Raw genomic sequence first — 253,513 nt, forward strand, 5'->3', positions numbered from 1 at the left:
GACTGTGTTCCTGGGGCAGACTGCGGCCCCACCCTCTTTGCATTATTAAGCTGCGCCTTGCCAGAGGTGCGAGCCGAAGGGCAAGAGCTAAAGGGCTCTTGGCCTGGGGGCTGTCGAAGGACCAGGAACCCAGATCCCTATTTTCCTTGTGTTCCCAATAAGGTAAGTAGACCCTCCAGAAGGAGAGCCACATAAACAAAGAGGATTTAAAAAGGGACTGTATATTTTAAAAAAGCTATCATGAAGGTAGAATGCCAGCAGGGGGGTGGGGGCTTTCCAGGCTTTCCAGTGTTTTGCACTGAGTGTCACATGTATGACTATCTGCCCAAAGGACAGAAGTCTTGGGTGTGTGCTCGATGCAAGCTCCTGGTACTCAGGGAACGAGTTCGTACCCTTGAGGCTGAGGTGACTGACCTCAAGAAGCAGAGACAGTCAGTTAGGCACTCGGAGAAGACTCTTGGGGACGTATTAGATGAGCCCCATTCTGAACGTGGCAGCCTCGTTGCTGCCAGGGAGCATGAGCGTCGAGAGGGAACAGGGCACCGTGCTGAGGATAAGGGGAATGCACCCTCAGAAGGGACCTCTTCTACAGTTGATGAGTGGGTATCCTTTCGCACCAAGGAACCATCCCTGGGCAGGGAGAGAGGGGGGGTCTTGGTAGTTGGTGATTCGATCCTTAGGCAAGTAGACAGCTGGGTGGCAAAACCATGTACTGATCGTATGGTGACTTACCTGCCTGGTGCAAAGGAAGCAGACATTACGCATGTTGTAGATAGGCTGATAAACAGTGCTGGGGAGGAGCCAGTGGTCATGGTGCATGTTGGCACCAACGATGTGGGGAAATGCAGTCGTGAGGTCCTGGAGGAAAAATTTAGGCTGCTAGGCAGGAGACTTAAGGCCAGGACCTCCAAGATAGCCTTCTCAGAAGTGGTACCTGTTCCACGTGCAGGGCAGGAGAGACAGACACAAATTAGAAGTCTCAATGTGTGGATGAGACGATGGTGTAGGGAGGAAGGGTTTAAGTTTGTTAGGCACTGGGATGCTTTCTGGAACAAGCAGGAGCTGTACAAAAGAGAGGGTCTCCACTTGTCCCCAGATGGAACCAAGATGCTAGTGCTTAAAATCAAAAAGGTGGCAGAGCAGTTTTTAAACTAAATCTTGGGGGAAAGCTGACAGAACATGAAATGTGTCTGGTTCGGGAGGACTCATCTCAAGGAGATGAAGGTTAACTATTACTTTTCTACTGGGTAATGGATCAGAGTTGTCCACTGAGATGGTGACAAACAGTATGGAGTGTCTGCCAAAGTCTCGAGGCAGCAGGAGGAAGGTGGAGGGCCTAACTTGCCTGGGAAATTATAGATATTTGTATACAAAGGCTAGAACTGTTCAAAGTAAAATTGGTGAGTTGGAATGTTTAGTGTTGGGGGAAAACATAGACATTGTGGGAATATCAGAAACTTGGTGGAATGAGGAGAATCAGTGGGACACGGTGATTCCTGGATATAAGTTATATCGGAAGGATAGGGAGGGAAGGGTTGGAGGTGGGGTGGCTCTGTATGTCAGACAGGGTATACAGTCCAGTAAGACTGAGGTCAAAGAATTAGATTCCTTTCTAGAAATGCTTTGGGTCGAAATAGAGGGCCCAAAAGGAAATTTAACTATGGGAGTTTGTTATTGCCCACCAAATCAAAAGATAGAGGACATTTATAATATTATGGAAGGATTAAAGATAGTGGCTAAACGTAAAAACTGTGTTGTAATAGGTGATTTTAACTACCCGCAGATTGATTGGGTCAATATTTGATCAGGTTGAGAGAAAGAGATTGAGTTTCTAGATGCTCTCAATGACTGTGCTATGGAGCAGATGGTCACAGAACCTACCAGGTGTGGGGCGATCCTGGATTTGGTCCTAAGTAATGCCCAAGACTTGGTGAGAGATATAAAAGTGATCGCGCCGCTTGGGAGCAGTGACCATAACATTACTGATTTCACCATTTGTATAAATAGGGAGTTGCCCCAAAAGACCAACACAATCACGTTTAACGTTAAAAGGGGTAAATTCTCTGAGATGAGGAGGCATGTGAAGAAGAAACTGAAAGGAAAGGTAAATACAGTCAAAACCCTTGGGGAAGCTTGGAGGCTATTTAAAACTACAATCCTAGAAGCTCAGATAAAATATATACCATAAATTAGGAAAGGCACAAACAGGTATAAGAAAAGGGCTGTATGGTTAACAAAGTAATGGAAGTAGTAAAAGGTAAGAAGGACTCCTTTAAACGGTGGAAAGCTAGTCCAAGTGAGATTAATAAAAGGGAACACAGGCCGTGGCAAATCAAATGCAAGACTGTGATCAGGCAGGCAAAAAGGGACTATGAGGAGCATATTGCAAAAAACATAAAGACCAACAATAAAAATTTCTTCAAATATATTAGAAGCGGGAAACCAGCCAGGGAGGCAGTGGGGCCCTTGGATGACCAAGGGGTCAAAGGATTACTGAAGGAGGATAGGGAAATGGCTGAGAAGGTGAATGCGTTTTTTGCCTCAGTCTTCACTATGGAAGATGAGAAGTGTTTGCCTGCTCCAGAACCACTTATATTGAAAGGGGTGTTGAAAGACCTGAGTCAAATTGAGGTGACAAGAGAGGAGGTCCTACAACTGATTGACGAATTAAAAACTAAGTCACCAGGTCCGGAAGGCATACATCCAAGAGTTCTGAAAGAACTCAAAGGTGAACTTGTGGATCTGCTGACAAAAAATGTAATCTTTCATTGAAATCTGCCTCTGTTCTTGAGGACTGGAAGGTAGCAAATGTCACCCCCATCTTTAAAAAGGGTTCCAGAGGAGATCCGGGAAATTACAGGCCAGTCAGTCTGACTTCAATACCAGGAAAGTAGGTAAAAACCATTATCAAGGACAGAATGAACAGGCACATTGATGAACACAAGTTATTGAGGAAGACTCAGCATGGGTTCTGTAAGGGAAGATCTCACCTCACTAACCTGTTACAGTTCTTTGAGGGGGTGAACAAACATGTGGACAAAGGGGACCCAATAGATGTTTTTTACCTTGAATTCCAGAAAGCTTTTGATAAGTTCCTCATCAAAGGCTCCTTAGTAAGCTCGAGAGTCATGGAGTAAAAGGACAGTACTCTTGTGGATCAAAAACTGGCTAATTAATAGGAAGCAGAGAGAGAGTATAAATGAGCAGTCTTCACAATGGAGGACGGTAAGCAGTGGGGTGTCGCAGGGCTCAATAGTGGGTCCCATGCTCTTTAACTTATTCGTTAATGATCTGGAGTTGGGAGTAAGCAGTGAAGTGGCCAAGTTTGCAGATGACACTAAATTGTTCAGGGTGGTGAGAACCAAGGAAGATTGTGAGGCACTCCAAAGGGATCTGTTGAGGCTGGGTGAGAGGGCGTCAACGTGGCAGATGAGGTTCAGTGTGGCCATGTACAATACAAAAGAAAACTATACATAAACTATACATAAACATAAACAAACCACCTCCCATCCCTCCAAACCAAGGAGCTTAAGGGGCTTCACCATAACACAGTTCTGACTTTCTCATAGTAATTCCCATGCTTTTTATCCATACATATAAATAGTCCCATGTCTTCCTACAATCTTGTAGATTTCCTCCTCTTAATCTTACAGTCAATGTGTCCATCTCAGCTGCTTCAAATAGTTTTTGTAAAAACTCATCCCTGTCTGGTAATTTAGAGACTTTCCAGTATTTCGTGTACAGAATTCTCGCAACAGTTATTATATACAACAACATTTTTTTTTCTTGTCTGGATAAACTCCCTTTGCACACATTCAACAAGTATAGTTCCGGAGTATGTTGAAGCCTTATTCTTAATATTTTTTGTGCCCAGAAATTAATCTGGGCGCAATATTTTTTTTGCATATTCACACTGCCACCAAATATGGTAGAGGGACCCATTTACTTTCCTGCATTTCCAACATTTGTTTGAGTACTTAGGGTATATTTTACTCAATCTTTCAGGTGTTAAGTACCATCGATACATCATCTTATATATATACTTTTTTTGTTATTACTACAGTCTAATTTCTGAGATTCTCTATCTCTTTTTTAATTCTTTTTTTTGAGTCCTTAATATCTTTTCTTATTTCTTTTGTAGAGGCAGTTATAATTTCTTTCACCCCCTTCATTATCCTGGCTTTCATTGCATCTAATTGGGCTTGCATTTTCTCCATCGAACCAGTCCTAGTATGAATTTGCTTTGGATCTGACATATAAAAAATATCAAGAATTTTTATCTCACAAAATTAAATTTGGACCATCAGGTTTAATAGAGTGAAGCTTGCCCTTTCCAATGAACCCAATTTCGCCATCCTCTGAGCCTCCCAGGCTCAGATATTAATGTTTAAAGTTTTTCTTTCCCCCAAAATGGTGGACGCAACTTTTGCTTCACTTTAAAAATTTTCCTTCTTTTCCCTTAATCCAATTCAAATTTTCTTCACCACTGTCCAATAGTCCTTATTTTAAAATTACCAACTCAATTAACTCCACCAATTTTTAATGTCCCAGTCACTTTAAAAACGTTGTTAAAACTTTGTCCTCCCAACAATGGCCACCGAAGTTTCTCTCTGATATTATAATCCTAGTGTAGGCTGTTTGCTTCTCTTGCTTCCTTCTTCTTCCTCTGGTACTTTCTGCTTTTCCTGCCACCAAGTCTCATTTTGCTGGTAGAGAAATCTCGCGATGTCTGACGTGCTGCAGATCTATGACAATGGGGCTACTTCCTCAACCGCAGATAAACAAAACAATAAATTCCTTTCTCCTTTTAGCACTGTCTTTTAAATTTACAAAGTTCAAATTTAGCCCCTTTTCTTCTCCTTTCAGGCTTCCATTATATCCAACTCCCACCTTTTAATTTTGTTTTGTTTAGCTTTAATTAGTCCCGGAGTAAAAAGATAGCAATCGATACTTTTTTTTGTAGTTTATCCAAATCAACACCAGTTTTTTTGTAGATTAGATGTTTAAAGTTGTAAAAGACTCAGATCCTGTTGAGCTTAAGTCAAATATATGACTCTGGAAACTTCTGTAGATGATGAATATGCAACTTCTCTCCAGAGATCTCTCAAAGCCTCAAAGGAGCCCCCTCCGGGACACCCTTTCAGCCAAGGTAAGTCTCCTCAAAGTATCTGTGCATATCTTGGACAATTCTCTAGCTGCGAAAAGTAGGCAGAAGGCATTAGTTTGCCTTTTACTACCCCGAACAGAAGTGCCAGCCTGCCCCTGTTAAAGGAAAGCAGCTCAGCTCTCCATTTTCCGATCCCGGAAGTCCCCGGAAATTTCTCCATTTGTAATCCCAATAGGAAAATCTCTGGAGTTCTCTTAAATTCATACCCCAAGTTTCTTGAGCAGGAACGCACAGTTCCGGCTGGCTTGGTGTCAGGGGTGTGGCTTAATATGCTAATGAATTCTTGCTTGGCTTTTTCTATGAAAGGCCCTATGTGAATCAATGGTGACATCGGGGTGTGGCCTAATATGCAAATGAGTTCCTACTGGGCTTTTTCTACCAAAAAAGCCCTGCATATCACTAAGATTAAAACAAAACTGTGCCAATCCAGGACTGATGGGGATGCAAGTTACAATAGCTTCATAATGCTGGAGTGATCAGACAAGGAAAATCTATTTGTGGCCCATCATCAAGCATTTAGAACTTTATTCGCTGCCAAATAAGTTCAGAACTGAGCTGGGGCAGGACGGGTTGCCTGCAACTCACAAACCATTTCCAACTGTTGCTGTCTGGATGTGCATTTTAAAACTGACGGACATTCATGGCTATGTCAGATATAAATGAACATCTGACTGTGTCCAAGGTGTAATAACAAGCAGGCTATCCACTGCCTCATCTTGGCAAACAACCATGCTCATGGATTTTGAAACTGTTGAGAAATTCTTCCCATGGCTCAATGGAAAGTGTGGTGGAACAGGCCTGGTACCACTTACAGGTCCTATTCTACATCAGAAGTTATAAAGTATTTATTAAAAAGCAAATGTTCACAGGCATACTTCTAGCACAGCAAGGGTTTCAAAAGAAATGGGTAAAATGTAAATCCTCTGTCCCTCTCTCTATAAATGAGCTGTCAGATGTTAAAATTGGACAGGCTCCCTAGTGCAGGAAGTTATAGTACTCTACATTACCTTGAAGCATCCTTCCTTGACCAGGCCACCACAAGGCAAATGCTATGTGCTTTAGGCCTCAGTTAAGAGTTCTGTCCCCTCTGATGGACTCAGCATGAAAAGAGACCTTCCTCCTTACTGCAAGGAGTTTTTATTATCTCCCTTTCCCCTCCCACTGACCCAGAAAGGCCAGGTCAAGGAGGCTTCCCCTGACATCTCCAGAAATTTCCTTCCTGGAAATTATTCCTAGAGACTTTCTAGTCTAAAGTCCTCCAAACCTCTGTCCCTGCTTGGAGAAGAACAGAGAGCGTGACCCACTCATTATCTCTCCTGCTTGATCTTTTTTTAAAAAAAACCTCTCCTGCATGATCTATTAGTATTTGTGTGAAGGTGAGCTGAGGTATGCCTGGAAAATAATGGAATGGACTTTCCCACTTCCAGCCTGCTCTCTGCCCAGAGAGGGAGAAAAAAAGACTTTTAAAACTTAGTGAAGATTTTACTCATTTCAGACCTCTAGAAAAGACATATTTCTTCACAGAAACCATCAAAACAAGAGAGTGCACTCCGTTGCAGCAGATGAATCTTTGAGTTTGCATGCACGTCTTGACCTCATGAACTTCCCTACAACTTCTGACATAGGAAGTCAGTGTGGATCTGTAAAATGACAAAAAAGTTTTGCTGCTGTGCCTGCCACAGAACATTCATAAGTGGATTCTATAGCCTGAAGTGCAAGACAACCTATTCATCACTTTCTTTATTAACTACACAAGCAACCATAGGATTCATTGCCCTCTAGTTTTTATATCAGGGGCTGTTCTTTCTGCAGTTAATCTCCCACACCAAAATTGTCATATATTGCCCATATAGTGGTTTAGAAAGCATAAGCAACAGCTTTGAAAAAGCAGATGATCTCTTTATCTCTGTTCTCATAATGGATGGCTGCTCAGAGGACACTATTTAGGACATCTGAAGAAGGAAGATCTTAAGCTTCAACAGTATGCTTAATCTTGAGAACACTAAGGACAGGGCAGGCAATGATGTGGAACAATCAATTGGTGACAGTTGAGCAAACAGTATAGTAGAGTGAGCTAAAGTGTGTACATTGGCAGTGTGAGCTTCACATTTTAGGGGAAACTATTTCCCATCTGTTAAAATTGGTACTGTTTTGCCATCACCATATTACTCCTCCCCAATTGCTCAAGTGAGTGCAAGGGATCTTTCATAAACAAGATTTTAACAACCCCCAATCCTATTGTTCCCCAGCTCTGCAGAATTGTTTCAACCCCCCCTACTACCACTACCACCACCACCCTTTCTAAAAGGCTCAGGGGTGACAAAGAGAGGAGTTCAATGAGAGATAAAGCTTGCAGACCTGAGTTCAGTTGTTTAATGAAAAAAAAGCAAATGGCACTAATCTTTGAAATCTGGTTGGCTAGAGATTTACCAAAGCAGATGAAAGCCCAGCTTCATAATCTCTTGATACACTGAAAAATAAAATAAGCTGTGTAAGCTGAGTGGTACCAAAGAGAGAAATGCAGCAGGCTGGCACATAGGACCATGCCCCAGTGAAGGAGCTAGGCAGTGGCTCAGGATCTGAACTCTCTCTGTGTGGTAGTCCATAGAATATAGACTGCAAATGGTTTGGGGGATCCTAGAACAGGGAAATCAAGGATGGCAGAGACAATAGATTCATTAATTTATCAAGAAGAAAGGGATGGGGTATTTGTAAACTAGACCAACTTCTGAAACAAGTAGCAGATGATCATTGTCATTCTTTTTTGACTCCACAATATTACATTTTTACATGCCCCATTCCCCAGCAGGCACTATTTATGTGTCCCAAATAAAGCCACTTGGATATTAGTGGAAGATTCTACAAGTATGAAGATAAGGCGAAATAAAGGGGAAATGGGTTGCAGCAAAGATTTTCAGTATGAGGCTGGCAGCCAGCAGGAGACTCACTGCTGGGGACAGGGCTCACTGGTGACATAATGATATCATCATTGTGACATGCTGGTATTTACTTCTGGTGTAACTGGAAGTGATGTTGATGCATCACCAAGAACACTCTAGCATTTGCCCCAAACACTATGGTTTAACTACAGAATTTGGGGCTGAGTGCTAGTGTTGTTGGGAATGCACTGACATCACTTCTGGCCATGCCTTGCCAGAAGTCACATCATCACAGTGGGATGCTGCCCCATCTCATTTTTCTCTCAGCACCCAGCTGAGTGGGGGTAGGAAAGACCTACTCTGACCTCCAGCATGAACTTGGCAATGGATCCAGCTGGATCCAAACAAAATTAAAACAACAACAACAAAGATTTTATGGAGTGACAAAGTGCTTACAAAATAAATCAAATCAAGCAAATAGCATAAAGGGCATGTGAACCTCAAGTAGAATAATACCGTGTATGATAGAAAGTTAACAGTCTAAATCAGGGGTCCCCAACTCCTGGGCCATGGACCGGTACTGGTCCATGGCCTGTTAGCAACTGGGCTATGGAGTGAGGCAGAGGCTCTGCACCACCCCTTTTACCCACCCGGGATGAAAGAGGCAGAGCGGCCTCACTCGGAGGTAAAGCAGCTCTGCCACCTCTTCCACCTGCCCAGGATCCAGGCAGACAAAAGAGGCAGTGCAGCCTCGCTCCAAAACACCACCTCTTTCATCCACCCAGGTCCTGGGCAGGCAGAAGGGGCAGTGCGACAGTGACCTTCACCTACCCCTCATTTAAAGATCCCATGGGGGGGCAGGGATGGGGCGTGAAGGGGGTCAGCAGGGGGGGGCAAAAACCCCAGCACCATCCCCCCCATACACCAGTTCAAGGAAAAATTGTCTTCCACAACACTGGTCCTGGTGCCAAAAAGGTTGGGAACCACAGGTCTAAATGAGCAAAAGTGCCATATTGATATTTTCATAAAGTGTTAAATGAGTAAACAACAGTGAGGAGGAATTACAAAAGCTTACTTATAAAGCAATGGTGTACAAAGTAGCTAAGAACATTATCTTGCTCCATCCCAAGGCCAGAAAAGAGAAGAAAAGACAGACGGATGGATGGATGGATGATATAAGGGAAGAAACTGGTGATATGCAGGCCCGTAGCTACAGGGGGGGGGGGGGGAAGGCCCATCCTTTCAAACCCCCATGTCAACTGTATAGCCCCTCCATTGGAGGCCCCCAATTTGTCCCCTTTGCTCACTGCCACTCTGAACAAGTAGTAGCATTTCTGCTGGTCTTTTTGCTTTTTTCTCTTCCTTTCTCTAACACAGTGTGCAGGGCAAAGAGGAGGGGGAGAGTTAAGAGGTCTCTGTCTCTCTGGGAGAGGGGCACTTGAGAAAGGGGTGGGGAGAGAGGAGTTGCTGTGAATGCCCAGATGAAGGGGGGTTAACTTGTGAAACTCAAGGCAGCTTACAGTGCTGAGAGACCAGGGCCACCAACTGGGTGGACCCCTGGCTCCCCCCCAACAAATCCTGCTGTGAGCCCCACCAAACATGAAATCCAGCCCTGGTGATATGTTATGTTGATTGGCAATATATTGTGGGATACCAAACTAAATTTTTCAGTGACAAAATGGAATTTCCCTGCATCCATACCCCTCCTACTGCAGCTCACTAATCTCTGCAAAATGCCCTTCCTGGGGAATAATAGACCCGAGGAATGACTTGAGGGGTGTCTGCAGTGTCAAGGAGAAATAGGGGAAATTGCCAATTTAGTCAGGGTTAAAACCAGTAGATACATGTAATTTTTACTGACATCTCAGAAATGTTAGCATACTTACATATCTGCATAAATGATAATGTATGACACCTGGTGTAAAATGTTTTCAATTTAGATGGAGTTTAGACTTATCAATCATGCTCATATGTACAAAAAAGAAAGCATCAAATAGTTGAGGATAATATAGCTTAAGCATTCCTGTTTTTAATATAAGCAGAAGTCGGCTACAGTCCTGGACTGCTTCCACAACAAGGATTTCCTACATTTCAGCCACCCATCGTGCATTTTTTTCATGTTTCCCTAATGCATCATCCTATATTTGCACACAGCTTAACACCCCATTCTTTCCATACAAAAGTTTGCTTTACTTTAAACCTGTAAAAATTGGTATTCTTTGAGCAGCATACTATGAGAAGAAGCAGTTTCTTTTGTTTGAAGAGGAAACAATGCAATTGCAGGTCTAAAGTCAATTACTGTTTTAGTTTGTTGGAGACTGCAAGGCATCAGACCCTGGCAAAAATTAGAACAGAGTATCTCCCGTTTTTTAGATGAATTCATGGTTCGTCTTTATAAGCTACCACAAGACTTTTATCTATTTTTGCTGCAGCAAATGAATATTATCCTTGGGAGATGTTGAGTTTCAATGGAAGTTAGTCACAATTAGCTGCTGTACTTCTGACTGATATCTTGTATATGTTTTTCAGGTTTGGAGAGCAGAGAAATGCATATTGCTAGAATTACTAATGCCAGCAGAGCTACTTTTTAGCATGAGGTCTGAGTTACATGGTAAGTTTATCAAAGATATAAACATGTAAGAAACCTTGTGACTACAAAGTTCACTCATCTGATTTTGGCAGCTGTTATAATTCAGAACTCATACAGGCTATGTGCATTCATCACATGCGGAGAAAAGCCCCTTTAAAATGAATGCAGGTATATAACACGGCAGCTATGTTAGAATAAATACAAGGGAAAGCTGTGGGCTGCATCCAGTACAGTGCTTTGGAGTGGAACTTCCTTGGAAGAGGATGGGGGTCATTTCAGATTGCCATGGGAAGCGGGAACTAAGAAAGTTTATTTCTGTAGGCAGAAGTCATCCAACCTAGTATTGGGGGCAAGAGAAAGGCACTAAATGATAACTCGTGAAGGTATGTGCCATGCCTAGTGACCTAAAGTTGCTGTACCAAAAATTATTAAAATTATATTTTAATAATTCATTTATTTGGTAATGTTTGCAGTTCTTTAGGAGCAGGGCCAGAGCTAGGGTTTTTTGTGCCCTAGGCAAGCTGCCCAATAGTGCCCCCCCAAAAAAACAATTTAAAAAACAGAGAATTGTAGGAGAAATGAAGAAACTTGAAACTATTTACATTTTAATTTACAGTTTTTTCATTTTTATTTTTAATTTTTAAAATTTTTAATTTTAAATTTGAAGTTTTTTTAAAAATTAAAAATTGAGATTAAGCAATAAAAATTTTGAGAATACTACTTGATCCTTTTAGCTGGAGATGCCAGGGACAAGACCTTGTGCATGTGAGAAAGATGCTCTACTACTGAGCTATGGCTTCCACACTATGCTTCTGTTAAAGTAGAGTAGGAAAGATGAGTGGCAGCATACAACTTCAACAGGAGCCAATTTTTAGAAACTGTAATTGGCTCTTCTTTTACAATTGGTTAATTTATCCCTGCCAGATTCCGAGGAGCGCACTGCACAGGCGCTGTCCCGGGGAACATCAAAACAGCTGGACAGCATTTTTGCTCCATGGAGCCTGCTTTCCATTGGGGAAGGCAGGCTCCAAGGAGCACACATGCTGTGCGTGGGGGAGGGGTGCCTGGTGGCGTACCCTAGGCCAGGTGATGCCCTAGGCAGCTGCCTATTTGGCCTACTCTCACACACCAGCCTTGTGTAGGAGGCAGAAAACAATTTATGAGAACACACTTGACATCCAATCTTAAGCCAAACTGAAAGGTGGCGTTTGTTTGTTTGTTTGTTTAATATCCCACCCTCCCCGCCAAAGGCTTAGGGTGGCTCACAGGTTAGGGTCACACAATCACATTAGTGTGTCCAAATAAAATAAGACAACAATTAAAACATAAAAACAATTCCTAAAACATTTACATGTGCTAATATCATGGTTTCAGACAGTGATAAAATTCTAATGGTGGTTAGTTGTTCTAAGAGGTCCCAGGATCACCACAGCGTGATGAGGTGAATCGTTGGTAGTATTTTTATGGGCCAGTTCTGTTGCTGCAGGTGTTCCATCATGAAAATGCATGGCAGAAGAGTGCCGTTTTGCAAGCCCTGCGGAACAGTGAAAGCTCTTGCAGGGCCCTGACCTCCTCCAGCAACTCATTCCACCAGCTAAGGGCAGCAACAGAAAAGGCCCCAGCTCTTGTTGATTTGAGCCTCACTTCTCTGATGCTGGGAACTGCCAGCAGGTTTTGAGACCCGGACCGAAGTGCTCGCTGGGGCATGTGCAGGGAAAGGCGGTCCCTAAGATATGCAGGACCTTGGCCATATAGGGCTTTAAAGGTAATGACCAGCACCTTGAAGGGAATCCAGTACACTATCAGTAGCCAGTGCAAGAGGACAATCCCTGGTTTAACCAAGGGAGTATATTGATAATGAATTTCATTAATGTTTTGAAACATGCTTTCACATATGACTTCTTTAGGTTAATGGCTTCAAATGTTGAATAATGTCTGAATATCTAATAATAATTATCTTGTGTCAGGTGTTCATCCTGGAAAGTACAGCACAGCACACCTGTGGGCGGTGCCTGGAAGGGACGAACGCAGCCTGCCTATGACGATCAGTGATGGGAAGTTTAACTGGCCAGGATTGGACCTGACCAGGAAGAAGGTTGTTCCGGGAAATGTATATAACAGGGGACCCAGCCCCGCCATGTTGTCTTTGTGATGTACGCACTGAAGTCTCCGACTTCAGTACATTACACTGGCAATGAAGGTGGGATACCAGTGAGCAGAGAGCAGCCTCCAGCCGCCCACAAGCCCTGCGATCCGAGCTCTAGTGCTTCCACGGCCAAGGTCATGGTTACTGCTCCCAGATAAACCCTATTGGCATTCGACGTCACCCGGCCCGACTTATGGGAATCATGGGTGGACCAGATCAGCTACTACATAGAGCTGCACAAAATGGAGGCAGCAGCAAGAAGAAGGCGCTTCTTCTGAGTTTGTGCGGGGTGGAGACCATCCAGCTGATGAAGCGACTCATCATGCCGACCACCCTCACAAGGGCAACCTACGACCAGCTGGTCAGGGCAATGATGACCCACATGGCGCCACAGCCATCCCATCTCACACACAGGCAAGCGTTCTACACGAGACAGCAGAGACAAGCTGAGTCTGCCGCCGAGTATCTTGCAGAGCTCCGTGGAGTAGCCCTGAGATGTTATTTCACGGGGGACCTGGAAGGGATCCTGCTGGACCATTTCGCGGTTGGTGTCCGGGAGGAGAAAATGCGCCGTAGGTTACTAGCATACGAGGACAAAGACATCGACCTCACGAAAGCACTCCAACAGGCAACTGCCTTCGAACAGACGCGCACCACCCCTTCCGCAAACCAGGCCGCCGCTGCCTCAATCTCGGATGGCTCCGATGAGGAAAAGACACATCACCTTCACCGCAAGCCACGCAGTGGGCTGAAAACACCAAACCGATCACGGGCAGCAGAGAAGCTGAGCACCAAGTGCGCCAGCTGTGGGGACTCACACGAGTGCCAAGACTGCCCCTACCCTAACACGAACTGCAGAAGCTGCGGAAAAGTGGGCCACATTGCCCGAGCTTGCAGGTCTAGACCCAACTGGAGGCCCCAGTCCGCACACCATAACTCAACAGACGCACACACGACGGCCACAAACAGCATCCAGGTAATGAACTTGCCCCAGGACACCCCCGACAAGGCTAAAGTGCAGGTCTTGAACAAGGGGGGTCCCTGCCTGATGGAATTGGATATGGGATCCTCCATCTCCATTATTTTGGAGGAGACCCTCAGTAAACTGCCCCCACAATCGATCGGCCCTGCGGCTCGCAGAGTTCATATTGCGGGACTTTCAAAAGAATCCAGAGCAGATCATGGGGTGGGCCAGAGTTTGGGTGGAGTTCAAAAATTTTAAAGGGGCCCTGGACATTCTTGTGGTGAAGCACCGGCTCACCACCCTATTGGGATTGGCTTGGTTTAAGCCCCTGGGCATCAAAATTCTAGGGGCGAACCACATACAGGGCCACAATTTCGACCAAGTGTGCCGGGAGTTCCTGGAAGTATTGGATGGGGCTCTGGGAACGTACAAGGGGCTACCTATCGCATTGCAGCTGGACCCCACGGGTAGGCCCTTAAGGCTGAAGACTCAGCAGGTTCCGTTTGCACTTAATCCAAAAATCGAAGCCAAACTGGACCGCCTCATGGCCCAGGGACTGCTAGAGCCCATCTCCCACCCCACTTGGGAAACCCCAGTCAAGCCGAACAGGGACATGCGCATCTGTGCAGACTACAAATGCACAATTAATAAAGCACTACAGGACCACCCATACCCCGTCCTGGTGGTCAGCCATGTCCTCACTCCCTGGCTGGTTCCAAGATCTTCGGGAAGTTGGATCTGGCCCAAGCATACCAACAACTTCTGGTGGATGAGCAAACGGCTGAGGCTCAGACCATTGTTACGCACCAGGGGGCTTTCAAGGTGCAGAGGCTATAATTTGGGGTCAGCATGGCTCTGGGAATTTTCCAAAGCTTAATGGTCTCTTTCCTTAAAGGGATTCCCAGAGTACAACTCTTTTTTTGATGACGTTTAGATAGCTGCACCAGACACCGATGAGTTCTGCTGCTGCCTTCGAGAGGTACTCCACCACTTCCAGAATGCGGGTCTCAAGGTGAAGCGGGAGAAGGGCTTGCTTGGGGTGCCAAGGGTGGAGTTCCTGGGGTTTGCAATGGACGCTGCGGGAATTCACCCAACGGCCGACAAGACCAGGGCAATAGTACAGGCCCCGGCCCCCACTTGCAGGGCGGACTACAAAGTTTTTTGGGGCTCCTGAACTTTTACCACTCATTTTTGCCCCACAAAGCAGCCCTGGTCGAACCTCTACACAGACTCCTAGATAAGGGCACCCCATGGGTCTGGGGGAAAAAGCAGGCCGCAGCCTTCTAGGCAGTCAAGGACATCTTGGTTTCAAATGAGGTACTCCACCATTTTGACAAGTCCCTCCCTGTGATTTTAGCATGCAATGCTTCCCCTTATGGAGTGGTCACCGTCCTGGGCCACCAACTCCTGGATGGGAGAGAGGTCCCCATGGCCTATTACTCTCGCATTTTGACCCAGGCTGAGTGCAACTACGCCCAAATAGATAAGGCGGCATTGGCAATCATGGCGGGCGTATACAAATTCAATGACTACCTGTATGGTAGGCGCTTCAAGATTGCAACAGATCACAAGCCATTGCTCGGCCTACTCGCCCCAGACCACCAGACACCACAGATCCTGTCACAGTGGGTCCTGCGGTGGAACGAGTTCCTCAACTCATATACCTACAAGCTCGTCTACTGCCCTGGCAAGGCAACGAGCCACGCAGACAACCTCAACCGTCTTCTGCTGCCACAAATGGACCCAGATTTGACCCCAGTCCACCACGTGATGCTCCTGGAGTCTCTGCCAGAGTGGCCCCTCCACGCAGCGGAGGTAGCAAGGTCCACGGGCAGAGACCACATCCTTGCACACATTTCGGACTGGGTGGGGAGGGGTTGACTCACGGGCAAATTGGATGCTGCATTCAGACCATTTGTTTTCTGCCGGGAAGAACTCTTCTTAAAAATGTGTATTCTTTGGGGTAGCAGAGTGGTGGTCCCTCCCCCACTCCAGAAGCAAGTGCTGGAAGCCTTGCAAGAGACGCACCTGGGGATAGTGCGTAAGAAAGCTCTGGCGCAGAGCTATGTATGGTGGCCGGGAATGGATGAATAGATGGAGGGGTGGGTTAGGAGATGCCCGCCTTGCCAAGAGTCCCGGCCTAATCCACCCGGCGCCCCCATTCACCACTGGGAATCCAATTGGGTGCCATGGTCCCGGCTACACTTAGACTTTGCGGGACCATACCAGGGGCAAATATTCTTTATCTTAGTGGATGCTTACACAAAGTGGCTGGAGGTAATCCCAGTTGCTTCCGTCTCCTCCACAGTCAGAGCCTTCTGGAGGTTTTTTTGCACCCACAGAATCCCTGACACCGTAGTGATGGACAACAGCACCGCATTTATCTCCCAGGAGTTCCAGGAATTCCTGAATAGGTACCTCATCTGCCACATACGGTCCGCTCCCTTTCACCCGGCCAATAACGGCCAAGCAGAGCGCATGGTTCACACAACCAAGGAGGCCCTGGGTCGCATAGTCCAAGGAGATTGGGACCACCGACTGTCTGCCTTCCTGTTTGGGAACAGGATCAATCCCAACCCAGCTACAGGCCGAAGCCCTGCCGAGTTACTCATGGGCAGGCAGTTAACCACCCAGCTAGACAGGTTACACCCCAACCAGGCCCCGGACCTCCGCAGCTCTCCCGAGACCAGGGAGACCATGTGGGGGTTCTTTCCGGGGGATCTGGTCTATGGCAAGAACTTTGTGAGTGGGCCGGAGTGGATACCAGCTCGGGTGCTGTGGCTCACCAGGTCCTGCTCTTACGAGGTATCGTCAGAAGGGGGGCAGCTCCTCCGTAGACACATAGACCAACTCCGCCACCACACCCTGCCAGAAGAACCGGCAGGGCCAGGAGGAGTAGGGAGAGCATGGGACGGCTGCAAAAAACAACCCTGCCGAGCTCGCTGGGGTCGCTGGCAGAGGAGCCTTACAGGGCAGGGGAAATACCTCTGCAGGATCGAGACAACGCTCTGCCAATCGCGGCCCAAAGCAAGGAACCAGTGGTTACAGAACCTCAGGCAGCAGCCCCAGCTCCCCAGATTGAACCTCAGCGGTCGTTCAGAGAGCAACGGCCGCCCGCTCATTTGAAAGACTATGTATCTTGAACGGGGGGGGGGGGGAAGAGTGTTGTGTCAGGCATTCGTCCTGGAAAGTACAGCACAGTGCACCTGTGGGCGGTGCCTGGAAGGGACGAATGCTGCCCGCCTTTGACGATCAGTGGCGGGAAGTTTAACTGGCAAGGATTGGACCTGACCAGGAAGGTTGTTCCGGGAAATGTGTATAACAGGGGACCCGGACCCGCCATGTTGTCTTTGTGATGTACTTTCTAATAAAGCATGTTGCCATCTGAACGTCTCCGACTTCAGTACATTACAAATTACAAACCCAGAACCTATATACCAAAAGCCTAGCAGTTTAGTTTAAATTCCTCATATTAGTACTATGAGACTGGAGTTCTTTTATTCAGCAATTTAGCTAAATAATGCTTAGCCAGTGAAACTGATGCCTCATACATTAGTTAAGCAATACAAAATCAGATCAGGCAAGATAAAGTTAGAGATGCATCCCCTTGGAACTTGTTTTATATACTCAAGCCTCACAGTAGGCGTTCATCTAAGTGCCGCTCCTGAACCTTTCTGGAGCATTCCCCCTTCCCCCCCCCCTTTCTCACCACCTAACTTTCCTTTGTGTGATGGATGATGGTGCAGCTGCATAATCCCCAGTTTTTGAGAGCTGGACGCTAGATAATCAGCCAGGCACCAGGAGCTTTGCCATGCCCCCAGGAGCCTTTCTTGAGACGCAGAGAAGTCCACACTTTTTTCCTCTTGTGCAATCCATTAATGTCATAGGTAAGTTCAGTTCTTTATCTCTCACTGTTGGGGGGGGCAGCCTAGGAGAGGCTGGGGCAAAGAGAGACCTGCCTGGGCCGGGTGGCTCTGCAGCTGGCCCATGGAAGCTCTTGTCAGGAGAAGGCGGCGTGCCTGGGCGCTCTTTGCTCTTGTTGGGGGTGGGGAGGCTAGCAGAGGCTGGGGCAGAGAGAGCCGGCTGGTTCTGCAGTCAGCCCAGGGAGGCTTCTCTTTCCCAGGGCTTGTGGTGAGAATCTGGAGGGCCACAGATTCTTTTTACCCTCAGAAGTATCAGTTTTCCTGAGGAATTGATCCTTGTAGTTTAGAGATGAGATGTAATTCTCTCAGGTAAGCTTGCCAATCCCCAGGTCCCAGCAGGGGTTCACCCGCTTTCCCAGGCTTCTTCCCACCCCCAGTCAGCTGGCCGGTGGGGGGGAAGCCCCGTCCCCACAGCCACCATGTGACTTTCCACCTCTGGAGGATTCAGTTGCCGATTGGAAAGGCTTCCTCTTGGGATGGTGTGTCTGTGTTACTTTGAAAAAGTTGGCAGCAACTCGTGAGTAGATATGCCAATCCCTTGCTTCAGAGTCGCGAGAAACGGGGTGGGGGTGAGGGAAGAAAATGTCTGCTGGGCACTTCATTATTACCTATGTGGAGATCGATTCTCATAGGGTATAATGCGGAATTGATCTGGAGGTATCAGGGGCTCTGGGGGAGCTGTTCTTTGAGGTAGAGGCACCAAATTTTCAGTATTGCATCTAGTGCCTCTCCCCAAAATACCCCCCCCCCCAAGTTTCAAAACAATTGGATCAGGGGTCCAATTCTATGAGCCCCAAAAGAAGGTGCCCCTATCCTTCATTATTTCCTATGGAAGGAAGGCATTTAAAAAGGTGTGCTGTCCCTTTAAATGTGATGGCCAGAACTCCCTTGGAGTTCAATTATGCTTGTCACACCCTTGCTCCTTGCTCCGCCCCCAATAGCTCCTGGCTCCACCCCCAAAGTCTCCTGGCTCCACCCCAAAGTCCCCAGATATTTCTTGAATTGGACTTGGCAACCCTACTCTCAGGGATCCCCTGGTCACACCTGGATGCTGACATGCCTATCAGAATGTTGGACAGAATTTGGAGGCAAAAGTAACCCAAACCATTTCTTGGATTTGTTTTTAGCTTGTGGACAGTTTGCTGGGGATGCTGCTACTTTCTCTGCTACTGCCAGGAGTCACAAGTTTTATCATTAATTTTAGAGTTGTTGATTTTATAATAAATGTTATAATGAAATCATTTAACATCTTGACTTTCTTTGTGCTTTTAAAACAATTTTTCCCCAGATAGGCTTGCCAGTTCTGGATTGGAGATTTTTTTTTTTTTGCAGTAAAGCCTGCATGGTGGGCAGTGCCTTATGACATACTTCCGGTGATGTCAGAGGTGTGTGTGTGGCATATGCTAATGAGTTATGCTAATGAGCTCCACTACCTATTTTTCTAGAAAAAGACCCCTGTACATACTATCCAATTATTAGCATTTCAAAGCTCCCAATTCGCCATTTTTACCGCCGTTGGAGAAGTTCTATGCATATTAATTTCTGTCTGTAGCTGTGGGACCTGCTTTTCTGTTTGCCAGCATCAGCAATGATGCTCCTTCTTCTGGGGCTGGAAAACATTATTGCTATTTTGAAATGGCTTTAAGTCCTCACTAATGCTATAAAGTCTATATTATGTTAAAAAAAAGAAAAAAAATCACAGAATGAGTAAGGCAGAGAAGGCTTGAAAGATCCATATTCATATCCATATTCATATCTTTCCCTTTTTCATATTATGTAATTCTGAAATGTAGGTAATTGTATTCATCTGCAGCTTTAGATTAAAAGGCTTCCTAAAAATAGAAACAAAGAAAGACATCCCTGGCTAAATGCTATTGATGTGATCAGTGCTATTATGCACACAAATAACTGATGATCAAAAGAATGTATCTTTGTGAAATTCTGTCATATTGTCAGTTTTCTATCTTCATGTGCTGACACAGTACACATTAAACAAAAGAACATGCTATACATGTACACAATGATGGCTGCTTCCCCAATCTAGGCTAAATAATGTCCCTAATGAAAGATGTGGTTAGCTCTGCCACATGGTAATCTAGTTGTTCATGTGATAATCACCACCAGGAGGATCACAGCAAGAAATTGGAAGCTGTTTTCTAGACTGAATATTGACTCATTGAAATCTGTAAATGTTATCTTTGCATTTTTAAGAAAACATGAATTTATAAAGTAAGTTTGAAAAAGACACTGGACCATTTTGATTAATGTGGAACCACAACTTTTAGGATCTCACAGTTCAGAGAAACCTGTATGGGTCAACTGCAGAATGGTATAAAAACAGAACTTTCTAGTAAATGTTGACAATTATAGCTAGAAAACTCATTCTATGTTAAACCATGATATTGCTAACAATAATCTGGAACAGGTAGAACATGGATGTATGTTGTTGAAGAGAGATCAAGAGGAGGAGTTTGTGATTATTACCAAAGGGCACCGCTTTCTCATTGCTCAGAATTCTTTTAGAGAAATCCTTCACAGCAACAGTAAATATCACATCATTAACCTGGAGAGGAAATTCAAAAACACTATCGTTACCAGATTACAAGGTGAAGTGCTACTGTGGGAGAAAGAGTAGCCCAGCACTGTTCCTCCTCTTTAATGAGCCACATGTGCTTATGTCTGCAGTGGTCCCCTTTTATCTTGAATGAAGGCCACTCTCCTTTTGACTTCTATTTGCAAGAAACAAATCCTGTTCTATTAGCCAGGCAGGTAAAGAGAGAACTTTACTTAAGTAACAATGGCATTCCTAAGAAGCTGCCACAGAGAGTTGCAGTACTGACAGGCCTCATGCTTTGCTTCTGCTGATCTCCACTTGCCATAGGCTCCCCCCCCCCCTAGTATTATTTATGAATAAAGCTGTACAACACACTCATGGGGCTTGGTATAAAGGTTCTTGGTGTTTTAGGCACATGAGTCGGATTTTTTAAAAATGATTGTCATCTATCTTTTTGAGTACTTCAGGGTTTCTGGTGGGTGTGCAAACTTTTCCCACTGAGGACTGGCTCTAGAAATTTTGAGGGAGAATATTTTTTAAAAAAACATCTAAGAGAGCAATGGCAGAAACCTCGGGATGAATGGTTATATCCTGGCCTCATTTCCAGGTTATCATGCCACTTGCACTAAGTTCATAGAATTTGATTACTCACATAGAGGGATTTAGGTTTCATGCACAAGGAAACTGAGTACCTGATTATTTGCTCTCTGAAGAACTATGGGGGATTTTGCTGCAATTGTTTCAATTTCAAAATAATTGTGCATGCAGGCTGTAACAGATGGGAACATTTCTCCTGGATGTACCTTTATTCCAGATGTTCTGGTTGCAGCTTCTTCTGTTTTGCTTAGATATCAAGATATGGCTAATTGTTCTAGTGAAGGTGAAGAAAGAAGTTAAAATGCTGTATGAAAAGGGGAGCTGGGCATGCTATTAAATTGGCTGTGCTTATGTGGGAATAGCAAGAGCCCCATGGCGCAGAGTGTTAAAGCGGCAATACTGCAGTCCTAAGCTCTGCTCATGACCTGAGTTTGATCCCCGGCGGAAGCTGGGTTTTCAGGTAGCCAGCTCGAAGTTGAGTCAGCCTTCCATCCTTCCAAGGACTGTAAAATGAGTACCCAGCTTGCTGGGGGGAGGGGGAGTGTAGATGACTGGGGAAGGCAATGGCAAACCACCCCATAAAAAGTCTGCCGTGAAAACGTTGTGAACGTCACCCCAGAGTCAGAAACAACTGGTGCCTGCACAGGGGATGTGGGAATAGGGGGTAATTATAAATGATGATGGAGACAGAGAAGAGCAGAATGACATTTTGCTAAAGTGTTCTGTTAACAAATAATTCCTCCCTTTCTGTATCTTCATTAAACTCTGAATATTTAGATTTGTGAGGGCCTGAACACCTTCCACATAAATGCTGAGAGCAGGAATTGTCCAAGTATATATTAAATATATTTCCAAGGTGTATTTCAGATACGCTAATTTAATGTCTTAACAAGCAGGGGACCATTTCCCCCTCCCCGCTGTTTCCTCTTTCCCTTCCTGAAAGCCCCCATAACATCTGCCCTTTTCCTGCTTCCTTCTCTCCTTTCCACCCACCAGCTAGCTTTATCTGGCCCTTGCCTTCAGCTTTCCTCCTTCCCTCCCCCTGGCAGCCCTTCCTGAGAAAACTATGGCCCAATTGTGAGGTGACAGCCACTGGGCTGCTTTGTTTTATCTTTCCCATCCACTGATCAACTTATCTTTTATCTGCCCATATTCTGCATATTTATTATTTACTTCATTTAAACCCCCCTTTTTCACAATGAAGCCCAAAACAGTTTACATAGTTCTTCTTCTCCATTTTATCCTCATAACAACCAAATGAGATGAGTATATAACTGGCCCAGGTCACATAATGGGCGTTTTCCCACAGAGCTTACAGCAGAGCAACGTCCCTCTTCACCGCGCAGCGTCTGCGCGGATTTCCCACCAACTGCTCCGCAGAACCAGGAAGTGCCGGGCCTTTTGCATCGCAAATGTAAACTGCTAAAAACCAGTTTACATTAGCGACGCAAAAGCCACGGCTCTTCCTGGTTCTGTGGAGCAGTTGGTGGGAAATCCGCGCAGACGCTGCGCGGTGAAGAGGGACGTCACTGCGCGGTAAGCTCTGTGGGAAAACGCCCAGAGAGTTTCCATGGAAGAGTGGGGATTCAAACCTGGGTCTCTCCCAGATCATAGTCTGAAACTCTAACCACTACACACATTGGCTTTTGTGGGAGGGCTGCTGTTGGATAGTAGCAAGCAGCCAGTCCTTGGTTAGTCATGCCAGTTGTATAGTAGCTAGTTGCTTGGTGGTTGCTGCCAGGCTTACTTTTTCCTGTTTCTTTGTGCTCTCAACCTTACTTGGTTTACCCTATCTTCTTTTTTTGGTCAGGTATTTTTCCTTTTTATGTGGTGTCTTCCTTCAAAGGCCTGCTCCTCCCCCTGCCTTTTAGTGACAGAAACCAAGGCTCAAAGTCTGTCAATACTGTATTGTTGCTTAGCTTAGCAATGGTCACGGAAGTGTTTGGGTAAGCACTTTTGGTCAGTCTGAGATCTTTAGAAGGGGGGAAAAAAGATATTTACTACCATATGAGCCCAGGAAACTAGTATCACAATGTTATCAAGAAGTCCATATAAAAGAAACAAAACCAAGGGCTAACTTAAGTCAACTTGTACAAGTCAACTTGTACAAGTCAACTTGTACAAGACATTCTTTTCCAGGATACATGGATACATGAATGGATATATGCCAAGCTGGAACAGAAGAAGAGGAAGAAGAAGAGCAGGAGAAGGAGAAGATTGGATTTATGCCCCACCCTTCACTACCTGATGGAGTCTCAGAGCAGCTTACAATCTTTCTCTTCCCCTCCTCAAAACAGACACCCTATGAGGTAGGTGGGGCTGAGAGAGTGCTCTCAGAACTGCTCTTGAGCAGAACAGCTTTGAGAGAACTTGTGGCTGACCCAAGGTCACATCAGCAAGGGTAGAATTCTAGCAGGAGCTCCTTTGCATATTAGGCAACACATCCCTGATGTAGCCAATCCTCCAAGAGCTTACAAGGCTCTTTTTTGTAAGCTCTTGGAGGACTGGCTACATCAGGGAGGTGTGGCCTAATGTGCAAAGGAGCTCCTGCTAGAATTCCACCCCTGTAAGTCAGCAGGTGCTTGTGGAGGAATGGGAAATAAAAACCAGTTCTCTCAGATAAGAGTCCGTGCACTTAACCACTACACCAAACTGGCTCAGAGACTGATAGATGCAACTCTGTTTCTACCAGTTATCCAGTCCTTGGCTTGTGTGCCTATTACAGCATATTATATTGTGTGTTAAACCATTTAACTATTTCTCTCCCAATTAAGAGAGTTTCTCTTTGATCTAGGCTAAAATTGTATTTGAGTTCTCACACGTGCTGTTCTGTACCTTTACTCAATTAAAATAAGACTCATGTCACCAACTTTTATAACTTCTTGATGATCAATATTTCCACTTTCTCCAGGGCAGATGGAGCAAGAAGGGAGAGCAAGAGGTAGCCACAGTGGGTCTTCGTGCTCTCACAGCTGGCTTTGAAGCTGACTGTAAATGCAGGAAGACCCAGCCCACAAAGGCCACCTCTTGCCCTCTCCTCCTGCTCAGCTGAGCAGGACAGCTGGGTGAGAGGTGGCAGGTCTTTATGCTCTCAGAGCTGGCTTTGAAGCCAGCAGCAAAACCAGGAAAACCCAGCCTGCCGGCCCCGCCTCCCCTCCTGCTCAGCCGAGCAGAATGGGTGGGTGGGTGAGAGGCAGTGGGTCTTTGTACTTCTTGCAGCCAGCTTTGAAGCTTGCAGATTGATAAAGAGTCTTCTGAACTATGGTTCTTCTCTATAAAATGAGAAACAAGCAGTGTGTCCACAATTCTAGTGCAAATCCAAGATCTATGTTCTAGGATTCACAGTTTCACCACTTTGAAGCTGGCTGCAAAAGCAGAAAGATCTGGCCCAGGGAGGGTGCCTCTTGTCTGCTCCTCCTGCTTCGCTGAGCAGGATGGGTGGACAAGAGGTGGCAGTTGCAGTGGGTCTTTCAGCTCTTGCAGCTGGCTTTAAAGCTGGCTGTGGAAGCATGAAGATCCAGCTTGGGGAGGCCCTGCTTCTCTCTCCCCTCCTGCTCAGCTGAGAGGAAGGGAATGTGAGAGGCAGCCACAGTAGAAGTGCCCCCCGACTTTTTAAAATGCCCCCCCCGAGTTCAAAAATCTACCAGCTACACCCGAGTAGTAGAGCAAACATCAAATTCCCAGTTCTGTTTGGATAAAGGCCTCTTTATTAACAGTAACTGAAGGGCTATTGAAATAAAAAATAACTAGCTGATTCTGGGTTGTCAGGTATCTGCAGAGATAGACGGCTTAAGGCATCCACATTTGCATTCCCTGGCCTATAAATTAGATAATAATCCTAAACATTCAGCATAGTATTCCAACACTGCATACAGGAAATAAATTTGGGAGGTGCTGGTTTGTCTTTGGTGAAAAGTCCAAGAAGCAGCTTGTAGTCTGCTTGGATTTCAAAAGGACAGTCGTATACAAAATTATGACATTTTTAACTCCTGCCACAACACCCAATGTCTCTTTGTCAGTCTGCAAAGATAAAAAGAAGGGATCACAGAGTGAAGAATAACAAAACACAAGTGAAGAAGACTTCAGATAGAAATTACCAAGAGAGAATATATAAAATGTATCTTGTTTTGATATGTTATGATTATTCACACCATTATTACAAAAACTTCTCAAAACATTTACTTGTTGTTAAATTTCAATCTGGAAGTATTACAAAACAAACAATTACACATAGTTCCACTACATGCAGCTGCAAATATGTCAATTTAATTTTCATACAAAATAAATATGAAAAAAGTATGTACCCTATATTACAAATTGAATCTTTGCTATATAATCACCAATCACCTATTAATCTTCAAAACATGCAAAAGTCTTCACGTTTACACTGTTGGCACAGGTTGTCTGTTAGGAACTGTACCATCTACCTCTTATTGGAGAACTCATTGGGATGTTTTTACAGTTGCATGTAATTGCAAATTCCTTAAACACTATCTGATGTGTTCATAGACTACTGACATTGCACTCTGCTAAATCATTTAAATTACAATTACTTATTTGAAGCTTACATAAAATCATTCAAACGAAACAAAATAAATCCAGGTTTTGATTAAGACCAAATGGAACCATGTACACAATTTGTATACCCCAAAAGCTTATTTTTGTAGTAACCATTTATGTGCATCTTCCTTTTAAGGATGAGAAGTATATTTACATATTACAAGAAATCTCAATTCCTCAGGACTATGGTTCCTTTCTATAAAATGAGAAGCAAGCAATGCCTCCACGATTCTATTGTGAATCTGAGATCTATGTTCTAGGATTCACAGTTTCACCACTCTAATACTATATTAGTAGTAGTATTACTACAGGGACATACTATAGCATACACAACTTTTGTTTTGTTTTGTAAACAAAACTTTCCACTGAGCACCTTTATCTAACAGGTGATCAAGGGGTTCTGCTATACTGACTTATTTTTTTAAGATGTGAAGAAAAGTTATGAATCCCAGAAATACCTGCAGATCTTCCTTGCATTTTTGTTTGATGCATCATGTATTGCCTTCACCTTATCCTATGCAGGGTGGGTACCGGCTGCATCAATCTGGTATCCCCAGGAATGTGATATTGGGAACTTCCAGATGGCATTTCTCTTTCTTAACTGTGATGCCTGAAAGAGCAAACTTCTGCAGAACCTTTTCGGAGTTGATTCATGACTTGCTCCTTAGAGGAGGCCATAATTAACACATCACTTAAGTAAGGCACACCTGCAAGAATACCAGCTAATAAAGTTTCCATGAAGTGCTGAAAGATTGCCACAGAGATTCCACACTGAAGGTATTTCACATGTAAAGCAAAAATCTTTCCTTCTGATACTACAGACAACTGGTTTATGGCAGGTACTGGATATGGGTCTTGCTTCAATGCCTTATTTATAGTACATTTGTAATCCCCACAAATATGTATGTTGCCATTTGAAATCAATACAGGAACAACAGTGGAGGGTGGTAAGCAGTGGGGTACCACAGGGCTCAGTACTGGATCCGATGCTTTTTAACTTGTTCATTAATGATTTAGAGTCGGGAGTAAGCAGTGAAGTGGCTAAGTTTGCAGATGACAGTTTTAATAGTGCTTAGATGTTTCTTGGGGGGAGGGGTTAATACTTCATTTATATAACTTTTTATTAAAATAACCACAAGAAGAATATCCAATCATAAGTCATTATATCAAACAAAGAATGCTATTAAACAGTAACAGGCAACAGTTTGCACATTAAGTAACATACAGCATCAATGATAACTGGATAAATATAATTTCATTTGGTAACTGATTATTCCAGAGCAATGCAAGTTAATTTTGGTCTGATGATAACATGCCATGTTGACTCCTTCTTCATAAAGCAGCAAGGCATCTTCAGGTTGACTTGACTGTTGGTGTTTAATGGTTACCAGAAAGAGATAAGAAGATGCCTTGGAAGCTGGAGTCCATAGACAGAGATGCATGCCAGTCAACTGGGATGCTTGGAACTTGATCAAACAAAAATGACAGAACCTAGGCCATAGTATTGAAATGATTTTTCCCCAATAAAAAAAGAGAAGAGTCTTGTGGCACCTTAACGACTGATGGTTTTATGGAGTACATTTTTGTGCACCTTTTTGATCAGATAATTCAGGTTTGCTGTCAGTTTTGCATACACACACACATGAATTGTAAAATGTGCAGTCTGTGACATTTCTATCCAAGATTCAGCTGTGTTCAAGATAAGCACAGGAAACTTTCACAGCAGCAGTAACGGAATAAAATACTCAAAAAGCCACACATTGTCAATGGTAACTATTCTTATTGTGTACATATTTGATCTTTGTAATGATGTATTATTTAAGACTGTACCACCTGCATTTCATGGCCTTTTAGGCTTCACTCTTCACATTTTTAGCTACTGGTGTGTATTAGGATTGCTTCCTTCACAACACCAGGGGGATTGGGGAGGGGGTGTTTCTAGAGGGAGTGGGGATGTTGTGTGCTGATGCTGTTTTCAGCAAAACTATGGTAAAATTACTACCAAACCAAAGAGTTTTGCCTAAAAAGCAGAGCATCACTGCCCAACATCCCCTTGTGATGATGTCACTTCCACATGACATCATCATGTGGGGGACATCACCATGCAATGTCACTGTTGGGGGCAGGGTTCCCCTCACTGGCCACCTGGCTGGCAGCAGGCAGAAGCCCCCAAAAGCAGGGGATCCCCTGCCCCAGCCTGGGGAATGGGAACCTATGTGTGTAGTAGAACTTTCTCCGTGTGTAGTGCTGTAGGAACAGTCCGTTTTTGAAGTGATGAGTGGGGAATGCCTCTTTGAGGAAGGGTGAACCAGAAACAGTAACAAGTGCTGGCATTACTTCCTTTGTACCCACTTTCATGAATTCCAACTTGTTGATGTTTTGAAGCTGTTATAATTGTTGCTTGGAAATAGGAAAGAACTGATAAGAACAGAAGGCATTTTTCTTCGCCAGGGAAAATGGCTGCTTTGGACAGGGGATGCTATGGAATTATACCCTTCTGAGATCCCTCCCCTACCCAAATCCCACCCTCCCCAGGCTCAACTCCAAAAATCTCCAGGTATTTCCCAACACAGAGATGGCAACCTTACATTTAATGCATTTGATGAAAGGAGATCTAGACAACAAAAAATTAAACTGAGTAATTTTGAAAAGCCATAAGTCTCTTTGTCATTTTTCCAGTGTATCTCTGTGCTTTTATTATTGTTGCTATAGGAGAAAAATCATATTTGCTGTAATTTTTCTTAGATCCAGCACTTTTTTGTTAATATTGGGTGTGGATTTAAATAAACCCAAGAAATTGAAGGAAATTGATCTTTGTACAGGGTTTCTATCTTAAAATGCTGTTAAACAATGAACAATAGCTTATGTATATTTATACTCAAGCCTGAATCATTTGTAGTGCTGAGGTTTCAGTATGTGTGAGAACTGAATACACTGATTGGCTTTTTGACAAGTTGCAGTGTTTGCTGAGCTGCATAATTCAACCTTAAACTTTAGATCAATTCACCTTAATGTTCACCTTTTTGCCAGAAAAAAAGTTTCAGCTTTCTCTGTAACACAGAACTAAAACTACTACTGCAGCCTATTGATGACTGACAGCTTGAAGGTAAGGCTTGCATTGACTCAAGACTGCATTTGAGGCTGGCTTCTCTTCTCTTCGTGGTAGTCATTGTAGGCACCAAAAAGCAGGGCAGTTACCATGGAGGAAGGTGGAAGGCAAGACAAAGCAAAACTTAATGTTATCCCTGTTTTAATAAGGATATGAAGAATATTTTGTTTAACACACAAGGGACATTGCACCCCAGATAGGCCACCCTCTTTCCTGGAAATGAAACAATACACATCTCAGATCTCAGGCTGACAGGAAATGGTTTCCAGAGCTCTTTTTGTAGCAGGAACTCATTTGCATATTAGGCCACACCCCTCTGATGTAGCCAATCCTCCTGGAGCTTACAGTGGGCCCTGTAAGAACAGCCCCGTAAGCTGCAACAAAAAAAGTCCTGGTTTCCATTATGGAGACAACTATGAAGGATAGAGATTACCGGCACTTGCCTACTTGCCATGAAGGGACAAGACAGATTATTGTGTTGTGTACTACCGCTACTGCTGCTTTAAGAGGCTATCCCAGTAGGCATCAGAACAAGCAGGAGAGGGGGAGAGACTCAGTGCTTCTCTTTTCAGTCTTCCTGCTAGCAGTCTGAAGGAGCACAGGGTCTATTAAGAATCTGCAGAACCAGGCATGGACAACCCTGGCCTAGAGCTCTAGAAATAGCTTAGTTAAGTATTGTGATTCCTTAGACCAATAGCCAAGTTACCCGCTCTACAATTACTGTTAATAAGCAGAACTGGGTGTTTGTTGTTTGCTCCACTACACAAAATGTGGTGGTAAAGGTGGCATCCCCCTGCTCTTTAAACATCCAGGAAGCTGAGGATATAGGTTGACATCAAACTAGCTTGTTCCTTGCATTCCAGATTAATGCTGACTTACTACAGAAATGACTGCACTGTGCCATATAGAAGAATTCAATGTAAGAACATAAGAGAAGCCATGTTGGATCAGGCCAATGGCCCATCCAGTCCAACACTCTGTGTTACACAGTGGCCAAAAAAACCAGGTGCCATCAGGAGGTCCATCAGTGGGGCCAGGACACCAGAAGCCCTCCCACTGTGCCCCCCCTCCAAGTACCAAAAATACAGAGCATCATTGCCCCAGACAGAGTTCCAACAATACGCTGTGGCTAATAGCCACTGATGGACCTCTGCTCCATGTTTATCCAATCCCCTTTTGAAGCTGCCTATGCTTGCAGATGCCGTTACCCCCTATGGCAATGACTTCCATGTGTTAATCACCCTTTGGGTGAAGAAGTACTTCCTTTTATCTGTTCTAACCGGACTGTTCAGCAATTTCATTGAATGTCCACGAGTCCTCTTTTGTGAGAAAGGGAGAAAAGTACTTCTTTCTCTACCTCTATCCCATGCATAATCTTGTAAACCTCTATCATGTCACCCCTCGGTTGATGTTTCTCCAAGCTAAAGAACCCCAAGCATTTTAACCTTTCTTCACAACCTTTAATCATTCTAGTTGCCCTTTTCTAATATATATTTTGAGGTGTGGTTCGCATCGGCCCGTGGGTGCATGGTGCCCTAGGCAAGCACCCCCTGTGGCACTGCAATGCAGCGCCATGCTCCATCCCACCCTTCCTGTGCCACTCCGAAGCACCCACCCGCCCATCCACCCCCCTTCCTCCCTTCCCTTCCCGTTGCTGCCCGTGCAATCGCTGCGCCAGGGCCCTGCCAGCCCTGATGCAGCGTGCATCTTATCTTTAGAAGCCCATTCTTCTAAAGATAAGATGCACGCTGCATTGGGGCTGGTAGGGCCCCGGCACAGCGCTGCGATTGCGCGGGTGGCAATGGGAGGGGAAGGGAAGGGGGGAGGAGGAGGGGGCGCTTTGGCTCAGTGCAACATGGGAGGTGGGATGAAGTGCTGCGGGGCCCCGACGCAGTGCGCTGTGATTGTGCAGGTGGCAATGGGAAGAGAGGAGGGGGTGGGTGGGGACTGCACCTCGGTGCGGCATAGAGGGGGATGAGAAGGAATGCGGCAGGAGAAAGGAGGGGCAGCAAGTGCATGTGGGCTCTTTATCTATTTGCGCGTAGTTGCGCTCTGGTTTCTGCAATGTTCCGCAGTAATAGGCCACCGGGACCTCCCTGCTGTCTGGCAACACATGGGCCAGGACGGTGCCCACCTCGTAAGGAGAGGTGTTGCAGGCCAACATGATGGGCATCCTCTCGTTGAAGTGCGCCAGCAAGTTGTTGGATGTCAGGTCTTTAACGGCCTGGAAGGTGGCGGTTTGCCGGCAACCCCAAACCCACGGAGCCCTTTTATTTAAGAGCCTATGCAAGAGTTCTGCTATCGCCGCCTTGTGGGAGAGGAAGGCGTGGTGAAAGTTGAGGACACCAAGGAATTATTACAATTTGGATTTGTTAGTGGGGTCTGGCGTGTCGCAAATTGCTGTGATTTTGTCCTTGGATGGGTGGATCCCGTTCGCATCCACCGTGTACCCCAAAAAGTCTGTTGTAGGGACCCCCAATAGACATTTTTTCCCTTTTTCCCTTGAGCCCTGCCTCGTTGAAACGCTGTAGTATGGTGCGGAGGCGGCTGGCAAATTCCTCTTCTGTTGCTGCGGCGATCAGCACATCGTCAAAGAATGGCTGGACCCTAGGAATCCCTTTTAAGAGAGAATCCATTAAGCTCTGAAAAATCCCCAGGGCCACACTGACCCCGAACTGGAGGCGCTTTACTCGGAAAGTGTCCCAATGTGTGACTGTGGTTTGGGCCTCGGACGTGGCGCGTCCACAGGCAATTGCTGGTACGCTTGGGCCAGATCCAGCTTCCCCAAAATTTTGGCACCTGCTAGGGGTGCTAACACATGGCTGACCACTGGGACCGGGTAGGCGTGATCTTGCAGCACTTCATTGATCATGCATTTGTAGTCTGCACAGATGTGGCCGCTCCCATTTGGCTTGACTGGGGTGAAGATTGGGGTTTCCCATCGTGCGTTGGCGACCGGCTCCAGGTCCCCTTGTGCCACTAGGCGGTCTAGCTTCTCCCTTATCTTTGGTTTCAAGGCAAAGGGTACCCGCCGAGCCTTTAGCCATACGGGCGGCACGTTGGGGTTTATTTGTAACGACACGGGGGAACCCATGTATGTTCCTGGTGTCCTACGAGGAAGGCAGTTGCTAAGTCCTGAGTTTTAGCAGGAGCTTCCCCACCTGCTAATTGGAGCATCACCAGAGGCCCATTTAGTCCCTTGCTTGGCGCGCAGGTGAGGCAGGATTTCCATTTGAAGAAGTCATACTGATTTTCCCTTTGCGAATGCTATCCTTCTATGAGCGTAACAATTCTATCTTTGATTACAGTTTCTACTAATTTGCTTGGGATAGATGTTAGACTGACAGGCCTGTAATTTTTGAAGCTTTTTGAAGCCTCTATTTAAAGAAATATGCCTGTTGACAGATAATATCAGAGTATTTGTTCAGTGTGAATTGCAGAACAAAACAGAATTCTACAAGTCCTGGTCAAGCCAATATTTATGTTAACAGCAGGCAGGAAAGACTGACAATGTGTTCCTGTGACAGTTCTTAGATTTTCATTGTAAATATATATTATTGTTTCAAGAAGGCCTAAACAGTGAAATTGCTTTTGCACTTCACAGGTTTCCTCTGATGACACTCTGCAATAAACATGATACTATCTTTTGCACACTTAATTTTTTGTTGATTAACACTTGTAACACCTTCATGTGGTTGGCCTAAATGGCTATTCTTTTTGCAATTCAAGGCTGCTCCATACAGCAACTATTCACAGTTCTAGACTCTGCATTTGTAAAGACATTTGCAGTAGCAATGGAATATTCACACTGGATGATTCTTTGGTTTTCCCTCCCCATTACTCTGGGCCCACCATTCTCCACTCCCCCATGCCACCAGATGGGAATTTTACAAAGAGAGGGCAGTTAGTGGGAATGAAATGGAGAAGGGAAAGGGTGTTAATGTGATCAGGAAGTGTAGAAATCCACACCAACCCATCCATGCTTTAGAAAGCCTCAATTTGACTCCAGTGTTCCCCAAAACATTGGATAAATGCAGGTTCAGGAAACACTGGAGCATAAGAAGAGAAATCATGTTAGGAGAACATTAGGAAGAGGATGACATTGTCCGGATTCTCTGAAAAAACCCTGTGGCAGTATGATAGCTGGGGTGAAGCAAATAGGGTTGCCAAGTCCAATTAAAGAAAAATCTGGGGACTTTGGGGGCGGAGCCAGGAGACTTTGGGGGTGGAGCCAGGAGACACTGGGGGTGGAGCCAGGAACAAGGGTGTGACAAGCATAATTGAACTCCAAGGGAGTTCTGGCTATCACATTTAAAGGGGCAGCACACCTTTTCAAATGCCTTTCTTCCATAGGAAATAATTAAGGATAGGGGCACCATCTTTTGGGGCTCATAGAATTGGACCCTCTGGTCCAATCGTTTTGAAACTTGGGGGGTATTTTGGGGAGAGGCACTAGATGCTATACTAAAAATCTGGTGCCTCTAACTCAAAAAATAGCCCCCCCAGGGCCCCCAATACCCACGGATCAATTCCCTATTATTCCCTATGGGAATCATTCTCCATAGGGAATAATAGAGTGCCCAGTAGACATTTCCCTCCCCCCCACACACTTTCTAAAGGGAGGGAGGGCCTCCATACCAGGGAATCCCCCTCCCTCTCACACACACACACACAAATACTTACTTGGTCTTCTTCCGGAGAACTGTGCCTGCTGAGAAAACGAAAGCAAAGAAGGGAGGGGCCGTTCTCCGAAGCCCTTCCTGTTTCCTCCTTCCTGCCCAGCCTTAAAGGGACAGGGATTTTACAAACTGCTCAGGAGCTCTACAACAGGAGCTCTATAGGTATGTTCTCCCCCCCTCCACCCCCCCCCCGCTTCTCAATTTTTGAAGACCGGGAGATTAAGCTGGGAACCCAGAAGTCTCCCCCTAAAGCGGGGGGATTGGGAACCCTAGAAGCAAATCATCTCTGTGGAACTAGCTCAAACTTCTGAAGCCTGATGACTTCTAGCACTTTTGACAAATTCTGTATCTACATCAGAAAGAAGACAGTGGCTAAATCTTGTTCCAGTTAGCTGTGGAAGATAATACATGCAATGGTCTCTCTGTAAAAAACACCACCTCTAGAGCTTGAAACAATAAGACCCATCACATAACATGTAGTAGATATGGCAGCCTCATTAGGTGAGAAACATTATATTTTCTATTTTCTGACACCCTCCGCAAAAAAAAAAGTTACTAGCATCACAGTTGCTACACAGCAACTGCAAAATGCTAGAAGTGGGGAACATACTTTGTAGAAGAGAAGTGGTAGGGAGTGCTTTCCGTGCTCCCTTTTCACTTGCACCCCTTCCCTCCAGCAGTCCCCCCCCCTTAGCAGCTGGTTTCCAGAAGAGTCTGCCATGTCATGGGGAAAAACAGGAGGAGGGAACTGCTGGGTAGTGGCAGAAAGAAGTCATAGAACTGCAAGTCTAAACCTTTGGCTCCCTGCAGGAAATTCAAAGCGACAGCATTCACATCAGATTTTCTCTCCTCAAAAACCTCCAATAAGGGAATTTACCAATCCTCCTAGGTAATTTGTTCCTTTGTTAGACTGTTTTTACTGCTAATTAATGTTCAGCTAAAACCTACCTTCCTATAACTTGTTGGTTCATTTTTTTTATACCCTTCTATTTTCTTCAGTGGACAGCCAGCTGAGTGGACTGATGGCTCTTTTGATTGGATGTTGTTCTAAGCTGTCCTCTCTTTGCACCTCCCCTCTTTTTGTTGTTTTCGTTTTAGTATACAAGTACCTGCCTAATGATATACACTTCATACATCTGATGAAGTGAAAAGCTTACTCATGCTGGAATAAACTTTTTTTTTTTTAGTTTTTAAGACACCATTGTTCAGCTACCCATCAGGAGTAGGAAATCAAGTCTTTTCTCCTACTAGATGTCAGCACTGTGATGCTAGTAATTCTTACTGTTCGGCTAATTGCACAGTCACTAAGAAATAACCATGGAGAACAAGAGCAGCGCTTTGGCTCTGAAAGGGTTATGATCTACAAAATGTTCTAATACTATTTCTGGTTTCTTATTGCAGGGTGTAGAATCCTCCAAGTTTGGGACAAGAATGGCTGCAGTAAATAGAAACAGATATAACAACTCAAAATAGGTAGCTCCCTTTAGTTACAGCGCCTTGATTAAATAATCTCGCTTTTCATTGCACCCTGAAAATCAGGTTAACAGAGGGGTTTATAAAAATATTACTGTTTCCAAGTAGGCCTTTGTGTCTACCAAAGTCAGTTGACAGGCAGAAATTGAACACATGGGAAATACTTCGATTCTTGTATTTCTGAAGATTCCAGATGCATAGCTATTTTATTCTGTAGCAGCAAAATGAAACAGAAGCCCACTGGCATTTTAAAGATTAATTTATTTTGAAGTGAGCTGCGATTCAGGAAACCTTATTCTGTAATAAATTACGTTAGATTTTAAAGGTGCCACTGGACTCCTGTTTTAAACTTTCGTTCATTTATGCATAATAAAAGCAGAAGCTCGAGAAGCCCTTTTGTTGCAATGTTCTGAGATCATGTGTGCAAAACAGTAAAATAAGATGCAAAGTGTTGGGGGGGGGGGGGGACAGAATGCAGGCAAAAATTTCAGCAGATGCAACCTTATCTCACAGCTACACAAATGAGAAAGGCCTCGCCCTGTCGAATTTCTGCCTGGAGCACACTTAAAGGGCATAGCCCAGCGCTGTAACTAGAACGCAAGGGCTATAACCAGTCTTCCTCGTTGCGAACGGGCAGCCCATACTCATTAGCGCTGTTTCAAAGAAATCACTGCTTTCCTTTTAAAAAGCAGGAACTCTCATCACAAACCAAATGTCCGTGTCCTTTACCAGTTTTAGTGGTTAGTACCACAATCTTGTAACATATATCAAGATATTTTCAGCACACGCACAGATGAGCGCTTATTTCTAATTTCTCTGCATTGTTGAATCCAGGCGGAAGTTTTAGTGCTTCCCCGGAAGCGTGCTTTGCTGCCATAGCAACCATGGAGCGTCTAAGACTAGAGAGGCACTTGAGCCTGGCAGGAAGGCTTGGCGGGGGCGTGGAACGTAGCAGTCGTGTGACGTTAGGTGCTTTCCTCCGTACACCATAGTAAAAGTGGGCAGGCAGATGTAATTCTACCACAGCGACATCAGACAATTCTGTTGCTAGGACCAAAGCAGTGGACAAGTTAGAATGTTCTTGTGTGGTAGTTATGGGTTGTTTTCCCAGTTTATTGTTTTATAAACCATGCAGTGCTATCCTACGCAATGAGCCTGCCTTGCTGCATCCGTGTAGGGAAATATGAAAGGAAGAGAGATCACCTCTATACACGTGAATACTATTTGTTTTATGTGTTGGGTATCAGCTTCATGTAGCAAAATGTAAGGTTCATACTTTAACCAGAGAAAGTGGGAGGTTTCTCCCACCTGCACAGCTAGACCTTCGAAACACAGTCAAAATTGGCAAAACTCTTTGAGATGCGGTAGGACAGCAATGAAACGCCTCCCCCCTCCACTACCTCCCTTGGAAGCAGAGGAAGTACAAATACATCCAACGTAAGAGGTTGTGTGTACAATTTGGGAAAAGGTGCAGAGAAAGTTGCACCCTAGCTGCCCCTGAGTTTTTCAGTGAATGTCCCAGATTAAGTGCCAGCTCTCATTTTTGTTCAGAACTGTTGTATCAAATTGAATGTGACTTCTAAAATACAAAATGGAGAAATGGACTGACACAAGGTCAATTAAAAAGCAGTCTTGTGGTGTTTTAAAGAGTAGCAAGGTTTCTCTCCCAGCAGAAAAATTAGACTTTGCATAAAGCAGCAAAGCGGGGGGAGGGGGGGAGAAGCTGCAACAGAGAACTGTTGTAAACTTAATTGAAAAACTGTCATCCTTGACCAGAAGCAAAATTAACTACTAAGTGCACTGATGGGCTATTGTGTTAAACCTTGGCAAGAATAAGCAGGAAGGTTTGAACATTTTTTTAAAACCTCATTTTAAATTTAAATTCAATTAGAAGGAATCAAAGGCAATAAAGTTTAGACCAGAGAGGAAAAGGCAAGATAGAATACTGGGATCACTGTGGGGGAAAAGTAGCACAATATATTACATTTACCAGTTTCTGATACACAACTCAGCATAGTGTTTTTAATCACAGCTCTTTTATTCTATTTTTTAAATTGTACAAAACTATAACCAGTGGTACTACTTTAATTTACAAATGGCCTTTTCAATTAGTTGTTGACTCAACTGTACAATTATGCATGCAACACACAATTTCCAGTTCTTTCAAATAAATTATTGGTTTTTCTTATCATACTGCAGGCAGCATGATTTAAACAAACAAAAACACACCACAGTGCAATAATGTGACAGTGAATTCTATTTTACATGATATGCAGACATAAAACTTACAGGAATCAGTTTTTCTACATATATTTAATAAGTGCATTCACATTCATATTTTGTCTTAACTTCTGACTTTTACATATATTGTATGCATTGAACACTGGTCCTGTACAGTTTTAGTACTACAGCCCATTTTCAGTTAAAAAATATGTAACAGTACAAAACTCAAAGCAAAAGTTTAAAAAAAAGGAAGGGGGAAGGATAAAAATATGTTTGAGGGAACTGTGTGGAATTCAGTAATGTGAAGTTCAAGAATAATGGAAGGCTATACATTTTAAAAAGTGGTTTCCAAGTTTTAGCCAAAGCATAGATATTTTAAATTAACTAAATGTGCTTCAAGGAAGCCATTTGATTAGGGTAGAGATACTCCCCCCCCCAATGTTTCAGCCCTAGTTGAATGACCTTACATTCTTCTTCCCTCATCCCATCCCCCACACTTTTGTTTACAATCAATTTTCTTACAGTAAACAAAGTGAAGCCAAAATAATCTGTCTGTGATGTTATAGTTTTATTATGGCTATATTTCTGTAGTATCACAAACAAAGCATTGCAGCTTCATTATACAAGAATACACACTCCAAAATTTGTAGAATTTGTTGGATTAGGCATTACTAATTATTGGGGGTGAGGGGGTGGAACCTTACCACTTTTTTTTCCTGGAAAAGCTTAACTGATCATATTGGAAATAACAGTTTGTACAGAGGTTCATGAACAGATATGGCACAAGCTTGACAGCATCTTTATATATACACACCTCCTGCATGAGCTCCATCAAGGCACTGTTACAATACTCAAGTATCTGATGGCCTACTCTCCAAAGACGCCCCAGAACTGAGAGTACAAGTTGAAACACAGTAGTCACTCTTATAAGAGTACAGCAGTTAGGTATTTTATTTACAAAAGAATAAAAACCATGAAGGAGCAAGAGCCTTGAAAAACAAAAGGCTATTATCAAGGCAGTTGAGACAAATCTTTTTAATTCTCATTTTATTTCGTTAACTTTGAATTGGCAAGAAGATTTTTCCAAAGGCACAGGAGGGTAGTGAACTGTAAAAGTATAGACAGGTACACTGTCAGAATGAACCTTTTACAAAAAAGCAAGCATGCTGTACCCTTATAAGGGATTACTAACAGTTAAACTAAACTGACATACAGAATAACAGAAACATTATGTATTGCCAGAAGTTGTTTCTACTTCACACACAACATACTTAAATTTCCTTTAAATATGTTAATGTTTACATGGCAGATTAAAGGCTTATAGTGCATTTCTTTTAAATATATAGCCATAAACATGGCAACAACAAGCAGTTATGAGTATTTTCTATTTATGTACAAAGAACAAAAAATAACAGTGAGAAAGCAAGTGCTTAATTTTAAATACTGAGTCAGCAGAGAAGCTACTGCCCTTAAAATTTTATGAACTGTACAGTCACAGGTTTTTTTAGACAACTATATGTAGAAAACAGTCTACTTGAAAGAATTTAAGATCATATACACATGGCTAAATATCATACATGAAGAAACATTTCATAAACTAGACCCACAATCAACCATATAAAAGTACTCAGGCAATAAATTCCTTTTTCCTGCTCACATGAGGAATCAATATAAAGGAGCAAAGTAGGAATTCAGGCTTTTAAGAGCTGTGCTTTTCTGTATTTTAGACAGGACTAGATTAGACCTCTGTGATTTAACTGTGACTAAAAAGCTTCCTAAAATAGAAACACCTAAAAGAAGAAAGAAACTGAATACATTTTGTAGTTCCATCTCATACAACAATTAAGCAAGCAGGCAGAAAGAGAATACAGTGTGCCTACACATTTGCAAATGGGGTCACAGTCCATTGCAGGAAAATACAATGTAACATTTTTGACCAATTGTTTTTTCCGTATGTACCGCCAATTTTGCAAGCCTTTACAAATCAGTATGAAATTGAAAGACAAATCTGTTCACTCTTTAGCTATCTATTTGTTAGTACTGTTACCCAAGATTGTTTGCTAACTCAATATGCTATCCCCCTTTCTCCCTTCAATATACCAAGCACAGACAGCATCTCAGTCCCTCTGCAAAGCACCTAGATTATGGCTGCATTGATTAAAACATACAACCATGTTAAATCTCTAATTGAGTGGCACCTTGGAAACCCCATCATAGCCTGGCATGTTGAAAATCAGTTGCTATGTGTATTTTTGAATAATCCTTAAAGAGTAAGATTTGGCAAGACGTCTACAAGGCAGTATAAACAGGTAAGATTGATAGCCATAAACAGGTAAGATTGATAGGCTTGAGATAGGCAAATATGAATCAGAAAGACACATCTAACTACATTATTATTTCTCTTGCTATATACTCCACTTAGGCTGTATGTGTGTTTTTAAAAAGCTTGTTAAAATGATTTGATTTTAAACTGACCAACTGTACAACATACAACATACACATGTTTTAGTGAGGATTATGTACACTATGCAACTACATCAATAACAGGAAATTCAGATTTGTTATTCACCATGTGAATAATTCAGATTCAAATAACAAATTCAGATTTGTTATTCACCATTCACCATATATATCTCCCATGTGGTAGTAGGAATAGCACTTGGGTTTACACTGATTTTGTTTTTTAGAATTTAATTTTTAAACAATCCATTTGGATTTCCTAAAATGTGTTTTCACTTACAGAAACGTCTATAATAGCAAATCTGTATTTCAGCCTCTTAAGAACAGGCTGGTTTGTTATGACCTTGGGCAAGTCAAAGCAGTTGTTAGTAAATGGGCATCCAGTGGCAAATTAACTGCCACTGGAAGCCATCCCTGAAGTTAAGACATGTAGTAACAGCACAGCAGTATAGAAATAATTATCTTCATATGGCTGACACTGGCCTGGTAGGCCCCTGATTCATAATGAACATATAAAGTTGCCTAATGTTAGCAAGTTTAATATACAGCTCAGAAACTGACACCTTGTCCTTTCTCCACCCAAACTGGAGCCACTATATTATGTCTCTGCATTTAGTTGTAAACTCTCTTTGAAGAGTCTGAATTTTCTTTTCTTCACGTTTTTAATTTGTCAAGAGGGACTGATGTTTAGAAACAGTTGGATAAAAGTGCCACTGGGCTCACAAACCTATTGGCAAGCTTTTCCAAACGGTTACTTTGTTGTCCTTTCCAAACCAGCTAGTGTTACTAACAGAAGTTAATTTTCATAATCAAAAGGATAATCACAGCTAAGTATTGAAATGTCACAGGATTAATGAAATGCCGATAAGACTAGTAATCTACTGCCCATTAGTGGCAATGAACAGCTGAAGAAATTTTTTCTTTATAAGACTGAATACCTCAAGTTGACATCACTGTACATTTCCTAATGAACTGGGATCACAGTTTTTATTAAACTTAGTGTTGTCAACATCACTAGTGGGGATTTTTTGGTTATAACAAAAAAAGGTGCCTTTGAATTACCAGTCAGACAGTTTCTGCACTGGTTTATAACATTATAGCATATGACATACTGGAATATGCAAGGCAGGTATCCGGCATTCGACAGTCACAAAAAAATAAGGTACTGACACATATGTATTGTTCATATCATCTGGCTAGGATGGAATATTACAGATGTTGCTCCACGTAAGTACAAATGTTTGAAACAAAGGCCTAAATCTTACCCTACGGTCTCTATATTTTCAATAATATTGCATCATTTGAAGTCAACCCAAGCTTAAAATATGGTCCCAGAAAAGTATAATTATTCCCATTACATGTATTCTTCTACCCAGGCACTCTATTTAAACCAGTAATTAATGATAAGCTGCAGGAGAATCAAGAGCAAAATGAAGACATAATGCTTGAACTGAAAAAAAGTATCTTGAGTTGGTGAGTTTGAGGTCATTCGGGTTCGCAGAGCTGTGATGTCCCTAAAAACATTAAGAAAAAAGAGTAAGGTAAGTTCACAATGTGTCAATTCTGAGGTCAGCATAGAAATGCAAAAATCTAGATACCAAATTAGTCAGCTCTCAGGCCTCAAAAGCCCAGCCTCAGAGACTAGGCATGGCTTCAGGACTTGGCCAGGTAGCTTCAGTGTGCCTCTTAAGGCTGTTTCAAGAGCCTGATGATCCATCAGCTACAGCTCAGCCAGTAGGCTGCTGGTGCTTGGAAGGCACCAGAAGTTTTAGAGGTACCACTGCCAGTGCCCCTGGATTTGTTGAGCCCTGTATAAAAGTAACTGTAAGGAAGCTATTTTTTCAATCCAGCTTTAGTAATTAAGAAAGTTACATCATTGTGACACAGCTCCAGCTTCCAAGTGACACTCTTGAGGTGGTTAATGTTACCACTGCCTGCATTTTGTCCCCCTTCATGTTGGTGCTTGAGACCTTTCATATTGCACTTCAAAGCAAATAAAAGACATCCAACCACCACAGAACAAAAGTTACAGAATGAATGGAAGAAGCAGAACTAGACTGGACACAATCACATTGTCTGGATGTAATAAGGCTACCTTTAAGCAATCCTGAAAAGAAAAGGACTAACCAGAAATGGGATTAATTAATCAAGGACCCCAAAACTCACTTTTTGCCACAAGTGCTATTACAGTGTGTTATCAGAAGATCTATACCGGGGTGGCCAAACTGTGGCTCGGAAACTACATATGGCTCTTTCATACATGTTGTGTGACTCTCAAAGCCCCCGCCACTCCACTGGCCAGCTTGGAGAAGGCATTTGGTTCCTTAAATCACTTCGCCAACCCAGTGGCTTGGCGAATGCATTTGAAGTTGCTTTCTTTCCATCTCTCCTTCCCTCCTCCTATCTTCCTTCCTTGTGACTTCCAAAATCTCATGTTTATTCTATGTGGTGCTTACGTTAAGCAAGTTTGGCCTCCCTTGAGCTATATCTATATTTTGTGTCAGCTATTTTTGTTTCATTTTCTACCTTTACAGTCAGGGTTGTATCTGCTCCCCAAGCTGTACAAGCCTCACCTTCCTTTTCTGAGCCTCCTCCCCCAATTCTCCTTTTTGGGCTCATAAACTGTCCCTCCCTGAACACCCAACTCAGTTGGCCCTCTCTGTTTCCCAGCTACCACTCTTTTTGCTCTTTAACTCGGGATGGAATCTGTCCCCCAAATGAACTTTTCCCTGCCCAAAGAGTACTTTGTTTTGTTTGTTGTTGGGCATCTGAGTCATATAATATGGTCATGCTTTTTCCCTTCTGGATTTATCTGCTTCCCAGCCATCCTTGCACTCGTATTAGACACTATTAAGGATTGGTGGGAGGGGGACACATATTTTTATTGGTAGCTAACACACTTGGATGGAAAAGCAGCCACCTAAATAGCAATGGCTGGAAGACGGTGAGAACTGGGAAGAGGACGCTAAAATTTTGTACTCCAATGAAGTAACAGCATGCATGCATGCACAAATGCTCACTTTAGTTCTGATGGTGTCAAGCCCTGGGGCCTCTGGATTCAAACTCTTCCAGAGCGTAACTTTCAGCTAGCTGGCTCAGCTACAACCTCAGACAATACAGGATGAGGGGAGTTGACAGGCACCTGAATCCCTCTCTAGTACACGCTTTCCTTGATGCTCTCCCACCTGGGCTTTTCTCACGGCTCTTCCTCCTTGGTTGGCCTTGTGCCGGCTGCTAAAGTCTTCCCTCTTGGGGCAGAGACCCACCAAGCTGTCAAATTCCCCTCCTCCCCAGGTAGGGGTCACCTGATGGACAACCCCTGGGCCCAGTGAGGCACTTTCCCTCTGGCTTCACCCCCGGCCTTACCCTTGGTGTGGGGTGGCAATGCATTCCATATCCTTTGACCACCCATTTGACCACAACTCCCATCTCTCCCTTACTCCTGTCGCCTGTCTCCATACTTGGCCCCTGCCCGAGAGAGGAGAGTCGTTCCAATTCTTTTCCTGCCCCCAGCCCTTCCCTGCTTCCCAAAGTTGCACCACCCATTTCTTCCTTTGGCAGCAGCTCAGACTTTTCCAGGTTTGGTAGATATGGGGGTGGGGGTGCCACCCCGGACAGATGGATTTTGTAAACTGCCTTGATGGCATATATAGTGAAAAGGTAGGAGACAAAAATCTCTTAGGAAATAAATTTCTCTTCAGAAAATACATAATCTCTTTTTCAAAATGCTAGAAACTCCACTACAGTGGAAATAAAAAATGCCAGTTATCCAAAGATTATACAATGTGGGACATGTATGTCTGTCATACTACTCACTGACTATAGATTAAGAACCTGGAGTGCTTACCAGACAAGACTCATCTATATATAGTCTTAAAGGAAATTACTCTATCTCTCAATTATGACACAAGCTATTCTGCTAGTAGAATGTTTTTTTTTGTTTTAAACAAGCACAGAAAAAGATAAAGAGAATAATTGTGCCAGTAAAACCTCTGAAACAGGAACCCCAAGAAATCAACAGTTTATTCTTCTCATTGGGCTGCAGTACTATGGTTAAAAAGAAGCATAAAGAGAGAATGCAGCCCATGCAGCCCTGGCTCAATCTCCAAATGCAACATGAAAGAACAGGTGATTCTGTCTGCTTCTTAGCAAGTGCTCATGTCTCATTGAGAAGGCATTCATACTTTGATGACTTCAGGGAACAATTTGGTATAAAATATTTAGTTGGTCCCCAACTCAACTAAGTAGAACGTTGGTTTAAATTCAAAAGGGCACCTCTTTTTTAAAAAGTCAGATATGAGAATCCTACTACCTTCTAATTTCTTCCTGAGTCTCCCGTATAGATTCAATGGCACTTTGCAGTTCTCCAAGGTCTACCATTTTCTTCCGGATTCTTGAACTGTGTTTCAGTTGTGCTTTGAAAGTAATTCACAATATGCAAAGTGAGTTTTAAAAAGCATATTAATTAATTATAAAAAATCACAGTAATGTCTGTATTTTCTGATATAGGGCAGGATGGTGTAAAATAAATTTGTTATATTACAGTATCCTGAGTCTAAATTAGAAGAAAATAAAGACATCAGTGTTAAGTATTAGGATTACTATTAAATACCCAAGAAAGCAGATATAGCACTACTTACCTTCACTTCCAGAGGAGTCTTGATTATCAGGTTCTGGTGAAGAGAAGCCACACTCTCCCTTCTTTGATGTAGCAGACCTCTTAATTTTTGCAACAGTAACCTGAAATTCATAACATTCATCTCACTTCTGAGCTCCGAAGATTTATTTACTTTCCTCACTTATATCCCACCATTTCCCCCAATGGGGCCCAAAGTGGATTCCATTGTTGTCACCTCCCATGTTTTATACTCAGAAACTAGAATTTACTTTGAGGGTTTAAGAACAAAACTGAGACACACAGAGTTATTTTTAAAGAGGAATTGAAATGATTCTGTTTCATGATATGCCTTCTCTGTTTATCACCTAAGGAAAAGCTGCAATTAAGAATGTGCTATTTCCAAGATAACAGACTGAAAGCTTTTTTCTTTTTTTTAATCAAAATTGTGAAGGAAATTTGCCTTCTTCCAGCTTCATATTGTACTGTATTTAATAAAAACTTCACCAGAACATACCATCGGTGTCCGATGTCTGACTTTTGTCTGGATGGCACCGTCTTTTTCGAATTGTATCATATCGTTTAGTGGATCCCATGGTCTTGTACTGTGGGTACAGGATGGATACAGTAAAAAAACCAAACTATTCCAAGTTAAAAGGGGAGATTTCAACTCGTTTTCCATTTCAAAGTGAAGGACATGGGCATCTCATATGAAAGGCATTCATGCTGATCAAGTGTTCCCATGTGTGTCAACTTGATTTGGATGAAAATAGCCTCAATTATGAAGTGTTTTTCAAGAAGTATCAAATGTATCTTGAGAATGTAAGAGAATATGTAAATATATGTTCTTCAGTAACTGAGAAGCCAATCATAAAGAAATTTACAAAAAACCTCAGTCAGTTATATCAAATTTCTTTACTAAACTGAGATTAAGAGAGGCAAGACTGAAATTAAAATCACATTCCAGCTCATGCTTCTTTATGTGTAAGTGTGCACTGTGCACCCATGAATGAATGTGTAAATAAATACATCACTTATAATCTCTAGTCATTGGACATAATCTCCAGGAAGTTTAACACACTTCAGTGAGCACAGCTTGGGTCTAGCTGTTATCAGATTGAACCCATGGCATGCTGGGAGCAACAACTATAAAAGCATTCAATTGAAAAGTCCCCCCTCCCAAAAAACAAACAAACAAACAAACCCCAACAACCAGCAGCTGGTCAAATGTTTCACATTTTCATTTTTGTTGGTCTTAATTAAAAAAAAAGGTATTGCATGGCTTTTGTTTGTATTCTGGATCAACATTAGTATTTGCAACTTATTTCCACTTGGAGAATACCTAATGGAGGAATTAATAATAGGAGTTTAACAGCCAGAGGAAAATCAACCTGGAAAAACAACTTTGCTTATAGATTTTCCTCACAACACAAGGTAATATATTCCCACATTTGGCTTCTATAGATTTTCTACCTTGTGTACCAAGTAAAATCAGTTCCCAACACTGTTAATACAAGAATTACTATGATCTTCCACTGCTTGCAGCTTTCTAAAGGGATCTGAGTGTCCTGAATGGAGAGAGACACATTTGACAAGCTGCTCATTTTTGTATTTTGAATGGGCTACTTTCATTTTTTTGTTCCCCCCCCACCCCAGAAGGCGCCAGGTGTACAATCTAATACCAACTTGCCACATGTACTGCCCATTTTACTTATTATTACTTTATTTACAAATGCATACCTAGTCTTTCTGCCCTCATCAGGGCTACCAAGGCTGCTAACAGATTAAAAGCATACATAACAGATAAACATCTTAAAAATCAATAAAATAAAATAAAAACGTATTCAAACAAAACCAAATGAAAAGACACACTCAAGATAATAAAATACATACGCTGGTTCTAAGTCAACATCAGCTCCTTAAATTATGCCCAGTAACAGATTGGGAGTTCAAGGTACGTGGCTCAAGGCTAGTGATATGATACCCATGATCCACTGCACTCAAGATCCTGGCTGCAGCATTCTGTACCAAATGAAGGTTCTGAATATTGTTCAAGGGCAGCACAACATAGAGTGAATTGCAATAATTTAATCTGGATGTAACCAGGTCATGTACCACAGTGACAAGATCTTTTCTGTCCAGGAAAGGCTGTAGGTGGCCAAGCAGTCGAAGATGGTAAAAGGCACTCCTGACCACAGCTGCCACCTGCTTATTTAGCAGTAGGCCTGAGTTCCAGAGCACTGTCAAACTATGGTTCTTGTGCCTTCAAGGAGAGTGCAACCCCGTCCAGAATGGGTGAAATGTTAAATTTTGAGTCTACATGGCTTGAGACCAGCATACCTGAACGACCACCTACTCTCCTATGAACTATCTGACCACTACAGTTCTCTTCCAAGGCCCTTTGGGTGCCCTAAGATCAGGCAGGTTGAAACCCAGGAGAGGGCCTTCTTGGTCATGGCACCTAAACTCTGGAATGTTCTGCTTAAAAGCAACAGCCATATAAACAGTACTAGACAGAACTTTGGAATGCTCTTATCAGAGTTATTCACCTGTTTCTTTCTGCTGCTATCAGCTCACCAGCAGCACTTCCATCCTGTCAGGATTCGGCATTTAAACCAGCTAAGCATCTTACAGACACACTACAGAATGCATAGAGAAACACCATGGCCTGGAAGCTATAGTCCCCACAACCTTTCATCCAGCCTGATGAAGTATTCTGGAAAACTTGAAAGTTTGTATACTGTTTTGTGTTATTTGGCTTTTGTTGTTGTATTTGCTTTGGATTAATGCTGTTATTTGCAACTGTTTTCTACTTTCTCAAAATTAGTAGTGTGGGAAAATCTCAATCCCTCACTATTTTCTGGGATATGCAGTTTGTGTCTGTCCCACTGACACTTGCAATCACTGGTATTTACAATGCAGTTAAAGAGAGTATCAGTGCAGGCTGAACAAAGGAATATTACAGAACACACAAGCTGCATTTTACTGCATCAGGAGAAAAAAAAATAAGGCCAAGGCCAATGGTGCAAAACAAGGAATAAATGTATTGTACTACTCAGTTAAAATTCCCTATGTGTTTTGCCAACAGGCTTCATCTGGGGAATCTGTAAATATGCAATTACATTACTGAGTTTATATAAATACTGGTTATTGCTTTCATATTACATATTACAGATTCCCCTGACGAAACCTGTAGGCTCAATTTTTATCTAGAGACTAGAACAGCCTTTTTATTTTCTCTTATACTGAATCAGACCATCAGTCCATCAAAGTCAGTTTTGTCTACTCAGATGAGCAGCATCTTTCACATCACCTACTACCTGGTTCTTTTAACCTGGGACTTTCTGTATGCAAAGCAGAGAGTTTTTCACTAAGCCACAGCCCCTCCACAAAGGAAGTTTGAGATGTGACTGCGTGTACACAAGTTTGCACTGAATGCACATCTTAACCATAATACGTTGTATATGGAAAAACTAAACACATTAGTAGAAGCTTGGGGACTGAAGCATTTAGGACAAGTCATAGTGTACAAAGTGACAACAACATAGATTAACAAATCTGACTATTTGGAACATCTCACTCCTTACACAAAGCCAAGCTGAACTATTTACAAGCAGAAAACTAACCAAGTCCTCTAGAAATTGGTCAGAACTGCGAACAGTTGGAAGATTCACAGGGTGAAATTTAATACTACACAAAAATCTTATGCACATTATGGCATTAGCGCAATCCAACATTAACTTTTCCCAAGTCTTTGCCAGATTGCAGCCTCAGGAGAATGCAACAAGTTCTTTCAAACTGGCTTGTTATTATCCCAAGAAGCAAAAACAAAATGTCAGTTCCCCAACTCACTCTGCATATTTGTAATTCCATTCTCCTGTGAGTGGATCTTGCTCAAACAGTCTGCATATCCACTCTTCATCACGGGCTTTCCTTTCTTTGGCAGCTTTTCTTTGAGCTTCCTCCAAAACACATTTTTCCTGTGTTGCTTCTGCTTGGTCTTTATTATTTATAGCACGGGTCACATGTTGCCAAAGTCTAATGAACAGACATAATGGAAAAAAATTAGAATTTGATCAAAAGATTGCAAACTGACTTCTGTTGTATTAACACCAAAAAATTATGCTAACTTTAAATTCTTTCCCATTTTCTGTACTATTATTTCCTTATATTCAGAACCCCCCCCCCCCCCCGAATGTACAGGAAGGAGTTGTTCAAATTCCTGCATTCTGTCCCAGGCTAAATGAAAGTATGCTTCCCACTCTCCACCCTTTCCGTTTCAACCATTTGCTTATAAGATTCCTGCATTTGTCCACCTTTGCTGTGTATTAAACTAGAAGAACACAGGCTCAGAGTGAACTTACTTCTCTGATTCAAAGTCACTTTGCTCCTCAAACTTCACTGTGTATCTTCTTAATCTGTGCTGTCTGATTTCAGGTGTTGGATTCCAGAATGTCTCTGAAACAGCTGTCTTTTTATCCCTAATAATAACTTCACTGTCCTGTAAAGTTTAATGTATTAGATTACTTTAGTAGCCAGAGAGTAAACAACTTAAAGTCAATATGAACAAAGAGTCCTTTGGAAAGTCACTTTTTGAAACCAAGGTGTTTGTTGTACCAGTTTGGCACACATGGCTGAGGACAGCTGAAAGTCACAGCTGAAAATAGATCTCCTAATTTCAGCATCAACAATTTGATTTAAGGATATGAAACTATTCACTGTCAGTCAGATTGTGACCTATTGTGTAGTATAGTAGTTTCTGTAACTTACTGCTAGGTGATCCACCAATGGAATGTGATAATCCTCACTGATTCCTGATCAGTTCTGACATCTAGAAATGACACCTGTTCCCCTACTAATGATGACCTGGTGACCCAACAACATGATCACAGACACCAACTTGTTGGTTGATATACTACTAAAATTACTACAATACATTCTACTGAAGTTAGATTTAAAATAAATAGTTTCAGTTGGAACATTAAATCTTTTTAAAACTGTGGTCAATTTAGTCCAGCATCCTGTCTCACACAGTGGCTAACCAGTTTGGAGGACCAGAAACAAGGCACAGAGGTTGAGGCCTTCATCTGATGCTGCCTTGGTACTAGTATTCAGAGGTTTCCTGCTTCTCATTCTGGAGGTCCCCTTTAGATGGCTAGTAACTGCTGGGAAACCTATCCTCCATAAATCTGTCTAATCCTTTTTTAAAAGCAATCTATGCCAGTGACCATCATGACATTCTCTGGCAGAGAACTCCACATTTTAATCACTCTCTGTGTAAAGAAGTATTTCCTTTTCTCCATCCTGAATCTACTATCCATAAGCTTCACCGCATGCCTTCAAGTTCTAGTATTTTGGAGAGGGAGAAAAATTTTGCTTTGTCAACTTTCTCCATACTATGCATAATTTAAAAAACTTCTATCATGCCCCTCCTTGGTTGTCTCTTTTTGAAACGGAGAAGTCCCAAAGTCTTCAACCTTTCCTTGACTCCTGATATTCCAAGGACATCTCCCATCCAAATACTTGCCAGAGTCAACCCTGCTTAGCTTCCAAGATATGATGAGATCGGGCTTGCCTGGGCTATCCAGGTCAGGGCAATACAAATTTTTAGTCCTTGTTCTCCCTATTTCCATGTTTTCCTGACCAACTTTTGCAAACAGAATCCTACTGAATCAACTTTCAGATTTTGTCTATCCTCTTAACCCAAGCACCAGTTTGTTTTCCCTTCTAACAAAAGTTCTGTTATGTTAACAAAATGTTAAAAACAAACAAAAAAGCCCAGGATTTTGGTTAAAATTTGTTTTGTCTCACAACAATGACCCATGTTTGTATAGGACTGGGGTCCCCAATCCTTTTGTGCCTCTGAGTACCTTTGGAATCCTGACATAGCATGGTGAGTGCAGCTACAAAATACTGCCGGACATACAGCCAGACACAAAACAGCTGCCACAGTTACCTTCAGTCACACAGTGAAGAGCCTTGTGCTGTGGTGGCAGCTGCTGCCAAAGCAATATTTTAAAAATCTGTGTAGCCAATCAGATCTCCAATGGTCAATCAGAAGCCTTGCTGGCAGAAGCTCTATACACTTTCTAAAAACACCTGGCAGGCACCGGTAAAGGTGTTAATGGAAACCACTGGTGTTGAAGAACAGGACAATACATTACAAGAAAGCAGGACTAGCACAGAAGCAGCACCTCTAAGGAATGCCAATATCCTCCGTTGTGCCATGATTAAATCTTTGCTCCTACGGCCTTGGAACTATGAGTTCCAGTCTAATCAGTTTTGATTATTCAGTAGGGATTATTTTCTGTCACAAACTTGATTTGCCAAAAATCAATGCCAAAATTTGTGGAGGCTACTCAGGGTATGCAAGTAGATTGTAACATACATACATCTGAACAATGTCTTCCGTAATTAGTTTGGTATTTTTATGTCATTATGATTTTTGGGTTGAACAAACTGACTCAACTCTACAGTTCCACTTTATGCAGAACAACATATGAATGCAACAGGATAAGGAAGCCAGCAAAGTTGAATGTTCTGCATATCCTATGAGCCTGGAAAGATTCTGTCATCTCTGCTAATTTGTATTTTGTCAATGTCCCTGGAAATGTATATTAAAATATCTAATTAGACCAGGAAATTGAAGTCCTGAGAGTGAGAAAAGTAGACACTGAGGGACTGTGCAATGGTTACTGATGTTAGTAACCTTCCCTGCAGATGGGTAGTTGGCAACCAGACTTCATATAAAAAATCACTCCAACGATTGTATCATATAAGACACTGATTGGCCTAAAGGCCATTTTAAATGCCTGTAAGGAAAGCAGCCAAGGAAAGTATTTGGAAGTGGTTTAAAAAGACTGATTCGCAAAGCATTTCCTTTACCATCCCAAAGGTAATGCATATCTTATAACAATGCATTTTTTGGGGAAAACAGCACCTTACATTACATTAACCTCTTTCATCCCCAACCCTGCTTCGCCATCAACACATTTACCCTATTAGCATATCCATAACACCTAGAATTATCTCCCCATCCTGTACTTCTGAGGGTCATCAACCAATATCAGTTCTGGGAAAGCCATCAAGCTCTGCATGATTCCTTGATTTTCCTCTTGGAGAACCATTTGGTGTTATCCAGAATTCTGGTAAACTCATCAAAGCTACTGTTTTTGGCAGAACCTGTCATAGTTCTTCAGGCAACATTTTCTCTATAAATACAAGCATTCATGGCCATTGTGTGTGTGTGTATGTGTGTTCTCAACATCAACCACACACCAAGCACTAGACACTTTTCTCTTCCCCAGACCTGAATCTTCAACACAGGTAAATACAGCCTATCCTAAGCACTATTCCCTGCCACTTCCTTTTATTTCTTGGTTAACTCTTGTTTGTGTGTTTATAGTGTGCTTTGTGTATGTATTCTTTTTTATATTTCAATAAAAAACACTATCAGTGAACATCAGCCTGGTTTATTTGAGAGTGCTCTGGAAAGGATTCTGGTATACAAAGGTGATGATCCTGAGTTACCTGCCTCTTGCTAAGCTGATTTTCACAATCAATTAATTATTAGACCATTATGGGTAACACTGATATTTTTCTAAATAACAATACATATCAACCTCAAGGACATATCTAACCTTTGACATAGTTCGAATATAAATACAGTACTCACCCAATGACCCTCTAGAGTAGCCAAAACTTCTTTGCCTAGTTTAATTTTCCCCAGTATTTGATTAACACTGTCATTATTGCCTAAAAATGGCTATTAAAGAGGAGAAATTAAAAAGTTTGAGAAAGATGCACAGCATTCAGATATTTATTATAAAACACTTAGCTGTGGTATGAGTACTGCCAGCATACCTTTTTTGATTCACATCAAGTTTTTCCCAGATACTTCCCATGGAAGGGGTCATTGTACATATGTGTCATGTTATTCTAAATTCTTTCAAATACAGTGCCTGTCATATATAGTCATGGCCCTTCCAAAAGAAGTACCTGAAAAGAAACAATGTGCAGCAACAAAGTTATGTTGGAGGAACACATTTCTAAGAAACACAAAGCACAGTAAGGCATCATGACCATTAATGTATAACTTCATGCAACAGCTTTTATAAATTACTACAGTATTAAATGTAGTAATATGGAATTTTCCCCATGGAAGTATAACAACATGTCCTTGTTAGGGTTTGTAGAATCTTTCGGGATCAAGTGCCGTGTTCTACTGGAGAAAGTTTTCCTTCCAGACGTTTCGTTCTCAGCTGCGGAGAACATCCTCAGTGGCGTTGCAGCCGGAGCAGGCGCTCAGACCTTCTTGGCTGCTGTGCATTGAGTGGGGCCAGGGCTGCTGGAGAGCTGCTATTTGTAGGCTGGAGGGGGTGTGATGAAAGGGCAATTGGTTTGTGGATGTGCCCATTGTTTGGTGGGGCTTCCTGGAAGGGTAGTGATAAGGAAACTGGCTGTTGAATGTGACCATTGTTCTGTGTTAATTGCTGGGAAGGTTGGAAGGGGTTTCAAGATAAGGAAGATGGTTGTTGACTGTGCTGATTGTTCTGTGGAATTTGCTGGTTGTTCTGAGACTTTCTGCAATTTATAGTCTGTAGGATGTTTTGCAGAGCTGGGTACCAAGATTGGTGGATGAAAATGCCTTCTTCCTTTCTGTTAAAATTGTGCTGGTGTTTGTAAATCTCAATAGCTTCTCTGTTCAGGCGGGTATGATAATGTGAGACCGTAGAAAGGACTTCAGTTCTTTCAAAGTGGGCAGAGCTGGGTTCCAAGATTGGTGGATGAAAATGCCTTCTTCCTTTCTGTTAAAATTGTGCTGGTGTTTGTAAATCTCAATAGCTTCTCTGTTCAGGCGGGTATGATAATGTGAGACCGTAGAAAGGACTTCAGTTCTTTCAAAGTGGAGGCGGGTATGATAATGTGAGACCGTAGAAAGGACTTCAGTTCTTTCAAAGCTCTGCAAAACACCCTACAGACTATAAATTGCAGAAAGTCTCAGAACAACCAGCAAATTCCACAGAACAATCAGCACAGTCAACAACCATCTTCCTTATCTTGAAACCCCTTCCAACCTTCTCAGCAATTAACACAGAACAATGGTCACATTCAACAGCCAGTTTCCTTATCACTACCCTTCCAGGAAGCCCCACCAAACAATGGGCACATCCACAAACCTTTCATCACACCCCCTCCAGCCTACAAATAGCAGCTCTCCAGCAGCCCTGGCCCCACTCAATGCACAGCAGCCAAGAAGGTCTGAGCGCCTGCTCCGGCTGCAACGCCACTGAGGATGTTCTCCGCAGCTGAGAACGAAACGTCTGGAAGGAAAACTTTCTCCAGTAGAACACGGCACTTGATCCCGAAAGATTCTACAAACCCTAATGATGTTACCAGCTGTGAAAACCTGAAATCTTTGATAACATGTCCTTGGTTTAAATAAACTGGTTTTATTTCCTGTAGCATTTACATGAGGACATGGTTCCTTCCCACCCTTCCCTTCCATCAGATGTCCCCTGAGACCTCCCAAACGCAGATGCTGGATTTTACATGGGGTTTATGGGGGGCTGCAATGAGGAAGGAGAAGTAGATGAAATCAACTTCCTTTCCCTCTTCTGTCAATGAAAACTGCACTAGCCGAGGAACAGTGCCACCATGGTTCTGGCTGCTCAGTACAGCACCAAGATCACATGGCTTTGTTGTCCACATAAGTCCCGCAACCCCCATTATCAGTATTTTGGAAGAATTGATGCTACTAAGAAAGGATAAGCAGGGAATAGAACTTGTTTTCCTCAGAGCTTATTCTAGTCAGAAGCCACTTGGGCTAAGTCCGTCAGGTGGAGGGCTGGGGAACAGACAACACTGGTTGCGCATCACACTATCCCTGTTTAAACATCATTTTAAGAACCTGACCTTCCCAGCTACTAACAGAAATGCTGCGTTACAACATACAGATTTCAGCTCAGATCTTAGTGAGCCTAGTTATGTATGCAAGAGAGTATATTGTCTATGGGAATTATTATTCATCATTGGCTTACATTTAGCAATGTAAATGCAAAATGTAATATTTATAAGGACTGCCACAAACATTAATTAGCTCATTCCCCATGCCCTTAACAAAATGGTTAAGAAACTCAAGCTTACCCACCTTTAGTTTGAATTCAAGGGCAGCACTGTACCCAGTTTTTTCACATGCAATGCTGACTGTTCCCCCAAGCTCTAAAGTCATTGTTCCATACAGAATTCCTGTAAGAAACAGAACTAGTTTATTTTTATTTTTGGAATATGCATTTCTGCCCACTGGATTTCCACGCATAACTGAATATCACATTCCAAAGTTGAAGCCTGTTGTTAAAAGATTTAAATGGTTGTAAGCCTAATAAAATAGGGGGAGGGGTTGTTTCTGATTTATTTTTTTCTAATCCTCTCTCTAAGTAGAATATGACATCTTACAAAAAGGAAAGCAAGCAAGCAAGACTTAAAAGGTTGGATTGTTTATGCTGATCAGGAAGCAAGAAACTTGCTTACAATGTCAATAAGAAAATAAATATTTAAGTTGATTAAATTAAAAAGTCCTGCCAATAGAAGGAGGGGGCATTTTCATTGAGCACTCTTTCTTGCTGCAGGCCTATTACCTCCCTCTCACACTGTTCCTGAGGTTCCCCTAGAGAAGCATTAAATAATGCATTTGGGGCTGCAGTAAGTGGAGGAAGGGAAAGAAGAGTTGAAGTTCTGCCTTGCTGATAGAATGGATTTCTGCTAGCGGAAATTTTCCATGGGATCTCCAAACCATATGGTTGAGTACGGTGTAGAACATATTACTCAAGAAGAAGCTATGTTTTGATCTGATTTATTCTACCACTATTTTCTCCTTGTAGTTATTAAAAAATTATATTTTCAGATAAACCTAAGTATTGGGTTGGATACAGACTCAATCTGCAGTTTCTACAGATTCTTCCTTCCTGCTATGGGCCCCCTCATGTTAATCCTCAGGGTCTCTTATCCTTCAGGAGCAGCCTTTCATGCAGATCTGGGGAAAGGCAGGAAAGTTCTACTATCTGAAAATTTAGCCTGGATCCAACATAATATATAATGGCCCTTCTCCCATACTTCCAACTTCAGAGGCAGTAAAAACCTGAATACCAGCATCAGAAGAAGGCCTATGCCTCTACTTGGATGACCACTGTGTAAGACAGGATGCTGGACTAGATGGTCTAGACTAGATGGATCTCATCCAACAGAGTTTTTCTTATGTTCTTAGATCCAAGTGGGCAGCCATGTTGGTCTGAAGCAGTAGAACAAAGCAGGGATCAAGTTTCACCTTTAAGACCAACCAATTTTTATTCAGAACGTAAGCTTTCATGCGCTCTGTTAAGCACACTTCATCGTCTGATGAAGTGTGCCTAACAGAGCGCACGAAAGCTTATGTTCTGAATAAAAATTGGTTGGTCTTAAAGGTGAAACTTGATCCCTGCTTTGTTCATATGTTCTTAATTCTTAGATACATTGTGAATGCTCTCAAGTGTATCTACTCTGTGTTGAATAATCCAGATATCTGCAATCATTTTCTGCTGGAGACTCAAAACCTGACTCTCTTTTAGAAATGGTACAAAGCAACTGGGCTGGATTTTGTTATACATTTACATTAATAGAATCATAGAGTTGGAAGGGACCTCCAGAGTCATCCAGTCCAATCCCCTGCACAATGCAGGAAACCGACAAATACCTCCCCCCCAAATTCCCAGGATCCCCATTGCTGTCAGGTATATTGGGTATAAACGTTTTTTTAGTGTATTTAGTTTAAATAATCATACACATCCCATTAATCAAAGTTTGAATCCAGTGGCACCTTTAAGACCAATGTTTTATTCAAGGTTATGAACTTTTGTGTGCTTGCACCCATCAGGTACATGGGCATGTATGAGTGTGAACATGAACGCTCATAACTTGAATAAAACTTTGTTGGTCCTAAAGATGCCACTGGACACAAACTTTGTTCTACTGCTTCAGAGCAATACAACTGCCACCTAGATCCTATTAATCGGTATTAGAAGACACACAGGGCACAGAGTAAGGGAAAATGGCCTTTGTGTAATAAAAACATTTTTATCAATGGATTTTTGAGAATTTGATTAGATGAGATACACCAACCAAACCTTAATTCAATGTGAAGGGCAAGGGCTCCATATTTATCTAGAGGGCTAGAAAAAATGCTCAAATGAAATGTGGTTTAGTTGCTCTTACAAAATGGCTTGAGTCATTCTAAAATCTGAAGTCAGCTTTGTATGATATTTGTAACTTCTAAATGAAAAAACAATAACAGCTATACCTTTACAGTGCGCATATGGCATTGTCATTACATATTCCTCCCCTCTATTTAGGAACATCAGTCGACCTTCACCATCCAGAATGGCAGATAAAGAATTTCCTGGTAACAGATAACAAAACTGATTGACTGAATGGAGCATATCCTCAAAATGATATATATCTATTACATTAAATTGTAGTACATTCTGGTATTATATTTCCAAGAATAAAACACTGCTACCATTTGAAGTGGGAAAGCTTTTTCAATTAAGTTTCATGTAGATATTAAACTTCTTTTCCTATGCACATTTACTCTACAAAAATAAAAGTGTGAACATTTTTGCAGACTTACTGAAAAATAAATAAAAAGGAAGCTAGCAGGAGCTTACCATAAAATTTGGATTTGGCCAAAATATTACCACAAAGGCAAAATCCATCCTTTCGGTTGCTTACATAGAAGGCAGAAATTGGAGGATGATGAGACACCTGTTGAACACAACAAAATTCAATGTAGGTGATGTGTTGTGAAAATATAAAGAAAGGCTGAAGAAAAATTATAAATTGAAATCTTATTGCTATATAAGCTGTAGATTTCCAAATTCCAAACATATTAGAACACAAAGTTATACCTGCAGGTACTTGAATTCACACAATGGCAACATCAGCAACATTACAAAAAACAGGCTTAAATGCTGATTTAAATTCAATGAGATCAGGCTTAAACATTGAATTAATGCTTCCGCGTAAACACTTTCAATCACAGTTTGGACTTATAGAGGATACATAGATCAGAGTGATCTTTTTGAGAAACACAATGGAAGATGAAGTGTGGCATTTCAGTTTCTATATTGTTCATAATAGTGCAATCACAGGAGATTTTGAAGATTGCCATCTTCACCCCCCCCCCCCCCCCAATAGTGATTACTAAAATCTTACCTGAAACCCCTAGCACTGGATAAGAAAAAAAGATGAAATAAAGCACTCTGCTAAACTGGAAATATTAGGATGTTATGCATTTTTCTTTGAGTATCTTATCCATTTGGTGACCAAAACTGAACAGCAGCACTTCTTTAAAGAAAATATTTAGCCACCTCTTTAGTACCTGTTCAGCGATATAAAAAGTCTTGCTATTAGTCCTTGGATGAATCCACAAACAACGGAAGGTCTCACCAAGTATAGGATTATAGGGTTTTTTTAGTCCCTTTTGAAAAAAGAAACATTTTAATCAGTAAATATATATATTCCAGTTTGTTAAAGCAAGTGCAAAAACATTTCCAAGAATCTACAGAGAAGGGCCTACCATGACATTATCTCTTAGGATGAAGTAGGATGCTTCAGTTTTTGTTTTAACAATAAACCAAAATTGTCTTTAGTTAAGCAAAAGGCTACCACAAATAAGTGCACTAAGCATTACCTTTGGCTTTTTGTAGAATCCTGACAAATACCATTTCACAACTTGCTTCATACGTTTGTAAGCATTCTCTTCAAGGGCAGCCCTAGAAAAAAAGATCTATCAGATCTGTTACACAAATTTGAGAAAATGGCTGCTGTCAGTCTTTTAACCTATGCAGGATACCATATGCCTTGATCTTCCAAGCCAGTTCTTAAACAACATTGTTGGAAATGTCCAAGAAACTAAACTCAAGCTTAGGTTTAAAAATACTGACATTTGTGCCAGACTAAACTATGCTGTGGGAGATTTGGAATAAGATCTCTCATTTTTAATCATGTTGAGGAAATGGCATGGAGAAGGTACTGTTTATACCTTCTTCCTCATGCTAATTTTGAGATTTAAAACCAGACACACAGTTATAAAGCCATTACTGATCTTGCAGAAGGAAAACACATCATACTGGGGGATAGGAAACCAGCTGCCCTTTGCAATTTGAAATAAAGTCTTACATCAGGAGACAACTTTATTCCATGAACTTTTAAAATAACTTTTCCCCAAAGCCTGTACAATCATTTTAAAGAAAATGCTGAAATAAATAATGATCAACTCACTCAGATAAGAAGTCTGCATGATAGTAATAGTCAGAGAGTTTGTCCAAGAAAGAACGTGTTTCCAAAATAAACGTAGGTAGCACCACCTTGGAGAGGTCCATTCCTGGACGTACTTGCTTTAGTAGTGTCCAGATTAAACTCTTGTTTTCTTCTGATACAGTTTCAGTTTGAGACGCTTCCCCTGCCTTCAACAAATGAATAAAAGTACAGCAGGGTATCAACTAAGCACATATTTGAATAATATTTTGGGGCACAGTGGCTCGAAACATTGCTTCTACCCACACACAGTCCATTGCCGTTAATTCCTTCATCCTGCATCAAAGGATCTCAGAGGTTTTGCTTCCTTTGACAATGAAGCCATATTTTCAGTACACTTATTGTGCCCACCTATTACATGGAGTCCCAAACTATATTAAAGAAAGAAGCATGTCAGTAGAAGTAGGCTTGGGCTCCGTTCAGGTGTCATACGAATCATGATCGATACTGACTGTCCAGGTGTAGGGACCAATTATCTAACTATGGTTAGCAAGGGTACACCAAACCAGGACAGGTAGCCATGGTTTGAATTACTGTACCAACCACAGTTAGATGCATGTATGTCTATAGACATCCTGACTTAATCTTGGCCTGTTTCCTAGAACTGCCCTTGCTGCAAAGCCAAGCAATCTGGGATACCCGTTGGGTTGCTGCAGGGAAGGTGAACAAAAGGAAAAGGAAAATAAACCAGTATTTGTTAATACAAACCAAGATTTGAATTACTGTATCTGAGCTGAATCCTGGTTTCATACACAGACACCCATTAAACAAACAATAGCTTTGTTTTATGTCTGAACTCAGCCTTTGTTATCTTCCTACTACAGAATTTTTAAACATACAATACCTTGAGAATGGTTGACAGGTCGCAATTCTGTTTTGAAAGTTAAGAGCCCTGGAGATGAATATACCCCAGATTCTACTAAAAATGCTTTGTTATATAGTTCTGATTAAGCCAATGCAAAATGTGTGAAGCATTTCACACACACACACACACACACAAACAACAACAACAAACCCCCCCCCACACACACAAACAAACAACAACAGCAAAAACCCACTGGTGTATATAAACAGTAATTATTTTTAAAGTCAGATTAGAGGGGTTGGAAGTGGTTTGCAGTAAATACAGATTCTAGCTCAAGCATGAGAAACAGAACTTTTGGTTTGAGACTGATCACTGACCTTGAAAATACTCAAATGCAATTACAGGTTAGTGTCTGTGACCCTTATCAGCTCAAATCATTGACTCTATATAAGATTTGATTGTTAGGACTAGGCAAGCTTTTTAAAGCTTAGTATCAGTTCTAGCCAGCCACAGCTATCTGGTTGCGTACTAAATTATATGTTTTTATTGCACCCTTTATGTGTTTACTAAAACATTTTATTAGTGCTTCAAAGTTGACCTATATCTATAGAAACAGAAAAAATGGTGTCATGAGGAGGAAAGAAAGCTCTTCAGATTGAGAATTTAAGCTCTACAAAAGCTGCTCTCCAATAATTTTTTTTCCTGTTTCAATACTAATAAAATATTACTTAGAAATAAGGTAACACTTGTATAATATTTTTACCTCCCCAAGTTCTTCATGAGCTTCTTCCAAATAAGTTGTTTCCTTGACATGATCAGGTTCTGGGTCAATGTATGAGTCATCCTGACGTTCTGATGTGTCAGAGTCACTTTCCCCCAAGCCATCATTGTCTGACTCATCACGATCATGATCATTTTCCTTATCTGATTTATCAGAATACAAATCTGGATCTTTAAAATGATGCCTTTCCATTTCATTGTCATTTAACCTAAAAAGAAAGTTTCAGTTGTGTTTTTCTTTATACAACGAAAAAAGAAATTGTAGCACATACCATAATACTCCACTACTGTGTTTTTCAAGTAGTAATCCCAAATCAGTCTATACTGGGCATGATCTGCTTGGATATTAAAACCCTTTGAGTTTTAATTTGTGACACTGTAAAATAACTGGTTGAGGTTTTTTTTTCTTTTGAGCCATCATCACTTCAGTATCTAAATTAAGAACTCTGAATATAAAAATGGGTTGCGAATGTTATTGCAGTCATAACCATTTTTTCATTACTACATATACAGTCTACTTTATCTTTCAGACTCAGGGAAACACTCCATATTTCCAGTTAATATTTGCATTTATTTAATATATACATGTACATCATATACATACATAAAGATATGGTTTAGAATGCACTTAGTAAGTTAAAACTAAAATAAATTATTTGCTATATAAAAAACAAAGATAAATTCTTTGCTATATAGAAAACAGGAACATATATTCCAAATTCCATCAAAAATAATACAGAAATATTCATATAAGCATAACAATGCATATTAAGAAAGCACTCTCATAATTTATTTTAAGACTGACTTTTGCAATCATAGTGTGGGCTACAAGCAGTTCAGATCATCAAGGAGCATTGTGACAAATGGTTAGCTCAACCAATCACCACTCTCTGTAGGCTTGTCACTATTCCAGTTATGCTGACTGAATCAGAGAACTGTGTAAAGGCATTCAGCATGTAGCTAACTCGTAGCCTCGCAGGTAAGGCAATAGTGAACTGATTCTATATCTAGCCGCCTTCAACAGGTACTCTAGAAAGGAGACAGTTATTTTCTAAATGAATTATTACGTTCAACAAGTCAATCAGTTACATAATCTAAGAATTAGCTCATGAGATTATTATTGCTGTAAAGTAATGAGAATGGATTCCCCTTACCACTTAGGAACTATCCCCTATCCCAATACTGACAATTCGTTAAATACACAGATGTGATGAAGAGGGGAGCCTTAGAGCCATAAGAAAGTGCATTTTCTTTGAGTTTCCCCCATGGTTCCTACTCTTGTTTGTTGTATGGTTGTAACACTTACTAAAGTTCCTTCCCTTCCCTTCCTTCTGTTAAAAAACAATGTCGGCTGAAAGAGAGCAATATTATCGGAAGAAAGTTGCAAAAAACCTCACAGCTTGAAAAGTAACATCTGAATCAAAATCCAAAAGACGACCGATAATCTTAGATTCAATAGTCACACAGGCATCAAAAATAGATTTAAAAGGCAAGAGGTATTTATTCTTAGCTTCTGCTCTCAAAGGGCAATTAAAAACAATATGAGCTATAGTTTCAATCCTACCTGTGGAACACTGGCAGATTCTATCTGAATAAGTTATCCATGAATTATTATGAACTGAGAACTGTTATAGTCTCATAATGTTATTTCAATTTAAGATATATTTAATTTTAATTAACACATCAAATAAATTATTATACTACTTTATGCTGACAAATCAAGGTAGATATACATACATTAGTAAAATTGTCATTCCTTTTTTATCAGTTTGATAATGGGAAAGAAAAGGGGATAAGGTAAAGTTTATTGTCTATGGCCAAAGGCCATTAGTTACCATCTGAACACATAAAGCAATCTGACATAAACACATAAAACATAATTACAAATATCAGCATTAAAATGATCTAACCAAAAGGTATGACCAAATAAAAACATTGCTCTCTCTAGATATAGCTCTAGCCCGTATTTTCTTGGCTGCTAAAGCAGAAAATGAAACTCTATAAGAGACAAATGGGTTAGTGTCTGAGAGAAGGCAAAGCAGCTTTTCTGAATCTGAAGAAAAGTTTAAATCCATTAAAAGCTCTGTAAGAGGACAGGATAATATAAAGTGTGACAGATCTTCTGGAACTCAGCCTCTGCAAATGCAATGGCAAAGGGCCTGCAGTATTTGGAGTAATGTCCAGCTAAGAGAGCTGTCAGTGTGGTTTGAAACTGGACTGAAGAAAAGGCTATTCTTCCCCCCCCCTCCAGTTCTACAAACTTTATTGAATGTTTGCAGATACAACTATAACATGTCCTTACAGTTTACATATAGTTCAATCTAAGGTTAAATACAAAAGTATATGTTCTAAAATTAAATATTACAAAAGATAAATAAAAAATAAATCAGTTTTCTGTAAAATAAATTATTGGGTACAATATCATGTTTCATTAAGGATGATATTAAAGGAAACCAAAAAGTTACCACACGTCTTTCATAATGTACTAAAGTTAAGTTAAATTAATTACATGCTACCTTATTAAGTACAAACAATTCCCATTATCCATGGAACCAATGTTCTAATAAAGGCAGAGATGTGTCTATCCAGTTAGAAGCTATTGTGAGTCTGGCTGCTGCAATTAGTATATTAATTAATTCAGAAGTGCTTTTGCTAAGTGAAAGATCGTTCCAATTGTGCAATAAGTAAATGTCTGGTTCTAAGGGTAAGAGGTATTGTAATTAGTCTTATCTGAGTTTGGATCTGTTGCCAAAAACTATGAATGTAATTGCAGTTCCACCAACCGTGTATAAAAGTAGCTGTTTCACCACAATAGTAGGAACAAATTTGTGTAATCTAGCAGGAAGCCAGCACCATCTCAGGGTTTTCACAAATTGAAATTTAATATTAAAAGTATTAGATTTATTGCCATATGAATTCCAAATTCTATTTCATTGAAAAGTATCAATTTGTTTATGACAGTCATCATTCCACCTTTTCTGGTATCCAAGAGGTTTGGAACAAAACTTTATATAGTTTAGATAGAAGGCCTTTAGAGTCGTCTTTCAGGTTTCTTAACAAATATTCAAAAGCAGTTAGAGGGCAAGTACACATTGTCTGAATAAGTGGAGAGTGAAACATGCCTAATTTGCAGATACTGAAACCAGTGAATTTTTAAGCCTGTATTTTTTCCCAACTTTTATTTGTTTATGAATAAATTTTTATCAAGCAGATCTATCAGGCAATAGCAACCTGTTTTCCTCCAGGAGTTCATAAAATTGCATTCTTTGCTTAAAGGGAACCATGTTTGATTTAGCAAGGAAGTATACAAAGGCAAGTTTATAACTAACTTATCTTTCTTTCTCTGCCAAATAGTAAAAAAGGAATTCAGAAATATATTTTCAGCTATCTTTGTTTGAGCTTTGCATTTTGAGTTCCATAGAACATCCACTTTATGGAATGGAGTTAGGTATTAAGATTTTATTGGTTTTGTTGGAACTCAGTCCTAAAATGGCTGACTGACTCCATCTTAGTAATATTGTTTCTGCAATGTCATGCTGAGTCATGCTGCATCATGATCCAGCTGTTACCTGTTACTGAGGTAAGGTGGGATGACCTCACCTGTAATTAGGCTTTGTGCTGACTCACAAAGCTGATGCAACCTTCTGGTAAGATTGCATGATTGGTACGTGTACTTAGGGAAGCTCAGTGAGCCTGCTCGGATTGTGGGTACTGTGAGGCTCACTATCTGGGTGGCAGCGAACACTGCTGGTGTTGGATCCTATGCTACTGTGCTTGGATCGTGCTGTGTATACTTACTGCTGTATACTGTTATCTACTGAAGTGTGTACTGATTACTGTGTATGACCTTGGACTGGCAACGACTCTGAATATTGGATACTATCCTGGTAAATATATCTACCATTGCATACAGTTGTTTCTCTTGTCTATTAATTCCTGTGTTTGCCTGTTGGATACTATCCTGGTAAATATATCTACCATTGCATACAGTTGTTTCTCTTGTCTATTAATTCCTGTGTTTGCCTGTCCCTCTCCTTCAGCTCTTCTGCTGCAAAATTCTCTAACATTGGTTATGGGCCCAGAGCTCCCAATGTTTCCAGAGGTGGTGCTGTTCTGAAGACAGAGGAGGCAACACAGTGTTTTTGGAAGAGACGGAGGCAGACTGCCAAGTTGCCCAGGTGTCCAGTGATAAGTAGCAGAGATGGAAGCTGCAAATGTTGTTTCCTTCTCTGGGCTCAGCATTACTAAGCTGAACGGGACTAACTATGCCACGTGGTCCCAGAAGGTCAGTCTGTTATTAAAGCACCAAGAGCTGTGGGAGGTGGTGGCTGCTCCTTTACGGGTGTTGTTGGCAGCTGCTGAAGATAGAAAAGCTGTAGACCTTTTGCGTAAAAAGGATGTTAAGGCTGTGTCTTTAATAGGTCTTTCTCTAGACGACTCCCAGCTGGTGCATATAGCAGGACTGGAGAAGGCTCATGACTGTTGGAATGCTTTGAAGCAAATTTACGTCCGAGGAACGGTCGGCTCTCAGATACGTCTGGTGAGGAAACTTCTGCATACCAGGTTCGCAGCTAATGCAATATGTTATCTCATATAGAGTCTATGCGTAGAATGTTTCTAGAACTAAGAGAGCATAACCAAATGTTTTCTGAATCACAGGAGGTGTGCATACTTTTAAGTTCCCTAGATGCATCATATGACACTGTGATAACGAGCCTGGAGGGTTTGCCTGAGACAGGGTTAACCATGAACGTCGTAACTGGACGGCTTCTTGATGAATTTGGCAAGAGACAGTCCAATTCCTCTCTACGTGCAGAGAGAAAGCCTGTCTATAAGCCAGAGAGGGGCAGTGGATTTACTGTTAAGGAGGATCCTGACTGTCAAACCGGTAATGTAATGGCTGTAAGGAAGAAATGCTTCCGGTGTGGCTCTTCTAAACATTTGTATAGGAATTGTCAAGGCCAGAAAGGGAAAGAGAGACGGTCTGAAATGAGGTCAGCTGATAAGAGTGGTAATGTGCATCTCGTTACTACTGGTAAGTCAACTAATCACACTCAATCTTTCCTAATTGACAGCGGAGCGTCGGAGAACCTCTGTAGAGAGAGGAGTTTGTTTACTTCTTACACACCTGTTGATAACCAGTCTGTTGTTTTGGCAGATGGAGTTAAAGCAACTGTTTTTGGCAGAGGGAAAGTGTTCCTGCCAAGCCTAAGGAAGGAGCTGCATATGGGTTTTGTTCCTTCACTTAAGATGAATCTGCTGTCTGTGTCTGCTCTGTGCAGGGAAGGTTTCAAACTGCAATTTGACACCTCGTGCTGTGAGCTGAGGACCAGTGATGGCTTGTGTGTAAAGGCTATGCTGAAGGAAGATTTATACTTCTTGCATACCAAGGTACAAACGTGTAACAACGTCTGTGTAAATAAACCAGTGCATGATAATTGATGTCATCTTTTACACAGGAAATTAGGGCATGCTGCTTTTTCTGCTCTAAAGAAGACTGTTGAACAGGCAGAAGGCATTAGTCTTAAACCTTGCAAGGAATTTCTTGACTGTGAAATCTGCAAGCTTGTGAAGTCTACAAAAGCTCCTGTGCGTATTCCAAGTAAATTTACTAGTAAAAAACCTCTTGACCTAGTGTTCTTAGATCTGATAGGGCCCTTTAAGGAGTCAGTAGGCGGGGCCAAGTATGTATTAAGCATAGAAGATCACTATTCAAGGTATGGGTTTGTTTACCTGTTGAAAGCTAAAAATGAAACCTTTCAAAATATGCAGAATTGGCTAAGGTTTATGCATGCATTATTTCTGACCGAGGCTCTGAGTTTGTTAATAAACATTTTCAAAGTTTGCTTGCAGAGCTTGGAATTGAGCACCGTTTGACTGCTCCATACAGACCTACCCATAATGCTTTTTGTGAGAAGAGGGGCCGTACATTGCAAGACATGTGCCAGTGTATGTTACGTGATGCAGATATGCCCTGGAGATTTTGGGCAGAGGCTATGTGCTGTGCCAACTACAACCTGAACAGAGTTTCGTGTTCATCTACAGGCAAAATACCAGCAAGCCTATGGCATGACAAGGTAACTAACTTGGCAAATTTGCATGTATTTGGCGTTACAGCTTTTGTTCATATTCCTCAACAGCTCAGACGTAAAGGCCAACTGAAGGCTAGACGTATGAGGTTTCTCGGGTATGAGAGAAACGGGAGCTGTTATCGTTTTGGCACGCTCGACAGTCGTGAGGTGGTGATTAGTGCTTCAGCCACATTTCTGGAGAGATCAGAAGGCTGGGATCGTTGCACCCAATCGCCAGCGTTCTGTCCTGAGGATGACCAAGGAATCCGGCTACAAGTCAGCTCGATGCCTAGCAATCCAGAGGAGGGAGAGGCGGCTGAGTTAACCCCAAAAGAAGAGATGCCTGACGAGGAGGAGATGGAGGAGAAGCCTATTCATGAGGAATCATCCGGGAGGAATGTGCCAACTGATGAGCCTGCATTGAGGAGATCTACACGTGAAAGAAGAGCTCCTGATAGATTTAGTCCTGTAATGTCTGCTATACATGAGCCTGAGAAATATACTGACATTTTCTCTTTGTCCAAGGAAGAGCAGTGTAATTGGAGGGCTGCTATGGACGATGAACTTTCTTCCCTAAAACGTTTAAATGTTTATGTTGAGACTGATACTGTACCTGCTGGTGTAAAACCCATAGGCACTAGATGGGTATACAAGGTGAAAACAGACCAGTCTGGGGGAAAAAAGCATAAGGCGAGGCTTGTAGCACAAGGCTGCAGACAGACTAATGAGACTTATGATGAAGTGTTTGCTCCAACATTAAAGAGCATTTCACTTCTGACTGCCTTGACTGTGGCAGCTAGTGAAAAACTCCACTGAAGTGTGTACTGATTACTGTGTATGACCTTGGACTGGCAACGACTCTGAATATTGGATACTATCCTGGTAAATATATCTACCATTGCATACAGTTGTTTCTCTTGTCTATTAATTCCTGTGTTTGCCTGTCCCTTTCCTTCAGCTCTTCTGCTGCGTGCAAAATTCTCTAACAGGTTTCCAGTCTGCTTTGCTTTTATTTTGAATAATATAGACAGCTTGAGTGAAAAGGGCTATTCTGAGATTGTGAGAAGGAATACTAACCAAGTAGGAGACTCTAACATTGTCCCTTTTTGAATAATTTGGAAAAAGGGTGCCATTTTACATATTTCCAACCAACTACTGAATAGAGGAAATTAGATCATATTTTAAAAATAATTTTTTTGTTCCAGTCAAACAATTTTGGAAAATAATATAATGCCAAAATTAAAGGTGGCAATCTATGTTCAAATTATAACTGATATTGTTGCTTTGGAAGAGCTAATCAATAGGAATTTTGAAAATGTCAAATGTACTCAGGACCACCCAAAAGATTTTGCTCTATTGACTAATCAGACCTTACTAAATGTCGATATCTTTAAAAAGATGTACTACAAATTGGATAAACTTTCCTCACAAATAAAATCACTACTCAGTATTAAAGTGGAAGGAGTTTTCCCTAGTCAATCAAAAGTAAATTTACTGATTGGGAGAGGTGATCCAATGGGAATATCATCTTTGAGACATAAAGAATCACACTTTCTCCTGGACCCATAATACATATAGAGTTGTATTAAAAATTTTACCATACAACTCCAAAAGGATATGTTGGTTTTTACAGTCAGTAGTAAAAAAAAAATTGGTTTTTTTGCTTAATTTAAACTTCATCTCAATAGACTTGAAATAAATTGACAAATTCCCAAATTCTTATATAAATGACAGCTATCTGCTTCTATTTGAGTCACCAAGAATTCCTCAACGGATGATGTCTCATACTAGGAATAACACTGTTGTGAGGGAAAATACAACAGGCTCCAGAAAGAGGCTCTGGGTGAGTGCTCTTTCACCCTTGCTGCCTTAGTTGCATTATGGCCACTGATGGGGCAGCAGAGATCTGTTGCCAGCAGTGGCTGCAACACCTTTCATGAGGCTGCAGTAGAGCACCAGCCCTTTTTGAAGCTGGCTGACAGAGAGGACACAAAGAAGCATTGGAGATGTGTCTGTCTCTGAGGTAAGAATGTTTCAGCAGTTTGTTCAAAATTCCTGGGCCTGCAGTAGGCGGGGACAGGGGAGTCAGCCAATAGGAGGCTAGAGATGCTGACTGAGCTGTGATGGGCCAATGGTTTATGGAGTACAGGGAATGAACCCCTAAGCCAATGGGAGAGCTACATTTGGCCACCACCATTAGGGAATTATATACAGAGATACCCTACCTGAATAGGTATGGTATTTTTTTCTTCTAGATCTTATAAGCAAACTAAGGTTTCACCTTTATTTCAGTGGAAAAGGCCTGATCAGTTTATAAATTTAATCCCTGAAACTACAGTAAAGAACCCTCATGGAGGGGATACGAGAGTGGAATTCCCTATTCCATCAAAACTAACTGTGGACCATATTGCTAAAGAAAACCAACATTTGCTTTCTTTATGGGAAGATAATATAAAGACAAGAAAATGAACTTGTGATCTCTATTAGACATCTTCCTCACCCTGAGCAAGAACTGTGCAAAACTCTTGAACTGGCCGCCAGTCCTCTAAATCAGCAAAGAGTTCACAGCCAATGGGATGGGAAAAAACAGTACTCTCTTGCAGGGTTTTTTGGGGGGAAGAGCAAATCTCTGGTAATAAAGTTAGATCAAAGGCACCTTTAATTGAAGAATCAGAAAATGGAATCCAGATTATGCCATCAGTGGACCTACTGGATTCTGAAGTGCTACCCCAAACATTATACCCTTTACCAATTGATATAATACGGGAAAGAGAGCCAGTTTGGTGTAGTGGTTAAGTGTGTGCACTCTTATCTGGGAGAACTGGGTTTGATTCCCCACTCCTCCACTTGCACCTGCTGGAATGGCTTTGGGTTAGCCATAGCTATCGCAGGAAGTTGTCCTTGAAAGGGCAGCTGCTGTGAGAGCCCTCTCAGCCCCACCCACCTCACAGGGTGTCTGTTGTGGGGGGAGAAGATATAGGAGATTGTAAGCCACTCTGAGTCTCTGATTCAGAGAGAAGGGTGAGGTATAAATCTGTAGTCTTCTTAATGGGGGAAGGGAAATTATTTGTTCAATAATAACGTAGAAACGGAGAAGGGCAATTATCAGAATTGCCCCTCCCCCCAAAAAAACAACTCTGACCTACTTTTACATCTAAAGTAAGGATCAGGTCAAAGTGCTATCATGGAACATAGCAGGTTGGGACAATAAGAGTGAGAAGGGAATTATAATTGATTTAATACTACTGCAAGAAACTTGATGGACTTCTGAATTCTTTCTTCCAGGTTAAAGGGCATATTTCCATTACACGGTTAAGAGTTAACAAGAAGGGTTGTCCTTCAGCGGGATTTGGCCACAATGATCTCATCATTACAGATCAGAGTTAATGAAATACCCTCTAAATTCCACTTATTTTTAGTTCTTTAGAGTTTCCTTCAGAGAAAATAATCTTAGATAATCTTTATCTTCCTCCCACAGCAGGAGATATCCTAAATGGTACAATATGTTGATGCATCAATTGTACTTGTGGGTTATTTGAAGGTCTTTGCTTATGAATTCTTGATTTAGATTTGCTAAACAGAAAGGATGCTACAGAACTGAGTTTTAGATGCCAATATATGTTACACAGAATATTTGTAGCGTAAACTATTCTGAAACTTTTGGAAGAAAACATTTCTAAAAGCAAAATGGTTTGTAGAGTTGATGAAAGAGATGAACCTACACATTGTTCCCAAAATTTTAGGCAACAGAAAAACTGCTTCCACAAAATCAGATTATCAGCATGCATATAAATTATGAGAAAGCATGAGATCTCACAACTTGCCTTTCCCAACATAGACAGTATTTTCAGATCTCAGCATCTACTGAATGGAATTTAGTGGAATGTATACTGCTGCTATCACAAGGCTATATGATTGGATTTGTCACAGAAGCAGGGAAACACAAAAACACTATAGCAACATACTAAACAATAAATACAGAGCTTTTTAAAGGTGAAAAATCAGCAAGTATGCTCAATACTTATACCATAGCTAATTGAAACAGTGAGGACAACTAAACTTCTACACATGAAAAGTTGTGCACAAAACTGTAGTTTTACTCTAAACAGGCTTCAGGATAATTTTTAAAAGAACAATAAAAATTAAAAGTTTTGCCTACTTACGGGAAGTTTTCACCACTATGTACATTGTTTGCACGCAGGAGGCCATAGAGAGAGACGTGTGCAACATCGGTTGATGAGTTCAGCTCATGTTCTTTGCCTTCTCGAATCATAGTACGTTTCAGCAAACTTGAACATTTCAAAGCTAGTTCCAATGCATCCATCCAACACCTACCTAAAGATAAATATGTTTTAATACCACCTGTTTTCAGAATTGGGAGATGATACTCCAGGATCTATGTTCCAATGTCTGCACTTCTAAAGCATTAACTATATTGTGAATTATGCTTTTGTGTGTCTCATGATGAGGAAGCACACTTCATAGTCTTGAAAATTAATTAAAATATGTTCTTTTCTATATAATTTTAGCTATATGTCCCATTCAGACATTGAACTTCCTGCAGCCTACGTCTCTGATGTATTGAAATATAAGGAAGTAGTATCTAAAAGTGATTAATCTTCATCACTATATCATAAGAGAGCCCTGCTGGATCAGAACATCTAGATCAGCATGCTGTCCTACATGGTGGCCAACCAGTTCTCTGGAGGGCCAACAACAGCGCATACAGACCTAGGTCTTCATGTGATGTTCCCTCTCGGGACTGGTATTCAGAGGTTTTCTGCCTATCAATGTGGAGGTTCCCTTTGGTCAGCATGGATAGTATTTGCTGATAGTTTCTTCATGAATCTATCTGATCCATTTTTTAAAGCTATCCATGCCACTGGCCATCACTATATCCTCTGGCAGCAAATTCTACATTTTAGTCACTTGCTGGGTAAAGAAGTATTTCCTTTTGTATGTCCTGAATCTACTGCCCATACCAAGTATGTTATTGGTAGCAAAATTATTAAGTTTAAATGGACATCTGCTGGTATGCTATCTACAAATGACTGGCACAGTGCTTCAACTGTTCCCTTAATGCTGTGTCCATAAGAAAGGAAGTATCCCATCCAGGCACTAGTCAGACCCAGATCTACTTAGTTTGCTAACCACAGCTGAGTATGAATAACGGTTTGCATTTAGTAAAATCGATGAAATGAGCTATGTTGATACAGCTACAGTAAAACCCTTTCCAGAAAGATTTCACTGTTACTGTTTGGATTGCTCACTATAATTTAAATAATACAGAATTGTATCTGATGCAATATCTGATGTTTTTCTTTTTCCCCTCTGACTTTTTCCTTGTTCTGGCTACTCATCTGGTCCATACATGGGTAAACTCTATAAACAGAAGCTTATTTAAGAGGATGCATTTGTATGCAAGCAGGTTTTATTGCTGTTAAAGTCCGCTTCTCAAGTCTAAGGTGTCTCTACCTAACCAGTATCTGGGAGCTATGAGCTTCTTGAAGAAAAAGTGGTAAATACATTACTTTTATATCAATGTCTGATTTTTTTTAAAAAAACTTGGGGACTGTAGACAGGGCAATGCTGGAGTTCTCAGATGTGACCATCTGAGAAGCAACGAAACAAAAACCACATGTGATTCCTTCCTATTCTCAGGCAAAGCCTTCTATAGCTAACATCTTAGGGGGATCACCTACACTGCACTACCCATTTTCAAACCAACCTATGTTTTTCATACGTGCCATAATGTGAATACTCATACATGCCATGATGTGAATATTCTGAACAAGGGGAGGGAAAGAAAAGAAGGGTGGGCAGAAAGCTTTGGATTACCATTAGATACAAAAAATACAGGTGGTGCCATAATTTTTTTTCCCCTCTCTGAAGCCACATAGTTCACTTTCTAGTATTTTAGGAATTATGTTACCATTTTCTGTGCTCATAATTTCTAATAAACTCTGAATTTGGGAACAGGGGCACATGATTCTTCCCTCTTTGCTTAAATACAGTACAGCACTTAACAGATTTATGACATAACATTTATACTTACATAATTACTATTACATAAAGGTAATGGTAGTCCCCTGTGCAAGCACCTGTCATGAGCCCTGACGAGGAGTAGCTGGAAGGGTTAACAGACCTGGAAGAGTTGCCAGCCAGTTCCTCAGCTGAACAAACAGCAGCTGGCCCATCAATCACTCTCCAGGCACCAGTGTCAGCTGCTGAAGATCAATCTCCTTCCAGCTCTCCTCCTCCCATCTCAAGAGTTCGAAGCAGGCTCCAGAAAGAACTTTCAGAGCGAAGACATGAGGCACACCGATGCTTCAGATCTCTCAGCCCTGAGTTCTAGCAGTCAATGCAGAGAGCAGGCTGATTGAGGCTCCCATATAGACCCCATCCAGGACCTGGTAACCTTTGGGAAGCAACAAGTCTATTCCCTGGCTTGCATCCACACTCCTTCCTGATTCCTGATCCTGACCTGCTTGATTTCCTTGGCACCCTGACCTTTTGGTTTTTGGACATTGACTTCTGATTCCAGTTTGTGATTCTGCATTGGTGATGTGGCTCCTGCTTGACTTCCTGGACTTTGACCTTGGACTGGCTTTGGGCTCCTGCCTGCCTGTATCCTGAGAATGTGACAGCACCAGTCGTTTGTGACATTGTTTTCACAACGTTTTCACGGCAGACTTTTTTATGGGGTGGTTTGCCGTTACATAGGGGAAAAAAAGGAAGGAAAGATCCCCTGTGCAAGCATCAGTCATTTCCGACTCTGGGGTGACGTTGCTTTCACAACATTTTCACAGCAGACTTTTTACGGGGTGGTTTGCCATTGCCTTCCCCAGTCTTTTACACTTTCCCCCCAGCAAGCTAGGTACTCATTTTACCAGCCTTGGAAGGATGGAAGGCTGAGTCAACCTTGGGCCGGCTACCTGAATCCAGCTTTTTTCAGAATTGAACTCAGGTCTTGAGCAGAGAGTTCAGACCACAGTACTCCAGTACCGCTGCTTTACCACTCTGTGCCATGGGGCCATTACATAACATTTATACAAATAGTTCAAAACTCTCACCAGCCTCATTCAACAGTGATAGGAGTTTAAATACAATTATTTTAGATTCTGAACTACTTTCCAAAAGACAAAATGTAATTTACCATCTGATTCTGAAGCTGCTCGGATGATCAAGTAACTGCCAGGTAATGGCTGTGTTATCGAGCCAACAGCTTCACCTTTAGGTCCCTTGAATACAGACAATAAAAAGTGTTAAACTAAATTGAACTTTAATAAGAAAAATGGTTATTCACTGAAAAAACACACACCCAGAATTGAACTCGCCTGTAACTGTTGTTCACATGCAGGCCTGCCACAAAGAGGACTTTTAAAGCTCAAAATGCCTAGAGGCGATCTGTCTTCCATCTTTTCTAATGTGACACAGAGTGGGGTAGGGTTCCCTTCCTCTCAGTTCCTCTCTATCCTTGCCGCAGTGAGGTGCAAATTACCAAATTAAGACCTCACAGTGCAGCAGATGGGAGGGTTGTATCACTACTCGTGACCATTCAACAAACAATAATTACAGGTAAGTGCAACCTTGTTTGCATTGTCATGGAACCTGCACAGTCTCACATGGTTACCAAGCTGCGTTACCAGTCTGGGGAAGGCGGATGTGAGTTTGCAGTTGGATAGAATCTGCAAGACAAACTGCAGGACCACTCTTTCCACTGCTTTGTCTCTTGTGGTATCCACCATCATGCAGTGTCTTTAAAAAGTGCATGAGAAATACCACATTGCAGCCTTGCGGATGAAGTCAACAGAAAGCTGTAGATGTAGAATGTGTCTGAGTAGTATGAGCATGTATCTGCAGAGGGCAGTCAATTCATGCCAGCTTACAAAGTAATCTGATACATATGAATATCCACTTTTACACCAAGTGGGGTGACAGTCTTCTGCCCTTGTTGGAGCCTACTGAAGTGATGAATAAACTGTCATCTCATTGGAAGAACAAAGTTTGAGTCCAGTGGCTTTGTTGGTCTTAAAGGTGCCACTGGATTCAAACTTTGTATTGCTGCTTTAGAACAACACAGCCACCTACCCATTTCTCTCTCTTTGAAAGGATTTTGTTCAATTTAAACCAAAGAGGGCCCTCCTAACATCCAAGGAATGTGGTGCTCATTCCCTTTTGTCCTGCAACTGGGGATGCATTGGCAAGGTGATAGCTTGGTTTAAATGGAACCTAGATGTTACTATGGGTAGAAACTGCATAGAGATGCAAAGGATATCCTAGTTCCAAATATTTTCAGAAAGGTGTGGTTATGTCTCCGTGTCTACAGTTTGTTGATGCACCTGGCTGATGTTATCACCACTAGAAAAATAGTTTTCATAATGAGTAGGTGAATGTGTCAAATAGCCACTAACTCAAATGGTTTGCCCATAAGTGAGAGGCTCCACTGGAGGACTATGAGTTGAACTTGAGGGAATTGGTTCCGTAATCCTTTGAGGAAACATTTTGATTCCCTTTGAGTGAATAGAGACTTTCTATTAACCTGAACATGGAATCATATACAGTGGCAAAGTGAATTTTAATTAAAGTGGATGCAAGGCCTCTTCTAACTAGATTTAGGAGATACTTGAAAACATTTTCAATTAGGCAGGTCCAAGCGTTATTTGGCTCATCTACTGAATCATTACCTGTTGGCTAACTAGGAGTGCCAAGTGGAAGGTTTTGTGAAATTAAAGCAGAACTTTTGACAAGCTCAAAAATTGCCTCTTGGTTACTGAATGAGCCACACTGTTAGATGCAAGCTGCCAATGTTCACATGGAGGGAGACACTGTAGCAGCAGGTTCTGCAGGAGTGGAATGTAATGGATGAGGAACACGGCTAATAGTGTCAGGGACCACAACTGTCTGGGTCACAAGAGAGCTATTAGGATAGCAGCAGTGTTCCCTCTAAGTTAGCGTGAGCTAGCTCACAGATTTTTAGTCTCCAGCTCATACATTTTTGTCTTAGCTCAGGAAAATTGATCCCAGAGCACAATAATTTATGCAGTAACTCACAACTTTAATCCCAGTAGCTCACAACTTTGATGCCGGTAGCTCACAAAGTAGAATTTTTGCTCACGAGACTGTGCAGCTTAGAGGGAACATTCTTGCCCCATTTTGTAGTGGGTCATGGGAATCAGTGGTAACGGGAAAGGGATATAGCAGGCTTCCTGTTCACTGGATCTGAAACATCTCTCCCAGGGATTGAGGGTCTCGCACACTCATGGAGCAGTAGGATTTGCACTTCCTGTTCTGACTGGTGGCAAATAAGTCTATGGTGGGTGTTCCAAGAGAGTGGAAACTAATTTAATTTATTCAACTTATATCCCGCCCTCCCAAACAAGTGGGCTCAGGGTGGCTAGAAATCAGGGCTAAAAAAAGCCAGTTGATGTCCCACTCATGGGGTGCTAATAGGAAGTCCGCTATTTAGTTGTTAATCCCTGCTGTATGAGTGGTCGGAATTGAAATTTTGTTATGAAATGCCCATTACCAAATTAGAGTGGATATGTGGCATAACAGTTGGGAGGACATGCTACACTGCCTGCCTGTAGTATATGGTTTAGACTTTCTGTGGCTATTTGTATACTTTTGCCAAAATGTCTGCGTACGGCCAGTAAGCTGTTGTATACTGCTTTGAGTTTCAGTGCACTGATGTGTGCATGCATCTCTTGGGGAAACTATACCCTGTGTAGGACGGCAGGCAGAAAGTGTGATTTTTGACACTGGATTACATTCAGTCTGATTGCCAGGATTTGTTCTTGCGGGGGAAAGGTTCTGACTTGAGTGGAATCTTGGATGGCACCTATGAAGTGCACCCTTTGTATCAGTTGCAACTTGGATTTCTTTGTACTGACTTGTAAATGCAGCGCTTGGGAATACCTGCAGTGAATTGGCTATGACTAGCCAGTCTTGGTGATATGGATATATCTCACATTCCTGTTTCCTCAAGTAAACTACTACAACTGTAACCACCTTGGTGCATACCCTGACACTGTAGCAAGCCTGAAGGGAAGGGCTGTGTATTGGAATTGGTGGAAACTGCATTGGAAGTGGAGGTACTTGTGGTAATTTGACCTTACCTTGACATGAAAACATGCATCTAGTAAGTTCAGCGTTACAAACTATATTCCCCTGCATAACAGAGGGAGGCCACTGGTGACTGATACCATTCTGATCTTTGACAAGAACTTGTTTAGGCTTCTAATGTCTAGGATGGAATTCATTCCTTCTCATTTTTTTATTCATCAGAAAGTATCTGGAACAGAACCCCAAGTGTCAATCTACATTTCACTGATTGCTATCTTGCCAAGGAGACTGTCAACTTCTGCTAGGAGTTCAAGAGGGAGTGGGATGGTGGTACAATGGGAAAGGTGTAGGTTGAAAAAGAGGTGAATTCAGTGGGGTACCCAACTGCCATGATGATGAGTACCCACTGTTGGAAGTTGTCTTCCCAGGTGATTTGGTGAGGACTCAGTGTCTCTGTTGATACATGTGCAGTGCATGGCCTGTAATTGTTAAAAGCTCTGTTTCACAGTCTTTGGGCAACTGGGATATGGTTTTTCTTCTTGGGGTAGGAAATCTTCCCCTGTGCTATACATGAAGTTGATTGACAAGTGTGTAAGCAGGTCTATTGGAGTATGAGGTCTATTGGTAGCTGAATGTCTTTTAAAAAGTAGTTGGGGTAGAAGGAATCACTGCCAGTGTCCTAGCTGTGGGCTTGTCTTTTTGCATTTTACTGAGCACTGTCAGTATTTATGCTGAAGAGGTCCATGCCCTTGAAGGATAGTTCTTCAATTCTTTTGAGGTTTCTGGTGGGAGTGCACAGATCTAGTCATGTTAAGGCTGCATTCTGAGCCAGTCTGCTGAATGTTGGGCTGCAGAAATTTGGTGTTTGGACAGCTTTGATGCTTCTAATGCCAAGACTTTTGCCAGCTTGTGTTTGTCTTCAGGAAGGATCTCTAAGTATGAGGCAATGCCATCACAAAGGAAAAAACTAGTACCTGGCCATGATACATTGGTGTTTGGCAATTTCAAAACCCAAGGTGGACAAGTAATGGATTTTCCTGCCTATTCCATCCAGTTTACAGTCCTCTCTGTTGACAGGACCTGAATGCTAAGTGCCTTTGTTTTTTCTTTGTAAGTACTCTGCTACCAGCAAGTTGGAAGTGGGGTGTTGAAAGAGGAAAAGACATCCCTCCTGCTTAGGTCTGTGCTGATTCTCAATACATTTAGCAGAACGCAACACTGATACTGAGACCTCAGGAAGACCTTCCAGGACTGAGATGCATGACACTGAATACCAGATCTTTCACCCTTGGTAGGGTGCATGAGACACTGATTTTGAGCTACCCTTGCCTTTTGGATAAGTTATTCATTATTGATGTGAATATTTTTGTTGCAGGGAGTACATGGGTAGTTCTGTCATGATGTTTTGGGGGAAGACTCAGTGCATAAACTGGTTCCCTCTCTTCAAAACCAGGATGAAAGTCACCATCAAACTACTCTAGGATATTCATTTCCTCATGGGGTTCCTGTGGAAGATCAAATCATCCATGTGGTATGGGTCTGCTTCTGCTTTGTTGGAACTGAGAGGAGCATATGGATCATAGCCTCAGTCATGGTAATCACACTGGAAGTCTTCACACGGCAATCAGGACAGTGATTCCATTGGAACCAACAGGTGAGGTGGTTCCAAGGACACAGATGAAGGGGGTTAATGACATGGAATTAACGATTCAGGATCCTGGATTTAACCCTCTGGAATGGAATGGTGAATTACCTGATATAGAAGGCATTCTTAGACTAGATGCTGACTCTCTGATCAGTTCCACAGAGATGGAACTTAGGAAGCTTCTCCACATGTTTATATTAGCACTGAGTCATCTTCATTGGTAGTTCTGAGGAGCTTTGCTCCCAGGATGTAGGGACCAAGCTTACTCAGGTCCAGAACTGCTAGTTTCAGTAGGGTGCTTAGATCCTTCTATTGGTAACAGAAGGCAACATGGAACTTGGATCTCTGCCTTAAGTGGCACTGGACAGAGCTTTTCCTCTGTCATATCTTGCATCTGGGGTGAATGGTTGACAATGTGATATGTCATGTCCCTCCCTGAGGCATAGTTGGCATTGTTTCTGGTCATTCAAGGGGGGATTTTGACCCACAAGACCTATATTTCTTTAAAGGAGCTTTTTGTGCCATTCCATAGAATACAGGCTCTAAATAGGTCAGTGTGGTAGCTTTATTGGCAGTGGTTGCTAGTGAAAAAGACAGAGCTTCTATGAACAGGCATCTCTCAGTGGCAGCAGAAAGAGAAGTGAGGAAATGGTGCTCCCCTCCATACCCTCCATATCATGCTGGAAAAGGTGGCAAGGCATGGGGGGGAAAAAAGCCTCTAGATGTTTTGAGCTTCAAAAAATCTTTCTCTGTGGCAGGCCTGCAAGTCCACAGTACTCATGCGGGACTACACAGGTACCACAATAATAAACTTATATTTCAATAAAGCATGTTCTTTTGACTAAATATCAATCATGGCCCCTTTTGGACCCCAACTTAAAAATAAGGCTCTTTAGATTAAAATTCCAATTTGCTTTCTTTAAACAACAACAAAAACTGCACATGCAAATATCTAAACATGTAATTCCCATTTGTAGAGGCTCAGTTCTTTGTTGGTACTCATAATTATGAATTGCTTTCCTGAAAGTTTAAACATTTGTCCTATAGTAACCATAATGTTAATAGTAAACACATTTATTTAGTGTACTTGAAGGAAGGTACTTCAATGTGACACCTCACTGGTCTTTGATTTCCACTCATACCTACTTAAGCTCAGCATTATGACAAAAGACTGTTAGATGAAAATTCAAAGGATCTAACAGATACACTATTATAATACTATGAGTAAGGCCCATTGTGACAAAAAATACAATGGGCTCTAGAAAGACATTCTGAATGAGTGCCTCCCCACCCTGTCTTCCACCCACCCAAGTGAAGGTATGCACTTTCCCACACACACACCTGAAGGGGAGCTAATGTCTGTCATCTGGAGAGCAGTTTTAATTCTGAATGATCTCCAGCCCTCACCTGGAGATTGGCAACAGTGGTTCCTCAGGAGAAAATGGCATTGTATCTGTCTGTCTCATCCCTCTTCAAACCCCACCCCTTAAATCTCCAGGAATTTCCTAACCTGGAGTTGGCAGCCATATCTCCTTCCCTTTATCTGTCCCTCTTTCAGCTTTCTATTGCCTTCCTCCTCCATGCACCTTCCACATAGGAAAAAGACAATCTTTATTCACATTGGTGGTGGCGGGAGACTAAAGCAGCTTACATCATTCTCCTCTCCCCACTTCGATCTGCACGACCTTATAAATTAGGTTAGGCTGAAAGTCTGTGACTGGCCTGAACTCACCCAGTCAGCTTCCACAGCAAAAACCTGTGTCTGGCAGACCCCGCTCTGAAACCCCACCCCCAACCTTGGCTTTTACTCACCTCCTCCTCACCCTTGCTGTCTTCCTACCCACCCTGCAGCTGAAACAGACACCGGCTTTCCATTCCACACACCCCTGACAGCATGTGTGTGTGTGTCCGAGTGTCTGTGGTGGCTTAAACCCCTGAAACAGGTCCAGAATGCCAAGAAGGAAGAATAATGGTGGGGAGGAGTGCAGGGGGAGCATGATGATGGTCACACAGACACTGAAACACAGCCTTCCTTTTGTTTGCAATGCATTGTTGCCACCTTTTCCTGTCATATCCAGCTGTGTAGAGTTTAGCATCAGTGTGAGCTTGTGGCATGATTTTTTTGGTGTTTTTTGGCCTGGCCTGGTTGTGTTATAGAGTATGCACCTCAAGGCAGGTATTTTCTGTAGGGGAATGTATCTGATTTCAGTCTTCCATCTTCTCCCCCCTCCCTGCAGCATCAACCTGGTAAAAGTACAGTCTTTCTCCACAATGGGAACAAAAGCAGGAAGCAAGCGACCTCAGCAGGGTATAATGACACAACCGTCACCTGGAGATTGACAACAATGGTTCTCCAGGCAAAAATGGTTAATTTTGAGAATGAATTCTATGCCATGGTACCCAGCTGAGGTTCCACCCTTTCTCAAACTCACCCTCTTCAGGCTCCACCTACCAAATCTTCAGGGATTTCCCAGCCTGGAGTTGGCAACTGCTAATTCACATTGGCTGTCATAGAGGGACTGCTGCTGAACAAGAGCAAGCAGCTGGGCCTAGTTAAGTCATGCCAGCTGGGTGACATCTAGTCACCCAGAGGGTGCTGCCAGGTCTAGGGTAGCCAATCCCCACTTGGAGCCTGAAGATCTCCTGTGATCAGAACTGAATTCCAGACAACAGATATCTCTCCCATCTAGGAGAAAATAATTGCTTTAGAAGGTAGGGTTGCCAAGTCCAATTCAAAAAATATCTGGGGACTTTGGGGATGGAGCCAGAAGACACAGTTCTGGCAATCTCATTTAAAGGGACCACACACCTTTTAAATGCCTCCCCTCCATTGGAAATAATGAAGGATAGGGGCACCTTCTTTTGGGGCTCACAGAATTGGACCCCCTGGTCCAATCTTTTTGAAACCTGGAGGTTGTTTTGAGGAGTGGCACCAGATGTTATGGTGTAAATATGGTGCCTCTACCTAAAAAACAGCCTCTCCAGAGATCCTGATACCCTTAGATCAATTCTCCATTATACCCAATGGGAATCGGTCTCCATAGAGAATACATTCTCCCCCCCCCCCACTTTCTGATGACCCTGAAACGGGGGGAGGGCCTCCAAACCGGGGGATCCCCTGCCCCCAACTGGGGATTGGCAACCCTACTGGAGGGTGGACTGTATGCTATTCTATTCACCTAAGGCCTCTTCCTTTACTGAGAAAAGCAGCCTGGGTTGCCTAGCAACAGGCTCTGGCTAGCACTTCCCAGAAGGAATATAAGTGGGGCCTTGCCTCCCGGGCTATTTGTGTGGCCTTTGGAAGCTGCATGTGCTCGGAGGTCTTTCATAGGGCCACAGTAGCTCTGTGGCCCTTTCTGAGACTGGTTGACAGAGAGGACACAGAGAAGAATTTGCTGTCTCTGAGGTAAGACTATTAACATTCCCAGGCCTGAGTAGGCGGGGCAGAGGAACATGTCTCTCACAGTTTACTGTTTGCTTCACAGCAGCATTGTTTGTGTGTGTGTGTCGGGGGGGGGGGGGGGGGAAGGCAGACTATCTCAGATTTCTTACAACAGACTCTGAGGAGAGGTAGTAGTAATCAGAAATGCTCCAGGAGAACCTCTCAGTAGAGAACTGTCTTGCTTAATGGTCAGTGGCCTTATGATATGGTTCTTGCCTGGCAGAGCCGGCAGTAGGTGGGTCACAGCAAGGCTACCCAATGGTAGTGGGAAGTGGTGACAGACAGAGTGTCAGCCAATAGCTGATGCAGTGAAGTCCCACCCAGTCCCAATGAATGAGGAAGCTGGGATTTCCCAACATGAAACCGGTTTTATGTCTATAGATTATAACACTATAGCCGCATAGCTACTGCTGAATCTAAACCTCCCCCGCCCATGATGTGGAGGAGGAAATAGCAGGTGTGGGGGAAAACAGAAGGAAAAATGGTGCCTAAGTGGGTGGTACTTTTTGAAGTCCAGCATGCCTCTCACATGGAAGGCAAATGCGCTTCAGCTGAGTACTGGCATAAATTGTTGGATCAAAGATGGTTTGAGAAAGCATAGAGAAACTAAAGACAGGCAATGGATGAGAAACAATGCACTGCAGAACTTGGAAATAATCAGCAACAGTTGAAAACCCACAATGGAGTAAAAAACTTGCATGAAAATCATATAGGAGTCACTGTCCAAGTATATTAGCACAGACATTTCTACAGGAGTAAATGAGTAACCTTATTTGTGAAGAAGTGAGCAAACCACAAGGACCTGATATTAGGCACTCAAGAGAATATAGATCTTCATATTGTTCTTTCTTTTTTTTAGCTCCACTTATACTAAATGCCAACTGGAACATCTTTTGCTTATAGAACATCTGTTTATATATTGCCCAGGCAACTTTTACACAGCCATTTATATGTATTTGTTCATAAAACATCAAGTGCACTGCACCTATCCTCAATGTATCTAAGGTAGATTTGAAACCACTAAATGCAGACACTGTGCTTACTGAATCTGCTGCTAAGGAAAGGACACTGGCCTACATATCATATAATACTCTAGGCACATCAATACCAAACAACCACATATTCCAAGCACCTCTTTTCAAAGCCAGAGTATGCCCATTGTAAGTACTTTGACACTTCCAAAAAATTCCAGGATGAACTGGCCCATGCTGTAACTAGTGGAGATAATATTTCATTTCAGAGAGCTCTGAGAGAGAGCAGAGAAGAAGTGATATAAGGGTGAGGTTTGGCTAAGCAGCTGGGGAAGTTGCTGAGAATTTCTGAGTTTGTGTGACTGCTGAAAATTCTGAGTTTGTGGTTACTGGGAAAATGCTGTCTGTTTAGTTTGAGTGGGCTGAAGATGATTGAAGGTGATGGTTGCTGATTGATTAGGAGTGGCTGTGTTTCCCACCCTCTTTGTACTATTAAGCTGCGCCTTGCCAGAGGGCTCTTAACCTGTGGCTCTTAGCCTGGGGGCTGTGTAAGGACCAGGAACCCAGATTTCTTGTGTTCCCAATAAGGTATATAGACCCTCCAGAAGGAGAGCCACATAAATAGACAGGATTTAAAAAGGGACTGTATCTTTTTAAAAAGCTATCATCACGGTAGAATGCTAGCAGGGGGGTGGGGGCTTTCCAGTGTTTTGCACTGAGTGTCACGTGTATGCCCACAGGACAGAAGTCTTGGGTGTGTGCTCAATGCAAAGAGTTCCTGGTCCTCAGGAAACGAGTTCGTACCCTTGAGGCCGAGGTGACTGACCTGGAGAAACAGAGACAGTCAGTTAGACACTCGGAGAAGACTCTTGGGGACGTATTAGATGAGCCCCACTCTGAACGCGGCACCCTGCTGCTGCCAGGGAGCATGAGGGTCGAGAGGGAACAGGGCACCATGCTGAGGATAAGGGGAATGCGCCCTCAGAAGGGATCTCTTCTTCAGTTGGTGAGCGGGTATCCTTTCATGCCAAGGAACTATCCCTGGGCAGGGAGAGAGGGGGGGGGGTCTTGGTAGCTGGTGATTCGATCTTTAGGCAAGTAGACAGCTGGGTGGCAAAACCGCGTACTGACCATATAGTGACTTGCCTGCCTGGTGCGAAGGAAGCAGACATTACACGTGTAGTAGATAGACTGACAGACAGTGCTGGGGAGGAGCCAGTGCTTGTGGTGCATGCTGGCACCAAAGATGTGGGGAAATGCAGTCGTGAGGTCCTGGAGGAAAAATTTAGGCTGCTAGGCAGGAGACTTAAGGCCAGGACCTCCAAGGTAGCCTTCTCAGAAGTGCTACCTGTTCCATGTGCAGGGCTGGAGAGACAGGCACAAATTAGAAGTCTCGATGTGTGGATGAGACGATGGTGTAAGGAGGAAGGGTTCAAGTTTGTTAGGCACTGGGATGCTTTCTGGAACTAGAGGGAGCAGTACAAAAGAGACGGTCTCCACTTGTCCCCAGATGGAACCAGGCAGCTGGCGCTTAAAATCAAAAAGGTGGCAGAGCAATTTTTAAACTAAATCTACGGGAAAGCCGACAGGAGACAGGGGGGTCTTGGTAGCTGGTGATTCGATCTTTAGGCAAGTAGACAGCTGGGTGGCAAAACCGCGTACTGACCATATGGTGACTTGCCTGCCTGGTGCGAAGGAAGCGGACATTACACGTGTAGTAGATAGACTGACAGACAGTGCTGGGGAGGAGCCAGTGGTCGTGGTGCATGTTGGCACCAAAGATGTGGGGAAATGCAGTCGTGAGGTCCTGGAGGAAAAATTTAGGCTGCTAGGCAGGAGACTTAAGGCCAGGACCTCCAAGGTAGCCTTCTCAGAAGTGCTACCTGTTCCATGTGCAGGGCTGGAGAGACAGGCACAAATTAGAAGTCTCGATGTGTGGATGAGACGATGGTGTAAGGAGGAAGGGTTCGAGTTTGTTAGGCACTGGAATGCTTTCTGGAACTAGAGGGAGCAGTACAAAAGAGACGGTCTCCACTTGTCCCCAGATGGAACCAGGCTGCTGGCGCTTAAAATCAAAAAGGTGGTAGAGCAATTTTTAAACTAAATCTACGGGAAAGCCAACAGGAGATGAAATGTCTCTGGTTCAGGAGGACTCATCTCAAAGAGATGAAAAGTTAGCTGTTACTTCTCTAACGAGTTATGGATCAGAGTTGTCTACTGAGATGGTGACAAACAGTATGGAGTGTCTGCCAAAGTCTCGAGGCAGCAAAAGGAAGGTTGCGGGCCTAGCTTGCCTGGGAAATTATAGGTGTTTGTATACAAATGCTATAAGTGTTCGAAGTAAAATTGGTGAATTGGAATGTTTAGTGTTGGAAGAAAACATAGACATTGTGGGAATTTCAGAAACTTGGTGGAATGAGGAGAATCAGTGGGACATGGTGATTCCTGGATATAAGTTATATCGTAAGGATAGGGAGGGAAGGGTTGGAGGTGGGGTGGCTCTGTATGTCAGACAGGGTATTCGGTCCAGTAAGACTGAGGTCAGAGAATTAGATTCCCTTCTAGAAATGCTTTGGGTTGAAATAGAGGGCCCAAAAGGAAATTTAACTATGGGAGTTTGTTATCGCCCACGAAATCAAAAGATAGAGGATGATTATAATATGATGGAAGGATTAAAGATAGTAGCTAAATGTAAAAACTGTGTCATAATAAGTGGGTTTAACTACCCGCAGATTGATTGGGTCAATATGTGTTCTAGTCGAGAAAAAGAGATTGAGTTTCTAGATGCTCTCAATGATTGTGCTATGCAGCAGATGGTGTCAGAACCTACCAGGGGTGGGGCGATCCTGGATTGGGTCCTAAGTAATGCCCAAGACTTGGTGAGAGATGTAAAAATGATCGCACTGCTTGGGAGCAGTGACCATAACGTTATTGATTTCACCATTTCTATAAATAGAGAGTTGCCCCAAAAGACCAGCACAACCACGCTCAACTTTAAAAGGGGTAAATTTTCTGAGATGAGGAGGCATGTGAAGAGGAAACTGAAAGGAAAGGTAAATACAGTCAAAACCCTTGGGGAAGCTTGGAGGCTATTTAAAACTACAATACTAGAAGCTCAGGTAAAAGATATACCACAAGTTAGGAAAGGCACAAACAGGTATAAGAAAAGGCCTGCATGGTTAACAAACAAAGTAATGGAAGCTGTAAAAGGTAAGAGGGACTCCTTTAAGCGGTGGAAAGCTAATCCAAATGACATTAATAAAAGGGAACACAGGCCGAGGCAAAACAAATGCAAGACTGTGATCAGGCAGGCAAAAAGGGACTGTGAGAAGCATATTGCAAAAAACATAAAGACCAACAATAAAAATTTCTTCAAATATATTAGAAGCAGAAAACCAGCCAGGGAGGCAGTGGGGCCCTTGGATGGCCAAGGGGTCAAAGGATTACTGAAGGAGGATAGGGAAATGGCTGAGAAGCTGAATGCATGTTTTGCTTCCGTCTTCGCTGTGGAAGATGAGAAGTGTTTGCCCTCTCCAGAACCACTTATTTTGGAAGGGGTGTTGACAGACCTGAATCAGACTGAGGTGACAAGAGAGGAGGTCCTGCAACTGATAGATGAATTAAAAACTAATAAGTCACCAGGTCTGGAAGGCATACATCCAAGAGTTCTGAAAGAACTCAAAGTTGAACTTGTGGATCTTCTGAAAAAAATATAAAATCTTTCATTGAAATCTGCCTCCGTTCCTGAGGACTGGAAGGTAGCAAATGTCACCCCCATCTTTAAAACACGTTCAAGAGGAGATCCGGGAAATTACAGGCCAGTCAGTCTGACTTCAATACTGGCAAAGTTGGTAGAAACCACTATCAAGGACAGAATGAGTAGGCACATTGATGAACACAAGTTATTGAGGAAGGCTCAGCATGGGTTCTGTAAGGGAAGATCTTGCCTCACTAACCTGTTACATTACTTTCAGGGGGTGAACAAGCATGTGGACAAAGGAGACCCAATAGATGTTGTTTACCTTGACTTCCAGAAAGCTTTTGATAAAGTTCCTCATCAAAGGCTCCTTAGTAAGCTCGAGAGTCATGGAGTAAAAGGACAGGTCCTCTTGTGAATAAAAAACTGGCTAATTAATAGGAAGCAGAGAGTGAGTATAAATGGGCAGTCTTCGCAGTGGTAAGCAGTGGGGTGCCGCAGGGGTCCCATGCTCTTTAACTTGTTCATAAATGATTTGGGGTTGGGAGTTAGCAGTGAAGTGGCCAAGTTTGCAGATGACACTAAATTGTTCAGGGTGGTGAGAACCTGAGAGCATTGTGAGGCACTCCAAAGGGATCTGTTGAGGCTGGGTGAGTGGGCGTCAACGTGGCAAATGAGGTTCAATGTGGCTAAATGCAAAGTAATGCACATTGGGACCAAAAATCCCAGCTACAAATACAAGTTGATGGCGTGTGAACTGGCAGAGACTGACCAAGAGAGAGATGTTGGGGTCGTGGTAGATAACTCACTGAAAATGTCAAGAAAGTGTGTGATTGCAATAAAAAAGGCCAACGCCATGCTGAGAATTTTTAGGAAGGGAACTGAAAACAAATCAGCCAGTATCATAATGCCCCTGTATAAATCGGTGGTGCGGTCTCATTTGGAGTAGTGTGTGCAATTCTGGTCACCGCACCTCAAAAAGGATATTATAGCATTGGAAAAAGTCCAGAAAAGGGCAACTAGAATGATTAAAGGTTTGGAACACTTTCCCTAAGAAGAAAGATTAAAACGCTTGGGGCTCTTTTGCTTGGAGAAATGTCGACTGCGGGGTGACATGGTAAGAGGTTTACAAGATTATGCATGGGATGGAGAAAGTAGAGAAAGAAGTCCTTTTCTCCCTTTCTCACAATACAAGAACTCGTGGGCATTCGATGAAATTGCTGAGCAGTTGGGTTAAAATGGATAAAAGGAAGTACTTCTTCACCCAAAAGGTGATTAACATGTGGAATTCACTGCCACAGAAGGTGGTGGTGGCTACAAGCATAGCCAGCTTCAAGAGGGGGTTAGATAAAAATATGGAGAAAAGGCCCATCAGTGGCTATTAGCCACAGTGTGTGTGTCTGTGTATGTATGTATATGTGTGTGTATGTATGAGTGTGTGTGTGTGTGTGTGTGTGTGTATATATATATATATATATATATATTGGCCACTGTGTGACACAGAGTGTTGGACTGGATGGGCCATTGGCTTGATCCAACATGGCTTCTCTTATGTTCTTATTCACACGCAACACTTGAGAGTAAAATACATTCATACCTGAGAGCAAAAGCAATTAAGCACCAAATTTTATCAATTACTAAGGGCACTGAAATGTCAGGAGATCACCCAATTTTAGCAAAAGGAAAGCTAACCAGCATCTGAAAGTACTTTAGATACCTCAATATTTATTTCACTATGCAAAAAGGTATAACATTACATTCAGCATCAACTGCATTAAGAATACATATTCACTTACTTTAACAGCCCAGATGGACTGCTCCAAAGGATGGAAAAGTTTGAAACAAAATCCATCCTTTTTAGAAGGCCGTTCAATGAGTTCACAAGCGTTCAGAAGTACTGTTCCCACCCACTGGCCATTTTTAGGGGTTTTATAAATGAGTAGTACACCAGGTTTCAGCACACACCAAAGTTTGGTCCAGCTTTTCAGTGTACCACGGATCTTTAAAAAACAAAACAAAAATAGCTTGTAATTCAGTACAACAGTTCCATTCCACTGACTCCCAGCTCATGCAAAGAAAACCAGTTTTAAGACATAAGCAACCAGATTAATTCTATTGTGGAAGAAATATTTCTAAATACCCAAGCATCGACCTTTTGTTATCCAGAACATATCTTACTACCTCCATAATGCTAAACTGCACCTCTGTGGGGCCACTTCAGGTTAGGAAAATGGTGCAGGATATGGGAGGCACAAGCCCCCTTCCCCCATAGTCTCAATCTAAATCAGCCTCCATGTATCTGAAAACTAAATTTCAACCAGAAATATTCAAGTGCATGTTTCCCTGACAGGACTCAGAGGCAGACCCAAAAACAGCATTCTATGTAGCTAGACTCTCAGTGTGCCACATATTAAGTTGTGCACATTCATGCAGACAGATGCCAAAAGCATCTCAACAGAAAATCACTGTGGTCTACTACAAGAATTGGCTAGGAGTGTTAGATTCCTCATTCAGCAGTGCAGCTCATGATGGGGCCTTGGGCACATCACTGAGGATAAAAATTCAGCTGCAAGTTCACTGTACAAAGAACAGCATACAAATGTAACATTTAGATATAAAATGTTAACCACCTCTCAGATTTCAGCCTATATAGGCAGGTAGAGTCCAAGTAACAATATCCCAGGCATTATGTCTTATTGATCAGGGAAAGTTGCTTAATAGTTCTGTTGTGTACAATGGACATTGGCTGTTGACACCCACTCTACTTCTGTGCCTTCTTGGAGATTTGTATAACGCCACTAACATTCACACTTATTCAAAGCTTGTATAATTTTTTTGCTGTTGCATGTTCGGAGGCAACAAGGGAACCTGGGGTAAAATAAACTGCTATTGAGCTGACATTACTGATCTCCTAGTAGCCTGCAATCCACAACATATCTAATGCACACTGATCACCAATCCAGTTACTCTTCAAACAGATTAAGTCATGGCAACCACAAATAAAGCAACAGTTAGGCAATTCCTCTTGGATCCCTATGCTTCAAGCACCAAATTTCTGGGATGCAATTAGCAGTTTATCTACTTAGCACCTAAGTAAGATTTTTTCGTTTAAACCAATTTTTATTATTCTGCAATATATTGTAATAATATTCATCATCTATTATTAAAAAGTTAGTACAAATACATTACATTTTTTTCTCCTCCCTCCCCCCCTTTTCATGACCCCCGATGGTGTATTTTACTTAAATTGCTAAAAATAAAAGATAATTTTATCAATTAAAGAATTTCATTAAAAAACCCCTTAAAACAAGAAAGAAAGAAAAGAAAAACCATATGATATAGTTATCCATCTTCATTCTTATCTTTTAGTCCTTGTCAAAAGAAAAAGATGAAGAAAAAATAAAAAAATATGTTCACTTAATCTCGTTTTATGAATTTAGTCCATTTATTATTCCACAAAAATTCAACTATTGTCAAAAATCACCAAGTGTCCTTTTACCTTCCATTGCTTTTCAACATATTTTTGAAATTTCCCCCACTCAATTTTAAACTTCTCTAAGTCATATTCTTTTAAGATTCTTGTAAGCTTGTCCATTTCACTCCAATGCATAACTTTTAGAATCCAGTCCCACTTTTCTGTTATTTTATCTTGCTTCCACATCTGCGCATATAATGTCCGTGCAGCTGAAAGCATGTACCACATAATCGCTCTATCTTGTTTCGGAAAATTTTCCATTTGTAATCCCAACAAAAAAGATGTCTGGTGCCTTCTTAATGTCATAACCCAAAATCTTTGAGATCTATTGTTGAATCATATGCCAAAATTGCTTTGCCTTTTCACAAGTCCACCACATATGGTAGAAAGATCCTTTATGCTTTTTTACATTTTCAACATCTATCCGACACCTGATTGTTAATTTTTGCCAATTTCTTAGGTGTCATGTACCACCTGTATAACATTTTGAAACAATTTTCTTTAATGTTATAACATGTCGATATCTTCATAGAGTTCTTCCATAAATACTCCCGTGACTCCATTTGTATTTCTTTATTTATATTTATCGCCCATTTTATCATTTGAGATTTGACTACTTCATCTTCTGTAGACCATTTCAATAATAATTTATAAATTCTTGAAATCAGCTTTTCATTATCAGCATTCTCTCCAGTTCTGTTTGTTCTTGTCTTATTCCATCATTTTTAATATCCTGTTCAAGCAAACTCTTAATTTATTGCAACTGAAACCAATTATATTTATATTGTAATTCTTCAGCCGATTTTAATTCCACCTTTCCTCCATGTATTTTAACAATTGTTTATATGATAACCACTTCTCTTCATTAATATCTGAATATAACTTTATTACTTCCGTTGGCACAATCCAAAGCGGTTTCCTCTCATCCCCATATCTTTTATATTTTGACCAGGTATTTAACGTTGCTTCTTATATAGTGATGCGAGAAAAAACCATCCATCTTAGTAACACATCCATCTTTATAACACATATAAGCATGCCAACCACAAACATTTCCATGACCTTCTAGTACTAGTAGTTTTCTACTTAGTAACGTCATCCATTCCTTGATCCACACCAAACATTGCATCATGGTGCAGCTTTAAATCAGGCAGTTGGAAACCTCCCCTTTCCTTTGCATCAGTCAAAATTTTCATTTTCATTTTTGTTTTTTCCCCCGGCCCATACAAATTCTGAGATTTTCCTTTGCCATTTATTAAATTGTTTATTATCCTTCACTATTGGAATTGTTTGAAACAGGAACATAATTCTTGGTAAAACATTCATTTTAATTGCAGAAATTCTACCCAGCATAGACAAGTTCAATTTATTCCATTTTATCAGATCTCTATCAATCTTATGCCAAAGCTTCTAATAGTTATTTTTGTACAAGTCAATATTTTTCATTGTGATTTCCACACCTAAATATTTTACTTTTGAAGTAACTTCACACTCTGTTAAGCTTTGTAGTTCTTTCAGTTTGCTCTTTGACATATTTTTGCACAAAATTTTCAATTTTTCCTGGTTTATATAAAAACCTGCCAGTTTTCCATATTCTTGTATCTTACGAAGCAACAATGGTGTTACATGAGTGGGATTTTCATTTATAAACATTACATCATCTGCAAACGCTCTGTAAAACCTCTCAATTTCAGTCCCTCTATCTCTTTATCTTCTTGAATTTGCATAAGCAAAACCTCTAAAGTCATTATAAATATCAATGGAGATAGAAGGCAACCTTGTCTTGTTCCTTTACTAATTATCATTTTTCCATCAAATCTGCATTTATACAAAGTCTTGCTTGTTGTTTAGTATATATCACCTTCACCATTCTTATAAAATCTTCTCCCAATCTCAATTTCTCCATCACTGCAAATATAAAATCCCAATGCACATTATCAAAAGCTTTCTCTGCATCTGCAAAGACTAATGCTACTTCTTTTTCAGGATGTTTCTTATAATATTCAACAATGTCTATAACTGTTCTGATATTATCTCTAATTTGTCTCCTGGGAAGAAACCCTGCTTGTTCATCTTTAATAAAATTGTTCAAATGCTGTTTAAGGCGTTCTGCTAGTATTCTAGCATATATTTTATAGTAATTGTTAAGTAATGAAATCGGTCAGTTTTTTACATTCGTGGCGTCTCTGTCTTCTTTCGGTATCAACGAAATTACAGCTTCCTTCCATGTAGTAGGTATTTACCCATCTGTTCTTATAATATTCATCAATTACTGAAGTTTTGGTAATAACACCTCCGTGAGAACTTTGTAAAATTTTGCTGTAAAACCATCTGGACCAGATGCCTTCCCCAATTTCATTGAATTTATTGCCGCTTCTATTTCTACTTTTTCAATTGGTTCATTTATAACCTTTTCCATATTTCCTGTTAAGGGATTTTCACCTAAGTAAGATTTTTTCATTGTTTTCTACTCTGGAAGACAAACACTACATGCAGCTACAATTTTCATTCATTTCATAGACAGACTCTGACCTTTAACCAGTCAGCCATAACAATAACTGATGGGTCTGTAATTGTGCTAAGTAATTCTTTTGTTGCTCTTTTCTTCTCTTCCCTGTAATTTTTCTTTTGAACCTGTAAAGAATAAAGGAAAAAAATAAAAGAAAAAATAAGTTCTGAATCAACAGAGCATAAGTTTAAAAAAAAAAGTCAGCAGTTTTAAAAGATCCACATACCCTGCTTAAATTAAAGCAGAGATCTTAAGATTCAATATTTTACATCTAGACATGAACATGAAAAGGCACATTTATGTCAAGTTTTCTACTAGCGGAACTTATCCTTATGGTGGTGGGCTGATAAGTGAAAGTTATCACTTCCTATCTCTAGCAGTAATGTCAATGCATGTACATCTGCTTTCCCTGTGGCAGAGCTCACATTGAGATGGTAAATAAGGGTGTGTATTAGGTTTAACTGAGCTGAACCCCCCCCCCCCCCCCGAAAAATACCTTACTGGTATTTTAAAAGGTATTTTAAAGCCAAATACAGATTAGGGAATCTGCTTTGGCTACTGATATAGCTGAGCCTGAATAAAAGCTGATATTATTCTGTTCCCCATAGGATGTAATGGAGCCAAATAAATTTTGGTTTCCCGAATGCTTACCTGAATCCCAATACCATACTGATACTGGAATTCAGGAATATTGGGAAAAACTGATATTTTTCAGGTCTAATAGACCCAAATTTTTTAAAATGATTTTTTCATGCATATCTCTAATGGTAAACTTCAGTCTGGCATGAATCACTTCACATGAATGAAAACTCCACCTCACAAAAACAGTGTAATCCTATTTCAGGTTTACATACTCTGTGAGAAGTAGGTCTGTCTGTATTACAATAAAACATTGTACAGCTTTTTTTTACATGTCCTCCATATCAGCACAAATGAAAATTATTAGGGATGGGCACGAATCAGGAAAACATGGTTTTGTCTGTGGTGTGCCTAGTTCACGAACCACAAACCATCATGAACTTGCCATATGAACCAGTTTAATTTGTGATGTGGTATAACACCCTCCTCATGAGCTAGAGGCACCAAACCAACATGGCATCTCCACCTGACTCTCCTCTACCTGCTCTCCAAGTTTGCTGAGGACTGGATTTACAGGGTCCAAGTTACAGCTCCCCAAAGAAGGTGCCTTTAGGGAAATAACAGGTGCAGATTCAGGAGGTTCTTGAGTGTATAAAATGGACCTTGTGAAAGCTAAAGACACAGGACTTGCAAGAGACCTCCCCCAATACTCCTCTATATACCCTCCAAGTTATGTAAATACTGGACGTAAGGGGGTTCAAGTTATAGCCCCCCAAAGAAGATGCCCCCACGAAAGTGCTTTTGGGGGAAATGTCAGGTGCAGGTTTAGAAGTGCAAACTGTGCACATCATCAAAAACACAGGAAATCCACTGGTGTTATCAAGGCTGCATGATTTCACTCCCTACCTCGGTTGAACTGAAGTTGCTTTGAAGTTTGGTAAACATTTTTCTTGAGTGGAGACAGCTTGTCTGGAAATTTATCAATTCATGAACCACCATGAACTGCTTAAAAGTTCATTAAAAGTTTGTGCCAACTGACATGCCACAAATTTCAGTTTGCAAAACAGAAACCAGCCAAAATTCATCACAAACTTTAGTTCATGAGCCAATCTGTACCCATCCTTAGACACATTATTCTAGAAAAACTGTGTATACTAAGGATGTAACTTATCTAGTGGAAATCATGACATTTTTTTAAACAGCGGCACTTCTTGCAACATTCTAGTGGATTATATCTTGTTTCAGTTTGTCTTTATGTTGCTTGATTCCCCTCATCACTACAATCCCCATCCCACATGGCTTTTGTCTACATAGGTTCTAAATTCCTTTTTGAATACTGAAGAGACTTCCTACTCCCCCTTCCACCGATAGAAAAGCTGGTAGGGTACAACCCAGTGTTTCTTTTAAGTTTTAGTGTTAAAAAAGCCAGTTCGGTGTAGTGGTTAAGTGCATGGACTCTTATCTGGGAGAACCAAGTTTGATTTCTCACTCCTCCATATGCACCTACTAATGTGACCATGAGTCAGTCACAAGTTCTTATAGAGCTGTTTTGCTCAAGAGCAGTTCTGGGGGAGCTCTCTCAGCACCACCTACCTCACAGGGTGCCTGTTGTGGGGAGGGAAAGGAGATTGTAAGCCACTCTGAGATTCCTTCGAATAGTAAAGGGTGGGGTATAAATCCAATCTCTTCTCTTCTTCGTTCTCATATGTACTTTCACAGTCTACTGGAAATAGCGAATAGGTAAGCATTTGGTGACTGGATGAAAAGCTGCCTTGAAAAGAAACTCACCTTAAGAGACTCCTTCTTTGTAAGTTTGACTGCAGAGGAGGAAGTGGTGGTGGTGGCGGCTGTGATCTCCTTCTCAGAGCCATTATAAAGTTTAGATTCTGACTGAAAGAATTATAGAAGAAAATAATTAAATAATACTTAAGTTCTCAGGCTGCATCTCTGTCTATGCTTCACTGTTATGTACCTGTAGTCTCAGTTCACCAAGACAGACTGGAAGCACCCTCTAATAAAAGAATAGTTTGCTTTACCAAATGACAGTCTGAAGTACAGAGTGCACAAAATTTGAGAAAACACAGTAAATGATCCTTACAAATGCAAAAATAAATAGTTTTTCTGCTCACTGCTACAAGAGAACTTACCCCTTGCCCCATCAAAACAAATACAGGGCTTCTCCAGACTAATTTTATACCTTATCCCTGGTCATGGTAGACTGCTGTTATTTAAAACCACTAAGCTTCTAGCGATCACCCCAGTAAGACACATGAAACCCACATCATTTTTTAAAAAAGTTATTAAAACCTAAGCCTTCCTTTTCAGCTAGGCAATGTGCTGCTGTGAAACTACATGCTTTTTACATTTAACAAAATCAACTACATTGATTTTGTCTTGAACATTCTGAAAATATTTTCACTGCGTCTACTGTTCAATGGGTGGAAAAAAACTAGATGAGAAAGGCAGATGAACTCTATAACAGTTCTGAAGTTGCAGAACTGTTATAGCTGTCTATCATTTACCACCGGTTGATTTTGTAGTTAGGTTAAGTCACTAGGAATTCTTCAGTAAGTATCTGCTACTGACTATAAATAAACTTTGGATCATCTACAAGGTATTTGTTTCTCTGTGTATCAAAGCACAAGTCTGAATAGCAAGATTAGCTTAATAGCAGGACTTCTAGGAACCAACAAAGATTGATAAATGAATGGAAGACTAATAGTTTCTCAAAGCCACTTTATATCTTCAGATTTAAGTTTTCAAATGGATCTCCTCTGTTTTTCAGCAAGATTCCAATATAAAATTAGCACATACAAAACTCCCTTTTCACCAGTCCCCTTTACAGCTACACTGAGGTTTCATGCTCTTTTTCTCAAGAATAGTACACACACACAAAGCTGGTGATGCTTCAGAAGCTGCTTTTCATGACTCTCAATATCTGTTTCTATTGGTATATGAAAAACACTGCCGTTTTTAAGATAAACATCCTGTGCATATATGTGTTCCAACCTGATTTTCAAAAAAAGGGCCAAACTTTATTTACACTGGACAAATAATCCAATAAGCCTCTTCAAATAAAGCATAATAGATGGTAAACCAATACTGATTCTTGGATATAAAATTTTAAACTGCAAGGTATGTGACCTAACACTGAAGCTTCATAGTGAACAGAATTCATGAGAGATTGGCTATCATTTATGCAACCCTACTTTATCAACAGCTTGTAAACAAATATCACTTAACATTCATTTAATAAAAATGACAGGTTATGTTATAATCCAGGGAATACATGTATAGGAGACTCCCCATCATCTGCTTAAATGTCCTGAAACTACAGAATAGGTGCTATTTAAATACTTCCTCATTCCCCTCAGTGTCATTTGAGGTTACTATCAAGGTTTCATGAATGATAGATAGTCTAGCCCATGGATGAAAAGGGTTGAAAGGTCATGATGCAAATAGGACCTGGCTTCTTTTCACAACATAGTAGTTAGGTACTAGCAGATTCAAAAACAACATATTGAAGATCAATTATTTAAATTTTTAAAATGCCACCAAAAATCGCAAAGCATGTACTTTTCCTAATATAGTCAGTCTGAGAAGCCTTAAAAAGATTGAGCTAGACAAACTAATTTAAATGCACTTACCTTGCTTTTTGACATAGACTGTGTAGAATCATCTTTACTTTGTAATGTGTCATCCTTTACTCTGTCAAAACCTTCAAGACAAATTGAGATGGCTACAATAAACTAGTGGACTCCATGCATCGCTAAATCACTCCACGATAATAGAGGAGAGGATGCAGTATAACAATAAATAAAATAAATTATTATTTGTTACATATAATTTATTAGTTTTTACTTAATTAATCACCCCATCCCAGCTTGGGCCAGGCTCTGGGCAATTTACCACATAATTAAAATACATAAAATTAATAACACAAAAATTAACTAAAATTGTAGAAACTCAGATGGTGCCCTATAGGTCTTCGTTAAATCCTGGACTACCAGGGAAGGAAGGAGGCAGATTTCATGCATCACTAAATAAATGAATCATATTTACTTGTAATTTTCACTATATATCTTTTGTCCACCAATTAGAATGCTACAGAATTTGAAAAGGAGAAAAATATTGTTTAAATTATGTTTCAGGGTGAAGAAAGTTTTTGTTCCCAAATCTTGTACTCACAGTTCATTCCCTAAAACAAACAAAAACAAATCCTCACAAAAATGGTAGTTGGCAGCTTCCACTTCTTTAAGTAGGCCTTAAGATTTTATCCTTTTCTTTCTGTGCTTTAGGAATTTGCAAATACTTAAATTCATATGAACATAAATGAACATATAAAGCTGCCTTATACTGAATCAGACCCTTGGTCCATCAAAGTCAGTATTCTCTACTCAGACTGGCAGCGGCTCTCCAGGGTCTCATTCCTCATTTAATGCTTTAAAAAATCCATTTACAATCCATTTACCCATTTGGGTAAGCTCAAACATTTAAAGAACAATAATTAAAATAAGTTTATTGTCAAGTAGGCTTGCCAACCTCCCGCTGGGAGCGGGGGTTCTTCCGCTTTGACAACAACTCCCCCGCTTTTAAAAATATCGGCAGCAGGAGATAAATGGCGCCTGTCATTTGGTGCTCTAGCAATTTTTCTCTATGGTACTCTATGGTAGAGTGGAGGCTAGAGCGTCACTGTGTGAAGGACTGCTGCTGTACTGCCTATCTTCCCCTTTCATTTTCTCTTTGCCTGCAGAGAAAGAGCCTGCGTGAGGGGGAGGGGGGAGAAAAGTTTGTGTGTCCGTGCGCATTCATGCACGTGTGTCTGTTTGTGAGAGAGAGCGCCTCTGCTTGTGGCTGTGTGAAAGAGAGAGAGTCTGCTGGGCCAGTGAGAGAAAAGAACATGCGTGTCTGTATGAAAGATAGAGGGAGAAAGTGCCTCCGTTTATGTCCGTATGAATGAGAGAGCCTGCCTGAGCCCCTGCACCCGCCAAAGGCCCGGCACTGGAGTCCAGTCATCACCCAAGCATGCTAGGAAGAAGCGGGGTGGTGGTGGTTAGCCTAGGTTTTCAATTGGTGAGTGCCTGTGTGAGGAAGCAAGAGCTGAAAAAGAAGGGAAGGGAGGGGGGGTGTCCTGTCCTGTTAGTAAGGAAGATTTGTAGAGCTTGCGCGATTTGTAGATCTCTTTGCTCAAACGGTGGTTGGTGTGTAAATAAACATTCCTTCCAGGCACAGAGAGAGGGGAGATCATACTGGAGATCCAGCAAACATTTTCTCATCACACAAACCTGCCCTGTGCTTTTACTGCAGAACAGAAAGGAATGAGGTGTTCTTGATGAGATTTTGAATGATGCATGAACTGATAAACTGCCTTGCACTCAACCTGTCAGCAGCAACTTCTGCAGAACTTTGCAGTAGAATACTTATTGAGAACTTTTGGGGTTGCTTTGCTTTTAAGAAGAAAAGCCTCTTCCAGAACAGGAAGTGTCAGTGGGCGTGTGTGCAGGCAAGGAGTAGTCTCCTGACGCTGTTTTGCTCTGCGACTAAGGTGCTTTGTACAGTGTTTGATTTTAAATTATTTAAGGTATCGGTTTAGAGTGCTTAAGTTTTCGTTTTATGTGCTTCTCAGCTGGGCTGGGCTAAGTGCAGTCCCAGTCTTGTGTTCTTCTGGAGACTGTTTAATTTTTCATTCAGTCTTATCTGATTTATTGCCTCCTCTGCTTTTATTGCCTTTGGCTACCCCATACTCAGCTTAACTTTGGTATATGCTGGCCCGGGTGGCTGGAACATTCTGAAGAAATTTGTCTTAATTTTTAAAACCTTATTAAAACTTTGAATCCAGTGGCACCTTTAAGACCAACAAAGTTTAATTCAAGGTATATTTTTCATGTGCAAGCATACTTCTTCAACGTATTTCCAGATTACAGAAGTCATTTTCACTTAAGAAAATGGGTGTTAAAACTTACCTAGTTTTATTTGCTAGCATTGTTTAGTTGAGTTAATTATCCTGCTCTCCTTTCCCCCTTAAGATATAGCAGTTTTTTTTTATCACAACAAACACACCAATCCTATAACAACTGGGGGGAGGGATTTTCCAGGTAAAGATCAGATAGTTTGACAGGAATTGTATTTTTGTGTGAAAAGGAAGCAATATAGTTTATTGCATTATGAATATGTTGGTTCTAGATGACATTTAAACATATTTCTAAGCAATGTTTCCTCTAAGTTGAGTTAGTGTGAGCTAGTTCAGACTTTTTAGTCTCCAGCTCACACATTTTTGTCTTAGCTCAGGAAAATGGCCCCACATGAAACTAATTTATGCAAGAGCTCATGACTTCAATGCCAATAGCTCACGAAGTAGAATTTTTGCTCACATGACCCCACAGCTTAGAGGGAACATTGCTTCTGAGTCTCAGGTGTTCTAAATGCAGTTCTGCAAATATTGCTTTGTTATTGTGTTCTTTTCTAATCCCACTAAATGGAAAAATGAATAACTGATACTTGAAAGTATTTCATGGAATTATGGCATATCTCCGGATTACAAAATCAATTTCTACTGGAGAAAATGGATGCTTTGGAGGGTGGACTTTGGGAGCATTGTAATCCACTGAGTTCCGTGTCCTCCCGAGGCTCCACCTCCAAGTCTCCAGGAATACCCCAGCTGGAGCTGACAAATCTACTCCTGCCTCTGGTCAGTGACAGGTCCGGGCAACCCTAGAGCTATTCTATTACATGATGCTAACCAGAGCTGCTTATTAGGATTTTTGGTAGGGGTGATATATGCAAACCTCCTATCCCAATTGCTAGACATAGAGGAGGACATAATATGCTCTAGTGTGCATATAAGAATTTTCTCTGGTGTGAATTATCTTAAGCTTCCAAATTGCCAAGTTCCTGAAGCAGAAAGAGCTGCAAATTCTTTTTTGTGGCAAAGGGAATGCAACTGAGAAATACCTGGCCACAGAATTACCAGAGGTATGATAATGCTACTTAGGTTTGTAATTGTGTTTGACCTGAGAAGACAGCAGTAACTAAGTCTTACTAGGTTGGGAATGGCTTCCAATGTTTAAAGGGAAAGCCCATGTCTGTTTTGAATTAAGTGACATTATTTAGCAAGCTTTCATCCAAATCTGTCCATTAGAATCTTATCATTTGAATTGAGTCTAGCACTAAAGTCTCTCTCTCCCCTCCCCCTTTAGAATCAGGTGTGCTGGAGTATCTAATAAAAGGTCTTCAATAAAAAATTCAGATTCATTACAGCACCTTGCTATATCTGATCATTTTTGCTGGGGAGAGTATATAGATTTAGTATTAGAAAAGACCCCATTTTGAAGTGAGGAGGACAGCCATTGCCCATGGGTTTGAATTTTGTAGATGGACACATTCAATTTAAGTGATGTAGAGGTGGGGTTTGATGCAGTGTGCTGGAAGTGATATAGAGGGGTGAAGTTCAGGAAGTGACATCACTTGACCTTTGACTTGGAAGTGATGTCACTTCCTTGCTCCTGGCTCCACCCCAAAGTCTCCTGGCTCCACCCCCAAAGTCCCCAGGTATTTCCTGAGTCAGACTTGGCAACCCTATTGTCAATTAGGTTATTTGAAAGAGAAAAGGCATTTTAAAATCAGTGTAATGAGAAAAAACACAACATCAAGAGACAATGTGCATGCATGCTTTACTTATACAATGCTGAAGTCATATCAAAGGTAAATTATTTATTTATATTTTATTAGATTTATATCCCACCCTAACTGCCAAGGCAGGCTCAGGGTGGCTCACAGGCCAGTTGGCAATGTAAAAGCATTGATAATAACAAAAGCATATAACAACATAAAACAATAAAACAACAATACATTAAGTGCTATCTTACAGTTATATAGATGGATAACTAGGCAGGATCCAGGGGTATCTTCACGGTCACAATTTACAACCAGTGATCTAGGCAATGTTTGTACAACTGCTCCCTCCGGTTCCGTACTCAACAATTAAATGTGAGATGGAAAAGTGAAGTCTTGTAGTCTCACAAGGCTCTAACCTCATCGGGAGCACTTGCTGCAGAACTTGGCCTTGCTGCCCACATTTCCGCAGCCCTCCTCCGCCTGGCTGCCTACCAGAAGTGCTGCGGGTGGGTGGCGGCAGGTGAGCTTGAACCCTGCCCTCCATTGCCACAGAATGCTTCCATGGCAATGGAGGATAGGCTCTGAGTGACTCTGAACGCACACACCACCCTGCCGCCCCTGCTCAGCCTTCCTCGGCCTATGCTTCTAGAAGCATGGACTTGGGAAGGCTAAGCAGGGGCATGTGGGTGTGCTCGGAGGTGCTTGGAGCCTGCCCTCCCTTGCCATGTTGCCCTGCTGCTGCCAGCACGTGGGCAGGGGTGGGAGCCAACTGACTGCAACCAGTTCTTGATCCTTCTCTCCCTCAAGACACCTGTTCAGACTGAAATCTAATTTATGGGACAGCTGATAAGTAGTCTGACAAAGATACACATTTCTAGTTCTGTATTTCTTCAGTCTACTAAGACTAACCTTTCTTCCCCCAGTGTTTACAGTCCTATATTTGTGAACGTCTGTAAACCTGAGACTGGGCATACTCAGGACAGACCCCTCCTCCAAATAGCTCTGTGCATGATGAACCCATTTTTAAAGTTTTATTTGATAAATAAATGGCTAGTTTTGAGACAGCTCCTCTTGCTATTTTTTATCCCTGTTACATAGAAAAGTGCAGTTGTGCTCCCCTTCAACACTAGTACGCTCTGGACCAAGACTGGAAGGCATAGAATAAGAAACATCATTCTGTGTTTTGGGAACTGATTAAGAAACAAGGCTAGATTCAAGGAGAACTCACAAACATTCTTTTGCCTTGTGTTATCTATATTTTATTTTTAACTCCTTTCTTGGTCCTGTATCAACTTGTATGTTGTCTGTTGTATCATGGGCACAGGCATTGTTGACCACTGAAGAATGCTGATTTGGGCTGAAACATGTTGGATGGCAATAGTTCTTTTGTATACATTGTACTTTTATGTTGTTAAATTAAGCTAAAGTTGGGCCCATAAAAGTTTTAACCATTTGATAATAAATACATGTATTTCTGATAATAGTTAGGTTTTACATATAATTTTTTATTATTGGCCTTACATTGGTTTGCCGTTAATTTTTTTTTCTTGAGTGACAGAGCAACAGCATCAGCTAGGACTTGCTCTGTTACTGTTTGACTACCCATCTTCCCTTGGATTTAAATCAATGCTAGGACAATTGGTGTTCATGCTGCCTCTAATGAGTATATCTTATCAAGCTTTTCAAAACTTCAAACTGATCAAGACAATGACTGCAGTAACCCTAAATTAATAAGATTTGGAGCATGCAAACATACAATCATAACCTGCCTCTCTATGGCAAATAATTGGAAACAAACTGCCAAACAAATAAGAAAATAGAACTTACAGAGAGTAGACAGAATAAGAGGTATACAGAAACAATACCCTTGTCAAAATAGCAAATACAAGTATTCTTGTACAAAAACTGAAAATGTTTTGTCCTCCACCCATCATATGGGTGACAACGAATCTAAATACACAGACTAACATTATCTTATTTAACTAGCTCTGCAACTGATGCCTGATGAAGAGGTCAAGGAAAATTTTTAAAACTTTCAGGATAATTAAATTGATTTTTTAAAAATCCTGTGGAAAACCACAATACAACTTTTAATGTCTAGATTGAACATCTGCAACTATATTTCCATTATCCTTCACAAGAGTAGGACTACCAAACTACCAGTATATGCATACGAGAGGTAACTGTATCTATCCAAAGCTTCACATACTACTTCTACTGCAGCAGTTTCCCAAAAAATAATCCACTATTCACTGAAAAAGGAACCTCTACCAGTTCCACATTAGCCTTTCTCCCGGTCTTGTTCTTGGCTCTCAAGTTTGCGTGGGGCAGGGAGCAAGCAGGGAACATGCAGCCCTGCTCCAAGATGCCAATGCAGAATCCAGGAAAAAGAGCTGTTGTGAGAAGCCCTGCGTAGAAAGGAGGCAAGTTGGTTGGCTGTACATTGTCTCGGTTAGTCTTAAAGCAAGAACATGCTTATTGTGTGAGAGAATTATGCATTCTCCAGAGGCTTTGCTTGATGTTTCTACTGCATTAATTCCCAATGTTGAAGAGAGATAACGATTCCACATTTAGCACTTGTCTCCCTTCTATGCAGGGCTTCTAAAGGGGGGTTGTGTTTGTTTTTAACCAGAGCTGACCCTGTTTAGCTTCCAAGATTTGAAGAGACTAGGCTAGCCTGGGTATGAAGCTATTCAATATACAGTGTGACAGTTTCTTGGTACTGATCATTAACCAAACTATACAAAAAAATCTACCACATACAAAATGTTGTAACAAAGAACAGAAAGCAGGAAAATTATATACCCAATACTGACAAATAAAATTTATAATTATATAATTATATTTTAAGCATTATCCCTTCTCTTCAAAACATTTACATCCCACTTTCCCCCCAAAAGTGTCAAAGTTGGTAAACTGTACAACAACAATTAAAAATACATTGTGTAAATGTCAGCAGTCGATAAAAAGCATATGAATGGCAATATAACTACAACTACTATGAACCACAAACACTTCTATTTCCCAAATGCCCCCTTTTTTGAAGAGTTTAGTTGATGGAACCATGAAATTTTACATAGGTCTCCTGTTTCAAGTTCTCCAGTTCCACATGACCAGACTTACGTTAAGTTGCAACTTATTTCTCACATCATCCCTCCCCACACTCCAGTAATTTGGCAACCATAACATATATAATATATATAATGCTTCCTCTCCTCAGTTATATGTGTCCAAGTCTACCAGGCACAGGGAAACTGTAGGTGAGGGTTGCCAAGATCACGTAAGAGTTCCCTCTTCCTGGGATGTGAATAGAGCTGTCTGGTGAAGAGGAAAGGCTACTGGAGTTGCAGAGAAGAGCAAAACTATGCCTGTGAAACCAGCTTATCAAGGAGCTGTTAAAAGTACTGAAACTCTACTGTGTGTGGTAACGGGAAAACAGTAACTGGGAGTCACAATGCGTTTTCAAATTCTGTCCCTTTCTACTTGCCCGGGAAGCAATGTGTCTCCATAACGCCATCACAACTTGTTGTCAAGAAAGAAAAATGAACTGGAAGCTTCCCCTCTAAACAACTATTTGGTTGTACCAGATGAGGTAGCGGCCTTTCCCCTGCTGATGGGGAATGGGTTGGGCATTCAGAATGCTTTAGCTCCAAAGTTTTAGGTTCCCATTCTACCCTGGGTTTGGCAGCTATGATATTATCATTTATTATGTCTGCAACTCTGAGTATTTTGAAACTATACTAGTAGTCTTAATTTCACCTACGTTGTGCCCATTTTCTAAGCATAGGCAGACAACATCTCAGGGTCATACTAAATCCATCTTGAGTCTCAGCAAGACAATAAATAAAATAAATGAACAATGAACAAACACACATAGATTTAGGTGATCTGTGATATGGGATGGGGCCATGTGGCAGGATAAAGAGGGGGATCTAACACTTCATCCATACAGCTTTGCTTACCAAAACACAAGCAGATAGATCCAAGTGGGCAGCCGTGTTGGTCTGAAGCAATAGATTCCCAGTTGACAAGTTGCACCTTTAAGACCAACTAAGTTTTATTCAGAATGTGAGCTTTCATATGCTCTAAGCAGACTTCATCAGACAAAATTGGAATGGCAAGCCATCCTTAAATATAGAGAAAGTGGGCAGTGAGTTGGTATGTAGTCTTATGGGAATGTTTTTAGCAGATTAAAAGAATCACCAATTGGGGTCTGTGTTTGTTAGTGTTGTTAACTGGGCTGAAACAACAGTGGAGGGTGATAAAAGGCAGATTGATGTCATTGGTGTGAAGTGCTATAAATCTGGATGTCATTCTGGCTTCGTTAGTTGTGGGTTTAAATGGAGGGCATTAGTATCTCAAGAGGTTAACATCATTATAGTTTGTCATTAGAAAAAAAGAATACATTAAAGAAAGTGGAAGATGGGTTATTATATGTAATAAGATAAACAGCCAATATTCCTGTTTGAGTATGTCAATACAAAAACCCAAAATATTCTGATAAGAACATAAGAGAAGCCATGTTGGATCAGGCCAACGGCCCATCAAGTCCAACACTCTGTGTCACACAGTGGCAAAAAATTTTGTATACACACATACACTGTGGCTAATAGCCACTGATGGACCTGTGCTCCATATTTTTATCTAAACCCTTCTTGAAGGTGGCTATACTTGTGGCCGCCACCACCTCCTGTGGCAGTGAATTTCACATGTTAATCACCCTTTGGGTGAAGAAGTACTTCCTTTTATCCGTTTTAACCTGTCTGCTCAGCAATTTCATCGAATGCCCACGAGTTCTTGTATTGTGAGAAAGGGAGAAAAGTACTTCTTTCTCTACTTTCTCCATCCCATGCATTATCTTGTAAACCTCTATCATGTCACCCCGCAGTTGACGTTTCTCCAAGCTAAAGAGTCCCAAGCGTTTCAACCTTTCTTCGTAGGGAAAGTGCTCCAGCCCTTTAATCATTCTAGTTGCCCTTCTCTGGACTTTCTCCAATGCTATAATATCCTTTTTGAGGTGCGGCGACCAGAACTGCACACAGTACTCCAAATGAGACCGCACCATCGATTTATACAGGGGCATTATGATACTGGCTGATTTGTTTTCAATTCCCTTCCTAATAATTCCCAGCATGGCGTTGGCCTTTTTTATTGCAAACGCACACTGTCTTGACATTTTCAGTGAGTTATCTACCACGACCCCAAGATCTCTCTCTTGGTCAGTCTCTGTCAGTTCACACCCCATCAACTTGTATTTGTAGCTGGGATTCTTGGCCCCAATGTGCATTACTTTGCACTTGGCCACACTGAACCGCATCTGCCACGTTGACGCCCACTCACCCAGCCTCAACAGATCCCTTTGGAGTTCCTCACAATCCTCTCTGGTTCTCACCACCCTGAACAATTTAGTGTCATCCGCAAACTTGGCCACTTCACTGCTCACTCCCAACTCTAAATCATTTATGAACAAGTTAAAGAGCAAGGGACCCAGTACCGAGCCCTGCGGCACCCCACTGCTTACCGTCCTCCACTGCAAAGACTGCCCATTTATACTCACTCTCTGCTTCCTATTACTCAGCCAGTTTTTGATCCACAAGAGGACCTGTCCTTTTACTCCATGACTCTCAAGCTTTCTAAGGAGCCTTTGATGAGGAACTTTATCAAAAGCTTTCTGGAAGTCAAGGTAAACAACATCTATTGGGTCTCCTTTGTCCACATGCTTGTTCACCCCCTCAAAGAAATGTAACAGGTTAGTGAGGCAAGATCTTCCCTTGCAGAACCCATGCTGAGTCTTCCTCATCAGTGTGCCTACTCATTCTGTCCTTGATAATGGTTTCTACCAACTTTCCCGGTATTAAAGTCAGACTGACTAGCCTGTAATTTCCCGGGTCTCCTCTGGAACCTTTTTTAAAGATGGGGGTGACATTTGCTACCTTCCAGTCCTCAGGAACGGAGGCAGATTTCAATGAAAGATTACAGATTTTTGTTAGAAGATCCACAAGTTCAACTTTGAGTTCTTTCAGAACTCTCGGATGTATGCCATCCGGACCCGGTGACTTATTAGTTTTTAATTTGTCTATCAGTTGTAGGACCTCCTCTTTTGTCACCTCAGTCTGACTCAGGTCTTTCAATACCCCTTCCAAAATTAGTGGTTCTGGGGCGGGCAAAAAGTTCTCATCTTCCACAGTGAAGACGGAGGCAAAAAATTCATTTAGCTTCTCAGCCATTTCCCTATCCTCCTTCAGTAATCCGTTTACCCCATGGTCATCCAAGGGCCCCACTGCCTCCCTGGCTGGTTTCCTACTTCTAATATATTTGAAGAAAGTTTTATTGTTGGTCTTTATGTTACACTGATACACTGTTCTAAAAGAGAAATACATTCTAGTTTGCCATTAGAAAAAAGGGTACATTAAAATATAGTTGGAGATGGGTTAGTGTACGTAATGAGATAAACAGCTCATATCCCTTATTTGAGTGTATCAATACAAAAAAAAATATTCTGATACACTGTTCTAAAAGAGAAATACATTGGAATACTGTAGATGTATAGCTATACTCAGTGAGAGTTGGTTTAGTATATGTAGTGAGATAAAAAACCAATATCCCTGTTCAGTCCTGGGGAGGTGTTTGTCCCAAGTTTCATGATAATTTGTAATTCAGCAATTTCTCTCTCCATGCTGTTCTTGAAGTTCCTTTGCAGTAAAACAGCTACTTTGAGGTCACCCATTGCTGAATTACAAATTATTATAAAACTTGGGACAAACACCTCCCCAGGACTGTTTTTATCACCTTCCACTGTTGTTTCAGCCCAGTTAAAATACTAACTAACAAACACAGACTCCAATTTGTGATTCTTTTAATCTGCAAAAACATTCCCATGACTCTACATACCAACTCACTGCCTACTTTTTCTGTATTTAAGGATAGCTTGCTCCAATTTTGTCTGATGAAGTCTGCTTAGCGCACACGAAAGCTTACATTCTGAATAAAACTTAGTTGGTCTTAAAGGTGCATTTGTCTATGCTTTGTTCCAAAACACAAGCAGTCTGTGTTATTATCTCTCAAAAGGAAAAAGGCAACTATTTTTAAAATTAGGAGCATACAACCACAGATCTTGCAGCATCTTATCTATAGTCACAATATTCTGTTATGATGCATACTACTTACTGTTTACAGTTGCAAAATTAAGGGTACTTGGAATAAATCCTACTGAAAGAAGAAAAGTGCATTTTTATACCCTGCTTTTCTCTACCTTAAGCAGTTTCAAAGTGGCTCCCTTCCTCTCTCCCCAACAGGCACCTTGTAAGATAAGTGGAGCAGAGAGAATTCTGGTAGAACTGTGAATGACCCAAGGTCACCCAGCAAACTTCATGTGGAGAAGTAGGGAATCAAACCTGGTTTTCCAGATTAGAGTCTGCTGCTCTTAATCACTATATCATGTTGAAAGGAATATAACTTACTTCTGTGGAAATATGGTTATAACTGGGTCCCAAAACTGAGATCCTGAAATGCTTATTTGGGAGTAAATTTTATTTAAATCAAAGAATTGCACTCAAGTGTAGTAACCAGGACAGTCATTTTCTTTTTATCTACAGCTACATTCTATAAAAGGTAAGACAGAATGCTTTATTTTGGTCAAAGGAAACTGGGGCAATTCATATTTGGAATTTCCACATTAAATCCTTGATATAAAGTAATCTACTGCTGGAGCACAAACATTAGAGATAGGAGGATACAAGCAAGTTGCATCAGAAAGATACAAGCAACATCATGCAAGATCATTCAATTTCTTTGCTATTCCATGGCACTTGCAAGGAGTAGACAGTTGTTACAGAATACACAATTAAGTGCTTTAAGTATGCAAATCAGGCTGCCTAGATTTAGGACTTGACATGTGACAACACTTTGGCGCTCAGCACAGAATGAGGACAGAAGACAAACTGAATTAATTTGATTTCCACATACCAAGAATCCATTTGTGCTTAATTTTAAAGCAATCATGTCTCTACCTAGCTTATTCCCAATTACTGTGGCTCCTAAAAACCTGGCACAACAACAACAAAATGGTCATTACTAGATCCCTACAATGAAACAACATTAGAACAATCTATTGCCATGATCTATTAGTTCTTTGAAATCTCAACTTCCATTTTTCAAAGTCAGTCTTTAGCCCTTTAAGTTGCACAGATCCTCTAATGGGGGCGGGGGGGGGGATAGTAAAAGCAGGGTACTAAGGCAAGGCATATGGTGCTGGTATGGCCAGGACCATCAAAATACACTTTCTTTCATCAAATAATCCCTATAGTAATGGCCAATAGGACTCTCAATTCTCTGGAAAAAATCATCAACAAGGGTAGTACATCAGTTAGAGGAGTGATTTCAATTATATACAATTTATTAAATAGTTCAGATTGGTCAAAGACATCTAGTCAACAATTAGGCAGGCAGAAGGATTGTAGCATTATAATAAAAGACGACCAATGGGAGCAAATCTGGACATCATCTTTATTTAATTCTAAATCTTATTTATTTTTGTTTACAAAATTACAAGCTTTTTACTAGGTGATATGTAACTCCTTCCAGGCTCTTCAGAGGTAAAGTAAAAGTCAATCCAAACTGCTGGAAAGGTTGTGGTTTGACGGGAACTTTTATTCACTGTTGGTGGGAGTGCCCCGAGATCAAAACATTTTGGAAAATTATCCTAGAGAAAATAACAGAAATCACAGGACTCACAATTCCGTTTACTCCTGAATCACTGCTACTAAACTTTTGGCCTTATTTAAAATTAACGGTTTTACAAAAAGAATTGTTGGCATTATTATTGTTAGCAGGAAAAGTAGTTATAGCCAGCTGCTGGAAGAAACCTAAAGTGCTTAAGTTAACTTGTTGGTTTAATAAAGTTTGGGACATCTTAATACAGGATAAGTTGGCAACCAGTATCACTCTACAAGAGAATGTTAAAGCAGGGGATTGGTTTATTGAAAAATGGTTTAAATTCCTTGAATATGTAAATAAGAAGGAGGATAATGAGGGTAAAATTCCCCTCAAGTATTTTAACATTATGTTATATTGAATTCTGCGTAATTCCCAAGCTTGAACTCTGGGGAAGTTTGGAAGATATGTACCTTAACAGAAGTTTATACTGCTGTCTGTCATGTGAAAGTGACTGTATATATTTTGCCTAACTAGTATATTGATTAGATTGGCTATATGCATGTTATTGTTATTTTTATGTTTTTATGGTAAAAATTTTAATAAAAAGTTTAAATTGGGAAAAAAAATACACTTTCTCATCCATACAACATGTTCCAAAAAGACTGTTAACAAACCATGTTTGGGCAAGATCATATCCAAGCAGGGGAAAACCCCAAAAAATAGATTATTGGCAATGACATAATGTGGATGTGCCAAAACAAACAAACCCCACCCCAAAACCACATGGTCCAGTTTGGATACCAAATGTTTGCACGTGGAAGCAAACTAAACATCAGACCATTTTGTTTTACAATCTATAAATTGCATGTATTTAAAGCCTACACAGGCTAACTGCTTTGTTTTGCTGTTTGAAGCAAAGGCTGAAATCTGTGGTATTTGCTTAGGATATTAATAAAGCAAATAGGGCATTAAATGCCAGAAGCCTCAGGTTCCTAAAATTAATTTGAATTTCAAATGTGCCCATTTCAAAGTCTCTGCTTGTTCAAATACAAATGGTTTGACTTAATGAAGGCTTCCAGAATGCATGCTTTGCCCATTATTAGAAAGGCAATAAAGTCAATTAAATCACACAAGCTGTTAAGAATGAACATGAACCACATGCCAACTACTGATATAACAGTTGGAAATATTAACACTTTATGTTTTTTTAGATAATTTACTTTAATTATACACTCTAAGTAAAGTTGATACATAATAAGCCGCATTACCCATAGTTATGTTTAAGATCCAACATAGATAGTAACTCACATAAATGTAAGGCTCAGAGTCAAAGAATTCAATTAACTATAGCAACCTAAGTAATTTTTTGTGCTTTAATGGCTTCTGGATTCTTCCGCACATATGATCAAAGCTATGTAAACTTCAGACTGAAAAGTTTAAAATTCCATAACAAGAAAAACTTAATTATGTGGCCTATAGTAATTAAGCAAAAGCCAATTGAATTATGTGGCCTGCAGTAATTAAGCAAAAGCCAATCTGTATAATTCATTGTGGTTTTGCTAATCATGGGGAGAAGAAAAATCTTTTGCTTGTAATTTAATTATATAAAATGAATATGATTACCAATTAACTAGAAAAAGAGTTATTATTTTCAATTGCATAGCTTTCACATACAATTAGGGGGAGGTGTGAGGGGAGGTATCTGTGAATTTCCCACATTGTGCAGGAGGTTGGACTAGATGACCCTGGAGGTCCCTTCCAACTCTATGAGTCTATAAAAGTAATTAAGTGATAACATTATTAAGCACACACACACTGCTTTACTCCTGGTTCAATTTCACAGAATTTTTTAGTTTCTAAACATCATCATTTCTATCCTTAGCTACTCAGGGCTTTCTTTTCTTTCACCAAAAGAAACAAATTACCCTGTTTGGAATGAATGCAGAAAATGGCAACAAGGAGAACTGCAGTGCCAAGGAAACTCAAGAAGCTTCCAACCCCACTTCAAAAGTTTGTAGACCCTTCAACGATAAAGCTAATTCATCTCCAAGTATTCAATGTTTTATTAATTGTAACAAGAACGAATTTCATATTTACAGTATACTTCCATTCTTTCAAGACTGATTAAGTGATGGAAACCCAACTTCCTTTCATATAAGCAGTTCTACATTATTTAATAACAAAAATGATGCAATAGAGATTTAATTTAGCCCAATTACATTTTTAAAAACTGAAGGCTGTATAAAGCTGTTAAAAATAATCTAGTTCAGATTTCTGAAAGTATCTATACAAAATTGGCAATTGTAGTATTTACTTTAAAAGGACTCTGTGGTGATCCAAGTGTACAATGACTTCTTTCCAGCTGAAAAAATATGCTACTCATGTAAAGTACTTTCCTAATTATCAAGGATAAATTAATGTTTGAATCTGTGGTGGATTGCCTGAATTTATATGAAGCCTGAAGAAAGAGCTTCTTCAGAAGACCATCTTAACAAATGGTTTTTAAAAGGCAGTATTTGGAACAAATATTGAAAAAATTTTGTGACAACATACAACACAAAAAAGCGAGACAAAACAAACCTCGAAAGATTGGAGTAAGTTCATTGTATCCTCCGAATGAAGCATTCCGGATAAGTTTTCGACCTTCAGCTCGTGTAGGAAGTGAAACCCCAGCACATGAAGAAAACCTACGACGCAGTGGAACCTCTTCCTTCATGAGTAAGATGTTCTGTATAATGATTATTGTCATTCAGAAGGCTGATTAACATTAGCTTGATAAAACAATGTTGCAGACAGAGCCTTTCCCCTCACATTCTGATCAGCAACATGCAAGAAAGAGACACATGGATAAAGTGCCCATTTGGAATGAGAAAATATGCCAGAGGGTATTGAAGTCAGCAATAAAGCCAAGAAAAATTTATAAATTCAAGGGACTGTCAGAGTCTCAGTAAGCTTAAAATGGTGCTGTACATTCCTCTGCTGCTGATATTAACGTCACTAAGTGAATCCCAAATCAAACTATCTGCTCACAAGTTCTGTAAGCATCAGCCAACTATCTTGACAAAGTCTCAAGTCTTTCAGGATTAAGAGGAACGTTTTTCAAAGCCTGATCTTTCAAACCCTATTTAAATGCACATAGAGAGCATCCAATGACCTGGTATGTATAGATTTCTAAAACTACCAAAAAAGAAAAAGTAAACATTCACCAACCACATGGATAGTCTAAATCCTATCATGTCACCCTGTAGGAGTAAAGTTCAGCTTCTCTCCCTCCAATTCCTGCTTTTCCAGCCACAGAGAAAAATAGAATTGCACAAAAATCCCCAAACAAGGCTCCTGCATCTCCCATTAGTTCTTGTTTTATATGCACCTATTTAAAGGTAATGCTTGCATCAGTTTGTAACTGGAGCCATGGTTTCATTTCTCATGCATACAAATGCACTAAACTGTGGCACGAGCTTGAATAATGAAAAATAACAGAGATATTATTTTAGGTAATTAATTAACATTCGTTCTGCTTCTGTATGCCTTGTGGACTGTAACACAAATTGACTGACTGAATAACAGAAAGGTGCTCTAATATTTAGAAAACAACTTGTAGTTTTGCAATTCATTATAATAATGCACATTAACAGAGAGAGAGAAAGCTCTCAAGTCTCAGGGCTGAACAAGAGCAGCATACGGTTTCCTGGTAACACTAATACAGGGATGGGACACTTACAGGAGAATCACTGGTGGGAGTTGCTTATCCCACCCCCAAAAATTTTCATTCAAATGCTTCCCAGGTATTTTTAATTTACTTTCTCTACACACCAGGCTTTGAGCCCCATACTAGGCGGAGGGGGTGGAGTCTAGCATTCCATTTGCAAGAGAAAACAAGGAGGGCCTTTTCTTGTGATATCCAACCTTCTACTAATGTGTCTGCCTTGCATTCTTATTAGAATTATAAGCATGAGTTTATTTAGTTTAAAATAAAGACTAGGAAATATTAGAGAAACATTCAAGATGTGTTTATCTGAAATAAAGACATCAAAACACAGGATTAAGTGGATTAATGGGAATGAGTCTGTTAATGTTGCTGGTTATACTAAATGAGATATGGTGATGTCATAGAATAATTAGCAGATTATATTTCCTAGTGTTTCAATCAGATTAGAATTGTTTTATGCTACAATATTGCCTAATCAGAATATTATTTTACAATATTGCCTAATGTGCATCATCATTCAATATTTTTCCTAAATTCCATTACTGAGGCCTATTTGAGTTATAAGGCGCTCTAATTGTGGGGCTTGATGAGGCAGTGTGGCCTCATGCCCAGACCTTGTTCACAATGAATCTCACTGGACCACATCACTTTGTATGGAATACTACTTGAATAGTGTTGCCTCTTTCTCATACACCAATTTCTATACATAGCTTTGTAGAAGAAGCAAAGCTGCAGTGTAATGGTCCAGCTCAGGAAGTGACTCTTACTAGAAATAGTCATTCCTACATACATTATCTTGTTGCTTAAATATATATGTTTGCATACATTGTTCTGCCCCCTCTTCCTCATTCTGTAATCCCAACCCAACTGAACTATTTTATCTTATAAGGAATCTTTGCTGTTAAATTAAAATGTCATGTCTTCAAATATGCTTACTGATTTACAGAAGGTATTTATCATATCTGCCTTGGGTCTCTGTGAGAAAGGCTTGGTATTATTAGTCTAGATTAAAACCCTTCCTGACAGCTGTTTCTCTATATGCAGATACTATTGGGTAGGAAAGAACATTCAGCAGTGAGAATTCCCAATTGTAGTCCAGCATAGCCCAGACACAAGTTTATAGTCTTACAACAACAACAACTTTTATTTGTATCCCGCCCTCCCCGCTGGAGCAGGCTCAGGGCGGCTAACATGATTCATACATTGATTATACAAAATTGAATAAAACTACATTTAACAGTTTAATTAAAATTCTGGTTAAATTTTTAAAATTAATAAAAGTGCTAATGCTATGTTTACTTTTATGATGGCGGTTTTCTTAACAATTTCCTTCTTCTTCAGCGAAAGCCAATCGGAAGAGGATGGTCTTACAGGCCCTGCGGAACTGTTCAAGGTCCCGCAGGGCCCGTATTTCCTCTGGAAGTTGGTTCTATAGGCTTGGAGCCATAGAGGAGAAAGCCCGGTTACGGTTGCTTTGCAGCTTCACCTCTTTCGGTCCGGGAATGGTCAACAGGTTTTTCCCGGCCGACCTCAGTGCTCTCTGGGGTTCATACGGGGAGAGACGGTCCCTAAGGTAGGCAGGTCCTCGACCATATAGGGCTTTAAAGGTAATGACCAGCACTTTGTAACGAACCCGGTATACAACTGGCAACCAGTGCAGTTCGCGTAGCCCAGGCTGTATGTGCTCCCACTTGGGGAGCCCCAACAGCAGTCTAGCCGCCACGTTCTGCACCAGCTGCAGCTTCCGGGTTCGGTACAGAGGCAGCCCCATGTAGAGGGCATTACAGTAATCCAGTCTCGAGGTGACCGTTGCATGAATCACCGTTGCCAGATCTTGATGCTCTAGGAAGGGAGCCAGCTGCTTTGCCCGCCTTAGATGGAAAAAGGCTGACTTGGCAGTGGCTGCAATCTGGGCCTCCATTGATAGTGAAGGCTCCAGTAAGACTCCCAGGCTCCTGACCCGGCACGCCGCTTTCAGCGGCGCCCCATCGAAGACAATGACAATTAGACAATGACAATTAGACTCTGAAGATTGGATCCTATCCTTTTTTCCACTTATGGAAGGCATGATTACTTGTGAAATGGGGGAGGGAGATTTTTGGCAACCCATTCCTACAGCAGTTCTCCATTTCATCCCTATATTGTTTCTGGGGGATATAGGAGACAAGTAGGGAAGCTGCCCTTCACCTAGCATCATTCTGCTCATGCAGGATTGGATGAACACTTCGGTTATAAGCATTATAGAAAAACACAGCAGTATCTTTGACATATATCTTAGTTTTCAAGTTGACAGATGTTTATCAGCCATTGCCCCTGCACCTAGCTTCGCCAAGTATGTCACCCTTTTCTCCTAACAGATGTATGTGGGATGTAAACATGAAAGGGAAGATGGATCATTCAAGGCATCAACAAAAAGGAGAAGTAAGATTTGATAGAAAGAGAGCCTGAGAGTGACCCTCACTTCCCCTTCCCACTCCCATTTCATACACCACCTCCCTTCTCTCATGCCTTGCTTCCTTCTCATTTCCTTTCCTTCCTGCATCTCACTTTATCCCCACCTTTGCTTCCTCTTTTACTGTGTCACTATGCTCCAAAATCTATACAACAAGAAAAGATAACCAAATATAACATGGTTTCCACAACATATTCCTAGTCAAATGGGGGGGGGGGGGGTGTCTTTGCATACCTTTTGCTGCGAAGTACACTGAGACCTAACAGCTTTCAAAATCACTGTTAATATTTTCTTCAGAGACCAATGCTTCCCACAGTATTGGTTCCCATTTGGTTTACAAAGATTCAGGCTTGGTATTTATTATTCATTTTTTTTCTTTTTTACTCATATTGAGCTGAATAGCATAAACCTCATAAAAACTGTAATGTTTCTACAACTCAATCAGACTTGTTTAACACACACATACTTCAAAAGTGGAGTTTAATGTAATGTTACAGGGAAAAGCTCCAAACAATAAACACAAGCTGTAAAAAGAGTAAACCCTCCCAACATCATTCTGAAGTAAGCTCAATTGCAAATACAAGATATCTGAAGCTGATATCATGCTATTAACAGCAAACATTGTTTTGCTGCAGCAACAGTATCAGACATTAGAACATGTCTGAGATGGCTCCCAGAATCAACTAATTCTATAGAAGCAATTGTATGGTGTTTAGGAGAGATTTTTTGGTCCCTCTGCTGTGATGACATTTTGAGTGTAATCCGATCAGACAGAACCCCTATACGTTTTGTTAAATCAACAAAGCTAACCTAAAAGAAAGCTGTAAATAACTTCCCAGTTCCATACATGAACTGGCAACATGTGGTCCTACTCAAAGAATGCATTTGTCTGGAAAACAAAATGAGCTGCTTGTAGCTGTCAAGGTACAGCTGCATAATATGCAATTTAGACAGCACGAATTGCTAAACCCATTTCTCTCCTATGAAAGCACATCTGTTAAGAGGTATACTTGCCTTCAGAGATGTGTCCAAGTCCCAGAATGGAAATCCAAATCACGAAAAAATTATATTATAAGAACAAGTTAATGTCTTACAATAGATAAATTAATATTTTCTAGCTTGGTCATTAGACAGTATCAAAGCACGCTCAGTTCTTGATGAGGCACAATTCCTTTCCCCTTCAGTACATCGGGTTACAGCTCAGGCACTTTAATAAAGGCAGCCTGCAGCTTATTACGTCTCACTTGGCTGTAGACTTGCATCTCAGCTGCTCTGTTTGCTAGCTCCTCCCATACACTTGTTGACTACTCAGGTTTCAGTTATTTTAGCCCAAGCACCTTCTCTAAATTGCCAAGAGCAACAGAATAGAGGCAGCAGATTAGACTCAAGGAAAGCTTGCAATGGAAAATTAGACTTTTTAAAATTAATAATCACCACAGTAAGCCTATTACCATATATAGATTACTGATTAAAATATGTTACAAAGAAACAGGGAGAACCTTCTGAATATAGGTAGCTCTTTAAGATCATATCTAAACTTAGCTGTTGTGATGCTTAATACAAAGAGACAGAGGATACACCAACTTCAGAGTTGATGCATTACTCAAAATCAATTTGGGACAGAAACCCTAAAACCTTATTAGGGCCCAAAAGTGCCACCTGGAATGTCTGGGGCCTTAGACCCTTGGGGTTTACACTGGAACAAGTCATTCATCTTCATTCCACATTGGACCATCCTGACATACCTAATCCTTTTTAAACAATAGGAAAATGTGTTGGAAAAAGACCCACTATCATGAAAGTTAGAATTATTAATGAGTACTTGGGGGGGGGGGCTACCATTTTAGTAATTTATTTAATAGTAAAGTTAGCTTGACATCAGAAGCTTTGCATTGGACTGAAGCAACCAGTTAATCAATCTTACAGAGCTGACTGGCTTAGGTCAGATTCCATTTATCAAAAATACCTGGACATTTGGGATTCTCCCTGGGTCTTCTGTGGAAACTGAGGTCCACAGAAAGTTGGGTAGGTATTAAAGATTCCAATGCTTATCACTGCAAGAAACTCTGCACATGATCTGAAGAATCTACTACAGCCTAGGTAAAATGTAACTAATTAAGTTAGACTATTACTTTTAATTCGTAAGTTTTGTGATCTCAATGTGGTAATTAAATAAATCTTAGTATTCATGTGAGTTATTGAATGTAACACAACTGCTTTATTGCAACAAACTTCAGACTAACACAGAAACTGAAAGCAAGAAAAGAGGGCAGTCCAGAGAGTGGAGTTTTCCTCCAAAACATAATCAGGTCCCAGTTAACTCTTTATAATCAACTTTTCTACATCCCTCTCCAAGTTTTTTCTTCTTCTTTAGTAATCACCCAAATAACCACGAGATCTTTCTCTTGCTGGATAGTAGTGTGCTTCCACTACATCATTATCCCTAGGTTTGGAAAAGTCAGTTTCTTCAGCATTTTCCCTAATTGGTGACCTGGAAGGGAGCATCAACTTACAGGGGGCATCTCTAAATTCCACAGGGACTCTGATCAATCCTGTTCCTCTCCCACTTCCACAGACTCTTGCACATCAGTTCTCCTGCACATATGGTCTTGATGTTGCCTGATTACTCAGCCATCTGGTAGACCAATGTCAAAAGACAGAGGCCCTATCTGTGCTTGAATCCTACCTGGGATCCAGATAGGTTGGGAGGTACTAAAACTGTTGGTGTAGACATGATCCTGTATGCCAAGTCTCTATCTTTACCATGGTTGTCATGGTTACGTTTTTGAAGAGTTTGTTTCCTCTTCTATTATGTAACACATTAAATCCAGGTGGGTCCATAACCTCCTTCCCATCAACAATTCAGCTGGACTCACCCCATGGTTTTTTTTTTTTGGGGGGGGGGCTGATTCTATATTTCAAGAGAAAATGAAACAGCCTGGTTTCCAAATTCCCACAAATCATCTTTTTCATTCCTTCTTTGAAAGTTCTAATGGCTCTCTCAGCTAAGCCATTTGAAACTGGATGACATGGAGAATGTTTGAATGTGTTTAATTACATTCTTCTGCAGGAACTCCTTAAACTGGCTGGTAAAATCTGGTTCATTATCTGTGACAGTACCACTGAAAGTCCATGACTAACAAAGGTCTGTCAAAGTTTGTCACCTGTTAGAGCTGAGGTTGTGGAGTTCACTGGATGGGCTTACATCCACTTGGAGCAGGCATCTGCTATAATCAAAAACATCTTCCCCAAAAAAAGGTCCTGCAAAATCTAGATGTACCTGAAACCAAGGTTTTCCAGACTGGATTATCTTAACGTTTTAACATATTTGATTGTACACCACTGTGAGCCTGTTCGCAGGGACAGCAGTATAAAAGTCTAATAAATGATAGTAAAACAATACTAAAATAATAATAATGCAAATGTGCCAGTATTGTTGACACTGGACACATTTCTTGCACTCCTAAATCTTCAGCCAAATGTAGCCACCAAATATAGCTGGCAAGTTAAAGCCTTCATGAGAGAGATTCCAGGATGGACTTCATGTAGCTCCTGAAGAACTTGCTATCTTCCTTGTGAAGGGATCACAGTTCTGGCACCCCACAATACACACCTATTTTCCACACTTAATTCAGCCCTCCTGCTCCAATAGGGATGAGTTGCTTCCCCCAGATTCTGTGTGGACCAGTCATGCAGAACGAACTTTGTTACCTGAGACAGAATTGGATCTTGCCTGGTCCAGACTCTGATCTGAGAAACTTTTAATGGTATTTGACTAAGAAGCTCCATCAACTTCGTCAAGGAACTCTTCAGTTCCTGGTGCTTCTGGTACTGGTAATCTGCTCAGGGCATCTGCATTTCCATGTTACCAGCTTTGTAGATTGTCATATCGGGACTTCTGGGCTATGTCACTTTGATCTCAGCAGGGTCTGTGGGTTCTCCTGCCTGCGGCCCCTCTGAATCAGGTGGGTGGAAGACTGCCACGGATGTGACACCCCCAAAGAGACCCTGAAGGGGTCTCCATTCGGCATGGGGCTTTTACAGCAAGACAGGGGTGCAATGGCAGTTGTTCCTGTTCTCTCTGTATGCCCCAAAATTCCCCCCGTTGTGATCGCCATTACAGCAGCAAGAGGTGAATGCCCAATTGCTTGCTTCTCTTCAATAAGCTTTTGATCTATCGCTTCTCCACTTCAAGCATGACAATTCTATGTAGCAAGTAAGTGTGCTTCTATGTAGCAAGTAAGTGTAGCAAGTAAGTGGCTAATGGGTCGTTTTACATTTCAATAAACGGGCAGTTCAAAGAAAGGGAAAGAGGTCGACACCTCCAATTTCCCTGTGAATGAGGCCTCGAAAAGCTAAAAAACATTTTTAAGTACTGGAAATAATTTGAATTAACCTGAATATGGATACTTAAATTGACCCAGATTATAATTGGATATTTGTTAAAGAGACTATTATTTGGCTGCAATAGGTGTCAGACAATGGAGAGCATCACTGCGTTTTTATGCTGAATGTATTCTGTAACCTGCTCCTTGACATGACTAACTCCATTTTGAATTCCTAATACTAACTGTGAAGCAGAAGACCTTGCATATCAAACGGTCTTAGAAATGTTACTAACCCATGCTGTAAACTCCTCTGCATAACACTAACAAAGCAATAGGCCTTTGAAGGTAGCAAGTCTCAAGGAGAGCCAGCAGGGCTCCTCCGTGAGAAAGGGAGCCGCAAGCGATAAGGAGCAGGGAAAGTGTTACTTCTGACAGTAGAGTGTGAGAATGTAGGATTGTTTATGAATGCTTTGATGTAAGGCCTTAAAACCCATGTATGTTTCAGTGCTTGCTATCAGTTCCAATGACTGCCTGTCCAGAACGTTGAGATATCAAATAAACGCTACTACTTTTGCAACAAATGATGGTTCGTTTACTTTGAAGCTCCAACGTCTGACAATACAGTCTGAACAAAATGAGATAATTGTTAGAGGGATTTCTCTTTGTCGTCTGATTGAAATTAATACGCTAACACTCAAAACCCCAGTTGGAGGAGATTGGGAAGGACAGACTATCTGGGACTCTGAGCTACTTTTCAACTTGGATTAATGGACTGAGTTTGCTGACAGAGAAAAATGGCTTTGCCAAAGGAAATCTTCCACAAAAAAGATATTTTAAGCAGTTTAAATTCTCTGAAGCAGGATCTTGGTTTATTGAGAGAGTTGGTTAAGAAACAAATGGGAGCTTTTGTGCTGAAAGCCAGCAAAATCTCAAATCTACATGAGTCGAGTGCTAAAGAGAACCCAGTGACATCTGTGGAATTGAAATGGGAGAGCGACTTGTTGGAAAACGAACAAAAAAAAATCAAAATGGAACCCTATGGCATAGTTTAAAAAGAAGACTGGAAATGGAGATTGACTGAAGTTATGTCGAGAGGAACAAAGGCTGTGGAATTTTTCCCACTTTCTTCAAGAGGGATGACTGCATTAAGGAGTAAGAATTTTAACCAGAAAATCATGATGTAGAAATCCTTCAGAAAGAAGAGCTTCCTGAACTAGATCTCTCTCTGTGGATAGCTGGATATGGACTTTGCAAGAAAATCAGATATGTGATATTAGAAGGCTGTGAGATTTCTTCTCTTTTTTGGGGCTATAATAAGTTGTCTTGTCTAGAATAATATGGACATAAAAGCTAGAGGACTAAAAAGTTTTTGAAAAGAATTTTATGTAAAAATAGTTAACCTAGATAAACTTCTAAGGCAGCAGACAGCATAATTATTTGGTAAATTGGTAAACTTGTCTTTAACAGATAATGATATTAGCTTTTTATGTTTTCAAAGATTTCAGGTTTTTATGTTTGCTATCGATATGGGTAATCCTACAAGTTAGTTTATAATTGTTAAGAAGGTAATCATAATTATTTTGTAAATTAGTAGATCTCCTTCTAATATGTTTCTTTGAAGAAATTGTCTATAATAAGAAAGATAAATTATTGCATTCTATTTCTAGCCTGTTAAGAATAAAGATATTGGTCTCAGACTGTATTAAGGAGAGAGAAGGTGCATTTTAGTTATAAATCAGGAGATAGATTTCTTTTTAGCAAGAATGGGTTTCTTGAAATGTCTCTAACTTTGTGGGTAGTTGGGTATGGAACTCTCAATAAGAACAGGTATGTGACTTTTATTTTTGGGTTATATTAAGTTGTTTTTTTCTAGACCAATAGGGATATAAGAGTTGGATTAATTGTTAAAAAGGCAGACAGCACAGTTATTTTGTAATCTGGCAGATTTGCTTTTAATACGCTCCCCTGGAGAAAGTGTTTATATTGACAAAATACTATATTGCATTTTTTTTAGCTTCTTAAGGATAAAGATATGAATGTTATGTGTTTATGTTAATGAGGATATTGTTAACTAACAAACTAGTCTGTGTTTTCAACATGCTTAAGCTACATCAGCCAGTTCTGTGTTGAAGTTGCTCTGACTTTTTTATACTTATTTGTGTTGAAGAAGAATCATTAGACTTGTATTGCAAGTAATAGTTAAGTAAAAATGTTTTATAGCCATGGCCTATGTGAGGTAGCTTGGCTCCACTTAAAGCTAATTAATACCAATGTCCAACCAACTCTCTGCAGCCTAAGCTGACCTAACAGCTTTCCCTTCTGAGAGTTCACTCTCTTGGAAGGGAAAAGAGATTGCTGGAAGGGAAGACCAGATTAAAAGGGGGGGGGGGACTCCAAAAGCATCCTTCCCCTGAAGATCCTGTGAATTTAGGGGGAGGTGTTTGTGAGTTTTCTGCATTGTTCAGGGGGTTGGACTAGATGACCCTAGAGGTCCCTTCTAACTCTATGATTCTATGATTCTGTACCATTCCACCTTACCCTGGTTTGGGACGAGTGGCTGGAGAAAAACCAGGACCTTCAGGCTCCTGCCGCTGTTGCTCATGGAGGTGAGGTCCAGGGAGGGCTGAGAGATTGCAGTGATCAAAGGGCATCTCTCCTGTGCCTCTGCAGACTTAATTGCTTCCCTCCTGGCCTGCTGTGAGACTGGGAGCACCTATGAGGGCACGGGAGCCAGTGCCGTAGCCACAGCCGCTCGAGGAGCTCCCCGCAGCTTTGCAAACAGAGAGAGAGCGGCTGCAGCTTTAAAAACAGCTGCTAATCTCATGGGGGTGGATTGTATACCTCAATACCTTCATCTCCCCAAAAATTTCTTTCTTCTATAGCTGCTGAGATTGTTGGGCTCTACACAGCTCAGCCAACATGGCCTGCTTGGAGGCAGGGCTGGACAGACTGGAAATCCAGGGAGACAAGCCCCTCCCCTCCAGAATCCAAGCTTTTTCTGCCAGCCCGTGCATACGGAGAGGAGGAACTATATTCCAGGAGTAAAGGAACAGCCTAGAGAACAGTATGCACACAGTAGCTGCAAATACGTACCTAAATCCATGGCACGCAGTTGTGATGATGCAGGCCAACAATGACAGTTTATTATATTTAAAACATATCACTCTCTATTAAAATTCTTCATTATTCCAGTACAATAGGGCACTAGAGGGGTTAAAGCTGACTAACATAGCTTAGCTTTCTTAAAAACCAAAAGCTATTCATTTGAATTAATGCTAAGTATTTTGAAACAATATTTTTTACACTCAAAATCAACAAACACTTTATTCAGTGCCACTTGAAAGTAACAATATGAAAGTTACTTCTCTACACTGCGTTTCATTCCTATTTAACAAATGTGATAGAAAAAATGTTATAATGACTAGCAGCTCTAAAGTCATAGTGCGCATTTAAACCTGAATGGTGATGATTAGAACACAAAAATAAACTAACTTGACATCCAGTTGTTAAACTTATTTGTATCTTCAGGAACATTGTTTTGTTAATTTGGTACATTTGTAATCCCCTGGAGCCTTCCTCTGACTTAATTCAACAATGGAACCACTATATCACGCTGGCTCTATTTAGCAACAACTATCACAACAAATTTCATCATCTCTCTGAAGCTATCGGCAGGGAGGGCAGGATATAAATAATATGTTATTATTATATTATTATTATTAGACAATTAATACTAGAAATGAGTACATTTTGAAGTGAGAAAAAACATCAGGGGAGGGCAGAAAACAGAAATTATCCACTACTCAACATTTCTTAGCAACATTAACTGTCAAGCTCCTGCATATATCTTTCCCTTAGAAGTTGAATTGTGGTACTTACTACTTAATAACCAGGGCCATTGGCTAGGGGATGTTTAGATTCTCATGAAACACCGTTGTGTCACACAAGGGTGAGAACGAAGGCTCTAGTAGCTTCAAATGTCCTTATCTCTTTGATATGCAGTTCTTCCTCTTTTATTGTTTATTATAGTAATATTTGACCCTTAAGATGAAAGTGCCCGCCAAATAGTACTGGCTGTGAACCCCCGTTATATATCTCTGTATGTGCTTTGATTCTTCAGTTCTTTCAGTTACCTGTCTTGTAAGCATCTCTAGGTCTTAATACATGAATCTATTTAAAATAAACAAGGGATATCATTATTGGAACTATCGGAGCTTGACATTCTGAAAGAACTCTCACTTTGGGACTGAACCAGATCCAGTAACTTTTAACGCTATGGCGGAAGAAGCACCAGACAATGGCCAGATCCCAGATCGACCAGCCTCTCCAGAAACCAGAGACTGGGAATCAGGATCCATCCCAAAGCAACCCCCATGGCACATAATGGACACGAGGAGACAGGCTGGGAGGGGTTCCCTGCTGCACATCCAGCGACTATTCATCACCCTGAAGGACTGGGGGCCATGGAGATCCATCAGCTTAATGGATGTCGGCCCGGCCAGACGAGATGCAATCCTGGAACTATGCCCCCTCCAACTAAAAGGGGAAGCAGAGGATGACCAGGACCAGCTAGAAGCAGGAGGGGGTGATGGAAGGGAGGAGAAGGCAACAAGCGCAATCCCTGATGACAAGGGGGAAGAAGACAGGGCGGATCCGAGAGACTTCCTCCAATTGATGAGGTTCGAGATGGTGGAGATGGCACGCAACCTGATGGAAGAAATGCGTGCAAACAACGAGCGCCTTACACAAGAGGTCGGTCAGCAGATCAACCAAGCGTTGGCCACCCGCCCCGCAAGGTAGACCGCCGCCGCCACCCCAGCTGCCACCAGTCCCACAGTCGCTGCCGCAGCCACAGGGGCCACTGGCACAGCTGCAACCCCAGGTGCCCCTGGTACAACCGCCCCCTCCTCCCCGAGATTATGGGAGAGGATGAGAGCTGATGACTACTTTTGATGGGGATCCTGAAGAAGTAGAATACTTCACCATACATTTGGGGTCAAAACTACAAGGAGCAGCCAAGAGATGGTACGTAAGCCTCTATGAGACCCGCAGTCCGAACTGGACACCGTAGAAGCGTTTCTACGAGCCATCCTAACCCAGTATGAAGACCCGCTACAGGAGACTTGGGCCCTAGCCACACTGAGTGATGTGCAGCAAGGGACCCGATCTGTGAAAGAATACGCTGCAGACTTTCAGGCCAATGCAGTCAAAGTACGCAGGTGGAGTGAATTGATGAAGATGGAGAATTTCCAAAGAGGGCTGAATGCCAGGATCCTGGATCGAGCCCTACACCAAGCCCAACCGACCTTGCTGGTGGGGTGGATCTAATTAGCGGAAGAAGTGGAGACCCACATGCGGTGCATCACCCTCCAGCATCAACAGCGGAAAGGGGGGATGTGAGTCTCATTCCGGGGCAAAACCAGAAGGGAAGAAATGGACCCAGCGAGGTGCCACCAAAACCCTCAGGGCCCCGGCATTGCTTCCGATGTGGGGATGTTGAACCACATGGCGAATGAATGCCCGGAAAGACCTCGAAGCCCCCCCTTACTCCAAAGGCCAGCGCACCCAAATCCAAGAAAGCAGAAAGCCATCTGAAGGAATCGGGATGGGGCAGCGAGAAGAGGATGTTATAGTAATGTTGGAGTCCAGAGAGGAATCCTGGAAAGAAGGGCCGTCAGGAAATGGGAGCGACCTGCACTGAGCGGTGCCTAGCAGCAGGTCGGAGATCAAATGGCGCCCTTGAGGGTGAGAATCACAAAAACTTTATTTTTCATTCCACTAACTTTGTTGAACCCTGCCCAAAAATGCTTCATGCATGTAAGGGTTTTGCTGGAGTCGGGGTGTACCAGAGACATAATTACCCCCAAAATGGTAGAGGTTCTAGGACTAGCCAAGAGCCCTCTATACCACCCCATCCAGTTCGAACAGATGGATGGGACAATAACGAAGGGGAAACCCTGCACCGAGCAAACCCAGTTGGTACCAGTGTGGATAGAGGACCACTGGGACACGGAGATTTTTGTAGCAGCCCCCTTGTCCTCATTTGACTTGGTGCTAGGGGTAGGCTGGCTGGTCAAACACAAGCTGAACATTAAGTGGGGTGACCAAATCATAGACTTTAAGGAGCCAGCCTGTGACAGCCATAAGTGGGGAGACAACTGGGGTCTTGATCCACCCCCGGCAAATGAGAAATTATGCCTAACCATAGAAGAAGTGAGATCCATACCCAAAGAGTACAGGGATTTCAAAGCAGTGTTTAGCGAGGAAGAGGCTAATGAGCTATCACCCCACCAAAACACCAACTGCGCCATAGAGCTGATCCCGGGGCAAGACCTGCCCAAAGCCAAAATCTACCCAATGGGATGGGTGGAGAAAATGGAACACTGGAAAATTTTGGATAAGAATTTAGCCAGGGGGTTCATCCGCCTCAGCCACGGCACCTCATGCCACACCAGTGTTATTCCGCAAGAAAAAAGATGGGGGGGGGGCTGAGACTTTGCACCGACTTTAGAGGGATTAACGCAATTTGGGCATCGATCGCCTACCCGATTCTGCTCATAAAAGACTTATTGAATATGGTGTCCCAGGGGAAGATCTTTACAAAATTAGATTTGAGGAAAGCCTACTTCCGAGCACGCATAAGAGAGGGAGATGAGTGGAAGACAGCATTCAACACCCCCCAGGCCAATTTGAATACTTAGTAATGCCTTTTAGATTATAAGGTGCCCCCAGAGTCTTTATGAATTTCATAAACAAGGTGTTCAGGGAATACTTGGACAAAGGGGTCATAGTTTACCTGGATGACATCATTATTTATTCAAATGACATGCAAACACGTGAGACTAGTAAGAGAAGTCTTGAAAACGGAAGATTGGTATCACTTACCGTGAAGCTTCCTTCTCGGTGGACTGGCAGTGGGTCGGTCCGACTACTGGGTATAGGCTCCTCCTCGTCACAGGGTCGGGTGCTCCAATCGATCCGGAGGGGGAGTGGCCTATACCACCCAGGACGCGCCAGTTGTATCCAAGCCGCATCCCCCTAATAATAAAAATTTTCACCACCTCCCCATTCACGTACAGAGACGAATAAATGAGAAGATTAGTTTATTACAGTTCAACACACCATACAAATGGCAGATTGAAAAAAAGTCACTGTTAAACAAAGCAAAGGTAACATCCTCCCCACAGGGAAAGCACCATTGCTCCAGGATCCATCTCCAAAACTCAGGAAGCCGCTCAACCTTTAACGGGCGGGCCGGACCGACCCACTGCCAGTCCACCGAGAAGGAAGCTTCACGGTAAGTGATACCAATCTTCCGTTCTCCGGTGGTCTGGACAGTGGGTCGGTCCGACTACTGGGACGTAACAAAGCTGAACATCCCCGGGCGGGACCGGCTTCCCTGTTTAGAGTGCATGCTGCAGCACACGCCTCCCAAAGGCCACCTCCGCTGAAGCCCATTTATCCACTTTATAGTGCCTGGTAAAGGTATGTACCGATTTCCAAGTCGCTGCCTTACACACAGCTTCTAAGGATGGAAAGGACCGGTACACAGCTGATGTTGCAGCACCCCTTAGAGAATGGGCCGTGATCCCATCTGGAGGGGTTTGACCTTGGGCCTTGTAAGCACTCCCGTAGCCACCTGCTAAGGGAGGAAGTGGAGACCTGTCGTCCCTGCGACTACTTGCTAAATGAAACAAACAATGCATCAGACTTCCTCCAGTCTTTTGTGCGATCAATGTAAAAACTAAGTGCCCTCCTAACGTCTAAACAGTGCAGCTCCCTTTCCTTGGGAGACTGGGGGTTGGGACAAAAATTTGGAAGAACCAACTCCTGGGACCTATGAAAGACAGAATTAACTTTAGGAATGAAAGATGGGTCTGGCCTCAGCACCACCCTTTCATTATGGAAAACACAAAGTTCCTAGTTGACCGACAGGGCCCTTAACTCAGACACTCTCCGTGCTGTAGTGATACCCACTAGAAAAATTGTTTTTTAGAGTCAGTTCCTTCAGTCCACAGGAAGCCATAGGTTCGAAGGGACGCCCACACAACGCAGTTAGTACTATATTCAACTTCCACGAGGGGAATCTATGTACCTGTGGGGGCTTAAGGAGAGCAACACCCTTCAGGAACCGTTTAATGTGCGGATGCGCTGACAAGGACTTACGTCCCCGCACCCCCTGTATAGACGATATGGCCGCCACCTGACGCCATAGCGTGCTGGTAGAAAGCCCCTTGTCTGCCCCTTCCTGAAGAAAACCTAGAATACCATTTACCTTCACCTTCATCGGATCCCACCCCCGTAAGGTAGACCACGAAGCAAAAACCTTCCAGGTGGTATTGTATATCCTATTAGTGGAACACTTACGCGATGCTAACATAGTGTCCACCACTCTGGTGCTACAACCTAGTTCCTTGAGCTGTAACCGCTCAACTTCCAAACTGTCAATTGCAACATGTCTGGTTGAGGATGAGACATGCTGCCCTGTGTCAGAAGGTCGTCCCTCCCTGAATAGACAACCTCAGGAGCTCCTGGAACCATGACCGTCTCGGCCAGAAGGGAGCCACCAACACCATCTCCGCCTTTAGTTCCACCACCCTCTGTAACACCCTGGGTAATAGAGGAAGGGGCGGGAAGGCCTACACTAGTCCCGTCGGCCATGCAGCGCTGAGGGCATCAGTTCCTTCTGCCCTTGTGTCTCTGACCTTGGCCAAGAACCTGTCCACTTGGCAACTTTCTGCCGTGGCAAACAAGTCCACCGACACAGGTCCGTACCTGTCCACTATTAGACGGAAGGTGTCCCTGTGTAACATCCACTCTGTTTGGTCCAGCCAGCGTCTGCTGAGCCAATCCGCTAGCAGATTGTCCTTCCCTGGAACATGCATCGCTTTGATTGACAGGAAATTGACTTCGGCCCACTCGAAGAGAACCTTCGCCTCGGCATGAAGTGATTTCACCCTGGTTCCTCCCTGTCGATTAACATATGCTTTGGCGGATGAGTTGTCCGTTTTCACCAGGACATGGTGACCCCTCAGAACTGCCTGCAACCCTAACCGGATCGCCCTGAGTTCCAGGAAGTTGATACTGCGCTTCATCTCGTGAGGCTCCCACTGACCCTGGATCATTTGATCCTGTGAGTGAGCCCCCCAACCCCATAAACTGGCATCTGTAGTCATGCAAACCCTCTGAGGTTCGCGAAGCAGATAACCTGGACTGAAAAGACCCGGGTTCAACCACCACTGTAACTGGGACGTCACCTCTAACGGTAGTGTCACCAGTTTGGGAATTTTGTTCCTTATAATCTCCTGAAAAGACCGCAGAAAAAATTGTAGGGGATGAGTGTGGAATCTGGCCCAAGACAGTAGATCCTGAAAGGATACCATCATCCCTAAGACTTGTGCTAACTTCATGACTGGCACCTTCGGTTGCTGTAACACCCCTTGCAGAAGGAGGCAAAACTTCTCCCGTCTCTCTGGGGTTAAGAAGACTCTGTCCACCTTTGTATTTATTTCCTCTCCCAGATGCACTAGTATCTGAGAGGGAAGCAGATTGCTCTTCTCTAGGTTCACCACGAAGCCGTGAGAGCGCAACATGGTCACTGTCTGCTGCATGCCCTCCAGGCATTGCTGGTGGGACCCTGCCTTCACCAGAATGTCGTCCAGGGAAGGAAATAGGGCCACACCCCGCAATCTCAGCTCCGCCACCAGGGTCACCAGAATTTTTGTGAATACCCGGGGCGCAGACTTCAGACCAAACGGCAGGGCTCGATATTGAAAATGCTTCCCCCCGTAGGAGAAACGCAGAAAACTTCTGTGTGATTCCCGAATGGGAACATGCAAGTAGGCCTCTGACAGATCCAAGGAAGCCAGAAAAACCTGAGGCTGAATGGCTAGCAATACTGACCATAGTGTCTCCATCTTGAAATGTTTTGTCAGGATGAACTTGTTGAGCCATTTCAGATCCAGAATGGTTCTGAAGTCCCCGTTCTTTTTGGGAACTAAAAATATCACCAAATAGACCCCCAAACCCTGTTGAAGTACCGGGACGGCCTCCACTGCCCCTATATTCACCAAGTGCTGAATGGCCGACAACATTGCTCTGTGAGCAGATAAATCTTTTTTTCCGGGGAACCCCTCGAAAATGGTTGGGGGGAAGAGAGTGGAATTCCAAGGCGTAACCTTGTTCCACTACTTCTAGAACCCACTTGTCCTGAATTGACTGATTCCAAATGTCTGTGAAAAGGGAAGGGCGACCCCCTATTTTGTTTGTCGGCTGGTGAGAGGCATAGTCACTGGGATCCTCCTTTCTTGGAGGGATTTTTGGAACCCTGATCTGCCTTCCCAGAGTAGTATGGTTTGGGATCACGCCCCTTCTGCTGCCACTTGCCTCTGAAGGGACGAAAGGAACCTGGACTGGATGGTTTCTTCGAATCTCGAAAGGAAGGAAAGGACTTCCTCTGTTTCGACTCTTTACTCTTGGAAGGTAAAACCTTCTTTTTATCCTTGTTCTCAATGAGGTATCTATCTAGACCCTCCCCGAACAACAAGGCTCCTTTAAAAGTTACCGCTGCCACCCTGGCTTGGGCTGCAGTGTCTACCTCCCAATTACGCAACCAAATGTTGCGTCTGGCAGCTACCCCACATGCCATGGCCCTGGCCGCCAGTTGCATAGTGTCTAATGAACTATCTGCCACGAAGGCAGCGGATAAAGCAATCTTTTTTAACTCGTCCTTGAACTCCTTAGGAGCTCCACTGTCTGCTGCTGCCAAGTTATTAGACCACGTGCACATTGCTCTGGCAAACAATGAAGACGTAGTGGCTGCCTTGATGGCCCAAGATGTCGCTTCAAACTCTTTGCGTAAGGCCTGCTCAACCCTCCTATCGCATGGATCCCTGGGTAAACCATCTGCGTCCATAGGAAGGACCGAATTGGAAATCAGGCTAGTTACAGGGTCATCCACTGTTGGTAACTTTAATCTCTTAGTAGCCTGTGGAATAAGCGAATAAAGTTTGGAGAGAACCTGTTGGTTTGCTTTAGGCTTAGGCGGACGTTCCCATTCCGCTTTGACTAAGGCAAAAAAGGCCGCAGGCAAAGGAACCCCTGTCTGAGCCCTGCTCAATTTTGGCATCATCTCCCCTGAACCTGTGGGGAGATCAGGATCCAACTCCTCATTTTCTTTAGGAGTGGGTACAAAGTTGAGGGTCCTCAGTACTTTGGGAAGCAATTTTGAATAGTATTCAGAAGGAAAGAACCTAGATTGAACAGTGTCAGTCTGCTCCTCCTTGTCTGACAGTTCGCCCTCCTCCTTATCTGACTGCTCAGAGTTTTCTGATTCCTCAGCTGAGCTCAAGAGGGGGGAATCCAAACCCAAAGGAGGCTTGATCTTAGAGCGTCCTTCCATAGTGTCACTGGGACTAGTATCTCTGCCCCTTTTCCCTCCATCCTTCTTTTTTGGTTGTAGGGAAGCAGGGGAGTCCAGCTGCTGACGAAGGTCCTGTCCCAACTCTTTTAGCAGCTCTTTCTTAAGCCAAAGGACTAAATTTGACTTGGCATCCTCTCCTGTGAGGTCAAGATTCTGAGCCTCCTGTTGAGGAGTCAGAGCCGCAGACATAAGAGGTAGATCACATTCGCTGTGTGAGTTGCTGTGTGAGCTAGCCGCCATTTTGAAGCTTCTCACGTCCCTATAAGGGAAGGAAAGGCAAAAGCAACTAAAAAAGAAGCGGGAAAAGGCTCAGAATGGAAGACAGAATGTCTCCGTTGCGCCCTCTATTGGGCCTTTTGGTATCTTGCCTTCCAGTCAGGAACAAACCCCCTCAGAGGCCTCTCTCTCTCACTCCTTTGCCAAGCCTATATGACTAGGCAGTCCGAAGGAGAGACAACGCGGGCAGCCTGGGGACCCATCTGAAGCCCCGTGGACTCGCGCGCAGCCCTGTTGCTGTAGGGCGGCTTACCGCGCTGCCTCTGCGCTTGCCGCCTCTCTTTCCTTCCGGCTTGGTTCCAATCGCGACTGCGAGGGAACGAAGCACTGCGGGCGTCTGCCGTTCGCTCAAGGTCTACTCGTGAGTAGACCCTGCAGACTGCCGCCACCGGTGTTGTTGGGACCGATCCCAACGCTTCCGGTCTGTTTTGTTTCAGTAATCCGGATCTTCTGTGCTTCTCAGCAAGCGCCTGGAGAAAAACCGTCCTGCCTCGTGCAGGGCCGGGAGAAGAACTGGCGCGTCCTGGGTGGTATAGGCCACTCCCCCTCCGGATCGATTGGAGCACCCGACCCTGTGACGAGGAGGAGCCTATACCCAGTAGTTGGACCGACCCACTGTCGAGACCACCGGAGAACACTCTACAACCATAAACTGTTTGCTAAGCTGTTGAAATGCGAGTTCCATAAAGTGAACTAGATTACTTAGGCTACTGGGTGTCGGGGAAGGGATTGTCAATGGACCCGGCCAAAGTACCAGTGGTTTTAGACTGGCAGCCCCCCAAAACACGAAAACAATTACAATCTTTTATCGGATTTGCAAACTTCTATTGTGATTTTATCCAGGGGTTCACCCAGACCATGCTACCTCTAACAGACTTACTAAAAACCAAAGGAAAGGGTCCCGATGTGAAAAAACCTGGGACGAAACTCACTTGGACGAACAAGTGTCAAAAGGCATTTGAAAAGCTAAAGAGGCTGTTCACTAGTGAACCAGTGCTAATGCACCCCAATGAATTAAAACCCTTTGTGGTACAATGTGACACTAGTGACATGGCTGTGGGGGAAATTTTAATGCAAGTGGATGAACAGGTGAACTTAAGATGGTGCGCCTATATTTTCCACAAATTTTCTTCTGAGCAACGGAACTGGTTGGTATGGGACAAAGAGGTGTTTGCAGTTAAGTTCGCCCTAGAAACTTGGTACTCCTGGTTGAAGGGGGCCCGAGTTCCCTTTGAAATATAGACTGATCACAAAAACTTAGAAGCCCTGACAGGCCAAAGGAAGTTAAGTGAGAAACAAATTCGGTGGGCCGGCTTCTTTGCCAAGTTTGATTTCAAATTAAAACACATTCCCGGCTCCCGCAACTTTTTAGCAGCCGTGCTCTCCCTACTCCTACAGCACAATAGCCAAAAGGAAGAATTAATAGATTCCTTAATCTCTCCTTCCCACCTCTGAGGGACTGTAATGACGAGATCTCAGAAACTCTGTTTACATGCGGAGGAACATTGGGGAGGAGGCTAAAAGCGGCAGTTGAAGCAGAAGGTGAGAGTCAGCCCAAGGAAATGTGCCGCAGATAATAAAACTGCTAGTCATTTTGGGTACATCAAGACACAACACTTAGTAAATCAGGAGTTTTGGTGGCCGTTGTTGAAGAGGGACATCTCTAAGTATGTTGCTTCTTGCATAGTCTGTGTGATGGCTAAACGAAGGTGGGGGGGGACCTCCGGGACTGTTACAATCCCTGGAAACAGCTAGCCGGCCATGGTCGATAGTCTCCCTGGATTTTATAGTGGAGTTATCCCCCCTCTCAAGGGAAAACGGTGATATTGGTAGAAGTGGATACCTTTTCCAAGCAAGCCCATTTCATTCCTTGCTCGAAAATACCCACAGCTAAAAAAAATAGCGCAGTTATTCTTCCAACAAGTGCTGAAACTCCACTCATTTTCTGATAAGCTAGTTAGTGACTGTGGAGTTCAGTTCATCGCCAACTTCTGGCGGGGGTTTTGCAAACTGACTAACAGGGGTTAAGTTTGGCTTACCATCCCCAGACAGACGGTCAGACGAAACGAATGAATGCGCTGCTAGAACAATATTTACAGTGTTTTGTAAACCATCAGCAGTTGAACTGGGTAGAACTGCTGCGGTTTGCTGAGTATAGATACAACAACAGTATGCACAGCTCTACAAAAGCAACCGTGTGGTAAATGGTTATAACAGGAAACCGTTCCCTCTCCTGCCAGGGATAGAACGGGAGCATCCTCCCTCCACTTTTGAACGATGGGCCAAACGGAGCGAAGCCTGGGCAGCAATACAGGAGAACCTAGATGCCGCCAAAAACACTATGACAAGCATCATTCTCCCACCTGGGATTTTAAAGTGGGTGACACCGTGTTTCTGTCCACCAAAAACTTACTGTTGCATCAACCTTCCCAAAAACTGGCTTACAAATATGTGGGGCCTTTTAAGATCAAAAGGGTGATAAAGTGACTGTGGAATTGGAACTGCCTCAAATGTTTAGTAAAATTCACACCGTTTTCCATTCCAGTTTACTTTGCCGGGACCCTGGGGGGGGAGAAATGGCACCCTCGACCAGAGGCGCCGGACCCAATCCCAGTGGGGGATCAGAACTATCACAAAGTGGGAGAGATCCTGGACACTAAGCTGAAGCGGGGAGTGCTATATTATTTGGTTAGATGGAAATATTTCCCACCCTCACATGACACATGGATAGTTGAAACAGATGTAAAAGCTCCGCTGTTAAACAATTTTACAATTTCCCCAGAAACCCCGAGGGCCTGCCTGAGGGGGGGCAGTATGTTAAACTCTTGCATATATCTTTCCCTTAGAAGTTGAATTCTGGTATTTACTACTTAACAGCCAGGGCCATCTGGCTAGAGGATGTTTAGATTCTCATGAAACACTGTTGTGTCTCACAAGGGTGAGAACGAAGGCTCTAGTAGCCTCAAACGTCCTTATCTCTTTGATATGCAGTTCTTCCTCTTTTGTTGTTTATTACAGTAACATTTGACCCTTAAGGTAGAAGTGCCCACCAAATAGTAATGGCTGTGAACCCTCATTATATATCTCTGTATGTGCTTTGATTCTTCAGTTCTTTCAGTTACCTGTCTTGTAAGCATCTCGAGGTCTTAATAAATGAATTTATTTGAAATAAACAAAGGATATCGTTACTGGACTATCGGAGCTTGACATCAATGACTTTATTTTACTATTTTAACAACACAAAATGCATTATTTAGTAAATAAGTTGAACTACATGGCACATTTATGATATTTAAAAGAACACGTCTTAATTTTATACAAGCAAAATTGTTAACACACCCAACAAGAGAGCCAGCAAAAAGGAGATGCAAACCACTACATCCTATGCTATCTTAGCATACATATCTGGATTGATGTTATCTACCCCACTGCCACCTCCCATAGGTGGCAGACATACCACATTGTTCTACCTATGGATAATTATAAATCCAAAGGCTCTAATGAATTTCTGGAATCTTTGCAATGTCTCTGTAGAAGCCTTGACAGGGCCCTGAAATGAAGAATATGCTAAGGCCTTATTCAGGCCCTTACTTCACTGTCTTTTTCACAGCTTCAAAGAACAGAGAAACTCTCTGACCTGATGAGTTTCCAAAAACAGCTAGGAAAGTTTCCAAAAACTGCTGGTGAAAGATTCATGCTGTATCCAACAGATCACAGCAGAAATCCATCTGAAGGCATTTTAGATACCAATTGTAAAAAACGCTCTTTAATCACACACACACACACACACACCACTACTGCATCAGCTGGCACTTGTTCGGTAGAGCTTTTCATCATTGCCTGGAGTCTGCTAACATCTAGTTAGGGCCTCCTGCATGAGGATAACTGAATTATACTTTAAGATGCCTTTGCAAACATTTTTGCAGCAGGCAAGATTCTTGGGTTTATGAATGCTATAAAATATACACTTGCCCTTCATGGTTAGTCAAAACATGCAACAAAAAGTTGACAACTTTTTTGTCAGGATTTTATGTCATTTGCATAGACTTTGTACTGAGCCATAATTTTATTAGTTAAAAATGGCAAAATTTTATGTATTTTTATTAGCTCCTTTGAACAGCTGTGAGAAAGCAGAATAAAAGTTATTGAACAGACGAATGAATGAACAGGAGACAAATTACAGAATCAGAACACCATGAACGAACTATGCAAGGCAAGGTAGACCATAAACAATATAGAAAGCATTTCTTTCACTTTTCTGCATCTTCTGCTGCCTGGCTGTACACTAAAAGTGCCTGCCTATGCTATTAAGATAGTCACTAAAAGCAAGTCGCGCTCAGCTGCTGCCACTACCATCAGGGGTATCATTAGCTTGTTGGGCTATGCCAGCCAGCCCAATGCCAAGAACACTGTCTGCTTGCCCAGGCATTTTGCTCATGGTCACCACCATGGTTGTAGAACTGCTTGCCTTGACAACCAGCAGTAGAAGGTTGAGAGCAAGCAATGTTTTATGTTTTTTCCCATATTCTTGATTCTATAATGTACTGAGCAATTTTTCCAAGATACATAGCCAATACTACCCTTAAAAGATAAGCAGCCAAAGCTAAAACTACTACTCTTGATTCATCATTGCATCTGATAGAAAGGAAGAGGTTTCCAAGTGTAGTTTTCCTGTCCCCCAGAAAGAATTCTGAATTTATTTAATGTAGTTAAATAATGTCGTTTTTCACATAAAATTATTTTTGTTCTTTGGCTTCTTTCCATCCCCCCACCACCACAACAAGCCATATGCCAACTTGCACTTTAAACATCTATTCTTGGAATGCTTAGAGTATTAATTATGGAGATCGGACCCAGATTAATACAAACAAGTAAGATGCATTTTCCCATTATTGAGTGTCCTTGTAATTCATTCTATTAATAACTATAAAGCAGAAAATGTTCATAAACTGTATGGGATTTGAAAAAGTATAGACATGAACTCTCAATTGGTTTATAGCAAAATTCAAAGTTATTAGTCTATTGAAGTTGCAGCATCAAAACTTTTAACAGAAAAGCCAATGTTCAAAAATGAAATGAAAGACTCTTACAGAATGCTTTTAACTCTTCCGATCTGAATGTGTATGCAAACTGAAGAAGTGAGATTACAATGGCAAATCTCCAAAGAGCTACTTCAAGATAGAAAATGTATTCCTAGTGAGTTTTAATTAAAAAAACCAAACCATAAAACCCCTAACACTTAGGCTGTTTGTAACACAAAACACACTAAGTAAACCAAACACATTTGTTTTAAAAGATGTTGAATATATGGTTCAACATTCCATTAATTAAACAAAATGCTTCTTACCATGGCTATGGGCTGTTCCTGGACTGAGTGATGGCTGGAATAGTTCTTTGGTTGGAGTAAGATACCCTTCTTTTCCCTGACGCTGGCTCATCTTTCCAGGAGTCAGTACATGAGACTCATCATTGTTAGTTACCACAGCTGGAAAACCAAACCAAACAAAAGCTCCCTCAGTATAAAAGCTTATGCAGAAAATAGTAAGGCAGCAGTAAGGAGCTATCTCATTCAACAAGTAAATCCAGGAGTATATCTTTCAGGCATACCATGCATGCTTTATTTCCAAATTCAGTTTTTCCTCCCCCTTCACTTAGCTAAGGAGATAAAAAAGCCTCTACAGGAGAGACAGGCTTCACACTTCAATATAAATTACTACTACTTCACTCAAAGTATCCCAAGCAACTACTAAGAGACATAGAGCAAAGGGTCTTTTCTGTTGCATTTAAACACATGCCCTTCTTTATGCTGCTTCAGAAGACCTAGGCCATTACTGAAGCAATCACACAGCCACTTACTTCCACTCCAACACCGCCTTAACTCCACTCTTGGGTGATGTGATTCTGACATGGAAAGGAGGCTCCTCCCATATGATCTAGATTTTCCACTGTTACTGGTATATGAGAAACACTGCAGTGGCACCTATAACACTAACATTACATCAAAATAATCTTTATTCATAAAACTTCAAAGTTCTGGGGAAAACTGTGAAAGTGTTCAAACTGGATGACCAAGTTTGCTTTTAAAAATTAAACTCAGGTTTCTTAACACAGCATTTTACAGTCTTCATTACAGCCTTAAAACATTTTTTCTCACTGCTTTTAAAAGGGAACCTTCCCAAAGGAGAACTTCTAATTTACAGATTAATTGTACTTTTTCAGTCACTGAAGATGCAGAAGTCTTGCTATACTTGTAAGCATCAGAATAGTCTTGCTACACCTGTAAACATCTTGATTAATGATCTGTCTAAGAGAACTTCCTAGAGACCTTTACAGATACAATGCAATAAAGATAAAACTTTACAGAGCAGTCAGTGCTTCTGCACTAGCTATTATTTGCTCCATTTTAATGAAGAACACTGCAACACAGAGAAAGTTTCTCAGCCAGGGCTTTTAACCCTTTACATTTTCCTCCTTTCCTTCTGCTTCCAGCTTAACTCAGGAGAGGCAAAATCAACACAGAAGTGTAGTGGGACTTAAAAGACAGTATCGTATTCCAACATGAACTTTCATGAGTCAAAGCTCACTTTCTCTGGAATTATCTGGAGTAAGAGCCTAAATAAATAATCTCCTGCTATCTCCCTCAGCCAGTTAAGGTATCCATGCTGTTAATTATCAGTTTTGTTTTCAGATGATACAAAGATTGAAATTAAGCACTACTTTTCACTTGTCAGGCAAAGCCAGTTTGGTGAAGTGTGCAGACTCTTATCTGGGAGAACCGGGTTTGCTTCCCCACTCCTCCACTTGCACCTGCTAGCATGGCCTTGAGTCAGCCATAGCTCTGGCAGAGGTTGTCCTTGAAAGGGCAGCTGCTGTGAGAGCCCTCTCCAGCCCCACCCACCTCACAGGGTGTCTGTTGTGGGGGAGGAAGGTAAAGGAGATTGTGAGCCGCTCTGAGACTCTTCGGAGTGGAGGGTGGGATATAAAAACAATATCTTCTTTAAGTAAGTTGTATTATTATTCTAGTTCTATTACGAAACAAAGTAAATGAGCAGTAGCTTTTACTGATTAATGGCAGAACTCAATACCTGCTCCCCCTCAAACACACACAGACAGATGATTAATAACTCATGAATGTCAGGAGAAAACAGGAATCAGCTCAGAAAACAAAAAAAAATTAGAAAAGTTGCAAAAACAAGCAGAAGTTCTGCTGAACAATGTTCACAGTGCAATCTTGCCCTTGGGGGCAGGCCTTTTTATGGGGAATACAGCACTATATTTGTGCAGTGCACTCTCAACTGTTTCTGAAAACTACAGATGAGTAAAATAAACCGTATGTGGATTCCTGAAATCCAATCCATTTCTATATATACACAACCTGCAGTTTTGAAATAAGGCTATTTTTCTTCCCATATCTAATCAGTTAGAATTTCATGTCCCAAAACAGTTGTTCTGGTGGCTATTTTTTTTCCACTTCTAATATTTTCCATTACAAAAGCACATATCCTTCCAAAGTATAACAATGCCCTCTGGAGGATTCACCATAGAACTGCACGTTTCCGCAAGTTCCAAAGAGATAGATAGCATTATGTCTGATATCCATGAAAGAGAATGAGGTGGGAACACTAAGATGGCAGAATGGATGGAACCACTCCAAACTACAGGTGGAGATTTATGTTTTGGAATATAACCTGATGTTGAAAATCTCCCTGCAGAAAAAAAACCACAGCAAACAAAGAGTGAGGACCGAAGTTATGCATTTTTTCAATTTGCATGGAGTTGTTCACGTGCAGGAGCATTCAAAGCTAGAATTTTGCCGTCTGATGTGGTAAAACCCATTCTATTACCTCAACTAGGATCAAGTTTTTAACATGTCATAAAACTCAACTAGGATCAAGCTTTTAACATGTCATAAAACTCCTGTGATTGGTGCTGTAATAGGTGAACAAATTTATTGTGGAACAAACAAATCATGTATCCTTAATTAGAACATTTACAAACAGGAATACAGAAAAAATGTGAAAAGGCCACAAATCACAAGGACAGTCACATTTTTCTTTTCTTTGTAAAGCTCAAATGTATACAAGATATGAATGTTTATGGTGTTTCTAAGAATGCACTTTTTGCATTTTGGGGTCTTTTGACTCCACTATTACCAATTATTTTCTATGCCCACTTCCAAAGATGCCCTTCATACATCTGTTAGAGAAGGTTCTAGCCTACACAGCCTAACATCACCATAAAATCTGTTTAAATTGTCTAGAAGTATAATTCTGCTAATGGTAAACATTACAGCTATCTATATTAGAAAAATCTAACACAACACAATACATCCAATTACTAGAGAAACTATTACAGCTTCCACACAAGGAAACAAAGGAAATCTGTTTGGAATTTGTAAGTTCTGAATTACTAGCATGGACAGTGCCCAAATATGATAACCGAAGCCAGAAGGGGAATTGTCCAAAATGAGCCTGTTATCTGGGAACTTGTATTACCTTGTATTACGATATTCAGCCCCAGTTACAGAGGACATACCACTTTCATGATTTGGGGGGACCTCAGGTGTGATCAATAATCTGCATGAACTAAAGGGGAGCACACCAACTGAAGGATAAGTTTTTCATGCACCAGTTACACATCCCATCCTTCATTCTCACACTTCCCCAGAATGCTGTGAATATCACAGGAAGCTCTAGGAAAGTGTGCTCTCATTTTGGGCTGGCAACCAGGAAAGATTAGAAGCAGTTTCCGAACACCAACATTTGTCTAGTTGCCATGGCCTACACTGTAGGTAGAGGAGCTAAAGATACTGTGAGAATTTTGATGATGGAAGAGCACACCAACATCTCTGTGATTAGGTGAATGTGGGAAAGGTGGTCATCTCCAGATAGAGAGCATCTTTTACAAACAACAGAGAAAACATGCTAGCTCTTTGATGTGTTAACACTTCTTCGAGGGCCATGTTCTGGTGGGTTTGAGCCCTAAGATTGGCCCCAGATTGACTAAGGCCCTGGGATTCCACATGGGGAAGGGTCTGCAAAGGAGACTTCCCCAAAGAGAGAATTGATAGCCTCCCATAATGGCCTAATAATTCACGATTCTAAAGTTTAAGCTGCTGAAGAGTACAGCTTCCAACCCAGGGAGTTTCAAGCGTCGACTCTCTCTGTCAACAGGGGATAAGTATTGGTCATGTCTTTGGCAAGTCTGCATTTCTTCAGAGACAAGCAAAGAGGGGTTGGTGGGTCAATAGGTAGTCTCAATAGGAATCCTGCTTGATCTTATATATAGCTGTTCTACCCTGTGAGAGATAGCTAGGGTAGATGTTGGTTTTTGCCATACTGTGGTGGTCAAGTCAGCGAGACCCTCTAGGACAAGAAAGTCATGATGCCTGGGTGTCAGGATAAAGATGACTCAGGGTCTTGTTTTGGGTTTGTTATCCAATGTGGACATGTCTTATGCCCAGTGTTTGGCCATTCTTAACATTTGCTCGCCATACAGGTGGAGGACTTCATTTGGGCAAACGGGTAGGATCCATAGCTCTGTCATCTAAAGAGGACTCCAAGTTAACCTCAGAACTGTAAGAAGAAGCTACTGCTTCTTGACTTCCTGTTCCTTGTGAGAGTCACCCCAATTTCTGCTTAGTAACTCTGAAAACAGTAAGCTCTGAGTACTACAACATAACTAAGAACAACAAACTTTAATAAGACAAGCAATTTCAGATAGAACTAATTCTAATAGGTGAGTACCATAGGAAACACAGAGAAGATACTTTTGGGGGGGATATATATACAGGGCTTTTTTGTAGAAAAAGCCCAGCAGGAACTCATTTGCATATTGGGCCACGCCACCCCGCCATGTCACCATTGTTTCACAGGTTTTTTGTCGCAAAAGCCCAGCAGGAACTGCATTCCTGTGTGTTCCTGATCAAAAAGAGCCCCATCTACACACAAATACACAAACACCCACCCAATTTCAATACTCTCCTGTCTGATGTGATGGTGACTAGGAAAATGGTTTTCATTCTCAGATACACCAGAGGAAAATTATGTGCATGTACACACACATACACACACCTTACAATATGCAACACATTGAAGGAAGGTGATGGTGACCTGGGAAGGTGAAAATGTCCTCCTGTCCTCAGAGGAGAATAACCCTTCATGGTAAATATCCAATGGTCATTCTCCCTGTGAGGTGGAGGACATCTTAAAGCGGTGTCCCTAGGCACTGGGAGGGTAGTCACCACCTCCATTCTCCAGAATGTGTTTAAGGATTCCCTGACTGAAAACCACATCAGCCAACTCATAGATATTGATTTTGAAATGTCTAATGAATGTGGATATGGAAGACCAGTTGGCTGCCTCACAAACCTCGTCGACTGATGCTTGTCTAGCCAATGCTGCATACATGGCAGCACTATGCAAGGAATAAGCTATAGTAGACTGGAACAGGTAGCTTTGTCTTCTGTAAGGTTCTGTTATGCAATGTGAGATAAACCTGCTAATGACTGCACTTGATATCCTTTTTACTTGTGTGTAGTCGAGAAATATCGATAAAAACTGTATCTATCCTGTGAATGTGTTCAATTCTCTTAATACAGCAATTCAGCATTCTTCTAACATCAAGAGTGTACCATACCCATTTCTTCAGATAAGAAGGATGTGGACAGAATGGTAGTAAGAATATTTCCTATGATCTGTGGAATATGGCATTAACCTTTGGCTTGAAAGCTGGATCTGTGTGCAGAATGACTTTTTCCCTCTGAAAAATACAGAGTTCAGACTTTACTGAAAGAGCACCCAATTTCAATTCTCTCCTGTCTGATGTGATGGTGACTAAGAAAATGGTTTTCATTCTCAGATAGACCAGAGCGCTGTTTCCCATTTGCAGGGTCAGGACCCGGTACTGGCCCATGGAAGCCTCACTACCAGGTCACAAGAAAAGCCAAAGCTAGCCCCGCTCTCAGCAAAGCATAACCTCTACTCTGCTTCTTTCCTTCCACCATCTCTCTGTTGTGCAGAGAAAAGCTAGCCTTGAAGACTGACATAGGCTGCAAAGCCTGAGCTCCATTTAGTTTCCATCCCCTGTCTCTGTGTTGTGCAGAGAAAAGCTTGCCTTGAAGACTGACACAGGCTGCAAAGCCTGAGTTCTGTTTGGCTTCCTTCCTTCCCCTGTCTCTGTGTTGTGCAGAGAGGAGCTGGGCTGCCTCTCCTTCCTTCTTCCCCTCTCCCAGTGTTTGACAGAAAAGCTGACGTCCACTGGCACTTTAGATCCATGAAGTGTTCTTCAAGGTATGAGCTTTCATGTGCCTTGAAGTATGTTCTTTTAGGGAGATTTCCTGGTTCAGTGTGCCCTGGAAGTGACATCACTTGGCCCTTGACCTGGAAGTGACACCACAGGAAATGACATAATTCCTGTCTCCCAGCTCCACCCTCAAAGTCTCCTGGCTCCACCCCTGAATTTTAGTGGGCCACGAAGGAGAAGCGTAAAAATAACCGAGTCACGGGAAAGAAAAGTTTGAGAAACCCTGGACCAGAGGAATCTCAGCAATGGTTTCGAAGGAGACTCTGGTTAAATTGACAAGACAGTATTAAGCCTCCAGGTTGTAAAACTATGAGATTGTAGTGGCTGAGACAGAGAAGTCCCTCAGAGGGAACAGAAAAAGTGAGAATGTTTTGAGATGCTCACTCCCATCACTTGAGGTAAGAAGGATGCTCACTCTCTTCACTTGAGGTAAAACCCACAAGCTTCTCAACATAGCGGTTTTCAATTTGGATTATACACTGTCCTGTAAGAATGAGAGGATGGACTTCACTTTAGGCGTCATAGGGTCGAGACAATTTCTGTAGCACCAGCAAAGAAAAGTCTTCCAGGTGAAATTGTAAATTTTGGTAGTAGACTGTCTTTACAAAACCAAAACAGTCAACTGTGATGAATATCCTAGGAAAAGCAGCTTCTCCCTTTCAACTGCCATGAGGTCAAACAGCATAATTTTGGCTGAGGATGACAGATCAGCCCGTGATGTAATATGTCCTGTGAAACTGGAAGAGTTGGTGGATCTTCCACTGACATCTCAAGGGATGCGAACCAAGGGTGTCTTGGCCAATACGCGCTACTACTAAAACCACTGCCTTGAGATCCCAAATCCAACCAATCATCTTGGGAAGAAGACTGATCATGGGAAAAGCAAACAGGGGTTCCCTTTGCAAGGGAACTCTTAGGGCATTCCTAACCTCTGCCTTGTAATGGAATAATCTGAAGCAGAAGTGGTCCAGTTGGTGTTTGCCAGAAAGGTGGAGAAGTTGACTATTGGTTTCCCAAAGTGGTTGATGATTTGTTAGAATGTTTTCTTGTTGAGGGACCATCTCCCCTTTAAGATAACCTGACATCTCAACCAGACCATCTGAACAATGATTGTCCCTATCACATGTTCAACCTTGATGGATGCCAGATAAATCTCGGCCCACAGGAGCAGACTGCATGCTTCCCTGTATAGAGCAGAAGATTTGGAACTTCCCTACTTGTTGATGTAGTCCTTGGTGGACATATTGTCAATCCAGATGAGAACGTGAGAGCTCACAATCTGGATGGCAAGCTGCAGGAGGGCCAGTCTGATTGCCCTCAGCTCCAGGATGATGGTTGGAGGCCTTGATGCTTTCTCCAACCACTGGCCTTGAACTGGTTAAGTTCAGACTGTAGTTCCCCAGCTGCTGAGGCTGGCAATTGTAAAAATTTGAAGGTGATGAGGAATCCAAAAATGCTTGCCATGCAGTATGACTGATGTCTTGGTCCACCAACGGAGGCTGCATTTCACAGACAGTGGGACACGAAGTGATAGGCCTGACTTCTGTGAAATAAGAGCCTGAAAGAGTCAAAGAAACATCTGGAGTTGTCTGGAATGGTATCCCCCCCATTGTATAGTGTCAATGGTGGATATCAGAAGCTGGCTTAGGATTTCCTGTCGCTGTGTCCAGAGTGTGCTGCGCCCTCTCTGACTGAAAGTATGACTCCTGCGGCACTGCACTGACTTTTGGTGCCTTTTAGATTTCTGCAACCTAATGGCTGGCTCATTGAGGAGTCTACAACAAGCATCTACAGAGTCTTGTTGGCTCCACAATGCTGGTCAATGTACGGAGCCTCCTGCTCCCTGGCTGATAAAAAGCTGTCTCTGCCCTCTGCATCATTAAGTCCACTCCAAAAGGCTTTGGAGCAGCAAGCCCTGTCGATCTCTAGTGTCACTATACTTTTTACTCTCCCAGAGGTAAAAAAAAAAAATGGCCACTGCAGGGTAGGGGAGAACAGCCGTCACCTGCAGGCCCTAGGAAAGATTAGAATAAGGAGGAAAAATGCAGCACAGAAACATGAAGAAAATGGCTGAAAAGAAAAAGAATAAAGGGGTAAACAGAAGGAAGGTATAAAGAAACTCTCTCACTCACATAGAATGGGTATAGGCCAGGGGTGGCCAACGGTAGCTCTCCAGATGTTTTTTGCCTACAACTCCCCTCAGCTCCAGCCATTGGCCATGCTGGCTGCAGCTGATGGGAGTTGTAGGCAAAAAACATCTGGAGAGCTACAGTTGGCCACCCCTGGTATAGGCAAAGCCTGGCCTAGCTGCTCTCTCTACTGAGGCAGGAAAAGAACTGAAATTGAGGGTGACTCCCACCAAGAACAGGAAGTGAAGACGTTTGTTCCTGCCTCCTTAAACTTAGGATGGGACTCACCCACAAGATGTCCTCCACCTCAGAGGGAGAATAGATAGGACCAAATGTGGTCACTGTGAATACATTTCTAGCTAGTTAGATAGATCCAAGTGGGCAGCCGTGTTGGTCTGAAGCAGTTGAATAAAGCAGGAGTCAAGTGCACCTTTAAGACCAACCAAGTTTTATTCAGAACGTAAACTTTTGTGTGCTCTCACTTCATCATATGAGGGGATCAGGTATATATAAGGAGGAGAGGAATCAAATCCACAAAGTTTTGTGCCACTGCTCTGGGGGTTCCTAAGACTGTAGGCTGTCTGGCAGGCAGGATGAGAAAGGAGAATAGTTTTTCAAATTCCATTCCAATTCCTTATTTAACAAATGTCTCATTTGTGCTTGTAGTATTGTAATCTCCCTTATGATTTTCTTTTTCCCTGGCCTTTTTCTCAGTTCCCCTTCTTTTTTCTTTATTTCATTTTGAATGTCTAACATCTGTTTTTCTTTGGCCCTTTTGTCCTTATTGTTTAATGTAATCAATATTCCTCTCTTTACGGCTTTATAAGCATCCCACACCATCTGAAATTCTATATCATCTTTATCATTTATTTGGAAGAAAGAATAGTTTCATTTTTTAGAGATGTCACTAATTCTTTATTTTGTAGTAAATCTTCATTTAATCTCCATCTTCTCACTTTTTTAGACAATTTTGTAATCCATAATATTGGGTTATGATCCGCACCTATCTTCGGTAAGATCTCTATTTTCTTAGTTATAAGGCCTAAGTCCTTTGTACCCCATAGCATGTCAATTCTGGAAAAAGTATTATGTCTTGCTGAAAAAAATGTATACTCTCGTGCTTCAGGATTAAATTTTCTCCATGCATCTTCCAGGTTTTCTTATTTAACTAGTTCAAAGAAGGATTTTGGCAATTTTCCTTCTTTATTGTTATTTTTTTCCCCAGATCTGTCCAATGTATTCTGAATTGTTCCGTTAAAGTCTCCCATAATCATGACCTGGTCATATGTCACTTCATCAAGTTGTTTTATAATGTCTTTAAAAAAAAATCTTTTGCACTATTTGGTGCATACAGTCCCAATAATAAGGTTTTTTCGCATTTATTATTACTTCTACTGCCACAAATCTTCCATCTTTATCTTTAAATATTATTTTTGGGTCCAATTCTTGTTTCATATAAAAAAATCACAACCCTTTTCTTCTATTCAGCCAATGAAAAAAATTCCAGTCCCAATTGTTTATTTCATAAAAATTTATAATCCGTTTGTTTAATATGAACTTCTTGTAAGCAAATTATATTACAGGTTTGTTTTTTAATCCAATGAAATATTGCCTTTCTTTTTTGTGGTGAATTTAGTCCATTTACATTATAATCCATCATGGTGCAAATTTTTTATTCTCTTCATAAAATTTACGCAGCTCCTGTGCATTTGTAATTGTAATCCTTCTTCCTTGTAGCTCAAAGCTCAAACCTTCAGGTATTATCCATCTCTACCTCATTCCATTGTCACGTAGTTTTTCTGTTAGTTTCTTATATGTTCTCCTGTCATTTATCACTTGTCTTGGCAATTCTTTCATTAGTCTTACTCAGCTTCCTCCCACTATCAGTGTCTTTTCAAAATTTTTATTCAAGATTTTTCCCACCCTTTCTTTTGTCATATATCTTATAACCACATCACTTGGTAAGTTATTTTTCTTGGCATATGATGAATTTACTCTATACATATAATCACACATATTTCTAGTCCCTTCAGGATCTTCCTCCAAGAAATCAGCAATTATTTTTATTACATGTTCTTTTAAGTCTGTCCCTTCTTTTTCAGGTACTCCTCTCAGACGTATTTGTGTCGCCATCAATTTACAGTCATGGATTGTTATTTTTTCTTGCATTTTTAATGATTGAATCCTGGAGTTTAACTTTCCCTTCTACCTCCTGCACTTTTTTTGACACCACCACTGTTTCATTTCTAAGCTCTTCCATTTCTTTTTTAAAGTCCTCAATATCTTTTTAAAGTTCTTTTTTGCAAGCATTTATCATCTTTTCCACCCCTTTCATCATCCTAGCTTCCATTGCTTCCAACTGATCTTGCATCTTCTCCAATGAGGCAGCCCTTGCACGGGTTACCTTTGATTCTGACATTAAAAAAAAGTGAAAAATTTGATATCACCAAATTAAATTTCAACTATCAGTTTTGATAGATTAGAACTTGCCCTTTCAAATGAGCCTAATTTTGCCATCCTCTGACCTTCCCAGGCTCAGATATTAATTTTTTAAAAATTTAGCCTCCCAGTAATGGCCGCCAATGTTTTTCTAAGGTAATATAATCCTAGAGTAGGTCCACTTCTTCAAAAGTTACTTCCTGCTTTGCTTGCTCCAAGTCACGTTCTCACTGGTAACAAAGTCTCACGATATTTGTCATATTTCCTGTGTTGAATGTAGAAACTGCAGATCTCTGACGATGGTGCTTTCACTCCATGACCACAGGTAGACAAAACAATAAATTCCTTTCCAATTTTTAACACTGTCCTTAATTTAACAAAGTCCAAAATTCACCCCTTCTCCTCTTCTTCTTCCAAGCTTTCAAACTTTCTCTTTCCCACCTTCTAATATTTGCTTTAAAATAGTCCCACAATGGTAGATAGCAATCAGTACCTTTTTCTAAGGTTAACCAGATCAACACTGGTCTCGTACAGCATCAGATGTTTAGCAGTCTCAAAGATGATTAGGATCTTGTCAAGCTTATGTCAAATAAATGACTCTGTAAGCTTCTGCAGATGATGAATATGCAACTCTTCTCCGGGGATCCCTCAAAGCCTCAAAGGAGCCCCCCCCCCCCCCGGGACTTCCTTTTAGTCACCTCAAAGTTTCCTGTGCATATCTTGGACTAATCTCTCACTGAGAAAAGTAGGCAGAAGGCAAAAATTTGCCCTTTACTACCCCGAACAGAAGCTCCAGTCTGCCCCCCTTAGAGAGGCAGGTCAGCTCAGCATTCTACAAATCCCAGAAGTCCTTTGAGGGAGCGAATAAACCTGAAAAGTATTTGGCCTGGCAACTGAAGAAAAAGAGAGGAAGTAACATTATTAATAAAATTGTGGTTGATGGAAGATAGATGGTAGATCAAGAAGGAATAAAGAGAGAATTTTTCAAGTACTATGCTAAATTATTTAAAGGTGTTAAAGTAAAGAAGGAAGGATGGAAGCATATTTGCAAAAGATTAAAATAGCACCCTTAACTGAATATATGAAAAAAATTGAATGATCCAATTGAAAAAACAGAAATTGAAGCAGCAATTAATGCAATGAAAATTGGAAGAGCACCAGGGCCAGATGGATATACGGCAACATTTTAAAATTTTTTTAAAGAAGAATTAGTACCGAAACTTCAAAAATTGATGAATATGATAAGAATAAAAGGGAAAATACCAAATACATGGAAGGAAGCTGTAATTTCTTTGATTCCTAAGGAAGATAGAGATGTCATGAATGTAAAGAACTATAGACCAATTTCATTACTAAATAATGAATATAAGATATATGCAAGAATTTTGACTTAAACAGCAGAACGACTTAAACAATACTTGATAAATTTCATAAAGGAAGACCAAGCGGGATTTCTCCCTAAAAGGCAAATAAGAGACAATATCAGAACTGTTGTAAATATTGTAGAATATTATGAAAGACATCCAGAGAAGGAAGTTGCATTATTCTTTGCAGATGCAGAGAAAGCTTTTGATAATTTGAACTGGGACTTTATGTTTGCAGTAATGGAGAAAATAGAGTTGGGGGAAAAATTTATAAGAATGATAAAGGCAATATATACTGAACAACGTGCAAGGTTATGTATAAATGCAGATCTTACAGATGAAATGATAATCAGCAAAGGTACAAGACAAGGTTGTCCACTTTCACCTTTGTTGTTTATAATGACTCTTGAAATTTTATTTATGCAAATACAAGATGATAAAGAAATAGAAGGGTTGAGAGTTAAAGGATTTATTTACAAATATAAAGCATTTGCAGATAATATAATGTTTATAAATGAAAATCCTACACAAGTAACACATTTGTTGTTAGCTAAAATACAAGAATATGGAGAACTGGTGGGATTTTATGTTAATAAAGAAAAATCAAAAATTTTATGTAAAAATATGCAAGTAAATAAACAAAAGGAGTTGCAGAGACTAACAGGATGTGAAGTTACTTCTAAAGTAAAATATTTGGGTGTGGAAATAACAATGAAGAATATTGATCTGTTCAAAAATAACTATGAAAAGCTATGGCGTAAAATGGAAGAAGATATGATAAAATGGAATAAGCTTAACTTGTCATTGCTTGGAAGAATAGCTGCAATTAAGATGAATATTTTGCCGAGAATAATGTATTTGTTTCAAACTATTCCGATCGTGAAAGACAGTACACAATTTAACAAATGGCAAAGGAAGATTTTGGAATTTGTATGGGCTGGATTAAAATGAAAGGATTAAAATGAAAGTTTTAATACATGCTAAAGAAAGAGGAGGATTCCAATTACCAGATTTAAGATTATATTATGAAGCAGTTTGATAAGTGTGGATAAAAGATTGGGTGACGCTGTTGAATAAAAAACTTTTAGCGTTGGAAGGTCATGGAAATAAATTCGGCTGGCACACTTATATGTATTATGGGAAGAAAAAGATGGATAGTTTTTTCTTTCACCATTATATAAGAAATAATTTGTTGAATACCTGGATGAAGTATAAGAAATATGGTGATGAAAGAAAACCATTATGGATAGTGCCAGCAGAAGTGATAAAAATAACAGCTGAGACAGGTGAGGAAAAATGGCTGTCATACAATCAACTATTAAAAATACAAAGTGGCAAAATAGAAAACTGCTGTGGAGTTGAATAACAAATACAATTGGTTTCAAATGCAACAAATAAAGAGTTTGGTGGAAAACGATATTAAAACTGAAGTAATAAGACAAGAGCAAACAGAAATGGAAAAAGTTCTGCTTGGAGATAATGAAAAATTAATTTCAAAAACTTATAAGTTACTTTTAACATGGTCTACAGAAGATGAAGTAGTGAAATCTCAAATGATTAAATGGGTAATAAATGTAAATAAATACAGATGGATACATGGGAATATTTATGGAGGAACTCTATGAAACTTTCAACATGTCAGAATATTAAAAAGAACTGTTTTAAAATGATGTATAGATGGTATATGACTCCTAAAAAATTGGCAAAGATGAATAACAAGATGCCAGATAGATGTTGGAAATGTAAAAAACATGAAGGTTCTTTCTACCATATGTGGTGGACGTGTGAAAGAGCGAAAAAGTATTGGCAGATGATCCAACAAGAAATTTCTAGGATCTTGGGATATGAATTCAAGAAAACTGCAGAGACTTTTCTGTTGGGATTACAAATGGAAAAATCTCCAAAAGAAGAGAGAACTATAATTTGGTACTTGCTTTCAGCTGCTAGGACACTATATGCGCAGTTATGGAAGCATGAAAAAATATCAGAAAAATGGGATTGGATTGTAAAAGCTATGACATGGAGTGAGATGGACAAATTAACAAGAACTTTAAGAGATTATGATTTAGAAGATTTTAAAAGAAAGTGGAAAAAATTTAGAAGTTATGTAGAAGACGAGTGGAAAGTAAAAGGACACTGGACAATTTTTGATAATGATTAAACTTTAAAAGAAAGAAGAATATTAATTTTAGTTCTTAGGAATTAAAGGTACCTTTTAATGTTAGTATTTTGAGTAAATAACACTGGTGGGGATCAAGTAACGGGGGGAGGGGTGATTAGAAAGAAGCATATGGGATAGATGAAAAGAAGTTATTAATGGAAATTGTTACCTTATGTTATCAATAAAATTGTTTAAAACAAGAGAAAGAAGAATAGTTTTTACAAAACAAGTATAGACAGAAGGACTGCAATGGGAGAGCTAAAAAAGGTAAGTACAAAATAAGTAAAGAGAATAAAGCACAGCAGGAAAATGAAGCAGAGCTCCCAAGTTTCCTTACTGACTTGGAGGAAAAGAATTGAGCAGGAGCAGCTATAGAGGAAAGAAGAGATGTTGAAAGATTGCAACTTGTTCCCTGCCTCCAAGGATGACAGGAAAGTCTCCCAAATATCAAAATAATGCCCTCAGTTCCAGATCAGAACAATTCGCCAACACTAAATTAAAAGCACAGCTAAACAGCAACAATTCAAGAACAACTATTCTTCCATACTGGTTACTTTAAACTCCCAAATTCAACAAAAATGGTGGAAAACAGTTAAAAGCCATCCTGCTTCTCGTCTTCAAATTAATGTACCACCACTATTTTTCATCTTAGCTCTCTGAAACCATTTGTGTTCTTTCCCCCTAAAGACCATATAAAATTTTAGAAAACTACATTTCCATACAATTTATATAAATTCTAAATGAAAGTATAATTCTATATATAGTTAGTTCTTCACAATAAAGAGATATTATTTTGAGAGATCATAGCTTACTTTTTTGGTCTCAGATTAAAAACACTCTAAAGAAAACATTTGATATTGGAATCCAAGTTCTCATCTCTTACAATAACTTAAAGGCTGACATGCCACATCAAGACTAGTTTTTAAGTTACTTCTGTGTCCAATGAAGTTTGCTGTGTGGGTATGTATTTCCTCAATAAAGCCTTGGGTATCCAAACTAGTTGTGCCATACTTGAAATTCCAGCTTCTATTGATGATATCTTAAGATAAGTTTCTGATACAAATTAACATATTGCTAAGGATCTCCACTCATCCATGCTGCTACTAATAGCAACATATATTTCAATTAGTTAAGAGATCAGTAGCGGTCCAGTGTGAGTTATCAGAGAAGGATGAAACATTCCTGTTAATCTTCAAGCATTATTTACAGCACCAAAAAACAATTCAGTATATCTTTCAATTGCTGTCTTCAGAGAGTTTACAGTATTATCTCTATTATAACATCAAAACTAGATCAACAGTTTTATAAATAAACTAAGCACTATTAGTTTTCAGTCACATCAAACAATTTTGAATGGTAATAAATAGGTTTTATTAATTTATTTATTTTAATTTCTAGTCCACCCTATCCCGCAAGTGGGCTCAGGGCGGATCATAATAGACTTAAATAATAACAGGCAATAAAATTAAAAGTGAATAAACAATTAAACAATTAAAACAATAAAATTACTTCATTTCAGGTGGAAGACAACTAATCAGGCCATAGTGCAAACAGAGCAGGAACCAATGATGTTCCAATAGGCCTGATAGACAGTGGAATGCTGCAGCAGGGAGGCCAGACTTGATGTACTATGGGTATCCGCTGCCTCACCTGAAGGCCTGGTGGAACAGGCCCTACGAAAAGGTAGTAAATCAGGTAGGGCCCTCATCTCCAATGGCAACATGTTCCACCAGGCCAGAGCCAGGGCAGAAAAAGTCCTGGCTCGAGTTGAGGCAAGATGGATGTCCTTTGGGCCAGGGATAGCCAGCAGATGGTGATTAGCTGAAGTCCTTCGGGGCAGATATGGGGAGAGATGTGGTTTGAAGGACCAGTTAGTTGCATTTCTGTGTCAAGACTTAGCATTTAAAAGTTGTCCCGCTTTTAATGAACCTACTTGAATTCCTTAAAAGGGGGACAACTTTTAAATACTGAGTGACTTTAGTGAAAAGATGGCTCTTTAATGAAAAGATATTTAAAATATTGGAATATCATGACAATTTTTATTGGAGTTGCTGAATAGTCTTAACTACCATACATGGACATTTTGAATATCATAGTAGTTTGCAAACACAGGATGAGTGTGTATTTTAGTCTGGGGATAGAGAGTTTGTGTATTTGTCGGAAATTTCACAGCACAAAAAATGTACATGAAAATACTGCAATTACATGTGGTGGGTGAGTTTATCACTAGAAGGGAATTTAACATAATTTGCTGCCAGATCTACTTGCACACAGAATCTACTTGAACACAGTGGGCATGAAAACTGCTGGAAATTTAAAAAAATTCCTATATTTGCTTGGCTCTCAGTCATTGCACCAATTTAGCCATGTGATTCTACATTTCTGAAATACTCCAACCAGCAAAATAAGGCTTTTATGACTGTTGTAGATAATACATTCCTGTTGTAACAGAATGAGTACATATTTTATGGGAAATGTGACCTTGAGCACATTTTTGAAGGGGCCTTGCCCTCTAGTGATGATTTTTTAAAAATAATTCTGGCTGTTGATACATACGACTAGGGCTTTTTTTGTGGCAGGAACTCCTTTGCATATTAGGCCACACCCCCTCATGTAGCCAAACCTTCAAGAGTTTATAGGGCTTTTCTTACAGGGCTTACTGTAAGCTCTTGGAGAATTGGTTACATCAGAGGTGTATGGCCTAATATGCAAAGGAGTTCCTGCTACAAAAAAAGCTCTGCATAAGACATAAGATAACAAAATTTCAACAAAACCCATGATTATGAAGGAACTCGTTTGCTGATTTAGGATGGAATGCTCTAAATTTACAGTATTAAGGTATGAGACCCATTTTGTCACCTACATTAAGTGTTACCCAGGGGCTCCCAACCACCGGGCCGGGGACCACTACCAGGCTGTGGCCTGTCTGTAAGTGGGCCGCGAAACCTGGCAGCTCCCCCCACCATGGAATTTAACTTCATCACCCTCCTGCTCCTGCCCTCCCTTTCTCCATGGTGCTGCAATGCAGCGCGGTGCTCCATCATTTCCCTCCCTCCCCCCCTCCTCCCTCCCTCTGATTGCGCCAAGCCGCACTGAAACTGGGCCTTACCAGTTTTCATGGGGCTAGCACACCATCTAACACTTTGAAGTATGCGCGAGAAAATGCTTCCCTCCCCCCTCCTTCCTGGAACCAGAAATGATGGGGGAGAAGCATTCTTTTGCACATACTTCAAAGTGTTAGATGGCGTGCTAGCCCCATCGAAACTGGTAAGGCCCAGTTTCGACTCTGCTCTGCTTGATTTGAGGGAGGGAGGGAGAAAGAAGACAACGGAGTGCCGCGCTGCATTGCAGCACCGGGGAGGGAAGGCAGCAGGAGGGAGGACCCGAGCCTCGTCGCTCAGGATGGGGGGCGACGGAGCTAAACTCCAGCGGGCCACTTCTTCAGCGGGCTGCTCGCTGCTGCAGAGGTGCTGCGAGGGGCAGGCGGCGAGGCTGTGCAGGGCCACAAGGGGAGGGGGGCAGGGCAGCAAGGTTGCATGGCACCATGGGGGGCAGTGAGGCTGTGCAGCACCACAGGGGGCGGGGGGAAATTCAATACCCCTACCCCGCCGGCCCTGGGGCCACAGTGGGCGGGCCAACCCTGGTGCCGGTCCCCGGTACCAAGAAGGTTGGGAACCACTGTGTTACACAACCTGGTCAAGTATAGTCTGTATAATGAAAATGCATTTCACAATAAAGTTTTGTCTTGGCAAAAGATACTGTTTCAGTTGTGTTGGCTTAATATGGCTACTCTGTGGAATCTGTCATTATTCTACGTGTGTCCAGGAAAATTTTTATCTTATATCTAAGTTACATCTACAGCAGCCTTTACAATTATGCATACATACATAGGCACTACATACTAAATACAATATAAGGAAATTCTCTCTAACAAGTTAACCACTATAAAGACACAATAGATTGTCTTCACTAAGCTATCACAGTCAATATTATGAATGATTTTTCAAACACTATTATTTCTTATTAAACTGCTTTTAAAATAGAAAGTTGCTACATTAACATTCAAGACAGTGAAAGGCTCCGACACCTGGGCAGTGCATACAGAAGCGCAACAAGTTACAAACAGACATAATCAAAATACAGTTGCTTCACAACAAAACTTGTTGGTCAAGGTAGATGTTTTAGAAGGAGGGGTGGCAGAATTAGAAACTATATGAAATTTCAGATGTGGACATTGTAAAGCCTGCAAGTACATGATAGTGGATAACAAATTCTCTGATCTAGCTAAAGGGACTGAAATAAATGTTTGATTTTTTGCATCCTGTTACACTAAGCAGGTAACATATTTGTTAATATGTCCATGTGGGTTGTTATACACATGCATATCTACAGGGGCAATTAGGGCCCATTTTTTTTGGAGCATCAATCATGTATAAGCCACCAAATTAAAGAAGCTCCAATTGTGGACCACTAGTATGAGGCATGGCCATTCTACTGCGGACATTAGGTTACGGTTATTTTTGTATATCAGCCTAAACCAATGTGCACTGAAAATGCCAAACAAGTCCTTCTTAGAAAGAAAGCAGAATTTATTTTTAAACTTAAAACATATAGCCCAGCAGGTTTAAACCAGGAGTTGGATTTTTCTGCCTTTATTTAAAAAACATTACAAATATATCTTGTAAGTTTTTACTAAGTTCTTAGATATTAAATACACCTGTGAATGATTTTGAGGTGTCTCTTTAAATGGAAGAAACTGTAATACGTCATTTGAGAACCCTTCCATTTGCAAGCAATGTCGGTTAGAGGTTGTAATTGGAGAATTGGGGTAAGCTTATTTTAAAGTTTGTAATTTGTTATTCTTTCCTCAAGGTCTGTAAATATAAGATGTTGACTATTATCTGCAGTTCCAACTTAATAGAGGGAATGCTTATTAAATAGAGGAAATATTAAAAAGAGGGAATAGAGGGAATGCTTATTAAATTTGCAGATGATACTAAATTGGTAGAGGTTGCAAATACAGTAGATGACAGAAACAGGATACAGGATGACTAGGCTGGAAAACTGGGCTAAAACCAATAAAATGAATTTTAACAGGGATAAATGTAAAGTTCTGTGTTTAGGTAGGAAAAATCCAATGCATCATTATAGGATGGGGGAGACCTGTCTTAGCAGTAGTGAAAAGGATGAAAAGGATCTAGGGGTCTTAGTGGATCATACGCTGAACATGAGTCAACAGTGTGATGTGGTGGCTAAAAAGGCAAATGCAATTTTGGGCTGTATCAACAAAAGTATAGTGTCCAGATCATGTGAAGTGATGGTATCACTTTACTCTGCTCTGGTAAGATCTCACCTGGAGTATTGTGTTCAGTTTTGGGCACCACATTTTAAGAAGGATATAGAATGGATCCAGAGGAGGGCAACGAAGATGGTAAGGGTCTGGAGACCAAGTCCTATGAAGAAAGGTTAAAGGAGCTGGGCATGTTTAGCCTGGAGAGGTGGTGGCTGAGAGGTGATATGATCACCATCTTCAAGTACTTGAAGGGCTGTTGTATAGAGGATAGTGTGGAATTGTTTTCTGTGGCCCCAGAAGGTAGGACCAGAACCAATGGATTGAAATTAAATCAAGAGTTTCCAGTTCAACATTAGGAAGAACTTCCTGACCATTAGAGCAATTCCTCAGTGGAACAGGCTTCCTTAGGAGGTGGTGGGCTTCTCCTTCCTTGGAAGTTTTCAACAGAGGCTAGATGGCCATCTAACAGCAATGAAGATCCTGTGAATTTAGGGGGAGGTATTTATGAGTTTCTTGCATTGTGCAGGGGGTTGGACTAGATGACCCTGGAGGCCCCTTCCAACTCTATGATTCTAATAGCTAAAAAATTGATCTGACAAAAGACTCCAAAACATGTATCACCAAACACATAATCAACTTGATTGTCGGCTTCTGTCTAGAATTTTCACCTATTTTTTAATACATGAACTCTATGAGACTTTCATAAGAGAAGCATTTGGGTGATTATTGGATGTGTTGTTGTAAAGGAACTGTATTTTGATTATCTCACTGTATCTTGTAATATTGACAGTGATAGTTCGGTGGAGACAGTCTATTATGCCTTTATACTGGTTAACTACACACTAAATTACATCCTTGCACAGTTCACAGGAGTTTCCCCCCAGTCACTTCATTTTTTGAATATATTCTTAAACGCTTGTGTAATTCCTAGTTTTAGTCTGCAAAAGAGGTTAATAAAACCAAAATATAACACTGCAAGAATGTATGCCTTCACAGGTTGTGCAGAAAGAAACCATTCACTTACTTGAGGGTCCCTGGGAGTCTCTGATCTCACCATGATGCTGGATGTGCAGTGCAATTCAGTATGCAGAACAGCAAACGAAAAAGCCCAGGCCAAAACACACACACACACCAAAAGAACACAGCAGAGGAGGCAGCCACAACAAAAGGAAAGAAGAGGAACAAGGGAAACAGTATGTTAGTTAATAACTAAAAATACAACATGCAACAATTTTCATCAGCACTACCTAACTCCAGCTAGAGGAACTGAAGCAAAATAAAAAATCATATAGAAAGGTATGCTTGGAGAAGGCCATTAGCAGATTTAGTATTGTTAGTGAAAGGCTGATTATCTCCACAAAGTTTTATTTATTAATCACATAACTATATGGAGAACCAGATTTAAAATTAAAAATGAGGTGGCTGAGCTTATCTTTAACCTATAAATAGCTGCAATGGTGCTGCTGGGTACAGAATTATGAATTAAACACTTTACCTTCAGTTCAACACTGGCTAAAGAAATGTTGCAGGATTTTTGAAGTCAGATTATTGAGAAAGAAGAATGGAATCTCACAGGAAAATTGGATCTGGAGTTTTATACAACAATACATAACTGTGTGAAAACATGGATTTCACTGAGTAAATATTATATAAAAAGTTACCCAGCTTCATCCCCGAGTAGCTTTTTCTCCAGAGCATCTATAAGACATTACCTACTTCAAACACTAGTGAACAGCAAGTATGGAAAATGTGTTGTTGTAAAGGATAACTTCTACTGTGGTCTTCAAAAACTGGGAAAAGCCAATGAACTAACAAATTCTAATGTTAATTGGCCAACCCAGTTATACCAAGAAAACTTTTATCGAGGGGGGGAAATGAATCCACAAATTTCTGAAGTGGATTTCTAACTCTTTCCCCCATTGTTAAAACTGAAGAATTGCTACCTTGTTTGAACATAGTATTATCTCAAATAATAAAATAGTATTATTTTAACAGTCATTATTTTGGTGTAGTGGATTGAGTGCCAGGCTAGTATTTGAGAGGACCCAGGTATAGGTGACCCCTGAGTCAGTCACATACCCGCAGCCACACACCACATAGGTTTGTTGTGGGGATAAAATGGATAAAAGGAGAGTGGTGTAAGCTGCTTCAGGTCCCCACTGGGAAGAAAGGCAGGGTGTAAATAGACTAAACAAAGCCTACCTTGGTGTTATACATTTTTAGGTATAATGCACACTGAAGCAGATTTACAATTTGTTGTTTTAGGATATTGTCACACATTGGTAAACAATGGCATATACCCATCCATCTGAGGACTTAATGGAATGTGACTTTTCTGCTTCCCCCACTTCCACAGTACTGAGGACCCCCCCTCCCAAAAAATTGTTTTGTTCCAGGTGTCAGCAGATCTTCAAAAACATCATGTGGGGGAGTAAGTATCTCCATTGGGAGCAAGGAACCAGTGAAAACAACTTCTTTTGCTTCTACAAAAAGAATTGCCATTTTGGAGGAGAGAGATCTTGGAGTAGTGGTAGAATATACAGTCTAATGTTCAACCATAAATCCAACCCTATAAATGTATGGATTTTTCCACTGGGTACATTTTCAATCCAGCCAATCTGACGTAATGGGGTTAAAAAAATGTCCCACCAGTTTTTGCAAAGGAAAACTAACACAAGACAACACTGAAATGAAGTAATATTGCCAGTAAGTTAATGACACAACACGGACTTGGAGATCATTTATCAGTCTCCAGACCGCAGACTGCTATGTTCTTGAAACAGAAAAGTAATGGTGAATATCAAAAGTGTTTATGATTAATAAAGATAATGCTTTCTTTCACAGTTAGTGAGCTCTTCAAAACAGCTTTATGTAAACTTAAAATAGCAGCTTTATTTTTTAAAACCCTGGTGTTTATCAATATGCAAAAGATGAGGTAAATATCAATTCAAGATTATTCACCACAAGCATGAATTTGCTTAGTGATATTTTACCACCCGAAGATATACTGGAATTAGGCTTTGGGTAGTAAATACACCTCAATTTCTGTATATACTAGTTATGGGGAAAATTTTAATAAGCAACTCCTTTGTTATACATGAACATATTAACAGCGTCTTTAAATCAATTAAAATATATATACCATTTATGCCATCATACAAAAATACCACTAACATTTTTCTAAGAAATAAATTACTGTGCCTCAACTCCAGTCATTTAAAGTAAATCCTACTCCAACATTTGTTGGGGTAGGACTTATGTCTCAATTTAAAGTTCCCAAGCTTTCCAAACTGTCCCTTGAGAAACAGGTAACCTGTGGTTCAAAATCCACTGTATCCGTAGCTGAAATGAATATTTAACAGAACTAAAGTCTTCTCTAACAGTAAAAGAGAAAATGTGCTAAACTGGAGCAACAACAACACTAACCATTAATGAGGTGACCATGCCCCTAAATGAGTGGGTGATACCACCAGCAGCATTGTCTTTTAAAAGAGTAGGAGAAAGATGGGTGTAAGCAGTAAAGATATCGAAGCAGGGTCCCATGTCATCTTGACAGGACACCAAAGATAACTTGTTTTTTTTAAAGTTTGGTTTTTAAAAAGTCTGAGTTTTATGTGGGATTCAGTTTACCTATAAAATAACCTACAAGAGTATCAAAATGTTTAGATACAGACAAGGAAGCTATTACAGGTGACATAGGACTGAAACTGGCATTGCATAGCTGAAGTTTTATGACATTTCTAGAAGAGACTATTTCACTTCACAATTATAGTGGGGCTGGGGGGAGTAGCATGGAACAACACAGCTCCCTCCAAGCCCATGACCAGAATGACATCATCTAGCCATCTTTCACATGCAAGATTTTGAAGAAAAAAAGATGATGAAAGCATAGCACCTTAAGCATACAAGGTTCAGAAGAGTTTTACAATGCAACCATTATTAAATTAATCAGTACTTACCTAATGAAACAAAGCAGCAAGAGAGTCTAGCCACTAATAATCAAGTTTATACAATGGAACAAATGCCAGCAAGAGAAACAGTGAAGCTGGAAAGCTGAGTGAAGCAGATAGAACCCAAGATTATTGCAATGGCAAGTATGTAAATATTTCAGCACTGCATAGCTAATTACTTTCAAGGTGCTTCTAAGCAATAGTCTAACATACAAGCCTACTGAGGTTATCATTTGTTACCTCAAGTTCACAAATAAGAAGCTTTTTTAAACTGACAGCTGTACACATTTTTAACTTCATTTTACTTACATCTCAGGCAAGATGTTTTCTTATTTTTAGTTTACCCTCATCACTAGAATTTTATTGGTGTTAAAGAATATACAAACTGCAGAATAAGAAACAACTGGCATATTCAGATATTAATCTCTCAATACCGCCAGCAATGCCCTCCTGCCCAATTATGTGGGCTGAAATAGTTTATAAATAAGATATTAAAAGTGCTAATGCAGGAGAAACCAGTGAAGGAAAATTTTAGTCTTCCTTGACATGCTAATTTGAAAAGCTGCCATTCTTTAGCAAAGGGGGGGGGGGGGGGAGAAAAAAGAAAAAAATACTCTTCAAAGAGAAACTCTAGAGCAGACCTTGACAAATTTTCTTTAGCTCTAGGAGCCAGTACACAAAACTAACTTTGTACATACTGCAGTAAAATCACTGCTGAACATCCTAGGAGCCACAATGGCATTTCTAGGCATCATGGCAACCTGGCACCTTGGATTTGTCAAGTGAGCAAATTGAAACTATTACCACACGGACTCAATGAGCAGTTGGCTCATTCACTGCATAAAGAAACTGCCCTTGTTACAGTTTATAGACTGTATTCAGCTTGCTATGCCACGTCATCACCAGCTTGAGGTAGATATAACCTATGTCAATCGGATCTTCTACTCTAACACCTCTTTTTTACATTGCTGAGTAATCTTATATCACTGTCTTAATATTCCACTCTACATGCCTTGCATGTACACAGCTATCTATTTAGGTGTCTAACAATACTTCATAGCTGTAACAAGCATGGTTCTAGTCATACAAAATCCTATGGCTTAATAGACTAAGGTGCCATCAGGATTGGGGGGGGGGGGGTTCTTTGACCTTGAACAGAGCAACACAACTATCCTCTGAAACTTAAGCAGGTTAGTTCTCCTAGATGCCCCCTACATCTCCTGAAGACTCATTAGAAAACACCAGAGTTTTAACAAAGAAATACATTCAGACCTGATAATAGTCTCTCTCATTTTTTGCATACCTCAGGACAAATTTTCGGGATGGCACTGAAGTTGTATCAAAAGATGGCCTTTGGTGTACAAAAACACAGTGCTACAACTTAGTCAGGTCACTGGTCCATCAAACCTAACACTGTTGTAATTGAGCAGACCTTATAAACTCCAAGATGATTTTAACTCGAGACTGACCATGGGTAAAGGCATACAAAGTATGTCTCCACCACTGATCTATAGGTTCTTCATATTCAATCTCATGGGTTGGACCCAAACAATTTTTTTTCCTCTGGTAAATTGCAGGAAGAGAGAAAGAGGAGAAATTTTTAATCCTACTAGAAACAAATCATGCAAAGTATCATGCAAACCAATTTATTAGATTTCATTCTGTGAAGACCCATAGTAAAGACAAGATTTTGAGAGAGAAAAAAGAAAGTGAAGAAAGATGTTACATTACAGGACAAAGGCTATTCTAACCAGTCCCAAAAGTGCAACTTTGTTGTTGTTCAGTTGCACAGTGGAGTCCGACTCTTTGCAACCCCATGGACAAAGTCACAGACAAAGGCAACTTTGTTACCCAGCTAGAAAAATAACTTGGGGTATGGTATGCTACTAAAAGTTCTGGTATTGCACATTAAGTTGTTCAAGGCAGTGAGAACCAGGGAGAACTGTGAGGTGCTCCAGAGGGATTTCTCAAGGCTGAGTGAGTGGGTATCAACACGGCAAACAAATTTCAATATGGGCAAGTAGCCAAGTACTGCACACTGGAGCCAAAAATCCTAACTATTTAATATAGTTTGTTGGGGTCTGAAGTGGCAGTAACTGACCAAGAGAGAGATCTTGGAATAGTGGTAGATAACCCACTGAAAATATCAACTTAGTGTCCAACTGCAATAAAAAGGCAAATGCTATGGGATTATTAGGAAGGAGATTATTAGGAAGGAGATTGAAAATAAATCAGCCAGTATCATAATGCCCCTGTATAAATCGATGGTGCGGCCTCATTTGGAATTTGGAATCATTTGTGTGCAATTCTGGTCACCACATTTCAAAAAAGATACTATAGCATTGGGAAAAGTGTAGAAAAGGGTAACTAAAATGATGGAACACTTTCCTATGAAGAAAAATTAAAGAGGTTAGAACATAAGAACATAAGAGAAGCCATGTTGGATCAGGCCAATGGCCCATCCAGTCCAACACTCTGTGTTACACAGTGGCCCTATATATATACACACACACACACACACACACACACAGTGGCTAACAGCCACTGATGGACCTCTGCTCCATATTTTTATCTAAACCCCTCTTGAAGGTGGCTATGCTTGTGGCCGCCACCACCTCCTGTGGCAGTGAATTCCACATGTTAATCACCCTTTGGGTGAAGAAGTACTTCCTTTTATCTGTTTTAACCTGTCTGCTCAGCAATTTCATCGAATGCCCACGAGTTCTGTATTCTGAGAAAGGGAGAAAAGTACTTCTTTCTCTACTTTCTCCATACTATGCATTATCTTGTAAACCTCTATCATGTCACTCCGCAGTCGACATTTCTCTAAGCTAAAGAGTCCCAAGCGTTTCAACCTTTCTTCATAGGAAAAGTGTTCCAGCCCTTTAATCATTCTAGTTGCCCTTTTCTGGACTTTCTCCGATGCTATAATATCCTTTTTGAGGTGCGGCGACCAGAACTGCACACAGTACTCCAAATGAGACCGCACCATCAATTTATACAGGGGCATTATGATACTGGCTGATTTGTTTTCAATTCCCTTCCTAATAATTCCCAGCATGGCGCTGGCCTTTTTTATTGCAAACGCACACTGTCTTGACATTTTCAGTGAGTTATCTACCATGACCCCAAGATCTCTCTCTTGGTCAGTCTCTGCCAGTTCACATTCCATCAACTTGTATTTGCAGCTGGGATTCTTGGCCCCAATGTGCATTACTTTGCACTTGGCCACATTGAACCACATCTGCCACGTTGATGCCCACTCACCCAGCCTCAACAGATTCCTTTGGAGTTCCTCACAATCCTCTCTGGTTCTCACCACCCTGAACAATTTAGTGTCATCCGCAAACTTGGCCACTTCACTGCTCACTCCCAACTCTAAATCATTTATGAACAAGTTAAAGAGCACGGGACCCAGTACCGAGCCCTGTGGCACCCCACTGCTTACCGTCCTCCACTGCGAAGACTGCCCATTTATACTCACTCTCTGCTTCCTATTACTCAGCCAGTTTTTGATCCACAAGAGGACCTGTCCTTTTACTCCATGACTCTCAAGCTTTCTAAGGAGCCTTTGATGAGGAACTTTATCAAAAGCTTTCTGGAAATCAAGGTAAACAACATCTATCGAGTCTCCTTTGTCCACATGTTTGTTCACCCCCTCAAAGAAATGTAACAGATTAGTGAGGCAAGATCTTCCCTTACAGAACCCATGCTGAGTCTTCCTCAATAACCCGTGTTCATCAATGTGCCTACTCATTCTGTCCTTGATAATGCTTTCTACCACCTTTCCCGGTATTGAAGTCAGACTGGCCTGTAATTTCCCGGATCTCCTCTTGAACGTGTTTTAAAGATGGGGGTGACATTTGCTACCTTCCAGTCCTCAGGAACGGAGGCAGATTCCAATGAAAGATTACAGATTTTTGTTAGGGTAGGGCTCCTTAGCTCAGAGAAATGATGACTGAGGGGTGACATGACAAAGATTTACAAAATTATGCATGGGATACAGAACAGAGAAAGAATTACTTTTCTCCCTTTCTCACAATACTTGAACTCCTGGTCACTTGATGAAATTAATGAGCAGTAGGCTCATAACGGATAAAAGCAAGTACGTCTTCACCCAAATAGTAATTAGCACATGGAATTTACTGCTGTAAGAAGTGGTGGTAGCTGCAAGTATAGACAGTTTCACTGGATAAACTTATGGAACAGAAGTCCATTGGTGGCTAATAGCCACAAGTTATAGATGTATGGGTCAGTGATACTCTGTATTCCTTGGGGGAGTAACAGTGGGAAGGCTTCTGGAGTTCTGACCCTGCATGTAAACCTCCTGATGGCGCCTGGGTTTTGGCCACTATATGACACAGAGTGCCAGACTGGATGGGCAATTGGCCTGATCCAACAAGGCTTCTTTTATGTTCTTATTAGGAAGGGAAATGCCCTAACAAGCCATAAAAGCAACATAAGCTTACCTGAACACTGGTATGCTTGTAACTACTGGGAATAAGGGTTATTTAAAGGATCTTAATGGAGCATCTGAACATGAAGCAAGTGATACATTATTACCCAAAATCACCACATGTGGACTTTAATTTGTCACACAACAGCCTACTGCAGGGGTCCTCAACCTACGGCCCGCGGGACAGATGCGGCCCGCTGAGGACGTTTATGCGGCCCGCCGGGTCATGGCAAAATCAGACCGGGTAGAACGACAGGGCCCCGCTTCGCCCTTGGAAGACTATCTGCCCGGTAACAACAAACGCGCAGTAGCAAACCTCCTCGATCTATTGGCTGTGCAAATCGACGAAGGGACAGGAACAACCCTCCCCCCTCGCAACTTTTGCAGAGGGAGGGAGGACTCCGGAAAAGCCAAGCAAGACCCCTCCTGCGTTGAGGCCGCCACCCTTCTTCACTCCGCTGCAGGAAGCAAAGCGCGCTTATATGGGAACGTGCTCTTGCAATTCCGGGGGCTTTACTTCTGAGTAAATCTGCAGAGGGGCGCCCCCTCCCTTCCCACGCTCAGACTTCAGCCCGATCTCTGCCCTTACTGATTTGGAACTGGTAAGGAATTGCAGACGGCGCTTTTGAATGGAGCGCAGCCAGTGTGGGGGAAGGTTTTGCTCCCCCCCCCCCCGGGGCTGAGCCAGCAGAAATAAACAGCTCCCCCCTCCAATGAGTGTTTTGGGGCGGGCTAGTTGTTCAGGGAGCCTTGCTCCCCAGTAAACCCGAAAGCAGCTCTCCCTTCACATTAAGCAAGTCCTCCGCTTCCTCCCGTTGAGACCAGCGGTGGGGGGAGGGCGATTAACAGTGCACGCTGAGCTCGTCTACTCAGAAGTAAGTCCCACTAGGTTCAGAGGGACTTTCTTCCGGGTAAGCGTGCCTTTAAGACTGCGATCGTTTACTAGCGAGTAATCCCCATTGCATTTAGTGGGGATTTACTTATGACTCTGAGCACACGTGCCTAGGCACGGGGGTCTTTGGTGGTTTTAGTGCTGCTGCTGCTATTTTATTATTATTATTATTCGAGAAGGCATATGAAGAGCCTCCGGGTGCCACTTAACATTTGGGAGGCTTGAAAACTTGCAAGGGGGTTAATGAAAAATGGCAAGGCGAGTTGTGCAGATGTGCATCCTGCGTGCAAAGTTATCTTTGCTGGGGGGGGGGGCAGTGGAAATGGCGCTTCCCCTGCTCAGTAATTCCTAGAAAGTGCGACCCAGAAGCCCGGCGGACACCACCGCCTGTCAATCAGGTGCACCCTCGAGGGAAAGGCGGGGCTGCAGGCGAAACTTGATGATTTAACTTTACTTCTTTTTAAATATTGTATTTGTTCCCATTTTGTTTCTTCACTTCAAAATAAGATATATGAAGCATGCATAGGAATTTGTTCATAGTTTTTGTTTTTACTATAGTCCGGCCCTCCAACAGTCTGAGGGACAGTGAACTGGCCCCCTATTTTAAAAGGTTGAGGACCCCTGGCCTACTGCAATCTTCTTCACGGCCATTAATGTCATGGAAGCCTATTTGCAGCATGAATGTAAATTGCTATTGCTGGATCAGGAGACAACACTCTGTTTTGTTTGAAATACTACCCAGCTGTTAAGACAGCTCGGTTTGTTATGAAATATTAAAAGGGAAAATACTATAGTTGTGAAATGCCACTCTTCTCCATTTTTCAGAAACACTATTATTCAACTGCAGAAACCTTCAAGCTCAGGCTGAAAATTCTCACTCAGGTCAAAATGATTTTTGAAAAAGAAGAATGTAGTGATCAATACACACCAGTAAAAAAGGAAGCTTATAGAAGGATAAGGAAGTTGAAAGGTATGGACAATGCAGGCATCTGGTCCCAAGCCTTATGAGAGCAAAGCATTTTCCTTCATAACATCAGTGGGAGAATTACAACACAGAAAACAGAACACCTGATCTTGCATCCCCTGAACAACAGCTTTCCATGAAAATTGCCAAGATAATATCTATCTATATACCATCTATCTATCTACTATTTAACTAGTGAGAGAACTAAAACACACTGTATGCAGTGCTTATCTATTTTTGTAACATATAGCAGAACAGGTATTTATAATCTGCAACCCATCAAGCCAAACCACCTGACTGACAGAAAGAACTAGAGATCTGAGCCCATCGTAGGCTGCCCTGAAGCTGCAGTTGGCTGGGTGGGTCACAAGCTGTACAGTACAAAAGAGGTTATCTGATGATAGTGAGAAAAGAAAACATCTTGTATTCCTTTGTTCCTCTTATAGAAAGGCTTCAGAAGAAATTCTTAATAGCTTTGTGTTAGCAATACCAGAATACAGACACTGGAGCAGTAGTACTTTTCCAGCTGAATTCGTACCAACTTGATCTTTGTACAGATGTAATACATTACTTGCAGTAAATCATTCATTGGTCTATTTTTAAATTCCTTTGCAAAGTCAATGAAGACTATTTTTCACCCAATTATAAATCTGGTGCCATGTCTTCCTTTGAACTTATGCAAGTTCCTCTTTATTTTGCCTACATGTAATCCCACAATATAGAGCCTTGATCTCACGTATGTATTTTAGTCACAGATGTCTGAGAAATTTCTAGAGTATTAGTAATGACAACAAAATTAGTCTGAGCCAGAGATTTTCAAATAGCATATTTGAAAGGTTTAAACTCATAACACAGTCGGGGAGGGTGCTCTTCAGTTAAAGGTAAGCATGTATCTATCAGCAACAGAAATAATGAAATTCATTCTGTAATTTTAACAGTGGCCTAACAGACTGCCAATTCAAGCCATGATAGTTTTATGGGGGTTTGCAATCCTAACTAGGGCTATTTTTGTAGCAGGAAATCCTTTGCGTATTAGGCCACACACCCCTGATCCTCCAAGAGTTTACAAGAGGGCTCTTAGTACTGGGCCTGCTGTAAGCTCCAGGAGGACTGGCTACATCAGGGGTGTGTGGCCTAATATGCAAAGGATTTTCTGCTACAAAAAAGCCCTGATCCTAACTATATGTTCAGCACAATACTGTTCAACACAAAGAGTAGGAATCAATGGATAGTTCTTGAATGACCAAGGGAAAGGAAACAGAAAAGGCTACCTGGACACAAAAAAGAAAGGGACCACAGGGGAGAAATAACCAAAATATTTTAAAAGGTTGTCACACCCCAAATTGTCTTTTAAACTTTCTATGTTTGGTAAAAAACAGGGAGGAGACAGTACTTCCCATGTTTCTTTAAACATGTGTATGAATCATTGCCACGAAAACTTCTTTATATCTCAGCAGTAATACTGTGCAGAGGTTTCTGCATAACCATAATATTTGGGGGAGAACAGAGGAAAATTGTCTAACAATTTCCTTAGTTCATCTGTGATATTAATGTAATCATCAAAGCATTTTCTGGATATATCTGTTAACAATGTATTAATTACAGATACAGCACTTTTCCAACAAGAAGCTATACCAATTTATGTCACATCCAACTAATTTTTACGTCCTCATTTGTAAGGGTACAGTTTTAAGTATACAATGGATAACAAATTTCCTTGTTTTCTTATCCACATCATGTACTCCTTTACAGAAATCCTTAGTCACTTGACTTAGAAAGTCAAAGTCAGCATTCGGATATAGTCAACACTAGCAATTACCTTGTTTGTGTGTGGTGTGCATGCCTATGTGTATATATTCTTCTAAGAAAGCTGCTTCAAACTGCTTTGCTTCTCCAAATAACTGTATGCTCATACACATGTAGCACCAAAAGTTCCAATTGTTTTAACGAAACTCGGGTTTCATTTGGCCTTTAAGACCAGCGATGTTACAAAAATAAAACCCCATGACACATTCAGCATAAGAATTTCACATCTGGCTAAATACTGTAATGTTACAGTTGTCATTTTATTTCTGACACTGAATGCTTTTCTGAATCTAGACAGTAATTATAGTTCTTTAAAAAGAGTACATTGTATTTTCCTTAACTAAAATGACATAATGTTATGTAAACCAGGTATCTTTAGGATAGCAAAATTTTTTTAACTTAGTCTTAATTTATTTATTTATTTATTTATTATTATTATTTATTACTTTCAATTTATATCCCGCCCTCTCCGCGGGAAAAGTGCTGTATCTGTAATTAATACATTGTTAACAGATATATCCAGAAAATGCTTTGATGATTACATTAATATCACAGATGAACTAAGGAAATTGTTAGACAATTTTCCTCTGTTCTCCCCCAAATATTATGGTTATGCTGAAACCTCTGCACAGTATTACTGCTGAGATATAAAGAAGTTTTCGTGGCAATGATTCATACACATGTTTAAAGAAACATGGGAAGTACTGTCTCCTCCCTGTGTTTTACCAAACATAGAAAGTTTAAAAGACAATTTGGGACGTGACAACCTTTTAAAATATTTTGGTTATTTCTCCCCTGTGGTCCCCTTCTTTTTAAAAACTAAAGTGTTCATAATACAGACACTATTTAACTTTCCTTTACAAAAAGGGAGGAACAGAAAACCCTTACTAAGCCCTGTAACTTTTCTTCTTTGGAACTGGAGAGGGGAAGGGAGGAATGTGAGCGAGTCCCTTGCTCTATATTCCTTTGCTGATGGAACTGGTATGTACACCATACTCACCAAAGCTTTATCAGGCTCCCCATCAACCAAAATAGTATCCATGCTGAAGCAGGGTTCGTCTGTCTTTCACTCAAAGTTCTTCCATTCTGCAAACTATGAGAGAAGAAAATTAACTGAGATACTGGATATAACCACCACTTTAACTGAACTACCCTTCTGAACAGCAACACATTAAAGTAAGCTATAATTTAATAGGAATGTACAAGACAATAAAAATTACAGCATAGCAATCAGCACCCAAGCATTAAAGCAATCAATTAAATTTACTTATCGTCAGTGCACTTGTTTAAAACAAATAAGCACCTTTTGAAACAAAGCAAGGGAAGAATTTTGTATAAAAGTTCAATAGTGGTTGTGGATATGGATACTTCCCTCTCTTTCCAGCAACCTTCCTCCAGACTTCTAAAGAGCTATGCTAGAGATCAATGAAGCAATGCTGTCCAGGGTAGGGTCACTGAGACAAAATTGCCACTAGCAGCAGCTTTCCCTAACCTGACCACATCATTTTTTGTTCAAGCAGGTCTGACACGTTCAATATCAGCTTTTCAGAGGTCTTGGGTTGAGATTTGGAGGGGAAGGGGGGGTGCAGCGAGATTTCTTGTCTATGAGTGTTTTTTCCTTGGGTATTTTATAGGATCTAATCCACTACAGAAAACCAATGCAGCTCACTTTAATAACTGCAGCAAACAATACAATTCGACTTGTGATTTAAATTAATGATTACAGTAAAAATGAGGAATATATCTGCTTCATTTTCATAAAAGAAGCCTCTGACAGTAACACAGTAGGCATGAATGAATTTCACAATTCTTAGCTTAATTATTCTTACCAGATCCAAGACAAAACCAAGGGTAGAGACACATGCAGAGAAGAGATAGTTTCTACAAAACAGTGGTCTGGAGAAACCAATTCTGTACTTGCCTCAGAATCTTGTTAGAAGGCAGTACATATATGTTTTAAAAGCTCATGTATCACATGTGTATTATTCTAAAGTGCTCTTTATCTGTAAATCATAGGGAGGAAAAGGATAGAAAACCTCATCTAGATTCCTACCATGTGATCTCTTGTTGCACTCTCCCTAAACTTCAAATTTGAGGACTAACATTAAGATATTGTCTTCGCATCACATAAGCAGCCTTCATATAAACAGACAATTCTGAACACTCTATCAACAAAATTCAACAACAGAGCTGCATGAACTTCTGCCATATGCAAAATAGCCTATAAAAGCCCGTGGCATCCAATCAAGCCCCTGGAGGCAGGGGCTGCTTCCTCACCAAAGTATCCCACCTTCCAGCAGCATCACCAAAAACAATCCAACATCACAAAATTGATGGGATTCTGCTTTAACTACATGGTCTATTATGGCTGAGTCCAATTGTATTCTATTTCCATAAATTAATATTTAACTGCCTTTGTATCTTATCTTATCATGAACTTTTAAAATGTTTTTAGTTTTGTTTGACCATTTTTACCACCATGTTCTAATCTTTTATCGTGACAGCCTTTGGCTATATACAATAAATATTCTGGTTTTGGTTGTGCTTTAACTACATAAGTCAAACAAAAGCAAGCTTAAATAGCTGCAACCCAGCCAGCAGGCTCATTCATTAGCCATTACCTCCACCTGTTTCAACCGTGGTTTGCTCCCAGGTCACCTTGGTGTTCCTTTCAGTGTTGTGTAAGTTATGCCCTAAGGCAGCTAGTCCACTGGTGTTACAAGTAAATGCACCTTGCTGTATTCTTGACAAGGAATGCCACCTCCCTAGTTCCCAGGAAAAGTCTGGTTCCTCCAGACTGCAGAGACCCCCCAAGTCTTGCTGGCTGCTCTACTTCCTAGCTTCCTGACCATGCCAGCCAACTGACTCTTTCCCCACTTCCGCTTGCTGGAGACTGATTTAGTTCCTCTGAAACACACCCAGTTCCTGATACCCTAGCTTATTCTTGAGGCAGCCTTTCCTCTAGAGCAGGGGTGGTCAAACTTAGCATAAGACCCACATAAACATCAGATTTTTGAGAGCCACAAGACATGAACAAATACTTCACACATTTTTATTAAAACTCTTAATATTTTCTTTGCACCAAAAGATAAAATACATTTGTATGCATTCTACAACATGACCATGCTAGAAGACTTTAAAAAAAAAAGCTGAGAAAAACACTCCCCATAAGGGAATAGTTAGAGCAGGGGTGTCGAATTCATTTCTTAGGAGGGCCTGTACTGACACAAATGGGACTTTGTGGTGTCTGGCCATGTGTGTCACAAAATGTAATACGAGGTAGCAGAGATATAAACTTTAAAAACATAAGAGAAGCCATGTTGAATCAGGCCAATGGCCCATCGAGTCCAACACTCTGTGTCACACAGTGACAAAAAAAAATTATGTGTGTGTGTGTGTGTATACACACACACACACACACATATATATATATACACACTGTGGCTAATAGCCACTGATGGACCTCTGCTCCATATTTTTATCTAACCCCCTCTTGAAGGTGGCTATGCTTGTAGCCGCCACCACCTCCTGTGGCAGTGAATTTCACATGTTAATCACCCTTTGGGTGAAGAAGTACTTCCTTTTATCCGTTCTAACCCGACTGCTCAGCAATTTCATTGAATGCCCACGAGTTCTTGTATTGTGAGAAAGGGAGAAAAGTACTTCTTTCTCTACCTTCTCCATCCCATACATAATCTTGTAAAGCTCTATCATGTCACCCCCGCAGTCAACGTTTCTCCAAGCAAAAGAGCCCCAATCATTTAATCTTTCTTCTTAGGGAAAGTGTTCCAAACCTTTAATCATTCTAGTTGCCCTTTTCTGGACTTTTTCCAATGCTATAATATCCTTTTTGAGGTGCGGTGACCAGAATTCACACACTACTCCAAATGAGACCGCACCATCAATTTATACAGGGGCATTATGATACTGGCTGATTTGTTTTCAATTCCCTTCCTAATAATTCCCAGCATGGTGTTGGCCTTTTTTATTGCAATCACACACTGTCTTGACATTTTCAGTGAGTTATCTACCACGACCCCAAGATCTCTCTCTTGGTCAGTCTCTGCCAGTTCACAACCCATTAACTTGTATTTGTAGCTGGGATTCTTGGCCCCAATGTGCATTACTTTGCACTTGGCCACACTGAACCTCATCTGCCACGTTGACGCCCACTCACCAAGCCTCAACAGATCCCTTTGGAGTTCCTCACAATCCTCTCTGGTTCTCACCACCCTGAACAATTTAGTGTCATCCGCAAACTTGGCCACTTCACTGCTTACTCTCAATTCCAAATCATTTATGAACAAGTTAAAGAGCATGAGACCCAGTACTGAGCCCTGCGGCACTCCACTGCTTACTGTCCTCCACTGCGAAGACTGCCCATTTATACTTACTCTCTGCTTCCTATTAATTAGCCAGTTTTTGATCCACAAGAGGACCTGTCCGTTTACTCCATGACTCTCGAGCTTACTAAGGAGCCTTTGATGAGGAACTTTATCAAAAGCTTTCTGGAAGTCAAGGTAAACAATATCTATCGGGCCTCCTTTGTCCACATGTTTGTTCGCCCCCTCAAAAAACTCTAACAGGTTAGTGAGGCAAGATCTCCCCTTACAGAACCCATGCTGAGTCTTCCTCAATAACTCACGTTCATCAATGTGTCTACTCATTCTGTCCTTGATAATGGTTTCTACCAACTTTCCCGGTATTGAAGTCAGACTGACTGGCCTGTAGTTTCCCGGATCTCCTCTGGAACCCTTTTTAAAGATGGGGGTGACATTTGTTACCTTCCAGTCCTCAGGAACGGAGGCAGATTTCAATGAAAGATTAGATATTTTTGTCAGAAGAGCCACAAGTTCAACTTTGAGTTCTTTCAGAACTCCTGGATGTATGCCATCCGGACCTGGTGACTTATTAGTTTTTAATTCATCTATCAGTTGTAGGACCTCCACTCTTGTCACCTCAATCTGACTCAGGTCTTTCAACACCCCTTTCAATATAAGTGGTTCTGGAGCAGGCCAACACTTCTCACCTTCCACAGTGAAGACGGAGGCAAAAAATGCATTCAGCTTCTCAGCCATTTCCCTATCCTCCTTCAGTAATCCTTTGACCCCTTGGTCATCCAAGGGCCCCACTGCCTCCCTGGCTGGTTTCCCGCTGCTAATATATTTGAAGAAATTTTTATTGTTGGTCTTTATGTTTTTTGCAATATGCTCCTCATAGTCCCTTTTTGCCTGCCTGATCACAGTCTTGCATTTGATTTGCCACTGCCTGTGTTCCCTTTTATTAATCTCACTTGGACTAGCTTTCCACCACTTAAATGAGTCCTTCTTACCTTTTACAGCTTCCATTACTTTGTTTGTTAACCATGCAGGCCTTTTATTATACCTGTTTGTGCCTTTCCTAACTTGTGGTATATATTTTATCTGAGCTTCTAGGATTGTAGTTTTAAATAGCCTCCAAGCTTCCCCAAGGGTTTTGACTGTATTTACCTTTCCTTTCAGTTTCCTCTTCACATGTCTCCTCATCTCCGAGAATTTACCCCTTTTAAAGTTAAACGTGGTTGTGCTGGTCTTTTGGGGCAACTCTCTACTTATACAAATGGTGAAATCAATAACGTTATGGTCACTGCTCCCAAGTGATGCGATCACTTTTACATCTCTCACCAAGTCTTGGGCATTACTTAGGACCAAATCCAGGATCGCCCCACCCCTGGTAGGTTCAGAGACCATCTGCTCCATAGCACAGTCATTGAGAGCATCTAGAAACTCAATCTCTTTCTCTCGACCAGAACACATATTGACCCAATCAATCTGCGGGTAGTTAAAATTACTTATGAAGACACAGTTTTTACATCTAGCCACTATCTTTAAGCCTTCCATCATATTATAGTCATCCTCTATCTTTTGATTTCATGGGCGATAACAAACTCCCATAGTTAAATTTCCTTTTGGGCCCTCTATTTCAACCCAAAGCATTTCTAGAAGGGAATCTAATTCTCTGACCTCAGTCTCACTGGACCGTATGCCCTCTCTGACATACAGAGCCACCCCACCTCCAACCCTTCCCTCCCCACCCTTCCGATATAACTTATATCCAGGAATCACTGTGTCCCACTGATTCTCCTCATTCCACCAAGTTTCTGAAATTCCCACAATGTCTATGTTTTCTCCCAACACTAAACATTCCAACTCACACAGGCAAGCACAATGAAAGGTATTTTTTTAAACTTAAAATATGAACAAACTTTAAACGATTGCAATATTTTGTCTAAAATTGAAAGGTGGGGGAATAATGGGATTTGACAATGCAATTTTTAAAACAAAACATCAAGAAAAAGCACAAAGATCACAGCAGAAATGAAAACTATAAAATGTTCTGAGCATGGGAAAATAAAATGGCATTGCAAGATTCTCCCCCCCACTCTGGTGTGTACTCAGATTGGCAATGGCTCTCCAGTGTAATATCCTCCTTCATGGATTCCAGATTAGAGTAATCACTAGGTCAAGTCCATTCAGCAAAGACAAGGTGACTCAAAGCATCAGTCCTTTATTTGCAAGGACACAACTCCAGGAAGCATGAGCTTCAGCTGTCTATATAGGAATGCTGAAAGTGAAACTTATCTCCACTCCATTGAAACACATTGCAGCAACAACAAAGTTGCAAGGAAAATGTGGAATGGATATTCCACTAAGGTCTCTGAGCCCTATCTATCTGAGCACAGAGACCTTAACGGAAAATCCATTCCACATTTTCCATGCAGCTTTGCGTCTTGCTGCAGCTGGCAAAGACAAGGCAGAAAGATCAGGGAACTTTTGCAGCCTCAGAGTTTCAAAGGATAAGGACAGGAGGGGGAGGAAGTGGGGAGAAAACAGTCCCATGGACCTGATTAAAGCCCTAGGCAGGCTGGTTTTGGTCCACAGGCCAGACATCTGACACTAATGGGTTAGGGATTTTTTTTTTTTGCACCAGTGGGAGAAGAAACACAAGTACCATATAAATCACTGACCTCCATTTGCATGCCTATGCATTTCTCTTTGCCTTGACACCAAGGTTAGTAAATATAGCTCCTACAAGAGCTATGAAAATAAGGGGGAACCCTGTGCCGCCCTCTTTAATTCCATCTCTACATCCAGTGGCTCCCATGGCTCTTGTGTTCTCTTTCCCTGCTCTAGGTCTCTGGGCAACCTCTGTGGTAGAGGAGAAGAGCTTGCAAGCCTGCCTATTCCCCCTCCTTCCCTGCTTCACACACGGCAAAAATAGTCGGCTACTTATGGGTCAGCTTTCAGAGGCTGACTGTGGTCCTGATGCCAAGTACACTAACTTGAGAGTAAGCCTGAATTAAATTATTCCTCAATCTCTGGGAGCCACACAATATGTGTGAAAGAGCAGCATGTGACTCCCAAACCACAGTTTGTCCACCTCTGCTCTAGAGGAAACTAGTGCTGGCCTTTATTCCCTCTCCCTGTTCCTTAATCACCTGAGGACCTACCTTGTCCTTCCTTTGTTAAATTGGGATGCTGACCTTCTTCAAGCTGCACTTATGGTCTCCCCAGACAGAACTCTCTGCAGCAGACTTAACAGAATTACTCTACTGTATTCAGTGTACTACAATCCTGCCTATTTTTGCTGTACTGCAAGAACCATACACTGAGTGGACTAGCACCAGAAAACCATACTGGTTCAAATCTTTTCTTTCAGTTTTTTAAATAACCAAACTAGCAAACTAGCAAACAATAAATGACAAACTGTTTACTAATCACAGAAGTAGGGGGGGGGAATCCCCACAAGAACTAATTATTTCAAATATTATATTGGTGGTTAGCAGCACAAACATGCAAACATTCCAAAAGTCCATTCCACATAAATACATCTCTAGGCCAAAAATGCTATACTTGTCTATTCAGTAGTAAGGTTGCTGCAAATTTTGCCACAAATGTGTTTGACAGTCAAATTATTAGGTTCAAAACTATTCATCAGACATAACCTAATCACCCAGTTTTGTTTAGCTCATATCTAAAACCCACAAAAATCTGCTAAAGAGGTTTGCAGTTGTTTTTGTTTGTTTGCAAAACTGTGCATGCACAAAGACTTACTGAATTCAGACCAGTAATTAGCCAGTACCATCACTAGGGTCTATTTAGATTAACACTAAGGGGGTGATTTTTTTAAAAAACACAGCATTTATTTATGACTGATTTACTGTCTATTGAAACAATTGCCTGCTGATTGAAGCTGTCACACAACAAGGATATGGGGGTAGAATTCAAATTGGCCTGCATGGGAATGCACAAAGGTTGACTGAGCTGTGCTGCAAGGTTAGGAAAAATTTAGTAAAGTAATCCTGCCAAACAGCCATGAAAGTGTAGATGACCAATAGACCAATGAAACACTGGCTCCTGGTTGTGAACAGATGCGAATCAAACTGGCAGGTGTTCAAGCAACCCTAATCACCACATTCACTGGATTTTGCTCCCAAGAATGCAGCTGTCAGAACTTCATCTGAAATCACACTCTGGAGAACTAACTTTAAACCTATACCCCCTGTAATCCTATATATTAGGATTCTGCCGGCGGGACGACGGCCCTGGCTTTTTCCCCTCCCTCTCTCCTCCCATCGTCAGAACTGAAGGTCTCCGGGCGCCTGGGTGACGTGTTGGTACGCGCCGCCCTCATGTAAGATCAGCGCCTAAGTCTCAGGCCAAGACACCCGCACTTTATAGACACTACTGCACTTTAGGCCAAGACTGTTTGCACTTTATTGTCATCAGCACCTTAAAACAACTGTATTTAAAACAGTAGCACTTTAATCAATTAAGATCATTTGCACTTTATTGCCCCCGGCACTTAGTCGGCATAAACTGTACCCTCCTACCCACTGGATCCTATCTCCCAAATTATTAAGACTGGATCAATTTATCAAGATTGGATTAATTATTGGTTATTTAAACTTGTTTTTTATTGACTAGCTAATTTAATGGAATTATTTGTGGCAAATTAATAGAAAAAGGGGATAATGATTGCAGATTTTAACTAAGGAGCCAATTGGATTTATAATTTATTATTGTTAGCTAGTGAATTGGGTGGGCTGGGATGAATGTATATTAAATAACTATTAGAATATTAGTGGGTAACTTATTGATAGGCCAATTGGAGGTGGGAGGGCTGAGAAGAGACAAATTTTGAATATCTGTCAGTGGAAGGACTGGTGGTACCAGTGAGAGATGATTGGTCTGGGGATTCCGGTACTCCTGGGGAGGGGAAGGTATGACGGTGGGAACAGGCGGAAATGGAAGGGAAGGGGATCGAGACAAGATAGTGCTCGACCACCTTCCAGCCTGCGTCCCATCCCGATGGTGACAGGTAGGGGGACAAGGCAGAATTACTCGCCTCCGTCACTGGTGTTATGTAATGCCAGGTCCATCAATAATAAGACCTCCATCCTTCGGGAATTCCTGCTTGAGCAGGACATGGACCTGGCATGCGTGACCGAGACCTGGGTCCGCGATGGGGAGACTGTAGCCCTCTCCCAGATGGCGCCCCCAGGATACTCGGTCTTTCACCAGTCGCGGACTAGCGGGCGGGGGGGGAGGGGTGGCCCTGTTCATTCGAGAGGCTTACTCCTTCCGGGCCCTCCCGACTCCGGAGATCAGGGGCATTGAATGTGCCGGCCTGGCGTGGGATGTTGGGGAGGGGTTGGCGATCTGGCTGGTGTACCGACCGCCTAACGCACCGGCCAGCGCCTTACTATCCCTGATGGAGGCCGCAGCAGGATGGGCATTGGAGCACCCGAGGCTTTTGATCCTGGGTGACTTCAATGTTCATGCCGATGACGTGGCCTCCAATCAGGCAATGGACCTAGTGTCTTCCATGGCGACACTAGGACTCTCCCAAGTAGTTACGACACCCACCCACCAGGCAGGTCACATGTTAGACTTGATCTTCGGGTCGGGAGTCTTAGTGAACGATCTTGCTTCTATAGCAGTGCCATGGTCGGATCACTATGCCCTCAAGGCTCGTGTGGCTCGCCCGCGGAGCCTGATGGACCCGGAACGGTTCCTGACGGCTCTGCGGGATCCCTGCCCCCCTGGCAATTCCCTCGATGACCTGGTGGAGTCCTGGAATAATAGGCTCGCTGGGGCCATCGACGAGATCGCACCTAGGCGTCCTCTGCGCCCTCGTTCAAGGCCGACACCCTGGTATAACCAGGAGTTGCGGCGGTTGAAATGGGGACTCAGACGACTAGAGAGGCAATGGCGGCGTACTCGAGACGAAGCGACTCGAACATCTTATAGAGAGTTTATGAAGTCCTATGAGATGGCAGTCAAGGCCGCGAAGAAAACATATTTTGCGGCGGAGATTGCGTCCGCAATTTCGCGCCCGGCACAACTGTTCAACACAATTCGGACCCTTACAACACTGCCACAGGGCAGACCAAACTCTAATGAATTGGAGATTGGCTGTGAGGCTTTTGCGAATTTTTTTGCGGATAAAATCGCATCGCTCCGTTCCGACTCCCCTGTCATATTAGATACAGCTAGCGAACCTGAGGCTCCGTGCCTGTCTTTGGACTGTGTACTGGACGGCTTCAGTGCGCTCAGCCTGGAAGAAGTTGACAGGATCCTCCTATCTGCACGCCCGACAACTTGTAAATTGGACCCATGCCCCTCTTGGCTTATTAAGACCTGCCAGAGGGAGCTAAGATATCCTATACGGGATATCATAAATAGATCCCTACTGGAGGGGCGTTTTCCATCAGCGCTTAAGGAGGCGGTGGTCCGTCCCCTCTTGAAGAAAACAACATTAGATCCGGCCGAATTGGCACACTATCGGCCGGTCTCGAATTTGCCCTTTTTGGGCAAACTTATTGAGAGGGCAGTGGCGTTGCAGCTACAGAGTTTCCTGGATGATGCTTCTATCCTTGACCCCTACCAATCTGGCTTCCGCCCGGGCCATGGGACGGAGACGGTGCTGGTCGCCCTGGTGGATGACCTTCAGCGGCATCTGGATCAAGGCGGCTCGGCGGTGCTGATGTTGTTGGACCTATCGGCAGCGTTCGATACGGTCGACCATCGGCTTCTGGCGCGCCGCCTTGCCGACGCTGGGATTCAGGGGCTGGCCTTGCAATGGCTTTCCTCTTTCCTTGATGGTCGGGGACAAAGGGTGGCGATTGGGGAGGAACTGTCCCAGAGACACACGCTTGACTGTGGCGTGCCTCAAGGGGCGGTACTTTCCCCGATGTTATTCAACATCTATATGCGCCCCCTTGCCCAGATTGCCCGAAGGTATGGGCTGGGTTGTCACCAATATGCGGATGACACCCAGCTCTATCTGCTTATGGACGGCCGGCCCGCCTGCGTCCCAGAAAATCTGGACCGGGCGTTACAGGCAGTGGCTAGGTGGCTTAGGCTGAGCGGGCTGAAGCTGAACCCAGCGAAGACAGAGGTCCTTTGCTTGGGTCGCTGCGGCCCGGGAAGGGAAATCCCCCTGCCAGTTTTTGACGGCGCGCCGCTGACAGCGTCGGGCAGGGTCAAGAGCCTGGGGGTGCTATTGGAGCCTTCTCTGACGATGGAGGCTCAGATAGCAGCCACTGCCAAGTCCGCTTTTTTTCACCTTAGGCAGGCGAGACAGTTGGCCCCCTTCCTGGAGCGCGACGACCTAGCAACAGTGATTCATGCTACGGTCACCTCGAGGTTGGACTACTGTAATGCCCTCTACATGGGGCTACCCTTGTGCCGGACCCGGAAACTGCAGTTGGTGCAGAACGCTGCTGCCCGGCTGCTATTAGGGCTCCCAAGATGGGAGCACATTCGGCTGGGGCTCCGGGATCTGCACTGGCTGCCAGTAACATTCCGAGTCCAGTACAAGGTGTTGGTCATTACCTTTAAAGCCCTGTATGGCCTAGGACCTGCCTACCTTAGGGACCGTCTCTCCCCACACGTTCCCCAGAGAGTACTACGTTCCGGCTCACAAAATCTGCTGGTAGTCCCTGGGCCCGCCTAAAATCCACCAGGGATCGGGCCTTCTCAACAGCGGCACCTTACTGGTGGAACCAGCTGCCGGAGGAGGTGCGGGCCCTGCGGGACCTGCAAGACAGCCCTCTTCCGGCAAGGCCTATAACACCTAACTGATACTTTGGATGGAACATCTTTGGATGGAACAAAATGCTCTTATAGACCGCTGGCTTTATTTTATCTTGTTTTATTAACTATGCTTTTATTGTATCTGTAAATGTTTTAAATGGAATTGTATGAATCATTATGTTGTGAGCCGCCCTGAGACACTTCGGTGAGAAGGGCGGGATATAAGTTCATTAAATAAATAAATAAATAAATAAATAAATAAATAAATAAATAAATAAATAAATATATGTAAAAGTGCAAATATATTGGCACTTTCTGGCTCTCCCATAGGCTGTGACATGCACTCCATCATCCATTGGCCCATCAACCACCACTCAAGTTCTATTGTGTTCCACTGGTTAAGTCCATTCTTTTTTCCCACCTACTGTTGCCTATCCATTCTCTGTGGTATTCAGAAGAGAAAGCAAGCGACAAGGAGATAGCAAAGAGACGGAGAATGAATGTGGTAATCTGACTAGGCAGCAAGACCTGGGCCCACAGAAAGCATTTACTCAGAGGCCATGGCAGCTGCCTCTATCCTGTCACTCCTTCCCTCCTCCCCTCAGCCTTGCCCCAGGACAAATAAGGACCGGGTCATTGGGGAAGCTGCTAGGCAGTGGCTATTGCTAGGCAACCAAGCTTGGTTCTGTCAGTAAAGGGAGAGGCCTCAGCTGAATATAATGCCATAGAGTCCACCCTCCAAAGCAGTTATTTTCCACAGAGGGAAAGAGATCTGCTGTCTGGAGTTCAGTTGTGACAGTAGGAGATCTTCAGGCTCCATCTGAAAGTTGGTTACACTAGGCCTGGATGCTTATTACTGTTCAGCAGCAGCTCCCCTATGACAGCCAGTGTGGCATATGAGTTAGCACTTCAGAGCACGGTCTGCCAGACCAAGGTTCTTGCTGTGGAAGCTGACTGGGTGATTTCAGACCACTCACAGACTTTCAGCCTAACCTACATCACAGGGTTGCTGTGCAAACCAAAAGGGGTAGAGGAGATTGATGTAAGCTGCTTTGGTCCTCATTGCAGAGACTGTAATTTTCCTAGGTAGAGGCTATTCAGGGAGGGGAGAGAAGATGGAAAGTTGAAAGAAGAGCAGATAAAGGTAGGCAGGTGGTTGGCTGAGGAGATAGGGTTGCCAACTACAGCTTGGGAAATTTCTGGAGATTTGAGGGGTGGAGCCTGGAGAGGGTGGTATTTGAGGAGAGATGGGACATCAGACAGGTATAATGCCATAGATGCCACCCTCCAAATCAGCCACTTCCTCCTGAGGAACCATTGTTGCCAATCTCCATATGAGGGCTAGAGACTACTCAGAATTACAACTGCTCTCCAAATGGCAGAGATCAGCTCCCCTGGAGAAAATGGTTGTTTTGCAGGTAGACTCTGTGTCATTATATTCTGATAAGGTCGCTTCCCTCCTGCTTTGATCCCCACTGTGGAGAAAGACTGTACTTTTCCTAGACAGAGGCTGCAGGGAGCAGATGGAAAGTTGAAGTCAGATCAATTCCCCTACAGAAAACAGTTGCCTTGAAGTGCATACTCTATGGTATATCATAACACAACAATGCCAGGCTAAAAAAAAAAACAGATTACATCACAAACTCATGCTGATACTAAATGCCACAAGGCTGAATTTGGGGGGGGGGGGGTGCGAAGACACCAAGGATGGGGAGAATGAATGCCTTTACTTGGGTGGATGGGAAGATAGAATGGGTGGGGAAGCACTTGCCCAGAGCCTCTTTCTAGACCCTGTTGTATTTTCCCCCACAATGGGCCTTATTCCTAGTCAACAGATAGAATGCTGACTGCCCTTTTATGTGTATGGTGTAACACTTCTATGAACAAAGGAAAAAACCTTTGAAAAATGGAAGAGTGAGGTGATTCTACAGTACAGTGCAGACACAGAGTGCTGCCAGATAGGCTACTTACTATAACTCAATGACACATTTATACCATATCCATGGTCTTAGATGCTATTCTAAACCATCCTTACAAGTTCAGTTTGGAAACAAGCGGGGGGGGGGGGGAGTTTTAAAATGGAACGTTTCACCAGACTAAAGACAAAAAAATGGTTGCTAGAATATAAACATAAGTTTTAAATTCTACAACAATCAGCGCTGGTGCCAGGCTTTTTGGTGTCCTAGGCGAGGCTACCTGCTTGCAGCCAATTTCTGGTTCCCCCTGCCAATGGTCAAGTCCACCCGCTGCCCAAACAAGTGCATCCTCGCAACACCCTCCTGTCCAGCCAGTATGCCGAATAAAATTCAATGCCAGTAAATTCTATACACTTGCTTGTTTTATTGCACTTCTACCCCATCTTTCTGTTCAAAAGAACACCTAAGGTGGCAACCAAATATGAAACCCTATCACAATACAAATATCCTATTGCAGTAAACCCAATAAAAACTATTGAGTACTTCTGTGATTTTTTTAAACTCTCTGTATCAGTCAGCACTTTTCATGATCATGAGACACAAAGGCAATAGCAGGTTTCTTGAGCAGAAGCCTGGGCTTCAGCCATGAGCTGAGGACAATAAAGAAACTGAAGCTGAATCCAGATATTCCCCATATTCAAACTATCCATGAATCCATGACTGTGTCTTTTTGCCTCAAAATTCAGCCACAGGGACTGCAGTTATGGCACCCGGGGAAGGAGCGGTTAACTCTTTCATCACAGCCTTTCCTGACATTTGGCGCCTAAACAGGGGAAATCACCAGAAGGTTTCTTCAAATGCTTAAGCTTCATCCTGATAAACACAGATCAAGTCTACCTCTAGGATCAAGCTACAGCTGAGAAAACATCTTCGCTTACAGGATACTGGCACACAGAAAGAACATCTATTACACATTGCTGTCATCCAATATGTTTCTCAGTTGTTGGGAAACCATTCTATCAGGTATTTTATCTTCAAGCTTAACGCACCAGCACTCCAATTTCTGGGTAAGCACTGCCATGTTTTGCTTAAACCAAGTGATGGGATGCAGTGAAATCCCATCACTCTACAGGAAAAGTTAGCTTTTAATTTTAATACTCCATCCCAAAAGGCCATGCCACTTTTGAAGTCATTTCTGTAAATGTTTGGGGAGGGGTGAGAGAGAGAACATTTACCTCTGTTCACATTAAGAAATTTACAACAGCTTGAATAAAAAATTCCGCATAATGGTGTAGTGCAGTGTTACATCAGAACTTTAAAAGGACAAAGAAGATGTTTCAGTTGTATTACTGCACCTGAGCTTTCTTTGATCAAGGGACGCATTTTTGTAGTTTATACTGAATTCCCCTGCTTTTGATTTTCCTCTTACCATTTCTTTCAAGTCCAGTTTCACAAGGATTCAAGCTACCTTTCCAGCACAGTCACTGTAAACCCAAAGCCATTCCTTTTCGTCTTTAGAAAACCAGAAGCACTTTTTCTTTTGTAATGTCCAATTTACAGAACCAACAATCGAGAGAGGTCACTCAAAACTGTGTAACAAAAAACAACCAAAATGTTATAGTGACCAAAATTACTAACATGCAGGGCTTTTTTGGTAGAAAAAGCCCAGCAGGAACTCATTTGCATATTAGGCCATACCTCCTGATGTTGTCATTGTTTAACATAGGGCTTCTTGTAGAAAAAGCCCAACAGGAATTCATTTACATATTAGGCCACACCTACTGACACTAAGCCAGCTGGAACTACGTTCCTGTGCGTTCCTGCTAAAAAAAAGCCCTGCTAATATGTAATGTACTCCAAAAACACCAACAAGGTCGTAGTTTTAAATAAAGGTGATTATTGTAAGGAGGTTGAAAGACAATTGGCAGATGTGGAAAGTTACAAATTATTTGCCTGTGATCCTACGCAACAGATTGTCAAGCTCATTAAGAACATATTGGCCAATGAAAAGGCCCTACGCTGTTGAGGACTTTGCAGAGAATAGAGATAAGAAGCCATATGGCCAACATCAAACGAAAACCTTAGACTCACAGGAGAACAAGTTTTATTAGTGGCACTGTGGAGATTTGATGTTATGCCATCAGCAGTTCTATATGGTAGATTTCATAATATACCCTACCCGGCCAGACTATGTCCGTGTAAGTCCAGATCTATTGAAACCATATTCTTTTGTACTGCCCTTTTTATGTAAGTATTCACTGTCGATTTTTGGATCCTATTCTTCTAAATAAGATGGGTCTGGCTGATCCAGATAAGGTCCAGCTTGTTCTGAAGGATGCTATTCCTGACATAACTGTGAATACTGCCTCATTTCTGTACTGGGCCAAAAAGATTCGTCAAGACAAGGATCAGTCCTGTTTCATTTAACTGCGATCTTACGTAACTGTGTTTTAATCCTGATGTATAGTATCTTAACCTATTTATTGTTTCTTAACCCATTGTTTCTTAACCTGTTTTTATATGCCATTAAAGGTTGATTGATTGAGAGAAGAATATATTGGATGAGGTGGACATGCTGCGTATAATTAATAAAGAGGTGTATGGCTTTCTTTAAAAAGACTATCCTAGAATCCTGATAATTTACATGCTGCCAAAGATACACAAGCAGGGACATCCACCTCCGGAAAAACCAATAATTTTAGGCTCCAATTCTATATTGGAGCCTCTGTCCAAGTATGTGGACTCCTTTTAAAAAACATTTGTTGTTGAATTACCATCATATCTTAGAGATACCACACATTTTGTGAGCTTGACAGAAGACATGATGATACCAGAGGGGGCAGTTTTGGTAACACTTGATGTGGCTTCCCTGTATACAACCATTCCTTACAAGAGACCTAGAAAAACATAGTAACTACACACACACTTTCGAAATGAACTGGTTGAAATTATTTTGGAGAATTATTTCCAGTATGGGAGTGAATTTTACTTTCAAACTAGAGGGGTAGCGATGGTTTTGAGCTTTGCTCCAAGCATGCAAATCTCTTTATTTGAAAGTTGAAAAGTGATTGGATTTGCATTGTGAAAAATCCATACTGGGATCAGATCATTTTTTACTGGTGCTTTATTGATGATGTGTTTTTAATTATTAAATGTGAAGATCATGTAAAATGTTTCGTGGATTGTTTAAATGACATCCACCCCAACATTAAGTTCTCTAGCAGCCAGGACAGGACAAAATCACCCTTCTTAGATACATCTGTGTATAAACAGCCATCGGGTGGTTGGCAGTGTGACTTATCACAGACCTACAGACAAAACTTCATTTCTCCATTTCAGGTGGTTTCATCAGGTGCAACTGGGAAATAACATTCCATATAGTCAGTTTATTAGGCTAAAATGCAATTGCACTGAGGATGAGCAATATCAGAGAGAGAGTGGGAAACTGGCAATTGAATTTCGGAAATGGGGTTACCCTTACAGAATCGTAGAGAAAGCTAGAATGAGAGCTGACAGTGTAAGTAGGCAATCCCTTTTTCAGGACAGTGCAAAGAAAAAATAAAGCCGTATTACATGCGGTTTTGACTATACACCTTTAACTGACAGTATTAAAAAAATATTATGTGACACTGGCACTTAATATGGGATATACCTGGGTGTGAACAAATGCCTTTCATTGGTAACAGAAGAACAAGGAGTCTTAAAGACAAATTAGTGCACTCTGACATGACCATTTCAGACAGACTGCATGAAGAAATGGGGGACTCTTTAATAGGACATCACCTGTGCAAGCAGTGCCCAGTGTGCTCAAAAGCTCTAGAAATCTCTGATTTTACACTTAATGAGGGTGGCCCTCATATTTTCTTGAAACATTCAACATGTGCTACTAGAAACATATATTTAATTTTGTGTGAATGTGGGCTCTCGTATGTGGGTAATACCACACGCCCTGTTATGGTTCATATCCTGGAACACAGAAACCACATTAAGAACTGTATCAATGAAGCGCCAGTTGTGAATCACTTCAGAGAAAAAGGTCATCCATATGACAGTTTTAAATATCTTGTTTTGTATAAATATTCCCAGCAGGGATCAGGAAATTTTGTACAGACCACTTTATTGAGAGAGGAGTGTTATTGGATTCGGTTGAACTCTGTCGCACCCTATGGCTAAAACAATACATTGTACTTATGGTTTTTGTAATGTTTTAATTTTTAATGTGATCATATGTACAAATTTGAGATCATGAGTTTCTAAATTGTAATATCATGAGAAACTCATGAGATCATGAGTTTCTAAATTGTAATATTCAGACTAAGTGCGGGCTGTTTAAGCTCCTTGACAGGTGAAATTAATTAGGCTTTTAAAAGTCAGAACGCCTTGAGCCGTTTGGAGCTGTTGCCAATTGAAAGTTATATTTAGACCATGTGTCCATTGTTAATGTGCTTTATAAGATAATATATGGAGTATGATTTATAGAATATGAGTATGGGTGGAGGGTTTATAATTTATAATTATTGATAAATAATTGGTGTTATATTTCAGCACTTGTGTGAAGGTGAAAGAATTTGGAGACTCTAAAAATAAAGGGGACTCTAAAAATATGGCATGCATACAACAATATTCCATTAACGGAACTTATTTACTTAGTTTCATCAAGATTAAGAAGTGCGTAACTGAAAAACAGTTAAATTAGCTACACCACTCATCCATTCAACAGATGGATATTTACACGTTTTTTCTTTGTGTAGTAATTAGACTCAAGTGAGAAGAAAACTAAGCAACACCTCCAACGCTTTCAACATGCAACTACCACCTGTTTTTAAATATTGTTTATAATCAGTCTTCATAATCCTTTGACCCCTCCCCCTGAATATAATAAACCCAAAAATTAAAATGCAAAGTAAACAGCACGTACTAAATCTTGGAGGGGGACAAAGAAAAAGACAAAATAGAGTGGGTATTTATGTCCTTTCTCCACCCAACTACAGACAGATCTCCAATGATACAGTAAATAAACTATTTGTCAACTAGAGAATGCAATATTTAGCAAGAATTGTGAGGTCTTATGCAACAAAAGCCTGCAACACTTCCAGAACTTGCACTTCCATCTCAGGCCTCTCTTACAGAGACAGAACAACTACCGTAATTCTCCTTTTAGAAGCACTGAGATAAAATGTAGCAGCTTTTTTACAAGCAAGAGTGGCCTCCTCCTCCTCTCAGAGACTTATAAAACTGAGCAAAAAATTATCTACATAGGTAGCATGCAACATTAATGTTTAATTTAAAAACTAAAGAGAATTTGTTTTCCTTTAGCTACTAGAGACCAGACATACACATAGAAACCTGGACACACACAAATATCTCAGTAGGATGCTGGCAAAAGCTTTATTTAAACAGCTGGTTTTAATTTCCTTTTGCACAATGCACCCAACTATTTGATAAGCAAATATGTTCTCTGTTTATCATTGTTTAGGGAGAAAAGCATGTTATTTTAGCAAACAGAATAATAAACGCTCTGGTTCAAGCAGGTTTTGCTGGACAACCTTACCCTATTTACTAGGAACACCATAGTCAATAAGACTCCTGGCATTTTTCACCTATAACATCACACTAAAAAGTATTCTATATGCTGTGATCTCCCTGCCAGTAGAATCATAGAGTTGGAAGGGACCTCCAGGTTCATCTAGTGCAACCCCCTGCACAATGCAGGAAACAGTATTACATGCATATTCAGTAGCAGAACTGGAAGCCCCTTGGCCAGCTTCTGGTCCTGTTTTGGACTTCTTCAGCCACCTATCACAAGAGGAGGTTGACATGGCTCTTACAGCTGTGAAGCCCACCATTTGCTTCCTTGATTCATGTCCATCTTGGCTGATAAAGGCCTGCAGAGACATGGCTCAAGGCCCCTGTGTGACATTATTAACTTATCCTTGATATTGGGGGATTTCCCAGAAGGGCTAAAAGAGGCAATGGTGCAACCGCTGTTGAAGAAGCCATCTTCAGACTCAATGGTCTTGAGCAACTAATGCCCAGTACTGAATCTTCCATTTCTAGGTAAAGTAATTGAAATAGCAGCTGCTAAACAACTGCAGGTTTTCTTGAATGACGCCTCTGTCTTGGATCTCTTCCAGTCCAGTTTCCGACCTGGCAATGGGACTGATATGGTGTTGGTCGCCCTTACAGATCACTTCTGGAGGCAGTGGACTGAGGTAAATTGGTGCTGCTGTTGCTTCTTGGCTTTATGGCAGCATTCAACACTGTCGACCATGATCTTCTGGCCCACCACCTCACCAACACAGGGATTCAAGGGACTGACTTGCAATGGCTTGCCTCCTTTCTACATGGTCAGGGACAGAGGGTGGCACTGGGGGAGAGGGTTTTTTCATGGTTCCTATTGGACTGTGATGTCCCCTATGGGGTCATCCTCTCCCCGATGCCCTTTAACATCTATATGCACCCCTTATCCAACTGATCCAGGGTTTGAACCAGGGTGCCATCAATATACTGATGACACCCAGCTCTATATGTTAATAGATACCCAGCCAGACTCAGCCCCAGATGTTTTGGATATGGCCTTGGGGGCTGTGGCTGGTTGGCTGCAGCACAGCTGGCTGAGGCCAAATCCAACAAAGACAGAAGTCCTGCACCTGAGATGCGGGGGACTGGATGTGGAAATACAGCTCCCAGCTTTGGGCAGGTTATTTCTGATGCCAGCACTGAAGGTGAGGAGGCTATCTATGGAGATTAGGTCACCACAGTTGCCATATCAGCTTTTTTCTATCCTGTGGCAGGTGCAGCAACTGGTTCCATACCTCTCCATCCACTACTTAACTACAGTGATCCATGCAATGGTCACTTCCAGACTACTACTGTAACTCACTCTACATGGGCCTACCCTTGTATCTGACCTGGAAACTGCAGCTAGTGCTGAATGTGGCAGCCCATGTGTGGACAGTGATGTCTCCATGGCTACATATTCAGCCTGTGTTCTGCAAAATCAGAATTCAGAGTCAATCTATGTAGTTGCTGTAGATGTTTTAGGGCAGTGTCCTTGAGAAATCAATGAATGTGTGGGTGCTGGGAGATACTGAGACCATGGAAATGTGGCAGCACTATCATCAGGGCTGCAAGCTGAAATCTAAATGTAGAAGCTTATAGACCACTGGCATGGGAATCGTGTAATCTTCTGCTCCATCTGACAGGTGACTTCCAAGACACATTATAGATTTTATTACTGGATTAGTAGAAGCAGGTATGGTGTTTGTCACTTCCAAAGATGTCATTTTGCCACCATCTCCAGGTGGTTAAATGTGGCCATTCTGGATATGGATGCCATACCAGCCCTTGTTGAATCATGTCTGGTGATCTTGGAATCACTAATGGTGAATGGATGCAGAGCTTGATATGATCAACCAATCGTCTAAATACGGGTGCATGTGAATGCCTTACTTCCTTAATTTTATGACTGGGTTGACCAGTATCTTCATGAACACCCTGAGGACTGCAGAGAAGCTGAATGACAGGACTCTGAACTGTAGATTCTGCAGCAAAGAATAGAAGAAATCTTCTGTGCTCAGAAAGGATTGGAATGTGAAGGTACGCTTCAGTTAGATATATTGAAGTCAAATACCCCTCTGGTTGAAAGGACTCTGTGATGAATTCCAGAGTCTTCATCCTGAATTGCCTCAGCTTGATATATCTGTTGAGGTATTTTAAGTATGACATTGTCCTCCAATCTCCATTCTTTTTCGGCATTGTGAAGCAGATGAAATACATGTTTTGTTCTTTTTGAATGAGGAACAGGTTCTATGGCCCAAATTCTGAGAAGGTGTTGGATGGTAGCATGAGTTCTGTGAAGTTTCTGTGCATCCTTGTGAATGGAAGATGGAATGAAATGTTCCAGTGAGGTTCTGACAAACTTTATGGAGGAGCTTCTGCTAACTAGCTCTAGGGACCATTTATCTGCCTGGGAGTTGGTCCACATGAGTTGATAGCATAGAAGCCATCCCCCAGAACTGGTTCACAGGCATGCTTTATTTTATTTTTATTTTATTTAGTCGATTTATATTCCACCCTTTCCCATACAGGCTCAGGGCGGAGCACAGACGTAATAAAACAATTAAAACACAGTAATAACTCAATAATATACCAATAAAACATATATATATATATATATACCAATAAGACATATATAACATATATATACCAATAAAACAATATATATATAAGCAGGCAGGCAGATATTTCAGGCTAACTTATTTGTAATGAGCTGGTCAATAAGATCCGTTTGGGAATTGTTTACTGAAACAATTGTTGAATGAGCCTCTTCTGACAGACTGTCTAGAGCAGCATTTCCCATTTGCAGGGTCGTGACCCGGTACCGGGCCACGGAAGCCTCACTACTGGATCACAAGAATAGCCAAAGCTAGCCCCGCCCCCAGCAAAGCTAGCCCCGCCCCATCTCTGTTTTGTGCAGAGAGGAGCTGGGCTGCCTCTCCTTCCTTCTCCCCCGCTCCCAGTGTTTGAGAGAAAAGCTAGCATCCACTGGCACTTTAGACCTATGAAGTGTTCTTCAAGGTATGAGCTTTCATGTGCCTTGCAGTATGTTCTTTTGGGGAGATTTCCCCGGGAGGCCTGGGCGGCAAAGAAGGGTGTGTGTTTTTCAGCTGGGAGGGGGGGAGTAGGCATTCCAGTAGCTATTTTTTTTAAATCAAATGACCCCTGGGCAGAATTTTTGCTGTCGGTCATCTGATGGTGAGGAAGGCTTTTTTTTCTTCCCCCCTTCCTTCCTTCCTTCCTTCCTTTCTTTCTTTCTTTCTTTCTTTCTTTCTTTCTTTCTTTCTTTCTTTCTTTCTTTCTTTCTTTCTTTCTTTCTTTCTTTCTTTCTTTCTTTCTTTCCCTGCAAGTGATGCTCTGTCTGTATTCTTGGTGCTAGGAGTGGGGGGAAGCAGCAGTGGGAGGGCTTCTAGTGGTGGACATTCTGGTGCTTTTTGGGCATTGTATGAGGGAATTTTGGACTGGATAGTCCACTGGCCTGATCTAACATGGCTCCTCTCATGTTTATGTTTCCTTTCCTTCCATTTCATTTTTTCCCTTTCTTTCTTTCCCTTTCTCTTTCCTTCCATTTTTACTGGATGAAACTTTTCTGTTCATTCTACTGTTGCTGCCGGCACAGGAGCTCTGTCAGTGAAAAGTTGTAGCCAGGTGGCCTTCTATGAGATTTATGTGTGGGTGAGTGAGAGTAAGAGGTGTGGAGCAGAAAGAGATTATTGGAGATTACTGTGGTATATCTCAACAGCACTGGAAGAGATGGTACTATGAACTTGGCACCATTTTACTGGTCCTGCTTTTAACAGCTGTCTGACACCAAAATTAAACTCCTCCTGTAGATATTAAAAAGGATGAAAGAAGTTCACTGGTTAAGTATCTGCACAAGAGGTTGCTTTTAAAGGCATGGGAAACACAGCCAGTAAAAAGCTGCAGGCCCCTCATAAATATCTTTTTTGGGATAACTGCAGAAAAGCTTGTATGAACTTTATATAACTTGAAATTAACTCATTAATTGCAATAAAATTATCTGCTACCTCTCGCAGCAATTTCCCCGTGTTTCAACCAAAGAAAAGTATGAAAAATAGCTGTCAAAAGATTTTCTTGAAAACAAGCAAGCTTGGTTGTAGCTTAAGACAGGGTTCCAGTAGTAGCAGCTGAAGGAAGGGCCTACTAAATGTGTCAGCATATTTTGAGGTACAGCAGCTGCCAGGGCCCAGTGTAGGTGGTAAATAGTGCTGGCATTCCTGATGGCAATGGCAACAGCACTCCCAATTGCATACACTGGCCAGTGCTGTTGAGGAAAGGATGTGTAGGTGGTGCAGGCAACTGAACATGGGCATTACGAGTGCTTGCAAGTTGCAGAAGAATACATAAACGGATAGGTGCATGCAGGTGTGGGGGTAAAAAGAGAGGGCCGCCCACTTTCCACCCCCATTTTGGGTCAGCATGAGTTTCAAGAGATTTTTCTGAAAATGAATTTACTTCCAAAGAAGAGGCAGGTTTGGGGGAGTGCCCTGGAAGTGACATCACTCGGTCCTTGACACCAGAGGAAATGACACAATTCCTGTCTCCTGGCTCCACCCCCCAAATTTTAGTGGGCCATGAAGGAGAAGTGTAAAAATAATCCAGCCACGGGAAAGAAAAGTTTGGGAAACCCTGGTCCCCAATTTGGTCTCCCGTTTACCTTGCTGAATCTCGTTAGTATGTGCTGGGAACGAAGGGACTAGTACCCAAAAGGTCTGTTTTCATTACATTTTGTTGAAGGCATCCCCAAATAGTTTGTCTCCTTGAAACAGGTAAGCTGTAACTATAGACTTGGCATGGATGTTGGTTTGCCAGGCTTTAATGGTGGTTCAGTCTACTAACCAATCTCCCGGTTCATATTGACCTGTGGTTTGGCCACAAACTGAACTGCAAAAATGAAGTTCATGCCCATCTCCACTGAAAAAAGATTCTACCCCACCCTTTGTAAAAGCAGGAACAAGACTGAATTCTGGCTGATTACTAAGGCAAACAAAAGTTTGTAATAAACATGATGTCTCACTTTTTTAACTATACAAAGGCAATAGAGAAGCTTGCTGAAATCAGTATAAGCTTCTGTTTGACAGTAAAACTCTTTGAAAATCCTATTTTTGAAGGGCAGGGAGTGCCCTAGTTCATACATTATAGCATTATAAAACACAGCCTGGCTTTTGCTTTAATGCATCTATCTGCTGCACTCAATCACACAAATCCATCTGCTGTACTGTCCCTGCAAACCCCAAAATCACAGCTAACCAAACAATCAGCTCCAAATGAATAAAAATCATAAAAACAGACTGAGTGAAATCTTAGCGCTCCTAAAGTATTGTTTGTAACAGGAAACAATCATATAGATATAAGTGTGTTAGCTGAGTATTGATTAAAACTCATGCTCTTTTAAGCAGAACTTATATATTATTTATGGTGATAAAAAAATTTACTTTTGTATTTTTTACTTGTTCTACAAAATATATACATCCACTGCCTGAAAATATCAAGCCAGTTTACAGTAAATCTATCTTAAAAACAAAATACAACAAAATCATATGATACCATGCTGTGGTACAATCAACAAGCAAAAAACAAGCAAAAATAAAATACAGGGCTTTTTTTCCTGGGGGAACGTGGTGGGATGGAGTTCTGGAATTTCCTTACAGAAACAAAATTTTCAAAAAATGATTAAAAGTTCATGAGGGGCACCATGTGTTTCTCCTTCATTTCCCCTTTGAGAGTTCCAACACTTCTTTTTCCAGAAAAAAAGCCCTGATAAAACTAATTACCAACAAGCAAGCCTTGTTAGAAAGAATGCAAATACAACTAACAGAATGAACACCTAAAAGCCATCAACAAGAAGATATATGAAAAGAGACAGATTTTACATGCTATTCTGGAGACTGGAAGCAAAGGTATTCGATGATGCAATCTTATGCAGAATTATAGATTTAAATATTTGGAGATTTTAAAGACAAAAACAAAATACAAATTTGTCTTTCCTTTTTGGAAAAATGCTTTTTTGTCGAAAACTGAAACACACACAATACTTCTTTATTTTGCAGCTTTAACATGTGCATCATTCATAACAGTTAACTAATGAAGTTATATAAATCAGCATACTTTTGGAATGTAAGAGTATGAACATCTTTGTTTTCTACAAACCCAACTGAATACATCCAACAGTAAAGTGAGAGGGCTGCAAACCACTTTACCCTATACTCACAGCACACTTTACTCATAACAATATATATGTTTTTATATGGTTTCCCCCCCTCCGAATGCTCCAAGATTTCTAATTTTTTAATTTTTTTGGAGGGGGGGGGAGAACTAGAGAAAATTTTATCTAGAATTTCCCCAGTATTTTTTTGCCCCCAGACCTTCACATCTTTATGTAGTTACTCTAATTTGCATAGGATTATACTGTTGCTAATCTCCTCCAGCAGGCTATTCCAAAGAGTTTGAGCCATGACAGAAAAAGCTTGAAGGCACACTGTAGAGGGGCACAGGAAAAACAAGCACCGCTGTGCAGAAAGAGGTGGTCTTTCATGCATGAAGGTCATGAAGAGCTTGAACTAGCCAGTTTGGTGTAGTAGTTAAGTGTGCGGACTCTTATCTGGGAGAACCAGGTTTGATTCCCCACTCCTCCACTTGCACCTGCTGGAATGGCCTTGGGTCAGCCATAGCTCTGGCAGAGGTTGTCCTTGAAAGGGCAGCTGCTGTGAGAGCCCTCTCCAGCCCCACCCACCTCACAGGGTGTCTGTTGTGAGGGGAGAAGACAGAGGAGATTGTAAGCCGCTCTGAGTCTCTGATTCAGGGAGAAGGGCGGGATATAAATCTGCAATTCTTCTTCTTCTTCTTCTAAACTGAGCCAAAAACACACTAATCAGCTTAGTGTGTTCATAATTACAGAAATAGGTTCACAACAGCTCAACCCCATAGATGAAAATTCTGTATCACCTGAAGCTTTCCAGTAATGCACACTACAAAAATCCAACCTATAAAATATAGAAGCATAAATCAGTATAGATTAGCCAAATCTGGAAAGGAGGTTAATCTTCACACCAGCTGTAAATGGAAAACAGAACTCCCAGTAGTTGTGCAAACCTGATTCTCCCACTTCTGTCTAGGAGTACCCATAAATGTCATACTTGATTTTCTAAACACATATTTCCTTCAACAGATATCTGCTTGATACAGAAGTATATCTAGTATATGAGTTTAAGACATTGGGACCAAAACAACTGGGCATGGTCTTCCTATCCTCCAGTTAAATAAAGCACTGCATATCCAGCCAAAGATAAATAGAAACAGCTGAATCATCCAAGTAGCTATTAGTCCCAGCAGTCCTCCATGTTTTTCTATCAGCAAACCATGTATTAATGGGATATTATTTAATGAGCTAGGATTACACAATATCAAAGTGAAGTAATCCTGATCACCTCTCTTTAATGAGATGCCATGAAAACCCTCAACCAACTAACTAATACCACACATTAAGGAACAGGACATTTGGCAACACTAAGTCCCTAAGTAGAAGAGTTGGATTTATACCCTACCCTTCATTCAGTCAGAGCAGTTTACAACTTCCTTCCCTTCCTCTCCCCACAACAGACACCCTGTGAGACAGATAGGTCTGAGAGAGCTCTGAGAGAACTGCTCTTGAGAGAACAACTGTGAGAGAACCGTAATTGATCCAAGGTCACCCAGTTAGCTGCATGGGAGGAGTGGGGAATCAAACCCAGTTCTCTAAATTAGAGTCCACTGCTCTTAACCGCCATACCAAAATGGCTCTCAGTGCCTATGTGACATCTGACATATAAACCAAGGATGTTCCATAGCAAAATGTACACATTCACCAATACATAAAGGGTACACCCTTCACCAAAGTTTTAGCACCTTTTTATAGTTTGACATTTTATTTACAATGTTTAACTAACTCAATTAATACAACTTATGTTCATATCAATACATTTGGATTCTTAATGGATTTGTCTTAAGAAGGTGCAGCAGCTAAAAAGAAGTCCCCACCAGCTGGATTTCAGACAACATGTGTTTCCATACTGAAGTCTCTCCAGCCCATCTAAGTGAACAAATTGTAGCTTGTCCCTTGCTTACAAGCCAGTATTCTAGTCTGTCCAATTCAGACCTCATAACAAATTGCATATTGTTTTCAGTCTACAAGAGGAAAGAACAATTAGAAAACTTTTGAAACCTTGAGCCAGCACTCCTATATAAATGAGCAAAGTAAATTTAAATAATTTAAATATTAATTTAATTATTTAGTTAATTTAAATATTAACAGGATGTAAGGAAAACTATACGTTAGAACAAGAAACTTAAGTTTTGAAGAACATATTTATATGCTATATTTATATAGCATTCCTTTGGCTGGTACAAATCAGTTGGGAATAAGACAGGTTTCTAATAATTAAGTCAGATCTGTATGAGCCACAGGCCTCTGAGGAGTTACTGGGGGGAAAAGCCATCCTCATCCAGTTTAATAGAAGTTTTGTGCTTACACTACAGCAAAATTTGCTAATGTTAAAGGTGCTACTGAACTGTTTACTATTTTGCAGCAAAAGACTAACATGGCTAACTCCTCCGGATCTGAAATTTTGAAATTTTTGGAAAAACTAAAATATATGCAATATTCTCCTATTGGACCAAAGTTTCTTTTACAGGTTTAAAAACACAAAATTGTACTATTGTACAAAATTGGACTATTTGGCATACTTGTGAAATTTAAAAGTATAAATATCTTCATTTTCTATAAGAAAAACTGCAAATGAACATATGAAGCTGCCTTATACTGAATCAGACCTTTGGTCCATCAAAGTCAGTATTGTCTTCTCAGACTGGCAGCGGCTCTCCAGGGTCTCAAGCTGAGGTTTTTCACACCTATTTGCCTGGACCCTTTTTTGGAGATGCCAGGGATTGAGTGTATGAGAAAGAGGCAAACTGCAACCTATGCTACCATAGAGCATGTACTGTCATAAGGTAAAGTTTTATTCACTCAAAAAAAGAGAGAAAAAATCATAGGAGGGTTCCCCCCCACCAAAGTGCTACCTCAAATTACCCAGTATTTTTCTTTTTCAAAAAAAATTAAATATTCAATCATACATATACAACAAAACAATACAAGACTAAACCAGAAATCAATATAAATATAAACTATTTATTATATCCATAGTTCAAGTACCAACATGTAGAGAAAAGTTCAGGATGTATCCTTTTCTACAGAGTTCCTTAAGTCTAAAAATTCAATCGCTCTTGATAATGTATATTAGAAGGAACAATTTTCTTATCTTGTGCCCAGTATTTTTCTTTGGAAAACAGGGGAGGGGGGCATTTTTCCTGGGGGGGGGGGGGGTTTCTGGACCCCTTACATTTATATGATGAGTGTGCGATTGCAATAAAAAAGGCCAATGCCATGCTGGGAATTATTAGGAAGGGAAATGAAAACAAATCAGCCAGTATCATAACGCCCCTGTATAAATCGATGGTGCGGTCTCATTTGGAGTACTGTGTCACCGCACCTCAAAAAGGATATTATAGCATTGGAAAAAGTCCAGAAAAGGGCGACTAGAATGATTAAAGGTTTGGAACACTTTCCCTATGAAGAAAGGTTAAAACGCTTGCGGCTCTTTAGCTTGGAGAAACGTCGCCTGCGGGGTGACATGATAGAGGTTTACAAGATAATGCATGGGATGGAGAAAGTAGAGAAAGAAGTCCTTTTCTCCCTTTCTCATAATACAAGAACTCGTGGGCATTCAATGAAATTGCTGAGCAGTAGGGTTAGAATGGATAAAAGGAAGTACTTCTTCAATCAAAGGGTGATTAACATGTGGAATTCACTGCCACAGGAGGTGGTGGCAGCTACAAGCATAGCCAGCTTCAAGAGGAGTTTGGATAAAAATATGGAGCAGAGGTCCATCAGTGGCTATTAGCCACAGCATATTATTGGAACTGTCTGGGGCAGTGATGCTCTGTATTCTTTGTGTTTGGGGGGGGGCAAAGTGGAAGAGCTTCTAGCCCCACTTGTGAACCTCATTTCTTTTTTGGCCACTGTGTGACACAGACTGTTGGACTGGATGGGCCACTGGCCTGATCTAACATGGCTTCTCTTATGTTCTTATAAGGAAACAAAAAGATTAAAAGGAATATGTATTAAGGAAAGAATGAAGATAACTATGTCATTTAAATAAAGGGCCAGAGAGTACATTAAACCAGGGTTTCCCAAACTCCCCCCTCCCCGTGGCCCAGTTATTTTTACACTTCTGCTTCGTGGCCCACTAAAATCTGGGAGTGGAGCCAGGAGACTTTGGGGGTGGAGCCGGGAGACAGGAAATGATGTACAAACAAGCCTAAAACTCTTGCAATATTTTGTTTAGGAAAGGTAGGAGAATAGTGGGATTTTGCAATGCAATTTTAAAAATAAAACATTAAGAAAAAGCACAAGGAGCACACAGCAGAAAACTAAAAATATAAAATGCTCTCAGCCGGGGAAAACATGAAATGCCAGGGCATTTCAAGCTTCTCCCCCCTCCCCAGGTCTACTCAGATTAGCAATGGCAAGGAAGCAAGGAAGGAAGACAGGGGAAAAGACTGATTGACAGAAAGAGAGAAAGAGAGAGAGAAAGAAAGAAGAAAGAAATACAGGGACAGAAATACAGACTGACAGAAAGGAAGGGAGGGACAGTTGGAAACAAATATAGAAAAAAAGAAAAAAGAAAGAGAAAGGAAACAGGAAGGAATGAAAAGGAAGGGAAGGAGTGAAAGAAAAGAGGAACGAAAGGAAGAGAGAGAAAAGAAAGGAAAAGAAAAGAAAAGGGATGGGAGCAACTCACCTTTAAAACTGCTCACTCTCAGTGGGAAATCCGGCCATGGAGTTCTCAACGCCGGGCCACGGGGCCTCCAGTCCCCTAGCCGCTCTCCCGCCTTCCCCCACATCGCACCTCCCCCTGGGGTCGCATGCCTCCTTCTCCCTCCCCTCCCCACCACAGGCAGGTCAGTTTCATGCTGCACAAAGCCCTTCCCCCCCCCCGACCGATCGCCTGATCAGTGGGAAATTGGCACTGAGCTCACTCCATGCTGCATCAAGATGGCCTCAGGTTGAACAGACCACGGTCGAAAAGGGTGCATGGCTTCTCCCTCCTCGGCACTTCCTCGACCCTGCCATTGGGAAACGCCACATTAGACCATAACAACTACTGATTCAGGGCAATATTTTTTCAATCACAATGCTTCAAGAAAGCATCTAGCATGCCATGAAATATAGGCAAGGAATATTTCATGCCTCTCTCAAGAAGTCAATTCTATCACAAGCCACTACCAAGTCACTGGTATATATTAGAGAGGATGACTGCCAAGCCTTTACGCCCAATCACTTAGCAACCAAGTTGCATGAGGATATTCATTTTTTTCCTCTAAGAAGCACTTTCTCTCTCTTCAAGGGCAAGGTTTCTAGCCACAAAAGTTTCTGAAAAGAAACTTTATTGCAAGATATTGCACGGGCACTTTGTTCTACAAGCACGTTGTTGCACTAAGCACTTTAGTTGAGAATTTAGGTGCTTAGATGCATTTTGCTGCAAAGGATTAAATGTATTCACCCACATGCAATAATTGTTAAATTGCATTGTGATGATCACTATTTAAAAGTTTATATTTAAATGAGTATTTTTGAATTTATTTGTACTTTGTTTTCGTTAATTCCATCACGTTTTTTTTTTGTTTTGGTTTCAATCTTCCTGTGATTCTCCTGTTGTAATACATTTACCATTTATTTTCAGGCAAAATCATTTACTTGAAATGTTCCACAAGAAAAAAAAAAGTCGAATTACCCACTTGGGATTCCTCAGCAGCATAGCAAATGATTTGATTCCAACAGCTGAGAAAGTACTGCAGTCCAGGTAAACTCATAATGTTTACCCTAACTGGCTTGGATAGATTTAAAATATTTCTGGTATCTAGATAAGGCACTCTACTTCTCTTTTTACACTTCATCAAAAAGGCTATCAGAACACAAGAAGGGCATACTAAGAACACAAGAAGGGCATATTGATCAGTTACAAGACAAATACTTGTAATCAGAAAAGATCGCAATGTAAGAACTACTTAAGTGGATCAGAGCAAAGAGCCACCTAATCCAGGACTCAAACTTGCCAAATGTTCCTTAAAAGCTGGTGAAGGCATAGTGAAGACTGTCATATCCTACAGACTGCACCTGGTATTTGGTGTCCACATGTTAATAAGCTAGTAGCCAATCCTGCCCCCAAATTTGTAAAGGTGCATCATATCACTGGAAAAATAAAACTGCCAGGGACCTGAACTAGAAACCTATTGTGTACAAGTGAAAGCTATATCCCTAGGCATCAGAAATTTTCCTAAGAAATCAAAGGTCATTGTAGACACAAAGATCCTGTATAACCTTTGGTCCAAGTTGTTCCTGGAAATATATAGTGGTGGGCAAAGTAATCGTTAAGTCATAACTTTAAAATTTCTTTCTAACAGAAACAATGCCACTAGCCAAATACACACACACACACACACTGCATACACTGCTGGCTCTCTCTTAACCATGATCAAGAGCTGGCACCTCTCCCTCCCTTCCAATGCAAACTCTGGCCCACCTTGGACAAGAGTTCTGCTAGCCCCAGCAATTCTGTTTCCTCTGAACCAGAATAAGAAAATGGGAGCTCTGGGAACAGTAATAATGGCTGATGTCAATATCGCTTCCAGTGTGACCTTTAGCCATGGGGAAAGAGGGAAAATTCATGGACAGATGGGTAAGGAAGTCCCATGGTTGGCTCCCAGTCTCTCAGTCTTGAGACCACAGTGCAAAGAACTATTTTAATCTGAGATAATGCATGCCCAGACCCCTCCAAACAGCCAGCACTCCCACTGAATCTTAGCTCTCCAACAAGCAAATGCCAACACTAAATCAAAAAGCAGAATCAAAACAAGAACAAAAAAGTACAGAGCAAAATGTAATCATGTGCACTGAGAAAACACAAAGTTAAAAATCAAAATATAGATACCACTGTTCATACATCCCATGTCAGCAAATATGCCAATACAAGGGAGACTTTGACTAATAGTTCATAAGGTCTGATGACAAATTCTTTTACCAGACCTGAAGCCCAGCCAATTTCCTCAAGATTTGGAGAAAGAAAAGGGAGAATACACAATGCAGAAACACTGGAACAGTATTTACAGCCCACAGAGCACTACTCATTTCCCAGTTTCCAAAAGAATATAAATTCTTTTATACCCATTGTGTAATAACTGTAAGTGTACAATCCATTTTTGTAGTAAATGCACTGGAAATAATTTACTTCCAAATACTAAATGCTTCCTCTCTTGGCTAAACAAATTCCAAACTCTCAATGAATCAGACCTGAATTGTATTTGATGTGCTTTACAATTACTGCCTCAAATTTATCCATTAATGCTCTTGGTGGAGAGGTGGTATTTTATTCTATTCCTAAGCCATTGGAAGAACCCTAAATTGGGGAGTACTAATTTCAAAAAGGATGACAATTTATGTTTGCACAATGTATTTGTGGTGTACATAGGTCAGTTTGTGAATTGTCTAAAGCCCTTGATTAATTTTTAAAATCTGGCTGCACTTCCACAAGCAAATGCTTCTTAAATGTCAAAAGCTGGCAACAAGCCTTCTTGCTACTCCATCAACAAGATTAGTGGAAGCTGACAGATAAGAGAAAATCTCATGTTCCATAATTCTCTACCACTTGCCTGTGGGGATCTTATAGTTGGAACGTTGTTTGATTGTCTGCACCCCATCCCCAACCAAGTGAAAGCAGAAGTGTGGGAGAATGATATATCTAGCATAACAGGCATAGCAGACATCCGGCATGTCTGAGAACGCCAAATATTCCTGTTCCCCTTTTTCTGACAAATGTATCTTTAGAATATTGCTGGCTAATCTTGATAAACTGACTATGTAAAGGCCTCCTCCACATATGGGCAGACGTTTCCTGTTCTGAGCTGTCGGTTGCTGTAGGCTGGTGTATTTTTGACGCAACTTATTCATGTATTAAATAAACCTTGCTGAGAGAAGCAGCAGAACTTTTCCTCTCTCAAGACACGTGTCAAGTGATCATTCCTACAAGTGGCGCCCTGAAGCAGGGACAGCTCATCGGAGCAGGGACTGCTTAGTTCCCGGAACAAGGGACGGCTCCTGCTTTCAGGTATCGCCTAGCACAGCCCAGCAGCTCAGCTCCTACTCATCAAATGCCTGGCATAGGCCCCGAGGTGCGAACACAATCGTTCTCAATGACCCCTTCCATTTGGTGGGTATGGGTGGACAGGTATCACATGCTGAGCAGAAACATTTAGATGAGTTAAAGTTTTTGATCCAAAAGTCCGGCGGGTCCCTGACTTCTGGCCAACTTAAGACTGTTACAAGAGAACAGTAAGCAATGCCCCTGGTACCCGGAGGGAGGTTCTCTTAAACTTCGGAACTGGGAGAAGATAGGGAAGACCTTTCACACAGAGCCCTGAGCTTCTATTGAACTTCTGCAAGCCTGGCATCAATGCAGGTATGCAGTAGAGAAATTTATGCCTGTTTCTAACACAAGCCAGCTCTCCAAAGATTGTCCCCTAAAAGGCACTGGTGTCCAACTTGTGCCCCCTGCCCCTCCTCTTCTTCCTCCTCCTTTTCCCCCTCCTCCACCAACAGATCCACCCATGGGCCCACCATCTAACACCCCGGGACGCAGGATCTGTGAAGTTTTGGAGAAGGAACTTGGTCAGGCTAAATTGGAAAATGTCCCAGAATTGGCAGAAATGTTGTCTATTTGCCCTGTACATCTGACAGGGGAAGAGTTGCCTGACCTTTTATCGGTATGCCCAGTAACATGCACAGAATGAGAATAGGCAGCAGGTTGTTAACTATACTGTGTTGCCCACTCTGTCTTGAGTGAAACTCAAAAGGCTATCAGAGATATGGGCATAGGGGGAACCAATGTGCAAGGTCTTTTAGAAGGACTCTCTAATGGATACACTGTGAAATGTGCTTTACAGGCCTTTGTCAAGGTACCTACAGAAGGGAAACCAGCCCATAGTTTTGCAACTGTCTGTCAAAAGCCACAAAAACCCTATTTAGACCTTATCAACTGTTTTCAGGCAGCAATCAAAAGACAGATTGATAATCCTGATGCAGCAGTTAAATTGATGAAATTGGCCAAGGAAAATGCTAATTTGGATTCAAAAAGAGCCCCGTGGTGCAGTGTTAAAGCTGCAGTATTGCAATCTTGAGCTCTGCTTACGGCCTGAGTTTGATCCTGGCGGAAGGTAGATTCATGTAGCTGCCTCAACGTTACTCAGTCTTCCATTTTTCTGAGGTTGGTCAAATGAGTACTCAGTTTGTTGGGGGGGAAGTGTAAAAGACACACTTTACTTTGCAGCAGCACTCAGTGCAGCAGGCTAAGATTGCTGTTAGAACAATGGCTTTTTCACTTCTATTTACAATGGCCTTTCAACTTGATATTGACACCTTATATGCATTTAATTTGATTCATCAACTTCCTGGTGCATGTATCTCTCCAAATTGACCTTGATTTGATTGGCTATATTTTTAATTTTGCAGGTTTTAATTTCTTGCTGTTACTAATCTTCCTGGTGTGATTGCTCAGGGCAATGCATTTGCTGATAAGATTTTGAAAGATGTTATTTCTCTATTTATGCTGTTAACCTGTGTAGTTTGCAAACTAACATAAGAACATAAGAGAAACTGTGTTGAATCAGACCAGTGTCCCATCCAGTCCAGCACTCTGTGTCATGCAGTGACCAATATATGTGTCAGTTTGGTGTAGTGATTAAGTGTATGGACTCTTATCTGAAAGAGCCAGGTTTGATTCCCCACGCCTCCACTTGCACCTGCTGGAACAGCCTTGGATTAGCCATAGCTCTGGCAAAGGTTGTCCTTGAAAGTGCAGCTGCTGTGAGAATCCTTTCAGCCCCACCCACCTCACGGGGTGTCTGTTGTGAGGGAAGGAGATAAAGGAAATTGTGAGCCGCTCTGAGACTCTTGAGTGAAGGGCGGAACATGAGTCCAATGTCTTCTTCTATGCATACACACATGCACATGTACATATATATACTGTGGCTGATAGCAGGTGATGGACCTCTGCTCTATATTTTTATCTAGTCCCCTCTTGGGGCTGGCTATGCTTGTAGCTGCCACCACCTCCTGTAGCAGAGAATTCCACATATTAATCACCCTTCGGGTGAAGAAGTCCTTTTATCTATTTTAGCCTGACTGCTCAGCAATTTCATTGAATGCTCACAAGTTTTTGTATTGTGAGAAAGGAGAAAAGTATTTCTTTCTCTGCTTTCTCCATCCCATGCATAATCTTGTAAACCTTTATCATGTCACCCTGCAGTCAATGTTTCTCCAAGCCAAAGAGCCTCAAGTGTTTTAACCTTTCCTCATAGGGAAAGTGCTCCCTAACAAACTTTGACAAATGGATATTAACCATATAGTTTCCCTGAAACCCTAATACTGTGTCCATGTTTGCACATACATGCACTCTGGAAATCTTTAGGCTACTGTTCACTGTGGTGAAGCCACAAAACATGTCATGGCTCACCTTATTTCTGCCTTTCCGGTAGTGGGCCACTCCTCAAAGAGGGGAGTCTGCTACTCATGTCATTGCTCACTTAATTGCTGCCATCACTGTCCTGGGCAAACCTCAAAAACTCAGGACAGACAACGGCCCTGCCTACTGTTCTGCTGGTTTCCAAAAATTTTGTATCCAATGGGACATCAGTCTCAGTCCTGGTATTCCTTATAATTCCACAAGTCAAGCTATTGTGGAACATGATAATCAGACATTAAAAACCACTCTTCAAAAACAATTAAAAGGAGTGAAAATGAAGGTTTCTACCCAAATGCAGGTTCAGGAACAATTGAATTTGGTCTTTGGGCTTATTAACTTAGCATGGTCCAGCTCCCCTTACATGGGGGTGCAGGCATGCTGCTGTGTTTTCTCTTGCAGGTCTTTTGTGGGTTCTGGTATGTTGCGTTCGCCCGGCTAAAGATGGCATGGCATCAGGGTCTCCCAAATCAGATTCCCAATTTCAATCTCAGCCCCAAACGAGAGATTGTGCGACGCCCACACACCCAGACAGCTCGTGATATCACATGGGGGGATGTGAAGAATCTAACTAATCAAGCTCAACAAATGCTGGAAGAGGCTGGGCAAGAGCCTTCTCCAGAGAATTTGGTGGCTGCTGGTTTTGCAGATCACAATGATTTTTTGTTGTTTTGTGTTTATGTGTTTTGTCTCCTGTCAAGGCTATTAGTTTTACATTTAGCACATTCTATCTTCCCAATTTTTCATTCATTTAAATCTGAAAAATCCTTTTGTTGTTGGTACTGAATATTTATTTTCTGAAAAGAACAGTGTTTTAAAATTCTACCTCACAAATTTTGGTTCCTACAAGACCTCTTTTCATTTGAAATTACAGCATGTGTTATAAAAGAACATCTGTACCCTTCCTTGGATAAAACTACCCTCTCACTGTACATATTCTCTCTTAAGTCTTGAAAAACTAATACTTTGTTTTACCAGTAACCCAAATACCGTTTTTGGGATGATACAATTGTGCACTTTTTTTCTATTAGTGTGGCATGGTGGTTAAGTGTCCAGACTCTTATCTGGGAGAACTGGGTTTGATTTCCCACTCCTCTACTTGCAACTGCTGGAATGGCCTTGAGCCAGCCATAGCTCTTGCAGAGTTGTTCTTGAAAAGGCCTGAGACAAGTTTGGCAAAGCTTGGTGGTGACCTGACCTGTTGAACTGCTGGTTGTGTTTTACTGTTTTCCTGGTTGTGTTGGGTGTGTGTGTGCCTTTGTAAAGCATTTTGGGGAACCCACAGATAGGTCCAGCCTTTTTGGGCCTTGGGGGAGAATCCCCTGAAGCTGCCCTGCAGTTTTGGGACTCTCCCTCAAACCCCCTGTCTGTCAGTTGCCTGTCATTATACCCTGTATTTTGCCATTGACTTCAATGGCTGATAGGGTGTAATGGTGGGAGGTGGCACCCTCTTTGGGTGTCCCTAGAATTGGACCCCCGGACAAATCTTTTTGAAGCTTCAGGGTTCCTTTGGGAAGAATCCCCTGCAGCTGCCCTGCCATTTGGGGGACTTGCCCCAAACCCCCTGTCCCCCAGCTGCCTTTGATTATACCCTACATTGTGTCATTGACCTCAATGGCCCATAGGGTATAATGGAGGGATAGGGGCATCCTCCTTGGGTGCCCTTGGAATGGGACTCCCTGGTCCAATCTTTTTGGGACTTGGGGGTTCCTTGGGGGAGAGTCCCCTGAAGCTGCCCTGCAGTTTTAGGGGCTCTCCCCCCAACCCCCTGTGTCCCAGCTGCCTTTGATTATATCTTACATTGTGCCATTGACTTCAATGGCCCATAGGGTATAATGGGGCCAATATCCAGAAATATCAAGTATCTCCTGTATATCCGGATATACTGGATACTGGTATTCGGAAATATCTGGAATTCCAGATAATTAGGCCTTGAATATTTCCGGATCTGGATATTATCAATTTTTTGTGTGTGTGCACAGCCCTAGATATAGTATTAAACATGGGATTAATGCAAAATTAGAATAGATCCAGATGGGTAGCCATTTTGGTCTGAAGCAACAGAACAAAGTTATAGTCCAATGGCACTTTTGTTGGTCTTAAACTGCAGCTTGGGAGCCACATGTGGCTCCTGGAGGTTGAGGAGAAACTTAATGCAGGCTTACCCGCAAGTAAGTTTGCTGAACATTAGGATCTCAGTCACCCTCTGACCAGTAGGTATAGGTGACTATTTCCACCATGTGTGAAAAGAGGAAGGAGGGGGGAATAGGCAGGTTGGTAAGCTCTTCCCCTCCACCAGAGGTCACCCAGAGACAGCAGGGAAACAGAGCACAAGAGCCGAAGGGGCAGAATTAAAGACAGGGGTGCAGAGTTCTCCCTTAGTTTCATGGCTCTTGTAGGAGCTATATTTACCTTGGTGTCAAGACAAAGAGAGATGCATAAAGATGCAAACTGTGGTCAGTGATATATATGGTACATGTAAGTTCCCTTCTCCCACAGGTGCCAAAAAATCAATCTCTAACTTTTTCCTATGCTGGTTTTAGGGGGACTGTTATTCCTAGCATTTATTTTTTTTTAGTCTCCTCTTAGCACTATCATGTTCAGTGCATACATACGGACTTTATCTTTTTGTGCAAAGAAAGTATTAAGAGTTTTAATAAAGATGTGTGTGTAATATTTGTTCATGTCTTGTGGCTCTCAAGCATTTCTTATATGTGGTTCTTACGTTAAGCAAGTTTGGCCACCCCCGATCTTAAAGGTGCTACTGGACTCTTAACTTTGTTCTGTTAAGAATGTATCTGAAGAAGTGTTCATGCACACGAAAGCTTGTACCCTGAATTAAACTTTTGTTGGTCTTAAAGGTGTCACAAAACTCAAGCTTTGTTCACAAAAATCAAATTACACATGAAACGAAAGCCTGTTTAGGACATGTAAACTGTTGGATCAAGGCAGCAAATTTGAAACTAGATACACTATGCAGTCTCCCCTTCCAGTGAGGGAGTATGGAAATTCAAGTCAGGACAATTAATGCAACTTTTCTACCCGTCAAATGCTTTGGATTCTTCATAGGAAAAGGGAGAGGGGTTGGAATGGGGTAGCCATGAAAGCATGTGCCATTTCTATAAAACAGATACCTGTGAAATTATAGACATTATTTTAAATACAAAACTGAAATATTCTCAAATTCAAGTGCTGCCTCTTCCACATACAGGAACATAAATTTCTTAAACATTTCAGTTTCATCAGAAGATCATGATATTTCAAATAGCACAAATATTCTTCAGAACTCCTGAAAGTACAATCATCTGAAAGTATATGCCAGTTTTCTTCCTAAAGAATCTAGAAGAAAACTTGGGTTACAACTGATTTTTAAATAAGTGGTAGTGTTTTGTATATTAGAGAAAAAATATTTTGTTGAAAATAGTGGTTATCTGAACAGCACTCCTGATAACTGAGTTCTACTACTAAATTCTTCTGCCTTCTAAAGACACTATATAACAATGCAACAAATCAGTATATATTTTTTGTTTTGAATGGTGTTTGTCAAGAAGCAGAGAACTCAGTTACTGCCTCCCTGGAGGTTCATAGGAAAACAGCCTCTAAGGAGGATAGACAGAAAGACAGACAGACACACTCCACTTATATAAGCGTATGCAGGGGTTTTTTTGTAGTAAGAGCCCAGCAGAAACTCATTTGCATACTAGGCCACACCCCCTGATATCACCATTGTTTCACACAAGCTTTTTTGTGGAAAAGGCCCAGCAGGGACTCATTTGCGTATTAGGCCACACCCCATGACACCAAGCCAGCCAGAACTGTGTTCCTTTTTTTTTAAAGCCCTGAGCGTATGGCTTACGCTTTTGAAATGGTGGTCTCCTACTGCAAGTTGGTTTGCACCTCACAAAGGTAGGGAAAAGAGTGTTTGGTAAGAGCCTTTGCTAACCTAATAAGGAAGGCTTTAAACTAAATTGCATGGAGGAGCAAGACAATCATTCAAAGCCTAGTGTGATGCCAATAACTAGAAATAAGAATGCTTAGTTTTACAGCGAGTGGCACATACATTAGGCAACAAATTCACAGGTACATCAGGAAATAAAGACCTCAGGGTACATAAAACATGGGTTCCGATATCTCTATACTAATGTGCAGAGTATGGGAAACAAGCAGGAGGAACTTAAAGTCCTAACACAAGAAGGGGACTATAACCTAATAGGATTAGTGAAACTTGGTGGGATGCCACTCACAACTGGAATATTAGGACTGAGGGGTACAACTTATTTCAAAGGGACACAAATAAGAAAGGGTGGAGGTGTAGCTTTATATGTGAAGGAGGTATATACTTGTGAGGAAATTCATGAACTGCAAGGCAGTTCAGTTGAGTCTCTGGGTAAAAATAACAGGAGTTAAGAAATAACAGTGATATTATGGTGGTGGTGGTTTGCTATAGACTGCCAAGCCAGGCAGAGGAGTTAGATGAGATACACCTACAACAGATTGCAAAGTTCTCAACAAGAAGGGACACACCGGTCATGGGAGATTTCAATTACTCGGACATCTGTTGAAAGTCCAACTCTGCTAAAAACAAAAGGTCAAACAAATTCCTGACTTGTCTTACTGACACCTTCCTTTTCCAGAAAGTGGAGAGGGAAACAAGGGGATCTGATTTTAGACTTGATTCTCAACAACAAGGAAGAAATGGTTTGATGAGGTGTAAGTAGTAGGCACCATAGGTAGTAGTGACCATGTGATTTTGGAACTTACAGTCTTGGGGAAGGGAAAAACAAACATATATGGTTGGACTTCAGGAAAGCAAATTTTGACAAACTTAAGAGTGATGCTGGGTGAAATCTCATGGTCAGAAATACTTAAGGAGAAGGCAGTTCAAGAGGAGTGGGAATTCCTTAAAAGCAAAATATTGAAAGCACAATCATGGATGATTCCTATGAGAAGGAAAAATAGGAGGAGCTTAAAGAAGCCAAGGTGGCTCCATAAATAGCTCTCTAAAGACTCAAGAAATAAAAAAGACTCATTTAAGAAATGGAAGAAGAATCTTATAATCAAGGATGAACATAAACAAATAACCAGTGCTTGTAGAGAAAGAGTTAGGAAAGCTAAAACTCAGTATGAGCTTAGGCTAGCCAAAGATGCTAAAAAAACAAACAAACAAACAAAAAAGGCTTCTTTTCTTATGTACAAAGTAAGAAAAAAGCAAGGACATGGTAGGCCCCTTGCAGGGATAGGAAAGTGAAATTGTAACTGGTGATGAAAAAAGGGCAGAATTGCTCACTTCCTGCTTTTCCTCAACCTTCTCTTGTGAGGGAAGAGAGTTGCAGCCTAGGATCAGCATAGAGATAGTACACAAATACCTAGTTTCTTTAAATGAAACTAAGTCCTCGGGGCCAGATGAACTGCATCCAAGGGTACTACAAAAACTTGTGGATGTACTTTTGAATCCTCTGGCCATTATTTATGAGAGTTCTTGGACAAAGGTGAACTGCCAGAAGATTGGGGGTGGGCAAATGTTGTTCCCCATCTTCACAATGCGGGAAAAGGAGGATCTGAGTAACTACCGGCCCATCAGCTTGACATCTATACCTGGAAAAGTTTTAGAACAAATCATCAAACATCCAATCCTTGCACATTTAGAAAAGATGGCAGTGATTACTAGGAGCCAGCAGGGGTTTCTCAATAAGAAGTCATGTCAGACTAACCTTATCTCCTTTGTGCAGAAAGGAGATACCTTCCTGGATCAGGGGTGTCAAACTCATTTGCTAAGAGGGCCTTTGTGGGGCTGGGCCATGTGTGTCATAAAAAATAATGTGAGGTAGAAGAGATAAAAACTTTATAAAGGATACAAACACAATTAAATATATTATTTTTAACTTAAAATACAAACATGCTTAAAACCCTTGCAACATTTTGTTTTAAATGGAAAGGTAGGTGAATAGTGGGATTTGGTAATGCAATTTTAAAAATAAAACATCAAGAAAAAGCACAAAGATCACAGCAGAAACTAAAAATATAAAATGCCCTGAGGCTGAGAAAACAATGAAATGACATTGCAAGCTTTTGTCCTCACCCTCAGGGTCTTCTTAGATTGGCAGTTGCTCTCCAGGATACTTCTCCCTTTGGCTATAAGTTCCCAGGTTGGGGTACTCACTAGGTCAGGTCCACTGAGCAGAGACAAGCTGGCTCAAAGCATCAATCCTTTATTTCCAAGGACACAACTCCACAAAGCCTGAGCTTCAGCTATCTATATGGGAACTTGAAACACACTGCAGCACAGACAAAGCTGCAAGGAAAATGTGGAATGGAGCTTCTATTAAGGTCCCTGGACCCTATTAATCTGAGCACAGAGACCTTAATGGAAAATCCACTCCACGTTCTCCCTGCAGCTTTGATGGAGAGTCTGTTCCATGTTTTCCTTTTTCTGTGCTGCAGCTTGCAAAGACAAGGCAAAAAAGGCAGGGAACTTCGTCAGCATCAGAGCTTCAAACGGTGAGGACAGGAGGGGGGAGAAAAGAGCCCCAGGGGGCCTGATCAAAGCCCTGGGAGAGCTGGTTCTGGCCTGTGGTCTCGTCATTTGACAACCCTGTTGTAGACATACCGTAGTTTATTTTTATTTCAGTAAGGATTCTGATAAGGCTCCACATACTATTCTTTTTGACAAGTTGGTAAAATGTGGTTTGGATCCTGTTACTGTTAGGTGGATCTATAACTGGTTGACAGATCGCACCCAAAGAGTGCTTGTGAATGGTTCTTCATCTTCATGGAGTGACAAGTGGAGTGCTTCAAGGATCTGTCCTGGGGCCTGTTCTGTTCAACATCTTTATAAATTATTTGGATAAAGGAATAGAGGGAATGTTTATTAAATTTGCAGATGATACTAAACTGGAAGGTGTCACAAATACAGTAGAAGACAAAGATAGGATACAGGATGATCTTGACAGGCTGGAAAACTTGGCTAAGACAAATAAAATGAACTTTAACAGGGATAAATGTAACATTCTGCATTTAGGTAGGAAAAATCCAATGTATTATTATAGGATTGGGGGGACTAGGCAGTAGTATGCATGAAAGGGATCTAGGGGTCTTAGTGGACCATACACTGGACATGAGTCAGCAGTGTGATGCGGTAGCTAAAAAGGCAAACTCAAATTTGTGCTGTATCAACAGAAGTATAGCGTCCAGATCAAGCGAAGCGATGGTATCACTTTACTCTGTCCTGGTTAGACCTCACCTAGAGTATTGTGTTAAGTTTTGGGCACCACAATTTAAGAAGGATATTGACAAGCTGGAACATGTCCCAGAGGAGGGCAACGAAGATGGTGAGGGGTCTGGAGACCACATGCTACGAGACTGAAGGAGCTGGGTATATTTAGCCATGAGAGGAGACGATTGAGAGGTCACATGATCACTATCTTCAAGTACTTGAAAGGCTGCCCTATAGAGGATGATGCAGAATCATTTTCTGTTGTCCCAGAAAGTTGGACCAGAACCAACAGGTTGAAGTTACAACAAAAGAGTTTTCAGTTAAACATCAGGAAAGACTTCCTGACGGAGCAGTTCCTCAGTGGAACAGGCTTCCTCAGGAGGTGGTGGGATGTCTCTCCTTGGAGGTTTTTAAACAGAGCCTAGATGGCCATCTGACAGCAATGCTTATTCTGTGAATTAGGCAGATCACAAGAAGCAGGTCAGGAAGAGTGTGTGGGGGGGAGGTATTTGTGAAGCTCCTGCATTGTGCGGGGGGGAGGGTTGGACTAGATGTCCCTGACCAACTCTGTGATTGTATGATTCTATGTGGGCCACATACAAGCTATTCTTAAACAACAAGTCATCCTAAGATTTTGACTATATTTTTAAAAAGAGCTAACCAAGTTAACAATTGGAAAACAAAATAATTAGAAGAAATATTTTAACAATATGATCATACCTTCAGAACCACACAATAATAGAAATAACCAAAATGCATAGTGTAACCCCCACCCCACGGCAAAACCCGAACATTTTTAAAGTGTATTTCAGGGTGGTAGTGTACAGTAGATAAGCACACGTTAGATCACATTCAACTATCCAAATCTGGAAAAAGAAAGGAAAAAGGAAAGGAAACGGCCCCTTTGCAATCATCAGTCGTTTCTGACTCTGGGGCGACGTTGCTTTCACAGCGTTTTCATGGCAGACTTTTTACGGGGTGGTTTGCCACTGCCTTCCCCAGTCTTTTACACTTTCCCCCCAGCAAGCTAGGTACTCATTTTACCTACCTCGGAAGGATGGAAGGCTGAGTTAACCTTGGGCCGGCTATCTGAGTCCAGCTTCCCCTGGAATTGGAACTCAAGTCATGAGCAGAGACTTCAGATCACAGTACTGTAGTACTGCTGCTTTACCACTCTGCGCCACAGGGCCTCTACATGTTTAGCCATGAGAGGAGATGATTGAGATGTCATATGATCCATCTTTAAGTACTTGACAGGCTTCCATATAGAGGATGATGCAGAATCATTTTCTGTCATCCCAGAAAGTCGGACCAGAACCAACAGGTTGAAATTACAACAAAAGAGTTTTCAGCTAAACATCAGGAAAGACTTCCTGGCAGAGCAGTTCCTCAGTGGAACAGGCTTCCTCAGGAGGTGGTGGGATCTCCCTCCTTGGAGGTTTTAAAACAGAGGCTTATACTCAAAGCTGGATAAACAGATACATGCAATATTTATCTTGTTATTAAAGAAGTAAGGTGGCATTAAGTAGACAGCAGATAAGAAACACTGAGATGAGGAAGAAAAATGACACTCCCATAAAATGAAGGACAAATTACTCTTAGTGAGCACCAACCCAATATCTGAATAGCAAGAGTAATGGGCATTGTACAATCAGACAAGATAATTTCTTCTCATACAAAAATAGTGAATAGGACAGTGAGTTTTTAGAAATGTGTGTTGAATTTTACAGCTGTAAAGTCCTTTGAACTCAATTGCCAACAGAACACAAATAGTAAATCTTTATTAAATAAACTTATTGGGTATGAAAACATTCAAGGTTTGTTTTGGGGTATTAGTTTACTTCATTCACAGATGACATCCAGAGACATCTGTATCAAGGCAGGTCAGCGCTGTCGTTACTTCTTGATTTAATGGCAGCATTCAACATGGTTGATTGCAATCTTTTGACCCACAGCCTTGCCAATATATGAGTTTGTGAGTCTCCCTAACAGTGGTTTTCCTCCTTTCACTGTGATAAGGGACAGAGAGTAGCACTTGGAGAAAGAGTCTCCCAGTTTGGTGTAGTGGTTAAGTGTACAGATTCTTATCTGGGAGAACAGGGTTTTATTCCCCACAGCATAGCATCCAGACAAGAATAAAAGAACATGAAAGACACTGCAGACTTGGCCAACCTGAAAAATCAGCAGTGGCTGAACATCGCCTTACTCAAACAGGACATAGTATCTTATTCCAAGACTTTGTAATGCTGGACAACACATCCAATTACCATGTCAGATTACACAGGGAAGCCATTGAAATCCAGAAACATAAACACAATTTCAACAGTAAGGAAGAAAGTTTAAAAATGAATAGGGCATGGTTTCCTGTCCTGAAAAACACAAAATGCTTCTTACAACAGCACTACAAATAAGATTAGAATTTCAACAGCCAATCCAAATGCAAAGAACCTCCTCAGGGAAGCTCCCCCATTAGCATGTCACAGCCTGGGAAACTTCTACAAGATAGACTCAGTCCTACCCCACCTTCCTGAGTAGATATAAATTAACTACCTACCATCTTCTTCTCACTTTGACACAGAGAAAACTCTAGCCTTCTGTGTTATACCTCTAAGGATGCCAATCACAGCTACTGGTGACACATCACATTCTACAATGCCAAGGCCACGGCCATACAGCCTGGAAAATCTACAAGAACTAATGTCTTTTACCATCTTCAGCAGATCAGGCAACTGGCTCCCTATCTCTCTTCCCAGGACTTGGCTACAGTGACCCATGCAACGATCACTTCCAGACTTGATTACTGCAACTTGTTTTACATAGGCTAGCCCTTGTGGCTGATATGGAAACTCCAGCTAGCCCAAAATGTGGCAGCACATCTGTTGATGGCATCACCCGTGCGGGCACACATTCAGCTGGTGCTCCACCAACTTCACTGGCTACTGTTAAGAATACCAGATCCACTTTGCGTGTCCTGGGACCAACATACCTGAGGGACTGCCTCTCCCCATATGTATCAGTAAAGCTCTACTTATTATCCCTGGCACAAAGGACATTCACCTAATCTGGACCAGAGCCAGGGCTTTTTCTGGAACATGGTCCCATCAGAGATCAGGGAACTGCAGGACTTACTACCATTCCACACGTCATGTAAAATGAGGCTGTTCTGCCAGGATTTTGGTTGAAGCAGCAGGCATCCAATAAGACCTCAGCCTCCTGTGCTGAAACTTACCATCTAACCAGCCTAAGAAGATCTGGAGACCAATGGTGCCAGCTGGAAATCCCTGTTCTGTTAATTTATGCTGCTTTTAAACCGTTTTAAACTGTTTCACTTTTATACTGAATTATGCATTGATACTTTGATATGTTTTTACATTCTGCTCTGTCATCCATCCTGGGCCTACTTGTAGGAGGGTGGAATATAAATTTAAGTAAATAAACAAACAGAACTTTTCCAGACAAAATGGAAGGCTTCTAAATCTTAGGTACATAAAATGTTTTCATCACTTCAGACTGACTGGTTCCAACCTTAACTACCTAAACAACCAACACCACCTGTCACATTCAAGTAGTATACCTCATGGCTCGTAAGCATCAGAATATGAGAATTACCTGTATATCTGACACACCCTGACCTGGCTAGCAGGTTAGCCTGATCTCAACAGATCTCAGAAGCTAAGCAAAGTCAGCCCTGGTTTGTACTTGGATGGGACACTACCTCTTAAAGCCTTTTAGTCTACTTAGCCTTCACCTGCCCCAACCCCACCGAAACAAGGGAGGGAAAGGAGATTTTGACATTGAGTCTATAAAAGAAAAAGAAGAGGGCACAGAGGTAAAAGCTAAACGCTGAGTAAGCTAAGGCTAACTAAACAGAAAACAAAAGATAAAAGACTAAAATAAAATAGAATAAAATAAAATAAAAATAAAGTGCTCCAAGGATGGAGCACATCCTCATAGCATCCTGTCATGCTGGAACCGGAACTCCAAGTCAGGGTCATCTAATGCCAATGGAACAACATGAAGGAAGTCTAGGGTCATTACACAGAGTCAGGCAACAGCAAAATACCTATGGACTTCTCTTGCCCTTGGGTCAACCTAAATCTGCTACAACTTGACAGCAGAATTTTTATATACACACACACAATCAAGAAAGTAACTAATCCCACAAGAAGTACAGGAACAAGCCTGATAATGAACCATCTCAAAAAGAGCAACCCATGCTCTCAAGTCAACTATTAAGAATTCAGCAGTGACTGAATAGTCAAAACTAACAGCGTCTGGGAGTATCCCAATGCTCACAGCTTGCTACTGATCCTTCAAAACAAAGATAATATTTTCAAATATGTTTATGGTTTTATATTTTTATGTTTTAATTGTATTTTTGTGTTTCATGTTCATACATGAATATGTAAGCCACCCTGAGCCTGCTTTGGCGGGGAGGGCAGGATATAAATTGAAATAAATAAATAAATAAAAATAAGTCCCTGCCAGTTCTCTGGTCTCTCCCAACAATTAACCTTCCCCTGCCTTCCATTTTGTTCATTTTAAAAATGGGCTGCAGTTAGTAGCACCCAGGAACAACATTTTTGGTGGGACAAAACCTTATAATGAGCTCACAGCACTACCATAGTTCCCATTTTGCAGGTGATCTTAAGCTTATACAGCACTGACTTTTGAAAAGAGGCCTATTTCTAATTTGCTTAGTAAAAGAAAGAATGTTAACTGCCATTGCATTACCAGACAATATCATCCTAGATCTACCAAAAGGAAAGTTTCTTCTGTACCTACAGTACATAAGACAGACTTCGCTTAGCTAGCACAGCGGAGGCATTAGGGGGTCCATTTAAACAGCACAATCAAGCCCCAATTGGGCATGGTGTTTCTGAGCTTCAGAAAAAACCCAAACATGCTTATCACTAGTACAGACATTTCTAGGAACGTCTGAATTCCAGTCTATCTTCTGACTCTTTTAGAAGACATCTCTAATTACACCTCATTTAGCTCACATTTCATAAATATCCATTTTAGAGTTGTTTGAGAAACACCTGCATATAAGAGAACAGCTGAGAGAGTGTGACAGAACAGAGTGGGCCCTCAGTTCCTTTTGTGGCTATATAGTTGAACTCAGAAAACTTGACACTATGATTCCAAGCATTCTTAACTGAAAGCAAGCTCCTCTGAAAATAATATATTTGCTTCCAGATAAGTGCATATAGACTCAGAATACAAGAACAAAAGTCATCCACAAAGATTTCTGGATGCACAAATGAATACTTCTCAGCAGAGTAAGCATTCTGACTTCCACAATACAGAAACTGGGACTCTCAGCAAGCAAAACTGACCAGTCTACTTACATTGCAGAAGGCTGACTAATAGGGAGGAGAAAGACAAGTACTATAAAGTTATCTGGCTACACATTATCTCAGGTGTTGGTGCTGACAGCAACAAGATGTACTGTTTCTCTGCAACCCACGCTTTCCTTTCTGTCCAGGCTGCTCACTTAAACTTTTTGCTGTACGTTCCAAATTCACCCCCAGTTTCTTCCATCTTTATTCTTCACTCAGCAAGGATGTGTAGGTCAGCTGGTGTCCCTTTTTTACCCCAACCAGATGGAAACAGCAACTGCTTAGCAACTGTAACACCTCATGATCAAAGGAAATTCCAAAAAACAGGAACTTTTTGTGTAGTCAAATGCGAACAAAATTAGTCATAACATATTAACTTCTTTGTAATTGAGATGACTATGGAGAATGTACTAACGTTTGCCCCCAAATATATCATTTATTGAGCTGTCATCTCATGTTAACAAATAAAGGTACAAAGGGTTTGTTTGCTGGTTTTTTTTTAAAGCAACCAAAAGATACAGATCTGCATGGCCTTCGGGGCCACAACGTCACCAAGGCAAAAGAAGTCTTCCCCTGCCCCCACTTACTATATGAGAGGGGACATAACCTACCATAACCGACAGCCCCATCTTGTGCATGCCTCTTCAGAAGGCAGCCCATATGCCTTCAATGGGACTTCCCCCAGGTAAGCATGCAGACGACTCCTGCCTGCCTAAGTGACGTGCCCAAGGTCACGCGGCACGGCGCCCAAGCAAGGACCCCTCCACAGACACATCCAAGCTCGTCTAAGGGGAGAGTCCCACGAATTCGCCCCCACCCCACCTTCGTGCATCCTCGCAAACGGCAGCACCACTGACGGGGACTACGACGCAGCTCGCCCGTGCAACGTCCCCCCTCCCCCCCCTCTTCCCACCGCCCTTTCCTCACATCTTGCGACTCTGCCTCTTGGGTGCTCTCCTTACCTCTCCCGGGGTCCCCAAGCGAGGGGGCGGAGACGGACCCGCCACCTCCGGAAAGGGGCAGGGCCAGAGCCCCGAGATGCTGAGAAGAAAGGCGGACCTGAGCCCGCTGGTGCCGAGGAACCTCGTCGCTCCTTCTCGCGGGCTGCCGTTGCGGTTCAGAGTCGCCGCTCGATTCTCTCATCAACGGCCGCCGCGCTGCACCCTGTCCCTCCCCCTGTCGCCACCTCTTCTTCCCGAGCCCGGTTGGGGACAGGACAGGAGGCGGCTGTCGCGCGCAACCACGCCCATCTGGGGATCACGTGGCAAGGGATCCTTCGCGCGGTGTGGAGGCAGTCACTCTGACACCGCCCTCTGCTCGACCGGATGATTCTGCTGCACTGCGAGCAGAGGGCCTCGCGGCTGCCACTGCCTCCCTCGCCCCTCTGTGAGCGGTTTCATTAGCCGATACCTCTGCTTGCTTGCCCCACGTGGTCTTGGCTGGCTCTCATGGGTAGACTCAGCATTACAGATGTGCTCAGGCCTTTCTAATATTATGTGGCATTGCATACTAAGGTATCTTGGAATACAGAGTTAAATACAGAGCTGATCCTTCAGTAGTGGTTTTAAAAACTGATACCTCTCAACCTTTTCTTCTTTAGAAAATGATGCCTATAAAAGACAAATTGTTATTAACTCCTTGCGTTGTCTTTCATACTTTAGTGTAAATAACAAGCATTTCATAAAAAGAGATTTTACTTATATATAAAAATGTTATACGTTGCATGTTGTTCAAACTGCAGAGGCCCAGCTAACAACAAACTTACTGTTCCTGTGTGCTGTAATATTTAAAAGTATTATATCATTACACCATAATGGGTATAAAGTAGTTTTGTATCCCCAGGCAAGTTACTAGTGTCTCAGGTTCTAAGTATGCTCATAGAACCTCAGTTCTCTGTATCACCTGATGGGTTGTCAACTTCCAGGTGAGGCCTGGGGACCTGGAATTACAATTTATCTCCAGGCTCCAGCCCATAGAGAATAGTTCTGCTAGAGAAAATGACTGCTTTGGAAGGTGTACAGCATGGCATTATACTTGGCAGAGGTCCATCCACTCTTAAAACCCTTTCCTCCTTAGGCTCGATCCATAATATCTCCAGGAATTTCCCAATGCAGAGTTGGCAACCCTAACCCATCAAATTTGTATTTGCACTGCACTATTTTTTGGCACATTATGCAACTTAAGTAGCTAAAAAATCAGAGAAAGTACTAAAATACCAATTCCTTGAAGCAAGCATCCATATTAATGTAAAACCCTCTTTTAGCTGTTTCCTTCCTAGGCTCTTATTTATATTAATTGCCAAATATGCTTCTTTATGATACTTAAGGATATGAAAAGCTAGGCAGGAGAAATGAGTTCATTTTCTTGGGATAAGGACACCTGATTTCATTAGATTAAACTGGCACTGTTGCAGGAAACCCCTGCAGTAGGCAATTGATGGTTGGTTCAGTGACAGATGAGGCCTGAGGCAGGATCAGGAAAACAGCTTTCTCTTTATTGAAGTAACATGCACATGGATCATGCCCATGTGGCTCATGCCAAAAGCTGTGGGTCTGACCCCGATTACAGACAGAACATTGGGTTTTATACTGCTTAAAGTTATACATCAGCAAAAATCAAGCAAACTGGAAACATGTCACGACACAGGCGGAACATACTTGAGTTTTTTCGGTACTTTCCATACATGGCATTACATGGCAGCATTGTTTGCAGTCATAACACAAGCTAAACCACAGCTTTCCGGTTTAGTAAACAACTCTCTTTCGGATTCTCCAGGATTCTGCCTCCCGGGTTTGCATTACATATATTTCTGTTTCATCAAGTTGCATGTTGTAATATCAGTTTGCTAGCTAGCTAACCACAGTCCCATTTCCTAGGCCTTTTGGGACTTTCCAAGCAAGGACAGCTTTTCGCAATACCACAGACATATTCACATCACTTGAAACGCCTTTTACACTGCTCTGCAAGCAAGCTTTTGCTTCCCTTTGACCTAAACAGTTCTAATCCCAATCTTTTACCTATCAAAAGTCAATCAATAGCCTATTTTATTTTTATCCTTATTTAACACCTGCCACAACACCATCCATTATTTGATCCATTTGAATTCCGTCTTTCTTCACAATGGGGACCAAAAGTGGCTTACATTGTTCTCTCCTCGCCAAACAACAACCCTGTGAGGTAGGTTAGGCTTGGAGAGGGTGACTGGCCCAAGTCACCCAGCAAGCTTCTACGGCAAGTGTGGCGATTTGAACTAGGATCTCCCAAATACTAGTCCAGCACTCTTAAACACTACACCCAGGTCTTTTGGGGGTTTTTTTAGAAAAAGCCCAGCAGGAACTTATTTACATATTGTGTCACACCCCCTGATATCACCATTATTTTGCACAGGGCTTTTTTGTAGAAAAAGCCTGGCAGGAACTTATTTACATATTAGGCCACACCCCCTGACACCAAGGCAGCCAGAACTGTGTTCCTGATCAAAAAAAGCCCTGACTACACCGCATTGCTAGCTACTGGGTACACCACACCTGTTTGGGTGGTAGATGGAGGGAAAGTTTTGGCAGCTGGGAAGCAGCCCATTAAAAGCAAATGCAAGCTGAATGTTTCTGTCTACTTGAAACATAGAGGGCACAAAGAAATTTGAATGGCAGTCAGTTTATTTTTTAACTTTTTAAAAGAGTAATTTGATGACTAATTTTCAAAAATGAAAGCCACATAATACCTTTTATGAAGACTAACTAAAAGAACATATGTTATTTTATATACTACTAGTAATAAGGCCCATTGTGAAGAAAAATACAACAGGCTCTAGAAGGAGGCTCTGGGTGAGTGCCCCCCATCCTTACTGTCTTCTCACCCAGCCAAGTGAAGGCATTCACTCCTCCATCCCACCTCAAGGGGAGCTGATCTCTGCTATCTAGAGAGCAGCTGTAATTCTGAGTGATCTCCAGCCTCACCTAGAGATGGGCAACAGTGGTTCCCCAGGAGGAAATGACATTACAGCTGTCTGAGGTTCCACCCTCTCTAAGCCCCCCCCCCCTTATCTCCAGGAATTCCCTAACTTGGAGTTGGCAACCCTGCAGCCTCTACATAGGAAAAGTACAGTCTTTCTTCACAGTGGGGGGAAACCAAAGAAGTTTACATCCTCCTCATTCCTCTCCCCTACTTTGAACTGAACAACAACCTTGTGAGGCTTCCCCATCTCCTTCTCAGGCAACCATCCTGGGGTGAGTCTGAGGGGAGGAGGGAAAGGGAGTGACAGGAAAGAGGCAGGAAAGACAGTAAAAGTGGGACAGCCATGTCCTCTGAAAAAACTCTCCTGGTGGTGCCAGGCTCTCTGGCTATTTCAGTGGCCTTTGGAGGCTGCATATGCGGGACGCTGTTTGTGTGGGCCATTGATAGGGTGGCAGAGGTCAGTTGCTGACGGCAGCTGTGATGCCTTTTGTGAGGCCACAGTAGAGCGGCAGGCCCTTCTGAGGACGGCTGATAGAGAAGACAGAGAGAAGCATCGGAGATATGTCTCTGAGGTAAGACTGCTTTTGGCAGTTTGTTCAACATTCCTGGGTCTAAGTAGATGGGGACAGGGGAGTCAGCCAATGGATGGCCAGAGATTCTGACTGAGCCATAATGGGCCAATTATTTGGTCCCACAGGTATTATCCAATGGCAGCACTGGATTTGATCATGCTGCAGGAGAATTATTATAGATGGCTTTAAGTACTATTGATGGGCTGTACCTAGATTTGTCTGGTTTTTTGTATATTGCTTTGAATCTCCTTGTAGAGAATAAGGTAGGACATAAATGTTTTTTTTAAAACAAATGAATAATATTGGATAATAAGAACCTTCTGGAGACATTAGCTCCTTTCTGTTGCCATAGGCTTCAGTGGAAAATTGAATATACATTTTAGAGGATGCTTGGTGTATGTATGCTTCTGATCTCAACATTCTCTTCCATAAGCGTATTCATTTTTTCCTCTCCAGTAGCAGAGTGACTCCGTTCTCACATTAGATAAACATATTCTTGGATAAACATATGGAGCAGAGGTCCATCAGAGGCTGTTAGCCACAGGGTACAGATGGAACTCTCTGTCTGGGGCACTGATGTTCTGTATTCTTGGTGTTTGGGGGGTGGGGGGCAGTGGAAGGGCTTCTAGGGTCCTGGCCCCACTAGTGGACCTCCTGATGGCACCTGGTTTTTGGCCATTGTGTGACAGTGTTGGACTGAATGGGCCACTGGCCTAATCCAACATGGCTTCTCTTATGTTCTTATGTTCATACACTAATGCTTTTGACATCTTATCCCTGAATAATGACTTAAAGTGAGTTTTCTGTCTCCAGTACCCTTTATTTTTAAATGTCACTCTAAAAATTTTATTTTAAATGTCACTTTATTTTAAATGTCACTCTAAAAATGTCACTCTCTGAGACTGTTAAATATAAATAAAATCTTCTCAAGAAAGAGAAAGATGCTACAAGATTTTTTTTAACGATTGTGAAAATGTTTGAATTTAATTATTTAATAAACTTTTTACTAAATTAGTAAACGTTAGTAAAGTGTAGATGACTGGGGAAGGCAATGGCAAACCACCCTGCTAAAAAGTCTGTCATGAAAATGTTGTGATGCTACGTCACCCCAGAGTCGGAAACGACTGGTGCTTCCACAGGGGACTACCTTTTTTTTGGATTTGCTAATCCCTTGCCTTCAGGACAGTTTGTTATGGAAATCAGAAGACGATAAACCAATCCAACTTTCTGCCCTGTGAGCTAGGACGAAACTGATTGTCCTTTTGTGTCACGTGGAACTGGAATTCTGCAGATTACAGGAGGAAAATAAGCCTTCTATAATAAGTAAATTGGCTGAAGGACTTTTTTCCTTGGTTTTTTTTAAATCATTTTTAAAGTTTAGCTTTGGTTAATCAATGTACATAGAAAAAAATTGTAGAAGAGTTGGCAGTAAACTATGGGCTACAACTTGCAAACACTGATACCACATGTTCTACAAGAATCTTGGTTGTGTTGCTTTCTTCTAGCAGTTCAACTGATGCAATGCTAATCTTCTTATTGCTAATAATGCTTATGAAACTTCTTTGGACACAAATGCTGGTGTATGCTAAGGTGAAACTGAAACACAACTAAGATACAATTTGATAGCTACAATAAGGTAGATCAGACCTTCTGCTGTATAGGGTACAATAATTAAATTTGTCAGAAAATAAACTCTGCTCTTCTCTAACATTGTAATGCTAGGTCATGTAGATACAGAAAATGAGATGCAGAAATAGTCCAATAATAACTACAAAGAGAATCATAATAAGGGGCAAGTCAAGTGTGGTGCATGTGAGTTGTGAACTAATTACATAAAACTGGGTGGTGTGGTTTCATCTCTTGTTTCATAAGCGTGGAGGTGCTGATTATAAGATCAGTGGGGTGGATCCTAACAGCTTTTCCACTGGTGCAAGACGAAGAAGAAGTCTTAAACAGTTCTTTCTCCAGTGGCCCTGGGAGCGGGGTGGTCCTTCACTGTGAGGGACAGTCAGGGTCAGCTTGGGGAAGGTGATCACTGTAAATTTTTCTGCCACCTTCACCCAGTACCTCAGGCACACAGAATAAAATCCTGTCAGAAAATAACTAAGCACCAGACGTTTTCAAATTCAAAACCAAAAAGGATATTTATTAATTTACAGAAGGTGAGGGAGGGAATGAAATAATAGTTACTGGTTTATTCTTAATCAAATCAGTTGGTAGGCAGAAGTTCAACTAAACAAACAATCTCTAATCACCAGAGATGTTAGCAGGCTGAAGTAATATAAAAAACAACTGGCAGGTTGAAGATATATACAACAGATTTGTTCTAGAAAACATTCTTATCAGAGGAAGATTGTGAACCTATGCTCAGGTTTTCTAAAACATAAAAAAGGGTCACACACTCTTTGTCTTTCACATAGAGGACTATCCGACTTGTTGTAGAAATATCCCCACAAAGATGCTATCACTAGCATACAGGTACACTCCCCTCTCTCTCCAGACATTAGAGTAATACCTCAGAACTAGGAGTCTGCCCTGAAGCACTGACAGATCTCCTCAGCAGAGCCTTCAGTTTTCCTCTGCTTTAGTGACACAGGGTGCCACCACTCAGAGAAAGTGCCTGGTTTTGCCCCTTCTTCCAAATTAAAACTCTCTCTCTCAGACAGAAATCCTAAATCAGTTCTGCCTCAAAGAACTCAGCTGACAGGCTGTTCTCAACTCCTTCTCAGTCAAACACCACAACTGAACTCCTCCAGAACTCCTTCAGAACTAAACTGTGAGGCGATTTCCCCCACGGCTAGCCTCCTTTCAATCGATACATTCTGTATCCATGGATGCGACTCAGCCAATCAGAGTGAGCTGTTTCCTGCTCAGCCAGGCTAACTGCTTTAGTCCTTTACATTCACCTTTGAGAAAGGCTCCTCCTCCGGAAACAGGGTTGGTTCCAAATTGATCCAGTAGGGGGAGTAGCCTGTCCCTTGGACAACTTCCCAGTCTCACCAGCCCTGTGAGAACAGGATGTGTTCAGCACTCGGGGGAGTGGAGCAATCCAGAAGACTGCAGATTGGCATGGAAGACGGTGTTTTGCAGACAATGCTCTGTCCACTGCGTTCAGACCTCAATTGGTGGCCAGAGGCCCAATAGCTACCTGTGGGCTGAAAGAATTAACCTTTAAAATGTTATTTCTGTTAGGCATTATCTCCGCACATTGAGTTTTGGAATTAAAAGCTCTGTTGGTTGACAAAGAACTTTATATTTTTCACAACGACAGGATGGTGCTAAGACCTGATAAAGCATTCATTCCGAAAGTGAATTCAGTCTTTCATAGGTCACAATAAATTGTTTTGCCCTCCTTTTGTTCCAATCCTAAACATGGAGTGGCATTGATTAGATGTGTGGAGGGCCCTGAGTTTTGACATAAAGAGGACAAAACAATGGAGGCAGTCAGATTCTTTTTTTGTTTCATTTCATAAATCTACCTTGTGATGACCAGTGTCTTCTTGAGTAAGTGGATTAGGGGATGTATCTTCGTAGCTTATGAGGAACAAGGGCTAGAGCCTCCAGGAAGGCTCATGGCTCATTTTCTAAGGGGGTGGCTATATCAGCAGCTTATCAAGCCTTTCCTTCTGTAGAGACTATCTGTAAAGCAGCTACATGGAGGCAGGCCTGTAGCCCCTGGGGGGGCATGGCCCCCCCACCCAACCCACCCTGAACCTTTATGACCCCTCCATTCCCCGGCCCCTGCTCTCTCTGTGCCGCTTTGGCGGCCCCCACTCCACTCCACAGGCACCTGCCTCCCCCTCCCTTCCTCCCAACTCACCAATGCAGCGGAACAAGGAAGAGCAGGCTTCAGGGGCTCTTTCAAGATGTCCCCACCGGTCACATGACCGGCGGGAAAAGCTGCTCCGAGGCCAGCAGTTCGTACTCCAGCTTTACAGCACGCTCAGCAAGTTCAGTGCTGGCTGCCCTAGCGTTGAACTTGCTGAGCATGCTATAAAAACGGCATAGGGACTGCTGTCCTTGGAGCAGCTTTTCCCCCCGGTCACATGACTGGCGTGGGCGGGGGGCGTCTTGAAAGAGCCCCTGAAGCCTGCTCTTCCTTGTTTTGTGGTGTTGGTGAGTTTGGAGGGAGGGAGGGGGAGGTGCCGTGTGGAGGGGTGCGGGGCCACCAGAGTGGTGTGGAGATCGGGGCAGAGCAGGGGCTGCCAGAGGGGGGGCCCTCCATCCAAAAATTTTTCCTGTGGGCCCCTCCATCTGGAATTTTCTGGCTACGGGTCTGCCTGGAGTTCAGTGCACTTATTCACCAGACATTATAGATAGACAATGGGGCATCAGCAGATGCTGCTTTTGGGTGCAGAGTGCTTCAGCATACCCTCTTGATACAGAAGCTATTTTTTTTACCCTGGGAAAATGGGGCACATTGCTTTTGAATGTCCCAAAGGTGAAGGACTGCCCTGCTCCCAGGACCACTGGAGAGTGGAAGATTTAGACACTTACCTTCTCAGCTTCCTTCTCAGTGTTCTGCGAGTGGGGTGGTCCTGCCAACCCAGTGGTATTTAGGGGATCTGCTGTACTCTAGAAGGAATGTATGAACCATGTAAATCTGATCTGGCAAATGTACCCTGAAGGTATGTTGTTGTTGACTGTGTGCAAACAGGCAGGTACCAGTTTTCCTTTGCATTGTTCATTGTTATGTATGATGTTGTTTGGATTAAAACAATGGTTCAGTTGTATGCTTTGAAGGGTGTCATAGAGTCATATGAATCATAGAGTTGGAAGGGACCTCCAGGGTCATCTAGTTCCAACCACCTCCACAAGGCAGGAAACTCACAAATCCCTCCCCCTAAATTCACAGGATCTTCATTGCTGTCAGATGGGCATCTAGCCTCTGTTGAACAACCTCCAAGGAAGGAGAGCCCACCACCTCCCGAGGAAACCTGTTCCACTAAGGAACTGCTCTAACAGTCATGAAGTTCTTCCTAACGCTGACCCAGAAACTCTTTCGATTTAATTTCAACCCATTGGTTCTGGTCCTACCTTCTGAGGCCACAGAAAACAATTCCACACCATCCTCTATATGACAGCCCTTCAAGTACTTGAAGATAGTGATCATATCACCTCTCAGCCGTTTCCTCTGCAGGCTAAACATCCCCAGCTTCTTCAACCTTTCTTCATAGGACTTGGTCTCCAGACCCATCATCACCTTCATCACCCTCCTCTGGACCCGTTCCAACTTGTCTATATCCTTCTTAAAATGTGGTGCCCAAAACTGAACACAGTACTCCAGATGAGGTCTTACCAGAGCAGAGTAAAGCGATTCCATCACTTCACGTGATCTGGACACTATACTTCTGTTGATACAGCCCAAAATGGCATTTGCCTTTTAAGCCACCACATCACACTGTTGACTCGTGTTCAGTGTATGATCCATTAAGACCCCTAGATCCTTTTCGCACATACTACTGCCCAGACAAGTATCTCCTATCCTATAACCATGCATTGGATTTTTCCTACCTAAATGCAGAATTTTACATTTATCCCAGTTAAAATTCATTTTATTGGTTTTAGCCCAGTTTTCCAGCTTGTCAAGGTCATCCTGTATCCTGTTTCTGTCTTTTACTGTATTTGCAACCCCTCCCAATTTAGTATCATCAGCAAATTTAATAAGCATTCCCTGTATTACTTCATCCAAATCATTTATAAAGATGTTGAATAAAACAGGTCCCAGGACAGATCCTTGAGGCACTCCACTTGTCACTCCTCTCCAAGAGGATGAGGAACCATTCACAAGCACTCTTTGGGTGCAATCTGTCAACCACTTACAGATCCACCTAATGGTAACAGGATCCAAACCTCATTTTACCAACTTGTCAACAAGGTTAGTATGTGGAACCTTATCAAAAGCCTTACTGAAATCAAGATAATGTATACAGCATTCCCCTGATCCAGCAAGGTAGTCACTTTCTCAAAAAAAGAGATCAGGTTAGTCTGACATGACTTGTTCTTGAGAAACCCATGCTGGCTCTTAGTAATCACAAACATCCTTTCTAAATGTTCCAGGACTGACTGATGATTTGTTCTAAAACTTTTCCAGGTATAGATGTCAAGCTGACGGGTCGGTAGTTACCCGGATCCTCCTTTTTCCCCTTTTTGAAGATGGAGACAACATTTGCCTGCCTCCAATCTTCTGGCACCTCTCCTGTTCTCCAAGAATTCTCAAAAATAATAGCCAGAGGCTCAGAAATTACATCTACAAGCTCTTTTAGAATCCTTGGATGCAGTCAATCTGGCCCAGAGGACTTAGTTTCATTTAAAGAAACTAGGTGTTTATGTACTATACCCCTATGCTGATCCTAGGTTGGAACTTCATACCCTCATTCTATGTTGTCTTTGCCATGTTGAGCACTATTTCCCTCAAAAGAGAAGACTGAGGAAAAGTAGGAATTGAGCAGTTCTGCCCTCTCTTTATTACCTGTTACAATTTCAATTTCCTGCCCTTGCAATGGGCCTACCACGTCCTTGCTCTTTTTCTTACTCTGAACATAAGGAAAAACACTTTTTTGTTGTTTTTAGCATCTTTGGCCAGCCTAAGTTCATACTTAGCTTCAGCTTTCCTAACTTTTTCTCTACAGGCATTGATGATTTGTTTATATTCATCCTTGGTTATAAGGCCCTCCTTCCAATTCTTAAAGGAGTCTTTTTTATTTCTCAAGTCTTTAGAGAGCTGTTTATGGAGCCGACTCGACTTCTTTAGGCTTTTTCCATTTTTTCTTCTCATAGGAATCTTCTGTGATTGTGCTTTCAGTATTTCACTTTTAAGAAACTCCCACCCTTCTTGAACCCCCTTCTTCCTAAGTATTTCTGACCATGGGATTTTACTCAGCATAGTTCTAAGTTTATCGAAGTTTGCTTTTCTGAAGTCCAACCTATTACTACGTATAGCTTTTCCCTTTCCTAAGACTGTAAATTCCAAAATCACATGGTCACTACTGCCCAGGGTGCCCACTATTTCCACTTCTTCAATCAATTCTTCCTTGTTGGTGAGAATCAAATCCAAGATAGCAGATCCGATTGTTTCCTTCTTCACTTTTTGGAAAAGAAAGTTGTCAGCAAGACAAGTCAGGGATCTTTGACCTTTCATTTTTAGCAGAGTTGGACTTCCAACAGATGTCTGGGTAATTGAAATCTCCCATGATCCCTATATCCCTTCTCTTGGAGAACTTTGCAATCTATTGTAGGAGTATCTCATTCAAGTCATCTGCCTGGCTTGGTGGTCTATAGTAGACCCCCACAATAATATCACTATTATTTCTTACGCCTTTTATTTTTACCCAGAGACTCTCAACTGAGCTGACATGTTCAGATTCACATATTTCCTTACAAGTATATACCTCGTTCACATATACTGCTACGCCTCCGCCCTTTCTCATTTGCTTGTCCCTTTTAAATAAGTTGTACCCCTGAATCCTGATATTCCAGTTGTGAGTGTCATCCCACCAAGTTTCAGTAAGGCCTACTATGTCATAGTCTCCTTCCTGTATTAGGACTTCCAGTTCCTCCTGTTTGTTTCCCATACTCTGTGCATTAGTATGCATCCTGAGGGTTTAGTTTCCGTACATACCTGCAAGTTAACATTACCTAGCGTATGCGCCACTCTCTGCAAATCTTTAATGTTCTTATCCCCAGTTTCAGGCATCATACGAGGCTTTGAATTATTGTCTCACTCACCCATACAATTTAGTTTAAAGCTGTCCTTATTAGGTTAGCAAGGCTGTTACCAAACACCCTTTTTCCTACCGCCATAAGGTGCAAACCATCTTCCGATAGAAGACCACCATCTCAAAAGCATAAGCCATGGTCCAGAAATCCGAATCTTTCCTGATGACACCATCAACGTAGCAGTCGTTTATTTGAAGTATTCTTCTTTCTCATCCTAAGCCACGGCCTTCAACAGGAAGAACTGGCGAGAACACAACCTGTGTGCCCAGTTCCTTCACCTTCTGGCCCAGAGCCACATAGTCTTTTCTAATACATTCAAGGCTATGATGGGCAGTATCATTCGTTCCCACATGGATCAGCAAGAAAGGATAGTAATCCATGGGCTTGATAAGTCTTCCAATCCTTTCTGTCACATCCTGGACGTGTGCACCTGGCAGACAGCAGACCTCTTGGGTTGACAAGTCCGGTCAGCACACTTTGGGCTCCACCTCTCTGAGCAAGGAGTCTCCAATCACCACCACCTTCCTCTCCCTGTATTGGGGAGCAGAAGCTCCAGGCTTCTTATCCACAGGATCCTGAGAAACTTTATTCAATCTTTACGGAGACTGGGGAAGTAGCCCTTGTTCCAATGGTTCAGAATCAGTTACTGTGGGGAGATCCTGGAACCTATTGCTGAGCAGCAGAGGCTCAGAACATCTCCTGATTTTCTTGCTCCTTTGGGTTACATTTTTCCACGAAGCCTCCTCCTGTGTTGGTTTCTCTTCCAATTGCTGAGATACCATTTCCTCTCTCTCTTCTTGTCCTTTCAAGAGTGCCTCATGCATTCTGCCAAGAAAATCCTCACCTTCCTTTATGCACTACAGTGCGGACAATCATGCCTCCAGTCCCTGTATCTTCTCCTCCAGCAGGGCCACTAACTTACACTTGCTGCACTAACTTACACTTTCTACTCTCAGGTAGAAATACAAACATCCCAGTCTTTACACGTCACTGTCTCTGCTCCCTCACCAGCCATGCTGCTGCAATCCATTTCAAAATTTTCTTTATTTTGACTTCCCTGTAAATTCCACTACCAACTGCCACTTAAAACTACTTGTGAGTAACTACCCCGCTTTCTACAGAACCCCCAGGCTAAGAGCCAAAGGCCAAGAGCTCTTTGGCAAGGATGAGCCTTGCAAGTTAAAGGCTCAAGCCCCCACCCACCTCTGACTCAACAGCCAGAGCAACACACAAAAGCAATCAGAAGGGTGGGGCCAGCAACTACCCCCAGGCAAACAAGCGTTCCTCACTCAGCAACAGTTTACAAGCAGTTCTGTCTCAGTTCCAAGCACCTTCTTCTAATGCAGCTGAACCTATTCTGTCTCTGGTTTAGTTTCTCCAGGGCATTCCTGGGGTTTGTTATAGGGGTATTCACAGCTGACTTGGCACCAGGGGTGTGTGGCCTAATATGCAAAGGGTTCCATGGTGCACGGCTTGGACTTGATTGGGAAATGGTCCAGTAGACAGGCTACTCTCCCTAATGGATCAATTTGAAATCAACCCTGTTTCCAGAGAAAGAGCCCTTCCAAAGGTGAAGGACCGCACCTCTCCAGGACCACAGAGAAGGAAGTTTCATGGTAAGTGTTCAAATCTTCCGTTTTCTCACTGCAACCCCCCATCCTATGTGGCTTTTTAAAGATAAGCCCCACAAAGTCCAATTTGTGTCAGATCTGGCCCTCATAACAAATGAGTTTGACATACCTGCCTTACAGTGCAATCCTCTGGGAGGATTGGACTGTTGTCTAATCATTAATCACAAAAGCTTAAAGCTGATGCAGAAGCCCATCTGTATAGCACCCTGTCTGAAGCAGATGACACAGCTGTGAAAACCGTTTGTAATGTTTTCTCTTTTGGAATAAGTAACATGTCTTTTAAGAAAAAATTGCTGGGAGCTTGCAGAGAATTCCCAGTATCTCATTTGATTTGGTCCCAAGGTTTTCAGTGAGGGGTGGATCCATCCCAGATGCATATGATACACATACATTTTATTTTCACTCCATGTTTACACTAAGAAAACCATCACCTTCTCTTTTTGTCATTATGCAGTTATCAAAGTCAATGAGGAAACATCCCCGTAAACATGCACACAAAAACAACTATATGAGTGGGGCAGGAGGGGGTGGAAAGGTGTTCGCCATTCTTTTACGTACATTTACTAAATGGTAGGATTGGGAACTGATCTGCTTCCATGCAGAATAAGATATTTGATGTTTCAGAAATCAAACTGAAAGCTTTTCATAAATATGATTAACTGCTTAATTGCTGCAGAGAAAGTGCTGTTAAAAGGACAAAAGTTGGCAATCCTGCTATATTTCAGGGTTTGGATAGAGACTGCTTAGCAACCTTGCATGCATGTTTACTCAGAAATGTCCCATGGTGCATACTGAGTTTATTTCTAAGTAAGCGTTTGTAGAACTGCAACTTATTAGTGCTTCCTTTAGTAAAAATTTCAGTACGGTAAAAAAATCTATTATTTCATTTTGTATGTAAGTTTTCATGTGCAGTATAAATTAGCTAATGTTGGCAAGCAAATATTATTACTGAAATTTTACAGCATTGAAGGATGTGCTATGTGGGTAGTAGCTTTCAATATGAAAGAAACAGACTCAAATGTCGGTTTAACTGATAAATTCCCTGGTTATATTGGAAAGCCAATATCTTACCCTAAACTAGTGGCCCTCAACCCATGGGGCTGGGACCTCACCCAAAGGCTTCTACCAAGCTACCATTTTTTCTGCTTTTTAGAAGAACCTTATGCTAGTGTGCATATATAGAAAATAAAAGTGCCATGTCACTTTCTTCCACACATGAAAAGAAGTAGCAGGACAGTGAGTTTCTCAGTGATGGAAGAGCTTTTTTTAGCGCAGGCAGATTCAAAGACCCGCTCCACATACAATCTTTCCCTTGAATTCTTTGACATTTGGTGACATGACCCCCCCCACACACACACCAATCCGTGCTCTTGTAGTACAAAGTCACCCTCCCCACTAGTAAGGTTATAACTAACTCCTCCTCATTCTGTCACATGACTCAAAAGTGATAGAACTTCCTGTTATGTTCGAAGCTAGGTAGGCTCTAAATTGCAACCTGGGCACTAAAGCTGAGGCATGGATTTGGATAAGGGCAGTGGTGGGATTCAAATAAATTAACAACAGGTTCTATGTCCTAATATATATATATATATATATATATATATATATATATATATATATATATATATATATATATATATATATATATATGTGTGTGTGTGTGTGTGTGTGTGTGTGTGTGTGTATAAAGGTAAAGGTAGTCCCCTGTGCAAGCACCAGTCGTTTTTGACTTTGGGGTAATGTTGCTTTCACGTTTTCACGGCAGACTTTTTACACGGTGGTTTACCATTGCCTTACCCAGTCATCTACACTTCCCCCCCAGCAAGCTGGGTACTCATTTTACCGACCTCGGAAGGATGGAAAGCTGAGTCAACCTGGAGCTGGCTACCTGAACCAGCTTCCACTGGGATCGAACTCAGGTTGTGAGCAGAGGGCTCTGACTGCAGTACTGCAGCTTTACCACTCTGCTCATCCAGAAGACCAAATGCATACCATGGGCCTTACACAGAGGTAAGTGCGCATAGGAATGCTGTCTGTGGTGTGTACATAAAGGTAGTCCCCTGTGCAAGCACCACGTCATTACCAATCCAAGGGGTGATGTCACATCATGATGTTTTCTTGGCAGACTTTTTGTTATGGGGTGGTTTGCCATTGTCTTCCCCAATCACCTACACTTTACCCCCAGCAAGCTTGGAGTGGGATCCTGGAGTGTGTGTGTGTTTTGCCATCTTCTGAGTGTGGAGTAGGTGTCACTGGGGTGAGCGTGGAGAGAGGTTTTTGTGAACTTCCTGAATTGTGCAGGGGGTTGAACTAGATGACCCTGGAGGTGTCTTCCTACGCTATGATTCTAAATGGTTGCCAATTCTGGGTTGTGAAATTTCTGGAGATTTGAGCCTGGGAAGAGCAGTTTTACAAGGAGAGGGACCACAGTGGGGTGTAATGCCACAGAATTCACCTTCCACATCAGCCATTTTCTCCAATGGTACTGTTCTCTCTGTAATCTGGAGATCAATTGTAATTCTGAAAGATCTCCAGGTCTTATTTGGAGGCTGGCAACCAATCCTGTGAACCAACCACAAAAATAATGTACTGTGAATCAAGCTTAACTTCCATGTTTACTTAGTAGCAAAACCCAGAGTTCAACCTGCCATCTTGTTCATAATTAGTGCTCAGAATAAAGTTTTCACCAGCCTTAAACTGGGTAAGGAAATTCGCAGTCCAGAATTCTGAGACAGCCAGGCTAGCTTCAAATAAAGGGCATTTTCTTTTTCACAGAACAGAAAGCTTAAGTACAAAAAATGATTATAGTGTATAGTGTTTAATTCTTCTCAGTCCTGTGCATCTTCAGTCCTGGGTCTACTTAAATATGGATTTAAAAAAGAATACTAGAAATCGCTCTTACTTTGTCAGAGGCCTCTTCTGGAGAAGTGGATAGTTTTAGTTTCTGTTGGCTTTCAGAACATTCTGCGTTACTGGGTGTGTGCTTTTTTGGGGGGGGGGGTCATAGCGCAGAGTGGTAAAGCAGCAGTACTGTGGTCTGGACTCTCTGCTCATGACCTGAGTTCGATTCCAGCGGAAGCTGGATTCAGGTAGCCGGCCCAACGTTGACTCAGCCTTCCATCCTCCGAGGTCGGTAAAGAGTACCCAGCTTGCTGGGGGGAAAGCGTAGATGACTGGGGAAGGCAATAGCAAACCATCCCGTAAAAAGTCTGCCATGAAAACGTTGTGAAAGCAACGTCACCCCAGAGGCGGAAACACTGGTGCTTGCACAGGGGACCTTTCCTTTTCCTCGCCTCATAGCAGGCGCTTTGGGGGGGTAATGATAAAACTGGCCTTGGAATCTGTCGTTTGCCCCTTGTAGTATACTTTGTGTCTGTGAGGCGAGTGGGGGGCAGAAGTTAATGTCCAACCCCTCCCTCTCCCCCGCCATGAAGACTTTGGAGCCCCTCGGGGACCAGCGTCGCAGCCGCCCGAGAGCCAGTCAGGTGGGCAGGCCTCTGGCTTCCCCCGGCTTCTTGCTCGGCTGTGCGCAGGTTGGTGCTGTTTTTGCAAGCTCCGGAGGTACTACGAGAGGGGTGGACTGTTTGACTTCTTTGACATTCACTGGAAGCGTGGGAGAGACAGACCGGGAGCATGCGACGGGCCAGGCAGAAGTTCCCCAGGCCGCCGAGCTGTGAGGGACTAGCAGCTTGCTTCCAACGGAGGCCACCGCCGCCCGGGCATCCCGAGGGGAGAAGGTAAGGGAGAGCACGAGGCTGGTGCACAATGGTGGCGCGCGCGGCTATAGGAGGTGGAAATTTCCCGGGCGGCGGAGCGAATGCGTGTCCCGAGTCGCCCGAGAGGCGCCTCTCAGCAAGGTTTGGGGAGGGGGACTGAGCCTTGCGCCTCTCCCTCTTGGGCTTTGGGGGTGCGGCGAGGGCCGCGCGTTTGGCAGTCACCAGGCGACCAAAGGTTAGCGACCCACCGGGCGGCGAATCCTCCCGATGCCGGCTGCAAGCGTCGAAAGAACGCTCCCTCTTGCCGAGCAACTCAAGAGGACTGCGAGGAAGGGAGCGGAGGCTTCCGAAGGCACACAGAAGCCCAACCCCCTGCAAACGCGCCAAAAGCACGCTAGATTGCCCTCTCTCTCCTCCGGAGGGGGCAAAATCTCCCCGGCAGCCACGCCGCGATGTGGCGGGCTGTTGGAGGCTCCATTGTCCAGGCCAGGGAGAAACAGCGATGGCCAAAAAAAGTAATAAAAATCAACATCAGGCGCCGAGCCAACAAACAGTTCTGCCGAACCGATAGCACATTGGGTACCGGTTCTGCAGAACCGGTGCGAACCGGCTGAATCCCACCACTGGATAAGGGTCATTTGAATGTGAATCAAATGAAAGGGATATGATATAACCATCATGCACCCTAAAATATGGTGGAGAAAGTATAAATAAACTTTAATATCTTGTGGTTTCAACTGTTAGGCTGGAGCCACATTCTCTATTGGATTAGCCATGGAATATGTAATAGGTTAACTGGTAGTCAGCTGACTGAATCCACAGTATTGTCTTACCTGTTGGGCCTCATTCATACAGATCTGGCAGCAGAATTCATGTGATGTAGTACAACAAGCCTCTTTTCTGTGAAATGTCACTTGGAAGCTCGGTGTTTCATCTGAATGACTGGTCATGGGGAGACTTTATGTGAGTCTCCCCACAGCATCACTCCCATCTCCTTTGAGAGGAAATCCTGTTTTATCAGGAAAAGTTGCCAAGCAGGGCCTTTATGTGATCAGATGGAGCATCCAGCTTATGCTAGCTGCATGGGGAAGCAGCTGGCTCAAAACATTAGCTATTTATTTGCAAGAAGGCAACTCAAACAAACAACTAACATACAGAACTGAAAACAAGAGCTCCACCCTATAGGACCAAACTAAATCATACGGATATTAGGATAGGAACAGACTGTTCCATTACATACATGCACATATAAAACAAATATACCACAAAAGGTTTCCAACTGCTGTTTGCAAGGCATTCAGAGAATCATTTTTCAAATATTATTCTTATTTTATATACCTGAGTGCTTTGCTCAGAGATCAGTTGCATTTGTGACCTTTTGTTGTCCACTTTATAATTTTTCTGTATACCTGCATATATGTGAGAGACTGAGTAAATAAGAGAGAATGTTTTGTTTTGTTTTTTTTAATTCCAAACATAAATTCAACCAGCATCATAGTGTTTTCTGCAATAACCTTAACAGTGGTCATAATCCAGAAAAAATTACATTCTTAAATTTTACTGGTATCAGTGGGATTTAATCTTGTCTGATTTACTCTGGATTATGCTATGTGTCAGTTGTGCTTGCAGAGAATCTGAATAATCTTCCTTAGTTCTGTTACTTGAAACTGCAATTTTTAAGAGATATTGGCCAAATTCTGAGCATGCATTTCCAATAGATTAACATACCTGGGAGTTTCTACAGTCATTAACAGCAGCCTTTTAAAAATACAACTAGCTGAGCAAACTGATAAATCAAAGCTATTATGTTTTAACCCCATTGCTACATGAATATATAAAAGGTGGCTTTGGTAAAAAGCCAAGGTGGGAGCTGATGCTGGGGAAGATAGAAGAGGGAGTTTCATGGGTCTTGAGGGTGCTGCTCACTGCATAGTTTTAGTCCCTGTAAACCACATAACACCTGTATGCAGTCCACATCAAATACCATCCATATAGCTTACACAAAGGATCATGAACAGCCCATGGGTGGTGCTGTTCACAGGGCATGAAGGATTTTTGGTGCATAAAAACTCATGCCATATTGTTCTGTCTCCCTGCCCCCCAATCTGCTTTCTGTTCTACACTAAAATATGGAAACTATTTAAAAGTTTCTACACTAGTCTTTTCTTTATGTTGATATGTGACTTTGAGACTGTAGCCAATGTTTGCACACTAAGCCTGCAATCACACACACTAAGGGTGATTCCGCACTCACGTTGGTCTGGGGCGGGCTTCCATTTTGGGCCAAAGCAAGCTGGCAATTTCGCACCAGTTGCTCCGCGCCAGCATTTTGCACGGCGCAAACCCACAATGTGAAAAAACAGGTTTACACTGCGGCGGGGCAAATCGCGGGTTTGCCCCGCACAAAATGCTGGCGCGGAGCAACTGGTGCAAAATCGCCAGCTTGCTCCGCCCGAAAACAGAAGTCCACCCTGGACCAACGTGAGTGCAGAATCACCCTAAATAATGCCCTTTCAATCCACTTCCAGTGCACTTTCCAACTGGATTTTACTGTGTAAACTTGCAAAATCCAGTTTGAAAGTGCACTGAAAGTAGATTGAAAGTGCATTATTTAGTGTGTGTGATCACAGCTCCAGTGACACTACTAAAGGCTTTATTGTTCCAGCCTCTAATTATACATTATAATACTTATACATTCATCATTGTATAATTGTACATCATAAGAGTACATAGCCTATAAGTATTAACAGTGAAAAGATTAGTAATTAAGCAAATTAACATAGATTACTTTCTACTAAATTAAGGGTGCAATTAGATGAGATTCTAGAGAACTGTAATCAGATCTCCAACCATCTTTAATTTTCTCTAAAATCAACTGCAGAAAGAACAACTTCAGAAAAATATTGCAAATATATTAAATATAAAGTACACTTTCATAAATACATCAACTAGTAATCATACCCTTACAAATAGGAACACATCATTCACAAGGACCTTAGTGTAAATAGTTCAATTCAACAAATAAATATCCAGTTTCATTGCACCAGGGCCAGGCTGAAATAGACTGTCGCCTTAAAGTGTTACCAAAGTTCCAAAAGCTTCAAATTGTGCAAATTTCTTCAATCTGTAGACAACTTGGCAATCTTGGCAGCAACGAGGTAGTACTTTAAATCCCCCGTTTCACTTCCGCTTTATCCAGAACCACTTATTTTGGAAGGGGTGTTGAAAGACCTGAGTCAGATTGAGGTGACAAGAGAGGAGGTCCTACAACTGATAGACAAATTAAGTAAGTAAGTAAGTAAAATTTTATTTGTATCCCGCCCTCCCCCACCAAAGCAGGCTCAGGGCGGCTAACAACATTTAAAAGTGAACAATACAATAATAAGACAAAAAATCACATTAAAACCAATCAATAATTAATTAAAGCATTTCTAAATCTAACACTATTAAGTCTGGCAGTAAACATTATTGTTTGACGCTATGTCTGTCAGATGGTGTAGTGGTGGTGGATCCCTAGACCAGACCATTTTGGCGTTTCCTTTGTTGTGCACCTATAATTCAGTCATTGATAAATGCCTGTTTAAAGAGGGTGGTCTTGCAGGCCCTGCGGAACTGGTCTAAGTTCCGCAGGGCCCACACTTCCTCTGGGAGCTGATTCCAGAGGTGTGGGGCCGCGGCGGAAAAGGCCCGAGTGCGGGTGTTTTGAAGTTTAATTTCTTTTGGCCCAGGGATAGTCAATCTGTTTTTTCCTACTGATCTCAGTGCTCTCTGGGGCTCATATGGGGAGAGACGGTCCCTCAGGTAAGTCGGTCCTTGGCCATATAGGGCTTTAAAGGTAATGACCAGCACTTTGTACTGGATCCGGTATACAATCGGCAGCCAGTGCAGTCCGCGCAGCCCCGGCCGTATATGCTCCCATCTTGGGAGACCAAGTAGCAGCCTGGCCGCCGCATTCTGCACTAGCTGTAACTTCCGGGTCTAGCACAGAGGCAGCCCCATGTAGAGAGCGTTACAGTAGTCCAGTCTTGAGGTGACCGTCACATGGATCACCATTGCTAGGTCCTGAGGCTCTAGGAAAGGAGCCAACTGCCTCGCCCGCCTCAGATGGAAAAATGCTGACTTGGCAGTGGCTGTTATCTGGGCCTCCATTGATAATGAAGGCTCCAGTAAAACACCCAGGCTCTTTACCCGCTGCGCCGTCTTCAGCGGCGCACCGTCAAAGGCCGGAAGAGATATTTCCTTCCCCAGAGTGTCAAGTCTGCTATAATGTAAGAGTAGTTTAGTGCTAAACTTTGGTTCAGGAAAAGGATCCTGGGTAAAAACCACTCTGTATTCAGATGCTGCTAGCTCAAGCTCTCCTTCCCCCCCTCCCCTCCTTTGTTATGTAGCAATGCTTGGAACTGGGAATATGGGAACAAGATTGTGGTGCCTTCTCAGAGATAGCCGGTGCTAAGAAAGCGCCCAAGGCCAGCCGGTTCTTGAGAATGATAAAACAACAACAATGTGTGAATGTGCCCTGCATAGAGTGCCCCCTCCCTCAGGAATCCCTTTGATGTATACCTTAAATATTTGCTCTTTGTGCATGCTCGCCAGTCTCTCAATCTGTTTCTACAGTCTTGCAACATGTTACAATAAACTAGAAACTTTTTTTATCAAGAAGGTCTCGTTATTGAAACATCAGACTTGACACAGAGTGCCACAACCCACATAGAGAACCTCTGTCTTTGCTGGGTTCAGCTTTAGCCCACTCAGTCTAAGCCACGTTGCAACAGCCTGCAGAGCCCGGTCTAGGTTCTCTGGGGCGGAGGCGGGCCGGCCATCCATTAGTAGATAAAGCTGGGTGTCATCTGCATATTGATGGCAACCCAGCCCAAATCTCCGGGCAATCTGGGCGAGGGGGCGCATATAGATGTTGAATAACATCGAGGAGAGAACTGCTCCCTGAGGCACCCCACAATCTAGTGTCCGCCTCTGGGATCGCTCACCCCCAATCGCCACCCTCTGTCCCCGACCCATGAGGAAGGAGGACTGAAATAGACTGTCGCCTTAAAGTAAGGCCAACCCCTCAACCCCTATGTCAGCGAGGCGATGGATCAGCAACTGATGGTCGACCGTGTCAAATGCAGCCGACAAATCTAATAACATCAGTACTGCCACCCCGCCTCGATCCAGTCGATCCAAATTAAAAACTAATAAGTCACCAGGTCCAGATGGCATACATCCAAGAGTTCTGAAAGAACTCAAAGTTGAACTTGTGGATCTTCTGACAAAAATATGTAATCTTTCATTGAAATCTGCCTCCATTCCTGAGCACTGGAAGGTAGCAAATGTCACCCCTATCTTTAAAAAGGGTTCCAGAGAAGATCCGGGAAACTACAGGCCAATCAGTCTGACTTCAAAACTGGGAAAGTTGGTAGAAACCATTATCAAGGACAGAATGAGTAGGCACATTGATGAACATGAGTTATTGAGGAAGACTCAGCATGCGTTCTGTAAGGGAAGATCTTGCCTCACTAACCTGTTACATTGTTTTGAGGGGGTGAACAAACATGTGGACAAAGGAGGCCCAATAGATGTTGTTTACCTTGACTTCCTGAAAGCTTTTGATAAAGTTCCTCATCAAAGGCTCCTTAGTAAGCTCAAGAGACATGGAGTAAAAGGACAGGTCCTCTTGTGGATCAAAAACTGGCTAATTAATAGGAAGCAGAGAGTGAGTATAAATGGGCAGTCTTCGCAGTGGAGGACAGTAAGCAGTGGGGTGCCGCAGGGCTCAGTACTGGGTCCCATGCTCTTTAACTTGTTCATAAATGATTTGGAGTTGGGAGTGAGCAATGAAGTGGCCAAGTTTGCAGATGACACTAAATTGTTCAGGGTGGTGAGAACCAGAGAGGATTGTGAGGCACTCCAAAGGGATATGTTGAGGCTGGGTGAGTGGGCGTCAATGTGGCAGATGAGGTTCAGTGTGGCCAAGTGCAAAGTAATGCACATTGGGGCCAAAAATTCCAGCTACAAATACAAGTTGTGAAGTGGCAGAGACTGACCAAGAGAGAGATCTTGGGGTCGTGGTAGATAACTCACTGAAAATGTCAAGACAGTGTTCGAGTGCAATAAAAACGGCCAACACCATGCTGGGAATTATTAGGAAGGGAACTGAAAACAAATCAGCCAGTATCATAATGCCCGTGTATAAATTGATGGTGCGGTCTCATTTGGAATATTGTGTATTTTTCTGGACACCGCACCTCAAAAAAAATATTATAGCATTGGAAAAAGTCCAGAAAAGGGCAACTAGAATGATTAAAAGGTTAGAATACTTTCCCTATGAAGAAAGGTTAAAACGATTGGGGCTCTTTAGCTTGGAGAAATGTTGACTGCGGGGTGACATGATAGAGGTTTACAAGATTATACATGGGATGGAGAAAGTAGAGAAAGAAGTACTTTTCTCCCTTTCTCACAATACAAGAACTCGTGGGCATTCGATTAAATTGCTGAGCAGACAGGTTAAAACGGATACTTCTTCACCCAAGTACTTCACCCAAAGGGTGATTAACATGTGGAATTCACTGCCACAAGAGATGGTGGCGGCTACAAGCATAGCCAGCTTCAAGAGGGGGTTAGATAAAAATATGGAGTAGAGGTCCATCAGTGGCTATTAGCCACAGTGTGTGTGCGTGTGTGTGTGTATATATAAAAAAAAATTTTGGCCACTGTGTGACACAGAAGGCCGGACTGGATGGGCCATTGGCCTGATCCAACATGGCTTCTGTTATGTTCTTATCCAACTGTGTATAAAAATATAAATTTTTTTGCAAATCTGATGGAGATAGGTGTCTCTTTAAAATGCAGTGTAACAAAAGAATATGTAATGGAATGGTTAATGTTGGGCAGGTGCAGAGCAACAAGGAAATGTGTTGATCCATTGTAAATTTTATTCTGAGGATGAGTGTGTAAAATTAGGATAACTGAGAGGTATATAAGATATTGTAGTATGATATGTATAATCGTGGAGGAATTTGCTCATAAATGGTGTATGTTTTATGTTTAATTAGCTCTGTGAAGCAGTTTTTGTGGAGAGATCAGGCTGACAAAGGATCAAAAGTGTGAGATGTCCTAGGAGTATGGTCCCATTTTCTCTCTTGTAGAACTTTGGATTCATTTATAGTGGCACAGAAGACAAGAGGGCACTAGACATATTTATTGAGGCAGTTTCAGCCCCACAGATTTTATTGGATGGACTTCTGTACCCTTGGACTCTTACCGCAATTGCTTTAATAGACCAGCTGTTATTCCGGGAGCAATAAGTTTCTCTTTATATGAATTGAAATGATGCTATACTGTCTTTGTCAGTAATATATGTTTTTTACACACATTAGTGTGAATGTGAGTATATTTCCGGTGTCACCTGGAGATTGGCATCTGTGGTTTCCCAGGGGAAAATGGCATTGTACCTGTATGAAGTCCTACTCTTCCTCAGAGCCCACCCTCTCCAGGCCCCACCCCTTAAATCTCCAGGAATTTTCAAACCTGGAGTTGGCAACCCTATCTCCTTCCCCTTATCTGCCCCTCTGACTTCAGCTTTCCATCACTGCCCCCCTCCGCAGCCTCTGCATAGGCAGTCTTTTTTCCCAGGAGGGGAACCAAGGCAGTTTACATCATTCTCCTTTCACAACCCTGTGAGGCAAGTTAAGCTGGAAGTGTGTGACTGGTCCAAAATCACCCAGTCAGCTCCCACAGCAATAACCTGCAACTGGCAGACTCCGCTTTGAAGCCCTGGCTCCTATGCCCTCCTCATACTCTGCCACAGAACCTGAAGCTGGTAGCCATAGTCAGGACTGGCCCCAATGAGTTCTGCCTCAGAGGCCTTTAGTGATACCTTTCAGACCAACAGCCTCTCTCTGACAGTGTTGTTGGCCTTAAGCACAGGACTTCAATCTCTCTCTCTTTGTGTGTATCTGGTCTGTTGGCACAGGACACCATTCCTACCCCCCTTTCCAGAGGAGAATAGGGAGGAGCCCTCAGCCAACCAAAGGAAGCCTTTCTTTAGCTGTCTCCCTCCTCCTCCCTTTCTCACCCAATCTAGGTTAGGGTTTCTTTCTCTGCCCTGTGAATCAGTGCAACAGGTAGCTCAGCTAGTGGGAGAGCCAGTAACTGCCAGAATTAAGGTTGGTTTCATTTCACTGAGAGAATCAGCTTTGCTGGCTAGCAACAGCCACTTGGGAGAGAGGAGCAGACTGAACCACTGGCACACAAGTACTCTTGACTGATAGTTTGATGGGCCAAAGGCTGATACCATACAGTCCCACTGAGCTCCAATCAATTAGGATGGTCAGATTTGCCACAGCTACAGGAGAATAATTACTAAAAGATATCCCTTTTAAAAAAATTCTGTTTTGGCCCTGTAACTCTTCTGATCCTTTTGTTGAAATAATTTTGGTCAACCAATTAGCAAAGTAAATCTGAGTGCAATAAAGATGACCAAGGAAGTAACAAGGAGATTTTTTTTCTCCTCCAAACAATCTTGTTCTTCATTTCCTCACTGATAGCACAACTTTAAAAAGGTAAAGGTAGTCCCCTGTGCAAGCACCAGTTGTTTCTGACTCTGGGGTAATGTCACATCATGACGTTTTCACGGCATTTATTCAAATATAAAAATAAAACCTTGTGTTTCAACCACAACATTTATTGCATTCTCCACTGCCCCACTTAAATACTTTTAGCTTCCAAATAATAGCCCTACCTGCATGTGTGGAACCTTGTTTATTGTGTGCCACATTTCCATCTGGTTATATTTAGCTCTTGCAGCAGGTTATTAATTCGAGAACCTTAATGAGCAGAAGGGCTTGGCAGAAAAGATGCCAAGTGCATCTGCTTCTCCTGCTGTTTCACTGTGGGACTCCAGTGCTGATGCTGTAAAGCGGGGTTTTATCCAAATTTTAATACCAGGGTTTGTTGCAAAGGGGCTTACAATTATGTTGATGCTATATACTTATATCTTTGCCTATGGTAATAAATTGCAAATTGGGGTTAGTCATATGTATTTATTTAATTGATGGGTATCCCACCATTCTCCCTAATGGGAACTCAAAGTGGCTGTATTAAATTTCATATGAGGCAGGCTTCGTCTGTTTTATTTCTAGGAACCAAAGCACCTTCCCTTTCTGCATGCCTCCAGGTATGTCACAGCTTTCAAAAGCCAATTTGACATTAGCCTTGGGATACTAGCATTTTTGTCTTGTGTAAATGGAATAAGTGTTACTTAACACAGCCTCAAAGCAGTCAGGCTTTTGTATTGGTATCATTAAAAGAAAAGAGTCAATTGCCTCTATAAAATTATTTCCAAACATATTCTAAGTGTAAATGATAAGGAAGGTTTGCTCAGCAATTGCTTTTCAAAGTGGCAAGCACTAGCTGTGATAGAGCAGTCCTCAGTTCTTCCTGTGGTCAGTTGTTGGTTCACAGGGTTTAATCCGGCTAAGTCAGATGGTGTACAAAAATTTATATGGAAGGGCTGGCAGAACTGCTTACCTTGTACACTCAGTTTCCTGAAAAAAAGCCCTTTTTTTGAATAGTGTCAACAAATGCCCACATTCCCACAATTCACATACAAATGGGTCACCCCGTGGATCACTGACCATGTTCCCCTCCATCCTATTATGCTGAGGATTCCCAGCACCACTGACTAGGGTTTTTTTCTCCAAACTTTTTTTTTATTTTCCAACTTACAAACATCATTGGCCAACACTTTACAACATATAGTGCTTCCCCCAGAATATAGCACCATTGCAATACAACTTACTTCCATTATATCACATATCCCTGACTTAAATTAACCAGGTAACTTATTGACACTCAAAAATAATATCACTATGGAGCTAATAAAATGAGAAAGCAAGGTATTTCTTAGAAATTTTACATTTTATCTCCTTATTAGCATTTACGTAATCAAAATATGCTAGCCATTTCTCCAAGAAATCATTTTTCCTTGTAGGCACTTCCGCAACATATAATGGGGTTGCAAGTTTATCCATAGCTGCTATTTCCCATACCATGTCAAACCACTGTTGCATTGTTGGTGTTTTGCTGCTTTTCCAGTATTTTGCTATTAATGTTTCGCAGCCAACAACAACATTGTGGCCAATTCCTTTTTATACTGTGAAATTTTAAGGTTTGGGCAATAATTTAGAAGGATCGACTCCACAGTGTGTGGAATTGAGCAACCAAGTATTTTGTTAACAATATCTATAACAGAAATCCAAAATATTTGTATTTTGTTGCACTCCCACCAGCAATGCTTAAAAGTACCTGTCAGAAGACATCCCTTCCAGCAATGTGGGGTAGGTTTGGCCTTAGCTAAATACAGCTTATACGGTGTCATGTGCCATCTAGCAAATATGTTATAATTTTGCAATCTAATGTTCAAAGAAAAAGTTTTATATAGCATTGAAGACCATATAACTTGCCATTGATCGACAGTGAGATGTATTCCACTGTCCTTGTGCCAGGCTTTCTGCTGTATTGATAAATCGTTCCACACTTCCTCATTGAGGAGACCATATATGATAGTTATTAAGCCCCTCATTCTTGACATTTCCTTTTGTATTTCAGTTTCCAATGCTATGAGTGTACGGCTAGCATAAGTAATAATATTATGGTTATGAACAGCAAAGTATAGTTGATGTTAAGTAAGCCATGGGATTTGGAGACTGCATTTGGTCTCTAGTTGGCTTCTGGAGAGCATGGAATTTTTTATTTTTATATCACATAGTCTTACAATACCCGTCTTTCTCCAGTCCTGAAAAGCTGATGTGTTCCTTCAGGAGGGAACCATTTTTGCTCCAGGAAGCTAGCAACTGGTGATATGTTGGGGGCTAGATAATTTTTATATTTATCCCATATTCTGAGAGTGTGATTTAGGAAGGGATTTTGCATCCCTCAAATTGCCTATCGGCTGGAATATTCCATATTGCATCACAGAGAAGGTCATTCTTTAAGTACAAGGCTTCTATGTTAATCCGTGCCTTATTGCTATGTGGTACAGCATACAGAACTATGGTTCTCAAATTTGTGAGCACAAAGTGTTTTTCTAGGAGGGGTACCCCCAGTTGCCCTAACTTAACTGGTCTTGTCAAGAGAGAGAGGCCTATTCTTGGAGACTTTCCTGACCATAAAAATTTTGTGAACATGGATTATCTAAATTGATGCAATATCAGGGTGATTGTTTTATAGAGGTGACTAATAAGACAATCACCTTGTCACCCAAGTGTTCCCCACAGCTTCACAGCAGCTGTGGGGAACTGCTTCCAAAAAAGAGAGACTGTTCATTTATAACAGCACTCATAACAGCACCATGAGGTGCTGCAGTTTTCTCGTGCCAAATCCACACTGTGGGAAATTATTTCACCAATTTTGCTGCTCCATGTATCCATGCATGTGGAGCAGCAAAACTTTCAAAATAATTCCCCCTAGCACAGTTTTCACATGAGAACACATGAGCTTGGAGGAGAGGCAGGAGCCCTTATTTCCCCTGTGGTGCCATTTCAAGTTCATTTGGGATTTCTTTTTTCTTTCTGAAGGAGTTCCCCACACCTGCTTTGTGGCTGTGGGGAACAATTGAAAACCCATGCAAAAAAAGACATGAAAAAAATATCTAGTTTGGTTCTCACTCACCACAATTGACTCAGTTTTCAGACACCCATTCTGAAAACAGCAACTCTGGCATGGATAAGTGTGCTATATTTTTCCACAGCTCCTCAAATTCTCTTTTTTTATTGCCCGGTTGTTAACTTACACTGGTTTGCCAGATCGTGCATTCCCAGATCCTGTGCTCATCTGGATGTGGTAAATCTTCCATTTTTTTCAAAAGAGGACTTTTTGTCTTTTATGGCTTCTTTGACTTGGGTCATTAATCACAAAGGGATCCGTTTAGATTTGGTGGTACATTTCCTAACCTAAGGGATATATTATATCTGGGACTCAATTAATGTGATTTTAAATAGTTTCTAAGCACCCTGGAGAGGCTTGACATATCTGCACCTCATGGCAGGATTTTATCTAGCTCTCTTATAAAAAAGCAGCAAAGCTTTTCTGAAAAAAGAAGATGGAGGAAGACATGCTGTGCTCTCTGACTTTCATTTTCTGCAGTAGTACATGGCTCTAAATTTGTTCAATCAAGTGCAAGAAGAAGTTCCTGTTCAGGAGGTTCTCATTTGTTTTCAAGTCTTGAATCTTTGACAAGTAACTACTAAACACACTATACTATGTGGTATTTAGCCTTCGTAGAAATGAAAAATCCTTACATAGTCATTGCAATAGGATTTCGGCTATTGTTCTATGCAGACCATCCTCCTACTGATTTCAGAAGAGTTTAATTGATTTCTATGAAATTTACTGTTGATGACGCTTAAGGGCTTGTGGCTCAGTAGTAGAGCATCTGCTTGATATGCCAAAAGTTCCAGACCGATTGCACACAACCACTTGCCCTGGCATCAACCTCCACATTCATTTGGAGCTGTTGCTTATTTCCCCACATGATTATCTGACCCACATCTTTCCTCTGAATTTTCTAGCACCTGGATTTCCCAGATGTTTTTTAGAAGTTTGTTCCTGCTTGGCTCTGAACTCAGGGTTTTGAAGCGTGGAACTCAGCGATTCACCATTAATCTTTCCACCCAGCTCCTGCACCTTCATACTCATCTCCCATTTGTCCATTCACAACCCAAAAGGTGCTCCTCCCATCAGCCCTCTCCTCCCCATCAGCAACCACTGCTTGAGGGTGAAGGGGCTGGGTGAACACTTACCAGGCTAGGGGTGTTTCTCTCTTCTGCTTTGTTTTCTCATTCTCCCTTCTCATTTGGTGACCAAAGTATTTGAGCTTCAGCTTCAGCATCTGACCTTCCAGGGAATAGTCAGGGTGGATTTCCCTTAGGACTGACTGATTTGATCTTCTTGCAGTCCAAGAGACTATAAAGATTCTTCTCCAGCACCGCAGTTTGAAATCAAACAAATGTACCCTTAAACACCTTGAATGTCTTCCAACAACATACAGTAATATTGAGTCTCTAAGACTTTTTCTTCACCAATCATTAAGAAACCAACTACAAAAATTAGACCACATATATGTAAGCCGTTTTCAAACGAAGGACAAAATTACAGCTTTGTAGATGGGGTTTATCATATACACCTTGATTTCTCAGGATTATATAAGATCTAACTATTTGGGCTGGTCTTTGGAACTCAACATTAAATAGGGGAAAGGAGAGGATATTGTTGAATGTGTACGCTATGGTACTGAAAGGTTTTGCTTTGGTTACTTATTTATATTAAAACTTGCATCTAAATTAATACTATTATAGAACAACTATAAGAAATATTTCCTCACTCCTGGAATTGCAAATCGTTATTATTAATGAAACTATATCCTCTGACAACTATGCATATTATGACTATAATGGTGTCAGCTGTTTGCAAGTCTCAAAATGGGAGAATAGGAACAGTGAATACCATCTAGGCCAGCTCATGACACTAGCAAGCCAACTGGCTGTCTATGCAACTACAATTTCAAGAAAGCAGCACAAAAGAAGTGATGGATGTGGTTTGGTTTCATTGATCACCTTCTAACCTGGTCAGCCATCCTCCTGGCTGCTGATGTGAGAGGTGATAAGGTGTATGTAGCTTCCCAACTAGCCCGGAAGGAAAATTTTAGTGGTTTCCCCATTCTCCTGCATCACCTGCTCCTGCTTGAGTGGTAAAATACCTTGACTCATCCCTAAATGCCTTATAGTGCTTTCTCCATTGAAATTCTAATGCACAATGATCCATCCCCCATCCATCCCCATTGTTTTCTTAGTATTGTTCTCTAAGATCACATTCAAGTGCCAATGCACATATCAGCTTCCCTGATAATGCCAAGGGATGAGGGTTTCTTTTACAACTTGGCGTCTCTAAGCCCAGATTTTCCTCTTACTGATTTTATCCAGCTAGAGTCTGATGGTGATCTGATAGGCATTCTCAAAAGTCAATTAGAAAATAAGCCATCAGTGCTGAAGAACCACTACTTGGAAACTTCTACTTTTAGCAGACGACAAAGCTACTTGCTAGTAACTTTCAATTTAAACAAATTGGCATGGGTTACAAAGCTCAGTATTAAGCAATATTACACATTTGTAAAGATCTTTAAAAGTTTCTTCTAACCTTTCAACTGGTAAGTATTGTGTATTTCCCCCTACATACCATTATTGATTTTGAATTAATTGTCTCTTCAGTATGGTTTGTAAGCCAAAATGCCCTCAAAACGAGATTGGGAAATTGACGGTGGGCACCTGGCTTAAAAGGATCTACAATCTATGTATACAGGATTCCACCTCCAGAAATTCTCGCTTAAATTTACCAAGGACACTAATTAAAAGAAACCATCAAAATGTTATTGCAGAAAAATGTAGAACACACACACATTCAAGGTCATGAATTTATACAACACACATACAGTCCTAATAAAAATAGAGAGAAAATTATAGAGGTAACATAGGGATGTACAAACAGGGTGATAATTACCAGTTGTAGTCTCCAAGGAAGGCTCCAATGGCAAAAAAATGAGGACTAGGGGGAGGGGACCCTCAACTGATCAGGAATCGGGGGATTAGTCGTACTCTTATCTTTAGTATGTCAGTATGTCAAGCATGCTATTTCGAAATGCTAGTTTTAATTGTAAATAGCAAACAGGCAAGATTTACAGCAGAGTATCACCTTTGTCTTCGCCCCTTTTTCATCTCCCCTCTTCTATCTTTCCCACCCCCCGTTGGATGCATAATAAATCCATTTGGACCCAGGATGTTTAGAGTAATCTTGTATTAACGGTGTAAAGTGCCTCTCCCCCAGATTCACACAGCCATGCCTTATCAGCTCGCAGAGAATGTGTGAGAAATGGAGATGTTGCCATTAGCTAACATTCCTTAGTCATAACAGAGATACTAGAAAGTAGCCTTTGAACCCTCAACTGAATTTGCATCTTTATGGTATTCTTTTGAAGTTATCTGTAACCATGCCTTTTGAAGTTTGCCTATAAGATACTATTCAATACTATGTAAGCCATTACTTCCAAGGTATCCGTCCTTGGAGCAAGCTTTGGAGTTTTACAATAAAACAAGTTTTTTATTAAAGAACAAACGCTTGATTATTGCAAAATATCGATGCTTGACACCCAGGCACTGAACCACAACCACCTGGGCCAGCCAGGAGTCTCAAGGAAGCTGGACCTTCTATGTATAGTCCTGGAAAGGGGATTGGATAAAAATATGGAGCAAAGGTCCATCAGTGGCTATTAGCCACAGTATATATATATATGTGTGTGTGTGTGTATACACACATATATTGGCCACTGTGTGACAGAGTTTTGGAATGGATGGGCCATTGGCTTGATCCAGCATGGCTTCTCTTATGTTCTTACTCCTGCTCCCTGGCACTGAACCACAGCCACCCAGGCAAGCCTGGAGCCTCAAGGGATCCAGACCTTACAACTCCTGCTCCCAGGCACTGAACCATATTTTTGTTACCCAGATGTAGAACTCAGCACTTAACCTTGTTAAATTGCATCTTGTTCACATCCACCCACTTTTCCAGTGTGTTCAGATCTCGTTCAGGGTTGCCATTTTCTAGAAAGTCAGGGAAATGGAAATTGGTAAGGGAAAATCAGAGAAATTGTGATTAAAATATATTCAAGCAGTGGATTTTTGACCTGCTGCTGCAAGAGCATGATCTGTTCTTGTGGCTACTGGAATAGAGAAGTAGCAGCATACCAGTAAAACTCTTTCCCAGCTCTATCTTTTTCTCAGCTGCACCCCCAGCAACCAGCCTAATGTGTTTGTTGAGCTCTGTCCCTGCATGATTTCCAAGGTTTGCCTGTAGCATTTGCAAAGCGAGGCTAGTTTAAACGTTTAGCAATATACAAACTTTAAATATCTGTTTTCATCCCTACCTGCTAGTACTGCATTTAACTTACATATTAAAATAAGCATGTTTTTGGGTCATGCTTGTGTATGGAATGGACGTTTTGTCTGCTGCTAAACCCAGCACAGAGCTGCAAATGAGTTTTGCCACTGTTGGATTTCACAGGCAATTAACACTTTCTACTCTGCACAATGCAAAGTAAATGTTGTAAATGTAATTTCTTGTTTCTGCTGTAGTTTACACAGTACCAGCTCTCTTACCCTCTTTCTTTCCTGACTTCTCCCATGCATAAAGGTTGCAAATGAGGGTTGTCTGCTTCTCTAGATTGCAGAAACTCCATCTCCTTTCTTGCGGCTGATCTGCTCATTACACTTTCTGGAACTAGAAAGTGAAAGTAAAACTTTCCCACCTTTGGAAAGTTCCTATTTGCCAGAAACAAATCTGCTAACATCTTGGTGTATGGCAGGTGGTTCTGTGTACAGCTGAATCTGAAACCACATTTTGAAGATGGCTTCTAAGAGGACAGTTAGAAGTATGCAGTGGCTGGATTTCAAACTTAATCCTGATTTCATTTCATGACTATCACCAGTTGTTGGAGACAAATGCAAAGGCTATTGTAAAGTGTGCTACAAAACCTTTGAACTAAGTAATATGGGAATTAGAGCTGTGGAGTCTCATGCACAAGGACCATCACATCAGAAGAACCTGAAAATTAAATCAGGTCAACAGTTCATCATGATATGGTTAGGTTCAAACCCAAGTACAAGTTCAGATAGTAAAACCAGAGAGGATGAAGAGACAGCCCCTGTGAAAACCGGAAAACATGATCAGAGTGATGAAAATGGCAAAGAATTACCCACCACACAAACTAATATGGTTGCCTATGTAATCAAGGACTGTGTCAGGATAGCAGAGTGCCTGTGGGCTTTGCAAGTGGTGATGAAGATGTCATTTAACTCTTGAAACAACATCGGTGAGTTATTCAAGCAAATGTTCTCAAATAGCTCAATAGTTTCATCTTGGAAAAACAAAAGCAATGTATGTTGTTGCTTTTGGCTTGGCACCATATTTCTCTGATCTTTTACTGAAACAGCTGAAACAATGCCAAACATTTGTTATCTGTTTTGATGAAGCTTTGAATAAGGTGGTTCAAAAGGAACAGATGGATTTAGTGGTTCTTTTTGGGGATGATTACTGTCATAGTTACTACACGGTATCTAACTAGTGTTTTTCTTCAAATTGCTACTGCTGAAGACTTTCCTCAGAAGTTTCAAGAAGGTGTGCCTTCTTTTTCAGTTGCAAAATTATTACAAACTAGGAGTAAGGCCCATTGTGGAAAAAAATTCTGCCACTTTTGATCTGAACAACAATCCTGTGAGGCAGGTTAGGCTGGAAGTCTGTGACTGGTCTGAAATCAGTCAGTCAGCTTCCACAGCAAAGACCTGGGGCAAGCAAACCCCATTCTGAAGCCCTAACTCCTATACCCTTCTCTAAGTCCACCTCAGAATCTCCAGAAATTTCCCATCAACATGGAAAGATACCACTGAAAGCCTCTGGGCAAGTGTCTGCCACCCTTGCTGTCTTCCCAGCCACCCAAGTGAAAGCATTCACTCCCCCACCCCCGCACCTCAAGGTGAGCTGATCTCTGGCATCTGGAAAGCAGTTGTAATTCTGAGTGATCTCCAGCCCTCACCTGGAGATTGGCAATAGTGTTCCCAAGAGGAAATTGTTGGTTTGGAGTCTATGGCATTGTACCTCTCTGAGGTCCCACCTGTCCTCAAACCCTGCCCTCTCCAGGCTGGCTCCTTACATCTCTAGGAATTTCCTAAACTGGAGTTGGCAACCCTGTCTCCTTCCCTTTATCTGCCCCTCTGACTTCAGTGCAAACTCTGCCCATGGACATGATATGTGATTGGATGGTGAGCTTGGGGTGGCCTAAAGCAAAAATCATGAGGATCCATGAGGATCCGTGGTTCAAAACCAAGTTTTTGGTCCATGGTGCTGCCACAAAGCCGTGGATCCACGATTTCTGTGGTGCAAACTCTGCCCATGGACATGATATGTGATTGGATGGTGAGCTTGGGGTGGTCTAAAGGAAAAAAGCATAAGGATCCATGAGGATCCGTGGTTCAAAACCAAGTTTTTGGTCCTTGGTGCTGCCATGAAGCCATAGATCCACAATTTCTGTGGTGCAAACTCTGCCCATGGACGTGATATAAGAATTGATGGTGAGCCTGGGGGGATCCTAAGCAAAAATCATGAGGATCCATGAGGATCCGTGATGGAAACATGTTTTTCCACTGTTGTGGTGCCACAGATTCATGGTGGCATGATGTTTCTGGTGCTGCCTATAGTCTAAGACAGGATCTACAGCATGATGGTTGTTTGATTTCATTTCACTGTAAAAATCATATGAATTCATGAGGATCCATGCTTTGGAACCCTATTTTTGCACTGGTGAGGCGCCACGAATCCGTGGAAGCATGATTTTTGTGGTCCTGCCTATAGTCTAAGACAGGATCTACAGAATAATAGTGGTTTGATTTCATTTCAATGTAAAATCATATGAATTCAGGAAGATCCATGTAAATCTGACTTTTACCTTTTCCCCTAAAAACGTAATCCAATGCAAGTCAATCACTGACTTCTTTGAGACTCTCCTACGAGCATGTCCATGATCTTCCCTTTGGGCTTGTTGGCTCTAAGTCTGGAAAGGGTGGAGGGACAGGGGTTGGGGGTCTTGGAGAGAGCAAGCGGGTCTTGTTTACGGAAGAATCCCAGAGGTGGAATAGAGAAAGCGACTCTTCTTTTTATTCTCTGTTTCGGTAGCAGCAAATGGTCAGCCTGGATTTTTTTCTCGCCTGCTTTACTTTGATGAGCTGCAGGAATGAACTGCAATTGTCAAACTGCTGGCAAAGGGCTTTTTCATGCAGAGCAGAAGCTGATGGGTTTGGGGGGGGGGGCGAGATGAAAGCACTTCTGAAGGGGGGGAGGAGATAGCCCGTGAGATTATTCCATCCATCCCTACCACCCCAACACACACAACCGGTTATGCTGTCGGGGAGGTGTGTACGACCAAGTGCCAATGGGAGAGGCTGGGGTGGTGAGGAGGGGGGAGAGAAGAAAAGCAGCCGGGAGGGAGCAATTATTGCATTCCTGTATCGCTGCGGGTGAGGCAAGGAAATGGATTCCAGCGAACCGGGTGGCGGTGAAAAAGACGCCAATCTTTTTCCCTCCTGGCAGCGCCAGGAGCAAAACACCCCCTTTGCCCCCACCTAGATCTGGCCCTGTGTGTATATGTGTGAAAGAGAGAGAGAGGAAGCTAAGTTTTGAGTCCACCAACACTAAAGAAGACATTTACTTGCAGGTATGAGCTAGGCTTCCCAACCCTCCCGCTCTGGCGAGGGAAGCCAGGATTTCCACCCTCTTCCCCCGCTCCCCCAAAAAATGGAAGCGGGGGGAGGGGGGAAACGGCGGGCACCCCATCTCGGAGGAGCAGCCAAACCAGAGAAGGGGAGGGCGGAGGCAGGCCAGGAGCGTGGCGAGCCGCGAATCCGGGCCCTTCTAGGACCAGGACTCGTGGCTCGCCACGCTCCTGGCCCGCCTCCACTCCCCTCCGATTCCAACCCAGAGGTGGAGCGGAGCGCGCGCCGCCGCCACGCCGCTCCCGCCCCCCCCCCGCAGCTGCTCCTCCAAGCTG

The 253,513-nt window shown here is 41.9% G+C and overlaps 1 protein-coding gene across 4 annotated transcripts; it reads right to left on the minus strand.

Moving 5' to 3' along the window:
- Positions 1 to 40,155: 40,155 nt before the first annotated feature.
- Positions 40,156 to 217,662, minus strand: OSBPL8 (oxysterol binding protein like 8). 4 transcript variants are annotated; one of them, XM_060245109.1, is made up of 24 exons: positions 217,242 to 217,662; positions 168,542 to 168,634; positions 156,498 to 156,534; positions 136,131 to 136,268; positions 95,975 to 96,045; positions 94,116 to 94,217; positions 91,772 to 91,873; positions 87,561 to 87,764; positions 73,101 to 73,185; positions 70,108 to 70,279; positions 59,857 to 60,082; positions 58,253 to 58,437; positions 57,663 to 57,744; positions 57,351 to 57,449; positions 56,638 to 56,734; positions 56,271 to 56,369; positions 54,090 to 54,187; positions 51,615 to 51,704; positions 48,304 to 48,440; positions 47,792 to 47,977; positions 44,457 to 44,544; positions 43,965 to 44,064; positions 43,637 to 43,739; positions 40,156 to 40,838 (listed from the first exon to the last, which is right to left on the minus strand). In XM_060245109.1, exons 2-24 carry the CDS (start codon positions 168,581 to 168,583, stop codon positions 40,706 to 40,708), a joined length of 2,676 nt encoding a protein of 891 aa, XP_060101092.1. In that variant the 5' UTR covers positions 168,584 to 168,634; positions 217,242 to 217,662; the 3' UTR covers positions 40,156 to 40,705. The 4 variants fall into 4 exon arrangements, with proteins under 4 accessions (XP_060101092.1, XP_060101091.1, XP_060101094.1 ...); XM_060245108.1 differs by having other exon boundaries at positions 95,975 to 96,066; positions 217,242 to 217,489; XM_060245111.1 differs by lacking the exons at positions 156,498 to 156,534; positions 217,242 to 217,662 and having other exon boundaries at positions 95,975 to 96,066.
- Between the last annotated feature and the right edge of the window lie 35,851 nt (positions 217,663 to 253,513).

This window comes from Heteronotia binoei, chromosome 8 (assembly GCF_032191835.1).
Source record: "Heteronotia binoei isolate CCM8104 ecotype False Entrance Well chromosome 8, APGP_CSIRO_Hbin_v1, whole genome shotgun sequence".
NCBI classification, from domain to species: domain Eukaryota; kingdom Metazoa; phylum Chordata; class Lepidosauria; order Squamata; family Gekkonidae; genus Heteronotia; species Heteronotia binoei.

What these genes read in the sequence shown, in the direction of transcription:
- OSBPL8 (XM_060245108.1), bottom strand. Translation starts at nt 168,583, where the DNA reads ATGGATACTATTTTGGTTGATGGGGAGCCTGATAAAGCTTTG. An exon ending in CAAAGAAGGAGTCTCTTAAG is followed by an intron (nt 91,874 to 94,115) that starts GTGAGTTTCTTT and finishes TATTCTTTACAG; the next exon opens with GTTCAAAAGAAAAATTACAG. An exon ending in TTATGGCTGACTGGTTAAAG is followed by an intron (nt 87,765 to 91,771) that starts GTCAGAGTCTGT and finishes TGTTTTTTAAAG; the next exon opens with ATCCGTGGTACACTGAAAAG.